Source organism: Jaculus jaculus, chromosome 18, assembly GCF_020740685.1.
Source record: "Jaculus jaculus isolate mJacJac1 chromosome 18, mJacJac1.mat.Y.cur, whole genome shotgun sequence".
NCBI classification, from domain to species: Eukaryota; Metazoa; Chordata; class Mammalia; order Rodentia; family Dipodidae; genus Jaculus; species Jaculus jaculus.
The window spans coordinates 28,009,553-28,232,502 of record NC_059119.1 but is presented as its reverse complement, the minus strand read 5'-3'; the positions used below and the strand labels follow the sequence as shown (position 1 = coordinate 28,232,502).

The 222,950-nt window shown below is 48.8% G+C and overlaps 2 protein-coding genes across 6 annotated transcripts; one reads left to right on the top strand and one right to left on the bottom strand.

Moving 5' to 3' along the window:
* Nucleotides 1-2,552: 2,552 nt before the first annotated feature.
* Arhgap22 (Rho GTPase activating protein 22) lies at nucleotides 2,553-209,883 on the top strand. 5 transcript variants are annotated; one of them, XM_004658038.2, is made up of 10 exons: nucleotides 2,553-2,604; nucleotides 68,105-68,304; nucleotides 97,598-97,685; nucleotides 170,217-170,345; nucleotides 194,426-194,633; nucleotides 199,037-199,169; nucleotides 199,961-200,034; nucleotides 200,813-200,934; nucleotides 202,798-203,686; nucleotides 207,504-209,883. In XM_004658038.2, exons 1-10 carry the CDS (start codon nucleotides 2,553-2,555, stop codon nucleotides 207,730-207,732), a joined length of 2,124 nt encoding a protein of 707 aa, XP_004658095.1. In that variant the 3' UTR covers nucleotides 207,733-209,883. The 5 variants fall into 5 exon arrangements, with proteins under 5 accessions (XP_004658095.1, XP_012804121.2, XP_044993640.1 ...); XM_012948667.2 differs by having other exon boundaries at nucleotides 170,217-170,393; XM_045137704.1 differs by lacking the exon at nucleotides 2,553-2,604 and adding an exon at nucleotides 37,158-37,489 and having other exon boundaries at nucleotides 170,217-170,393.
* LOC101595139 (40S ribosomal protein S11-like) lies at nucleotides 161,733-162,210 on the bottom strand. The gene has a single exon (XM_045137707.1). It carries the CDS (start codon nucleotides 162,208-162,210, stop codon nucleotides 161,749-161,751), a length of 462 nt encoding a protein of 153 aa, XP_044993642.1. The 3' UTR covers nucleotides 161,733-161,748.
* Nucleotides 209,884-222,950: the final 13,067 nt, after the last annotated feature.

The window sequence follows — 222,950 nt, the reverse complement described above, 5'->3', positions numbered from 1 at the left end:
CATTCACAATGGAAAGACACCAAAAAGAAAGCAGGTAACTGACAAGATAGAAGGATCCCAGATAAAATGCAGGGGCTCAAGCCAGGCATGGTGGTGCATGCTTTTAATCCCAACACTCGGGAGGCAGAGGTAAAAGGATCACCAAGACTTAGAGGCCACCCTGAGACTACACAGTGAATTCCAGGTCAGCCTGGGCTAGAGTAAAATCTTACCTCAAAAGACTAAAATTAAAAAAAAAAAAAGAAAGAAGCAGGGGTTCCCAGTAAAGTCTGAAAGTGTTTCAGGTGAATGGTGACCACCACTTTAGCATGCCATGATTGGAACATGCTTACACAAATTTAACTGGGTACTTGTTTGTTTTTTGTTTTTTGTTTCTAATTCTACCTCATGTCCAAGCACACACAGCAAGGAAAATGAGAAAACTGGGCTTGAACCCAGAACCTTCTCATTTTAAACCTAGGACAGGAAAGCTGCCCATCACGTCCATCCCCTACACACACTTACACACCTTGTCCGCCCATCCCTCCCGGAGGACACTGAGAAGTGGTCACCCTGAGCCCCTCCGGCCCAGCCCCAAGGCCCTCAGCTCTTAGACCACCCTCCCCGCCGCCTGCCTCACTACCCAATGCCTGGGAGCTCCCATTCCGCTGTGAGCTCTGACCCGTCCGTGCTGGCTAAACTCCTGCACTTCTGGGTCCAGGGTCACGCTGGAAACTCAGATGTGTTCCCTCGTAGATTTAATGCTGAGCCACCGGCGCCAGATCAGTCCCCAGAGTCACAGTCTGCTCCCCTTCCCGTGCTGTCCCATTGCTCCTCCCTGGAAGACTGAGAGTCGAAAAGGCTGTCCTCAAATCCTAAGACACGGACTTATAGAGTACCCTGCCCACGGAATACTGTCCAGGATCCTCAAACCCCGGCCTCCGCCATCTGTAGGATGGTGGTAACAGTCCGAGTGCCCGCTTCCCCAAAGTCTAGGCTGGACGGGCACACCCCACACGGAGGTGACGTGCTTCCTTTGTCTTTAGGGCAGTGAGTGGTGGACGTGGTCACAGGCCTGATAGGAGCACAGCCGTGCGGCAAGGAGACAAGGCAGGTCGGGGGAGACTATTCTGGGTTTCTCCTCCCAGTTCATTCTCCACCTACAGGCATGCTGTATTGTGCTTAACAGCTGACACTGCCCCCCACTGCCTTAGAGCCTCGCCTTGGTTTTACGTCACCAGGACGCCTGTGTGAATGATGTCGACGGTGGCAGACACGTCAAGTGGCTGTTTTATACTCCGGATGTTTCTGTTTTCCACAACTGTCAATGATGCAGTCATGGTGTTAAAGTTTCCAAAAATAGAATGCAGAAGCTGCGTGCTTTGCAGCTGAGGTGCTCGGTGAGGGTATGGCACGGGCTTTGTGGATTCCCAGTGGGTGTGAGAACGAGTCCAGTCTCTCTCCTGGGACAGGCTTGGTGCACACCCCCTCAGGAGGCCGCAGGGAAAGCCAGGAGTCACCCTGCACAATCAAGGCCACCGTTTGTGCATGTGTCCCCTCAGCCAGGCCAGCGCATTACAAAAATCAAATCGAGGGCTGGAGAGCTGGCTCAGTGGTTACAGTGCTTGCTTACAGAGCTTGATGGCCCAGGTTCACCTTCCCCAGAAGCCACATGTATTTTTTTTTAAGCTGGGCGTGGTGGCACACACCTTTAATCCCAGCACTAGGGAGGCAGAGGTAGGAGGATCGCTGTGAGTTCGAGGCCACCTGAGACTACAGAGTGAATTCCAGGTCAGCCTGAGCTAGAGTGAGACCCTACCTATATATCTACCTATATATATATAAATATATATATATATATATATATATATATATATATATATATAAATAAATATATATATATATATATATATATATTTTTTTTTTTTTTTTTCCCGAGGGAGAGGGAAAGATAGAATCGGCGCGGCCAGGGCCTCTGCCACTGCAATCAAACTCCAGACGCTTTGCACCGCCCAGTGCACATGTGCGACCTTGTGTTTGCTCCACCTTGTCACCTTGTGCACCTGGCTTACGTGGGATCTGGAGAGAGATTGTACATGGGTCCTTAGGTTTTGTAGGCAAGTGCATTAACCACTAACCCATCTCTCCAGCTCTAAAATATTTTTAAAAATCACATCTGGCAGCTGGCAAGTAGTCAGGTCTCTGCGGTTCACAAGTCCCCTTACTTCCGCCGACGCCGCTCCGGGCAGCCTCTGTTCCTTCTGAGAGACAGTCGTCATTGCTGGCCCCATTTTACAGATTTGAGGAACTGATACCCAGCTCCTCTGTGACTTCCCCCAAGTCCAGTCCAGTACCTCCCGGTGCACATTCCTTCAAGAAACTCATTCCTCACACTACAGGCTTCGTGTTTGAAACCCAGGCAAACGCCAGATAAAGGGCATTCTAAATATATTTCTTTCCTATAGACTCTGATCTCCTGTTACTGGAAACCAGGAATTAGCTTGTCGGCCGAGGATGTGGTTGCTTCTCTCTGAAGAGCATACGGGAGAAATCTGCGCTCTGCCAGCTTCACCATGCTGCCCACAGCTTCCAGCAAAAGAAGGACCTTCGCCGCCAGATATTTCAGTAAGGATTTCGTTCTGCTGATGTGGGGAATGGTTGCTGGTGGGCTTCGCTTCTTGCTTGCAGGCAGAGTCACCTGAGGCCATTTCAGTCTTGTGGGCTAAGGGCACCAAGCAGCATCCATGACTGAGCTCCTACCCTCCTTCAGCTTTCAGAACTGGCTGGTGACCTGGCACTCAGCTCTGAACATAGCTGTCTGCTCTGTGCCTACCTGACAAGCCAGCTCCAACATGACAGCCGATAGTCAGGGAGCTTTGGCTCCAGTGGCCAAGGGCTCTGATGACACTAAAGTCTGTGGGAACCGCTGTGTCCACAGAAGGCTGTGGTGCCAGGCAAGGCCTTTGCTGGGAGTGACAAGGTGACTCTGTATCTGAGCCTGGAGACAATGCAGCCTGACAGAAACAGGGAGGCTGGTTCTGTAGTACCAGGGAGTTCTGGGGGAGTCATGGTTATCTGAAGTAGAAGAAAGGTCAGATGTTGTCTGGGCGTGTACTGCTGGTGCCGGGACATATAGGTAAAGGCTATTATAGATGCTGCTCAAGTGTGTGGCTCTGGCCAGATCCCAGTATCAATGCGAAAGACACAGGTCTCACTCACAGGAGATGAGAAATATAAGTGACTGTGGCCAGGGAACACTGATTCATGTTAGCCTAACTACATGTTCCCATGTGTTAACAATTTCATGTAGGTTTTATAGTTACAGAACAAAAGAAAGTCAAAAATCAACGCACTTTTCAAATATATTGACTGACCATCAGGTAGGCGGGTTACAGCGAAACGAAGAAATCTCCGCCGTAGGTTTCAGGTATTATCTGATGACATTCTTAGCTCTTGGGTTAGTAGAAGCTGGTGGTCTATCAGTGCATTCCAAAAAGGTTTCACCTTTTTTTTTTTTTAACCAGGAAGTTAGGTTCGACCCAGAGGTGAGCTGTAAAGGCTATTTAAGGGCTAAAGGTAGCCCAAGGCAATTAGGCTCTGAACTTGCAAAGTACATCTCTCTGTGATCACAGGAGTTATATCAATCTATTCAGCCTTGCTAGAAGTTGGTGTAGCAAATGTAGCGTTTTCTCTGGGAACTTTTAGTTCATACCAGGCAGGGCTGCTCATAGGGTGATGTTCCCTGGTCATCTGGGACCTGGGCACCCATTGTCAGGTGAAGCTGGCAGGAGAGATGCCTTCAGTGGTCTGCCCTATCCCCCAACACCCTCCTACATAGAATGAGTGGAGGCACTGTCCAGAATCTCTGGCCTCCTTCCCTAGAGGTTGGGGTTTAATTGACGTTTGGTGGCTCCCAGGCAGTGGCATATTTTCAAGCTGCCACCAGCCTCAGACGGTAGGCAGTGTGCAGGAGCCCTCGGGTGCCACTTGGCAGTCTTGCCAGGCTCAGAGCAGGCATGTGCGGGGTGAGGAGGGAACCAGTGCTTAGAGACTGGACTGGGCGCACAGGAAGCTCATGCTGGACTCTGTCTGGGCTGGGCTGTTGCTGGGAACGTGTCTCCCTTTGGTTTTCTGGGTGAAGGCGGAGAGAAGAGCAGTTGAGAGCCTGGGGATCTGACAATATGGGGGGGGGGGAGCAGGGGGTGGTCACAGCCACCATCCAGCTTCAACGCGAAAGTCACTGGCTTTTGTGAGAGGTCCAGTCACCAGATTTGTTTGGAATAATTGTCCCCCTTTGACAGAGGGTAGGAACCAATCCCTTGAGAAAGGGACAAAGGTGATATTGTATGTGAATGTAATGAAATAAACTGAATTAATTTTTGTATTAAAGTGGAATTGACATGATCTAATATTCACAGTTTTGCAGTGAAAAGTCCATACACACGGAATGTTGTGTGGCCACCACCTCTGTCTAGCTAGAGGAAGCATTTTCCTCACCCAGAATATGTAGCAGTCATCAAGCAGGCCACACCCAGTAACCTCAGCCCTGGCAGCCTTCCCCCCACCCCGTCCCTGCCCTCCCCACGTCCCCTGTCTCCCTGCTCGGTAGCTCTGATAAGTAGACATGTAACCTTCTGTGTTGGACTTTTTCACTCAACCTATCTGTGACATAGCAAGTATCCGTGCGGCTTTCCTTCGATTTTATTTTATTTTGGTTGTTTGAGGTAGGGTCTCGCTCTAGCCCAGGCTGACCTGGAATTCACTCTGTAGTCTCAGGGTGTCCTCGAACTCACAGTGATCCTCCTACCCGTGCCTCCTGAGTGCTGGGATTAAAGGTGTGCGCCACCATGCCCGGCTCCTATATCTTTCCTTTTGCTTACACAATTATGTGGCCAAGCTGATCTCAAATACTTGTGCAACTTTGAGAAGTAGGACAGTATCATTTCATGGCAAGAGCTCACTAGGGCAGGGAGATGCTGTCTCTCTTTCCAACCTTTGATCTGATAGTGATAGTGATGGTCTCTCTCTCTCTCTCTCTCTCTCTCTCTCTTTCTCTCTCTTTCTTTCTCTCTCCTTTCTTCCCTCACTCCTATAAAATATTATTGAGGAACATGAGTTTGCTTTTCTAAAAATATTTTTATCTATTTATTTGTAAGCAGAGAGAGAGAGAGAAGAGAGACAATGGTGCCCCAGAGCCTCCAGCCTCTGCAAAGGAACGCCAGATACATGCACTTCTTTGTGCATCTGGCTTTACATGGGTTCTGGGGAATTGAACCTTGGATCATTCCACTTTGCAGGCGAGTGCCTTAACTGCTGAGCCATCTCTCCAGCCCATGAGTTTACTTTTCTTGTTTGTTTTTCAAGGTAGGGTTTTGCTCTAGCCCACACAGGCTGACCTGGAATTCACTGTGTAGTCTCAGGGTGGCCTTGAACTCATGGTGATCCTGCTACCTCTGCCTCCCGAGTGCTGGGATTAAAGGTGTGGTCACCATGCCTGGCTTGAGTTTGCTTTTGACTGAAATTCTCAGGGATTTTGGATAAGTACATGGTTTTTAGGGGTTAGATTCTGCTGTGGTAGCTCACTTCTTCGCTTTGCACACAATTTCTGCCAGATCAAGGTCCTGCCTAAGCTTTCCTTCTAGCGGGAAGCAAGGGTAAGCTCTCGCTGTGGCCCCTTCACTGACCTATGGCTGCCTCTGCTCACCAGCTCCCCTAGGCTCCCCCCACTTTTCTACTTGGTTCTCCCCTAAGGACTGCAGCTTCTCCCTATAGTTGACCCTCTTGCCGCGCCCCTCCCCCCACCAATCCCAGGAGACACTGATGGCTGGATCATGGTGCTAAGACAGTGGCCTCTTTCCATTCCCAGAGAGTGTCTGCAAAGAGGAGAAGGCCTTTGAATACATCCTCTCCTCTCGGATGGAGGCCAGAGACAGAGTGGGGGTGCCGTATCGCGGTCCTCCCCCATGCCTCTGGTAAAACCATGCCCTCTCCCCTTACTGCAGATGGCGGACGTGTAAGAGGTGGAAATCTCCTCAGATCCGTCATGCACTCCGCTAGACCACTGACTGCTTCTCACTGGCCTCCTGGGCTCTCCTCCTCTGTTACCTATCACACCATCTCCTGCCATATCTCCTACTCATTCGACACCAGCCATGCCAGCCTCCTCACTAGCTCAGACATGCCAGGGCTTCACCTGTTCTCTGTCCACTTTCCAGAAATCTTCACTTCCAAATTGCCTTGAAAGTTTTGCCTAAACCTCCCTTGTCGCTGGGGCCTTCTCTGACCGCCTGATCCAGAATGGAGTAGGTTGTACCATCGTCAGGCCTCAGCTCTCAGATCTCAAAGACCATAAGGTGTAGGTCCTGTCTATCACACTGATAGCAACACCCAGAGTGATGGAGCAGTGAGACCTTGAGGCGAGAGAGCAAGCTTTTGGTCAGGCCTCATGTCGGTGAAGAGATCCTCAGCCTGGAAATAGCACACTCCACTCACATCTATGGGCCTCAAAAAACACTGCCCCAGTGACCACCGGGATGACCCCAAAGGCAGCATGGTGCTGAGAAGAAGTGACAGAGGAATGCTCAGCCCTGAAACATCTCTATCACATCTTCCAAGGCCCAGGGTCCATTGCGGAAGAGGTGGCGGAAGGGATGGAAGGGCCAAAGGAAGGGCACCACTCCTTACAGTGCAGCTGCCCAGACAGAAGTTGGCCTCGATATCCATGACCTCCCAGTGCCTAGCAATGCCTTCACAAGACCCTCATAATAGGAAAAGACGATGACATCAAAATACTAGAGAGACTAACGTAGAGAGGGAGGGGATATGATGGAGAGCAGAGTTGTGAAGGGGAAAGTGGGGGAGGGGAGGAAATATCACAGTTCATTGTCTGTAAGTGTAGAAGTTGTCAATAAAAACTTAAATTAAAAAAGAAACACTGCCCCAGTAATTCACAGGTGTCCTGGAAGTATAGTCCTACATGTATTTTAGAAGAGGGGGACTGGCAATACTAATGACCACACCAACGACCACCTAATGACCGCACTCATTACAATCTCGCCCGAGCGTCGTGCGTACATTTCTTGCTTTATTTGTCTCCACTCTACTTGCTATTGTCTTAGATGATCAATTTAGGAAGAGAGAAGGCTCACTGCTTTTGAGGTCTCAGGCCAGGACCACTTGGCCGGCTTACTTCGGGCCTGTGGCAAGGCAGTGCACAGCGCAGGCATGCGGCGGAGCAGGCCAGGAGCTAAAGAAGAGGAACAAGAAGAGCCAGAGTCCCACGGCCTCCTTCAAGGACATTCCCCCCTGCCAAGACCTGAAGACTTCTGCTTCTTAAAGGTTCCACTGCTTTCCAGTCACAGCACCCTGGAGGCCAAGCTTTCAGCATAACGGCCTCTGAGGGGACATTGAAGATCCTACTTAGAACAGTTAGTATCTTTTTTTTTTTTTTTTTTTTTGGTTTTTTGAGGTAGGGTCTCACTCTGGCCCAGGCTGTCCTGGAATTCACTATGTAGTCTCAGGGTGGCCTCTAACTCTCAGCGATCCTCCTACCTCTGTCTCCAGAGTGCTGGGATTAAAGGTGTGTGCTGCCACACCCAGCTTAATACCATTTTTCTACAGCAATGAATCTTAGCAGCTTCATTGATGTGTACGGTACAGATAATGAAGCCACCACTTGTAAATGCACCGGTCAATGACTTTCAGTCCACTTAGAGAGTTGTCCAGCTGTCATCATAATCTAGTTTTAGGACACTTTATAAATTTCTTACAAACAGGAAGTGAAGGGAGAAAGAGAGAATGGGCTGAACTCCAGATGCATGTGCCACCTTGTGCATTGGCTCTATGTGGGCACTGGGGATTTGAACCTGGGCCAGCAAGCTTGCAAGTAAGTGCCTTAATTGCTAAGCCATCTTCCCAGCCCTGTTTTAGGACGTTTTTGTCAGCCCATAAACTTCCCCTGAGCTCATTTTCCATTAGTCCCCAGTCCCGAATCCAGTTTATTGAACAGGGTTCTGTCTACAAATTTCCCGTTCCTGGGTATTTTATCTAGATGCAATCAGGCTTGTCCCAAACAGCCTGAGTAAGGTTTTGAGGCTCACCCTCATCCCTGCGGCCTCGCTGTGAGCTCGACGAGATGCAGTTGTGCGGACGTGCGCTCCGCTTGTCCAGTTCCTGGAGTCCAGAGATGTTTTCAGCTCTCTGTTCTCAAGAACCCCGCTACTGTGAGCATCTCCATACATGTGTTTCCACTGACCGGTGGTCTCATTGCCCTCGCTGGGCCATATGATAAATTTATTTAAGAAACCATGGATGCCTTTTTCAGTCTGTGTACCAGTTTTCATTCTCACCCATAGGTGAGGATCCCAGTTGCTCCCTACCCTCCACGACATCGGCTACAGTCCTGTTTGGGAGAGTGATCCCAGTGGATAACAGGGATCAGAACGTTGGGAGCTTGAAATGCACTTGCCTAACAACTCATGATGCTGGGCCATACTTTTCTTGCCGATTAGCCATTTTTATGCTTTCTTTGGCAATGTGCCTGTTCAAACTCGTTGCCCAATTTTTAATTGGGCTGTTTTATTACTAGAGTTGTAAAACTTTTTTATATACTCTAGGTAGGAATTTTATTTTTTTTACCACATACACAATCTGCCAACATTTTTCTCCAATGCAGCTTGACTTCATTTTCTTAATGGTGCACTTAATTCTGGAAATTTTAAACTGAATGTTAAATTTTGATGAAGTCTCATTTATTTTTCTTGGTACATCATGATTTTACGTGGTATTTAGGAGCTTTTGCCTAAAGTGAACATCACAAGTGTTTTCTCCTATGCTTGCTTCTAGAAGTTGTTTCATTGTAGCACTTACATTTAAGTCTATGACAATTGTTTTTGTTTTGTTGTTGTTTTATATTTCAAGATAGCTCAAGATGGCCTGGAACATATTACATAGTCCACCTTTATGTTGCATTCATGATCCTCCTGCCTCAGTCTCCAGAGCGCTAGGGTTCTAGGCATGTGCCCAACTTAGATCTATAATACATTTTGTGTTAATTTTTATCTATAATGTGAATCAAAGTCAAAGGATTTGCTTTGCTTTCGTGGCAAGTGGAGAGCCAATTTTTCCAATACATTTGATAGAAAATTATCTTTCCCCTCATTTGATTGTCCAAGGACATTTGTACACAGACATGGACTGCAGAGATTTAACGCTGGATCCTTGACACTATTTGTTGCAATCAGGTTCACGTTGCTGGCAGAAATCACCCGACCAAGACCAGCTTGTGGAGGGAATAAAAAGGCTTATTTTGGCTTACAGGCTCGAGGGGAAGCTCCATGATGGCAGGGAAAACGATGGCATGAGCAAACGGTGGACATCACCCCCTGGTATAGCAACAGGAGAGTGTGCCAAACACTGGCAAGGGGAAACTGGCTGTAACACCCATAAGCCGGCCCCCAACAATACACTCCCTCCAGGAGGTGCTAACTCCCAAATCTCCATCAGCTGGGAACCTAGGGTTCAGAGCACCTGAGTTTATGCGGGACGCCTAAACCAGACCACCGCAACACTCCACCCACCTTCACCCCTATCTCGTACCAATGCCACGCTATCTTGGTTAGCATCCCTCGGGGCATGTTTGCAATCAAGTAGCCTCAGAGTCTATTCTTTCATAAAATTATTTTTGCCTCTTCCCAAGTCCTTCGTGTTTTTATGTAAAACTTGAGATCAGCGTGTCCATTTCAACCCTAAATAAAGGCTCCTGTGACTTCGATCTGGTCACATTTGAACTTTAGGCCAATCATGTGCTGGTGGCACAGTCAGTCAGCGCACAGTACTTATATGAACTTGAGGCCAACCTGAAGAGAGAGGGGTGTCACCCGGACAGTGCTGAGCCTTCGGCTTCGTAAACAGAGGGGTGCCCCTATGTATTCACTTCTTCCTTAGCTTCTCAAGATCACCGAAGGGCTTTGTGTTTTATAATGTCCTTATATAAACATCAACGTCGAACAGATTCTCCTCATTCTTCTCACCCCCTCTCTCCCCCTGTTAGTTCCCTTTGTGCCCCAGAGAGAGTCATTTATTTTATTTTATTTTATTTTATTTTATTTTATTTTATTTTTTTTATTTATGAGAGAGAAAGTAGGCACTCCAGGGCCTCCAGCCACTGCAAAAGAACGCCAGATGCATGTGTCACCTTGTGCATCTGGCTTATGTGGGTCCTGGAGAATCAAACCTGGATCCTTAGGCTTCACAGGCAAGGGCCTTAACTGCCAAGCCATCTCTCCAGCCTCAGAGTCACTTCATTCATGTCATAGCTGTACACATGATATCTATATAAAACCTAGGAACTGCCAGGCATGGTGGCACACGCCTTGAATCCCAGCACTTGGGAGGCAGAGGTAGGAGGATCTCTGTGAGTTCAAGGCAACCCTGAGACTACATAGTGAATTACAGGTCAACCTCAGCTAGAAAGGGAGACCTTACCTCAAAAAAAGGGGGTGGGAACATTTTTTTTTTTTCTTTCTGAGACTGGCTAAATTTGCTTCACATGAATATCTCCAGTTACATTGTCCATTTTCCTTCAAGTGAGATAAGTTCACTCTTTATAGCTGAAAAAAAAATCTATTGTGTGTGTGTGTGTGTGTGTGTGTGTGTGTGTGTGTGTGTGTCGCATTTTCTTAATCCATCCCTCTGCTGTTGGACACGAGGCTGGTTTCAGAACTTTGCTATTATGAATAGTGCTGCAATAAACATTGATGTGCAAGGATTTCTGTGATGTGTTGACTCAGAGTCTGTGAGACGAATACCCAGGAGTGTTGTAACTAGGTCATATGGTAAATCAGGATTTTTTGAGGTAGGGTCTTGCTTTAGCCCAGGCTGGCCTGGAATTCACTATGCAGTCTCAAGGTGGCCTTGAACTCACAACAATCCTCCTACTTCAACCTCCTAAATGCTGGAATTAAAGGCATACGTCACCATGCCTAGCTCTATTTGCTTTTTTAAGGAACTTCCATACTAACTTCCATAGTGGCTGGTCTAATTTACATCCTCACAAACCAACATTGTTTAAGGCTTCTCTCTCTTTCTTTCTTTCTTTTTACTATTTTATTTCATTTATTTGAGGGAGGGAGAGATGAAGGGGAGAAAGAGGCAGAGAGAGAGAAGGGGCACACCAGGGCTTTCAGCTACTGCAAATGAACTCCAGATGCATGAACCCCCTTGTGCAACTGACTTACATGGGTCCTGAGGAATCAAACCTGGGTCCTTAGGCTTTGCAGGCAAGCACCTTAACCGCTAAGCCATCTCCGCAGCCCAAGGCTTCTCTCTTATCGACATCCTCACAAGCATTTTTAAAATTTGTTTTCTTAATGACAGCCTTTCTGTCTGTGGTAAAATACAACCTCAATTTTTTGAGTTAAAAATATTATTTATTTATTTATTTATTTGCAAGCAGAGAGCAATAGAGAGAAGAGAGAATGGACATGCCAGGGCCTGTAGCCACTGCAGATGAACTCCAGATGCATGAGCCACTTTGTGCATCTGCCTTTACATGGGTACTGAGGAACTGAACACAAGTCATTAAGCTTTGCAAGAAAGTGCCTTAAATTCTGAGCTATCTCTCTACTCCCAATTTCAATTTTAGTTGACTATTTTTCATGTTTATTGGCCATATGTATTTCATCATTTGTGAATTGTCTGTTCATTTCAGCAGCCCACTTATTGATTGGATTGTTTGATTTCCTGTTATTTTATATTCTGACATAGATATGAATCTGCTATTAGATGGCTAGCTAGCAAAGATTTCTCCCATTCTGTAAAATGCTTCTTCACTTGGTAACTGTTTTCTTTGCTCTACATGAACTTTTTAATGTCATGAGGTCCTATTTGTCAATTGCTGACATTATTTCCCAAGTAAGACAGTCCTTGCACATGCCTATGGAAGTGCTCTTTCTACTGTTTCCACTAGCAGTTTCAGGTTTTCCTTTAAGGTCTTTAATACATTTGGAGCTAATTTTTGTACAGGGTGAAAAATAGGGATCTAGCTTCATTCTTCTACATGTGGATATCCAGCTTTCCAGAGCTATGTGGTTTTTCATAAGTCCTTAATTCATTGTTAAATGTATTTCCATGTGGTTTATTCCTTTTGATACTATTGTGAGTAGTGTTGCATTCCTAATTTCATTTTTGAATTTTTGGGGGGTTTTCATACTTTTTATTAGTATTATTATTAACGACATATTTCATATGGCTACATCATGCCTTAGTACCTTCTTTTCCCTCGTCTCTACTCCCGTTCTGTTGGGGACCATCCTCAGTGGGGTTGCAGGTATCCCTAAATTTTGAATTTTTCCACTTGATCTTGGCCAAAAGGCTGAGAAGCAATCATTTTTTAAATTTTTATTTATTTATTTGAGAGAGAGAGAGAGAGAATGGGCACACCAGGGCCTCCAGCCACTGCAAAAGAACTCCAGATGCATGTGCCACCTTGTGCATTTGGCTCATGTGGGACTTAGGGAATCAAACCTGGATCCTTTGGCTTTGCAGGCAAATGCCTTAACTGCTAAGCCATCTCTCCAGCCCAAGAAGCAATCATTTTCGAATTGTTGCTACTAACATAAGAATTACAACAGATTTTTATATGTTCGTCTTGCATTTTGAGACCTTTGAGAAACCTGTTAGTTCTGTAACTTTTTTTTTTTTTTTCTGTTGGTCCTTGTGATTATTTTCCAAATACAGGATCATCTCATTGGCAAATAAAGACAGTTTTCTTCCTTTCTAATTTGGATGGTTTGGGTTTCTCTGTCTTTCTTGCTCTTCCTCCCTTCTTTCTGTTCCCCTTTTTCTACGTCTTTCTCTTGCCCTGGCCTGAACTCACTCATGGCACAATGCTGACAAGAAGTCAGACAAGGGCTGGAGCGATAGCTTAGTAGTTAAGGTGCATGCTACGAAGCCTAAGGGCCCAGGTTCGATTCTCTACGTAAGCCAGATGCATATGGTGGTGCATGCATCTGGAGTTGGTTTGCAATGGCTGGAGGACCTGGTGCACCCATTCTTTCTTTCTTTCTCTCTCTCTCTCTCTCTCTCTCTCTCTCTATCTATCTCCCTCTTCTCTCTCCCTCTCTCTATCCGTAATAAATAAAGAAATAAAAAAAAATCTTTAAAACATAAATCTTTAAAAAAAATTGGGCCACAATGGGAACTCTAGCCATTGTCTTTATTTTAGAGGGAAGACATTCAATTTTTCACAATTCTATGCCATGCTGAAAATTCTGTACTCTGTATTTTTCATAGATACCTTTGTTAGTGCATGTGTCTGTGTGTATGTGCACCATGTGTACGTATGTGTGTGCATGTTCATGTGTGTGCTGCAGCGTCATATGGAAGGCAGAAGACAACCTTTCACGTGTTGAGCCTCGCCTTCAGGGCCACTCATACACCATGCTGCAGTTGCCAGGCAGACAGGCCCAGGGGCTTCTGGGAGTTAGTCCTGCCTCTGCCTCCCTTCTTGCAACGGGCTTGCTGGGATTTCTTTATTTGGTGGGGGCCATTGTCTCACTCTAGCCCAGGCTGACTCTGTAGTGGCAGACTGGCCTCCAACTCACGGAAATCCTCCTACCTCTGCCTCCCGAGTGCTGGGATTAAAGGTGTGCGCCACCACGCTGGGCAGCTCGCTAGGATATCAGGAGCTCCCCACAGCTGCTGTCCATTATGGGGGGAATGGGATGAGGATTCTAACGCAAATGCTCATGCTTGTATGGAAAGTGCTTTATCCGCCACAGACACCGTCATTAGACTGACTAATTTTCCTTCTATTCAAAGTTTTTTGATAGTTTCTTTTAAAATATCATAGCCATTTGAGTTTGCCAAAATACTTCCATTCCCCCGTTGAATGACCATATAGTTTTTTAATCCTCAATTCTATTAGTATCTGGATATGATCTAAGCATTGCATTAGTTGGTTACTCGGGTATTAAACTTATCTCACAGTCCTGAAGTAACCCTATATGCTCATTGTATATAATTATTTTTGTATCTTGCTGAAATTTACTTTGCCAACATTTTCTGGTGCACTTATGAGGCAAAACTTCGTTGAGGATGCTGGGCTGGGGTTTTCTTGTGCACAGTCTTCTCTGGCTTTGGCAGTAAAGCGACAGTGACCTCAAAGAGTAGGTTGGAAAGTGACCTTCCTCCCTCCTCCTCCCAAAGACCTAGTTACTGAAGCATCCTGTCTGAGATGTTGGGTAATTTGTCTTCCTAGGATTCAACCTGCTTCGTCCAAGCTCTCACTTTGTTGATCTAGGGTTGCTTACGGCATTCCTTTATAATATTTTTATAATTCCTGTACGGTTCATACAAGTCTCCTTGATTTAAAATATATATATCGTTTCATTTATTTGTTTGAGAGAGAAAGAAGCAAACACGGAGAGTGAGTTTGGGCATGCAAGGGCCTCCTGCTACTGCAAACAAACTTCCAGATGCACACACCACTTTGCTCATCTGGCTTTATGTTGGGACTGGGGAATTGAGCCCAGGCTTTTAGGCTTTGCAAGTAAGTGCCTTTAGCCACTGATCCATCTCTCCAGCCCCTGATTTTTAAATTTTTTTGATCAATCTGGCTTTAAAAAATTGTTGGTTTTATTAGCATTTTCAAAGAACTAATTTTTGTTTTTCGAGGTAGGGTCTTGCTCTAGCTCAGGCTGACCTGGAATTTGCTATGTAGTTTCAGGATGGCCTCCAACCCACTGTGAACCTCCTACCTCTGCCTCCCAAGTGCTGGAATTAATGGTATGTGCCACCATGTCCTGCTCAAAGAACTAAATTTTCTTGTTTCATTGATTTTTCTCTGAAGTTTTCCTGCTTTCTAGGTCATTGGCTTCTGAATTTCTGCTCTAATCTTATTTTTTAGTTTTTATTTTTATTTATTGATTTTGGTTTTTCGAGGTAAGATCTCACTCTAGCTCAGGCTGACTATGTAGTCTCAGGGTTGCCTTGAACTCACGGCAATCCTCCTACATCTGCCTCCCGAGTGCTGGGATTAAAGGTGTGCGCCACCACGCCCGGGTTCTAATCTTTTTTTTAATAGACATATGTGTGTGTTGTGCATATGTGGGCAGGTGCTCATATGTGTGTGGATATAGGTACACATGTGTCTGCATGAATGTAGAGACCAGAGGTTGATGTTGGGTAACTTCCTCAGTTGCTCTCTGTTGTTATTTTTTAATATATTTTATTTATTTATTTATTTATTTATCTGGGAGAAAGAGGCAGAGAGAATGGGGGAGCAGAGAAAATGGGTGCACCAGGGCCTCCAGCCACTGCAAACGAACTCCAGATACATGCACTCCCATGTGCATCTGGCTTACATGGGTCCTGTGGAATTGAAACCTGGAGCTCACCACCTCAACCTAGACTAGCTAGCCAGCAAACCCTGTGGGTTCTCATGTCTCCACCTACCCAGCACCAGGACTGCACGTGCACATTGCTCCCCCTGGCTTTGACATGGAGGCTGCGGATGCAAACTTAGGTCCACAGGCTTGGACGGCAATCCCTTTGCCAATGGAGCTGTTGCCCCAGCCACCTTATCAGCATTTTTATGGCATATCTTTTCCTATCTTTTTCCTGTCAGTTGGTACCTTTGAATCTGTGACTTGTCTCTTATAGAAAGCACACACAGATCTTGCTGTTTGCACACAACGTACTTGATTTGGATATAGCATACTCCCCTACACTCACATAGGAGCTTGATCCTTAAAGTCATCTGCCAATGATATTAGAAGAGTGGAGTTTGGACTGGGGAGATGGCTCAGTGATTAAAGGCACTTGCTTGAAAGTCTGCTGGCCAGGGCTCAATTCCCCAGTACCCACATAAAACCAGATGCGCAAAGTGGCACATGTGTTTGGAGTCCATTTGCAGGGGCAAGAGGCCCTAATGTGCCCATATTCTCTCTTTGTCTCCTTTCTTCCTTCCCTCTTCCCCACCTCACAAAAAAATAAACACAGTTTTCAAATTCCTTACAAAAAAAGAAGAGTTGTTCAGAGGTGCAACCTTTGGGAAGTGATCTGTTCTAGATAAGGTCATTAGGGTGGAGCCTCTATGATTAAACCTTGGCCTTCCTGTGTCTTGCCACATGACACTTGATGCTTGTTTGGGAGAAAGTCATTAACAGACGCAGCCCCTAGATCTTAAACCTTTATAAACCCCCTTTCTTTATAAAATAACCTTCCTCTGATACTTTGTTACAGGAAGTAGACTAATCTAATATGTATGTTTTCCCTTTTGATTGGGTATTTGGACTATTCACTTTTAATGTAATTCTTTAATTTTTTTAAATTTTTTTTGTTTTCCAAGGTAGGATTTCACTCTAGCTCAGGCTGACCTGGAATTCACTATGTAGTCTCAGGGTGGCCTCAAACTCATGGCGATCCTTCTACCTCTGCCTCCCGAGTGTTGGGATTAAAGATGTGCGCCACCACACATGGCTTCTTTAATATTTTTATTAAATTTCCTTTTTAAATATTATTTATTTATCTACTTGACAGAAAGAGAAAGAGGCGTACACACACACACATATATACATATATATAGATGGCAGGGGAGGAAGGGGAGAGAATAGGCACACCAGAGCCTGCCACCACTGCAAATGAACTCCAGATGCATGTGTCACCTTGTACATCTGACCTTATTTGGGTACTGGGGAATTGAACCTGGGTCTTTAGACTTTGTAGGCAAACGCCTTAACCGCTGAACCATCTTCCCAGCTCTTAATGTAATTCTTGTCTCCTTTTGCTGTTGTTTCTCTTTCACCATACTTTCTGGTATACCATTTCAGTTTGTCTATTTTTCACTTGTATTATCATTTTAACGGGGTTGTTCTAGGAATATAATGTCCATTTTATCTCAATTAATTTGGATTAACACTTAAAGTCCAATAAAACAGAAAGTTCATTCCAAAACAGCTCCATTTCCCCTTCCTTCTTTGCGTCATTATCATGCATATATTATGCCGACATGTGAAGGGGACAATAATATGCTATTATAGTTATGGCTTTATACACACTATGTTGTCCAAAGATGGGAAACATAAGCTTACAGAATTTTCATGTTAATCCTCATTTTTACATCTCTGGTGTTCTTAGTGGAAACTTTCTTTTATTTATTTATTTATTTACTTGAGAGAGAAAGAAGTGGGAGGTGGGGGGGAGAATGGGTGCGACAGGGCCTGCAGCCACTGCAAACAAACTCCAGACATGTGCGCCCCTTTGCGCATCTGGCTAACGTGGGTCCAGGGGAATCGAACCTGGGTCCTTTGGCTTCGCAGGCAAATGCCTTAACCATCAAGCCATCCCTCCTGCCCGGAAATCTTCTTTAGTATTTCTAGCAACCCAGATCTGCCAGCAAGGAGCTCTGTCAGTCTTAGTTTACGCAGTACAGGTATTGTTTTGCCTTCCCTGTTGAAGGACAGCCTCTTTGACCCGAGGTTCTTGGCTACATTTTAATTTCTCTTTTGGCACTTTGGCCTTGTCCTTCTACTTCGAGCCTCCATTGTTGAGAGGTGACAAGGGTCTGCCACATAAATGCTCTGCACTGTGTAAGCTTTCTCTGTCATCTCCTCTCCCCATCACACTGAGCCAGCCTTTTTATGTCCTTTTTTCTCTTGTCTCTGCCTGGTTGGCATGTATTACATGTGTATTAGGAAAGCTGTAAGCTGCTTCACAGGTCTCTGCAGGTCAGTTGCTGTTTTCTTCAGCATTTGTTTTCTAATTTTTATGTTTTCTTCACATGGTCATACTAGATAATGTGGGGATATTTTGCTCAATATTAAAATTGAATCTTGAGGTTGCATATGCTATAACCCCAGCTCGATTTTTCCTTTTAATTTTGCAATAGAGTCTCACTAAATTGCCAGGCTGGCCTTGAACTCACTCTATTTGGTTCAGGCATGTCTTGACATGTGGTCTTCCTGCCTTAGTCAAATACCTGGGATTATAGGTCTGTTCTACCAGGCCCAGCAATAATGGACAATTTGAATAGTTATCTCTACCCTCAAGTCTACTCATTCTTTCCTCTGTCCCACAAAATCTGGTGTAGACCTCCTCTATGGATTTTCATTTTAGTCATTAGATCTTCAACTCAAGAATTTACTTTTTTGGAGTGGGGTTTATTTCAAGGTAGGGTCTCATTCTAGCCCAGGTTGACCTGGAATTTACTATGTAGTCTCAGGCTAGCCTTAAACTCATGGCAATCCTCTTACCTCTGCCTCCTGAGTGCAAGGATTAAAGGCATGCACCACTATGCCTGGTAATTTATACTTTTAAAATATTTTCTTATTGAAATCCTAATAATTCATTGTTGTCATATACCCCTATGATTCTTTGTTAAATATTTTATTTATTTATTTATTTATTTATTTATTTATTTATTTATTTATTGGAGAGAAAAGGAGGGAGAAAGAGGTAGATAGAATGGGCACACCAGGGTCTCCAGCTACTGCAAATGAACTCTAGAAGCGTGCACTCCCTTGTGCATCTGGCTTACATGGGTCCTGGGGAATCGAACCTGGGTCCTTAGGTTTCACAAGCAAAAGCCTTAATTGCAAAGCCAACTCCCCAGCCCATCTCTATGCTTCGTTAAACATGTTTCTTTTAGCTTCTTAAATATACTTACAGTACTTTTTAGAGGTCTATTTCTGCCAGATCCAAAATGTGGGTACACTCGGGGTCTCAGTTGGCTTTGCATATCAGCCACACTTTCTTGTGCTTTACATATCTTGCTGATGTTGTTGCTAGAACACAGCATTTGATTTATTTATTGTGTGGACTTTTCCCGTCACTATGACAAAATACCTGATCATTTAAGAGAGGAAGGATTTAATTTGACTCACTCGCTCTTTCATGGTGGGAAAGGCCTGGAGGCTGAGCCCTGTCATGGAGGTGGGAATGCAGCTAGAGTTATTATGTCGCAGAAGATCCAGAAGAGGTTGGGCCAGAATCAGTACAGGCCTATAAGTCTCAAGCCCTACTCCTAATGGCCAGCCAGGCAGGACCCATGTCCAAATGGTTCTATAACCCCACAAAACAAGGCCCACAGCTAGGGGCCACGTATTCAAACCCATGAGCCCATGGAGGACATTTTTAGTTTGAATTATATAACATTTATTTTGATCTCATTATGCAATCTAGTCTAGCCTTGAACTTGTGATCCTCCTACCACAGCATCTCAAGAGCTGGGGTTGAAAACATAAGCCACCATACAGTGCAAAAAGTAGGCACTGGGCTGGAGAGATGGCTTAGCGGTTAAGGTTCTTGCCTGTGAAGCCTAAGGACCCGGGTTCAATTCTCCAAGTCCCACATAAGCCAGATGCACAAGGTGGCACAGGCATCTGGAGTTCCTTTGCAGTGGCTAGAGGACCTGGCATGCTCGCTCTCTCTCTCTCTCTCTCTTATACTCTCTCTCATCTCTGTCTTGAATAAAAATAAAATAGTTTTTAAGGTAGGCCTTTTGGGTATGTATTATAGGCTCTCACCTAAATATTAGCAAATTGCTTGGCAACTTTCTTGGGCTAGATCTGTAAAACCTATCTCACACAGCATGCAGCCACTACTGTCTCTGTTCACTACTTAGTCTTATGTTCACTTTTTATTCTTGCTTTTTCTTTGAAACCTGGCTTCCTAGGGCCACCCCTGTTTCTGGGCAAGGTAGTAATCAGAGAGCGATTCAGCAGATGTTGTCTTCACACCATGAGCCACTAAAGGGTCTGCCTTCCACCAAGAGCTCTGTGGAGAACAAGGAGGACTCTCAGTGTTCAGGGGGTTGCTGGGCTTGCCCTGGCTCTTGCTTTCTGCTGAGTCCTCATCTCATCTTGGCACATGCGCACAGGATTAAGGTTGGCAAGAGTATGTGGGCACTCAGACCTTCTCTTGGGACTCCACTGTACCCGTACGTAGCCCTATCAGGAATGTACCCGCTCCGTGCGAGAACACCATTCCCCTCCATTCCCTGTGCCAGAAGAGTCAGGCCCGCTGGCTGCCCCGCTGCATGTGGCTGCTGCTGACTGCTCCGCCGAACGAGCCATGCTTGCCTGATGCGTGGGCCCAGTGATGGGCCCCAGTCTGGAAGAGGCTCTCTGAGAACTGAACCAGAGGCCGTGGGGAAGGAGCCGCCCAAGGCAGGACCACCACAGACTGGTTACTCAAGGTCAGCAGGCTTTCAACTGAAGGCGTCTTCTGATTGCCTCATGCATTTGGTCATCTTCTGAGAATGGCGGTATCGGTCAGTTCTGTACAGCTCTATGGTTGTGTTGGGGGAAACAATTTGCTGGTCTCATTATGCATCCGTAGCTGGGAGTCCTGCCGCAGGTTTCCTTAAGTCACCCCTCCTACTGGGAAAAAAGGCTCCATCCCATAGGCCTTGTTGCTGCTACCCTATCTGTCCTTATGTAAGCATCACTGAGAATAAGGAAGGGAAGGGAGGGGAAGGTTAGGGCTGTTTGCAGAGCAATTGCACACCAGACTTATGCCTGACACGTGGTATAGATTTAATGACTACCAAATAAGTGTATGACGGTATGAACGAAAGAATACCGTAGGAGGCAAGACTAATGGAGGGCAGATGGCCTGGCTAAGGGCCTAAGTGAGAATATAGACACTGAGCGTGAAAAAATACACACTTGGCAACGCTAGTCAGGGGCGGTGCTGAGAACAACTGAGGCGTCATGCTGAGTAATGGAATGGTTGACTTGGGTAGTGGGAGATCCTCTGGTAGAAGCCAGGATTCTTCATAATAAAACTAAACACAAGCACATGCACACGCACACACACACACAGCAGGCCCAAGGTCAAAGAAGACCCTTGAGGACCCAAGGAAGGTACACATACACGACTTCCCTTTTATCTCTCAATCACCCATGGTGGCCCAGTCTAGCAAGAAACATATAAGCAGAAAAAAAAATAATAATAATCCTGGGATGCATCAGGATTCAACTCAGCCTAGACAAGTTGCATCGTAAAGCCGTCAGAAGGCCTCATTCTCTGGTTTCTAATAGGGAAGCCAATTATGGAAGACTGGAGGCCATTCCTAACAGAAAGGCTCTAGGGAGGTTAAGTGGGCGGGCAGGGGAAGAAGAGGTCAGAGCAGAGAGAAGCTTTCATAGTCATGGGAGAGCTGGTGAGCATATGGATCAAGATAGCGGCAGTGGAAAAGAAAAATAATGGCAGCAGAGACAAATTAATGCAAAAAGGTAGAACATAGGGCTTGGTGGCTGACCGCTTGCAGATGGCAGGAAGGAAGGCTGCAAGTCAAGGTGTAGGGTACTGGCTTGGGTAGCCAAGAGGGTAGAAATGCCATTATTGAGAAAAGATGCAAGGGAAGGGTATCGTAGTGCCCCACCCAGTCCATGGAATGGCGTCACCTACAGTTATGGTGAGTCAACTGCTTCAATTAATCTTCTTTTATATATAATTTTTTTTGCTCACTATCTATTTGTTTATTTGAGAATGACAGACACAGAGAGATAGGCAGATAGAGAGAGACAGAATGGGCATGCCAGGGCCTCCAGTCACTGCAAATGAACTCCAGACACGTGCACCCCCTTGTGTATCTGGCCAACGTGGGTCCTGGGGAATCGAGCCTCGAACCGGGGTCCTTAGGCTTCACAAGCAAGCACCTAACCACCAAGCCATCTCTCCAGCCCTCAATTAATTTTATCTGGATAATCCATCACAGACATTCCCAGAGGTAGGTTTCCATGGTGGTTCAAAATCCCCCATCAAGTTGAAAATCAGAGATTAACCATGACAGCCAGGAAACAGGACTGGCGCCAGAGAGTTACCAGAAGGGTGAAGGCTGCCACCATATACAGGGACTCTAGGAAGATGGAGTTGGAGGATCCCCTTGACCCTGTCACTGAGTGGAAGGCTGCCACAGGGTCATGGACACCCAGCGCATCCCTTCTGAGATTGCACTCTATTCATTGGCATGGGTTCAGGAACAGGCCCAGACTTGTAGCCTGGGGAAGGAAGTCAACTCACCCAACAGGAAGCTTGTGACCACAGCTGGAACCAAAGCCAGTGCTGGACAAGGGGATGGACATAAGTACCCAAAGCTCTGCCACCTGGAACTGTACGCCCGGAATTTTCTCTCATCCCCAGCACAGGACAGAGCGTGAGCTGGACAGCCCAGGAGACGTGAAAGAACAGCTCAGAGGAGCACCATCCCAGTGCAGAGCTCAGGGAAGGGAACGGCCAGAGAAAGAAGGGTCCAGAAATAAGGCAAAATATCTCATCTCATGGTAGTGCCAGAAGGAACCTGTCCCTTGTTCACAGTAAGGGGCAAGGAGAGAGGTATATTCATGTGCCCCGGCAGCTTACAGGAGACATTTACTTCCTCATAGGGGTGGAAGCTAGAGTGATGATGGCCAAGGTATTAGCAGAGGGGTGGCCTTCCTCCTTGCCTTGTAGGTGGCATCCTCTCGTCAGGTCTCACATGGTTGTCCCTCTGTGTCTATGTTCTGAACTACATTTTCTTGTTGTTTTTTTTTTTTTTTAAAAAACCTTTTATTTATTTATTTATTTGATAGAGAGAGAATGGGCATGCCAGGGCCTGTAATTGCTGCAAACGAATTCCACACGCATGTGGCACCTTGTGCATCTGACTTACATGGGTCCTGGGGAATCGAACCTGAGTCATTTAGCTCTGCAGTTAAGCACTTTAACCACTAAGCCATCCCTCCAGCTCTGAACTACTTTTCTTATAAGGACACCAGTCATGTTGGACAAATACCATTCTATGGACTCATTTAAACTTAACCACTTCCATATAGGCTAATTGCCAGCAGGAGCATTCTCCACACATTGGGGCTTAGGGCTTCAAGGTGTGAATTTAAAGGAACAGAGTTGAGCCCTCTTGCTTTTCTGGGCTCTGAACTGCCCAACCCGAGGAGCCGCGAAGAGTCTGTGCTAGAGGAACAGCCCGGCCAAAGCTCTCACCAAGTGTCTAGACAGACGCTTTGCCAGGCACGCCGCCTTCTAAGCTGCCAAGCAGAACCAAATAAGGGCAGATTCAGTAGCTTTTTTGGGGAAGCAGCTTCCTGCCATGACCTCCGTTCCTGCCCAGCTGAGGGAAATGACAGCTTGGGGGGAGGTGGGGAAACAGGAGCCAAGACAAGCCCTCTGCAGCTGATTCACACCTATGGGCTCATGTCACCCAAGCCCAGCTCTGTGAGACACACAGATTCTCCTGGGTGGGCTGCTAAGGAAAGAGAATCAGGAAGCCCACTGACTTCCCCCTGAAGCCCACAGCTAGTAAGGACAGAGGAGGGAATCAGCCAGGACCTAAGCTGGCCCATCTCCTCCTTGGCCTCCAGGGACATTAACTCTACCCCTTGGCCATTGCCATCAAATCCTGCCACGGAATCTTAATGTGTGGATTGGCTACCCATGGAATGAATGGGCATATGGTACAAATGGGCCTGTCCAGAAACTGGCTGAGAGACAACACTGCCAGTTACCATAGAAACAAGGGCAGGAGATAGCATCCTGGTAGTCTGGAGAGAAAGTGAGGATGAATGTAGGGACATGGATGCTCATGGAGCCAACGATCAGCCCCTTCTTCTCCCTTCTTCCTGCCATCCCTCTGCTTCCTCCTCCCCTAAGTCCCTGGCGCGGCCTGGCTCTGTAACATGTGAGTCTTCCTCTGCAGGTGGAAGCTGACAAGGATTTCCATGTGGACAGTCCACAGGAAAGCCAGCCTTCAGGCCCTGCTGCTGACCTCATTTTATCAGATGTGAAAGATTGCGAGTCTGTAGAGAAAGCCAGAGCATGGTGGGAATCCCGATTTCACCACTTGCTTCCTCTGCCATCTTGCCCACGTGATATAAGCTCTCCACTCGGATGTAAAAAGAAAAACCAGCCATCCTTTGCAGAGGTACAGTGAGGATGGAATATCGAAGAAAGAGCAGAGCCCATGGAGGGATCTGGGTAAATTCTGAGTATGTAAGAACTTCCTTCAGACAAAACAATATGACCCTAGCATTCATCTTTATTTAAAAACATGAGTGGAGGTGCTAGAGAGATGGCTTAGCAGTTAAGGCGTTTGCCTGCAAAGCCAAAGAACCTCAGTTTGATTCCCCAGGACCCACATAAGCCAGATTCACAAGGGGGGCATGTGGTGGTTTGACTCAGGTGTCCCCCATAAACTTAGGTATTCTGAATGCTAGTCCCTCCAGCTGATAGCAATTGAAAATTAAAGCCTCCTGGAGGCAGTGTATTGTTGGGGGAAGGCTTGTGAGTGTTATAGCCAGTTTCCCCATGTCAGTGTTTGGCACACTCTCCTGTTGCTATTGTCCACCCTATGTTGGCCAGGGGGTGATGTCCACCCTCTGTTCATGCCATCATTTTCCCTGCCATTATGGAGTTTCCCCCTCAAGCCTGTAAACCAAAATAAACCTCTTTTTTTTCCCACAAGCTTCCCTTGGTTGGGTGCTTTCTACCAGCAATGTGAACCTGACTGCAACAGGGCCCATGCGTCTAGAGTTCCTTTACAGTGGCTAGAGGCCCTGGTGTGCCCATTCTCTCTCTCCCTCTCTCTGCCTCTCTCTGTCTCAAATAAATAAATTAAAAAAAAAAACATGATGGGCTGGAGAGATGGCTTAGCAGTTAAGCGCTTGCCAGAGAAGTCTAAGAACCCCAGTTCAAGGCTCGATTCCCCAGGACCCACGTTAGCCAGATGCACAAGGGGGCGCACGCATCTGGAGTTCGTTTGCAGTGGCTGGAGGCCCTGGCGTGCCCATTCTCTATCTCTCTCTCTCCCTTTCTCTCTGTGTCTATCACTCTCAAATACACAAATAAAAAAAATGAACAAAAAAGAAATAATTAAAAAAAGCATGAGTGGAAATAACGGGGTGGGGATGTGACACTTTCTCCCTGGGAAGACATGAGCACATATTGATTCAGCGTACATTGCACACAAATGGCAGACCAAACCATGATTGCACCAAAATCCAATTTTGGTGAGCCAGTGAGTTTACTGGGGTTACTTACAAAGAATGGATGAGGGGTTACTTATAGGAGCGTGGGTGACTCAAAGGCAGCTGCATCCCCACAAAATCTTTTTTTTTTTTTTAAATTTAATTTATTAGTTTTCTTTTCAGTAAATACAGGCAGTTTGGTACCATTATTTAGGCTCATCTGTGATCTACCCCCTCCCATTAGACCCTCCTTATTATTGAAAATGGGTCGTGCATTGTGGAGTTAGCCCCCAGTTATTAGTATGATAAATGTCTCTGAAAATCATGACCCAACATGTAACTCTGACATTCTTTCCGCCCCCTCTTCCACAAGATTTCCCTGAGCCATGTTGGGTTCATTTTTGGTCTGCTTCAGTGCTGAGGTGTTGGGGGCCTCTGAGGCTCTGGCTCTCTGATTTGGTAGGAGTTGATTTTTCTCTGAATTGATCTCCTTCCCCTTTGTGCTGGTATCCAGTTCACAGGAAAACATCACCCTTGCTTATTTCGCCAGTTGTCCTTAGTTTCAGTTGGGCCCCTTCTGAGGTATGTTGGGGCAGCTCTCTTCTTAGGATCTGCATCTATCTTTTTTTCCCTCGTTGTTTGTAGTGCAGCTAGGTGGTCGCCATCTTGACCGGAAGCCCCACAACCAGTCCCCCACAAAATCTTACCCTATCTTGAATGGTGACCTCATGGAAGCTGCACCGTGGAGGCCCCCTTCCAGCTAACCTTCTACTTCCTGTATAATTTAGTTTTCTCCCAAGACCACTTATACCTGGGGAAAGGGCAGGAGGAAACGATAGCTGGAATCTCAGGGAAGGATCTGTGGCTCACCCCCTCATCCACATAGTAGGGTGTTTCAATAGTGCCATTACCATGGCCACAGACCTGTTCTGCTCCAATCTTGCCATGATCATTGGGCCAAAGCATTCTCGACTCCCAAGATGGCCTCACGTTATGCCCACTATGTCCAGAGGAAGAAACACCATGTAACATAGGGATGTTCAACACGGAGTTCACAGCCTGAGCTGTCACCCAGTCCTGTTGATCATTGTCACAGGCTTGTGGACAGAAGTCACACAGCACAGGAGAGCATTCCCACTTCCCATTCCACACTGCAGCACTTTAAGTGCTATCATCTCCTGAGAACTGTGACATATGTTCGCATCTCCCTCTGCGCATCATGACATGCTTAGGTTAAAAAACCAGCTCCCCAGGATGGAGAGATGGCTTAGTGGTTAAGGCACTTGCCTGTGAAGCCTAAGGACCCAGGTTTGACACTCCAGATCCCACGTAAGCCAGATGCACAAAGCAAGGCAAGTGCAAGGTCACACATGCCCACTAGGTGGTGCAAGTGTGGCGTTCAAGTGCAGTGGCTGAGGCCATGGTGCGCCAATTCCCTCTCTCTCTCTCTCTCTCTCTCTCTCTCTCTCTCTCTCTCTCTCTCTCTCCTTCTCCAAAATTTAAAAAAAAAGGTTATGAATAGCTGGGCATTGTGGTGCACACCTTTAATCCCAGCACTTAGGGGGCTGAGGTAGAAGGATCACTGTGAGTTCAAGGCCAGTTTGAGACTACAGAGTGATATCCAGGTCAGCCTGGGCTACAGTGAGACCCTACCTGAAAAAAAAACAGCCCCCCCACCAAGCCCTGTGAGTCCATTTGCTACTGTACCCTTACTTGTCAGCATTGCCCTGGTGGTGATTCCTGAACCTGCAGGAGACCAGCAGCCTGGGAAGTGGGCTGACGTGGGTATTAGCAGGATTAAGGTCCTCAGGCTGGGTGGTGTGGAGAGGGAGGAGCTGGACTGGAACACGGGCACACAGCAGCCTCAGTGACTCCACACTGCGCTCTGTGGCTGCATGGGCTTGACAGGGTTGTTCTAAGCTGGGGCAAGAAGGCCAAGGCTCATTAGTCCCACTGTACCAACCATCAGTGGCAGTTTCTCCAGAAGGCGAGTGTACATTAAACAAGGAAATGCCCAAGAGAGGCTGTGGCCCTTAAAGCTGGCCTAGCATTTGGGGGCTAAAAGCCCAATGTGAGCAACTGGGACCAAGACCCTCCGGTCCCAGCCAGCCTGCCTCAGACCCTGCTTCTTTCTCAGAGTCATGATAACTTCCCAAGGCTCGGCTCAAAATAGCTTTCTTTCTGTTGTCCTAATCATTTCTTCTCAAATCTGAAAGATGCCACACATACTGTCTAACCTGATCCCTGCATGTTCCAAAGGAGAAAATAGATCCTGTGAGGGGATTGGCATGGGCTGTATGGATCTTAAACATCAGCACAGGGCTTAAGTTTGAGAAGCAGTGTGGGGGTTAAATGAGATTTCTACACTGCCCCCCATAGCCTCATGTGTTTGAATACTTGGTCCCCAGCTGGTAGCAATTTGGAAAGGGTGTGGAGATTTGGGGAGGTGAAGGAAGTCTGTTCTTGCCATACTTTTTTCCCCACCGTGATGTTTCCCCTTGAGACTTTAGCTAGAAGCCCTTTCCTTTCACTTGTTGCTTTTAGTCTAGGTGTTTTGTCTTAGCAATGAGAAGGTAGATAACAAGCAATAATGAATACCCTTCATTATCCTGTAAATGAGACGCATAACTCTTCTCGTTTGATTCTCTCCCAGTCCTTACCAGATGGTACCCATGTCGCCATTTTAAAGAAGAAACAAGGGCATAGTCAGGGTCCAGCCATACTTGGCAGTGGCTCAGCTGGTATAGGAAGTTAAGTGTGACCACAAGATGAGTAACTGAAATCTATCTACATGCCCCAACCATAAGGAATTCTGTCTCCCATGGAGAGAGAGAGAGAGAGAAAAAAAAAACCCTGACCACTGATAAGTTCATGAAATAGTACTTTATGATTAACTTGACTTCCCCGGGAAGTGGGAGAGCAAATGAGTCATGGGGATATTCTCTGCCAGTTCCTTTTTCGGGATACTCTCCATGTGGCAATGTCTGCATGGACTCCTTTGAACCCAGAGATTGGTTTGTGGTCCTGGGTTTCTTAAGTATCCTTGACACCTCTTTACTTCCATGCGCTGTGAACTCTCAGGGGTCTGGTGCACTCATCCATGTGTTGTGTTTAAGGGAACGGTCATGATGCTTCCCACAGCCACTCCAGTCTCTGCACTCGACCTAGGCTCTGCTGAAGCTGACTGAGATGAGACAGTCATTCATTTAACTCATAGTTACTAAGGTGTCTTGAGACAGCGCTGTACAAGGGACAATGTCTTTAACCAGGGAATTCAATTCTTAAATGCTGGGGGTTCTCAGAGTTTGGTCTTTGCTTCTACTTTCTTTTTAACATTCTCCTTAGTGGTCTATCACAACTGCGTCTCTAATCAAGACTCTCCTTTCAATGACATCCATCTCTCTTCTCAGCATTTCTGCTTGCTGTCCCTGCATGGGCAAGACCAGGCAGGCCACTCTAAAGGCTAGCAAGAATGGCACTCACATTCGGCTGAAGTTGCCTGTCTTTGACTTTTCTAGTGATCCAGGAACTAAGAAGAACTGAGGTTGTAAGTGGCCCCAGTCCATGCAGAGATCTTCTGGACTTGAGAGGAGTTTGGAGCTGAGGTTATAAGCTTACCATCTCCCTACTGGATTCCATGTCTATCTGGTTTTTTTTTTTTTTTTTAATATGATCAAAAATACCGGGGATCATGGAGTTCTTCAGTTAGCTGCCCACCAATGACCTGCGAGAAAACAATTTGCTTACATGTCAGTGCTAGCGGTCACAGATATCATGTGAGGGTGATGAGGATAAACAGGTTTCTTGGAGAAGCCTGGCTGATGGGCAGTGGGCCTAATAGCAGAGTCCCTAAGGTCAGTCTGAAGCAAGGCAGTATGTGAGCACTAGACCCTGGCAAGAACTATAGTACACAGCCAGGCCAGAGTAGGATTTTGAAACACATGGGAATGAAATTGATTGGAAGGGAAGAAGCTTGGTCCAAAGTAGGAAGGGTTTACCCAGCAGCGCCTTCTGGGTGAGTGGAAGTTATGGTCAATCCTGATGGACCAGGGCCTCCCTGAGGAACAGGAGGACAGGTTAGTGAGGCTGGAGCCAGGTCTAGAAGGATGGCCGGTGGCTTCCAGTCAGAGATCAGCAATGATGAGGTTGGCAGCATAAGCGGAGAAAGAAATGGCCTTAGTACAGGCATGGACAAAGGGAAGACTGTGTATCTGTGCTAATTTAGGATGGTGACAAGGTAAGAGAGATGAGGAATAGGCAAGCTTGGATTGAGAGGCATTGTGATGTGGACCGCAGTTCTGATGAAAAGGCAGTTCAAACCAGCTAACACCAGGAAATGGAGTTTATTGGAAGTTTCCAAAATTCTTTGATAGCTGAAGAATCAGGCTTGGGAAATAAACAAGAATGATGGAAGGGCTGGAGAGATGTCTTAGCAATTAAAGAGCTTGCCTGTGAAGCCTAAGGACTCATGTTCAACTCTCCAGGTCCCAATAAGCCAGACACACTGACTCAAGCATTCAAGGTCACACATGTGCACAAGAGGGTGCACGCCTCTGGGGATAGATTGCAGTGGCTGGAGAGCCTGGAGCATCAATTCTCTCTCCCTCTCTTTCTCACTCATATTTTTTTTAAAAAAGCAGTCTGTTGAGTTTGCTTCATGAAAGAAATTAAGAAAGAAAGAAAGAAAGACGACAGATGGAGGCTATAGAGAGCCTGAAAGCTAACAGCAAAGGCAGGCCAAGTATGGGTAAGACTCCCCAGCAGGACCTCCCCATGCTTCTGGGCACCATCATCACTCCAGGACAATGCTCTTGCTGCAGACTATGAATTTGGCTCCAGCCAGGAGATTCAAAACCCTGGCAGGGTTATCTGGTCAGCTGGGCTTCAGTCACATGGCCGTGCCTGACTTCTGGGGACAGAGCGGATCCCTCCCTTCTGCCTTCAGAAGAGGAAGAGATGGGGAATTTCTCCAAGTCAGGGAGGGGCTGGTTATTTCCCACGAACAACCAAGTTCCAACCAAGAGAGCAGGGCACTTTGGGAAATAGAACTAGCCATGGAATGATTGAAGTCGCAAACAGCAGGGAAATGAGTGGAAGCAGACCGAGATGGGGGCGGGGGCGGCGAGGGCTTCCTCTGGGAAGAAAGGAATGGGAGAAAGCTAACAGAGGGAGAACAGGGCAGAGGGCGGTGCTACGACAGCCAGCTCTTGCCATCTGCTTCTGGCCTGGCCTCTCTCCAGCAGGCAGGTGTTTTCACCAGGGACCAAGCTTGTTGTTTAGCACAAAACTGACCAAAATGGTGAGTCATCATTCTTTCAAATTAACTCTCTTGACCTTAGTTTCAGGAAGGGATCATCACTTCAGGTCCATTTTCTCAATGGGCCTTCCATGAGAGCGGAGGGTGCTCCTGCTGGCCGAGGCTCTCCCCACTCTGCCACATCCTGTTTCAGGGTTGGTTTCTTGGAATCTCAGTGCATCCTGTCCTTAGTCCAGAAACATACTGCCCTGACCTGAGGTCTCAAGACACTCTTTCCTCTCAGCCTCGGAGTGTCAGAAGCTAGGGACCCTGCCTTCCAAGGTATGTGCTAGCTAGAAGTATCCAGTAAAACCAACCCATCCCTCCTCCCTTCGGGGGACAGATAGTACTACTGTTAGGGCCTGATAGAAGCGTCCCTGTAAGAAACCCACAGCAAGGCTTTGTAGCTTGAACACAGTCCTAATTTATAAGCCGCCCATTGTAACGAGGTCTCTGAGATGTGTCTAAATGGATTGGATTCTTGGATGAGAAGTATTTGACTCTTAAGTGAGTAGAATTTGTCCTGACCTGACATTTACAGAGACTTAAGAACGACACAAGCCAGCCGGGTGTGGTGGTGCACATCTTTAATTCCAGCACTCAGGAGGCAGAAGTAGGAGGATCATCGTGAGTACAAGGCCACCCTGAAAATACAGAGTGAATTCCAGGTCAGCCTAGGCTAGAGTGAGACCCTACCTTAAAAAGAGAGAGAGAGAGAGAGAGAGAGAGAGAGAGAGAGGAGAAGGAAAAAAGAATAACACAAGCCCCTGCGTATACACAGATCCCACATCAAGAACTCACTGCACAGTGGCAGGATTGGAGTCAGTGGGTTTTTTTTTCTTTCTTTCTTTTTTTGCTTAGAGTAGACCCCAGCTTTTCAGTCAAATTCGTGCTCTTCTTGGGTGGGCCTCAGCCAATGACTGTACAAGGTGGTAGTGGTCAAGATCAAGCCCTTCTAGAGAAAGCCCCAGCCAATGACTTCATAAGACTGCAAAGCACAGACCTGACCACTTCCACCCAAAGCCGGATTACACCGTAGGTCATCTCCCCGGAGCTTCCAGCAGGCAGAGAGGCTGCTCCAAAGGCAGATTGGATGCATGGCAAGTACTGCCATGGAGGTTGGAACAAAAGCTTAGGGTCACTGTGCCCTAACCAGGTCTGTGCCCATCCCTCCACCCCGAAAGCCACCTCTTCCTGAGACAAGACCTGCAGGGTTTAGAAGAACACAGGACACAACCATATTAGTCGCTGGGACCAAATACCTACACCTAACAAGAAGTAAACTTAAGGGAGGAAGAGTTTATCTTAGCTTATAGTTTAAGGGTACAGTCCACCCTGGCGGGGAAGGACGGTAGTGAAGAAGCCGTTTGCTCACGTCTGGGGGCATCAAGTAACAGAGATCGATGGATTCTTGTGCTTAGCTGGCTTCCCCCTTCCCCCTCTTGTCATTAAGTCTGGAACTCCAGCCCATGGGGTGGTGCTGCCCACGTTCACGATGGTGATTCCCCTCCCCGATTCTGTCATCCCCTGGAAACACCCGCACAGACATGCTCTGGGGTGTGCCTCCTAGGTGATTCCAAGTCTGGTCAAGTTGACACTAAGGCCCAGCCATTGCAACTGAGGGGTTCTGGGCTGACCCCTCTTTCCCTCGTCTAGTGTATCCAGGTCATTTTTCAATGCCTCATTTTAGCTTCTGCATCTTGACCCAGACCAGGGTCCCGGAACACTAAAGACCTCAGAAAAGTGGGAGTTCAGAGTTTGGCACATGGACGAAAGTCAGTTTAAGGCCAGAGGCAATAGGACTAAGACCATAGACAAGTAGGGGAGAGAGAGAGAGAGAGAGAGGACTGCCACTGTGGGGCTGAGCATTCTGCAGTCCCCACATGCCCAATGATGACACAGAACAAGACAAGACCATCAAAGTTGGCACAAAAGTTCACCCTGACGAATCCCACACAAGTTGACAAATTTAATAATCCAAAAAGAATTACTTCAAATACAACATGATGAATGTCTTGTCTGCAGCTGGTACTTGAATTATGGGGAGGGGGCAGGGGATACTCACATTTCTCCAGCAAGCAGTCTGGCACCCCCTAGGCATTGTAGAAGGCTCCTGTGGCCTTGGATAGATGCGACAAGGGAGATGGACAGATGACCCTTTAGCCATAGAGCCTGTGCAGAGAGCTGACCCTGGGATAGTATCTGGTGGGCTACGTCAAAAACTCACAAGCAAAGGTCAACAGGGGTATATATGTCTATGGGGAAAGTCAGCTGTGGTAACAAAAAGGACCAGCCACAAACAACGCAGTGGACGTTCATCTCTGCTTCTCATACTTGTACTGAACGCTTCTGGGCTCCCGGGGGTGGGGGGGCCAAGGATACCAGATTGCTTGGCTCCTGTGTGCTTCAGGATGAAGGAGAGGACAGATTCAGATGGAAAGCTGCCCTGATCCCAGCCCACACTACTGGGACCCACAAAGTGAGAGTGGTTGGGAGGAGCCTGAGGCATGCTGGCAAATACTAAACAACCATCCTCTGGGGGAAAAAAATCATTTAAAAATATTTTTATTTATTTACTGGCAAGTGGAAAGACATCGAAGAGAGACAGAGAGGATGGGTGTGCCAGGACCTCCAGCTGCTGCAACTTTGTGCACCTGGCCTTACAGGGGCACTGGGAAATCAAACTTGGGTGGTTGGGCTTTGCAGGCAAGCGCCTTAAGTGCTGGGTCATCTCTCCAGCCCCCGCCCTGCCCCCAAAAGGTTCTTAAGGTCTGATCTATATTGTTGGCTGATTTTTTTAAGGTAACTTTATGATGACATTGAAAATGGACTTGAGATGAGTTACATGTCAGCAGCAAATACACAGTATATTCCCCATGGATACCACAGATGGAAATAACCTTACGAATGGGATGATAAGACATCATTCAATGATTAGGAAATGATGAGGTTGGAGTACTGTTACCTTTGTTCGAAATACAGTTTATTTAACTATGAGCTTATATCATTCAGTTTCTGATGAGGCCCTTATTAACCTCTTGGCTTTGCAAAATTTCTGAGAACTTAACCACCATCTCACTTGCCAACTAATGCCAGATGACTGGTTGGTCACCTAACTGAATGGGAGCAGGAGAAAGTGAAGACCTTGGGCAGCTCTGCTCAGCAGCAGGGACAGCAGCCTCCTCAGAGCAGGAAACAGAGAGAACTCTAGTCAGGGAGGCAGAGGACGGAGGTGCTGGGACTGCCGGACAGGCCCTGCCGAGCAGGGGCCACACTGTTTCCACCTGACCATGCGCAAGGGCTCACTCTGGTCCACCCCGAAGTTTCTTAAACTGTAAAGCAGGTCTTCACTATCTAGGTGGCATCTTCGTGCAAATCAGGAAAGTTTCCCTCCTAGCCGTCACCCCTGCTGATGTTAGAATCCATGGCTTTGCCTGTCCAGCCCGATGCCAGCCCCCTCATTCCACGGGGGGACCCCTCTGTGCACTGCGCAGACACATCAGCTCCGGTGACTGCATCCGGTGGACTTGTCCGCCATTGAAGCTTGGGGTTGATGACCCTTTCCTCTTTCTCACGGGAGACTCCTGGGCACATGTTCTTCTCCATAAAAAGATATCTCCCCACAACATGGCAGCAGACAGAAATCATTTCTCATTGTCCCAGTCCAAGGCATGTGCAGCTGTCTTCTAAGGCAACTGTTCCCTATCCAGGCTGCATGTGGAGCATGCTTTGACAAACCCCAGGATGTCTGCACATGCCAGCCTAGTTAAGTCAGAGCTGCAGCGTAGGACACGGGCATTGCTGGCAAAGCTCAACTGTATGTGGTATGTGGTTGAGGTAGAGATGCACTGGGGGTTTTTTGTGGGTTTTTAAAAAATTTTTTGGTTTTTCTTTTTGTCATTGTTGTTTTGTTTTTTTCGAGGTAGGGTCTCACTCTAGCCCAGGCTGACCTGGAATTCACTATGTAGTCTCAGGGTGGCCTCGAACTCACGGCAATCCTCCTTCCTCTGCCTCCCGAGTGCTGGGATTAAAGGCGTGCACCCACCACGCCCGGCTTTTAGAGATCCGCTGTTCTGAAGACACCCTGGCTCTGGACTGACAGTGTTGGTGATGACAGGTCTGCCGAGCGGTGTTTATTTCAACAGGCGCCCTGTTCGGTTCCCTCACAGCCTTCATCAACTGCTCCAGAAGTGCCCTGGAAATTGCTGAGTGGTGGGAGGTAGGAGAGCAGTGAGGGCATAGCAGGGCATCACGAGGGGCAGCACTGGGGCACAGCTGCAGGACAGTGCCCAAGGGCAGCTTCCAGTCTATGCTGCTATATAGACCAGGATCTCCCCAATCCCGATCTTCCAGACACTATCCAGATGAATGCACTCAGGGAATCTTCATGCTCAACAAGTCCCTTTTCCCTGTTGCTATTTTGCTTGTCATCACCCTCCAGCGGGCCCAGAGGGATTCTCACTGAGCACTGCTTCATGGGGAGGCACTGCTGCCCCTTCCAGCTGCGCTTTATCAACTGGGAGGACTGGGAATAGGGAAGAGGATGGAAGAGTCACTTTGCCCTCCCCCGATCGTCTGACCCCCAATGGGTCCAGTTGAATCAGCTCCTGCCCGTTCCCAACTTGCTTTCTGGGTCCGAGCCCAGACCCTGTGGTTTTTGTCCCCTTCCAACTCTGATCCCCAGTAAAGCAGGCAGATGAACATAGTGACTTAATGTCACGGGGGGTGGGGGGAGAAGAGGGGCGAGGAGGGGGTGGAGAGAAGCAGCTGCACAGGAAAAACACCCGGAGGTGGTTTCTTAAGCAAAATAAGCGTGAGTGGACCCAGGCTGAGGCCTCAGCATTTACTGGCCTCTGGCTTGGGAAATGCTGGCCAGGCTGCATTACTCACAGATAGCTTCCTGATTACTCAAGACCCTGTCACCGGCCTCAGGACTCACCCTGTGACCCTGGTATAAACATGAGATTCATCTAGCTCCATAGCCTCTCATCTCTCCTGGGTAGCCTCTGTCCTAGCCTGACCCAGCATGTGCCTGGCCCTAAAGGAAAAGGGTTGTGCAGTAGTGTTCCTGGTCTGCTCAGATGATTGGGCTCCCGGCCCGAGGCAGCAAGAACGCCAGTCCACTGGGCAAGCACAGCGGCCTCGGGAAAAAGTGCTTCGTGGCTCTGGCCATTAGTAGGATGGGGATAGTTCCACAGGGGGAAAGCGCTCAAAGCACAACACGTTTCGTATGGCTGAAGCGCTGAGGGGAAGGGGTGCGTTCCAGAGACAGGGCATTGCCCATGCAAAGACACAGGTACACATGGGAACCAGGCTCCATGTGACAAAAGAGAGACACACAACGAGGCTGAATGTGGTATGCACAGAGGCCCATGGGAGAAAGAGCTGCTCAGACCCACGATCAAGTGCACCAGCAGCAAGAGATGGGTCACAGGGGAGAGTACAACGGTCCCACAGAGGGCCTTGGCTGCTATGTCAGGATAGCTGCTCCCCCCTCGGAGGACCAGAAGAGCAAGCTTGAAGCTGCTCGAGACAGCCTCCTCTAGATGGGGTCTATTGTCTGCTATCAACTGAGCTGAGAGTCTTCCGGCTCCCATCCTCTCCTCCCCTTACTCCACACCCTCCCACCCTTGTATGAACTGCTTGCGAGGCTCTCCCTGGGGTCCCTTTCCCCTGATGCTATTGGAGTTGATTAAATGTCAACAGTTCATTTGAGGAGCAGTGAGGCATCCTGAGGGCTGGGGAGAGCTAGTGGGGAGCAATTCAAAACAAGGAGTTAGAATCCAGGTCAAAATATCCCAGTCCCAAGCTCAGAAGGCCAAGAGTACACTTGACATGATTATCAAAGCACCAATTGAGGTGTGGGGGGGGGAGGGGATCACAGGACTCTCACATCAGAAGCTATTACCACGCAGTTGGTCAGAGCCGGGTATTCAGAGAGGCTGACAATGTGCACAAGCAGGGGCTGGTTACGGAGAGGCTCGTAATTCCAGCACTTAGGAGGATGCAGCAGGAGGCTCAAGAACTCAAGGTCAGCCTGGACTACAAAGTGAGACCCTGTCTCCAAAACAAAAACAACAACGAAGACCAGGTTTAGAGGCGAAGTCTTGGGTGCAGAGGCCAGCCCTGCTGATAGTAACGTGTGACTTTGGGCAAGTTGTTTAAGGTTGCTGTGCCTTATTTTCGTCGTGGGAAAAACTTGACAACAGCACCCACCTCAAGAGTATGAGAAATAAGTGAGATATTAAATAGAAGGCACTGGACACATAGCAAATACCTAATGAATGATACTTAGTACTGATTGTATTGCAAGGCCTTTTTTTTTTTTTTTACCGTCTCGAGGCTGGCCCCACCAAAGGTCTCAGTACGCACCCTTTCAAATCATGCTGATATTTTAAACAGACACCGCGATTTGCTGTTGTTATATCCAGTGAATTCTGAGATCCTGCTGCGTGCGGGATCTTGAGCCAAACTTCACAGATGTTCATTTCTGTCACCTTTCTACAGGGACAGAAGTAGTTAACGTTCTTAACAGGTTTCTTCCTGTTGCTGGAGGTCCCTGGGGGACCTGAACCTTGCCAGACTAAGAGCTCAGAAGCGGCTCCCTTAGACTGGACCTGGAGGGAACTGGGCCACTCTCCCATCCGGACACTTGGCACCCCGGACGTTGGCAGGGTCGTGTAGAGAGGTCCCAGCAGCCACAGTCCTGTGCATTTCCACCGGCCTCTAGGTGGCCCCTGGCTGCGGGTGGGCTCACAGAGGACCCTGAGGTCCAGGAACCTGTGGGTGACCCCTTCTCCAGGTTCTGGCTGGCCCCGCCCCCGCCCCGCCCCGCCCCGCCCCGCGCCTCCGGCCACGCCCCTCCCGGGCGGGAATGGGGAGCGCCTTGCGCTCGCTCGAGCTACGCGGCTCCTCCTGGGCGCAGGTCATTGATCCTCCAAGATCACTGTGGTTTTAATGGTCCGCCTGGAAAGGAATTAATTCTGGGATGGATAAATAATGCATCGGGGTTTATGTAGTCCAAGGCAAGCTGGCGGGTCGGAGCCAGAAGCGGGATCCGAGGGAGCGGAGCCTTTCGTGGGTGACGCGGTTGACCACCGGGTTCGAGCGAGCCGGGCGAGCGAAGGGCGACGGTGCGAGAGGAGGAGAGAGAGAACCGGGACGTGCATGGCAGCATGATCGGCCCAGCGGGTCGGGCAGGGGGGCTGCGGGAGCATGCTGAGCCCGAAGATCAGACCCGCCAGGAGGGGTGAGTGCAACTTCCTGCGAGCCCCTCTTGGGCCACGGCGCGGGTGCGCTCGCTCGGTGAGCTAGCTGTCAGGCGGAAGGCAGGTGGGGCCGGCGTCCGGGGGGCTGTGTGTGCCCCCCACCCCGACCATGGGCGCCTCGGTGACTGATGTGCTCCTGCGACGCTGCTGTCTGTGCGGGGCTAGGCTCTGAGACTGCACAAGGGCGGTGGCCACTTTTAGCGTCTGAGTGATGAGCACACTAAGCCACCCCCCCTTTCTCACACACACACACACACACACACACACACACACACACACTTAATGTTTTACATCATCCCCTCTATTGTTCCGGATGACCAGGCAGCAACTTTGGGGGAGCTTTGCTCTAAATATATATAAATATAAATATATATAAATGTATGTGTATATATATTTTTAAGAGAGAGAAAATGAGGGAGAGAGAGAGAGAATGGGCGCCCCAGGGCCTCCAGCACTGCAAACGAACTCCAGATGCGTGCGCCACCTTGTGCGTCTGGCTTACGTGGGTCCTGGACAATAGAACCGGGATCCTTTGGCTCTGCAGGCAAACCCCTTAACCGTTAAGCCATCCCTCCAGCCTCAACTTTGCTTTTTACCAAGGGGAGAGCAATACCCTGGGCTTATTTAAAGAGGGCTCTTCCAGGTGATCTGGGAAGCTGTCCTTCTTCGAACCCCATAGGGATCCCTTGGGCAGCAGCCATTCCATTCGGCCAACCTTTCTGCTAGAATAACGTCCAGGAAACCCGCAGAGTATGGAGCTAGGAGAGGTTGGTGAAGGAGCATGGTGGAAAACAAGCAAGAGCTGAGTGGCCGGAGAGTGAAGGACTGGGCTAGCCAGCACACGTCCCTAACAGAGTGGCCTAAGGTCTCAGCCACTAGACAGAGCCAGAGGCACACCATCTCCCCTGACAGCAACTTCCTGGCCAGAGGCGGTATTTTCGAAGATAGTATCTATCTTTGTTTTTTTTTTTAAGTGTCTTTTCAGGTGGCCATGCTTAGAGAAGGCCTCCCTTGTAAGCAGAGAGGACAAAGATGAGTCACTGGACACAAGCGTGGGGGGAGAGAGGATAGGGTCTGCTTGGAAGCAGCCACTAGTGTGGCAGGGCACAGACCATCGTCTGTGGACTCCAGGGATGCCCCACGTCATTGGCATACTGAAGGCATTTGGATGCCTTTGCTAGGTGGAATTTGCCTCCCAGGGTGTTCCGTGGTGTCAGGACCCTTCTGTGGGTTATACTGGGAAGGGCTGTAACCAGGAAGCGCAGAGAGCAAAGGATAGACCTGCGTGGCTCTAGGAAAGGGTGAGCCGGGCCAGACCTCTGTAAACAAGCCCAGTTCCTACCCACCGCTTCTGTCTAAACAGGCAGCAGCCACCAGTCACATGAGGCTACTGAGCGTGCCCGACACACAGCTAGTCCAACGTGAGAAAAGTCCACACCAGGTTTTGATGATTCCATTAATATCTCATTGGTAATTATTTTAAATTGATTACATGCTTAAAAGGACAATATTCTGGATCTGGTGGGTTAAATAAGCATATTATTAAAATTCATCCCACTAGGTTCTTTTTCTTTTACTGGCTTTTAATGTAGCTATTAACATTGACAACTAAATAGGGGGCTCCTGTTATATACCCTTTACATTGCTGTTGGAGCTTGCTGGTCCAGAAAGAGACCCCAATACATTAGTAAACAGGCCAGCGTATGCAATCTCCCCCCCAAAAAAAAACTTTTTTATTTAATGAATTGATTTATTTGCATTTATATTTGGGTGGCACACCAGGGACTCTTGCCCCTGCAATTGAATTCCAAACATATTGCCACTTTGTATATAGCTTTATGTGGGTGCTGGGGACTTGAACCCATGCCAGCAAGTTTTGAAAGCAAGTGCCTTTAACCACTGAGCAATCTCCCCAAACCCCAAGTCCCCCCCCCCCTTTTTTTTGAAGTAGGGTCTTGCTCTTACCCAGGCTGGCCTAGAATTCACTATGTAGTCTCAGGCTGGCCTCCTCACATCAATCCTCCTACCTCAGCCTTCCAAATGCTGAGATTAAAGGCGCGCTACAGCCCCGAATTTCTTTTAAACATTTAAATCACTGAATCTCAACCAGGATCAGTTCTCCCTTCCTCCAGAAACATGTGACAATGTCTAGAAAGGCTTTTTCCAACCAAGGAGTGTTATGACTTCCTGTAGGTAGAGGCTTGCATACATTGCACAGTGCTTAAGACAAGACTCACCACATGGAATTATCTGGCCCCAAATGGCAACACTGCCAAAGTTGAGGAGCCCTCTCTCCTGGGTGACATTATCTGGTTACACATGTGACAAGGTTGGGTTTCTAGTGCTATTTTTTTTTCTCAGTCATTAATAAGAGAACCACTTATCCACAAAAAAAATGTCCGACCAAAGACCGTGACATAGGCATTCTGAAAGCATGGGTTATAAATGAAGCTCTGGGGCTGCAGGCATGGCTTAGCAGTTAAGGCACTTGCCTGCAAAGCCAAAGAACCCAGGTTTGATTCCAAAGGACCCATATAAGCCAGTTGCACAAGTTGGCGCGTTCACCTGGAGTTCATTTGCAGTGGTTGGAGGCCCTGGCACACCCATTCTCTCTCTCTCTCTCCCCTTCTCTCTCTCAAATAAATAAGTTAAACTGCAATTCAATCATAACTAAGTAAATGAAGTGTTGCTGCACACAGGGAGTCAGGGTTGGTTCAGAGAGAACCGTGGTTCTTGAGCTGCTGGCTGAGGAATGATGGGGATGTTGGGTGGGGCAGTGGAGCATCACTGTGCAGGTGCCACTGTGTTCGAAAAGGGGGCGCGGTGTGTGCACTCACAGGACAGTGAGGCTGTAGCTGGGGACCAGAGGAGGGAGCATGCACAGCCCGAGATCAGGTTAGGCTGTGGCTTGTTAAGAAATAATTGTCTGGCCTTTACTCGCAGCACTCGGGAGGGAGAGGTAGGAGGATCGCCATGAGTTCGAGGGCACCCTGAGAACACAGAGTGAATTCCAGGTCAGCCTGGACTAAAGTGAGACCCTACCTTGAAAAAACCAAAAAAAAAAAAAAAGAAAAAGAAAAAGAAAAAAAGAAATAATTGTCTGTTGTGTGAAACTTTGTTCCCCAGGAAGACATGAATACATGTCTATTCACTTCAGATGGTGTACAGATGACAGATAAAATCATGATTGCAATAAAACCAGTGCTGGTGAACCAGTGAGTTCATTGGGATTACTACCAAAGCAGGGTGAGGGGTTCCTTACAGGAGCATGGGTGGATGCGTCACCAAAAATCCTGCCCCGGCATAAGCGACAAGTCACGAAAGCTGCATCCTCTTGGAGCCCAAAGCACACCTTGCAGGGCAAGCAGGAGAGTCTGTTCCCGAGCAGTTGTTTTCCCTCTATAACCTTAGGGAGGGGCCTTACAACCTTTTCCCCAGACAAGTTGACTGCCTGACTCCCTCCTCCCCTAGGAAGGGAATGTTTCAGTTCAGAGAAAACTGCTACAATACAGTGGTCATTGTGAGGCCCCTCACTCTTATATCCCTGGGGAGTGGCCCTGTGACCTTTTAAGTTTTAACTTCTCAGACTTGACCTCTTGACTCTCCTCCTCGCCTCAGGAAGGAATATTGTAAACGAGGGGACTTTGAGGCTGTACAACACGCTGCTTGGACACGTTTCTAGAGAAACGTCTGAAAATCGTTCGTGTGCCTCAGAGAAGACAAGCTGTAGCAAAGGGAAGAATTTTCATCAAAATTCACCCCTTACTGGTGCAGAACAGGGGGTGAGAAGATTGTAAGAGCCACAGGGAGGGTATAAATATCCTGAGGCACAGCGACCCCCCCCCACCCCTGCCGCCACTCAGAGAGTGACAGAGGCCCTAATTATCCCACAGTGAATACCAAGAACCCTACTGAGGAGGGCTCTCAGGAAATGGGGGTCAGGGGGTTTAGGGAAACAAGCAAGAAAGAAAGAGAGGAGGAAAGGAAGGAAGAAAGGAGAAACAAGAAAGAAAGGCAGAAACATGGATATCTAAATCGATATATTCACCCCTGAAAATCCTGTCAGGGATAGGGCAGAAAACAACACACACATACAGTCACAATTTAAACTAACCCAGCTTAGAATGACTCAAAATAGGCCAGTAATTCCAGCAGTGTGTTTTATTTTATACATATCATACGATTCCAACTGATTTCAGGGACATGATCGAGACTGATTTAAGTGGGCACTTGTTAGTTTGAACCAGATGATGGTTTACATAACACATAACTAAGAGCTTTGCAGTGGTTTGAATGTAAAATCTCTGATGGGGTTAGGGAGATGATGAGGGGGCAAAAAGGCACTTGCTTAAATGTAAAATGTCCCCATAGCCTTAAATGTTTGGATGAAGCTCCCCTACTTAGTCCCCACATGGTGGAGCCTTTGTGGGGTGAGACTTGCTGGAGGAGGAAGTTACTGAACTAGTATGTTGATTAGTCTAGCCCACTGGTTGTTCAGAGCCAGCTCATTCTTGCTTCTTTTCTCTCTCTCTCTCTCTTTCTCATATTAGAGATGTGACATGCCAGCTGCCTGATCTTCCATGCTTTACCTGACACAATGAAACATCCCCTCAAAATTATAAACCTGAAATAAACCCTTTCCTCCCATAAACTGCTGTGGTCAAGTGTTTTGTTCCCGCAATGAGAAGGTAACTACCACAGAAAAATTGGATTCAGATGCAGAATTTTCATCACTGGAATGAACATGGCTATTGTAGTCAGGTTTGCATTGCTGGTAGAAATCACCCAACCAGGAGCAGCTTGTGGGGAAAAGGAGTTTATTTTGGCTTACAGGCTCAAGGGGAAGCTCCACGATGGCAGGGGAAAATGATGGCATGAGCAGAGGGTGGATATCACCCCCTGGCCCACATAAGGTGGACAACAGGAACATGCCAAACACTGGCATGGGGAAGCTGGCTATAACACCCATAAGCCCGCCCCCAACAATACACCGCCTCCAGGAGGCTTTAATTTCCAATTGACATCAGCTGGGGAAACCTAGCATCCAGAACACCTAAGTTTGTAGGGACACTTGAATCAAACCACCACAATGGCCACGTGGTTTTTGGTCTTTTGGGATTGGCTTGTGGGAGGAATATGGAAAGATTGAGAACCTTGGACTCTGGATGGCCTTGCAGTGCTCTTAATAGAGTTTGATGGGCCTTTCTGGTGAGAGTTTGAAAGACTTCAATGTAGAGAGAAGGATGGACTGTAAAGGCCCAGTTTAGTAGGCTAAATGGGGTGAAGGGGGCGGGAGAGAAAGAGCCTTTTCATAACTGGGCTAGAGGTTGACTAAATTCTGTCCCTGTCCTGAGAATTTGAGCAAAGCTGAATTTACAAGTAATGGACAGGTGTTCTTGTGGAAGAAAGTACAGAACAAAAAGATATGAAAAATAGGTAACTGACACAGAAAGCAAAGTAGGTAAGCTTAAAGTTGTTGTTGCAGTTGCTGGAACAAAGGACCAACCAAAAGCAGATTATGGGAGGAAGGGATTATTTCTGGCTTACAGTTTCAAGGAGAAGCTTCATCGTGGCAGAGGAAGCTGGCTCACTCATCACACATACACAGCAAAAGGAGAACAGCAATATTAACAGGCTCTGAACACATAGGGCTAAACTCAGCCCCAAGGTCCACCTTGGTGATACAATTCTTCAGGCAGAGCTCCACCTTTCACAAACTCCACCAGGTGGAGACTAAGCAAAAAGATCAAACATAAACTCTGAGGCTATGGGAACATTTATATTCAAACCACCACATTCCACTCCTGTCCCCAGAGACTCCTGACCATCCCACAATGCAAAGTTAACTCAGTTCACTTCAAAGGTCCCCATAGTCTTTAGCCATTTTCACACAGTTTGAAAGTCCCAAGTCTTATCTGAGATTCAAGACACTACTCCTGGTACCAGTTTTTCTCTTACCTTCTTGTTTCTGGGGAGAAGAGCACCTGACCAGAAGCAGCCTGTGGGAAAAAAGGGTTTATTTCAGGCTTAAGGTTCCAAGGGGAAGCTTTATCATGGCAGAAGGAGCTGGCTTACTTCATCATACATCCACAGCAGAGAGAGAACAGCCAGAGCTCAAGCTGGCTCTGAACATACCTTAGGGACTCTTCATTCCCAACATCCTCTCTCAGAGACACACCTCTAGCAAGGTTCCAGCTCTCAAACACTCCACTAGCTGGGAACTAAGTAGGAAACTTAATCCAAAGCACCTGAGGCTATGGAGGGGGGAGACATTTACATTCAAACCACCATAGTCTCAGACACAGAAACTGTTTTTAGGCCACTTAAGCTGTAATTATTAAAAAGATAACCATGATGAACGATGAGCCAGCTGTTCTATATTGGGACAATGGGAAAGATGCCTTGTTCCATTGAGGATCAAGCTAGTAAGAATGCAAATTCTTTTAAAAGGAGGAGGCCTGAAGGAAGAATGCTGAAGTTTTCCTGCTTCTCAAGATCAAGCTTTGTTCCCTCCTAGATTTACAAATTTGGCAATGCCACCTACCTGGTACTGGTTTTAGAAGAATGAGAAATGCAGAAAACAGGGTTATGAAGTGCAGCTGCAGTTCCAGGAGCTGCTAAGATGTAACAATGCGAAGCAAGGTCGTAGTCCTGCATGGAGACCCTGTGAGGCATGGCATGCGGCCGTGAAGATGAACCATGAGTTACAATGGAGACCCCAGAATTTTGGAGATGCCGGGGCTGTGGGAAGGCTGCTAAGGGAAGCTGCTCACTCCAGCTTTAGTAGATCTGCTCAGAAAGCAAGCAGCACCAAGGAGGGACAGAGCTGAACCTTTCAGAGCTCAAAGGACTTCATCACAGTCCCAGAGGCTGTTCGTGGAGCTGCGTGGATTTGATGTTTGTACCACTGGTTTTCTACTTCACATTGATCTCGTCTTTCCTTGCTGTGCCTTCTTTTTTTTTTTTTTAATTTATTTATTTGAGAGCGACAGAGAGAGAGAGACAGACAGAGAATGGGCACGCCAGGGCCTCCAGCCACTGCAAACGAACTCCAGCTGCATGCACCCCCTTGTGCATCTGGCTAATGTGGGTCCTGGGGAATCTAGCCTCGAACCGGTGTCCTTAAGGCTTCACAGGCAAGCGCTTTACCTCTAAGCCATCTCTCCAGCCCATGTGCCTTCTTTTTATACAAAGTAATGTTTACTATGTGAAGGAGGTAACTTGTGTTTTGGTTTTACAGGACTCACTGTTAAGAGACCGCCTTAAATTTCAGATGAGACTTTAAACTTTTAAACGGTGTTGGGAATGGTAAAGGCTGTGGGTACTTTCGAAATTGGACTGAGTGTATTTGTATCATGAGGTGATTATGAGCCCATGGGAGACAGGGATAGAACGTGGTGGCTTGCATGTAAAAAATGTCCCCCGTAACCTCAGGTGTTTGTGATTAAGCTTCCTACTCGTCCCCAGATGGTGGAGTTTTAGGGAAGTAGAACCTTGCTGGATGAGCTGTATTACTGGGAGCAGACTTCAAGGTTGATTATCCTAGCCCAGTTGTTATTCACAGCCAGCTAGCTCACTCTTGCTCCTCTCTCTTTCTCTCTCCTTTTTTTTATTTTTCCTTTCTCTATCACTCTGCTTCTGGCGTGTGGTGATGTGACACCCCAGCTGCCTGTTTTATGGTGCTTTTCTCCACTGTGATAAAATTGTCCCTGGAAACCATAATAAGCCTGAAATGAATAAACCTTTTCCTCCCATAATCTGCTCTGGTTGGGGCTTTTGTTCCAACAAGAAGGTTAAGTGCTACAAGCTTCATATTGCCTGACATCCAGCTGGATGTAGTCAGGTGGAACCCCTACCCAGGAAACCAGACTGGACTGGCTCTTGCCTACTTGGCTCCCTCCTGGGAAACCTTTTCTGGTGCCCTGGTCCCAGAAAGCTCATCTTCCATCTCCATGCTCCCACTCACTGCCATGTTCCCAAGGTAAGAATGGAAAAGAAAGCTTACTTTGTCCCTGCCAGTTTTCCCAGGGGGCGGGAGGGGGGAAGCTATGTAACTGTGGCAGTTTGAGTAGATGGCCCCCAATATATTGAGTGTTTTATTAGTTTGTAGTTTGCATCTGCAGCCACCTGGCTGGAGGAGGCATCACTGGAAGGATCTTAAGGTGTGGCGGTGGATTTCAGATTTCAATCTAAAGATATGCAAAGTGTGTCTAGTGGGAGTTCCTGAAGTGTGCTATGCTGTGTGGCTTTTGACTTTTAGGCTTGTGCTTCTCTCTCTGTGTTTGGTCCTGTGAAAGCAGGCCAGCTTCTTCTGCCATTATGGAACTTCTCTTGGATCTGTAAGCTTCCGTAAATATCCCTTCCTCTATAACTGCGCCTGCTCTGGAAGTTCATCTCAGTGAACCTGAAGCTGTCTGCTACAGTAACACAGAGCAAGGCACAAACCTGTGTGCTGTGTGGCAGATCAAGCAGCTAATTCTTTATCAGGATAGAAAATAAAACAGAAGAGTTAGAGAGATGGCTTAGTGGTTAAGGTGCTTACCTTCAAAGCCAAAGGACCCAGGTTCGATTCTCCAGGTCCCACGTAAGCCAGATGCATGCGGTAGCACAAGCATCTGGAGGTGGTTTACAGTGGCTAGAGGCCCTGGTGTGACCATTATCTCTCTTTCTCTCCCTCTCTGTCTCTAATAAATAATGAACTTTTAAAATTTCAAAAGAAAACAGAAGTTAGAGACTTCCCTTCTGGGAGCGATGCAAGTGGCCTGGTCAGGAAGGACCTCTCAGCTGAGACTGCACCCGCATGCCCCTACCCGACCACATCCTCCACCACCGTACTCACCACACTCCCTTCTTGACTTGCTCCATGGCAACTGCCTTGCTGTCCACAGCACTTGGCCTAAGCCCTTCGAAGGGCAAGAACTGGACCTGGTTCATCCTCATACCTCCAATCCAGGATCCCCCCCGACCCACTGGAATTTCTTCCTCTCCAAATCCCACTGTCAGAGAGTTTACTTCCTATTGATTTGATGATCTACCCAATCTTTTTCTTTTTTTGTTCATTTTTATTTATTTGAGTGTAACAGAGAGAGAAAGAGATAGAGAGAGAAAGAGAGAATGGGCACACCAGGGCTTCCAGCCTCTGCTAACGAACTCCAGACGCGTGCGCCCCCTTGTGCATCTGGCTAACGTGGGTCCTGGGGAATCGAGCCTCGAACCAGGGTCCTTAGGCTTCACAGGCAAGTGCTTAACCGCTAAGCCATCTCTCCAGCCCCCCAATCTTTTTTTGTTTGTTTGGTTTTTGAGGTAGGGTCTCACTCTGGCCCAGGCTGACCTGGAATTCACTATGTAGTCCCAGGATGGCCTCAAACTCCTCCTACCTCTGCCTCCCGAGAGCTGGGATTAAAGGTGTGCACTACCACGCCCAGCCATTTACCCAATCTTGATTTAGGCTTCCTTGGCACCTGTGAACACCTCCCAGCATCAGCGGTTAATGCTATGTCCACCTGCCCTGGACAGGTAGGAGGAATGCCCCCAGTTATCTCTCCTTTCTTCCTATTCCACTCATCTCTGGTCGTATCCTCTGTGGTATCTTGATTCAGATGTCCCCATAAACTTAGGTGTTCTGAATGCTAGGCTCCCAGCTGATGGGAATTGGCACCGCCTGGAGGCAGTGAATAGTGGGGGGCGGCAGGCTTATGGGTGTTACAGCCAGCTTCCTCCTGCTAGTGTTTGGCACACTCTCCTGTTGCTGTCATTCATCTGATGTTGGCCAGGAGGTGATGTCCACCCTCTGTTCATGCCTTCGTTTTCCCCTGTCATCGTGGAGCTTCCCCTTCAGTCTGTAAGCCAAAATACAGCCTTTTTCCCACCATAAACTGCTCTTGGTCAGGTGTTTTCTGCCAGCAATGCGGACCTGACTGCACCATCTCCCAGCCGTCACCACCTCTAAGCTGGGCTATGACAGTAACACTCAGCATGCCCCTCCGTGGAGTTTGCCCACTCCAAATCAAGTCATGCACCCTTCTCCACTTTTTGCCCCCCCCCCCCACCCTCCAACTTGGAATCCTTCAGCATAGCCCCCATTGCTTTTGGATTAAAATCCAAAATTCTTATTGTGGTCCACAAAAACCTTCTAGCCCAGATTCTACCTCACCTCCAGCCTCTTCTTACTCTTTGAGCCTTTGGGCCCCAGATGCACTGACCTTCTGCCTGTTTTAATGAGCTCCTTGCCTCCAGGCCTCCTTCCCTCTGGACTTCTTCTCACACTCACTTTCCTTAACTCCTACTCACGCTCCAGCCCTCTGCCCCCCTCCCCGTCAAGGCAGTCTTTACCCCACCCTGCTGTGCCCCTATGCCCACGTTTCCTCTGCAGCGTTTCCCTCGGGTTGCCAGCCGAATACTTCTGAGAGTGAGTTCTTTTAAAATATCTGTCGCTTGCACTGGTCTGTGAGCCCCATGAGGCCTGGGACAGTTTCTGATTTTGAACATCATTGCACTCTCAATGCCTAGTAAGCATTCAACACATAGTTCTGAATGAGTGATTGATTGAGTGTGTGAATGAATGAATTTGGAAGAAGCATTACCTTGGGAAGCTTGAAACCTATCTCTGCTTTAACTCACTGAGGTCTTTAGGAATAGTGGGATGCAGAGATGGGCCAGCAGTTAAAGGTACTTGCTTGCAAGGCCTGCTTGGCCCAGGTTTGATTTCCCAGTATCCACATAAAGCCACATGCACGAAGTGGCCAATGCATCTGGAGTTTGGAGTGCATTTGCTTGGGCAAGAGTCTCTAGGGCACCTATATTTCTCTCCCTTTCTCTCCTCTTGCAAATAAATGAAAATATTTTTTAAAAGGACTATCTACCCTTACCCTTGATAGGCTGTCACACTGTAAACATTTACCTAATCTGTCCTGACCCTGCAGTTATGTGTGAGGAGTTTTATTTTAATTTTCTTTTTAAATATTTTTATTTATTTATTTATTTGAGAGAGAGAATGGGCACGCCAGGGCCTCCAGCTATTGCAAACACACTGCAGATGCCTGCGCCCCCTCGTGCATCTGGCTATCGTGGGTCCTGGGGAATCGAATCAGGGTCCTTTGGCTTTGCAGGCAAATGCCTTAACCGCTAAGCCATCCCTCCAGCCTATGTGAGGAGTTTCTCAAGCTCCAGATGTACACAATTCCTCTAGAGTTCCTGCCCGTGTTTGGAATGCTTTGGGATAAACTTGCAGTGGTTGCTGAGGCGGCAACAGTCCTTTCCTCGGAGTAGCCGCAGGCAGGTCAGCAGAGGGGCAGCAGCTTTGGGCAGCTTCCATGCATGAGTTAGATGAGCTTTTCCTGTGGCCTTGTTCTTCCCACAAGAGCGTAAACCTACACTTGTGGTGTGCCCTCGGTGCCCCGGGCCTCTCTCTGCTCTACCTATTTCATGACGATACTAAGATGAAGTGCCATTGCTCCCCCTGTGGCAGGCGTGGAAGGAGACTCATGAGTTTCTGACAGTAAGGAATGGAACGGATACTCACAGTTCTCCAATGCCAAGGCCTGTGCCTGTCCCCAACCCTACTTGTAGACCTCTGAAAGTGACCCTGCAGATCTCCAGCGGGGTTGTGGACTCTCAGAGAGATAAAAATGAAGTGTTGTTGGGCTGGAGAGATGGCTTAGCAGTTAAGGCGCTTGCCTGCAAAGCCAAAGGACCCATATTCAACTTTCCAGATCCCACGTAAGCCAGACACACAAAGGTGAGGCAAGTGCAAGGTCACAATGTCCACTAGGTGGCACAAGCATCTGGAGGGCAATTTCAGTGGCTAAGGCCCTGGTGTGCCAATTCTCTCCCTCTCCCTCTCTCTCTCTCTCTCTCTGTGTCTCTCTCTCTCTCTCTGTTGTTTACAAAAGTACCCATAGCACTGAACCTACAGGGACTGGATATAAGTAACTGATGAAATGTTTAAGGTCAAATAATCAATACCAACCTACCTATTAGAGAACTAAGCAAATAGAAAGCAAGACGAAGCCCAGGAAAACAAAGAGTTATATGCAGAGGAAGATTGTGATGGCATGCCTTATAGATCACATGTGACCAGTAATTACACAGTACTGGTAATGCAAGCTCTATATATTGATCTAACCCGATGTACAGTATGAACACTCTGGGGAGGATAGAAGGTGCCTCTGTGTGAGAGGAGTAGGGGAAGGGAAGAAACAAAATATTTTTCTATCGTAAAAAGTCAATAGATAACACTTAAATGGGTGGGGGAGGCAGTGGCAATAAATGAACACTATTCAGAAATGCATCGGTAATTACAGAGAAAAACTTTGGTCGTTAGTCACCTGTGACCGGGATCCAGTCAAAAATCAATAGGTATATCACTAGGGGGTTACACTGTTTTTCCAACATCACACACTTCCACAAACCTAGATGGTAAAGCTCAGCTCACATCCACGCTGTAGGGCTGGCCTGTCACTCCTGGGCGACCACTTGCTACAACATTGTACTTAGTGCTGTAGAGGACTGTAGTATAGTATGTGTGCGTGTGTGAATATTTGGGATAATAAAATTACGATATGAAAAGTAAAGATGTATAGAGGGCCCTTACCACGCGTGGAGCTTGTAGAGGTGGGCGTCGTCCTGGTTAGTGAGTGAGCTGGGAGTAAATGGGGAAGCCCATGATATCGCTGTGTACTGCTGGATGCTAGATTTGTAAAATAATAATAATTATTTCAAAAATATATTTCTTGGGCTGGAGAGATGGCTTGCCTGTGAAGCCTAAGGACCCCGGTTTGAGGCTCGGTTCCCCAGGACCCACGTTAGCCAGATGCACAAGGGGGCGCACACATCTGGAGTTCATTTACAGTGGCTGGAAGCCCTGGAGTGCCCATTCTCTCTCACCCTCTCTCTTTCTGCCTCTCTCTCTGTCACTCTCAAATACATAAATAAGAATGAACAAAAAAGTTTTTTAAATGTATTTCTTCAGAAATATGTCAACCTTACCTTAACATAACTTTTTTTTAATTTAATTTTTATTTATTTATTATAGACAGAGAGAGAGAGAGAGAATGAAAGAGTGAGAGTGGGTGCTTCGGGGCCTCTAACCACTAAAACAAACTCCACATGCATGTGTCACCATATGCATCTGACTTACATGAGACCTGGGGAATTGAACCTGGGTGCTTAGCCTTCACAGGCAAGTGCCTTAGCAGCTAAGCCATCTCTCCAGCCCCTTCATACAACTTTTTATGTTATAAACATTTTAAGTTTTTTACTATTTTATGCTTTAAACACAAATACATTATGAAATTGTACCAAAATATTTTTGCTTTTTCTATTTTTAATTTTTTTTTTATTTTTTGAGAGAGAGGGAGAGAATTGGCCTACCAGGGATTCAGCCACTGCAATTGAACTCCAGACGCACCACCTAGTGGGCATGTGCATCCTTGCACTTGCCTCACCTTTGTGCATCTGGCTTACAATGGGATCTGGAGAGTTGAACATGGGTCCTTAGGCTTCGCAGGCAAGTGCCTTAACCGCTAAGTCCATCTCTCCGGCCCAATTTTTAACTTTTTTACTTGAGACTCTAGGCACAATATTTTTATAAGTGTTTTGCTCCAGGCATTTCTTTTAACTAAACAAGAGCACTTAGGACTGAGGAGGTGTACCAGCAGTTAGTTGAAGGTGCTTGCTCTAGAATCCTCCCCACCTGAGTGCGATTTCCCACACCCATGAAAAGCCTCCAGCATGCCCATAGCAACAGAAGGCAGAGCCAGGAGAATCTGGAAGCTCAGGGGCCGGTTAAACCAGCCTCTCCAGAAGCAGAAAGAGCCAGAGAGACCCTGGCTCAAAGAAGGTGCAAGGAAAGCCAAAAGTGGTGGCGCACGCCTTTAATCCCAGCACTCAGGAGGCAAAGGTGAGACGACTGTCATGAGTTTGAAGCCACCCTCACATAGTGATCCCATAGTGAATTCCAGGTCAGCCTGAGCTAGAGCGAGAGGCCCTACCTCGAAAAACCAAAAGAAAAAGTAGGAGCCAGTAAAGGACTGATTCCCTGAGGATGTTCTCTGGATGTGGAGGATGACCTCCACATGTGTGCTGTGACATGCATGTAAGCCCCCCCAAATATATATATATATTTTTTTTAAATAAAAAATATCCACTCAAAACACATACATTAGCCTGAGTCAACACAGGGAAAGATCATTAATGCCAGTCACTCTTACCTGTTTTACAGTTAACCTTGTTATTATTATTGATTTGTAAATAGAGATGGTGGGAGGCTGTTGGGGGGCGGGGGAGAGAATGGTTAAGCCAGGGCCTCCTGCCACTGCAAACAAACTCCAGGTACGTGTACCACTTTGTGTATCTGGCCTGATGTGAGTGCTGAAGAATCAGACCCAGTCTGTCAGGCTTGGCAAGCAAATGTCTTTAACTGCTGAAACATCCCTTCATCCCCCAACAGTTAACTTTTTTAAAGTATTTACTTATTTATTTATTTGAGAGAGGGAGGAGAGAAAATGAATACACCAGGGTCTTCTGCTGCTGCAAATGAACTCCTGATGCGTGTGCCACTTTGTGCATTTGGCTTTACAACTGTGTACTGGGGAATTGAGCCTGGCCTTTGAGGCGTTGCAAGCAAGCACCTTTAACCACTGCAGATCTCTTTAGCCCCAGCACTTTTTTTCATGAAGTAGAAACTTTGTATGGACACATCATGTGTTGGTACCATTCCCCTCCTTCCTGCTGCCTTTTGACTGAGGACCCTCCTCATGGGGGTTGCTGTTATTCACCACGGGGTTGTGGGTTACGAGTTGTGAGAGCCACAGTCAGTCACTGGGTGTGGGGGCAGTACCTCTGGGTACTCCTTCCCACCCTGTGGCTCTTTCTTTTGCTCTTTGCACCCCCTCTTCTGCAAAATTCCCTGAGCCTTGGACAGTGTGTTTTAAGTCTACTTTGGGGTTGAGCTCTCAGCAACTTCTGGATTCCTGCTTTGGTACATTTTGAGTGTCCTCAGTGTCTATCTCCTTCACCCTGGTGCAGGTGGTCAGGCTCTCCATGGGAGCCGCCTGCCAATTCCTCTGTGGTTTCACCAGGACCCTGGCTGATGTGCGAGGGGTGGCTCATCTCATGATAGGGAGTCAGCTATCTATTTTTGTCATGTTGATAGATTTTGGTTCTCCTTGTTTTTCACTGCCTTCTGTAAAAGAAAAACTAGCTCTGCAATGGACAGTGAGAGGAGCATGGGTTAAAGAGGATAAGCATAGAGAGATTTGATGGGTGTAGCCTCTCTTTTGGCCAAAGAATAGTGGGAGCTTCTCACTGCAGTCCATGATCCTGGTCTCTGTAGGATTCTGACTTGGTTTTCAGTATCTGCTATGAGTTCCTTTCCACTGAGCAGATCTCATAGCCAATCAGAGAACCATTGGTTACCCACCTAGGCTGGATGCCACTATTGCACAGGTGTGTGCATCTTGGCTAGCTGGTCCCCTGCTTACTCACAGTGTTGGAGGCCATGTTCCCTTGTAGCAGCTCATGTAGAGTTTTCAGCACTATGTGGGCTAGCCATCTGGGAACTGGCTTGCTTCCAGATTCCAACAGCATCTCTGATGTTCTGTGTTGGCAGCTTTTGATACGTTCAACAGTAAGATCTTACTTTTTAACCTCAGGCAGATAATCAAGTGCTTCGACAGAAGCCTGTCTTATTTGGGGGACCTCGTAGGTCTCTTTGACCAACAGCTCAGTGTGCAGGGTAACTGATTTCTGGTACTGGGTACGATCAGCCAGAGCCAGTTGTTTTAGGATTAGGTTTCAACCCACCTTCTTCAGGGTCCTTCTGTCCAGATGATCCCCCACTCATACTCCTTCTGAAGGTTATATCTTTTAGTCTGCTATCCAGGAGGAAGGTTTCCAGGGTAGTAAGTTATTTTGGCTTTAGTTTTATGTATATCTCACCCTGATCTCCCATCCCCCTCCTTCCAACCCCTTTTTCATCCCTATTATCGGTCTCTCTAGTTACCTGTCAGGTATGCCTGCAACTCAAGCTTTTCAAGGCTAGGAACCACAGATAAGGGAATGTAAGGTGTGGGTTCACTTAGTATGATTTGTTACAAGTCCCTCCATTTTTTCCTATAAGTTTCATCATTTTATTTTCCCTTACTGCTAAGTAGAGTTCTGTGATGTATGTGAACCACCTCTTTATTATCACTTTGTCAGACAACGGGCATCTGGGTTGATTCCAATTTTTAGCTATTGTGAATAGAGTAGCTATATTTTATTTTATATAAATTATAACAGGTTGTACTTTTTTATACACTTGCCCCTGCTTGCAGTACCCTGAGGGCCCTCCTCAGTGGGGTTATGTATGGTATTCACTCTGGGGTCATGAAGACCTCATCCAGGCCCTGTGGGGCAGTGGGGGACTGTGCCTCAGGGTATTCCTACCTACTCTGTGGCTCTTACAATCTTTCTGGCCCCTCTTCCCTAATGCTCCCTGAGCCATGACAGGTCTATTGGCAGTCTGATTTAGTGTTGAACTCTCTGTAGCCTCCGGATTTCTGCTTTAATAGGTTTTGATTGATCATCATGTCTGTCACCATCGCCCTGGAGCTGGTTGTCAGGCTAGCAGTGAGAGCAGTATTCATGTTGCCACTTCCTTTGCAATTTCTCCTGGGCCCTGGCAGATGTGGTAGAGGTGGCACATCTCGTGCTGGGCAGTCAGCTAGCTTCTTGTTTTATTGATGGGTCTTTACTCTCCTCCATTTCCCCTGACATCTGTAAAATAAAGCAGAGTCTCCAAACAAGAGTGATAGCAGCTTGGGATAAAAGGGATATGCAAATTTATGTGAGAGATTGTGTGTGTGTGTGTGTGTGTGTGTAAACCCACTCTTCTTCTCCAGAATGCAGTGGGGACTTCTTTCTGAGGTCTGAGTTTCCAGGCATGGGATTATGACTTTATTGCCAGTGCGAGATATGAGTTCTCTCCCACTGAGCGGGTCTCATGTCTAATCAGAGAACAGCTGGTTACCCATAGATGCTGTAGGCCACTATCACACAAGTGCGGACTTCTTGGCCTGCTGCTTGATTGCACAGTCTGCAGGGCCTTCTGTTTATTTATGTTGTTGCTGCCCATTTTTCTCCAGCAGCTCCCATGAGGTTTTTCCACAGCCCCAGCTTTTCAAAGCATGCTGTGTTTGTTTATTTATTTGCAAGCGGAAAGAAAGTGAATGGGCACGCCAGGGCCTCTTGCTAATGTAATGAACTCCAGATGCATGTGCCACTTTGTCTGTCTGGCTTTAAGTGGGTACTACAGAATAGAACTTGGACTGTCAGACTTTGTAAGCAAGCACCTTTAATACTGAGCCATCTCTCCAGCCCTGACTTCAGCTTTTTTTTTAATAAGTATACTCTAAAATAATGATGAAAATATAACATGTTAAATACAGAAGCCAGCACATTATCATGATTAAGCATTAGACACTACACATAGCTGTATGCCCTGTGCTTTTACAAAACTGCCAGCAAAATAGATTTGTTGGCACCGGCATCACCACAAGCACATGAACAGGCTGTTGTGTACAACCTTTCATGAGAGGCTGTCACAGGTTGAGCATGTTTCAACTCCATTATAATACCATGAGACCACACCATCTATATCTGGCCCTTACTGACCAAGCCATTGTTATGTGGCACATGACAGTGCCAAGGTCCAAAGTGGTTGCCTCTGGGAATAGGGGTAAAAAGGAAAGGACCAGAGACTGCTGGACTTGTGGGATGACTTGAGATGTGACTGGGAAGTGATAAGCACCGAGAAGTCACCTGACTGACACCAGCTGTCTGGGGAATTGCTCCTAAGGGCAGCCTTGAGATCCACGGCCCTCAGTGACTGCTTCAGCCCGAGTGGTGTGCCTTCTGCTCAGAAGATGCTCGTGGTGACCCCACGCTGAGTCTGCCCAATCAGGTCGGGTAAACTGAAGACTCCCTGGGAGAGACCACGTTCATGAACCTGAAAAGGAAGCCCCAAAGTGCTGGAACCAATCAGATGGTACATCGTCTGGCTTCACCTGCCTCTCTCAGAAGGGGGCCTGGAGGAGCAGAGGGATTGCTAAATTATGCCAAGGATGAGGATATGAGCACCATTCCTGGATGGGGGGAAGCCAGGGTGTGAGCTAAGGAGGGCCTTGTGTGAACTCCGAACACTCCTTGGTAGTGAGATGCACTAGGGTCACTTTATTTTACAATAAGGAAGACCAGGTCACTAATTTTTGTCACCTCCAAACCCCAGAACTGGGTAGCTTGCTTGGACCTACCAGTGTGAAAGCATCCTGTTGATCTGCCCCTACCTCAAAATGTCACATTGTTTATGCAGTACTCCTTGCTGGAACGTCCGTCCTGACGTCCTGCCACAGTTTACAGATGTAGAGACCTGAGGTACCCTCTTTCACCCTCCAGTGACCTCTCTGAAGAAAGAGATCACTGTAACTCCATTTTTTTTTCCCCAGATAAAGAAATTAAGTCTTGCTGGGCGTGGTGGTGCACGCCTTTAATCCCAGCTCAGGAGGCAGAGGTGGGAGAATCGCTGTGAGTTCAAAGCCACCCTGACACTGAATAGTTAATTCCAGGTCAGCCTGGACCAGAGTGAGACCCTATGTCAGAAAAAAAAAAAAAACAAACAAACAGAAATTAAGTCTCAGAGACCTTGCTAGCTGGAAGGCTACCTAGCTAAGACATAGACGTCTGGGATCCAAACCCCCAGAGCTTTTGAACCCCATGTGCCAGGGTGTTCAGTGATGATGCAGGCTGCAGCACTGACAGGCCAGTAGGAAGGGTCCCTGAAAACAGAGAGGGGTTACATACATGCTTAGGGGAGCCATCATGTGAATGAAGCCCATGTGTAGATGTACAGATTCCCCATCGCCCAAGCATAGTCTGTAAGGACGAGGCTACATAAGAACACAAACCGAGAACATACACTCTCGTCTGCCTCCGACCTTTGCCCCCAGCCCATGTTATGTTGCTGCCTAAGGCCCATGTGCCAGAAGATAAGGTTGGCATGTCCAGGAGAGGTTCTGGGCACTTACACCCTTCCCTCTGGCTGCTCTCTTTCCCAGGTGCCTTAGATCAGTTGATGTGCAAACAAATTGTTTTCCTTTCTGAAGATGTCTAACATCCATAACACTCAGGACATAGGTGCTACCACAAAGAAGTGCCTTGTGGCTCTAGAAAACTGGAACACTGGTCATGACCCTGTTGTTTGAAGACGGCAGTAAATGACTGACTTGCAGGACAGGCCAGAGCTGGGTGAGGCCTGGGCCAGGAGGCTGCCTTGACTCTCTGACCCAGGCAGCCCTGGGACCCTCCTCTGCCTCTGCTGAAACCATCAATAGTCTCGATGATTGCTTAACCAAGGGTGGAGACTGTATCGATCTCAGCTAATGGCTTGTAGGCAGGCAGAAATGAAATTTATAATTGATATTGAATCACATCGACTCGCTGACGGCGAGGCTTTCGGTGAATGAGTTGCTGGTCTGAATGGAAATGGAAGCAGTAAGTACTGAGGGGTTGGGGCGGCAGCTCCCAGATAGAGCCACAGGACAAGAGGGAGGCTTTAAGGGGCGTGGCATGAGGCCCAAGAAATAGGTCTAAGCACCATTCCCCAGGGAACCTCTCCTTCCCGCATTCGCTGTTCATTCTGTCCGTCCTCCCCACAGTCTGGGGAGTGAACCGGCTCGGTATTTGGCCTCCTTTTGTAGGTGGAAGTCTGGGGCTGGAGCTCCTGGTCTCCTTCCCGGAGCTGCCAAGCTAGGAAATGGTCCAAAACTGCACTTCCATGTTTCTGGCCTCCTGCTGCCTGCTTCTCTGATTATAGACACAGAAGCAGCGATCCCATGCCCTTGGCTTTTTTGCATAGTGTTTCTATAAGCTGGTGGGTAGGAGAAATCCCATTGGGAATCTTTTTTTTTTTTTTCTTTCTTCCCCCGAGGTAGGGTCTCACTCTAGCTCAGGCTGACCCAGAATTCACAATGTAGTCTCAGGGTGGCCTCAAACTCACGGCGATCCTCCTGCCTCTGCCTCCCGAGTGCTGGGATTAAAGACATGTGCCACCATTGGGAATCTTGATGGCTATTCAGAGAATGGTTTCTTCAAGGTCAGGATTGAGGCCCTGGGAGTCAACCACATGTCCCGACGCCTCCTCCTCCCACTGGTGCCTTCTGTTCTCCTCCGGGGTACATGTTTCCCTCCAGCCCCCCCCCTTTGGGCATCGCTTACTCCTTTCACTTACTCCCCCTCAGCCTCAGCGCTGGCCTCCCTGTCTCCTCTAAAAGCTTTGTCCTCTCAGCCAGACAGCCACGCTGTCGCCTTCTTCATGCTCCCCTCTTCCTTTCTACTTGCTGGGGTGACAGCAGTGTTTGGGGGTGTGCTTTCCCTAAAGCTTTTCTGGGGCTGGCACCTTCCCCAGGGACTTCTACAGATGAACACACAGGAGACCCCTGGCATGCAGACTGGATAAAGGACTGCTAGATAAGACGCCCTTGTATTTGGGGTCCTACCAGCACAGAAGCAAAGAGCAAGCATCTGGGTGTCTGCCAGCCTCTGCACCCCTTTTCAAAGAGCAGACCCAGGAAAAACTGATGAGGGCAACATTTATGAATGTGATCATTTACATTGATTTTTTAAAGTAATCATTAAGATAATCTACAAAAAATTTTCCCAACTTTCTAGGCTACCTCACCGCTACTTAAAATATTAATATTTCCATTAATGGGTTGCAGAGTAAGCTGTCTAACTTGTTATCTAAAGTTCCCCAGGCACTGAGGGGGACCTGTTATGAGGGTCTGTCTTGCTTTCTAAACCTAGCAAAGATGAGGACCTAGGGAAGAACAGATGGCCAAACCAAGCCTGGGAAGAATGCTAAGTAACAAGTCAGGAAAAAAAAAAAAAAACGTAGGGGCACTCAGGAACCATTGTGCAATAAATCACCTGCCACTTCAGCGTCATTCCCAGGATAGCACAGGACCCTGACAAAGCCCCTCGACCTTGGCCGCAAATCGCATTAACTTTATAAAACCCTCCCATCGGTCCCTCCAGAGTGCCCTTCCATTACCTCACCCCTCTCTTCTCAATCAATCTTTCGGCCTCAATACATAACCTTTAAATCAATTCAGCTCTGAGATCCATCTTGCCGTTTCCCCAGCCCGCCTTAAAATCCCATTGACTTCTATAAATCACTGCTGCTTCAGCTCGCTGGCCACCTGTCACTGCTCCCAGGGCTGGGGCTGCACTAACCCCAGCTGGAAATGCCAGAGCCCCACGTGCTCCTTGCAGAGCCTCAGTGACTCCTGAAGCTGGGCCACCTCAGACCTGCTCAAAAGCTACTGAAGCCATGGGGCTGGAGAGGTGGCTTAGCGGGTAAGGCCTTTGCCTGCAAAGCCAGAGGACCTCGGATCCATGTAAGCCAGATGCACAAGGGGGTGCATGTGCCTGGAGTTCATTTGCAGTGGCTGGAGGCCCTGCTGCGCCCATTCTCTCTTCCTCTCTCTCTCTCTCTCTCTCTCTCTGCCTTTCTCTCTCATAAATAAATAGATTTTTAAAAAGCTACTGAAAACAATAGAATGTGCTCAGCAGGGGGAAGAGGGGGTGAGCGGTCTCCAAATTAGACCCTGAAAAGACCCACATGCAATTTTTATTAAGGAGGTGCCCTCAGGGGACAGCAGTGAGGGGGTGGGGAGCTGGGATAGGAATGGGAGAGCCCAGCTAGAGCCATTTAAAGAAGTCTCCACCGAACCCCCAGGGAACTCCGCTTTGGCCAAGACTTACTGAAGAGATGATGGAATGTCCAAGGTGCTCGATTTCTTCCCAGGAGGGGGCCAAACAGGCTGGAGCTGCCCAATAGCAGTCTTTTAAAACAGGCCATCATCCCCAGAACCTCCAATGGGAGGGCCATGCGGACCAGAAAAGGGATCCGTGAGAACTTGAGCAGGGCTGTGGCAGGACCCTCTGTGGGAGGCATCTTCGAGCCTCCCCTGAGTGATGCCTTAGCATCAGGAGCTGCACCAGGGGAGTGACTGCCCAGCCACATCAAGCCCCTCAACAGGCTGAAGGGGACCCCGGGCACATTGAGGGACTCACTCACAGAGAAGGGTCTACTGTGCTCATTCACAGTCCCCCAGACTGTGGTGTCTGGAAGGGCCAAGGAAGCACCAAGGGCCCAGCTGCCTCCAGTGCTGGCCATGTGCTGATGTGAGAGGTGGCGTGAGGCGCAGGCAGAGGCTGGAGTTTTCTTTCCTTTCTATTGAGGTCAGAGCCAGGTGTGGTACGTGTTACTGGTAAACACGGCAACATTTACTAAGTCAGTGATGGTGACTTTAGACCTCCCAAGGGAGCAAGCTGCATTCCAAAAAGCTTTCATTTCAAGTGCTTCATCATCGTTGACGTAAGCGGCGTGAACCGTGCCGTTTTACAGCTGTGTCCTCCCGGCCCCTCACAACCTGTTAGGTGGGATATGGTCCCTCCCAGACCTTGTTCTATACAAGTGCCTGAGGTCACCGGAAACACGCTTGTGGTGGTTTCTGTTTGATTTTCTTCCCCTTTATACAGCCTCGAGTTTCGTGTATTGTTCTGTGACTCACTTGCCTGTGTGAGTTACGTCGTAGAATTTGAGCACAGTCGTTCCAGAGTGTTTGCAGGTTCTGCACCCTCAAATTCAACCAGCTGCAGGATGAAAACTCAAAAATAATTACATCTGGGGCTGGTTAAAGTCACTTACTTGCAAAGCCTTCTGGCCGGATTTAGTTCCCCAGCCCCCCCCCATAAAGCTAGATGCAAAAAGTGTCATGTGTATCTGCCATTTGCAGCATCAAGAGACCCTTGTATGCCCATGTGTACCCCCCCACACACAAATAAATAGTTTTTAAAAATTCATCTGTACTTACCTTTTCTTATTACCTCCTAAGTGATACAGTATGATAACTACTGCCCTGGCACAGTTGAGGCATTTGCCTGCGAAAGCGGGGATCCAGGTTCTGTTCCCCAGTACCCATGTAAGCCAGATGCAGAAGGTGGTGCATGCATCTGGAGTTCGTCTGCAGAGTTCAGCTGTATGGGATGCTGTTTAAACCCATGAGACAAAGCCGGGCATGGTGGCACACGCCTTCAATCCCAGCACTCGGGAGGCAGAGGTAGGAAGATCACCATGAGTTCGAGCCCAACCTGAGACTACATAGTGAATTCCAGATCAGCCTCAGCTAGAGCGAGACTCTACCTCAAAACCAAAGCAACAACAACAAAAAATCCATGGGACAGCGTAGGTAGAAGCTGGGCCCAGGAACCGGCCCTGGGAACTCAAGCTGGGTGATCAGAAAGATCTGGTTTGGCAGCTGGCAAAGGAGCAAAAGGCAGGCGGATGCAGATGCTGTTGCGACATCAGGGTGGAAAGTGGTCTCAGAGAGGGAGGGGCCCATGAGGCCAGAGCTGCCAAGGAATGAGGAGACTGGCTTGACTTTGGGACTGAGCGATGTGAGGGTCACTAGAGACCTTGATTTAAGCAGTCTGGGTCAGCCCATGCTGGAGAGGCCCAACAGAAGAGTGTTCAGAGAAAGATAGGGCGGGAAGAGGAGATAGGAGTGAAGGAGGAGGGCTCCACCTGGGAAGGATTGTGTGCCCCAGTAGCCAGCGCCAGGCCCAGCTTCGCCACGCTACAGTAATGTTATGTGACTCCAAGTGAACTGCTTCTCTCCTCTGAGTCTCAATTCCAGCCTTTGAGAAATCAGGGGCATTCAAAGGAGTTAGTGAAATGACTCAGGTCACTGACTTGGTCCCAGCTCGGGCTGTCATAGGCACCTGTGCTCATCCATTCTTTCATGGCCTGTACCCTTCAGCCAGCCCCTGTCCCTCATTAAACTTCTTATTTCTCCTGTCTTAGTCAGAAAGAAAGCCATGCTCTATCTGTCACCCAGGAAGACAAGGCCAGAGCTAATGTGGTGAGCACCTGATCTACCACCATCTGGTGCCTGGGAATGTTCACAGCACCCCATGTCCCCTCACCAGGCCAGGAGCACCAACATAGTCCAGGCAAAGTTATGCTGGTGGCTTGAATGTAAAATGTCCCACAGAGCCTCAAGGGCTTGTGATTAAACTGCTTCTTCAGTCCTCTGCTGGCCAGCCTGGAGAGGCGGAGCCTTGCTGGAGGAGGCGTGTCACTGGGGGAGGGCCTTGAGGGTTATTAGTCTAGCCCAGTGGGTGTTGACAGCTGGCTCTCTCAGGGATTTTCTTCCTACTGCCATGCCTACATGTGCTGTCAGGCTGCCTGCTCTGCCATGCTTCCCATGCCAGGATGAAGCTTCCCTTCGAAACCGTAAGGAGGGATGTGCAGAAGCAACTCCACGGTGCCGCGCTGGTTGGCCGCAGAGCGCAGTTGAGAGAGAAGACCGAGCAGATTTGGGAGACCATAGCAGCTAAGCAGCGTATGGAAGGAAAGAGTTTATTTCTGGCTTTCAAGTCCAAGAGTAAGAGGAAGTTTCATTATGGCAGAGAAAAGCATAGGAGGAGCAGACAGACAGCTGGGCACCACATCTCCACGGCAGCAAGAAGGAAGTAGCCTAAATTCTGGGCTTGAAGCTGGGCTATCTGACCCCAAAGTCTGTCCCCAGTGGCACACCTTCTCTAGCCAGACTCCGCCTCCCAAAGACCCCACAACTTTCCCAAATTGCCACCATTTGGAGGCCAAGTATTCAAAACACACAAGTCTACGGGTTGGGGAGGGGCATTTCACTGAAACCACCACAGGAGATGTGTGCATGCACTGAATTCTGCAGTCAGATCCAAAGAGACCTGACCTATCCCTATGAGGTGTGTATATAGACGGGTTTGACACAAGGATTCAGGATGGGAAAGAGGAAAGCTGGGACAGCCTAATGACAGTGGGCAAGACCGAGAAAGTCAAGGTCGGGAGTGAGTGGTAAGACCTGAACTCAGAAAGTGAGCAGTTGGGCGCTGCCGAGCAGAGGAAGGATGAGCTACTGGGAGAGAAGTCAGTGGTGTCTCGGTCACCAGGGAGTCTCAGAGGCTGAGGCTGGAATCATGCTGCTAGGCTTGGTTACAGCAATGCTGGAAGAGGCCAAAGTCCCCAAATGCAGGAGATTGGTGGAGCGGAGGGCGGAGGGCAAGCAGATGTGTGGACTGCCCTATCAATACATGCTTTCCAGGGAAAAGCAGTGACCACAGCCTCTTGCACACACTGAGGTGAGCTAAGGGGTAGCAAATGACATGCTTGTTCAGTACTTTTTGGTTTTTCAAGTTGGGGGGTCTCACTCTAGCCCAGACTGACCTAGAATTCACTATGGAGTCTCAGGCTGGCCTTGAACTCATGGTGATCCTCCAACCTCAGCCTCCCGAGTGCTGGGATTAAAGGTGTGCACCACCACACCTAGCCAGTTTGTTCCAGTCTTGAAAAATCAGAGCTCTACCTGCCCTGAGATGGACTCACATTCTGGTCATCTTTCAAGGCATGACCCAAGGGCGTTTCCTCCTTGGAGGGGCTCTGCAGAAGTTTGTAGCCCAAGGGTCTGCATCTTCATTTCTGCCTTATTCTCTTTAACTGGTGGGGGCTCCTCAGGAGAACATTGACTTCAATTTCCACACTGTACTGTGCAGGGCTGTGTTGGATAGGGAGGGAGGAAGTGGGGAAGAGATGTCCTACTTGTGAAAAGAAGAGCCCAGCTTTCCCTTTTTCCATAAGTCCAATGGTTCTGGAGTCTTAGCAGGGCAGAGCTGCCTGACCTGAAACCTTGCTTGAATATTTACAGAACTGAATGCATTGATTAAAGGAAGTGCTGAAAAGAGGAACAGTGCTTATTAATAAATCATAGCAGTGATTATTTTTCCTTGGGAGAAGCTCAGTGGGTCCGATAAGTAATATCTGTGTGATTGATCATCTGCGGAGAAACCTGTGCTGGTTTGGCAGCCGGCATGGCCTGTGCAGGAAGAGCCTCCCTGGAGATCGGCAGGGTGCTGGGCTGCCTCTCCCCTCCGCAGAATGTGGCTCTGGTGCCTGCTCTCTCACCTGCAGCTCCTCAGAGGGCTCGCAGACAAGGACACAGAATCTCCCTTTACAGCTTTGTGCTGGTGTGTCCAAGGACCTGTGGGCCAGTCATATGTTTGGCCGCGCAGTGACTTATTGGACGAGTTGCCAGAAGTGTCCACATGTCTGTGCAGATTGCTCAGCTTTCCTAGGGCACATCTTCAGCATGCATGACCTCACCAAGCATTTTCAGGAGAGTCCAGCCATGTCGTGGGTATCCTGAACTCCTGCTATTAGCTGTCCTGCTGGAGAGATAGGGGAAAGGGCAGGGGCCTTTCTGGTAGAAGGAGCCAGCTTCATACTCTGTTGTAATCAAGGATAAAAAAGAGCCATGAATGAAGCTGTAGAACATTCCATGGCTTCAATCCCTAGAGTGGCCTCTGCCATCAACGGTGGAAGGGATAACAGTTTCAAATATTTTAAAAAGTATTTATTAAGTTGAGAGGGAGAGAAAGAAGCTGAGAGAGAGGCAGGCAGAGAGAAAATGGGTGTGCTGGGGCCTCCAGCCACTGCAAACGAACTCCAGACACAATGCACCACCTTGTGCATCTGGCTTACATGGGTCCTGGGGAATTGAACCTAGGTTCTTTGACTTTGCAGGCAAGCACCTTAACTGCTAAGCCATCTCTCCAGCCCTGGATGACAGGTTCTTAATGGCCCTTTGCAGGTTACCTGAGAAGAGGAAGAAGACTGTAAGAGTACACAGTGGAAATTAAGCCAACCCACCCATACCAAAGGCCTCATTCACTGTTGTCTACCAAGTCTCAAGTTAAAAGCAATTAAAACGCAAATGTCCACATTCTGATGACTTAATTTGACCACTGATTCTTAGGCCAGTCAAGGAATTGTAGAGACTGGCAAATTGAAACCCAGGGCAGAAAACTCTGTAACCGAAGGGACATCCCTGTCCCCTCTTCTTGATTTTCTTTCAGATTGCACCAGAATACCAGGGTCATGGCTACCTTCTTATCGACATGGGCACCATTACTCAGGGTCTGGCTCAGCCAGTAGCTGCCTAATGTGTTCCTCGCTACTTTGAGATGGGAGGAGGGACGTAGGGGCAGATAAGGGGGCACCATCCCAACGGTGGACGCTGTTAAGTCCCATCAGGGGCATCCTTTCTCTGCCCTATCAGTGGCCTGGCCCAGCCCCGGCCACAGAAGGCTTATCTTCCACGTGTCATCCTCAGAGGCAGGACTGTGGAACTGCAGAACTGGCAGTGCTGGAGCCCTGGATAAGGTGTCTGTCCAGGGGGCCTAGAGGTGGAAGGTCAGCCTTTGCAGGGCTGCAGTAAAACGAGAAGGGAGGAGTGAAGCTCATGTAGGTGGAAGAGAGCTGAGAAAACCAGGACCTCTGGGATTCCATCTGCTTCTCCCACCCGGAGCTGATGAGGGAGGTGGGTGAAGGGAGTGAGCAGACGTCTCCTCCAGGTAGTGAAACCTGAGCCAAGGTGTCTAATTAAGCAGTCAAGAAACAGGGTGAGGGCTGGAGGGATGGCTTAGCGGTTAAGGTGTTTGCCTGCAAAGCCAAAGGACTCAGATTCTATTCCCCGGGACCCACGTTGGCCACATGCACAATAGGGCGCACATGTCTGGAGTTTGTTTGCAGTGGCTGGAGGCCCTGGCATTCCCATTCTCTCTCTCTCTCTCTCTCTCTCTCTCTCTCTCTCTCTCTCTCTCTGTCAAATAAAATAAATAAAAATAAAATATTAAGGAACAGGGTGAGCTAAGATTGTCATTTTGCATGTGCTAAATTACATAGTAGAGTCCTCAACGTGTACTCTGCAGCATTGGAGAGGTGATGGGAAAAGTGGTACATACTGATGGCCACCCAGCTTTGGGGAACACATTCCCCACAGAGGTGCCCACCCACGACCTTCGTTATCATCATCACCATAGTAACCAGTCACTGGGACCCTCAAAGTGCCAAGTCCTGTGTCTGGCACAGTGGGCTCACATCCTCCCGCTCCCCGGCTGGTGAGGTAATGTTCTATACAGGCCCAGGCTGCTGCTCTGCAGACTGAGGCATGGAGTTCCCAGAGCTGGCCGCAAGCCATACACAAGCCTTGGTCCAGAGCCCTTGCTACTTCAGCAGGGCACCATGGCTGTCGTAAGTAAATAACTAATGTGAGAAAGAGCACAAATGTTCTGCAACGTGGAGTCCTGAGGCGACACATGGTGACATGCCAGTCTGCAAAAGCAGGCAGAGTTAATTTCAGCACCTGTTAGAATAGAGGGGGTGAGCATGCTGAGTCAGCTTGGGGCAGCCAGTGTGAACAAAGGAGTTGGCTGTCTGAAATGCAAGGGCAAGGGAAGCTCAGCCTGCGCTGAGCGCTCCCACATCAGAGAGAAGGCAACCCCCACGGACTTCTCGGGTTCCCTTTCCCTCCAGTGTCTGGAGAATCCCACTGTCCTCAGGGACCGCCAGTCACCTCCGGTGTTGGGGGTAAGCATGGATGCAGCCCCCTTCCTCTCTGGGCCAAAACACAGCTGAGGCCAGGCTGGCGTGATCAGCACCAGTGACCAAGGGTTAACTACGGACCATCAAGATGGTCATCCTAAGTGGCAGGTGACACCTGTGGCCTGTGGAAACCACAAAGTTGCCATGGCTGCTTGGATGCTAGACAGATGGACCTCGTTAATCCTGCTGCGGTCAGCATTCTAACCCTGCCACAACAGAGACTCGCGGGAGGGCTCCATGAGTTTTTGCCCGTGTGAATGTGGTAGCTTTGAGATTCTACCCCAGGCTTGTAAGATTGGAAGCCAAGATGGAGAAGTATTAGGGTATGTGTTGTCCTCAGACAGCAGTGGGATGTCTGTGACACTGAATGCCAAGTTCCAGCGCAGACATAATGAGAAGATGGTCCTCAGAATCCTGTGACAACAAGACTTATATCTAACCCTTGTCCCGCACAGTGATGAGGGCCATCCTACCTACAGGACTGGCTAAGTCCCTGTTTTCTCCCTTGGTCTTAAGAGCAGAAAAGCAACTGCCTAGTTTATTACCGGCCACTGGCACATGTCCTGGTAGGGAAGGAAATGATGGTCTGGTGAAGACTGAGGAGGAGAATTCCACGGCTCTTTTGAATTGAGTCCGGAAGGTTGATTGGGAGGCTAGTCAGCCAAAGCCAAGATGTGAATGGAATAAGGATGAAGAAAGATCCAAGCTAGTCCAGGCATAATATAAGATATAAGATAATATAAGATAAGCCAGGCATAATAAATTGTGGTCACTAGCATAACTAGAGGAACCCTCTCTCTCTCTCTCTCTCTCTCTCTCTCTCTCACGCACATGCTCACAAGTATTGTATAAGAACTGTGAGTTAGGTTCCAATTGGAAGTTAGGATCACTGGTGTAAGAATTGTGAGTCTGAAGCCGAGTGTGGTGGTGCACGCCTTCAATCCCAGCCCTTGGGAGGCAGAAGTAGTAGCAGTATTGCTTTGAGTTCGAGGCCACCCTGAGACTACCGGGTGAATTCCAGGTCAGCCTGCGCTAGAGTGAGACCCTACCTTAAAAATAAAAAAAAAAAAATTGCAAGTCTGCGAGTCTGATCCATCTGATTACATTTGATCTTCAAATTGTTCCTCTGAAATCCAAGTTGGCCTGTCCTAGTGACGTCTGCAGCAGTGTCCTTGTGCTGGCCAAGAAGAACAGAGGAGCTCCTCCAGGAACAGACGAGAAGAGAGGACAGGGGAAGCATTAGTAAAAGAGGGAGAGGTGGGGTGGCAGGGACAAGAACTCGGTCACCACTGTGGTGGCATTACTGCCCCTGCAGAGTCCTGGGAAATGATGTCCACTGGGAGAAAAGGCACCCAGTAGGGCTCTCGGGCCCCAGAAAGTTCCAAATTAGGAGTGATGGCCTTCCCTTTGCCCCAGCCGGATGTCATCGTCAAGTCACAACAGATAGCTGAGGCGGAGATCGAGGTTTCCCAGACCCAACATGCAGGATGGACCCAGAGGAACAGAAGGGTGGCTCCAGGGAGTGGGCGGTGGCGCTCAGGCAGGACACCTCCAGAGGGTGTGGAGCGGACCCTTGGGAGGTTTCAGGAGGGGCCAGCTCCCTGCAGGAGCCTGAATGACAAGAGCCCTGCGAAAAGGTGAGCCCCAGAAGGAACTAGATTTGTATTTATTTTCCTTATTTCAATACTTTCTCTTCAGTAACTAGAACAGATCCTGATACACAGTGGTAGTGCCTGAGTGGGAAAAAAAAATGAACAAATTGTTAGATGGATGGAAAGATGGATGGACAGGTGGGTAGGTAGTTGGATGCATGGATACCTGATTGTAGAAATCTAGGAGTCCAGAGATAGAGCAGAAACTAAGCAGGCAGGAAGGCTGTGTAGCCATCCAAGGCGAGTACCCCAGAGCTGCTCCACATTGGGCCCCGGGAACCCACAGGCCGAGCGTGCTCATCACACCCAGCTGGACTGGGCTCCTGTGAGCTGGTCCCAGCATGTCTAAGATGTCAGAATGGAGTCAGGACGGACCCCAGGCGTGCCAGTCTCCACACTCACTGTGTGTTCTTGACTTCTAGCGCGTTCCAAAAGCCTGGTGATGGGGGAGCAGAACCGGAGCCCAGGGAGGCCCCCAGGACCCCCCAGGCCAGGCCCCGTGCTGAAGGCGGGCTGGCTGAAGAAGCAGAGGAGCCTAATGAAGAACTGGCAGCAGCGCTGGTTCGTGCTCCGAGGGGACCAGCTGTTCTACTACAAGGACAAGGATGAGGGCAAGCCCCAGGTAAGACACACAAGTCCTGTGTCCCACGGAGGTCATGCCAAGCCTTATGGGGAAGGGAAAGTTAAGTCCAAGAGGGCAAGACAAGGTGCAAAGACCATCTTTTCTGGCACCCAAGTTTGATTTTGACCTCTGTGTTCACATATCACAATCCATCTTACTAAAATACATCCACAGCTTCCAAAATGATGTCTCCTTTTAATGTTTTGTAAAAATTTATTTTTGTTTATTTTTATTTATTTACTTGAGAGCGGCAGACTGAGAGAGAAAGAGGCAAAGAGAGAGAGAAAGAATGGATGCGCCAGGGCCTTCACCACTGTAAACGAACTCCAGATGTGTGAGCCCCCTTGTGCATCTGGCTAATGTGGGTCCTGGGGAATCAAGCCTCAAACTGGGGTCCGTATGCTTCACAGGCAAGCGCTTAACCTCTAAGCCATCTCTCCAGCCCTCTCCTTTTAATGTTTATGGAAGACAACTCTCTTCCTGGCTTAAGAAAACAGCATTTCCTGTGTTCTTGTCAGTCCCTTGGTGCTTCCAACGACCACCTGTGTGCGTACATTTTATTTCTCCCATCATCCAGGAGAAGGAGTCCTAGACAAACTGAACTCCACATTAACATCTGGTTCACGGTGAAGACCTGTGTCTGATGCCTCTGCCTCACGCAGGAGTCTGTCTCCTTCCGCCACTGCAGGCTCCACCCCTTGGTGCTCGCGACGATGTCGGCCTTTGCACCCAGGTGGCACTAAGGTCACTCACTCAGAGAAACGAGCAACTTCATCCACGATGGTCACATCACAGCTGTGGCAAAGTGCCCTCCCAGACAGCTAAGCTAGAGGACTTGGGCAGGGTAACTCTGTGAGGTAGTGGGGGGTAGTCGGCCCCTCCTTTTACATGACTTCAGCAGCCATGGATCCAAGCTGCTGTGGATCAGAAATATTTTATATAGTTTTATTTATTTATTTATTTATTGCGGGGGGGGGGGCAGACACAGTCAGAGTGAGTATGGGCACACCAGGGCTTCCCACCACTGCAAACCAGCTCCAGATGTATGCACCACTTAGTGCATCTGGCTTTACATGGGTACTGGGGAACTGAAGTCAGGCCCATAGGCTTTGTAGGCAAGTGCCTTAATTGCTGAGCTATCTCTCCAGCCCAGAATTTTTTTTTTTTTTTTTTTTGGTTTTTCATATTTTTCGAGGTAGGGTCTCACTGTAGCCCAGGCTGACCTGGAATTCACTATTTCATCTCAGGGTAGCCTCGAAGTCACAGTGATCCTCCTACCTCTGTCTCCCAAGTGCTGGAATTAAAGGCATGCACCACCACACTTGGCTTCAGAAATATTTTTAATTATGTCTACAATGAACCTAGATAGACTTTCTCACTCTCTCTCTTTTTTAATTTAAAAGACTTGCTTTTTTATTTTTTTCTCAATTTTTATTAACATTTTCCATGATTATAAAAATATCCCATGGTAACACCCTCCCTCTTCCCCTCTCTTTTGTTTTTTTTGTCATTAGACAATACCGTCTCTTGTTATCACTAGACAATACTGTGAAATATCTATATATATTGCATTTATTTTGTACCAAGTATCATCAGCAATCTGGAGGCAATCTGAAGTACATGAAATTCTTATTCATAAGGTTTTAGATTCTACATTACATCTTTTCTTTCTTTTTTAAATATCTTATTTATTTATTTAAGAGAGGGAATGAGAGAGAGAATGGGCACACCACCGCAAACAAACTCCAGATGCATGCACTACCATGTGTACTGACTTACGTGGGTACTGGGGAATTGAACCTGAGTCCTTAGGCTTTGGAGGCAAATGCCTTAACCACTAAGCCATCTCTCCAGCTCTCTTTCTTTCTTTCTTCTTCTTCTTTTCTTTTTTTTTTTTATGGTACTGGGGATTGAACCTAGAGCCTTATACATGCTAGGCAAACACTCTACCACTGTACTAAATCCTCTGGCTAGTACATCATTTTACAAAGTGGACTTAAGCATCAATGGGATTTGGTATCCATGAGGGTCCTGGAATAGATCTTCTGCAGTGAGGGACAGTTGGCATATATCTTGGGGGAAAGTAAAGAAAGGACAATAAAAGGCACATCCCAAAAGAGTCTTCTCCGTCAGGGCTCCAGTTCAGAAAGGGCCTTCAGGCCCCCTTGATGAGGTGAAGCCTGTGTCAGCGCCGTGGCTCTCACGGTGTGGGGCAGAGAGGGTGCTCCGTGGTGAGCAATGTAAGGAGGTACCTGGGTGCAGCTCTGGAGAATGTCATGTTCAAGGGGAAAAAAAAACCAGAAATGGCTCTTTCACTCCTGTCTTAAATTTCCTGAGTATGTCAAGGATGAAGTGTCAGTTTGCTTTTAGCCTGTCTTTACCACCTCCTCAACCATGGCTGTCCTCCCTTTAAAAGAAATAGGGGTGGCCAGGCACGGTGGCACACGCCTTTAATCCCAGCATGCAAGAGGTAGAGGTAGGAGGATCACAGTGAGTTCGAGGCCACCCTGAAAACTACATAGTGAATTCCAGGTCAGCCTGAGGTAGTGAAAAACCAAAAAGAAAAAAAGAAAAAAGAAATAGGGGTGGAAGGGAGTAAACCTCTCAAAGCCTGCAGGGGCAACAAGAGTGAGCCCCAAGTTAGTGACTTGCTGCTGTATTTATTCCCATGGCTACCTTGAATTATGGGAAATAATTCTGGCTTTTATTTATGACAGTGATGTCAAGCCTGCCTTTCTAAACTGTACTTGCATTAAAAACAAAAAGTGTTGAGCTGGAGAGATGGCTCAGCAGTTAAGACACTTGCTTGTAAAACCTAATGACCCAAGTTCCATTCCCCAGGACCCACATAAGGCCAGATGCACGAAGTGATGCATGCTTCCGGAGTTCGTTGACAGTGGCCAGAGGCCCTGGCATGCAAAAGTGCTATATAATGAGCTTAATGACTATGCTCTTAAAAATGGTCAGTACTGGGCTAGAGAGAAGGCTTAGCAATTAAGGCGCTTGCCTGCAAAGCCAAAGGACCAAGGTTCGACTCCCCAGGAACCACGTTAGCCAGATGCACAAGTGTGCACACATCTGGAGTTAGCTTGCAGTGGCTGGAGGCCCTGGCACACCCATTCTCTAACTCTCTCTACCTACCTATTTCTGTATCTCTCTCTCTCTCTCTCTCTCTCTCTCTCTCAAATAAATAAATAAAAATAATTTTTTTTAAAAAAGGTCAGTGTCAGGTTGGAGAGGTGGCTTAGCAATTAAGGCGCTTACCTGCAAAGCCAAAGGACCCAAGTTTGATTCCCCTGGGACCCATGTAAGCCAGATGCACAAGGTGGCTCATGCATCTGGAGTTCATTTGCAGGGACTGGAGGCCCTGGTATACCCATTCTTTCTCTCTCTTTCTCTCTTTCTCTCTCTCTCTGTCTCTGTCACTTTCTCTCAAATAAAAAAAATGGTCAGTATGACAAACTATATTGTGTAGATTTTACCATAAAAATAAATAAGTAAAACATAGAACTGCATAGGAAAAGCTTTCACAGAAATAACAGCACAGAGGATAGACGGGCAGCACACAGATGGTGAGGCAGACCTCAGTTCAAATTAGGAGCAAGATTAAGGTAGATCTACTCCAAACCTGAAAGGCCTGGTCTCATTCAGTTCCTTGGGTTTTGTTGTTGTTGTCAGTTTGTTTTGAGGTTGGTCTCAATCTAGCCCGGGCTGACCTGGAACTCGCCCTGTGTCCTGGGGCTGGCCTTGAACTCACACTGATCCTGATCCTCCTACTTCATCTTCCTGAGTGCTGGGATGAAAGATGTGTGCTGCCAAGCCTGGCATAATTCCTCGGGTTTCCCTTCCTTCCTTCCTTCCTTCCTTCCTTCCTTCCTTCCTTCCTTCCTTCCTTCCTTCCTTCCTTCCTTCCTTCCTTCCTTCCTTTTTTTTGGTTTTTCAAGGTAGGGTCTCACTCTGGCCCAGGCTGACCTGGAATTCACTATGAAGTCTCAGGGTGATCTTGAACTCACGGTGATCCTCCTACCTCTGCCTCCCTGTGCTGGGATTAAAGGAATGTGCCACCATGTCCGGCTCTTTTTTTTTTTAATCCGTTGTTGTTTTATTTTACTTTGGCCTTTCAAAGTAGGGTGTTCTAGCCTAGGCTGACCTAGAATTCACTATGTAGTCTTAGGGTACTTTGAACTCACAGCAGTCCGCCTACCTCTCCCTCCTGAATACTGGGGTTACTTCCTTGGTTTTATAAGAAAGAAAAAGAATGCCCAGAGGAGGAAGTGGGCAGACCAGAACTCAGGAGTGTATATGAATTGCATCTGAATTACTATTAAGATTACTATTATTATTATCTAGCATACTAGCTGCATGGGTTAGGGTGGTTGCTTTTCTTTTAAATTTAGGTTTTATTTGCAAAATGAGACCATACTAACTACGTCATAGGGATGCTTTAGAAATTAGGTTGTATGCAGTTAGTCAAATTTGATATTTAACTTCCACAGTATGATCTCAAACTGTTATCACAATAACCCCACAAATGTCCGTGTAATCGCATGAACTACATGTAAATAGGCTAATTTTCAATATCTGGTTCCTGGAAAAATGGGCCCTGTTCACTGTTCCCCGTGACAGCACGAGCCGGCGGAGCGCCCTCGCGCACACACGGCCCGCACCGGCTCGTGTAACTGTCCGGGACACAGATGTCCGACCACCTCTGACGAGAACCAGAGCTCCGGAGTCACGATAAGCATCACTCCCTGCCCGTGTCCCCGCCTCCTCCCCAGAGCCCTGATCTCTTTCCCGCTCCCCTCCTCGAGCCGGGAGGATCCACCGCAGACAGGAAGCCCAGAGATGCTGCAAAGTGGCTAGTGCTGACACGGAGACTCTCTTTAACTATCTCAGGCCTTTACTTAAGTGAATTGGTACCTTTTGGGTCACCCCAATGTTGACTAATTTTTTAATTATTTAACAGTGTGACTTTTAGACCTGTGTGACACCTACAAAGCATCCAATAAAGACTGAGTAAGCCACACACAAAAGAAGAATAGACCAGCAACTGAACACAAAAATCAGATGAGTAACGTCAAGTCAGATGGGACCCAAGGTGATGGTAACCAAAAAGAACAAAGATCAAACTCATAATCACCGAACCAGCCATGAGCAAACAGAGTAGCCACCGCCTTCACCTTCCTGTGGGCAAAGAAATTATTTGGCCTTCTCTCTCTCTCTCTCTCTCTCTCTCTCTCTCTCTCTCTCTTTCTGCCTGTCTCTCTCCATTTCCTCTCCCTTCTCCCTCTATCTTCCCCTCCTACAATAGAATACAGGACCTTATAAATGCTAAGCGAGTTCTCTACCACTGAGCCACATACACCCTTAACCCTCTCCTCTTTGGGGGAAGGTTTTTTTTTTTCTTCAAACTAAGCAGTTTCTTTCAAAAAAAAAAAAAAAAAAACAAGGTCATAAAGACCTAGGTTCAATGACAATAGCACAAAATTTAAAAAAAAAAAAGACAGCCGGGCGTGGTGGCGCACACCTTTAATCCCAGCACTCGGGAGGCAGAGGTAGGAGGATCGCCGTGAGTTCAAGGCCACCCTGAGACTACAGAGTTAATTCCAGGTCAGCCTGGACCAGAGTGAGACCCTACCTCAAAAAAAAAAAAAAAAAGACAAATTGTGCAAAACAAATTCCTATAACCAGGGAGGGCATTGCAAGAGACAGATCTCTATAAATGGGAATCAAATGCACTTCATAAGTTCTTCCTAGCTAATGAAAAATGAATCCAAATTTTCAATTAAGAATGACAGATCCTGGGCTGGAGAGATGGCTTAGTGGTTAAGCGCTTGCCTGTGAAACCTAAGGACCCCAGTTCAAGGCTCGATTCCCCAGGACCCACGTAAGCCAGATGCACAAGGTGGCGCATGCATCTGGAGTTTGTTTGCAGTGGCTGGAGGCCCTGGTGCTCCCATTCTCTCTCTCTCTCTCTCTCTCTTTCTCTCTCTCCCTCTTTCTCTGTCACTCTCAAATAAATAAAAATAAATTTTTTTAGAAAGAAGAAAAGAATGACAGATTTTAAGAGTCCCATGCTGTACTGAGTGAGCTGGGCAGTTGAATGACTCTTCAATTTCCTCAAATTCAAGAAAATTCACTGAGATGTCCTGGGTGGAGAGCAGACAGAGGGAGCTGGCCTGCTATGCGGGATGCAGACAGGCTGGAAGCAGCTGATGTTTGCAACTGGCCTGGACTAGCTGCTACTTCGGAAGGACCTCACAGCAGCACAGCTGGCCGCACTAAAGTGTTGGGATGAGGAGGAAAAAGGAGTAAAGCGCAAGAGGTCCAGGTGAAAGTCAGCTTCAAAAGCTGTTAGAGGGCTGGAGAGATGGCTTAGCGGTTAATGCACTTGCCTTCAAAACCTAAGGACCCAGGTTCAGTGCCCTTGCACCCGTGTAAGCCAGACACACAAGGTGGTGTGTGCATCTGGAGTTCGTTTGCAGTAGCTGGAGGCCTTGGTGTGCCCATTCTCTATCTTTCCCTTCTTTTCTCTCTCCCTCCCTTATATAGATAAATAACCTTTTTTTTGATTATTTTTATTTATTTGAGAGCAACAGAGAGAGAAAGAGGCAGATAGATAGAGGAAGAGAGAATGGGCGAGCCAGGGCCTCCAGCCACTGCAAATGAACTCCAGACGCGTGCGCCCCCTTGTGCATCTGGCTAACGTGGGTCCTGGGGAATCGAGCCTCGAACCGGGGTCGTTAGGCTTCACAGGCAAGTGCTTAACCGCTAAGCCATCTCTCCAGCCCTAGATAAATAACTTTTTAAAAGCTGTTAGAGCACAGACATTCTGACCGCCTTAGTGTCAAAAGGTGAAGGCTTAGACTCTGGGAAGGGTTGGTCAGAACAGGACTTCAGACCAAGGCCCCAGCTCTAGGTGAGACCTCCACACTGAAGATAGGAGGGTTTATCCATAGTGATAGACCCCCCCACACACACTCCCAGCATTCACCCCATATTTGACTCCCACACGCTTACGTCTGGAGTCAACCACCTCCCTGGTGGTCGAGTGGAGCCCCTCCCCCTGCTCCCAGTCCTTCACTCCGCTCCTTAAGGATTGAAGGGGGAAAACAGAAGCAGGGAGAAGAAGAAGGAAAGGAGGCTGAGGGAGGGGATTGGGAGGCAATAGAAACTATCAGAGGGAGGAGCCTTCATTTAAAACTCTGCCAGGCACAGGCCCGTTACTCTGTAGGCCAAAGCAAGAGGATCACAAATTCCTAGCAACCTAGGAAGACCTTGTCTCAAAAAAAAAAAAAAATTAAAATGGCTGGGGTGACAGCTCAATGGTGGAGCACCTGCTTAGCATGTGCAAGGCCCCAAGTTCAATGTCTACTACTGCAAGGAAAAGAAAAAAAAAAAAAAGGAGCATTTGAGAGACAGAGAGAAAGGGCTTCCTGCCATTGCAAACAGACTCCAGGTGCATGTGCCACTTTGTGCATCTGGCTTTGTGTGGGTACTGGGGAAACCCAAGCCATTAAGCTTTGCAAGCAAGCACCTTTTACAGCTAAGCCATCTCACCTGTCCTTTCTTTAATTAAAGAAAAGATTATTTATTTATTTATTAAGAGACATAGGGAGCAGGGCACGAGGCAGTCATAAACTGGGAGCTGGACATAGAGGGAGGTGGTCAGCAAACCCAGGTTCTGGTCCTTCATTCTAGTGGTCTGCTCCAGCTAAGGGGCTCAGGCTGAGCCATCATCACAGTAGGAGAGGAAGTCTTTCTCGAAAGCGTAGGTGGGGCCTGGAGAGACTGTTGCAGGAGCAGAAGGGAAGTGGAGGGAGGCGAGTCTTGAACGCACCAGTGTGCCTCATGCAGCTGAGGTTCAGCATAGACAATTCACAGGTCACTTAGGAGAGTAGACTGGTGAGGTCTGTAGCTGCCTTCGCCTCCCACTACCATCCCCGCTCTTCTTCTTTTTTTTTTTTCCAAGAGTGATTTTCTCCAATAAGTGACGGGAGGCTCAGCAAACAACAGAAGATTGACTTCAAGTCTGATTTGATTTAGAGTAAAAGCTTGGGATTGAGAGGAAAAATAGATGGATGGGAAAACAAGACACGACTGGGAATGAGCATTAATACTGGATAATCGGAAATCTTTAAGAAAAGGGAAACCTGCGGGGGAGGCATCAGATCCCATAGCTCAAAGATCACAGGGAACACTCCAGCCTGCAGCCAATCCCCTGTTTACCAGGCTTAGACTTCAAATTCCAAACACAGCCTAAGTGATGCCGGTGTGAGCGCAGACCCTTTGATCCTGGCCTTGGGGAAGGTGCTTGGAGAGTCGTATTATCAGATGAAGGAAGTGGAGACCCAGACATCTAGCCTGGGTTCATTAGAATATTCTCCCAGCCTAAAGGCCAGCAGGACTTCAGACAGACGGACCCCTGGGAAGTCTAAAGGCCAGCAGGACTTCAGAGAGACGGATCCCTGGGAAGTGGCTCTGCTATGCCGCAGAATCGGAACTTTGGCTCTGTTAGAAGCAGCTCATCACGTGACAACCTCGGCTCTCCCTGGGGGTGTCATACCCTCAGGTGTCAGAGCCCATCCTATGGGCAGGGCTCACACAGCAGGCTGATCCTCAGACCCCACATGAGCTCTACTCAGCTCTAGCTACTTCAGCTAGCCCCAGGAGCATCCAGCAAACATGGCAATTGCTATTCAGCCCAGCCAGTCTTGTTCCAGCAGCTGTAGCCCATCTTGCAACTTTTCTTTTCCCATCACTGCACCTAACCTTGATTGATCCCGGTAATATTTGATGATCACAATATGAATGGATGATGAAATAATTATATGGCATGGGTGACGGTTAAAACCTCAGTGGAAAAACTACCTTATGGCCTTTAGAGAGTACCAGACGGTTGCCAGGAAGCTTGCTGACTCCCCAAATGGAATGTAAGTGCATTCTGTCGGTTTTGTTTACCTCTGTGTCTCCGGGCCCAAGACAGCGCTGACGCACTGTAGAAGGTCAGTAAACCCGTGCTGAGAACGCATCTACAATCTCCTTTAAACCTCATAGCTACCCTACCAGGGCAGGCCCAGCAGGTTCCATGCACAGGTACAGGGAGCAATGCTCAGCAGGTGGGCAGGGCGTTTTCACACTATAATAAACAGGACATGAAACCTGGAACCCCAAGCCCCTGACTCAAGCCCTGTTGACACCACCTGCTGGCTGCAAACATGCGGCGGAGGGCTGAAGCCTCTCATCTCTGATTGCAGGGCTCTGCCGCTCTGGCTGGACGAAGTGCTGGGGCGAGCAGAAGCCATTGCGATGGGAGGTGTTGTCAGTCCCCTGCCCAGACATTCAGAAACTAAATTTATGTAATCTGGGTGGTGAAATAAAAGGTCTCCACGAATCTTCGAAGAGGTAATAGAAAGAGTGAGTTGCAGTGGCTGGAGACATGGCTTAGCGGTTAAGGTGCTTGCCTGTAAAGCCTAAACACCCATGTTCGACTCTTCGGGTCCCACATAAGCCAGACACACAAGGTGATGCAAGTGTGCAAAGTAGCCCATGCGCACAAAGTAGCGCACACATCTGGAGTTTGATTACAGTGGCTGGAGGTCCTGGCACACTAAGTCTCTCTCTCTCTCTCTCACACACACACACACACGCACATGCATTAAAAAAAAGAGGTCATGGGCTGGAGGGATGGCTTAGCAGTTAAGGTATTTGCCTGCAAAGCCAAAGAACCCAGGTTTGATTCCCCAGGACCCATGTTAGCCAGGGGACAAGGGGGCGCATGCGTCTGGAGTTTGTTTGCAGTGGCTGGAGGCCCTGGCGTTCCCTCCCTCTCCTTCTCTCTCTCTCTCCCCCCTCTTTCTCTGTCAAATGAACAAATAAATATTTTTTTTAAAGAGGTCTGCTGCAAAAAAAATGAGTTGCAGATCTAGAAAGCTGTGATGTGAGAACAGGATCCCTGAGACCATCCCTGCACAGAGCCCCTATGGCCTTTAAAAAAAAAATGTTTTATGTATCATTTAGTTGCAAGAAGAGAGTGAGAGAGAGAGAGAAAGTATGGGTACATCAAGGCCTCTTGCCACTGCAAATGAACTCCAGATTGGTAGAACAGTACCCAATTAAGCTTTAGCAAGTCATCAATGGAGAAAGGTCCCTGGCAAGCAGCATACTCTGACTTTTACCTCTGTCCTGCTGAGTAAGTGAGGGGGAGCTCTGAGTGAAAGCTAAGCCCTAGGGGTGCTGTGACCCAGGCTCGGGCCCCAGGGCTGTCTTGGCTTGCTCTGATTCTCCCAGCTCTGTGCTAGACATTCTCCAAGGCTGTCCACCACTCATTGCCCCCTCTCTCTGGGGCATAAGGCCTGCTCCCAGCAGCAAGCTAGCTGGTGGAGTCTCTCTTCCTCTTGTATGAGTTACCTTGTGGCTAGCTGACCAGTGGAATGATACAGAAATGATACTGTGGAACATTCCAGGTTCCACTCTCTAGAAGTCAACTGGTCTCTGTTTTTGGTGCCATGCTAGAAGGACGTTTGGGTAAATTATAGCATAATAGGAACACATGTGGAGGGACAGAGTCTGCAGGTGGGACCCAGACACACATGTGAGACCTCAGACCTCCTGTCACGGCCAGGTGGCAGCTACATACAACTTTCTGAGTAACTCTGGGCCATGCTGTGGGGAGAATTGTCCCCTGAACTCTGCCATAGAATCATGAGAAATAACAGATCACTGTATTCAAGCTGAGCTTTGGGGTGGTTTGTTACTTAGCAGCAGAGAACTGAAACAATTTATAACAGTTATAATATAATTTGTATTTATGTAATATAACTTATAATAGAATAATTAGTATGCCCCTTTTCAAGATCTGTGAGATATACAGATCACCTTGCAGTCACTGAGAAAACTGAAGTACAGAGGAGTTAACTGACTGCCTGAGATCACATAAAGCTAGAAGTGCTGGGGTTAAGTTCCCAAACACAAAAGTATAGCTCTAGAGTTGACTCCTTCAATCCCTTGGTTACAGTGTGTGGTTTATGATAACACTGAAATCCAAAGACAAATGTAATGAATTCACAGAGCTGGGAGAGACAGCTGGTACTAGGACTCAAAATGGTCTTGACTGCTTTCATGGGCAATTGCTATGATAAAATGTAAAGTTCCATCCTTGTTTTAAAGCAGCCGTTTAATTTCACAGAGTAGAGAGATATAACTAGGAATAGGTCAAAGCCTTGGGCTATCTCAGCTCTGGTCAGAGAAGGTCTTTTTACAGATGGTGGTGACTTGAAATGCAGCAAAGTGCTGTGAAGTGACTCCTGAGTGCTCAGTGCTAACTGAGACATTTGTTTTACCCCTTCTAAGTCTCAGGGAGTTGCAGAAGTGAGGGTGTGAAGAACACCAGAGGATGAGGAGGAGCGCTTTGACCCTGTCTTATAGACACGCAGAAGCTCTTCCCCCATGACCTCACAGTGTCGGTTGTTACCTGCACAATGTTGTCCATGAACTATGATGGAGGAGGCTGGCAAAATAAGAGACTAAAATAAAAGAAGGGCTGGTTGGAAAGGAGAAGGGATTCCATGGAAGGTAACAGAGGATGGAGGGACAAAAGAAGGTAGTAGAAGGGGATTCTTATCAAAATGCATTATGTATATGCACAAAAAGTGTTAACTAAAAAGTTTGTATGACTGGAGAAATGGCTTAGCAGTTAAGGCACTTGCCTGCAAAGCCCGAGGACCCACGTTCGACTCTCCAGGCCCCACCTAAGCCAGACGCACAAGGTGACGCAAATGCGCAAGGTTGTACATGCACACAAGGTGGCGCATTTTTCTGGAGTTCGATTGCAGTGGCTGGAGGCCTCTGTCTCTCTCATAAAAGTTTCTTAAAAATAGGATTGGCCTGGGGAGATGGCTCAGCGGCACTTGCTATGCAAACCTGAGTTTGTAACCCCAGAAGACATGTAAAGCTAGACACAGTAGTGCCTGTCTGTAATCCCAGCACATGTATGGCAATATGGGAGGCAGACAAGGGAGAATCCCTAGAAGCCCACCATACACAGCAGTCAACAACAGCAAACCCTGCCTCAAAGAAGTAGGTGAGGCCTGACACCTGAGACACGCTCACACTCTCACAGGTACACACACACACACACACACACACACACACACGGGATTTTTGAGGGAAAAAAAAAAGAATAGATCAAGGGAGCCAAGGATGGTGACACACTCCTGAAATCCCAGGACTTGGGAAACTGGGGCAGGAGAAATACAAGTTCAAAGCCAGCCTGGGGTATGTAGGGGTATTCCAAATATATATTATATATATTCAAAAATATATATTAGGGCTGGAGAGATGGCTTAGTGGTTAAGCGTTTGCCTGTGAAGCCTAAGGATCCTGGTTCAAGGCTTGATTCCCCAGGACCCACATTGGCCAGATATACAAGGGGCTCACACATCTGGAGTTCATTTGCAGTGGCTGAAAGCCCTGGTGCACCCATTCTCTCGTTCTCTCTGCCTCTTTCTCTGTCTGTTGCTCTCAAATAAATAAATAAAAATAAAACGTGTGTGTGTGTGTGTGTGTGTGTGTGTGTGTGTGTGTGTGTAAAACAGAGTTAAGAGTTTTAATTAGTTGATAGCTCAATAGAGACTAATAGTGAAATGTGGTTATCAGAAAAGCTACTGTAGGGACATGGGGCATATGAGGAGATGTACAGAAGTCAGGAGCTCTACCATGGTGAGGCCAGATCTACCTGGAGAATGATGGTACCCTCAAACATTGCATCTACAGCAAAGCAGGGACAGGAACCCAGGAAGGTAAGGGGTCTAAACTGCTGTGTATCCTGGTAACAACTGAATCAATTACCTTAGGTTAGAGAAGGTTTGAGAAGGGTGCCAGTGTGGATACTGTGTTCCAGTGGAGCATGGTTGAGTTTGGGGAGGGTACCAATATGAGCACTGTGTTTCAGTGGTGTGTGCTGGGCTTTAGGAAGGGCAGCAGTGTGAACACTGTGTTACAGTGGAGTGTGCTGGAGTTTGGGAAGGGCACCAGTGTGAATACTGTGTTTCAGTGGAGCATGTTGGAGTTTGGGAAGGGCACCAGTGTGAATACTGTGTTTCAGTAGAGTGTGCTGGAGTTTGGGAAGGATACCGGTGTGAACACTGTGTTTCAGTGGAGTGTTCTGGAGTTTGGGAAGGGCACCAATGTGAACACTGTTTCAGTGAAGTATTCTGGAGTTTGGGAGGGGTACCAGTGTGAACACTCTGTTTCAGTGGAGTGTGCTGAAGATTGGGAAGGACACCAGTGTGAACACTCTGTTTCAGTGGAGTGTGATAGAGTTTGGGACAGGCACCAGTGTGAGCACTCTGTTCCAATGGAGTGTGCTGGAGTTTGGGAAGGGCACTGGTGTGAGCACTCTGTTCCAATGGAGTGTGCTGGAGTTTGGGAAGGACACCATTGTAAATAAAAAGGTCAGTGGAGACGTTGTAAAAGGAACAAAGAACTAGATTCAGCCAAACCTTAGTGGCTTTCTAAAGTTGAGTCCTGGATGAGTCAAAACTGACAAAGAAGCAAGTGAGCTGGGGGTGTGGCAGAGCAGGTACCTTCCCATGATGCCAGCTACTGTCACCTAGCAACATGGTCATCACCAGCCATTCGTGCAGAGCATCCGGAGCCCTGGCTCTGCTGGGCCTGGAGAAGTTCTCCTTAGAAACACACTTGGTGATGAACATGAACCTGAGGTCCAGGAGTCCTTCGAGCAGGCAGTTTCTACAGGTCACGCTTGACTAGTGAACTTGTCCCTGACCTCATTAGAAGCCTGAGGAAATCCAGGCATGGTGGCACATGCCTTTAATCCCAACACTCAGGAGACAGAGGTAGAGGATCACTGTGAGTTCAAGGCCACCCTGAGACTACATAGTGAATTCCAGGCCAGTCTGGACTACAGTGAGACCCTATCTCGAAAAATAAATAAGAAGCCTGAGAAATCCAAATTCATTTCCTCCTTCTTCCATTCCTCCAGCAATCTCCACCCACATACATGTACCAGACATGACTACCTCCTCTCTAGCAGAGACACCCCACCACAGACCTTGCACATGCCTATAGATATTCTCCACTCAGAAGGAGAAACGTGAGCCTAAAGGAGAGGCACAGACAGAAGCACCTGGCATTGCCCTCCTGTCGCTCGGGACCTTGGTGGCATGGAGACAGGGCCCTCGAAACAGTTACACATCACCTTGAATTAATCAGCTGCTGGTAATCACACTTCTATTAGCACTGCAGAGAAGAATTAAACAGTAGATATTTCCTTGCTTAAAATGCCCTTAGAGGCAACTTAAAATGCTTCTTTTGTGAAGAATTACTCACTGGTATCTTATAAAAAAAGAAGTATCAATTATTTAAGTCCAAATATGAGACTGTGTGGCTTTTTTAATGGGACATTTTATATTTTTGCAGCCATTTGAGAACCATAACTCTGTACTCTTACACAGATCAAAATTTGAATACTAGTCAAACAAGTTATTTTATAATCAAATAAATACTTACTAAATTTAAATTGCCCACAGCAGCAAAATTTAGGTAAGACAATTTTTTCCTACCTGTGTAGGGGGGAAAAAAAATTCTTACCATGTCAAGGAAAAAAGTATGAATAAAGTAATAATTACCCAAAAATATGCTTTGAAGCTTATCTTACCCCGTCCTCCTGAGGCTCTGGAGGCAATATCAGGAATACCTAGGAAAAACGATGACTAATAATTAACTATATGGCAATGTGTGGCCACTACTCTGGGGAAAGGAAACTGTCCCTAAGAGGCCTAACAGAGAGGAGCTTCCTAAAAATGACCTCCGTGAGCTGGGCTTGGCAGCATGCACCTGAGTGGGCAGAGGCAAGGGAACTGCAAGTTCAATGCCAGCCTGGGGCTACATGAGACCATCTCATATACAAAACAAACATTCAACTTCTGTGTTTTCTTCAGGGTCCCTAATTGTTCACACACACAAAAAAGTAATGATCTCTCCTCAGTCTTCTCATTTAAGTCAGCATGGATATTAGCTTACAGCCCTTCATTGCCTCCTGCTTACAATAGATCAATCCTTTGGCTTTCAATTGAACCCAGTTAATTTACGGTAATAGCTGGAAGACTGGCTGGGTAAATCACGAGTTTTGTCAATTACTAGGCAGGAAAAAAAATGAATTGAATGACACTGAGACAGCATGAGAAATACATCTTATTCCTTGTTTAGATGAGCATAACTTACTTTGCATTACAGTTGGGGCTTTCTAGGCCCTTAATGCATCGAATAGACTACTGAGCTGCAGTTTATCAGCATAATGGAGGTGATTTGGGATGGGCTGCTATTGAGCAGCTGCCAAGGACAAGGGATACATTTCCAGAATGGACTGAACCTTTGCTAAAGATGGAGGTGAGGTGAGGTGAGCTGCCTCCACACAATGTAGCAGGTGCCCTTGGCATCCACCAGCTCAGCCAGTCACACTGGTACAGCCAGGGCAGGTCAGTGCAGAAGGATCTATACCAGCCAGACATGGTGGCTGGGACCTTTCATCCCAGCACTCAGGAGGCGGAAGTAGGAAGATCGCTGTGAGTTTGAGGCCCCCCTGAGATTACATAGTGAATTCCAGGTCAGCCTGGGCTAGAGTGAGACCATAACCCCTCCCCCCCCCAAAAAAAATACATATATATACATGGTCTCAGAGTACTTGGATTTCTTCAACTGAATGGCATACTGGTCTCCCTCCCAGGGGCACCATACACCCCAGAGCATCAGCACTGGGGGAGTTGTGGAGTCTTTCAGAAATATGATGGAATCCCAAGCCATTTCCTCCCACTCCCAGTTCAGCAGTGGGGCTCAGCTGTATCCTGAGCAGAAACAGACGTTTGAAGAAATAAACTAACTGGGCTAGACTCTAAATGCCATCAGGTTGGATAGTCCGTTCACTGTAGTGGTATAATAGTTACTTTTCTGTCACTGGGACAAAATGTGAGACAGAAATAACTTAAGGGAGAAAGGATTTATTGGGGCTCGTGGTTCCAGAGGTTACCATCCATAAACGTTGGCTCCACTTTTCCTAGGCCCATGGTGACACAGAACATCATGACCCAGGAATGTGTGGCAGGGGCCACGTGGGCCAGGGGCCACTCCTCAGGGTGGGCAGAAAGCAGTCAGAGGCAGGACCTGGGACCAGGTATAACCTTCTACGACACACTACCAGTGGCCTCTGTCTGGGTGTTTCCAGGTTCTTGGTGTCTTATCCAAAGTATTAGAAGAAACACAGAAAGTAAAGCAGTAAGAAATTTCACTAAGAGCAAAATGATAGTAAAGGGTTGAATATGAATACACTGCCAAGAGGGACAGAGGGCCACGTGAGTGGGAAAGGACTCACGGACTCCGGGAAATGCTCTGGGGCTTCCATTTATGGGCTTTTTTGGGGGGACGATAGACTGGTTGCTGTGGGTAGTTTGGGTGGCCCTCTAGTTTAATTGATAGTTTAAGGTTATGTAAGCTTTACCACACATGTCCCTTCCCATGATGCATTTGAGTTTCATCATATGGACACCCAGTTAGGCATAGGCATAAGATAGTAAATAGAGGATTTCTTGGGGCTGGAGAGATGGCTTAGCGGTTAAGCGCTTACCTGTGAAGCCTAAGGACCCCAGTGCGAGGCTCAACTCCCCAGGACACACGTTGGCCACATGCACAAGGGGGCACACGCGTCTGGAGTTCGTTTGCCGTGGCTGGAGGCCCTGATGTGCCCATTCTCTCTGTCTCTTTCTCTCTCTCTGTCTCTCTCTCTTTCTCTCTCCCTCTCCCTCTATCTGTCTGTTGCTCTTAAATAAATAAATAAATAAAACAAAAACCAAACAAACAAAAAAGATAGTAAATAGAGGATTTCTCCCTAAGGGTTTAATTAGGGGACACAGTTTGCCGTACTGTACCCATATCCAAAGCCATTCCAGGAAAGATGGGCCCTGCTGTTCTGATCCTGGAGTAACTAGTGGTTACTAGGAGAGGAGAGACTTGTCTCATTGTTTGGAGCAGGATGCTCATGCAGTTTGATACAGGTGGGGGTCCCAGATTCCTGACAGGTTACTAGGTATGTCATTTAGGAACTGGGGGTGTTACTGTCCAAGCCAAATATAGTCCAGAGCGACTAAGCTAATTCCTGATGCTTTTCTGCCTCCTAAGTGGCCCCCCTCCTAAGGTTTCTGTTATTTTCCAAAATGGTGCCAGCAGCCGGAGTGTTCAATGCATGACTCCTCCTTGTCACATAGAAACAATTTGCAAATCTCCAAAACGTGTCGGGGACAATGAATGGAAGAGCAGGCCTATGGTGTAGGGGCCAGGCTATGTGTACCCCAAGACTATTTCGTGGTGGGGAACAAGGGCAGACAGTACCACCAAGGCTCCCAGTTCTGGTTCCTTCAGAGCAGCAGGCAGGCTCTGAAGAGCTGAGTGCCAGGTAAGAAGGACAGAAATGGGGCTGGAGAGATGGCTTAGCGGTTAAGCGCTTGCCTGTGAAGCCTAAGGACCCCGGTTCGAGGCTCGGTTCCCCAGGTCCCACGTTAGCCAGATGCACAAGGGGGCGCACGCGTCTGGAGTTCGTTTGCAGAGGCTGGAAGCCCTGGCGCGCCCATCTCTCTCTCTCCCTCTATCTGTCTTTCTCTCTGTGTCTGTAGCTCTCAAATAAATAAATTAAAAAAAAAAAAAAAAGAAGGACAGAAATGAACATGAACACCCGAGCCCTGCAGAGACCGTAACGGAGGGTGTGGACGGCCCGTGACCCCCGTTCCAGAGAAGCTCTGAGCACAAGCCCATGGGAACTCAGCCACACCAGCTGTGCTTTCAGCCACCACTCACCATGGGTAGCCGATGGGTTAGGATTATCTTAGTTTCCAACCCCCCCCAAAACAAAACAGACACCTCTACTTGAAACCCCAGGCATGTCAGGAGAAAAAGGCCTACCACTTGATCCAGTGAGCCACAAGAGAGTGGTGTCATTGTTATACTCCTGTGACTTCACATTGCCCACTCAGGGAATTTGCCAGACACAGGAGTGATGGGCAGGACACCCAGTCAGTCATTGTTAGGTTCCCTCCAGCACTTTCATCCGAAAGGTCAGGTGTACAGGGATTCTACAGGCCACCAAGAGTCATAGAAGCCATGTCCTACTCAGCACTTGTGACCGTCAGAGCCAGACAGTAGCTCATCAACACTTGTCCCCAGTGACACATTACAAGTAGATGGGCTGGCCTCTCACTACATCTTAAATTTTATTTTACTTATTTGAGAAAGAGATAGAAAGAGGCAGAGAGAGAGAGAGAGAGAATGGGTGAACCAGGGCCTTCAGCCACTGTAAAGGAACTCCAGACACATGTACCACCTTGTGCATTTGGCTTACATGAGTCCTGGGGAATTAATAGGTATTTTTTTTAATTTTTCATTTATTTATTTATTTGAAAGTGACAGACAGAAAGAGGGAGGGAGAGAGAGAGAGAGAGAGAATGGGCATGCCAGGGCTTCCAGCCACTGCAAATGAACTCCAGACACGTGTGCCCCCTTGTGCATCTGGCTAATGTGGGTCCTGGGGAATTGAGCCTCCAACCAGGGTCCTTAGGCCTCACAGGCAAGTGCTTAACTGCTAAGCCATCTCTCCAGCCCCAGTCCTGGGGAATTAAACCTGAGTCCTTTGGCTTCTTAGGCAAACGCCTTAACCCTTAAGCCATCTCTCCAGCCCTCTCTCACTACTTTTTACTTACTATTTTCCAATCAGAGTAGCAAAGGAATAACCATTATAGCAGTCCTCCTCTATCCACAAGAGATACATCCCAAGATCCCCCCACTGGGTGCCTGAAATCACATGAAGTACTAAATCCCGTAAATACCAAGTATTTTCCTACACATACACACTTGTGACAAGCTTCACGTTTAAAGTAAACATAGCAAGGGTTTAACAGTAATAGCCAACACAATAGAATAATTAAAGCAGCATACTATAATGGAAATGTGCACTTTGGGGCCATTATGAAGTCAAGTCAGGGTTATGTGAACACAGGTACTGTGATGACAGTGAGCTAAAACCAAGGTGGCTGCGAAGTAGCTGACAGGAGGGACGATTCACGGCTCTGTGGGTGCAACAGGACGGCTTGAGATTTCATCAAGCAACTTAACTGAAAAGCGTACAGCTCACAACAAAAACTGCAGGCTGGAGAGATGGCTTAGCGGTTAAGCGCTTGCCTGTGAAGCCTAAGGACCCCGGTTCGAGGCTCGGTCCCCCAGGTCCCACGCTAGCCAGATGCACAAGGAGGCGCATGCGCCTGGAGTTCGTTTGCAGAGGCTGGAAGCCCTGGCGCGCCCATTCTCTCTCTCCCTTTATCTGTCTTTCTCTCTGTGTCTGTCGCTCTCAAATAAATAAAAAATTAAAAAAAAAAAAAACTGTGGGCTGGGCCGGGCGTGGTGGCGCACGCCTTTAATCCCAGCATTCAGGAAGCAGAGGTAGGAGGGTCACCATGAGTTCAAGGCCACCCTGTGACTACGTAGTGAATTCCAGGTCAGCCTGGACCAGAATGAGACTCTACCTCAAAAAAAAAAAATTGTGGGCTGGGGGAAATAGTTTACCGGTTAAGGCATTTGTCTGTGAAGTCTAAGGATCCTTGTTCAATTCCCCAGGACCCACTTAAGCCAGATGCACAAGGGGGCGCATGTGTCTGGAATTCGTTTGTAGTAGCTAGAGACCCTGGTGCGCCCATTCTCTCTGTCTGCCTCTTTCTCTCTCAAATTAATTTTAAAAAAATAAACAACAACAAAACCTAAATTGTTTATTTCTGGAATTTTCCACCTCATAGTTTCAGACCACGGCTGAAGTTACAGAAAGTAAAAAGAGAGTAGGAGAGGACTTTGGTATTATGAAGCAGCATTACCAACAAAGAGATGCAATGTTCACTAAGCTACAGCTTTTCAATGTGTGTGTGTGGGGGGGGGAGCGGAGCAGTTTAAAACATTAATATTTGTTTTCTCAAAATAACATATAATTAGTTAAAATAAAAAACACCAGGGGTCTGGAGAGATGGCTCAGTGGTTAAGTCACTTGCCTGCAAAGCCAAAGGACCTCAGTTCGATTCCCCAAGACCCACGTAAGCCAGATGCACAAGGTGGCGCATAGGGTTCATTTGCAGTGGCTGTAGTCTGGCGCCCCAATTCTCTCTCACTGTCTCTATGCCCCTCTCTCACTCAAATAAATAAAATAAAATTTAAAAAGAAAAGAGTAATAAACAACACTAAAGGTCTTTCAGAAGCCTGTTGCTAAACACCACCTCTCACAGCAACGTGGGTGAGGTGCGGCTTGAGCTGTCTGTAAGGGCTCCCGAGCTCTCAGGGTCTCTAAGGCCTCCCAAATTGACCCGTCCTAGGAGGGAAGAGGCAACTGAAGGTCACGGGCAGGTTTTAAAGGACCAGGCCTGCTGGTGATGCCATCACACTCTCTCCCAATCCCACTAGCCTCAACAGGCATCCCCAGGCTATGGGGATTTGGTGTTACTAGAACCTGCCCAAGTCCTCCCTTCTCTGGAACAGGGTGAACACACTGGGATCCAGGAGATCCCTGGTGAGCGTTCTGTCCCACTGAACACTAGTTCCGATGAACCCTGCCACACCACTCAGCACCCTACCCCGGGCTGCACCACTCCGCCAGGGCACTAGAACTCAGGTCCCGACTCCCCAGCATGGCACCGCACTTTGACCTTCTGAACATACCAGTGGGTATTAGAGTGTCCACATTAGTGTGAGGAGGGACAGAGGCTAGGACCACGAGTGTAGCCTCTACCACAGCCAGTGGGGTGCTGCCACCTGCATGGAGCCCCCCAGTTTTTGCCATGTTTTTAAACTGCAGAGCAAACCAGGACCTGCCTGCCCACCTTGGAAAGAGTGCTTCCTTGGGGTTTGAGAGCAACTGTTTGCTCTGAAATGTGAAAGGTCCTTGAGGGCTACATCAGCACCCCAGGCTGAGGCTGTGGGCTCCAGACATCCATGGTCCCCAGCTGCTTTTCATGGGCTCAGAGCTAAGCTGGCTGGGCTAGGAGGTAACCAGCTGAAGAGGCACAGGAAGGTGCATAAAGCTGGGGCCCAGGTCCACAGTCCCTGTTTCATGCAGAACACTGTGTACCCAACACCCTGCTCCTGGGGTACAACTCCCAGACCTAAGATTTCCAGGGAAACCGTAAGCTGCCTCGGTGTGGCACAGTGTGAAGCCAACCGGTCTCTGGCCATTTCGCTGGGTTCAGATGAGCAGCGCATCAGATGTCTTTGGAGGTCACATTAGCAGCACCACTGTGGACTGTTACTGTCAGGACAAAGTCATCAGTAAAGAATGGGGCTAGACAAGTGATTCTCCACTCCTCGGGGAGGAGAGCGCCTTACCCAAGAACTCATTTGTCTCTGACCTTCACTGGTCTCTGCAGAGCGGAGGGTAATGGCTCATGGCCACAGGCCTCTGTGATAAGGAACAAGGGAGGCTGCTTCTCTACTTGGCAACGAGCTTCGTTCTGATCTGTATTATTTATGTCAAGCTCGGAGATGTTCGGTTCCTGGCCAGGTGTCAGATGATGAAAGCTTTTTAAGATGGATCTGAGGCCCCCATCCAGAACTATCCCAGATAAGAAACACAAGCAATTGCTTTTTAAAACACGCCTGTAATTCTCCAAGAGTCTGTTCATGAGGATCTTATCATGCAGCTTCATAAGAAGGATTTCAGAAGTTGTTTCTTCAGTCAAGGTGAAAAATGAAGACTTCCCAGAGAGACACCCTTGGCTGGGGCTGGATTCAAGTGGCAAAGGCTTTACCGCTAAGCCAAACTAAGGCAACTAATTGCAACCAGCCCAAGACCTGCAGGGGGCCCCTGTATATAGTATCATACAGACTCTGCAGGGAGACCCTGCCCATCGACATCCCAGACTACTTTATTTCATGTGCCATGCCTTACTTATTTCACGACACAGGGAGGGGGGACTCCTAGAATATCTTCATGTTTATAGATCACTGGTGGCACACGCCTTTAATCCCAGCACTTGGGAGGCAGAGGGAGGAGGATTGCTGTGAGTTCATGGCCACCCTGAGACTAGACAGTGAATTCCAGCTCAGCCTGGGCTAGAGTGAGACCCTACCTCAAAAACAGAAACAAGGGCTGGAGAGATGGCTTAGTGGTTAAGCGCTTGCCTGTGAAGCCTAAGGACTCCGGTTCGAGGCTCAGTTCCCCAGGACCCACGTTAGCCAGATGCACAAGGGGGTGCACACATCTGGAGTTCGTTCGCGGTGGCTGGAGGCCCCGGCACGCCCATTCTCTCTCTCTCTCTCTCTCTGCCTTTCTCTCTGTGTCTGTCTCTCTCAAATAGATAAATTAAAAAAAAATTAAAACAAAACAAAACCAAAAAAAACAGAAACAAAACAAAACAAACAAACAAAAAAAAGCAAACAAAAAAAGAAATAAAGAAAACCAGGCTTCAACCAGTGAAGTGACTTGCTTGCTAAAGTCCCATGAAAGTAGCAATGTTGAGATGGTTCAGCAGTTAAAAGTGCTTTCTTGCAAAGCCTGATGGCCTGGGTTTGATCCCCCAGTACCCACATAAAGATAGATGCACAAAGTGGTGCATATGTCTGAAGAGTGTGGCAGGAAGCCCTGGTACACCCACACTCACTCCTTCTGTCTGCCTCTTTCTCTCTGGCTCTGGCTCTCTACAATAAGTAAATAAAATATTAGAAAAGAAAGTAGCAATGCTACAATATTTCAAACCCCTATAGTAGTTCCTAACCATTCATACATGCGTATACATATACCTTATTCTGCAACATAGTCATAAACAAGCTTGACCGTGTAACACACAAAACACAGCCAGACTGTCTTCGTGCACTGAACCTGGGCTTCTCAGGACATTTGCTCATGAAATCCTCAAAACACCTCTACACCACTGAAGAAGGAACTAAGGTGCTGGGTTATAAAGATATTGGCTGTGGGGGCCTAGCGTGATGCCCAGCCCGTGATAAGTTTGTACTGGCATGGCTTCCTCCTTGGTGGTGCCCTTTCTCGAGAAATCCTGAGTACCTGCACAGCCCTCCTCCATCCCAGGTCATCTGCACACTCTGTCCTTTTGCATTCTCAGAGACCTGTGAGGAGGATGTCACTACTCCCTTCCACAGAGCGGGAAACTGAGGCTGGGTACGACAGACTTGTCCCAAGACTATCAATAAACAGTGAGCCAGGATTGAAATCAGATTGCTCTGAGAGTAAAACCTATGGCTTGTCTACAAGGGTCCCAAGTCACCTCAGATTTCTGATGCAATCCTTGCTTGCCTTTTCCCTACTTAAGTCCTGGGTGTGAAACATCTAACTAGAGGCATGAGTAGAATTCTTTGTCATTGCTGCTGTTATTAATTGCACACCTTTCCCTGTGCGGGGTTCAGACTCCTATCCAGTACCCTGGAAGCCAACTCCTAAGGCCCCACATTCTCTGCAAAAATGGTGCAGGGGTCCATGCAGACTCTGGTCACGAGGCATGGAGAGGAATCACCACTTGATTTTAGTAAGCAAAAAAGTTGAGAGGCCTGACACCCAAAGTGTCGGCAGAAGGTGGGGCTATCACTCTCCCTTGCTTACACGTGATAGATGGACATTCCAGGAGGCAGAAGCACTGGAGGGTTTCCCTGGCCCCTGAAGGGGGAGGGTCCAGTGACAGGGTGATAGCAGACAGATGCCAACAGCCCATCACTCAAGCATGAAGAGCACCTCACCGATTATCTAATTGCCTTTAAAACTTGAACATGATTTAAATGTTCTTATCTGGATGCAGACATTTTGGGGAAGAGCATCAAAGCTGTCTCACCACTCTTGACCTTTGAGACCTTGGCATTTCCAAGCACAGTGGATCCAGCACAGCCAACAAACACCAATCCAACAATGGCAGATCAAAACAGTCGAGAAAAACCATTATGTCTGTGTACTAAACGCTCAGAGACTTTTTCTTAAATAATCACAGATGTCAACTATTTGCATATTATTTGCATTCTATTAGATATAGGTAATCTACAGAATGTTTAATGTGTGTGAGAGGCTATCTACATTATATGCAAATAGCATACCGCTTTATATAAGGGACTCAAGTATCTACAGATAGTAGTATCCATGGGGGTCTTGGAATGGACTCCCCAAGAATACATAGGGATGGGTACTTATGTATAATGTGTGGGGTGCCACACCATTTTTGTTCTCTGAATGAGTTTTTGGAGCTTGTGGTTAGGGGCTCCTTGGGGAGCCCGGATGAACACGTGCACAAAAGTTTGAGAGGAACTTTGGTGGCAGCAGCAGCAGCCTGAGACCACAGAATGGCTGGGTAGAGACAGAACGGCGGGCCCTCATTAGTCATTTATACCGGCGGGCCGCAGCAGCACGGAGCTAGAGAAGAATGAAGTCAGCATGAACGCAGATACGCAGGCTGAGCACACCTCCCAACAGCAAGTGCATATGTGAGTTCAAATCCGGGAGAGGGGGGAGGGACCCAAGCTCGGCAGGAGCTCACGGTGCATTTTTACAGCTCGCACGCTCTCGTTTTGGATGTGGGGACCTTCTGCAAACTTGGCAGTTCTAGTGCAAACCATGAGTTTGGTCCTTTCCCAGGACACAGTCATCTGAGCTTGACCTGGCACTCATTGGAGGCCCCTCAGAGAAATCCCAGGATCTCTGTGGTTGGAGCATTATCTGAGGAAATAGAAGCAGGTCCTCATAGTCCTTGTGACCCGCAGGTGTCCAAGGCACAGAATTTCAGCCTTGCTACCCATACCACTGCGGCAGATAAGAAATTGCTTTAGGGCTGGAGAGATGGCTTAGCGGTTAAGCGCTTGCCTGTGAAGCCTAAGGACCCCAGTTTGAGGCTCGGTTCCCCAGGTCCCACGTTAGCCAGATGCACAAGGGGGCGCATGCGTCTGGAGTTCGTTTGCAGAGGCTGGAAGCCCTGGTGCGCCCATTCTCACTCTCTCCCTCTATCTGTCTTTCTCTCTGTGTCTGTCACTCTCAAATAAATAAATAAAAAATGAAAAAAAATAAAAAAAAATTGCTTTATTCTCGCAATAGCCTCATGAGGTGTATATTCTTACTGTCCCCATTTTACAGGCAGTACAACTGAGGTGAGGTGCAAGCTTAGAGAAGAAATACCCAACCTTTCACTGCCTTCTTTCAGAACCCCTAAACCAGTGGTTCTCAAAGTATATTCCCTGGGACCACTATCATCAGAAAACTGCTTAGAAATGCGAATTCATGCTTGGTGTGGTGGTGCACACCTTTAATCCCAGCACTCTGGAGACACAGATAGGAGGATCAAGGCCAGACTGGGAGTACAGAGTGAATTCCAGGTCAGACAATACGTTGAGATATACAGCGAGATCCTACCTTGGGATGGGGGGGCGTGGAGAGACAAAACAAAGAAATACCAGTTCACCTACTTTTCCCAGCCCTGTAGAATCAGAAATTCCATAGTGAAGTGTGGTGTTCGTCTAGTAATCTAATCGGACACCTCCGTGATTAGCAGTTAACTACACAAGCCTACAGTAAGTAAGCTGGTGAGAAGGACTTGCAACCCCTCTGTATCACTTCACAATTGACTGCGCTGACTGCGCCCTCAGCCCCTGAGGTTTCTGATGTCTTCGGTATCTGTGCAAAACAGTGTGTCTCTTCCCGACTCCACATTCAATGACATCATGAAACTGGCCCTGGGGAGAAGGGGACTTGTGTATCACAGAAGTTGGCAAACACTCTAAATCAGAGCACTTTTATTTTCTTCCTTCTAAAGCACACCAGCCCAGATGTCTGTGCTTCCCTGGGGTAGCCCGGGAGGCAAGTTCAAGGCTGAGACCTAGCCCAAATGTCTCAGCTGTGTGCTTTCTGCACAATCCTTACAAGCATGTTTTCATTACGGCATCAGCAAATGTCATATCAATTAACAGGAAATCAGGCTACCTGTCCCCACCGCAGGGGGAGGGGATGCCTGCGCTGAGGTGGCCAGTGCTGAGGCCCCTTGGAGTGGTGGGCATTCACCCGAGCAAGATAAGCTGTAGTTCCCAAAGTTCCAGCCAGTGTCGTCGGTCCGTGGCAAATGCGGAGAAGCAGAGTGGGAAGGTGGGGCTCCGGCACCTCAGCTGTTCGGCACCCCAACTCGCCCTTGCTAGCAACGGAGCCTAGGAGCTGGCCACTTTGCCTCTCCCACCTCCATCTACCAGTCCAGAAGGATGGTAAACAGCGGCGCCTGCCCTGTTGGACCTCTGGGCCCAACCCAATCATTTAAGCTAAGAGGCAGCGATCTCACACCAGCTGGAAGACAGAGCTGTATCTGCTTTTACATTTAGCTGGCGCACAAGAAGGTAAGGTCAGTGCCAGTATTGTTACTCCCATTTTATGGATGACAGATATCGAGGCAGAGAGAGAGAAAAAAAAAAAAACACAGCGCAGAGTACTCAGATAACACGGAGACTCGGTTACTGAAACAGCAAGTGCCCCGACCCATCCATTAGCCAGTGATGGATCTCGCCCACGCCCGCTAATGAGCATGTTCCCGCATCCCGAGGCTGCGGTCCTAATTTGTTCCCAGTAGCTCCAGGTTCCCTAGCACAAATATAACCAGTAATTCGGTTATAACAATTACCAGCTGGCTGATTGCTGTTGTCTCTCTAGAGCAGGCATCTGCGGGTAGAGATACCACTTTGTCTTGATGTTGCTTAAATGAGAAAAGGCATTTCCATGTGTCCCCGCTGCACCAGATGCCAGCAGATATGAGGGAGGCGCCCATCATGCAGTTCTAGCCAGAATTTGCCCGGAAAGGGTCTGGTTTAGCCACAGGTAAATGTCTCACCTCTCTACTTCTCAGTTCCCGTATCTGTGCAAAAGGAGCAATAGACCTCTCTGGGTTTGTTGTGATCATCACTACATTACTACCTACACAGTAGAGAAGTGCTCTGCCAACAGGCGTGGAGGTGGGCACTGGAAGGCACAAAGGTGACTGACTGTCCCTCCTCTGGACAAGTATAAATTTAGAGATGCGATTGCCCTACCCAACGTGGAGCCCAGGTACATGATAACAGCTTCAATTTATGTAGGCCACAAAATTCTCACTATAGGCTAGTCCCTACTTTAAAGACCTCTTGGGTACTAATGCATGTAATGCTCACAACATCCCCACAACATATTACTCCAGATGTTAGGTAAGGAAACTAGGACATAGAGAAATAAACTGACCTGTAACTGAGCCAGGATTTGAATCCAGGCAATGGGCAGCAGGGATGGAGTTGAAAATGAGTTTCCCACAAAGAGGACCAAAAGTGTTTATCTAGTGAAACTATATGGAGTCCAAGTTAAGCAAAACTTAACATGCATGGAGTGAAGGACGTCCTCAGCAGAGATCAAAGTCACTGATATGCCTAAGGACCCACGTTCCCACATAAGCCAGATGCACATGGTGGCACATGTGTCTGGAGTTCCTTTGCAGTGGCTAGAGGCCCTTGTGCACCCTTTCTCTCTCTCTCTCTCAAATAAATAAAAAATAAATAAAATATTAGAGCTGGGCATGATAGTACAAGCCTTTAAAAAACTAAAGCCCTGATATATAGTAGGCTAGACAGGACTCTGCCTGGCCTGGGGCAGTCAGTGTGGCGATGACAAAACCCCGTCCTTTTGGGTAAGACTTACTAAGCAGAAATGTGGCCTGTGGACTCTTTTAAGACGGAGTCACTGTTCCATCATACAGACATAGAGACCGGTCTTTAGAGCAATTACAGGTTTAAGTGAGGTTACACAACCCAGAAGTACAGGGCAAGAACTGAAAACCAGTCCAGCTCTCCCACACCTCCTAGTAACTTTCAACCCAACTACCAGTTTTCTGCATTAGACAGGAGGGTGGAGCCCCTTCCTCCAATGTGTGCCATCCGTCTGGTACCCTCGGGTTCCATATCCACAGATTCAACCAGTCTCAAATTGAAAACTGACAAAAATAAAACTAAACGAGCCAGGTGTGGAGGAACACACCTGTAACCCCAGCAGCACTCAGGAGGCTGAGGCAGAAGAAGAATGAGTTGAAGGCCAGTGTGAGCTAAATAGGGACACTCTGTCTCAAAAAAAAAAAAAAAAAATCAAGGGGCTTGAGAGATGGCTCAGTGGTTCAAGGTACTTGCTTGCTTGGTTCAAATCCCTAGTTCCTACGTAAAGACAAATGCTGAACAAAGGGACACATGTATCTGGGGTTCAGTTGCACTGGCAAGAGACCCTGACATGTCCATACTCTTTCTTTCTTCTTACAAACAAATAAAAAGTTTTAAAGAATTAAAAATAATCCATCTGTATTGAATATATACAGATATTTATTGTCAGTATGCCTTAGTATATTCTAACAACTACTTATAAGGCATGGGCACCACAGTAGGTATTACAGGTACTATACAGACGATTTGAAATATACAGAAGGATGTGCATATGTTAAAGAGAAATACTGTGCCATTTTGTGTAAGCGATTTGAACATTCTTGAATTTGGGTACTCAAGGAGGTTCTGGAATCAGTTCCCCATGGATTCCAAGAGACAGCTATACTTGCCAATACCAGACAGGTGGCACTATCTAAGCTGGGGACTTTGTGTGCATTCGTGATCCCCATTACATAGGTGAAGAAGTAAAACCTTGGGTGGAGGCCTGGATCACGACAGAGCGCCTGTCTAGCATGCAAGAGGCTCTGCGTTTAATCCCCAGCACTGTGATTATAATGAATTGATTAAGGTTGATGACAAAAAAGAAGAAATTAAACACATAGAGCCATAAAGAGTAATGAATAAAACCTTGCCTTGCCAGGGCATGGCCAGCTGATTCACACAGATCCGTGATGCTGTCCCCATGTCACCTAGGATGCTGGCCTTCCTGTCCTTCATACTCCACACCAGAAAGACCGTGACGGGCACCCCAGAATGGAAAGGAGAGGGATGGTGGGAGCCCTCCTCCCTGACCCAAACTGACTTTTTATTGTCTACACTGGGCAGCTCTGACCCCTTCACCCACGTGTGCAGGTGGTAGTACCTGTACCCCACCCCCCTGGAAGCCCTGAGTGGTACCTCTTCTGAGCCTGGCCTCAGGCTGTGGAAAAGAGGCTCATAATCTCTCTCCTTGCCCTGCCACGTCCTGGAGGGCTGGGTCCCCATCCCAGCAGCACCACACCTCCAAGAATTTCTTTCCTACTCGCCTCATGTTTTCTCTTTGTGCTTGTTTCCATTTTAGGGATTTATTTCTCTGCAAGGGACCCAGGTGACTGAACTTGTTCCTGACCCAGAGGACCCAGGGAAGCACCTCTTCGAGATCAGCCCAGGTAGGTTTGGACCATGCAGCCCCGTGCTGAGAGTCCCAGGTGGCCCTTGTGGGAGGATCGTGATGCCCTCTGCCTCCCTTTCCCCAGTGTTCATCCAGAGCGCCAGCACTGTCCCCAAGCAGAGTCAGAAATGTGGGCTAGACCTGGAAAGATTTGGGGAAGAAATCAGAAAATCCACTCCATTATCTGATAATTAGCTTTTGGGTAAAAGGAAATGTGGGTTTTTATATTTGTGATCAACCCAAGCTTATAGTAATAATAGTAATAATAACAGTCAACAGGGACATCTTAGGGTAAAGATGCAAATAAAATAAATTAAATAAATAAAATAAAAAATATGGAAGTAAGTTCATAGTCAATTCTAACAGACTCAGAAGGCCAAAATAAAGCATTTCATGAATCCCCAAACATAATATGACTTAAAAAAAAAGGGAAATAATTTAGCACAAAGGCATGTTAACCCATTACACAACAATTTTGGAGGGCTGGAGAGATGGCTTAGTGGTTAAGGCACTTGTCTGCAAAGTCAAAAGACCCAAGTTCAATTCCCCAGGACCTACATAAGGCAGATGCACAAGGTGGTGCGTGCATTTGGAGTTCATTTGCAGTGGCTAAAGGCCTTGGTACACCCAATCTCCCCACCACCACCATCTGCCTCTTTCTATCTCTTTAATAAATAAATAAATGTTAAATGCATTATTTTAAAACACACACACACAATTTTTCAGACTAGAGAATGGCTTAGTAGTTAAGGTGCTTGCCTGCGAAACCTAAGGACTCAGGTTCAATTCCCCGGATCCCATGTAAGCCAGATGCACATGGTGATGCATGCATCTGTAGTTTTGTTTGCAGTGGCTAGAGGCTCTGGTGCGCCCATTCTCTCTCCCTCTTTCTATCTGCCTCTCTCTTTCTCTCTCTCTCTCTCTCAAATAAATAAATAAAAAGAAAATATATAAAAAAAAAAGAAAAAAAGCTTGATATGTTATTACAAAACAAAAACGTTTTCAAAGTTCCAGTTTTTACGATGTGCGGTTACTGGGCTAAGTCTAGGTGAGCTGCCTGTTACAGCAGGACTGGGGTTTGCAACCAGGAAGGGCTTTATTTCCCTTGGCCTCCAGCACAGTGGAGCCTGAGACAAGGATCTGGGCACTGTGTTCTGCAGGTAGACCCCCAAAGCATGAGGAAGGGTGCAGGGAAGAGGCAGCAACGGGAAGGGACCAGCCCAGCAAAGGTGTGCTAGGGAATGGACTTCAGTTATGACACCCAGCTCCGTGCCAGTGGGTCCATCCAAGATGGTGCAGAGCAAGCCTTAGATGTGTCTCACCCAAGAACTGGGAGGCTGGGGACGTTCTCCCCAAGTCACACCAGCCAGTCCTTGAGAGATGCACCCTTTGGAGTAAAGTTTGACATTTCTGGCCTGCCCTGTACTTGGACCAGATGGCCTGCAGACAGAGGAGGTCTTTGAGGACAGCTGCAAATGTTCAAGGAACAAGGCTACCAGGGTAATGGGAAGAGGGTAATGGGGAATGGGCAAGGTACTTCCTTCTGGGAAATAGTGAGTGTTCAAGATCCATCCCAGGGATCTATGAGACAGTAAGTTTATAGTCACAGAGTGTGACCACCCCAGCCAGCCTGAGGAGATGACCTGCCTATTACTGTCCATGGAGTATAGATAGGCCCAGGCTAGAGTTAGCAAGCTGCAGGCCACTAGGAACAAGAATGGGTGAATCTGGGCTGGAGAGATGGCTTAGTGGTTAAGTGTTTGCCTGTGAAGCCTAAAGACCCCGGTTCGAGGCTCGGTTCCCCAGGTCCCACGTTAGCCAGATGCACAAGGGGGCGCACGCGTCTGGAGTTCATTTGCAGAGGCTGGAAGCCCTGGCATGCCCATTCTCTCTCTCTCTCTGTCTATTTGTCTTTCTCTCTGTGTCTGTCACTCTCAAATAAATAAATAAAAAATTTAAAAAAAAAGAATGGGTGAATCCAAGTGAGGGGCAGGGCCAAGGCCACCCATCCTGTCTATACTGGGTGGTATAGCCTAAGGTGAAGCTCAAGAATACATTTCTTGGGCTGGAGAGATGGCTTAGTGGGTAAGGCGCTTGTCTGCACAGCCTAAGGACCCAAGTTCAACTCTCCAGATTCCATGTTAGCCAGATGCACAAAGGTGAGGCAGGCACAAGGTGGCACATGCCCACTAGGTGGCGCAAGCGTCTGACGTTCAATTTCAGTGGCTGAGGCCCTGGCGCACCAATTATCTCCCTCTTTCTCTCTATCTCGCTCGCTTGCTCTCACTCTCTCTAAAAAAATAATAATAATAATAATAAAAGCTTTAAAAAAAAAAAAAAAAGACCTCATTTCTCAACTGCTGGGCTGGTATGGCAAACAGACATGACAGTGGTTTCCCCAAGCACTCCTTTTCATCCAGCGCAAGGATCTTGGTTCTAAAACTGAAAATTAGAAGGTGCACACAGATGGGTCGAGATATAAACTGGAAAAGGCAAGCTTAGGTGACTCTAGGCTGAGAATAAAGGTCTCTGCAGTGAAGAAATGACGAGCAGTGAGGTGGGAAGGAGCAGGGGCCCAAAGCCTACGGAAGGAAGGGCCAGAGCACAGTCCCTGGGCCTGTGAAGGAGGTGGCGAGGCGAGGTCAAAGCAGGGAGGTGGAGCGCAACATGTCTCCGCTCTGGTGTCGGAAAGGCGCTGAACCTATGCCCCAGGGGCCAGTGAGGGGCGGCACGCGTGTCCGTGTCCATAACCTGGCTCAGAGCTGTCTATAGGTTTATTTGATGGGGGTGGAAGTAAACCTTTTACCATGTAACATAATAGAGTCACAAGATTCTGGGGATTCAGATATGGACCTTATTTTTGGCCACTATTCTGCCTACCAGAGAACTTGAAACATGTCTTGAAGGTACCTCTCTAAGTCTTCTTCTCCCCCCCCCACAAAAAAAAAAATACAGACCCTAAAGACTGGAAAGAAGAGTGATTTGCACATCGGCACACGGTGGGATAGTGCTGGAGCTGGGGCTTGGCCTCAGCCCATTTTCCGTTGTTGCAACTGAATTCCTCAGACTGGGGTATTTATATCAAGAACACAGAAGTAAGCTGGGTGTGGAGGCGCACGTCTTTAATCCCAGCACTCGGGAGGCAGAGGTAGGAGGATTGCCATGAGTTCGAGGCCACCCTGAGACTACATAGTGAATCCCAGGTCAGCCTGGGCCAGAGTGAGACCCTGCCTCAAAAAACAAAAACAAACAACAACAGAAAAGAATACAGAAGTCCTCAGTTTATGGCTTTAGAAGCCAGGCGTTCCATCCAGAGTCCAGGGACTATAACTGGTGAGGGCCTCCTTGTGAGTGCAGAGTTGGGAGAGTCCCAAAGCAGTTGGGACAGCTGGCCACAGGGACACACACAGGAGACAGGCCAAACTGGCTTTGATGACAGACCCACTCATGGCACATCATGCCATCATGACGGCAGAACTTTCTGGATCACTCCTTGCAGGGCCCACCTCTTAATACAGGGCCTTTTTTTTTTTAGAAAACAAGTCTTTTTTTTTTATTATTTGAGAGCGACAGACACAGAGAGAAAGACAGATAGAGGGAGAGAGAGAGAATGGGTGCGCCAGGGCTTCCAGCCTCTGCAAACGAACTCCAGACGCGTGCGCCCCCTTGTACATCTGGCTAACGTGGGACCTGGGGAACCGAGCCTCGAACCGGGGTCCTTAGGCTTCATAGGCAAGCGCTTAACCGCTAAGCCATCTCTCCAGCCCATCAACAGGGCCTTTTGGTAGGGGCATTGAGACCACAAGCCACGCACTCAGGCTTGTCCTCAAGCGCAGGCACCTGGTCCATTGAGCCTAGTACAGCTTTTTAGCATCTTTCCTATCTGGGCGGGGAGGTTTCGGGGCCTGGTCACAGGAAGGAAAGCTCAAGAGCCCATTTATCCCAAGCACAGCAGTGGTGGCCAGGCCGAACATCAGATCCTGCGGGTCCTGGAGCTGGCCACCTCCACTCTTTTGCCTTGGACACTTGATGCAAAGCCACTTTCGGGATGTTGGAGGGAGGGAGCTGCAGAGGCTGCTCTTAGGAGAGGAGGTGGCCAGGGAGGGGCCCTTCTGCCTCTATGGAGCACTGCAGCTCCACATCAAAGCTGCCCCAGCCATGGACTGCCTGCCTTCCTAATTCCCTCCTTCCAGTGCCTGTACCCCGGAGGCTTCCCGCCAGCCTGGTCCCATGGGTCTCAGGAGGCTGCACCCTAGCTCACGCCTAATTCTGGCTACAACTGGCAAATCTCTCCTCCTCTCACAGCCTGCGAAGGGGTAGCAGCCCAGAGAGATTAGGTGAATCTCCTGAGGCCTAACATCTGCCTGGTAGGGGACTTTGAGCCTCCTGAGACTGCTTGTCCAGGTTGGAGTGTATGGAGTTCCTGCCTGATCTTCCAGCTAGGGGTCTCGTTGGGACTGGAAAAGGAGTAGCAATGATAATAATAATAAGGATGGGGCCTAGTGTAGTGGTACATACCTAAAGTACCCTGAGGCAGGAGAATTGCAATTACAAGGCCAGCCTAGGCAAGGAAGGAAGGAATTAAGGAAAAGAAGAAAGGAGAGAGCAGGCAGGAAGAAGCGTGAACCACAGCAGCAACCACAGGAACCACAAGGAACCTTCTCCCAAAACATCCTAGTAATGCCTGGTGTGTGCCTGGGCTGGGGCCGGCCTCATGGGGTCGTGAGGTGAGCAGGACGCAGTCTCTACCCTTAAGGAGTCAGGGGACGTTGTCATCTTAGAGTAGGAAGAGAGTTGACATTGAAGTTAACACAGGGCTGCGGCAGCATGGGTCAGATGGATTTAGGAGAGTCCCTCCCTCGTTCCCCACTCTTATCCCCATCCCCTATGATAAGGAAGGAAAATTTAACGCGCGATAACACCTGGAATGATAACTGATGCGTTAGCATCACTGCTTCTGCGTAAATTTAAGTCGTAGGTCTGCCTGAGCTCTTCAACCCTATAAAAAGGGATGACCTTGAACATAAAACTGAAAGGAGGGGAAAATTATGCTCTGAGTGCCCTCTAGTGGAAGAATCTGTCACTGCCCCAACCACAGACCACTCCTGCCCACCTCCAACCCTTTCAGCTGACAGCACTTCTGATTCCAAAGTGATGGAGAACAGCTCGTCCAGGCACTGAGCGAGGCACAGCGGGCCAGCGTCACAGCGGTCCTTGAGTTCCAGCAGGCTCCTTTTATCTCGTTTACAGCACATGGCTCCACACCCGTCCAGAGTGCACAGATAGAGTACACAGATGTACCACTTAGAAAGCTCAGGGGATCCTGGAAGCTGAGGTCATCAGCACTTGGTGTCTTGCTCAGAAAACTGCTCATATAGCTCTTCATAGGTACAAGGCCTGGAGAATCAAACTGGAGCCTGATGCACATGGGCTTTGCAAGGCAGAGGGGGTGCCAGGCACACACCTGGCCTTGAGCACTTGGTTTCTAAGCAGAACAGATTGTGAGGCCTTCCTGGCACCACTTACCCAAGAGCTGAGCAAGAAGAGAGGATGATATGGGGCCACAGCCTTGCTGGGATTCACATGATATGTCAGAGATGGTTCGTTACAGGGAGAAATAAAGCTATTTTATGTTTACTCTCCAGTGAGTTTTGTTTCTTTGTATTACGATAGGTTAACTGCTATAGCCACCTCCAAAGTCTCGGGATCTTTTTGTTTGTTTGTTCATTTTTTCTAGGCAGGGTCTCACACTGGCCTAGGCTGACCCGCAGCTCACTCTGTAGACCCAGGCCGGCTGGGAACTCACAAGGATCCTCCTACCTCTGCCTCCTGAGTGCTGGGGTTAAAGGTGTGCATGTGCGCCACAATACCCATCAGGCCTCGGGATCCTGACACAATAAATTGTGGTTTTCCTTAATTAAATTCAACAGTGAGTACATCTAACTGGCAGGCAATTGGCCTCCAAGTATGGTGGTCATAAGTAGGTGTCCCCCAGAAACTCGTGTTCTGAGTGCTTGGTTCCCAGTTAATGGGAGTTTAGGAGGTGGAGCCTTACCGGAGGAGGTGTGCTGTTGGGGCGGATTTAGGAGTGTTCCAGCCTGCTCCTCCTTGCTAGAGTTGGGCTCACTCTCCTGCTGCTGTTTTCCTGCTGGGGCAGAGGTGCTGTCCAGCCTCTGCTCATGCCAGTCTTTCCCCTGCCCTCATGGAGCTTCCCCTGGAGACTGTAAGCCAAAATAAACTTTTCCCTCCCCTCAGCTGCTTTTGGCTAGGTGCTTTATCCTAGCAAGGAGGAGGTAACTACAACAGCAAACGCCTTCCCATCTTGCGGCTTTGCTACCTGAAACACATGGCTTGCAGGAGCATTGTGGATGTCTCCCCAAGTTAGGCAGCACTCTTGCGAAGTGCACTGGTCCAGTCATGGAGGTGACTTCATTCTTTTCCCCCAAACTCATCAGCCAGAAAGAACCACATGGCCTTGTGAGCAGGGGATGCTGGGAGATGCAATGTGGGCGGTCCAGGGGGGTGACAAGGCCTGGTTTGATGCGAGCCACGAGACCTTCTCTACTGCCAAATGAGCGGGCTACCTAAGAGTGATGGGGACAGTCTCCCTTTCAGAGTTGTCTCGGTCTGACAGACAGAAAGGTACCCACTGACCCACAGGACAAGAAGAGCTAAGAGGAACGTAGAGAGATGAATGGCTGTTTTAACCTGGAGGAAGAGATTCAAACGTATGCGGATATCATAAAGGATTTCCTGGGTAAAATGACGAGGGTCCTGGTTCCTGAAGTTCACATTGGCCGGGCAAAGAGGAGGAGGTAGAGAGAGGGACTGCATTTTAGGCAGAAGCAGCAATATGAGTGTGGTGAGGAGAGGGACTCTACATCATATGTGTCCATCACAATTTTATTCCAACATGTCCAATAAGTGGATAATGAAATTTAAAGCAAGTATTGGGGGAAAAAAAAAAAAAACCAGGGTTAAGCTCATTGCCAAGATGGAAGCTGGTTCCCTCTGCGGTGGGTCACAAACCTTTGCAGGCCTCTAGATCATCAGGGGACTCCAAACTCAGGCTGCTGGGCTGGCACTGGGCAAAGGTGGAGGGCCGGCTCCGATGTGGTAAGCAGAAGACAGCCTTGCAATGGAGAGACGGAAGAGGTACTAACAGTGGAGAGAGATGAGGCAAAGAGGATGGTAAAGTTGTGAGAAATGTTTTATTTTTAATTCAATTTTTATTTATTCATTTGAGAGAGATAGAGAGAAAAGGAGGCAGACAGACAGAGAGAGGGAGAGAGAGAGAGAGAGAATGGGTGCACCAGGGCCTCCAGCCACTGCAAACGAACTCCAGACACGTACACCTCCTTGTACATCTGGCTAATGTGGGTCCTGGGGAACCGAGCCTCGAATCGGGGTCCTTAGGCTTCACAGGCAAGCGCTTAACCGCTAAGCCATCTCTCCAGCCCTTGTTTTTTTGTTTTTTTGTTTTTTTTTAACTGTAGTCAGCAAGTATTTCCCTTTGCTGTCTTAAGGAAACTCTTATTTTATTTTTATTTATTTGAAAGCAACAGACAGAGAGAGCAAGAGGCAGAGAGAGGGAGAGAGAGAACAGGCACATCAGGGCCTCCAGGCACTGCAAACAAACTCCAGATGCATGGCCCACCTTACATAGGTTTACGTGGCTACTGAGGAATCGAGCCTCAAACTGGGGTCCCTAGGCATCACAGGCAAGTGCTTAACCACTATGCCATCTCTCCAGCCCAAGAAATGTTTTAATAGCAGTAACTATGTTTTAAAATATTTTATTTATTTGAGAGAAAGAGTTAGAGAGAGAGAGAAGAGACCTATAGAGAGAGAATGGGTACACCAGGGCCTGCAGACACTGCAAATAAACTCCAGACACATGCGCCACCTTGTGCATCTGGCTTCTCTGGGAATTGAATCTGGGTCCTTGGGCTTTGCAGGCAAGCACCTTAACTGCTAAGCCATCTCTCCAGCCTGCAGTAGCTACTATTAATAATAAAAGAGGAAGAGGAAGGCAGGGTAGTGTCTGGAGATTTGGGTTTGTGCTACGACCTCCTCACCCTTCACTTTTTCTGTGCTACAAGCAGGAAGCTGCCTTGGCCCCTGGCCTCAAAGGAGACTGATGCCACTAACGTACCCATACTCCCCTCCCCCGCAAAACTGCAATATGGAAGGAAGATGGGCAGAGGAATTCCTCTAGAGTGGTCACCCCACTCCTGGCAGTGCCTTAGGAAGGTGACAAATCCCGGAACATGTGGTGTTATGAGGGAAGCTGGTTGAAGGCAGCAGAGTCCTTCCTGGTCCAGGCAGGTGCAGTCCACGGTCAAGCAAGGCAGGGGAAGGACGGCCCCAGGTGGCTATAGTTGAAGGTTATCGGGGCAGCGCTAGGGAACAAGAACCATAGCGCTTTTCCGGAAGCCAGAAAACAGAAAAGGAAAGCCATCACCTCTCCCCAGCAGTGGCCCGGGAGAGTAGGGCTCACCAGTGGAACTGATGTGGCGTCTTCATAATAAACGGTAGCTATTGCATGTCTGAACTTACAGGCCAGGATGTGCGTTTCCAAAGAGCTAGACATCCATCTTGTACATCCCTGCGATGGAGGCCAATCACTGCCACATTGATCTTCACTACTTCTAGAACCTACCTCTGCTAGCCTTTTCACAGACGAGGGACCTGCTACTCTGGCAGACTTACGGGGATCCCACAGCCAGAGGCCAGAGGCACTGCGCATTTAGCCAGCTCCAGCCCACAGCCCTGTCCTCCTCAGCTCTCGGAGACCTTAAAGGAGCCAGGCCCCAGGAAGGCACCGCGCTTGAACTTGCGTACTCTACCCACCTGGGACTCCTCTGTTGTCCCACCCTGGCAAACCCTGCCCCCCTCTGTCCTTTCAATGCTATCTGTTCCTTGCACACTTAATAACATGGGCCTTTCAGACCCTTAGGCTTCTTGGCAATGTGGGCAAGATGGCCCAAGGCTCAGCTTAGGCCTCCCTTTAAACCCACACAAAGGGACTAGAGTAAACAGGCCTGAACAAAGCACAGTAACTCCTTGCTAGCCTCCCTCTTTCTATATTCACATAATGCTGCCAAAGGGAGGCAGGCTGACTGAAGCACACCAGAGCCCTGTACCGTTCTGTCAAGTGACTGCACTCTCAAGTCTTCCCCATTCCAGAGAACGTCTCCCAAGGGGTCCCAGCAGCAGGTAGCCGAAGCTAGGTCTGGCTAACTCAGCCAAGCAGGAATCAATCCGAAAGCTACGCAGAACCAACAGAAGCTGGAAAGGAGCTACTGTGGGAGGGCTGGGCAGCGGGGCTGCTCAGGAGAACGGGAGCTACCTTGGGGTGGTGGAGGTGTGCTGTGGAGGTCGAATGCTGCTGAGTCACTCTTAGGCGTGGAGCTGACCATGGCCTGTCATTATCCAGCCTGGACTTCGGAGCCAGCCAGGCGGCTGCTCCCCATTATGGCTAAGGCCTTGAAAGGACGCCAGCCCAGGGATGACTCTGTCGAAGGAGACGGATATCGTGTGCCTGACATGCCCTGATCGCCTGGGCGGCAGGGAGGCTGACAGGAGCCTATCTCCGCACCTGGTACCAGCCAGCTTGCTTCTCAGCCCGACCCTGTGCAGCCTAGAGTTTGCCAGAAGCCGGGTAATGACTGGAAATGAAATTAGCAACTCCCGCTGTCAGGAATGGGAGAGTCAGCAGATTGGAGTGTCCGCTCGTACGTCTGCCTCTTGCTCTGCCTCCTCTGAAGCCGAAGTCCTTCAGCTAAACACAGGGCTGATGTCCTTGGAAAGACAGGCAGTGAGGGGATGCCTGCAGCTAGTGTTTTTGAACAAAAATCATGTTAGAACATGACTTAGGGACACTCTTTAGTGAAAACTGAGGTTTGTATTGTTTCTGCCGATTTTCCAGCTAGTAGCCACGATAGGAAACAGGTAAAATTAATTTTAAATTTTAATAATTAAAAAATATATTTTTAGGCTGGAGGGTTAAGGCGCTTGCCTGCAAAGCCAAAGGACCCAGGTTCGATTCCCCAGGACCCACATTAGCCAGATGCACAAAGGGATACACGTGTCTAGAGTTTGTTTGCAGTGGCTGGAGGTCCTGGCGTGCCCATTCTCTCTCTTGGTGACTCTCTCCCTCTTTATCTCTGTCAAATAAATAAATAAAAATTTAAAAAATATATTTTTATCTATTTATGAGAAGAGAGAGGGGCAGGAAAGAATGGACACACAGGGCCTCTTGCCACTGTAAATGAACTCCAGATTTATGTGCCGCTTTGTGCATCTGGCTTTACATGGATACTAGGGAATATGGAACCCAGGCAGGCAGGCTTTGCAAGCAAGCTCCTTTCACTTCTGAGTCAGCTCCCCAGTCCTTTAATAAGATTTCACTTAGTTGACTATCACACAAGTATTATCCAATGGTATGTAACTAAAAATGTTACTGAACTGGGATAGGGGCTCACTCCTAAACATACCCTGTACTTCACCCTAAGCTCCCAGTGAAATATTTTAATCTGTTTTATCATCATTCTAAATCCAATGAGTATTTTATACTTTGAACACTTAAGTACTTTCTCTGTAAGTACTAATAAAATCTGTGGTTGAGAAAGTACACCAGCATAGCAGAATTATTCAGAACATACTTAAAGGCTTTTTGGTACTGACTTAAATGTTAGTTTTTGAGCATAAATGTAAATGAACTAAAATTAGATTAAAAAATCCAGTTGCTACGGTGTACTAGCCACACTCAGGCGCTTTAGCATTTATAGGTTTGGTTCAGAGGAGCCAGGACAAACCTGGACAGGTCAGGGAACACAGGTGCCACCTGGCACAGGTGCTCAAATGAGAAGGGAAGAGGGAAGTGAGGGCAAAACACTAATAGTGGGTTTGGAATCAGACAGTCCTACAGGCACATTGCAGCTCTGCCAATCACTAACTGGAAGAACTTGACCAGGGATCAGTTCTCTGTGACTTGGCCCCCAGTGCACCACAGGTGTGCCAACTGGAAACTCCCTTAGAGTGTATGTGTGGTGCTGGAGGTTGGGGACCAGAGGAAGTGGCCTTGGCCTTCATTCTTACCCATCAGTCATGGTCCCCACCAGGTGAACCTCCCCACCTACTAATCCCATTGTCGCTTTCTGTGAAAATAATAAAATCCTGTCATTGCAGCATTGGGGGTGGGAGTTGAGATCATAATGTGAAGTGAAATAAACCAGACACAGAAAGACAAGTATTTATATATATGTTCTCACTTATACATGGGAGCTAAAAAGGTGATCTCAAAGAAGTAGAGAATAGAATCATGATTTATGAGAAGCTGGGAAGGGTGTAGACAGAACATGGTTAACAATAATTATCTGAATATTACCAAAAAAAAAAAAAAGCCCAGCTAGTAGAGAGGTCTTGAATGTCTCTGTGGTAGTTCGGATGTGGAGTGTCCCCCAGAGCCTCATGTATTTGTGACTAAGCCTCATACTTAATCTCCAACTGGTGGAGCCTTTGGGAGGCATAGTTTTGCTGGAGGAGGTGTGTTGCTGAGAGCAATAATCCATAGGAGCTCAAAGTGAGCTCATCCTTACTGCTTCCTCTGCTGATGTGACAATATGTGATGCACAGCTCTCTGTTCCTGCTATGCTTTTCTGGCCAAGATGGTATAAACTGAAATGAACTCATTCTCCTATAAACTGCTTGTGGTCAGGAGGTTTGTCCCAGCAACAAGAAGGTCCCCATCCCTAAGAAATTGAAACATATATGAGGTGATGGGTCTGCGGGCTCCATGATCTAACCGTCACCCATTGTTTGGAAAGGCCACACTGTACCTCACAAATGCACACAATTACTATGTGCCTATGTGTATTGACTTGGTAACTTTCTGACACTGCCGTGAGTGGGCCCTGTGTCTGTGCTCTATGGATGTGTGTGGTGGTTTGATTCAGGTGTTCCCCCTTAAACTTAGGTGTTCTGAACGCTAGGCTCCCAGTTGATGGAGATTTGGGAATTAACATCTCCTAGAGGGAGTGTATTGTTGGGGGCAGGCTTATGGGTATTATAGCCAGTTTCCCCATGCCAGTGTTTGGCACACTCTCCTGTTGCTATTGTCCACCTTATGTTGGCCATGGGGTGATGCCCACCCTCTGTTCATGTCACCATTTTCCCCTGCCATCATGGAGCTTCCCCTCGAGCCTATAAGCCAAAATAGATCTCTTTTTCCCACAAGCTGCTCTTGGTTGGGTGATTTCTACCAGCAATGCGAACCGGACTGCAACAGTAAAGTGGTACCAGAAGTGGGGGTGTTGCTAGATACCTGACTGCGTGGTTTTGGTCTTTTGGAGCTGATTTTCAAGAGGAATGTGGAAGGATTGGAGACCTTGGCCTAAGAAATGACTTGCAGTGATGTAAGTACAGCCTGATGGACTGTTCTGGTCAGAGTCAAAAGGCCTGAATGTAGTAAGAACTATGGACTGTGAGGTTTGGCTTATGAGGGTGAGAAAGAGCTTTGCTTGGCCTGGGCTAGCAGTTTGTGTGGGAAGCTTGCTGTTATGCCCGTGTCCTGAGAAGTTGTGCAGGGTTGCTTTGTGTAGAAATGAACTGGTGTGAGCAGAGGGATATGGCACAGAAAGAAAAATCTTTGGGTGAATTGCTGCCTGTTCAGTTGCAATTGAGAGATTACAACCTTTGGGTTTGGGCCAGCTGACCTGCGCTGGGGCAATAGGAAGAATATAGATTCTTTTGAAGGGGCCTGAGTGCTCAAGAAGAGTCCTGTTCTTCAAAGTCTGCTTTATTCCCCCCTGGATTAACAAATTGGCACCCTGTCTGCTACTGTGGAGTATAAGAAATGCAGGAAAGAGCAGGTCACTGAGTTTGCAACACGTTCTTCTGTTTTGGAAATGGCCATGGGCAGTGTGAACCAGGTTTGCTGGATGCCTGCATGGAGACCCCATGGGGCCATGAGGATGAACCATGGATTGTAGTGGAGACACAGTGGAGATGCCAGGACCATGAGATGGCTGCTAAGGACAGCTGTTGGCCCCGTCTTCCAGGGCTGTGAGTAGCCTGCGGAATTGGAACTCCAGAGACTTGTTGCTGGTTAGAATTATCAAACTTGGAGATTTGTCACTGGTGAAAGTTGTTGGACTTGAAGTTAGAGTTTGATGTTTGCCCTGGTTTTAAATCTTGTATTGGCTGAATATTTCTTTGGTATGCCCATTGCCATCTTTTGCAATGTGAACGTTTATTCTGTGCCATTGTGGGTTTTTTGAGGTTATTTTTTGGTATTATGGCTCAGTTAGAAGATCTTGGACTCTGCGGAGGTATGGACATCATTGGAATTGATAATGATTATGGGGACTTTTAAAGTTGGATGAATGCACTACAATTTATATCATGTATGGTTATCAGTTTATGGGGGCCAGGAGTGGAATGTGGTGGTTTGATTCAGATGTCCCCCCATAAACTTAGGTGTTCTGAATGCTAGGTTCCCAGTTGATGGGGATTTGGGGATTAACACCTCCTGGAGGAAGCGTATTGTTGAGGGGGGGTTTATGGGTGTTATAGCCAGTTTCCTCTTGCCAGTGCTTAGCATACTCTCCTGTTGCTATTGTCTACCTTATATTGGCCAGGGGTTGATGTCCACCCTCTGCTCATGCCAACGTTTCCCCCTGCCATCACAGAGCTTTCCCTTGAGCCCATAAACCAATAAACCTCTTTTTCCCACAAGCTGCTCTTGCTCAGGTGGTTTCTACCAGCAATGTGAACCTGACTGCAACAACATGGAAACTGAGGCACAGAGAGCCTTCCTCCCAGTCCAAAGTCACATGACTAATGCAGAGTCCAGACTCCAGCTCAGATGAGCTCCACTCGAGGCTGTCACTCTTCGCAGGTGGCTCAACAGAAGCCCTGGTCAGTGCTAGACTCCATGTCCCAGAGTGATGGCTGCAGACCATGCCCTCAGGAGGCGATAGCACACGGAACTCGGAGAAGTGGTGGCGCAGGAGGAGGCAAGCTCGGTGCCAGTACAGAGCACAGACGCAGATAAAATTCTCTACGGGTGATCTCAGCTAAGCTAAATCCCTAGATGAATTAGGATGCGGGAGGAATGTGGCAGGGGGATTAGCAGACGGGAGGTGAATGATGCAGGTCACCTCTGGGGAGCCAAACCCAAGTTCAGAGGTTCCTCCAGCCAGCCAGTGTCAGCTCAGGAACTCACAGACCACGTTACTCCTTGGGCTCTCGGTCCTCCACGAGTGCTTAAGAGTGTTTGCCCTGTCAATGTCACCAGGGAGCTTGCTGGACGTACCGACCCCAGGGCCGCCCCTGGACGGTCTGACTTTACGTGGGGGTGGGGGGCTGCGGGATTGAAGCTAGCAGGCTTTACAAGCAAGCACCTCGAGTGCCGAGCCATCTCAGCCCCTGCTGTCTCTCTTTCAAAACTCTTCTTTGCTGTGTGGTTGACAGGAACTCAGAGAATCACATCTTTTTAATGATGAGCTGCTTGCTTTTTTTCACACTAGCCAGGCTGACCTGGAATTCACTCTGTAGTCCCACGCTGGCCTCGAACGCACAGTCATCCTCCTACCTCTGCCTCCCAGGTGCTGGGGTTAAAGGCGTGCGCTACCATGTCTGGCCTGAGCCACATCTTTTTGCTGCTTTTATTTTTCTTTCTAAAGTATGAGTTTGGATTTGCCTTCGTCTTCTCCAGGGTTGCTGCAGGTAGCTGGAGGTTCCAGGGAGTCAACTGGGCTTCCAGGATGCTGTTCGAATGTCAGTGCTTGGACAAATCTTTGGACCAGAATAAGGGTTTATATTATAAAGGCAACTTGATTCGCTTTCTTTGTATTTCACTCTATTTTCTGTTGCTGTAACAAAATACTCCTCTCTGATGGGTCCCTCATCTTCCCTCTCTCTAACCAGCACCTTCTACTAGGCAATGCCATTCTCTCCGTCTATGTCATTCCTGCAAATGATATTATGCCACAAATTATATCCCAAACTCTGTCTCTAGACATCCTCAACATATGAATCTGGGGGCTAAACTTTCATCAGATGAACTTCATGTGCATGTGTGTATGTGTGAATGCATGTTCACATGCATGGGCACATGTGTATGTCTATGGCATGTGAGTGGAGGCCAGAGGTCGATGTCTCACATATCTTTCTTAACCACTCTCCACCCAATTTATTGAGACAGAGGTTCTCATTGACCCAGAGCCAGCCAGGTCGCCCCAAAGACCTGTCCATTTCAGCCTTTCTGGTTCTGGGATTACCGGCCCCCCCCACCATCACTCTTGCCTGGTGTTTACATGGGTGCTGGGGATCCGAACTGAGATCCTCACACTTGCTTGGTGAACTCTTTACTGGCAGATCTATCCCCTCAGTCCCCAGAAAATGAACTTCTGGGGGTCACCTTCAAACCAGAGTCCCTGTTATCCCTCTGTAGGAAGGATGGGGAATCCCAGCACCATGAAGAAGGCATTTTGTGAGGGGCTTGGAGCCAAGCTGGAGCCTGTGGGTTCATCTGCTGGACAAAGAGACAGCCCCCGCTCCACCCCACCCCCGACTCATCCTGCATACTCGGCTCTGGCTGAGAAGGGGGATCCGGGCAGGTCGTGTCTGCTCTGTGGTTTCCCATGTCTGCTGCTGCGTTGTTCGCCACAGTGGTCCTGCCTGGAAGAATGTTAGAGAAGCAAACAGTAGCCCCTGCCCAGCTAGCCTGCTCGGAGGGTTGCACAGGAATGTGGAGCCGAGAGGGTGCTTGTCTTTGCTTAATTGGAGAGAAGCTGATCTTCTTTGTCCTGTGAAGGGCCACTTAAGTGACCCTCTTGGCTATGCAAATGCAAGACTAGTCAACAGCCAGTGTCCTGGGATTAGTGCACAACAGGAGGTTTTTGTGGCCACTGGTGGTAGGTTTGCTTTTTTTTTTTTTTTTTTTTTTTAATTTTGAGTAGTTTAGCAAGGACTGAAGCCTTCTTTTGCTGGCAGAAAAAGGAGTGATCCACTTGGTAGGGCAGGGGAGAAGGAGAATTGGTGAATGGATTCATACAAAGAGTCTGAGTTTTCTTTCTAGATGGAATGAGACGCTTCAACACAGGATTTTCTTTGTTGACAAGAATTATACACTCCCCTCATCCCAAGGCCCAGGTACATACTGAATTAAGGGTCTAACAAAATAGTACTATGGGGACTGGAGAGATGGCTCCGCAGTGAAGGCGCTTCCCTGTAATTCCTAAGCACCCCGATTCAGTTCCTAGTATCTACACAAAGCCAGGTGCACAAAGTGGCGCATGCATCTGGAGTTCATTTACAGTGTCTGAAGGCCCTGGCGTACCCATTCTCTCCCTCACTGTCTCTGCCTCTTCCTCTCTCAAATAAATTAAATTAAATTTTTTTTAAATTTTAAAGCATCTTGGGTTTGCTGCTCAGGCTGTGGGGACCAAGGCTTGGGGGCTAGGTAAGCCCACCTGGGACTACCAAACTTGGGGTGAGGGATGCTGGTCTGCAGGGGCAGTTGGGTTCTGAGACAGGGTCTTGTCTGGCTGACTACGCCAGCTCACTTGCAGGCTGGGAGAAGGATGTAGTAGACTCCAGGGAGGCCAGGGCTACAGAGATCCGTCCCTCCTGTGTTGGCTAGGAAGGCTCTGCAGTGGGCTGAAGCTCATTTCCACTCCACCGTCACCCCAAATGCCAGCTTAGGAAGAACCCACTCCATGCCCACCATCCCTCATGCCCACACCTCGCAGAGACTCTTCAGACTGCTGAGGTGTTTCCATAAAGCAGGTCCCTCGGTGAAGGAGTGTCGCCGGGAGCAAGGCCTTTTACCCACTGGCAGGCAAGTGCTCTGGTCACACACAGTTGAGGGGCATCTTCTGCCATGTCTAGACGTCTGCGGCTGGAACGCTGCCCCACGCCGTTCTCCTCTGGCCGCTAGGTGGCAGGAGCGGGCGCAGCGAGCTGAAGTCTTTGGAAGACTGGATTGTTCATGTCCCAATATCGTTCCTGGCCACAGTGCCGCTAAGAAAGCATCAGGGTACTGGGCACTGTCCACGTCACTTGACCACTTTGTGCCTTGATTCCACATCTGTCAAACCAGGGTTGTAGTAGGGTTCTCGTGGGGATGTGTAAGTTTATAAATGTACACACGCAGAGAAGGCTTGACATACAGTAGGTGCTCATTATGTGTCAGTTTATAAACTGAGGCATGCAGACCACTAGGTGACCCCTGCCCAGGCACCCGAGACCATCTCCCACTCTGTAGTGCACAGATAAGCCTGTGTCTGAAGACGCTACTGCATCTGTCCACAGCAGGAAGCAAAGGTCGTGGTCACCATGGCTGTGGACATGGCTGCCTGTTTGTTCCCAAACTGCTTTTGTCCAGGGGTTGGGGGAGGAAAGAGACAGAAATGCAGAAAGAGCAGGGTGGGGGAATAGGGCTAGGGGTGAGAGTGACTTGGAAAAAGGACAATGGGCTTTGTAAAATCCCTCCCTGGGCAGTCTGGCCAAGTTCAATGGCTTCAGGCCACAGGAACAGAAAAAAAAAAAAAAAAAAAAAAAAAAACCCAGGAATTTCTCTGCAGCCATTCCCCTTGTCTTGCTCTGTGGGAATTTGGAGCTACAGATACATTCCTTCCATGACCAGCATCCACAGTAGTGGCTGAAGGCCACTGGGCTGGAGCCAGTGAACCTGGCTTGGCGGGACGCCTGTAGCACCCTGCCCCCATGCCTTGTCCCTGGGACAGAGCATTGTAAATGTTCCAGGAATGATCTCTCACTGGGAGAGGACCCAAGACCTGCTCCGGCACACTTCCCCTCTCCTGATCCCAATCGCCCAGGCTATTTCACAGTTGCTCCTCCCCAGACCTGTCACCCAGCAGTAGAGACTGGCATCTTGGACAGAAGAACTCCCATCATCTTGAAGAATTTTTTTTTTTTCCCCTAAGCCAATTACTTCCCAACTTAGTAGGAAACAATTTCCAATTCTTTTAAAACCCTGTAAACTACAATCTAGCAAGCCAAATCTGGCTTGCCACCTGTCTGTTTACATAAAGTTTTATTGGAGCATGGCCACACCCGCTCATATATACTTTGTCTATGGCTAATTTCACACTGTAAGGACAGAGAAGAGCTGGGGTACAGACTGTCCTGTCCGGCCTCTGTCTGCTCCTTAGAGAAAGCTTGCCATTATACCTTGCTTGTATTACATTTGAGTGCTGAGTTACAGTTACGTAGAAACAAGTCTTTATGTGGATAGGGGCATAACTCAATGGTAGAGTGTTTGCCTAGCATGTGTAAGGCTCTTGGTTCAGTGGAAGTAGAGGAGACAGGAGAGAAGGGAGTGACATTCTGGTGTGCTCTTGCACAGTAGGGCAATACATATTGGTGATGTGTCCTGTCTTTTAAAAAGTTAGAAGGGTTTTTAGTATTTATATTATAAAGAACTATACGAAATATGTTGTTAATAATAATTTTTTAAAAGAATAGAAAAAAATAAAAACTGTGAAAGCTTGGAGGAAATAAAATATTTTTAGTCTGCCTGGAATCCAAGCCCTTGGGAGGATAGGGCAGGATAGTCTTGAGGCCAGCATAGGCCACATAGAGATTTCCAGGCCAGCCTGGGCTAAATAACCATACACTATCTTAAAAATAAGTTTGGGGGCTGGAGAGATGGCTTAGCAGTTAAGGCACTTGCCTGTGAAGCTGAAGGACCCTGGTTCGATTCTCCAGGTCCCACGTAAGCCAGATGCACATGGTGGTGCATGCCTCTGGAGTTCGTTTGCAGTGGCTGGAGGCCCTGGTGTGCCCATTCTCATTCTCTCTCTCTCTCTTTCTCTCCACCCCTCTCTCTGTCTCTAGTAAATAAATAAATAAATAAATCTTAAGCAAATAAGTTTAGTTTGATTTAGCCATTATACAAGTGTATGCCTTGAAATATACATGGTATTATTTTGAGGTAGGGTCTTGCTCTAGCCCAGGCTGACCTAGAATTCACTCTGCAATTAAAGGTGTATACCACCGCACCTGGCAATTTTTATTATTTTATGTTTTAGTTAAAAATAGTTTTGGGGATCTAGCGAGATGGAAGAGGTTAAGACACTTGCTGGCAAAGCTAAAGGACCCAGCTTTGATTCCCTAGTACCCACATAAAGCCAGATACATAAAGTAGCACATGCGTCTGGAGTTCGTTTGGAGTGGCTAAAGGCCCTGGTGTGGCCACACTCTCTAGTTGCCTCTTTCTTTCTCAAATAAATTAATTAAAAATGTTTTTTGCATGCGTGTAGTATGTATGGCACTGTATTATGTGTGGTACGTTCAGGTGGGTATGTGCAGATGCTCACACTGCGCATACTGAGTTTCTCTCCCAACCTGGAATTGAGGTATTTTGGTGAGTGATCCCTAGGATTCTCAGGTCTCTGTCCCTTTGGGGACTTGGGTCATAGATGTGCATGGGCATTCCAAGCATTTTATATGACTTCTGTGGAATAAAACCTGGGCCCTTTCAGGCTCTTCCAGGCCCTCATACTTAAATGGCAAATTCTCTAAACCAGTGATCCATCTCCCCAGTCTGTTAAAAATATTTTTTGTTTGTTTTTCGACGTAGTGTCTCACTCTGGGCCAGGCTGACCTGGAATTCACTATATAGTCTCAGGCTGGCCTCAAACTCACAGCAATCCTCCCACCTTGCTTTCCTTAGTGCTGGGATTGAAGGTAGGTGCCACTATGTCCAGCAAAACTAAAATTATTTTTAAAATATTTTATTTTTATTTATCTAATTTGAGAGAGAGAGAGAGACAGACAGAGAATGAGCCCTCAAGGGCATCTAGCCACTGCAAATGAACTCCAAACGAACATGCCACCTTGTGCATCTGGCTTACATGGGTACCAGGGAATCAAACCTGGATCTTCAGGCTTCACAGGCAAGTGCCTTAACTGCTAAAACCATCTCTCTAGCCCTAAAACAATTATTATAACTGAGAAAAGGTCTAAAACTATTATTACACTCAGTTATTCATTTACATTCCTATTATAGTCCTCAGAGAACTTGAAATGGCTTCTAAGGAGGACACTCATAATAAAGTAATAATACCATAATAACATAAAATATAAGATAACAAAAAAGGTAAGACCACAGGAAAAGGAAAATAGAAGTTGAAATGTAAAGTCAGGAGCCAAATATTACTGTGAACACTGTTAGGAACTTCATGCTTGCCAAAGATAAACTTTAAATTTTCCCCGAGCATACTAGTCCTTATGGCTTATGGCTTGTTTTTTTTTTTTTTTTTTTTTTTAAAGCATAAAGACATATAGGCTGAAGAGATGGCTTAGCTGTTAAGGCTCTTGCCTGCAAAGCCAAAGGATCCTGGTTTGATTCTCTAGGGGCCCATGTAAGCCAGATGCACAAGAAGGCACATGCATTTGGAATTTCTTTGCAGTAGCTGGAAGCCCTGGAGGCCCTTCCCTCTTTCTCTCTCTCTCTCAAATAAATAAATAAAAATAAACTTAAAAGCTGGGCCTTTAATCCCAATGCTCAGGAGGCAGAGGTAGGAGGATCACCATGAATTCAAGACCACCCTGAGACTACATAGTGAATTTTAGGTCAGCCTGGGCTACAGTGAGACTCTACCTCAATAAATAAATAAATAAATAAATAAAACTTTTTTAAAAAGCCATATAGGGCTTACTTCAAATAGACAAGGAGGGATACCTACCTTCCTTCCCTAGTGTATAATTAATTAAATACAAAAACACGGGCTGGAGAGATGGCTTAGCGGTTAAGCGCTTGCCTGTGAAGCCTAAGGACCCCGGTTCGAGGCTTGGTTCCCCAGGTCCCACGTTAGCCAGATGCACAAGGGGGCGCACGCATCTGGAGTTCGTTTGCAGTGGCTGGAAGCCCTGGTGCGCCCATTCTCTCCCTCTCCCTCTGTCTTTTCTCTCTGTGCCTGTCGTTCTCAAATAAATAAATAAATAAATAATGAACAAAAACAAAAGTAAGGTAGTGAATGAGTCAGGAAAGTGCATAATAACTACTGCTAAACAGTAGCATGAGGAGATTCTAGGTAACAACTTTGACCAAATATTTAGCCAGCCTTTCCAATTTCAGTATATGAGTCTCTGGGGTGTGTATGTATGGCGTGTGCACACTGAATTGAAGGCAAACTCCTACCTTAGGTAAGAACAGCTGGGAGGAAGGATGAGCTGGGGAGGAGGGCCCAGGACCGCCCTCCCCACAGAGAGCAGGAGGCGGAGCTGAGGTGCTGGTGGTGGCTTCAGAGCCTGGAGAACCCATGTGACTTGGGCAAGTGTGAGCATCCTTGCCTGTAGAACCCATGTGATGACCTGTCAACATCACAGGGCTGTTGGGAAAATTAAGCAAGGAAATCATGCGGTGAGGTGCCAGTGCCCACGAGGTATGGTCTGAGGCATCTCCCTCAGGCTTACCTTCTAGGAGCTCCTCTGCCAAGCAGCAGGCCTGATGGGACACAGGAATGACTCCAAAAATCTGAGAACAGTGAGCCGCCACGGTCTGCCTGCCCGAACGCCTCCAGGCCTCCTCGGAAAGTCTGAAGTCCCCACCTGGGCCAGGTGCTGTCTTCTCTTCCTGCAAAATAACATTACAGAGTCTTAAAGAAGCCAGGCATGGTGGCACACGTCTTCCATCCTAGCACTCGGGAGGCAGGGGTAGGAGTATCACTGTGAGTTCAAGGCCAGCCTGAGACTACATAGTGAATTCCAGGTCAGAGAGAGACTCTACTGCTAAAAAAAGCAAAATCAACAACAACAAAAAAGTTTAAAAGAGCCAGTGGCGTTCACCTTTAATCTCAGCACTCAGTGGGCAGAGGTAGGACAATCGCTGTGAGTTCGAGGATAGCCTGGACTAGAGTGAGATCCTACCTCAAAACAAACAAACAACAACAGGAAAAAAAAAAAAAGAGTCTTCACTTCAAGAACACCAGGACATGGCTTAGTGGTTAAGCACTTGCCTGTGAAGCCTAAGGACCCTGGTTCAAGGCTCAACTCCCCAGGACCCCCCTTAGCCAGATGCACAAGGGAGAGCACGTGTCTGGAGTTCATTTGCAGAGCCTGGAGGCCCTGGTGCACCCATTCTCTCTCTCTCCCTCTATCTGCCTCTTTCTCTCTGTCCCCCATAAATAAATAAAAATAAACAAGGAAAAAGAACACCAGGTAGGGTCCAGTCTGAATTTGGCCACTAAGTATCTGTGTGACCCTGAACAAATTACTCCCCTGCTCTGTGCCTCAGTTTCTCCTGTGTAAAGTGGTGATAATGATGAACCAAAGGCATGGGCTTGCTCTGAATGCTAATGGATGTGTACCTGTCAAGTTCTCTGTCAGCCCACGGTCAGAGCCGGGCCGTGCTAGCTGTGAGCATGACATTCATTATCCTTTCTGAGTCCAGGGCTGCTGCATAACAAACCATCCCAAAGCTTGCTGAAGTCCCTGCGGCCTTACAGTTCTGCAGTGGTAATGCAATGCGTATGCTCTGCAGGGGTAGCACTTCCTGTTCACTGTGGGATCTCGAGGATGTACTTTCCGGGTGGCTTCACTCGCAGGTTAGAGATCATGGTGGTATTGGCTCTGTGCGCAGTTCTCCATGTAGCCTTTTAGGCTCCTTTCTTTCTTTCTTTCTTTTTCTGTTTCAGTGCATGTGCATATGTGTGGGTGCACATGTGGGGTGGGGAGGGGTGCCCATGGATGTGGAGACCAGAGATTGATGTCTTTCACCATCCTTAACCCATGATTGAGACATGGTCTCTCATCTGGACTGAGAACTCCCTGATTCAACTACACGGCTAGCCCCGAGGAATCTCCTGTCTCCACCCCCTCATGCTGGGATTATACGCGGACGGTCACATCCTCCAGGGCATCTACATGGGAGCTAGAAATTCAAGCTCACGTCCTCACACTTGTGTTTCAGGCACTTTACCAACTGAGTTATTTCCCCACCCAGGTTAGGATTCTTGAAGCATGATGGTGTGAGTGATCCAGGATTTGAGGGTTTAGGATAGAGTCCCTAAACTTAGGAACCCCAATACATATATATATGTATATATCTGTGAGATTCATTTAAGAGAAGTTGAGGTTTGTAGGGAAAGACTGGAGTGGAGCCACAGCACGGGGAAGATGGAGCTGAGGTGCTTGTGTGGGGAGACTTAGAAATTCCAGCATCCGCCCTGAGCTTCCCCCTGGAAGAAAGTCAAGAGGGCAACTGGTGGTGGCTTCAGGAAGAACAGCAGAGGGGAAAATATCAAAGCAGAGACCAAGAAATTCAGATGAGAAATGAGTTGTAAAGAGAGTTACACCCATGGTTACCCCAACTTTAGAGAAATCACACAGGTATCCGATCCAGAGTATAGAGAGATCACCCACGTGGTGGATCTCCAGTGCAAGGGAAATATGCACGTGGTAAGATTCGGAGACCAGAGGAACATCATACCTGTAATTAAAGTGAGAAGTTACCCCAAAGCATAAAACAGAAGCAGGCAGAAAAGCTACCCAAGCCAAGATGCAGTATTCTGCTGTCCCCCACCTGGCAAGGCTGGATGAGTTCTATTCCTGCCAAGAGATCCGCTCCTGCCGTGGTGGAGTGGCACTTTCTGGTTCTCTCTTTTGGACTACCGCTCCTCACTGAAACTGTCTAAAAGAAGCTAGCTAGCTTCCTCCGGAGTCTCCTATATCAGGACCAGCAGGCTGTTTACAGAGGATGCCATTCCCTGAAGCCTTCTTAGACCTGGGCCCAGAACTGACCTAAATCACGCCTGCCGCAACTATCCTTTAAGGCAGGCCATAGCAAACCCCAGTTCGGGGACTTCAGTGTGAGAACTAGGGTGGAAGGTATCTTGGACCACCCTGTCCAGGCACACTGTCCCTCTTCAGTGCCATGTCCTCTCTGACTTGCTATGCTCTGGGTCTCAGCACTTCTCACCTGTTTTATGGCTTCATTTCTTAGCAAAGTCTTGAGGCTCCTGAGGAAAAACAATCCCTCAATGGCTTGAGCCATACCTGGATCCACAGGTTCAGGACACGCTCACTACTTCAAGTCTCCCGGGAAAATGGAACTGAGCAGCAGGAGGCGGCGCTCTGGGCAGAGGGGGGGCTCTCCCCAGCCATCATCCAGTTCCCCTTCTGGGACCCATCATGTCACTGGATACCCACCCTGGTTGTAGCTGAGCTGCCCTGTGCCTTGTGGTGTGTAGGAGCTTAGCTACCCCCATGAGGTTCCCCCCCCGCATCTGAAGGGGAGCAGCTCGAGTTCAGCAGCCTGAATGATCTGACACTTCAGCTCATTTCCAGATAAGACTAGAATCGCGATTGATGTGAGGCACAGAGCTGTGTTTGAGAAATTTAATTTTTTTTTTTTAAATCACATTCCGGGCTTCATGTGTGTTTTCCCATTTGTAGTCCAACACTCTGGGCCAGACTTGGAAAATTCATCCATCCTTTGATTTATCCATTGAACCACCCGTACCCATCCATCTAGTCATCTGTCTGCCCATTCATCTCAACCACCATCCACTTAGCTATCCATCCGTCTATCCACCTATCTATTCACTCATTTATCTACCCATCCATTTACCTATCCATCCATTCATTCATCCATCAATTCACCTACCCACATATCCACCATCTGTCTGGGCCACCCTTTTGGCTCCGCTCCTTCCCAGCTCATTGGCCACAAGCAAGTCACTTCACCTCCCTGAACTTTAAATTTCTTCCTCTGTCCATTGGATTAAATGAAAGATGCCTCATGGGGTTATCCTGTGGTTAACAGAATTTGTGAAGTGCACATGTGAGGCACATAGTGAATGCTATTTTCTTTTTTTTTTCTGTTTTTTTTTTAAATTATTTATTTATTTATTTGAGAGCGACAGACACAGAGAGAAAGACAGATAGAGGGAGAGAGAGAGAATGGGCGCGCCAGGGCTTCCAGCCTCTGCAAGCGAACTCCAGACGCGTGCGCCCCCTTGTGCATCTGGCTAACGTGGGACCTGGGGAACCGAGCCTTGAACCGGGGTCCTTAGGCTTCACAGGCAAGCGCTTAACCGCTAAGCCATCTCTCCAGCCCTGAATGCTATTTTCCTTTACCTTTGAGGATGAGACAGAACTTGGAAACTGTAAAAAAAAAAAAAAAAAGACAATGTGTACCCATGAATTAACATGTGAAACCAAAGGCAGACATGCCAGAAGTTCTTGCCTTCCTATTTGCTGGCCAAACTGTTTAGGAGTTGGTATTTAAAGCCACTTTGAAAAGTCGAGTCTCCCAAAATATATTTGAACGGTTCAATGGGGACATTGACCCTCTATAATAGGCTCATTTGAACGATGCTTGCTTGCCACTTCCTCCTCGAAAGATAAACAGACAGCCCACAATGGCCGCTGTGATGTTTTCTTTTAAATCTTGTTCCCAAATGTAGGATTTGGCGGTTGGACAATCCCCCCTGGGGCTCGCTCCCCGCGGATGCGCTCCCTGAATGCAGCGAGCCCCCGCCTGGAATTCCTGGGGCCTCATTAAGCTGTCTGTGACAAGTGATCTTGCCTGGTGTTTAAAATGACTTGGCAGCGACCGGAAGTCAGATCGCGCTGGCTTTTCTCTTTGCAACCTCCGCCTGCATGTCATGAGTGAAAACATCTTTCTTTCCAGATCTGCTGCAGGACACCCAGAAGTCTCTCCCAGAAGTCCCACCCTAGGCTTTCTGTAGAGTTAAAGGAGAGGGAGGCAGGAATCTGGCCACTTGTTCATCCACCTTTTGAATGCAGACCTAACTCCTGGGGAAAGCTCTTCTCCTTCCTGGCTGGGCTTGGTCAGTGGTTCTCCCCCTCTCCTGACTCTTTAGCTCACAGTAGATAGCTCCTGCCTTCCAGCCCACCCTAACACCCCATCCACCTCTGCACTCCCAGATGAGTAAAAGGGTCCCAGTCAAGCCTAAGGCTACAGCCCTGTGGCCAGGCCTAGGCAAAGGCTTAGATATGAGGGACTAAAGGGATGAGCAAGAACTCTTCCCCAGCAGGATTGCCCAGTGGTGCAGCCTATGATGGGTCCTGGGTTCCATCTGTAACAGCACTCAAGTAAACCGACAGAAAAGGCAAGGGCCAGGCATGGTTGGGCATGCCTTTAATTCCAACACTCAGAAGGCAGAGGTAGGTAGATCGCCATGAGTTGGAAGCCATCCTGAGACTATATACTGACTTCTAGGTCAGCCTAAGCTATATTGAGACCCTACCTTGAAAAACCAAACCAAACCAAAAAAAAAAAAAGGAAGAGGCAGAAGAAAAGGAAAAGGCAAGGAACAAGTCCTGCCCGGTGTCAAATATTTAAATATGTAATATGTCGAAATACAGTTTCTCTCACTTGGGTATTTACACATATGCCTTCCTTGTTGCCCTCTAAGCCGACCCCACAAGGAACCACCCCAGGTTTTCCCCCTAAGCCCAGGTGCCTAGGACACAGCAGGGTGAGTGTTTTGACTCTACTGCAGTGACCCCCTTTTCTAGCAGACTGTACTTTATCGCTTTTACTGAAGGACATTTTCTCGTTCCAGTATTTTGCAGTTGCAAGCAAGGCTGCAATGAATAGCCCTATATAGTTTTCTTGGGCGTGTGGGCAAGGATTTCTGTGGGGTGCATACTGGGAAATGGAGTTGCTTCATTCCAGAGAATTAGCCATCTTAGTTTTGATAAGCAGAGCCCATGCTACCATCCGGTGATTTACAAACAGCTGTCCTCAAGGTACAATGTACTTAGCCATGTCCCTTGCAGAAATCAAGACCACCCAACCTGTATAGATGGGAAAAATGAGCACAGAGAACTAACACCATCAAAACTTTAACTTAATTTTTCCTTTAAAAAGGAAAAAATACAGCCGGGCGTGGCGGCGCACACCTTTAATCCCAGCACTCGGGAGGCAGAGGTAGGAGGATCGCCATGAGCCAGAGGACACCCTGAGACTACATAGTGAATTCCAGGTCAGCCTGAGCCAGACTGAGACCCTACCTCGAAAAACCAAAAAAAAAAAAAAAAAAAAAAAAAAAAACGGGGGTGGCTGAAGAGATGGCTTAGTGGTTAAGGTGCTTGCCTATATGAAGCTTAAGGACCCAGGTTCAATTCTCCAGTACCCATGTAAGTCAGATGCACAAAATGGCACATTTATCTGGAGTTTGTTTCCAGTGGGTAGAGGCCCTGGTGTATCCATTCTCTCTCCCTCCCTTCCTTCTCAAATAAATAAAATAAAATAATTATTTATTTTGCTTAACTAGCACCATCAAAGCTTTAAGTTAAATTTCCTTTTTTAAAAAGTATTTTGGGAGCTGGAGAGATGGCTTAGCAGTTGAAGCACTTACCTGTGAAGTCTGAGGACCCAGGTTCAATTCCCCTGAACCTACATAAACCAGATGCACATGGTGGCACATGCATCTGGAGTTCATTTGCAAGTGGCTAGAGGCCCTGGTGTGCCCATTCTTTCCTTCCCTCTCAAATAAATAAATAAAATATTAAACAACTTTTATTTATTTGTTTGCTTAACTAACATTAAAGCTTTAATTTAGCAGGGCATGGTGGCTCATGACTTTTTGAGGCCAGCCCAAGGCTACATAGTTAATTCCAGACCAGCCTGAGCTAGAGGGAGACCCTATCTTGACCACCTCCAATAAAAAAAAAATCTGTAATTTAACTTTAAAATATATTTTTGGGTTGGAGAGATGGCTCAGCGATTAAGGCACTTGCTTGTGAAGCCTAAGGACTCAGGTTTGATTTCCCAGTGCCCACCTAAGTCAGATGTACAAGAAGGCGCATGTGTCTGGCCTTCCTTTGCTGTGGCTGGAGGGCCTTGACACTCATTCTCTATCTGTCTCTTCCTCTCCCTTTAGCCCTCTCTAAAATAAATAAAAATTAAATATTTTAAACATAGCTGGGCATGCTGGTGCATGCCTTTAATCCCAGCATTTGGGAGGCAGAGGTAAGAGGATCATCAAGAGTTCGAGGCCAACCTGAAACTACATAGTGAATTCCAGGTGTACCTGAGCTAGAGCAAGACCATACCTCGAAAAACCAAAAAGGGAGAGAGAGAGAGAGACAGAGAGAGAATAATAATAATAATGATAATAATAATGATGATGATGATGGCAGTGGCTGCAAATGAACTGCAGAAGCATGCTCCACTTTGTGCATCCGGCTCTTCATAGGAACTGGGGAGCTGAACCTGCGTCGTTAGGCTTAACAGGAAAGCACCTTAACTGCTGAGCCATCTCTCCAGCCCCTCTTTGGACTTTTCTAAGTGACCGTTCAGGTAGATTAGCAATCTCTCGGCGGGGAAGCGATCTGCACAGCCCCAGGTCCTTAGACGGCAGAGCCACATTTGAAGGTAGCTGGTGCAAACACTCCCCCCCACCACCACAGCACACAGTTCAGGTGGCCCTGGGCCACGCCCCCACCCCACCCCCCACAAAGTCACGCCGGAGGTGAGGTGACTGCTGCCGGTACGCTAGAGGAGGGGGAGTGCGCACCTCGGTCCGGTGTGCGCGGGGCGCTCGCGCTAACTACCGCGCCGCTCGTGCAGCGCTCGGTGGGTTCGCGGGGCAGAAGGGAGACCCGCGCCGGGGCCGGTTGGCGCAGCGCCCCCTGGCGTCCGCCGTGCGCTCGCGCGCAGCTCGGTGCCCGGGGAGAGTAACGGGCCGGTGGGGAGGGCGCTGCGCGGGGGCCGCCCCGGCGCGCGGACATAAAAGCGGCGCGCGCGCGCGGCGGCATCCTGGCGTCCTTGGCCTTGATGAGCAAGGTCCGCCCCCCCAAGGGGTGCCGGCGTGGCGGGGCCGCGGCGGGCTCCGCGCGCATCTCCTCCTCCCTCCCCTCCCCCGCGCCCCGGGGCTGAGCAGTGAGCGCGGGCTGGCTTCGGCCGTGCGGCTCCCGGGAGGGTCCCGGCGGGCGACGGGGAGCAGAGCCGACCGGCACCGAGGCGGACGGCGGCGGCGGCTGCCATGGGGCTGTGCTGCTGCAAGGACTGGAGAGGACACCTGCGTGCGCCCAAAGGTAACTTGGCGCGCACGTGCGCCGCGCCCCGCCCCGCAGCCCCGGGCATCTCGGCTCCGCCGGCGGGGACTTGTCCCTGCTTCCCGGGGGACCGCCCGCACCTGCGTCGAGCTTGGCTGCAGGATCCGGGACTCTTTAACTCTGGAAACAGGAGGGGGTCTTCTCCCCACCGCCACTACCATCACCGAACTTGGGGCGCAAGGCTTGGGGACTGCCCCGGGGGTGGGCGCGGCGTGCACCCAGGGAAGAGCGCCTGTCCCTAGGGAGCTCGGTGGGCGTGGGCGTCAAGTTCACGGCCGCGAATGGGACGGAGGGAGCGAGTCCCTGACACCAGCCCCGAGGATCCGCTGCCGAGCGAGCTGGGCCACCCCTGCGGCTTAACCGCCCCACGAGGGGACCATTCATTCTCCTCGCCTCCCTCTGTCACCGGCTTGGACGCAAGGGGTCCTGACTCAAGAGGGTTTTGTGTTTTTCTTTTTTTTTATTAATCCAAAGTCGCCGCGGAACCTGCGTGCAGAGCTGTTTCTGGAATGCAGCGGGCTTGGAGAGGGCCCAAAAGTCGAAACCACGCTCGGGACGGTGGCGGCTGCGGGAGGTCCGGCAGCTTAACCCTTGCCTCGCCCAAGCGAGCCCTTCCGATCGGGATGGGGGCGGGGAGGGGGTGTCCCTCCTTGTGCTTCACCGTCCTGACCCGGGAGCTTGACTCGTCTTGCCGCGTAAACTGCCCAGGTGTCTGGAAGGTGTGTGTGTTGCAGTGGAGTCCCGGAGTGAATTACTGGGCTTGCTGTTCAGAAAAGCTTGTTCTAAATGCAGATGATGGCAATGTACGGACGTGTCAAGCGGCAGCTTAAAGGACTCTGGCCCAGGTGATCATGGTGCCACGGAAGTCCCGGCTTGTTTCAGGAAGGGTTTGAGGTGGCTTATGTGAATAACGACTAAATAGTCCAGAAGAGCCTGCATTTAGACAGGGCGCACTGACAGCCAAGGCCGACTCTGCGGTCCGGATTCTAGTGCCAGAACCAAATGAGAAACATCATTAGCTGCGTGGTTCTCATTGAGACCGTTTTCTTTGTGATAGATTAAAAAGAAGGAATGTTGCTTGTAGGGGGCTTCGTACAAGGAGGGCGGGGCTGAGAGCCAGCTTAGCCAGGGCAACAATGGGATTCCAGGGCTGAGGCCTGCAGCCAGCATGCTCTCTGTGGGCAGGTCAGAGTCCAGAGGCAAGGACTTCGGTAGGGGGCAGGGCCTGGGTAGGTGCTTTTGGTCTTTTCTGACCCTTCCTCAGTAAACAAGGCCAGGGGTGAGTGTGTCTCAGGGCCAAGGGTGGATTTGCAAAGCACTGCTTAGGTTGGGCATGTGCTCAGTAAGCACCCTAGAAGGGAGCCAGAGGCCTCTCCTTCTGCCTGGTTTGTCTTCTGAGGTGCACACATGGCTGTGGCTAACCCTCATCTAGGTAAGGAGCAGGTCTGGCCTGGCAGTGTTGTCCAGCTGGCCTCCACCCCCAAGGGACAGCTAGCCACAGCAGCCTGGGAGCAGAGAGCCAGTGTGAAGTTGTCCCTGCGACGTTCTGCAGCCCATGGAAAAGAGCCGGGCTGGCCAAGCCTGGGGTGAGAGGGAAGCACTGTGCCAGAGTTGGGTGGGCAGCCAGCCAGTGGCCGGCCCGCCAGGAGGAGAAAAGCCATGCAGCTGGAGAGAGCGTGGCTTGGGAAGGCAGATGCTTGGTTCCGTAATGTAAAACTCCCCAAATGTTTTTACATGCTCTTGACTCACTTAACACATTTGAATGCATGTGACCAGTCTGGCTAAAGGTGGACAGTTTGGCCCACTGTTCACAATGAGTTCTGCAATAAATGGGGGTGGGGGGAGGGAATGTTATATGGTCACATAACCTGAGACATTATGGTTTGTCCGAGTTTGGAAGGTTTCTCGGGCCTTCTTCTCAGAGCCTTTAATTCATCAAGTCAGTTCAAGAGGTAGGTGTGTGTGTGTGTGTGTGTGTGTGTGTGTGTGTGTGTCTGTGTTCTAAGGAGGTTCTAACTCTCCAGATTCCAAATTCCAAATGTGTGTGCTTTTGTTTTTTAGAAAAGGTTAGAAAAGAACTAGGGTGTGGTGGCTTACACCTCTAATCCCAGCAGGAGGATAAGGCAGTACCACTCTGAGTTCAAGGCCTTGTCTGGTCTGCAAAAGGAATCCCATGGCAGCCTGCACTATGGAGTGAGAACTTGTCTCAAAATAATTTGTTTATTCAGAAGTTTAAAGTGGGGCTGGAGAGATGGCTTAGCACTAAAGGCTCTCACCTGTGAAGCCTAAGGACCCAGGTTTGATTCCCTGGAACCCATGAAACCCAGATGCACAAGGTGGTGCATGCGTCTAGAGTTCATTTGCAGCAGCTGGAGACCCTGGCACGTCCATCCTCTCTCTCTCTCTTTCTCTCTCTCTCTCTCTCTCTGCCTCTTTATCTCTCTCAAATAAATAAATAAATAAATACATTTTTAAGAGGTTGAGAGCAGTGGGGGAGGGGGATTAAAACAGTCCAATTCACTAAAGGCAACTGTCCTTAATGATTTCATTCCTTCCTGATGTACATACAGGCTGAGTTCCTGGATCAGAACGTTTCACGACATGATATTTTAGCATATTGTCCATGTGTAAGAACACATTGGATGGAGTAGAAGAACTAGGTCTGTAATCTCATGGAGAGAGCAACACAGATGCCTCCAGTCCTAGGGTCTGGTTTAGAGTCATTGTCCCTGTGGCTTTGAATCCCAGCCCTGGAGTCTATCCAGCAATGGCTGGCTGTCTGAATTCAGTGTGCGGCAAGTGTAGGCCAGCACTGGGGAACTGGACAGGCACAGCCACAGGACCTTCTGGGGTGGTGACACGCTGAGAGATTCATCACATTAATGGTCATTTGCACGGCCAGTTGCTGCAGAAGGGGCACGGCTCAGTCCCGGGTGCCCCGAGAAAAGTGAGTGGTCAGGGAGCGGAGTGCCAGGGTACTTTCTCTGAACACTGATGTACCTGTCTGATTTGTCCTTCCTGGGAGCGCTTCCAGATGCTTCTGTGTGTAGGCCTCTGTGGTGGTCCACCCAGCCCTACATTTCACACTCGTGAGCTTTGTGACTTTGCTCAAGGCCAAGGGCTGAAGGACAGAGGTACTCCTGGAGCTTGCTACTGTCAACCTTGGGTCATAGCTGGGGAGCAACATGTGTGCAGACAAAAGGAGTGGAGACCCTGGTGGTCCTGTCCCACGGCCGTTGTAGCTCCCGTTTCCTCTGTGGCTTTGGATGCCTCACCCTTCCTCCTGGTCTGCAGTCCTCCCCTTCTGTCCTCCAGAGTCGTGCGTGACTCGTGTCATGTGTCTTTCCCACCCAGATACCCTCACTCCCTTCTCCCTGTGGCTCCTTTCTGTCAGCTAAGCACCTGCCCGCGACACTCACCAGCAAATGGAAAACAGCCCACCTCCACCAATCGTCTGTGCCCTGAAGCCCTGCCCATTGCTCTTCCTTGTCGTCAGCCCCCAGGAGAAGCCTGCCTGGCCTAACCCTGCTCCTTCCCCATCCATCCCTCACAGCCTCCCCAGCCTCTGCTCTTGCTGGACCAGTGAGCAGTCCTGGCACTCTGAACACCTGTTGGCCCCTGGGCCCCTCTTTTGTTCGCTTCTGCTGCTTCATCTGCCCCAGTCCAACCTTTCTCCTATCTATGTCTCCATACTGGCTGTTCTGCCCTGCCACCCCACTTGCTGTGGTCTCCCCATTTCCTATCTCCTGAGCTCTGTCTTCCCAGAGCCCAGAGGACTGTGATTGTATCTAGCCACACAGCCCCTCCCCCCCCTCCTCGGCAGTGCCCACCTCCGGTCTGCAGATGGAGATCCCTCATCACACGCACTCTCCCGTTGGAGCCCTGCACGCCCACCCATCTCTCTGCGGGCTTGCTGGCTCTCTGCCCTGCCTTCTTCACTTCCCAAAGCAGAGGGCTTTTGAGTCCTCCATGATCCTGTCCCCAAGTCGACCATGCCGTCCACTGCATGTCTTGCCATCTGCTCTGGTTTCCTGGCTGCCCATCCTGAGTTAGTTCATGCATTCCCCCTCTAGTCCGCTGTCCAAGCAGTGTCCTGTCCACAGCCCCAGTCACGTGTGTCCCTCTCAAACCTGCCTCGACACTCCCTACCCACAGAAAAGAGCCAGCTCCTTAATCTGGCCTATGTTGCCTGGCCAGCCTGTCCTTCCACACTGCTTGGACCTCTCTAGTGGCTGCCCACGCCACAGCCTCTCCCCGTGCCTTCAAGCCAAGAGTGACTGAGCTCAGGCAGGTGGCCTGTGCCTGCATCTGTCACTGGAGTTCTCGGCATCTGGGTTGGGTACTCTCAAAGATCATCTCTTGTCAAGTCTATGAGCAGACACCACCCCTGCACAGGATGCGTGTTTTCTGCACACTGGTAGAGAGAACAGAATATGAGCAGAGCCAGGGTGGGTCTAGCCCATGCCGCTAATAGAATGAGCACTGGGGGTGGGACGGAGGGCTCAAGCTTGTGTCTCGCTCAACTTCACGGTCAGCAGAGCATTGGTGTAGATGGAAGTGAGGCTTGGAATGATGGTGGCAAAGTTAAAAAGCCCCGGGATTATAGTAAGTGTGCCCAGCAGACAGAGCCCAACAGCATCCCACCCATGGCTTAGGGTTTGTGCAGGTTTCTGTGTTTCTGGGAAGTGTCCTTTTCTGTTTCCTCTTCCCCATTCAGGTGGTCCAGGCAGCAGCCTTGTGGGTTTCTCAAAAGAGAACTGGCCTGGGCAAAGGATTTGGTTCCATTTCCCAGCTAGACCAAGCCTCCGCCGGCCTGCTTACAGCCGGACACACCCAACCAACCTCAACATTCTCCAGCTCTTTCCTACTTGAGTTCCACTCAAAACCTCAGTGTCTTCATCTGGAAAGAGAAGTGGACAAACTTGAAGGACCTCTGAGAGAAGTGGGGAAGCTTGTATGACCTCTTAGGTCCCGAGCAGCTTGAGCCTCAGACTTCTTCGGAGCTGCTCTGGGCTCCTGGAAGTGGGTGTCGGCAGGCCCGGTCGGTCGCTCTCCTATCTGCCTAGCCATGAGCTGTTGGCTGTCCCTTTGAGAAGGGAGGGGGCCATCGTTCCTCCTTTGACCGTGCTTATGACCAGATCGGGTTTCAGTAGTACACAGTCAAGGTCAACACTGCTGGTGGTCAGGGCTAGGGAGTGGGTGGATCCAGAGAGGAAGCAACCTTCCTAAGAAAGTGTGAAGTCCCTGGTCTTAGCCTTGGCCTTGGCCTTGAGGACCAATAGCCTCCCAGAGAGCTTCAAACTCCGGAACTTCTGAAGGGCTTAGAAAGCAGAAAATGTCTATTGGTGTGTTTTCTCTTCTTGTTAGTCTGTGGCTCTGTATAACTGTTGAGGACCCTTCTTTGGATCACAGTGGGAATTAGTCAAATGAATCTTAACTCCTTAAACAATTCTCTGTGACTTCACTGGCCTGAGTTTAACTTTTGCGGAGCTCTTCCTCTAATCCCCATCAATGAACTCTGTGTATACACGCATGTGTGGGTGGGTGCATATTTTTGTGTGCATAGCACATGCTCATATGTGTGCAGATGTTCATGCCCCATGCACACACATAGAAAGGCCGGAGGAAGAAGATGAGGGAGACCCAATGATCCTCTTCTCTCCTTCCCTGTCAGTAGTGGGCTTCCTGGCATGCATGTCCATGCCCAGCTTTGTATAGAGGTGCTGGGGATCAAACTCACCACCTCATGCTTTGGTAGCAAGTACTCTCTCTTTTTTTTAATTCGTTTATTGAAAACTTCTATACTTTACTTACACACAATAAACCATGATAATTCCTCCCCCTCCCCCATTTTTCCCTTCATAACTCTGCTCTCCATCACATCCCCTCCCTTGCTCCATTAGTCTCTTTTATTTTGATGTCATCATCGTTTTCTCCTGTTATGAGGGTCTTGTGTAGGTATTGCTAGGCACTGCAAGGTCATGGATGTTGAGGCCAATTTTTGTCTGGACAGTTGCATTGTAAGGAATCATACTGTCCGTTTGGCTCTTACATTCTTTCTGCACCTCTTCAGGAATGGACCCTGAGCCTTGCAGGGTGTGATAGAGATGTTTCAGTGCTGGACACTGCTCTGTCCCTTCTTCTCAGCACTCTGTTGCCTTTAGGGTCATCCCAGTGGTCATTGCCATCTGAAAAGAGAATATTCTCTAAAGTGAGAGTTGGGCTGGAGAGATGGCTTAGTGGTTAAGCGCTTGCCTGTGAAGCCTAAGGACCCCGGTTCGAGGCTCGGTTCCCCAGGTCCCACGTTAGCCAGATGCACAAGGGGGCGCATGTGTCTGGAGTTCATTTGCAGAGGCTGGAAGCCCTGGCGCACCCATTCTCTCTCTCTCCCTCTATCTGTCTTTCTCTCTGTGTCTGTCGCTCTTGAATAAATAAATTAAAAAAAAACGTTTAAAGTGAGAGTAGCATTAATATATGAATATGAACATTAAGAGTAGTGCTTTCAGGGCAGTTAGGTGAAAATAATATATGCGTTTAGCCAGACGAGAGCAGGCTTTATACCCCTAAGGCTCATGACCTCCCCTGCCGTAGGTTTTTGATTAGGTTTTCAGTACCAGGCATGTATTCCCGCCCATAGAGTGGGCCTCCAGTCCAATTAGAGAGCTGTTGGTTTCCCCCAGAGCAGACATGCCACTATTGCACCCGTTCAGTCATTTGGCCTGTCTGGCCAAACTTGAGGCTTTCAGTGTCCACTGTTTTCACCACTGATGACTTCTGTCTCCCATAGGACTGCGTACAGTGTGGCTTTTTCCAGCTTTCAGTTGTCTGGTCTACAGGGATAAGGTTTTTAGCTCAGCACCAGTTTGATTTCTCAGTGATCTTGCTGTCCAGGCATGTGAAGTCTTTGGCAATAGGATCTTACCATCTCTTTCTCATGGGCAACCAAGGGCTTTGGCAATAGCCTGTAATGTTTTGGTGGGAACAGGGACCTCCCTGGCCAACAACTCACTGGAAGGTATCCCATCCCTGGCAATGAACATTTTCTAGTAGCGATCTATGGCTTCTGGATGTTTCGTTATCCAAAAAAGTAGGCTTTTATATGTGTTATTCGGAATATCTTGAATTGTGATTGACCCTCCCCCCACCCTTCTCTTACTCAGTCTCTTCCTCTGGCCTCACTTAGGCCATTCCACTCCCTAGAACCTGTTCTTCTACTTACATATATACAATATCATCCCCTAAAGTCCTTCCCTCTCCTCCCTCCCTTATAGCTTTTTCCTTGCTTACTGGCCTCTGCTACCAATTTTTGGTTCCAGCACACACACAAGTGTGAATATTTGTAGGTAGGATCCACATATGAGAGAGAACATGCAACATTTGGCTTTCTGGGCCTGGGTTACCTCACTTAGTATAATCCTTTCCAGATCCATCCATTTCCCTGCAAATTTCATAATTTCATTTTCCTTTACTGCTGAATAGATCTCCATTGTGCAAATGTACCACGTCTTTATTATCCATTCGCCTGTTGAGGGACATCTAGGCTGGTTCCATTTCCTAGCTATTGTGAATAAAGCAGCAATAAACATTGTGCAGGCATCTCTAAGGTAGTGAGAAGAGTCATTAGGAGATATGCCTAAGAGTGGTATAGCTGGATCATATGGTAAATCTATTTTTAGCTGTCTCAAGAACCTCCACACTGATTTCCACAATGGCTGTACCAGACTACATTCCCACCAACAGTGTAAAATGGTCCCTCTTTTTCCACATCCTCTCCAACATTTATTGTCATTTGTTTTCTTCTTATTTTTTAATTTTTTAAAAAGTTTATTTATTTGAGAGTGACAGTTAGAGAGAGAAAGAGGCAGAGAGAGAGAGAATGGGCGCGCCAGGGCCTCCAGCCACTGCAAACGAACTCCAGACTCGTGCGCCCCCTTGTGCATCTGGCTAACGTGGGTCCTGGGGAATCGAGCCTCGAACCGGGATCCTTAGGCTTCACAGGCAAGCGCTTAACCGCTAAGCCATTTCTCTAGCCCTCATTTGTTTTCTTAATGATAGCCATTGTGATAGGAATGAGATGGAATCTCAAAGTAGTTTTAATTTGCATTTATTTCCCTGGTGGCTAAGGACATAGAACACTTTTTAGATGTTTATATGTCATCTGTTTTTCTTCCTTTGAGAACTCTGTATCTAGTTCTATAACCTATTTGAATTGGGTTGTTTGAGTTCTTATTGTTTTGCTTTTTGAGTTCTTTGTATATTCTGGATATTAATCTTCTGTCAGATGTGAAACTGGTAAAGATTTTCTCCCATCTGTAGGCTTTCTCTTTGCTCTGTTCACAGTGTCCTTTGTCCTTTACAAAAGCTTTGTAATTTCATGAGATCCCAGTGGTTTATCTCCTGAGCAATTGGGGTTATATTCAGAAAGTCATTGCCTATGCCAATATGTTGAAGGGTTTCCCTTACCTTTTCCTCTAGCAGTTTCAGAGTTTCAGGTTTGATATTAAAGTCTCGGATCCATTTGGACTTGATTCTTGTGCATGGAGACAGACAAGGATCTATTTTCATTCTTCTACATATAGATATCCAATTTTCCCAGCACCACTTGTTGAAGAGGCTGTCTTTTCTCCGATGAATATTTTTGGCATTTTTGTCAAAAATCAGATGGCTGTAGCTGCCTGGACTAACATCTGGGTTCTCTGTTCTGTTCCATTGATCTACGTGTCTGTCTTTGTGCAATACCTTGCTGTTTTGTTAGGGTGGTTTTGTAATATAGCTTGAAATCAGGTATGGTGCCACCTGCCTTATTTTTGTTGCTCAAAATTGTTTTGGCTTCCAAGGTTTTTTGTACTTCTAAATAAACTTTAGGATTGGTTTTCTATTTCTATCAAAAATGCTATTGGAATTTTAATGGGGATTGCATTACATGTGTAGATTGCTTTTGGTAAGATTGACATTTTCACAATATTGATTCTTTCAATCCAAGAACATGGGATGTCTTTCCATTTCCTTGTGTCTTCTACAGTTTCTTGCTTGAGTGTTTTAAAGTTCTCATTGTAGAGATCCTTCACTTCCTTGGTTAGGTTTATTCCAAGATACTTTATTTATTTTTTTTGAGGCAATTGTGGAGAGATTCCCTGATTTCATCCTCTGCATGTTTATTGTTAGTATATAGGAAAGCTACTGTTTTCTGTGTATTTAGTTTGTATCCTGCTATATTGCCAACCATGTTTATCAGCTCTAACAGTTTGCTGGTAGAGTCTTTAGGGTCTTTTATGTATAGAATCATATCATCTGCAAATAATGATAATTTGATCTCTTCCTTTCCAAGTTGTATCCCTTTAATGAGTGTCTCTTGCCTTATTGCTATAGCTAGGACTTCCAGTACTATATTAAATAAAAGTGGGGACAGTGGACACCCTTGTCTTGTTCCTGAATTTAGTGGAAGAGCTTCAAGTTTTTCCCTATTTAGTAATATGTTGGTTGTAGTTTTGTCATAAATAGCCTTTATTAAGTTGAGATATGTTCCTTCTGTTCCCATTTTCTGTAGGACTTTTACCATGAAAGAATGTTGGATTTTGTCAAATGCCTTTTCTGCATCTGTTGAGATGCTGATGTGATTTTTATCCTTTAGTCCACGTTTTTAATTTTTTAATTAAAAAAATATTTTTTGGTTTATTTTTATTTGTTTATTTATTTGAAAGCGACAGACAGAGAAAGAGGCAGAGAGAGAGAGAGAAAATGGGTGCGTCAGGGCTTCCAGCCACTGCAGACAAATTTCAGATGCGTGTGCGCCCCCTTGTGCATCTGGCTAATGTAGGTCCTGGGGAGCTGAACCTTGAACCAGGGTCCTTAGGCTTCACAGGCAAGCGCTTAACCACTAAGCCATCTCTCCAGCCCCCTTTAGTCCACTTATATAGTGTATTACATTCATCCATTTGCCTATGTTGAACCATCCCTGGGATAAAACCTACTTGGTTGGGGTAATAATCTTTCTGAAATATTCTTGTATTCTGTTTGCCAATCAGCTTTACTTGGTAACCTGCAGTTAAGTAGCCCAAGGCCTTGGGCTCAAGGAGGCTGTGGGAGATACTGGGAGCTCATGAAGCTTGGAGTCAGACAGACCTGGTTCTGGATTCTGGCTCTGCCACCTACTGTTTGTGAAGCCTTGGGGACAAGTTACTTACCTATGTCAAAAAGAGACAGTTTGGAGCTGAAGAGATGGTTTAGTGGTTAAGGCATTTGCCTGTGAAGCCTGAGGACCCAGGTTCAATTCCTAGGACCCATGTAAGTCAGATGCACAAGATGGCGCATGTGTCTGCAGTTCATTGCAGTGGCTAGAGGCCCTGGTGTGCCCATTCTCTCTCCCTCCCTCTTAAATAAATAAATAAATATTTTAAAAACTTTTTTTTTTTTAAAAGAGAGAGACAGCTTTGTCTGGAACCTCACCAGGTTTTGTCAAGAGTGAACTGACATCTGCACATTGGAGTGCTGGCCCACAGAAAATGCCCAATAGTAGAGATGATGATTATTTGATTTGATACTTATCTTTATTCACACAAAATAATTTATGACAAACGTAGCACTGTGTGTGCCAAGCCATCACCTAGCCAGCGTTATGTAGTTCATTCACTCCTCACAGCAGCCCTCAAAAAAATTGTAGTAAGCCAGACTTGGAGGTGAGCACCTTTAGTCCCAGCACTTGGGAGGCTGAGGTAGGAGGATTGCCCTGAGTTCAGAGGGCATTTTGGGGCTACAGAGTGAGTTTCAGACAAGCCTGGGCTAGAGCGAAACCCTGACTTGAAAAACAAAGAAACAAAAACCATTGTATTATATTAGTCCCACTTTAGAGATGTGGAAACTGAGGTACGGTTTCCCACCCTTAGCCCCTCAGAGCTGGGGCTCACCAACCTACATCTGCCACTGCTGCAATAGTGGGTGTTGACGGCAGTGGAGAAGCCCAGGGTGTGGTGAGAAGAGCCGTGTGTGCCCTTTACAAATGAAACCTGAAACAAAGAGTCTGGGATATCCCCAATTTGGAAGGAGTCAAAGGTCGGACACAAACCAGAAGCTTCTCCTTTGTGGCTTCAGCCGACTCGGTTCCTCTCTGCTGATGTCGTGTGAAGGGCCTATCCTTGTCTGAGTTCCCCCTAAGTGCGGGCTTCAACCCTACCCCTCAATAGTTGGGAGTGGGGGCTGCTATGTTCTGGATCCTCACGGTCAGCTCCCAAGGTGGACGCCAGGAACCACGACACCAACAATGTGCGGGCTGCTCAGCAACTGGGGACACGCCAGGGACATGCAGGTGTGACACTTACACCCTGGGTTTCTTTAAGCTACTTAGGATTTCAGCAGGCTCGGCCAGCATCAGTGATGTCACGGTGGCCTCTGCAGCATGACGCTTCTCTCATAGGTCCAGAATAGGAGGAGGTGGACATGGGGGTCTTGTGGGGTTCCGACAGTTCTCAGCCACCAAGCCCTAGCTCCTCAGGCCTCCTCTAAACAAACTCTTTCCCTCGGGAGCTCTGCGGCAGGCCAAGAGTCAGATGGCGGTGGCCAGAACATCAAGGGCGTTGCTGATAAGCTGACACAAATTGTCATGACCACAGCTCTCCCAGGGCCCCTCTGCATCTCACGTTGTGCTTACACCCGAATCCTTTGCACCTGGCCCAACAGGGCTGTCTAGAGTCTGCTGGCGGTGCAATGCCCGCTTCCATCCCTGTGGGTCCCTCAGCCCTGCAGAGCCATCATGAGGTCTGCAAACAGAGCCAGTCTGCATCAGCAACTTCTAGACGCAGAGCGCCCCGAATGTGCAGTGAAGAGAGAGCTTTGAGCTGAGGGAGTTTCTGCTGCCTCGGTTTACCAAGGAGAGATGTCCCAGAGCCCCTGGCTCTTTGGAAGGGAAGATTATAGGATTGCGGTCCTTGTTGACCTGCTGGGACTTAGTCTCTTCCTGGTGGCTTGCATATGGTTTCCTGGGGCTGCCTCAAGACAGAACAAGAGGAGGAGGTTTTTAGCATGATAGCCACCAAGACCCAATGCCAACTCCCTGGAAGCCATGGAGGCTCCCAGAATACCTTACACCTGCTGCAAGTCCAGAACCACCTGCCTGTCCCACAGGCCATTCCTCCCCCACCCTGATCCAGTGATGAAGGAGCAAGATCTTCATGTGAGGAGCTCCCATGGTTGCTTGAAGAAGGATGCCCACTGCTCATGTGTCCACAGTCCACCATGCTAACGAGCTAACCATGCATAGGCTGGTGGCTGCTTTCCGATGTAACACACCCAGGCTCCAGGGTGAGCTATGGAAAGTACTCTCCTTGGTCTTCTTGTTTTCCAGATGAGTTTTTAAATTTTTATTAAAAAAATTTTTTTTTTGAGAGCAACAGACAGAGAAAAAGAGGCAGATAGAGAGAAAGAGAGAGAATGGGCACGTCAGGGCTTCCAGCCACTGAAAATGAACTCCAGACGCGTGCAGCCCTTTGTGCATCTGGCTAACATGGGTCCTGGGAAATCGAGCCTTGAACCGGGGTCCTTAGGCTTCATAGGCAAGCGCTTAACTGCTAAGCCATCTTTCCAGCCCAAGTTTTTAAAAATTTATTTATGTATTTATTTGAGAGAGGGAGAGAGAGAGAATGGGTACACCAGGGACTCTAGCCACTGCCGACAGACTCTAAATGCATGCGCCACCTTGTACCTCTGGTTTATTTGGGTACTAGGGAATCAAAGCTGGGTCCTTAGGCCTAGCATAGGTGAGATTCTCGGCCCTTCCTGGGGAGGGAAGGATGAATTGTCTGAGGCCTCAGATAGCATCTGGATGCCATTCATAGCCTGTGGTCTGCTAAGGACCACTGAACCCTTTCCTCAGAGCAGAACCACTTAGCTTTATCCCGCGTCATCCCTGACTGCTCCGAACCGTGCAGGAAACTTCAGAGCGCAGCGTCGCACTGTCCTTACACCAGAAAACAGAAGTTTGTACCCATTTACTCGGCTGGACCCTCTGTACTGTTCCCCGTTGGCTGCTGGTGTCCCTGCCCCCTTGCCTTAGGACCCCACAGCCTGAGGTGTCAATAATAATAATAATAATAATAATAATAATAATAATAAAAAGAAAAAGAAAAGGATTAGACTCTGACAAGTGACTGACAGCCCTGGCCAGGCAGCTGTCCCCAGAAACACTACCTGTGCACCTAGGTCGAATAGCCTCCACCGTCCAGCTCTTTCCTGTTTCCTTAGCTGTCCTCCAAAGCTCCTTATATAGAGCCTTCTGGAAAGATTCCAATGAGTATCCCTTGCCTGCCAGGATAGTGGGTCTTTGAGGTTTCTCTGGCCACCTTGTAAAGTGATGTCTTAAGAAGTCTCTGGGCATCCCTCCTTCCTTCCTGCCCTCCCTCGGCAGGAGTGTCAGAACTTTGAAACCTGGAAAGACAGGCGCCCAAGGGATGTCACAGCCCTCTCAGTGGATTCAGAAAGCCAGGCGCCATGCATCCCCAATAAAGTCTTAGGAAGCCCCCTCCTGGGAAGTCACTGGACAGGGAAGGCCTGGTGGTCTGGCTGGGTCACCCTGCATCCGCCCTGCCTCCCCTGTGAGGCCCCATTGTCTGGCCGGAGCTCCGGCAGCCGCCCTCTCTGTGCAGCATTCATGAGCCCAGCTCTGAGGCCCGTGCTATTTGTAGAATCTTCTTAAAATACCACAACAGTGCCATTCAGAGCATCCACCCTGCACGAACGGCAGAGGCTGGAACAAAGCACCCCTGTGCCGGCATCCCATCAGGGTCTTAGCCAGGGCAACCCCCCTCCACCCCGCCGACCGGGGTTCCGGTGCCCTCCCTTATCTCGAGGTGCTCAGAGGCCAGGCCCTGGGGTCCAGTGGGGACACTGGCCTAGAGAGTATCCTGGCCAAGCTAGAGGCCGAGGGTGGCCTGAAGATTTCTCTGTGTGGGACGCTGGGCCCTCTGGTTGCTCTTGGAGGACAGACATCTCCTTTCCCCTCTCATGGGCAGCCCTCACATCTGGCCTCACACAGGCTTGGGCAGTGACAATGACAGCGGGACAGGCACCCATAATGAGAAAGCCTTTAACTTGACACCCACCTGATTTGCTATTGGCCTGCTTTCTCCCTGAGATGGACAATTGGTGTCCCCACCAGGTACCTTCCTGCCTGCCTCATGTGCAAGACTTTTTTCTTATTTTTATTTTTGTTCATTCTTATTTATTCATTTGAGAGCAACAGACAGAGAAAGAGGCAGATAGAGAGAGAAAGAATGGGCGCGCCAGGGCCTCCAGCCACTGCAAACGAACTCCAGATGTGTGCCCCCCCCTTGTGCATCAGGTAACGTGGGGAGCCTCGAACCACTAAGCTATCTCTCCAGCACTTTTTTTTTTTCCTCATTTGTGGGAAGTGAATGGGCCTCACCATCAGCAACTCGTGGGTGGCACATAGCATTACTTGCACACTAGCCGTGTATTTTGTGTTTCTGGGCAGAGGTGGACTGAGGGTGCTCTCTGCTGTGGGGTGGAGCCTTTCTAGGCAATTGGGCCATGCACCGGACGCTTGCACACTGCCCACCTGGCAGCTGAGTGTTCAGTTGTGTGGTGACACCGAGCTCCATGTGCCCTGTTATACAAAGGGTAGCATGACGGTTTTGGCATCTATCCTTGATGGGAACCTATCCCTGATTCACACAGATAAACATTCCTAAAGCAAGTGGCTTCGTTGATTCCCTCCCCCCCCCCACCAAGAACAAGAACCCACAGCGAGTGTGCTTGGGGGTGGTCAGCAGCAAACCGCCCATCCATGCAGCAAAGATTCGGCAGCCAGGACCCAAAATCAGCTGTGCCAGTCAAGACCACCATGGGATTTACTCGAACATGGTGCTCTGTCCTCTGTGAGCTCCTGACGTGCCCCCAGTAACAGCTGGTCAGGAAGGGCACAACCCTTGCTGAAAGGCCCACTCACTGCTGGACTAAGTCAGATAGACACAGCAGAACGTCTCAGCTCTGGCTCTGTTGGTTGGGAGGCCATTAGCAGTTTCTTTCTGCAGAAAGTTGAAGACCTTCCTCAAGGCTGTTTTTAGGTCTGAATAGGAAAACTGCTGGGCCCTCCTTGCTTAACATCACTCCCATAAGCCACAGTATTAATGTTTCCTCCAGGGGGCGCCCTATTCATTTAGACTACAAGGTCAATGGCTGCCTTTTGGAGTTTGGCTAGGGAGTGGTGCTGGATAATAGAAGATGTCAAATTTCCATTCTGGCACTAGCAAGAGGACTTATGTGTCTGGTTGTGTGCCTGGCCGCTGGGCAGGGGGCAGACTATACAAATGGTGGGGTGTGTGTGTTGTTCAATCTAAGTGTGGGGACTGGAGAAAGAGCAGTTAAGAGGAGTAGGCAAGCAGGAAGACCTGAGGAGGATGCCTGGCGTGCCAGTAAGTTGGACCCAGGAACCTTAGGAGAGAAAGGAAGTAAGGAAGGGAGGGAGGAGGAAGGAAGGAAGGAATGAAGGGAGGGAGAGAGAGAGGGAGGGAGGATAAAGGAAGAAAGGAAGGGAGGGAGGAAGGGAGAGAGAAAAGGCAAGCTCCAGCCCAAATAACAGGTAGAAGATTGGTAGAGTGGTAGAGAGATGGACTAGGACACCTGATGTTCTGCTCCACCCACCACGGGGAGCACGCCCTGTCCCCGGCAAGTGCATGGGGTATCCCATGTCCATGTGCACATGCATACACCGCACACACAAGCAAAAAAGGAAAAAAGAAAGCTTAGCAAGTATGTCAGGTAAAGCCCTGAGGTCCCACACACTTGGGGGGGGAGGGGCTCCACATCTGGCTTGATCTCACTGAAGAGAAAGGGTACCAGTGAGCTGCATGGTGGCATTGTCAAATTAAGTGGGCCATGTCTACATGTCCAGTTAGAGGTGGGCAGAACCGAAGCCAAGAGTGAGGGTGCAGGGTCTGCAAAGCCCCTCTGGCCCTGGCCACCCACTACTCTGTCAAATTGCTTACCACTGCCTCATCTCCGCTGCCTCCTCCGTGCCGCCCTCCGGGCACACTCTCCAATTAAGGAGGCAAAAGTCAGATGGAAGTTATTTACTCTCGAGTGACCTTCCTCCACTTCATATTTTCAGGAGGGAATTGAGTTTGGCCAAACTGGTCTCTTCCCCCCACCCCCATCTCCCATGAAGAATTCTGGTGGTTTTAGGATTGGAGTGGAGACCTGGAGGCCACACCCCTGGATTTGGGCTGCCAGTCATATCTCCATAATAAAGGATGGGGAGCCGAGGTGGAGTTTCAGTTGGGGGGCGGGGTAGGGGCTTCCTCTCCCACTCTAGACTAAAGAGCCAGGACCCTGGGGGTGACTAGAATCTCTGCCTGAAGCTAAACTGCTGTGGTGATGGTCCCAAGGATCCCTAGGCCTGAGAGTCTGGGGTTAGGGTTAGGCTTGGGTTATCGAGCTGCTGGGACACAGAGTGGGGAAATACTTGCAATATCTTTTAAATTTGGAGCCTGCAATTACCTAGTGGTTTTGTTTCTTTAGTCTGAAATGTAATTTTTTAGAGACAAAGGCAGCAGGGTGTGGTGGAGTTTGGGATACCTCTTGGAGCCCCCCACCTTGCCTGTCTGGTAGATAGATTGCAGCCTCATCCACACCCATGCTCAGGCTTTGCTTTGGGGAACTCAGATCAAGGAATGCAGGCTGGAGAGGGCATTGAAAAAATCCTTTGTGTGAGCCGGGCATGGTGGCGCACACCTTTAATCCCAGCACAGGCAGAAGTAGGTGGATCGCCCGTGAGTTCGAGGTCAGCCTGGGCTACAGTGAGACCCTACCTCGAAAAACCAAAAAATAAAACAAACAAAAAAACAAAGTCTTTGTGTGAGTGTGGGCACTCACGTGCCACAGTGGACATGTGAAGGTCCACCTTGCAGAAGAGATGACCAGTAAGCTTCCCTGCACTCCCCTCGCCACCCGCCCTCAATCTCACCATAGGCTCATGTGATTCCAGATGGACATTACCCGGCTTTCCATGGGCTCTGGGATCTGAACTCAGGTCTTTTATCCTCAGACCCATCTCTACACCCAGGTAAAGCATCCTTCACCTGAACCGGAAGTACAGCCATAGCTTCCTTTTTGTTGTTGTTGTTGTTGCGGGCTGGTCTCACTTTAGCCCAAGCTATCTTGGAATTCACTATGTAGTCTCAGGGTGACCCAAACTCGGTGATCCTCCTACCTCTGCCTCCCGAGTGAGTGCTGCAGTCAAGGCGTGCACCACCACGCTCTGCTCTCTGCGTGATCTCCTTTTAACCTGCAGTCCTGAGGCACCCACTGGGTCAAGCGCACCAGAGGTGTCAGGATGACTCTCAGACCCCCCCCAGGAACCCAAAAGGGGAGACCAGGAGTGCCTGTGGTAGCGTGGACCGAGGAGTCAGCTGCAAATTGTAGGGTCTGTACTTACTTGCTCCCTGGACCTGGGAAACTCATCCCTTAGCCTCAGCTCCTCTGGAGCACTGTGAGAGGGTGACAGTGTGTCCCTCCCTCAAACAGTGGCTGAGCAGAGCATGCCACTGTGGGAGCAAGGTGGCAGCTGGCTGGTATGCAATTGCTGTCAGAGCTTGTCCCCAGCATGGTGCCTGACATGTACAAATTCAATCATGGGAGGAAAACAGGGAGAAGCAAACAGTGGGTACAGAGGGAATTGGAAGGAAGCTGAGAGGGGAAGATACTCCTCTTGAGTGGGCAGGAGCTGGTGGTAGGCAGATGGTAAGGGGACCAGTGTCTGCAAAAGTCAGGGGCAGGCAGTGCCCCAGGAACAAACAGGCAGAGAGTCCTGAGAGGAGAGAGAAGGCTGGGGCCTCAGCTCGCACCGAGGGGTCTTCGAGTCAGGGAAGAGCTGTGTCTGGAGTTCCCGCTGGGGAGGAAGAGAGAAGGATGGTCTGATCTGCCTTTCAGAAGTAGTTCTCCTCCGAGCCTGGCATTCCCCAGCCCACTCCACCCTCCTCCTGGGCTTCACTTTTGCAACTGTCCCTGGGAGAAAGATCACAGTGTGCCTCTCCCCGGGGCTGCCCAGGGCAAGGTCACATTCAGACTGCCTGCAAAGCCCAACACCCCCCTCAGTCAGCGAAGAAGATTCCCAGGGAGATGATGGGTGGGCCAAAGGAGAGGACACAAAGAGGGGCAGGAAAGACCTGCCTTCTCCCGAAGGAGCAGTTCTCCAAGCCCGGGACGGGCCCAGCTCCTTCAGGGCCTCTGTTAGTGAGGAGGAGAAAGTCTTTATTCAAGACTCTGGTAGCCAAGCATGGTGGCGCACGTCTTTAATCCCAGCACTCGGGAGGCAGAGGTAGGAGGATCGCCATGAGTTCGAGGCCACCTTGAGACTCCGTAGTGAATTCCAGGTCAGCCTGGGCTAGAGTGAAACCCTACCTTGAAAAATAAAAAAAATAAAGACTCGTGGGCCCCACCCCCAAGAACTCACGAGCACCCTTCACAGTCTCTAGGTGAGAAGTTCTTCTCTCCACACCTGGCCCTGAACCCCTCCGTCCTGTCCTGCAGCACTCCCAGGAGCAGGCAGGCCTGTCTGCCTACTTGTAAAGCACAAGTCCCTTTGCAGACAACAGCTTGCTCTTCACCCTGCGAGCTCCCCAGTGCTGCTTCGTGAGCCCCACACTTCGGTAGTTTGGGTGTGTGCACATCATTCATTTAAGCAATACTACTATCTCTGCAGCTCCCCATGTCTGCATTCAAACCACTGCAAATAGAAAAGATCCCTAGGAAAAACTATCCCTTCAGGGCTGGAGAGATGACTTAAGCGGTTAAGGTGCTTGCCTGTGAAGCCTAAGGATCCAGGTTCGATTCTCCAGGTCCCATGTAAGCCAGCTGTACAAGGTGGCGCATGCATATGTAGTTCGTTTGCAGTAGCTAGAGGCCCTGGCACATTCTCTCTCTCTCTCTCTCTCTCTCTCTCTCTCTCTCTCTCTGCGTGTGTGTCTCTAATAAATAAATAAGGGCTGGAGAGATGTCTTAGTGGTTAAGTGCTTGCCTGTGAAGCCTAAGGACCCTGGTTCGAGGCTCAATTCCCCAGGACCCACGTAAGCCAGATGCAGAAGGTGGCACATGCATCTGGAGTTAGTTTGCAGTGGCTGGAGGCCCTGGCATGCCCATTCTCGCTCTGTCTATCTGCCTCCTCTCTGTCTGTCACTCTCAAATAAATAAATACTTAAAAATAAATAAACAATAAATATTTTAAAAATTGTCCCTTTGTATAATATGTCCAGCCAGGCTTTATCTTCTTGTCATTTCCTAAATCACACTGGTAACAGTTGTTTTCATAGCGTTGACATTGTGTTAGCTGCTATAGTAATCTAGGGATGATATAAAGTATTCAGGAGGGTTGCATAAGTTATATGCAAATCCTAGGCTGTTTTATAAGAGGGACTTGGTTCTATGAGGGGTTCTGGAACCATTCCCCAGCAGGAAGGAAGGAAGGCTGTATTATTTATTTAATATGATGGACATCTGTTCTCGATCCATTCTTACTGCCTCCTTCGCACAGGTGTCGACCTATCTGAAGTGTAACTTCCTAGGAACGGATCACCGGCTCCGTTAAAATTATGACTGGTCCTATCAGATTATTCCCCAAACTGCTTGTGCCAAAACCTACTTCTGCCAACAGGGCAAGGGACCTTCTCATGTTGGTGCCCCTGTCTGCCGGTCACGTTCCCAGCCTCCTGGGTGCTCTAAGCCAGCAGGGAGGAGTCCTTGCCCTGCCGTGCAGCCCGGCCTCTTGCCAGCGCTGCCCTCACAGTCCCCGGGAGCTCGGGCTCCGAGGCTTGCTTCGCCTGGCCTTTATGCAATTTTTAAAAGTAGGCAACTGGAGTGCAAGTATTAAGTCCATATACTCATATGGTGAAGCAAAGAAAGTGAAAAGACATGTGGCAAAAGGAGAGGGGATGTCTATCTTTCCATACAGTGTGGGGCTTTTCGTGTACTGCAAAAAAAGAGAGCCAGGCATGGTGGCGCACGCCTTTAATCCCAGCACTCAGGAGGCAGAGGTAGGAGGATCACCATGAGTTCGAGGCCACCCTGAGAATACAGAATGAATTCCAGGTCAGCCTGGGCTAGAGTGAGATCCTACCTTGAAAAACAACAACAACAACAACAACAAAACAAAACAAAACCAAAAAAAACTGGAGCTGGGGTTGGAGCTCAGTAGCATGTTACATGCTTAGCGTTAACAAGGCCCTGGGTTTGTTGAGCCTTAGATTTTTATTATTTTATTTGTGTAGTTAGTTAGCTTTGGGTATTGGAGGTAGTTTTGTTTTTTTAAGGCATGTGACATCATGCCCATCTTCTTTTTCTTTTCTTCTTCTTTATAAAAATCTTATTTATTTATTTGAGAGAGAGAAAGAGTAGGCATGCCAGGGCCTGTAGCCACTGCAAATGAACTCCAGATATCTGCTCCATCTTGTGCATCTGGCATTATGTGGGTCCTGGAGAATTGAATCTGTGTCCTCTGGCTTTGCAGGCAAGTGCCTTAACTGTGGAGCCATCTCTCCAGCCCTTGAGGTAGGGTTTTGCTCTAGGCAAGGCTGGCCTGGAATTCACTATGTTGTCTCATGCTGGCCTTGAACTCATAGCGATCTTCCTACCTGGGCTTCCCAAGTGTTGGGATTAAAGGTGTGTGCCGCCACACCCGGCCAAACCTTGTACTTTTATGATTCGGTTTTTCTGTCTTTGGTCTGTTGTAGGTTTCTCTTTTTGTAAGGTGTTCCATAAGGACCTGACTTGATTTTTCTCCTGGTGGCTCTCTAGCTGACTCTGTCCCATTTATTAAGTAATCCATTTTGTATTCGTCCATACGTCTGAAATCCGTCCTTGTTATATTCCCAGCTTGCACTCTGGTCTGTCTTGGGTCAGCTGTCAGTACCCTGTGGTTTTAACCATTGAAACTCTCCACTCTGATTTCATAGCTGGTAAGACGAGGTGGACTTCTTTTTTGTTTGTTTGTTTGTTTGTTTGTTTGTTTTGTTTTGTTTTGTTTTTTCGAGGTAGGGACTCAGGCTGTCTTGGAATTCACTATGGAGTCTCAGGGTGGCCTTGAGCTCATGGGGATCCTCCTACCTCTGCCTCCCGAGTGCTGGGATTAAAGGCGTGCGCCACCACGCCTGGCTTTTTTTTTTTTTTTTTTTTTTTGATGTATTACTAGTTTTGCTTCTGAACTTTAGAATCCACTTGTTCAGATCAGAAAGAAGTGCTGTTAGTGTCTTACTGGGTTGGACTTCTCGGTGACATGATGAGGACTGCCACCTCCAAGTGTGGTGATTTCCTGTTAGCCACGTAGCATGTGTTGCTGTTTCCTTGAATTTATAGACTGGGATTTCTTTTCAAAAAAAAATTATTTATTTACTTTTATAATTTTTTTTTGTTTGTTTGTTTTTTTGAGGTAGGGTCTCACTCCAGCTCAGGCTGACCTGGAATCTACTATGTAGTCTCAGGCTGGCCTTAAATTCATGATGATCATCCTATCTCTGCCTCCCAAGTGCTGGAAAATTTTATTTATTTATAAGTAGAGAGACATAGAAGAGAGACAGAGAGATGGGGAGAATGGGCATGCCAGGGCCTCTAGCCTCTACAAACAAACTCCAGATGAATGTGCCACTGCACATCTGGCTTTACATGGGCACTGGGGAATTGAACCTGAGTCCTTGTACTTTGCAGGCAAGTGCCTTACCCATTGAGCAATCTCTGCAGCCTAGACTGTGATTTTTTTATATCCTAATTTTCCCTCTGACTAACCGGCTGGATTGCTTGCAATGGCTTATTTTAAAAATAAATGGATTTTTTAACAAAATTAAAATTTCAAAAATATTTTATTTATTTATAAAAGAGATAAATGAGAGACAGACAAAGAGAATGGGTATGCCAGGTCCTCCAGCCACTGCAAAAGAACTCCAGATGTGTCCACCACTTTTTGCATCTGGCTTTATGTCGGTACTGGAGGATCAAACTCAGGTCGTTAGGCTTTGCAGGCGAGTACCTTAACTGCTGAGCCTTCTCTCCAGCCATGCAGTGGCTTGGGGTTTTCCCCACATATGAACAAGCTGAAAATAACAATGGCAATAATAACACCATGTCCTCCTTCCCTGCTTTTATAGTTCTGTGGCCTTTTTCTTGTAAAGTTTCACTGGCAGAGACCTCCAGGAAAAGGTGAAGTAATGGGTCATAGCTTACCTCTGGCCTTGGTAGAAATGCTACCATGTCTCTTAGTAGTACAGTGCTATCTATGGGCATACTGTGTGGAAGAGAATCTGTCTGTTCCATCTGGCATGGAGTTTTATTATTATTATTATTATTTATTTATTTTGAGGGGAGTGAAGAGAAAGAGAAGGGGTGCACCAGGACCTTCAGCTGCTGGGAACGAACTCCAGATACACGCACCCATTGTGCACATGTGCAATATTGCAGGCTGTGCGTTCGGCTACTTGGGACCTGGAGATTTGAACACGGGTTCTCATGCTTCACAGACAAGCGTCTTAAACCGCTAAGCCATCTCTCTAGCCCAGATTAAAAAAAAAAATAAAAAACAAAAACTTTTTATTTATTTATTTGAGAGAGAGGAAGAGGCACATAGCAAGAGAAAATGGGCCTCCAGCCACTGCAAACAAACTCCAGACACATGTGCCACCTTGTGTATCTGGCTTATGTGGGTACTGAGGAATCGAACCTGTGTCCTTAGGCTTTGCAGGCAAGCGCCTTAACCGCTAAACCATCTCTCTAGCCCTGGCATAGAGGTTTTGATCCCAAGGACTATCAACATTTGTCATGTCCCTGTCACAGTTTCTCTATAGACACAGGTCCTCACTGTGACCAGCAGGTCTGTAGCAGCTGTGGAGAAGCCTGCAGAGTCGAAGGTCGCCTGTGGTCCTCGTCGTTGTAAGGCCAGTGTGCTTTCAGTGCAGGGAACAAACACAGGGCCACCTCCCTACTGACATCCAAGAAGACCCTCTCTCTGCCAGGCACCTGGAGGAGGGCAGCGGCTGCAAGGCCTATAATGGCGGGGGGTGGTGTGGTGTGGTTGGAGTTCAGGGAAAGTCCTTAAACTCTAAATCCTGGGTTCTTATCTGCTTTTAAGAAAGAATAGAAATAAACAGACTGAGTATAGTTTACAGACTATTAGGTTTATTCAGGAGAGTGAAGGGAGTGAGGCAGAGTGTGCGAACCAAGAAGAGGGGAGTGGGTGCACCTCCGTGGGCTGAGAGCCCCTATAGGAGTTAAACATGGACCTGGGGAGGGGGAAACATGAAAGGGAATTTTTTTTGGTTTTTTGTTAGTTAGGTACACAGTGTGTATACAGCCATTTTGGTACCATTGTTAGCCTCCTCCCTGTCCTCCCCCCTCCACAGGGACCCTCCTCATTGGGGAATGTGGGTGGTGCATTGTGGAGTTAGCCATCAGTTATGGGCAAGAGGCAATGTCTTTGTGCATAATGTCACAACATGTGGCTCTAACAATCTTTCCGCCCCCTCTTCCGCAAATTTCCCTGAGCCATGTTGGGTTCTTTTTTAAGTCTACCTCGGTGATGAGGTCTTGGGAGCCTCTGTGTCTCTGGATATCTGGTTTGGTAGGAGCTGAGTGTTCTCTGTGTCGATCTCCTTCACCATTGTGCTGGTACCAGGTTCACCAAGAAAGCAGCACTCTTGCTCATTCCCCCAATTACTCTCAATTTCAGCTGGGGCCCTGGTGAGGTGTGATGAGCTGATTCTCTCCTCAGGTCCTGCATCCATCTGAAAAAGAGAAGCAAACTCTCCAAAGGAGAGTGAAGTCAGCACCAGATAAATGGGATAACTATTATTATTTTAGAGAGAATTTAGTAGGTGTAGGCCCTCTTGTAGCCCATGATTGGTGGGAACTTGATAATGAAGAGCTGGCTTGTTATTTGGATATGGCTCTGACTTGTTTCCCAGCTCCAGCTATGGGGGTTCTGTTCCACTGAGCAGATCAGTTAGCCAAATCAAGAGCAGTTGGTTACCCACTATGGCTGTGTGCCAGTACTGCACTTGTGTGAGCATCATGTCAGGTTATTTGCTACCAAATAGCTTAGACCATGAGTTGCTTAGACAGATGTTGGCCATTTTCCCGCAGTCGCTCATGTAGCACCTTCTGGCACTAGACAAGCTAACTGTCTGGGGATTGGCTCTCTTCCAGATCCCAGCCAGGCCACTCCATGTTCCGTACCAACAGCATGTGGTGTCTTTAGCAATAGGGTCTTACCACTAACCTTTGGTGGGTCATCAAGTACTCTGACAGAAATCTGTCTTCTTTTGGGAAACCTTGTAGGTCCCTTTGATCAACAGCTTGTTGTGGATGTAAACCACATGCTGGTCCTGGGAGTTACAGGCCAGTGCCAAGGAAAAGAAGGAAGAAAGAGCCGGGCGTGGTGGCACACACCTTTAATCCCAGCACTCGGGAGGCAGAGGTAGGTGGATCACCGTGAGTTTGAGGCCTCCCTGAGACTAATTCTAGGTCAGCCTGGGCCAGAGTGAGACCCTACCTTGAAAAACCACACACACAAAAGAAAAAAAAAAAAGATGAAGAAAGAGATTGAGAGAAGATATAATATAAAAGAGATACAGAGAAGAGGGAGAAACAGGAGATTAAGGTTAGTCTTCATCATACCCTCTCCAGGGCCCTGTGATTCAGGTGGTCCCTCTAAGGACCTGATGAAGGTTGAACCATTTAGTCTGTCTTTTAGGATATAGAATTTTATGGTACCATTGCCATTTGGGTCCAGTTTTGTGTCCCCCACACCCATCCTTACCCTGCCCTCCCGCCCCACCCTCCCTATTGTCCGGTCCTCAAGATGCTTATTAGGTGGTTAGGGCAGCACCTCAGCAGATTCAGGTTAGGAGCCGCAGATCAGTGAGACTGTGCAATGACTACCTTCCTGTGACTGGGTGAGTTCGCTGAGAATGATCTATCCCAGGTTCGACCGTTTTTCTTCAAATTTCATTGTGTCATTTTTCCTTACTGCTGTGTAGAATTCCATCATGTAGATATACCACATCTTGGTTATCCATTCGTCTCATGATGGACATCTGGGTTAAATCCAGCTCTTAGCTATTATGAGTTGAGCAGCTAAAAACATGGTTGAGCAAATCTCTAGGGTTTTGGGCTTGTTGGATATGGTTTGTATTTTCTACTGCTTTTTTTTTTTTTTTAATGTAGTTTCCATCCCTCTGTCAAGTTCCCTTTTCATGTCATTTTCTGATTTTCTTAACGTTTCCTGGAATGCATCCTTGCATTTCTTTATGTCTTCATTGAACTTAGCCAGCTGGTTATTGAGGTCCTTTCCTTTTTTTTTTTTTTTTTCCTCTGCAGATCCTTTAACTCTCCTTGGATACCTTCCAATTTCTTTTCCATTAGGTCTAATCTAGCAAGGGGCAGCATCAACAAGATTATCCACCCTTTGTTGGTTTTCTGCAATTTCTGCTATTTTCTTGGCCAGGGTTGCATTGCTGGTCTCGTCATTTTGGAGTTCTGATTTTATTGTCTTTTCTATGTTTTGTTTAGAGACATCCATTGTGGGACTGGGCAATCTTGTTGGATTTGCTTGTATTTGAGTTTTCATGTTATTCCTTTTCTGCTGTCGTCTGCCCATCACAGCGTACAAGTCTTATTTAATTTAGGAGAAAGCTGTAGTCTACTCTTGACGTGTCTTCAGTGGTTATTCCCTTTTATATTTACTTCCGCTAGGCTTCCAGTGGCAATGGGGCCTGCCTTTGTTTCCCGGGAGGTGCAGCATGGTTAGGCGGAGATCATCTTGACTGGAAGTGTTTTTTTTTTTTTTTTTTTTTTTCTGAAAGGGATTTTCTGAAAAGGCTTGTGCTTTAAAAGAAATAATAATAAAAGGCCATAAAAAATAGAAAAAGAATATCCTCTCTCATATGTGGATCCTAGCTACAGATGATTGGGCTTCTGCGTGAGAATGGAAATACTTAGTAGCAGAGGCCAGTAAGTTAACAAGGAGACATGAAAGGAAGGGAGGAGGGTACTTAATAGGTTGGTATTGTATATATGTAAGTACAATGATTGAGATGGGGAGGTAGTATGATGGAGAATGGAATTTCAAAGGAGAAAGTGTTGGGGGGGAGGGAGGGAATTACCATGGGACATTTTTTATAATCATGGAAAATGCTAATAAAAATTTTTAAAAAAGAAAAAAAAAGAATATCCTTTCCAACTCTGGCATCCAGGCTGTCAGAGTGGGAAGAACATGGTCTTACCAGCATGGGACCCCTGAGACTTAAGCATGGAGAGATGCATGGCCAAGTAGCCAGAGTGGGGTCTGGGGCTGTATCCAGAAGAGGCTGGCAAACCTGGGCACAGCAGGAGAGCTGATGGCCTGGGCTCAGAGAAGGGGTCCACCCATACCTGGGTAAGGTGAGATAGAGATAGATAGATAGATAGATAGATAGATAGATAGATAGATAGATAGGTAGGTAGGTAGGTAGGTAGGTAGGTAGGTAGGTAGATAGATAGATAGATAGATAGATAGATAGATAGATAGATAGATAGATAGAGCGCGCTGCTGAAACAGACACTGAATTTCAGTTCTGCTGCAGTAGGCCAGCGCTGACATGCTAAGATGTCTCCCTTGTGAGCCTTTCCCTAAGTGCCTGCCTCGCAAAGCTACCTGACTCGGTTCCTCTCAAGGCCCTGCAAGTATCTTCTTTCCTTGAACTGGTGGCTCTGCTTGCTGGCCCGTCTGGTCAAAAGATGACCAAAAAGTATGCAAGCCAGACAAGCCCCCGAGTGGAGAAACTTTCTCGGGGGTATTCTTAGTTATGAGGGAACCCTCTGAACTCGGAGGTGTACTGTCCATTAGCTCCCAGCTGAGTTGCAAATTTGCCAGCGCAGGATACAGCCATGAGTCCCATCCAATTACTACACTGGGTAGGAAAGAAAATTCATGACGTAACAGCCCCTGCTTTGGTGTAGATGACCTGATCGGTCACCAGATGTCTTCTTGCACATTCTGACAGGCACCACCGAGAGTTCAGGGGACAAGTCAGTCAGGGTCATGGCTCAGGTAAACCCATGGAGGAGGCTGGGTCCCAGAACCAGCATTGGAAAAAGTATCTGGAACAGGCAGAAGCTCTGGGCAGGGGATCCCAACTCTTCCAGATCTTACCTGTGCTGTGTAGGCAGGGCAGTCCGTCTCTCTGAGCCTCCATTTCCTTACGTATCAAACGAGAGTCCTAACTAGCTCCCCCTTCAGAAGTCGCGGAGAGGACGGAATGCCGTGCGGTAACTGAAGACCTGGGCAGAGCAGCGCAGAAGCAGACCACTGCACGCGCTGTTCTTACCGTTATCTTCCTCTTCCTCGTGGCCATTATGAAAAGAGATCTGAGGTTGTGCAAACCAGCAGCTCCTGTCCAGGCCTGCTGCTGCTGCTGATCCCACAGGGGAAGGCTGCCCTTCAGATCCCAGGGGGCCTGGGATTCAGGTCTCTGCTCCTGAGAGTTACAGGTTACCCCCCGACTTAGTGGTATCACCCACAAACATTTATCTTCTGTAGATTTGGGTGGCCAGGATTCTGGGTGTGCTGTCCCGGGCGTTGGCTGTGGCTGTGGTCTCATCTGCGGTGGAACTGAGGGCAGATTGGCTTCAGATCCCATCATATGGCTATTGGCAAGGGGCAGTTTCTTGCAGACTGTTCACTGGTGGCATTTCTGAGTTCCTTGCCACATGGCCCTGCCCACAGGGTAGCTCACATTATGCCACCGGTTTCCGTCACAGCAAGAGAGGACATGTGAGACAGAAGTCACAGTCTGGGGCTGGAGAGATGGCTTAGCAGTTAAGGCCCATGCCTGCGAAGCCTAAGGACCCAGGTTCAATTCTCCAGGTCACACATAAGCCAAATGTACATGGTGGCATATGCATCTGGAGCTTGTTTGCAGCGGCTAGAGGTCCTGGAGTGCCCATTCTCTCTCTCCCTCTCTCTCTCTCCCCTTCTCTCTGTCTCTAATAAACAAATAATATAAAATCTTAAAAAAAAAAAAAAAAGAAGTCACAGTCACAGTCCGTCACGGTTTCAATGTGAAACTTCCCCACAGTCTGATGCATTAAGTGGTCGGTTCCTAGCTGGTGGTGCTATTTTGGGAAATGGTGGAAACTTTAGGAGGCGGGGTCTAACTGAAGGAAGTAGGCGACAGGTTACACTTGAGAGCTTATTACTTGGCTACCACCAGTCTGTTATTTGTGTCCTCTCTGTCTCTTTCTCTCTCTCTCCTTCCCTCCTCCTCCTCCTCTTTCTCCTCCTGCTCCTTCTTGAGGTGAAGAATGTCTGCTGTGAGCTATCACTACCCATGATGCTCTGTCCAAGTGCTTGGGACAACTGACCATGGGCTGAGAGTCCTCTGAAACCATGAGCCCCCCCCCCAAAAAAAATACACCTTCCCTCCTGTAGAGTGGTCCTTCGGGCATTTTGGTCTCAGCATCACAAAACTAATGAATACGGTTTCAATGTACCCTTATGTCAGAAGTGACATTATGTGGCCCACCTCAGACCTTCAGGAAGTAGCTTCAAAGCTGCCCTGTGGTGCAGGTCCCTGGCCCTGTATCCTGGGAGCGGTGAACAACATGGAAGGAGAGCAGCCAGGTTGGGCCCAGGAGCGTCCTTTGTCCCAGGTGTGGGGAAAACACAATTAGCCATTAGCATGGAAGGTGCTTTCATGGAAAGAATCCAAGCGGTCAGCTTTAAATCCTGGCTGTGCCCCTTTCCAGAGAAGTGACCATCCCAGAGCTGTAGCTTACCTATTTGTTACAAAGGGGCATGATGGCCTCCTTAGAGGGCACAAGGACACTTGCCATGTGCAGACATGCTGCCCAGGCCCTAGCTTCTTTGTCACATCCAGTCTTTTTTTTAAAAAAAAAAATATTTATTTTTATTTGAGACACACGGAGAGAGGAAGAGAGAGAGAGAGAACGGGCATGTGAGAGGCTCGAGCTATTGCAAACAAACTCCAGATGCATGAGCCACTTTGTGCAGCTGGCTTATGTGGGATCTGGAGAATTGAACCTGGGTCCTTAGGCTTCTTAGGCAAGCGCCCTAACCACTAAGCCATCTCTCCAGCCCCACATCCAGTCTTTTACCTGAATCCCAGGAGGTAGGCCCAGTCCTTGGCCACATTTTGCTCACAAAGAAAAGGAAACAAATTGCTGGGGTGGAAGGCGGGATGGGAGTGTGGCATATCTGAAGCCAGCCTTGGCTACATAGCAAGTTCAAGGCCAGTCTGGACTACATACTGTGACCCTGTCTTACAAATCCCCCTTCCAAGGAAAAAGAAGAATAGAAGAGAGAGCTAGAGAGATAGGTTAGCAGTTAAAGCACTTGCCTGCAAAGCCAAAGGACCAAGGTTCGATTCTCTAGAGCCCACGTAAGCCACATGCACAAGGGGGTACATGCATCTGGAATTTGCAGTGGCTGGAGGCTCTGGTGTGCCCATTTTCTCTCTCTCTCTACCTATTTCTCTCTCTCTCTCAAATAAATAAATAAATATTTCAGAAAAAAAAATAGCTGATGCCAGGCGTGGTGGCACACGCCTTTAATCCCAGCACCCTGGAGGCAGAGGTAGGAGGAGCGTGATGAGTTCGAGGCCAACCTGAGACTAGATACTACATAGTGACTTTCAGGTTAGCCTGGGCTAGAGCAAGACCTTACCTGGAAAAACCAAAACCAAAAACAAACAAACATAAAAAGATGATAGAAGGGTCTATTTAAAAACCAAAGGAAGGCTGGGCGAGGTGGCGCACGCCTTTAATCCCAGCACTCGGGAGGCAGAGGAAGGAGGATCGCGGTGTGTTCAAGGCCACCCTGAGACTACATAGTGAATTCCAGATCAGCCTGGACCAGATTGAGACCCTACCTCCAAAAACCAAAAAAAAAAAAAAAAAAAAAAGGAAGAACAGAAGGAAGGAAGAAGAACTCTGGGAACACAGAGATGAGGGCAGCAGCCTTAGGGTTGGAGTGGTTGCTCCTCGCCTGCCTCTCTGGGCTGGGAAACAGGTAGCTGGGTGTCTGGCCCTGCCTGTTGGCCAAGCCTAGTGCCCTTAGGACAGCTGTGGGCCAGGGAGCCAGCTGGTGACTGCCCTGCTTTGTGATGTCCACAGCGTCCCCCACCCCCGCTGCCCCCACCTCCCACCAGCAGGCTGAGCGCTCCGGGGAGTGTCCCTGGGAATCCCAACAGGTCTTTCTCACCTCACCCTGGACATTCCCAACCTTTAGACACTGAGAAATGCAGAAGTTCCCAGGAGAGACCAAGGGCCCCAGCCCAGTGCCCAGCCAGACAGCTCACACTGCTCTTACAAGCCCCCGGAGCTGCCTGCCGGGACACCTCGCTGCCGTTACAAGCTCAGCCGTGCCTGGCCCCTCTCTCCCCACTTATCCTGCCACGCTCCTCATCATGCCCTTCCGCCCCACCAAGCATCTGAAGAAGATCAAGCGTCTGCCCAGGGGTAAGTGGGCAGCCCGATTCTCAAGCAGGCAGCGGGCCCATCCTGTTGACAGAGGCCCGGGTTGGCCTGAACTCATGACCCTCCCGGGTGTTGGGCTCACAGACGTATGCTACCCGGCCTGGCACCACTTTGCGCATCCGGCTTTATGTCGGTATTAGGGGATCAAACCCCGTTCGTTAGGCTTTGCAGGCAAATGCCTTAACTGCTAAGCCATCCCTCCAGCCCTTCGTGTTATACTTCCGTTTGACCACAATACTGTAGAGAGCTGTGGTTCTCATATTTGCCCATCACCCCTGGGAATCCAGCTCCTGGGGTTCCCTGCTCCTTGAACAGGCAGTAGAATGACTGTGACCACTGTCACAAGGCATGCACAGTCACGGTTGCAGCTTCTCAACGCTCTCTAAACAGTTCTTCCCTAGCCCAGGTAGAGGAGGGCTAAGTTAGGTGTATGTTTTGACTTTTTTTTTTTTTTTTGGTGGTGGGGGCGGGGGGTTCAAGGCTATAGCCCAGGCTGATCTGGAATTCACTATGTAGTCTCAGGGTGGCCTCCAACTCAGAGGTATCCTCCTTCCTTGGCCTCCTGAGTGCTGGGATTAAAGGTGTGAACCACCTCACCCGGCTTGTATACCTTGATTTTAATTATACCACAGTGACTGCTTTTTCATTTAAGCATCATGGACCACATGCCACGGGTTATAGTGGTTTAAAACATGCTTTTTATTCACATATGCCATTTGCTCGGTGGAGCTACTCCCTCCCCAGATCCCTAGCTTGGGTTGAAAAAAAGCTGTTGGGTTCAGGAGCTCAGAGCCAGACAGCCTCCCCTGGAAACTTAAGAGGTCTGGGTTGAGGTCTAGGCTAATTTAGCTGGGCCTAGTGCCTAGAACAAGGCTTGAGTCAGGGCAGGATCCGGCCTGTCTGGGGTCATGGTCCCGTGTCACATACAATCTATAGCTCGAGTTATAGCTTAAACGTGTTTCTAAATGCCACTGGGTTTAGCTTCCTTCCCTTTGTTTTTATTTTATATTTATTTATTTAAGAGAGGAAGAGGAGGAGGAGAGAAAGAGAGAGAGAGAAAGAATGGGCGCGCCAGGGCCTTCAGCCACTGCAAATGAACTCCAGACGCATGCATCTGGCTTATGTGGATCCTGGTTCCTTTTGGCTTTGCAGGCAAGCGCCTTAACCGCTAAGCCATTATCATTATGATTTACCTTCCCTTTGAAATGGAGCTATTCCCACTTCCTTCAAGGCTGCGAGTGGTCAGCCTTCTGTTGCATGATCATCCATTTGCTAATTCTGCAGGCGCAGTCGGTGCTCTGTAATCTGTATTTGTTGGTTACCTCCGCTTGGCTGCTGCTGCTGCTGCTGCTGCTGTTAAGTCTTCCTTCTGTTTTCTGCGTGTGCCCTCTCCTGTGCTGGAGTAGCACATAAAACCAAGTGAGGGACGGCTGGCAGGTGACATAAAGGTGTCATGTGAGCAGTAGACTTGATTGAGATCAGTGCTGTGGGACAAGGAAGGATAGCAAGGCGCATGGGGTGTGGCTGGAGATACGGGGTGGTGAAGTCTAGTGAGGTCGCTGGTGGGAAAGATTCCCCAGGGTGCCACCCAAGCAAATGCTTCCTGAAGTGATTATCAAAGAGAGACCTGAAGGAGCTGAGGGGCAAACTGTGCAAGGATCTGGAAGTTTCCTAGGCAACAGCCAGGGGAAGAGAAGATGCAGCGTGTGCCCAAGGAATGGTCACGCTCCAAGGAAGAACAGCCAGGGACAAAGATGCAGGAAACGGGGAGCAGGCCTTGAGGATGGTGACGAGGCTGTGGCTGGAATGGGGCTGCGTTCACTCTTGACCCTGACGCAGTGGTGGGCGACTGTAGATCCAAGAGGACAGGGGTGGAGAGCCTGGAGTCAGTGACCAGCCTCCCCTTGAGAAATGATGGTGGTCTCAGCCAAGTGGACAACGAAAACTGACCCAGTTGTGAACGTGTTTGGAAAGATGAGCTGATCAGAATGGAGATGAGATATGAGACTAAGAGTGAGGACGGATCTGAGTTTCAGTCTGAGAAACTGGAATATGGAGTTGCCCTCAGCCGACCGCAGAGGGTGAAGCAGGTCCCAAGATGGGTTTCATCCAGGTCTGGAGGCTAGGGCATTGCTGAATTCGGAAGCAGTCGGCACGAGCCCTGAGTAAGACCAATGAGTCCCTTCCCTTAAAGGAAAACTGTGGATCATCCATGGGAGGCATCCATGTCCTCCCAACCTCTCTGCCCTGGGCACCCAACAGTGAAATGGAGGCACAGGTGGGAGCTAGTTCGGTAGAACGGGTAGGGATCCTGTGCAGACACGCCACATTGCGCCTGTGCTATGTCCCACAGCTAGAGAAGCAGTACCATCATTGAGACTCACAAGCAGGATAGATCTGCTGGCTCTCAATAGCTCGCAACCCAAATCAGCCCCCGCCAGGAACATCGGGCAATGTGTGGAGGCCTTTACGGTTGTTATAACCTGTGACTGTTGGAGAAGCTGGTACTGGGAGTCTAATGGGTAGAGCCTAGGGATGCTGCTTAACCGTCCTGCTTACTGGGCACAAAATATCCCCTGTCCCTATGAAGAGCCTCATCTGGCCCAAGACGACATTAGTGCCGAAGGCTTGGCCTGCTCCTAACTGTATTTGTTTGAGTATGATAATAACAGCGGACATTTTGGTGACTTGCCAGCTCCGAGGTGATAAGCTAAGGAAATATTCCATTCCATTCCACTCTCCCAGTGGCTAGGTGCTTGCACTGCCTTCACCCCGTGGGTGTCTGGGCTTTGATGTTTGGGAGTGTCAAGTGGAGGTGTTTCCCATGGTGGAGCTGAGGGCCCACTCCAGAGAGGGCTCAGAGTGCTGCATAAGAGGGCTGCTGACTCCTGGAGTTCACAGTGGGGTGCGAAACAGCCCAGAAACTACACAGACTAGTTTCAACAAGAAAAGGGAAAGAGCCAGACAGCGGCCATAGACTCTTTCTTGCCTTTCATAATGAATTTCTTAATGAAATATTTGCTGTCAACATTTTTCATTAAATCTAACATTAATCTTTCCTAAAAGGTAGACAAGGGAATGTTATAAAAAGACCCAAAGTGTTTTTAATTTTTTTTTTGTTCATTATTTATTTATTTATTTGAGAGTGACAGACACATAGAGAAAGGGAAAGAGAGACAGAGAGAGAATGGGCACATCAGGGCCTCCAGCCACTGCAAACGAACTCCAGATGCGTGCACCCCGTTGTGCATCTGGCTAACATGGGTCCTGGGGAATCGAGCCTCGAACAGGGGTCTTTAGGCGTCACAGGCAAGTGCCCAACCGCTAAGCCATCTCTCCAGCCCCTTTTTTTTTTTTACCCACACACTTGCCAGTACAGTACATTTTTTTAAAAGTTTTTTTTTTTTTTTTTTTTTTTTTTTTTTTTGGTTTTTTGAGTTAGGGTCTCACTCTGATCCAGGCTGACCTGGAATTAACTCTGTCATCTCAGGGTGGCCTTGAACTCACGGTGATCCTCCTACCTCTGCCTCCCGAGTGCTGGGATTAAAGGCGTGCGCCACCACGCCCGGCCCTTAAAAGTTTTTTGAGATAGGTCACTGTAGCTCAGGCTGACCTGGAATTCACTCTGTAGTCTCAGGGTGACCTTGAACTCACAACGATCCTCCTACCTCTGCCTCCCAAATGCTGGGATTAAAGGCGTGTGCCACCAGGCCCGGTTTAGAGTACATTTTTAGTATCTTAAAGTCTGAAACAGGTGGAAGTTCCTACAAACTGTATCTTGTGTTTAAGAACAGCTGGAGGTGAAGATCTCTGTAGATGCAGCAGAGCACACATTACCTTTGATAAAGGCACTGAGAGGACGAAGGTTTTTATACTGTGTGACGATTATGGACAGGGTCTTCTGGTTTTCCACCTATCATGGAGGCATGGTTTCTTTTCACATGTCCTAGGCTCTCAGGGTGCAATTGTAGAGAAGCAGTCAGAGCTCGTGCAGGTGGTCTGATTCCTAGGTATAAGTCATATGCTTAGGCCTTGGTAGCTGCTCATGCACATAATTACTGGTTCAGTGTGTTTTATGTAAGGAACTGAGATTCATAACCCCCTTTTCATTGTTTCTTTTTCCTGAGGTAAATCGAAGTAATTATGTACCAAATATATGCATATTTTTATATCACATAGAATACAACTTCTAATTTCCTATTAAAAAGAGAAAAAGAGGCAGAGAGAATGGGCCACTGCAAACAAATTTCGGATGCATGTGCCACTTTGTGCATCTGGCTTACGTGGCACTAGAGAATCAAACCTGGGCCCTCAGGCTTCTCAGGCAAGTGCTTTAACTGCTAAGTCATCTTTCCAGACCCTAATATTTAATTTTCATTGGCTAGTTTATTTATTTATTTTTTTTTAAATTTCTTTTTGTGAATGGGAAAATAGTTTTATTTTTGTTTGGGGGGGTCAGCCAGCATTCAGCCTCAGAACTTCTGGAACTGCTTCTTGGTGCCAGCAGCCTTGGTGACTTTGAACACAGTCTTGCTCAGGGGCCGGCACTCACCCACTGTCACGATGTCACCAATCTGCACATCCCTGAAGCAAGGGGACAGATGCACAGACATGTTCTTGTGGCGCTTCTCGAACTGGCTGTAACGGATGTAATGGAGACAGTCCCAGCGGATGACAGTGGTCCTCTGCATCTTCATCTTGGTGACCATACCAGACAGGATTCGCCCTCGGATGGAGACATTACCAGTGAAGGGGCATTTCTTGTCTATGTAGGTGCCTTCGATGGCCTCTTTGGGCGTCTTGAAGCCTGGACCGATGTTCTCGTAGTAACGGGAGAGCTTCTCCATGCCAGTTTCTCCCAACAGCACTCTCATCTTGTTTTGAAAGACGGTGGGCTGCTTTTGGTGAGCTCGCTCAGTCTGAATGTTCACCATCTGCCTGGCAGGCTGCCGTCTTCTCAGGGCGCTAATCCTGCTGATGCCCAGCTGGTTCCGCCTGTGGCTTTGGCTCATCACTCAGGCTTGCCTGGGCCTCGACGCTGCTACGGCGGCGAAGCTACAAGGCGCCCAGCCCCGCAGAGTTGCGGGTCTGCAGGGTCGCACTCCGGTCCGCCCCGTCCCGCCTCCTCCAGGCCTTTTTATTTATTTATTTTTTTGAGGGTCTTACTCTAGCCTAGTCTGACCTGGAATTTACTATTTAGTCTTAGGGTGGCCTCAAACTCACAGAGATCCTCCTACCTCTGCCTCCCAAGTGCTGGGATTATAGGCACACATCATCATGCCCAGCTCTCTCAAAGTTTTTTTTTAATTTTTTGTTCATGTTTTTAAACAATTTTGTTTATTTTTATTTATTTGTTTGAGAGCGACAGAGAGAGAGAGAGAAAGGTAGCGAAAGAGAGAGAGAGAGAATGGGCGCACCAGGGCCTCCAGCCACTGCAAACGAACTCCAGATACATGCGCCCCCTTGTGCATCTGGCTAATGTGGGTCCTGGGGAATGGAGCCTCAAACCAGGGTCCTTAGGCTTCACAGGCAAGCGCTTAACCGCTAAGCCATCTCTCCAGCCCTTTTTGTTCATTTTTATTTATTTATTTGAGAGTGACAGACAGAGAGAGAAAGAGGTGTACACAGAGAGAAAGAAAGAGAATAGGCACGCCAGGGCCTCCAGCCGTTTGCAGGCGAACTCCAGATGTGCCTGCCCCCTTGTGCATCTGGCTACGATGGCTCCTGGGGAACCGAGCCTCGAACAGGGGTCCTTAGGCTTCACAGGCAAGAGCTTAACCACTAAGCCATCTCTCCAACCCCCAAAGTTTGTTTTAATGACCCATTCTGTCTTGCTCCTACTCCCCTCCATTGCCGTAAGGGATTGTGGGTAAACATGAGCATGCATTTATCTTTTGAGCCTCCACGTGTTCATGAGTCAAATGATTCGCTTCCTGGAACCATACTTTCTACATCTGTAAAATGGACTGAGTAATACCCCTTTCTAGGGCATTATTTTGTGTGACTGTGAATATTAAATACCCCACACAGTATGTGATATGTAATTGGCCCCTAAGATGTGGTGGTGTGACTTTCACTTCTGAACAAGATGAAACAACAGGGAACAGTTACTCCCCCGCAAAAAATGACTCCCCCCCGCAAAAAAATGTATATCCAAAACAATGCTTTCAACATAGTGGACACTGGACATTGAAGAACCTTTGCCCAAGAGTGTGGAAACAAGGTGAGCCCTGCACATGCCTCTGTTGACTCCCCCGAGGAAGCTAACAGGGAGTGATACAAGAGAGGGGTACACGGAGCATGCAGACTGCAGGACAGCAAGTGAAAGACACAGGGTTACCTACAGAGGAGGAAGCCATCCCTTGAGAACTCAGCTGTGTACCTGACATCATGTGCATGTGTGGAAACCACCTGAGGCAGGGGAAAGAGCTACTAGAAGGGATTTGAAGCAATCGTGCAGACCCTAGCACAGCGCGGGGCATGGAGCCTATATCCTCCTGCTGGACTGGAAAAGCCACACTGTTTATATGACGCTGCAGAGGACGGCAGGAGGCTTTTCTCTTTGTACGGGAGCCATGACCACTGGATCCAGCTGGACACCCATCTGCAGGGAGCAAACTCTCAGAACATAACTTCATCTCAGAAAACAGCTCAAGAAGATAGGATATAAAACTACCAGGCACCGAACCATTTAAAAATCACAGTGGGGGCTGGAGAGATAGCTTAGCAGTTAAGCGCTTGACTGTGAAGCCTCAGGACCCCGGTTCGAGGCTCGGTTCCCCAGGACCCACGTTAGCCAGATGCACCACAGGGTGCACGCGTCTGGAGTTCGTTAAAGTGGCTGGAAGCCCTGGCGCGCCCATTCTCTCTATCTGTCTCTGCTTCCTTCTTTCTGTCTGTCGCTCTCAAATAAATAAATAAAAATAAACGACAACAACAAAAATTTAAAAAAAAAATAAAATAAAAATCACAGTGCCTTCCACCTAATTACAAATGTTGAGTGGACTGGAGAGATGGCCCAGTAGTCAAAGGCACTAGCTTGCACAGCCTGCCAGCCCAGGTTCAGTTCCCCAACACCCACATAAAGCCAGACGCACAAAGTGGCACATGCATCTAGAGTTTATTTGCAGTGGCAAGAGGGCCTAGCATGCCCATACTTTCTCTCTATCTCTGCTTACAAATAAAATAAATAAATATATAAAAATATTTTTTGAGGCAAGCCCAACAGACTGGCCTTTTTAAAAAAAAATTATATGAAAGAGATAGAGAGGGAGGGAGGGAAAGAATTGGCATGCCAGGGCCTCAGCCACTGAAATCAAACTCCAGACATGTGTGACATTGCACACTTGTATACCCTTGTATGTCTGGCTTACATGGGACCTGGAGGGTCAATCATGGGTCCTTAGGCTTCACAGGCAAGTGCCTTAACCACTAAGCCATCTCTTCAGCCTGATTAAAATCTTTTTTCTCTCTCTGTCTTTATTCTTACAAATAAAAAATTTTGAAGCAAAAATATTTTTTTAAAAAGTATTAGTGGGCTGGAGAGATGGTTTAGCGGTTAAGGTGTTTGCCTGCAAAGCCAAAGTATCCTGGTTTGATTCTCCAGAACCCACATAAGCCAGATGCACAAGGGGACACATGCATCTGGAGTTCGTTTGCAGTGGCTGGAAGCCCTGGCACACCCATTCTCTCCCTCCCTCCCTCCCTCCCTCCTCTCTCTCTCTCTCTCTCTCTCTCTCTCTGTGTGTGTGTGTGTGTGTGTGTGTGTCTCTCTGTCTCTCTGTTTCTCTCTGTCTCCCTCAAATAATAAATAAAATATATTTAAATTTAAAAACAGTATCAGGAATTTTAAGCACAAAAAGATGACCTATAATGAGAAGAAAAGTCAGTCAGTTGAAACAAACCCAGAAATGACATCTATCTTAGGATTAGAACAATTTTATAACTGTGTTCCATATGTTCTAATTGTTAAGTGGAGACATGGAAGATACATATTAAAAAATAGATAAAAGACCCAAGTCAAGCCGGGTGTGGTGGTGTGCTCCTTTAATCCCAGCATTCAGGTGGCAGAGGTAGGAGGATTGCCATGAGTTCGAGGCCACCTTGAGACTACATAGTGAATTCCAGGTCAGCCTGGGCTAGAGTGAAATCCTACCTCAAAAAAAAAAAAAAAGAAAGAAAGAAAAATATAATATGAAATGTATGCTGAGGTAGTTTGAGTAGCTGGCCCCCAGTATACTCAGTGTTATTAGTGTGTAGTTTCCATCTACAGCCACCTGGCTGGAGGGGGTGTCACTGGGCAGATCTTAAGGTGTGGGGGTGGGTTTGGAATTCCATTCTAAACATATGCAAAGTGCCTAGTTCCACCTGGAGATCCTGACGTGTGCTGTATGGTTATGGCTTTTGGCTTGTGGCTTCTCTCTCTGTCTTTCTCTCTCTCTCTGCTTGGACCTGTAAAAGCAGGCCAGCTTCTTCTGCCATTATGGAACTTCCCCTGGATCTGTAAGCTTCAATAAATATCCCTTCCTCCATAACTGTGCCTGGTCTGGAAATTCATCTCAGCGAACCTGAAGCTGTCTGCTACATATGCCATGGCAAAGAGAGCTAGGAACGTGTAGGACTGACAGATGGCTCAGAAGATAAGACACTTGCCTGCAAAGCCTAACGACCCAATTTTGATCCCTCAGTGCCCATATAAAGGCATATTTACAAAATGGTGCATACATCTAGAATTTGTTTGCAGTGGCAGGAGGCCTTGGTGCATCCATCTGTCTATCTCTGTCTACCTCTTTCTCTCTCCCAAATAAATCAATAATTTTAAAAAAGAGGGCTGGGGAGATGGCTTAGTGGTTAAAGTCCTTGCCTGCAAAGCCTGAGGACTCATGTTTGACTCTCCAGATCCCACATGAGCCAGACACACAAAGGTGAGGCAAACACAAGTTCACACATGCCCACTAGGTGGTACAAGCGTCTGGAGTTCAATTTCAGAGGCTGTGGCACTGATGATGCACCAGTTCTCTCTTTGTCTCTCTTTCTCTCTCTGAAATTAAAAAAAATAAAATAAAATAAAAGAGAAAGCTAGTAAAGTTACCTTCTCATCGCAAGGACAAAACACCTGACCAAAAGCAGCGGATGGAATAAGTTTCCTTTTTCTTTTTTGGCTTATGATAAGTGTCAGGGGAAGCTCCATGATGGCAGGGGACAACCTGGCATGAGCAGAGGCTGGACATCACCTCTGCCACAGCAGGTGGGAAACAGCAGCAAGAGGGTGAGTGAAACTAACACTGGCAAACTAGGGGGCTAATAAACCTCAAGGTCCACCCCAGGGACATGCCTTCTCCAATAAAGGTCCAGCTACCAAGCTCCCAACAGCTGGGGTCTAAGCCTTAAGAACACATGCATTTGTGGGGGCGTCTGACTCAAACCAGCACAGGAAGAAATGAAAGTATACTCTGTGGTCCTGTATGTGATGCATGAAAGGGTATAATACCCTTAAGGTAGATAGTGGTTAATCAAGATGTATACCATATTCCCTAAAGTGGGGAGATAAGGAAGAGAGTTTTACTAATAAGTCAAAGAGGTACAATAGAATCCATATCTATCTCTGTCTGTCTGTCTGTCTATCTATCTATCTATCTATCTATCTATCTATCTATCTATCTATCTATCTATCTATCTATCCATCCATCCATCCATCCATCCATCCATCCATCCATCCATCCAGGTCTGGTAGTATACATCTGTAATCTCAGCACCGAGGAGGGTCATGAGTTCAGGCCAGCCTGGGCTACATAACAAGGCACTGTCACAGACAACTCAAGGAATTGAAGAAAAGAATGGTGGATCAAATGGGAAACAGAAGACAGTCTTAAACACAGGCATACCAATAATTATATTATAAATAAAGCTTATTGGATTGGACAAGAAAGCAAGGCTTGACAAGAGATGCACATACAAACACACCGTTGAGTTAAAAGGAAGGGAAAAGACCCATCATGCAGACGCTAATCTAAAGAAAGCTGGAGTGATCATATATCAGAGATTTCTCAGCAAAGACTTTGAGGGAAAAGAAAAGTTCAGTTTGCCAAGAGGACGTAACAGTTCTAAATGTTTGTGCTCCTACTAACAAAACCTTAAACTGTGTGAAACAAAAACTGATAAAAATCCAAGGAGAAATAGACAAAAGCAAAATTAGAGTTGCTTAATTGTAGTTCACAGCCCTCGTTCAGTAATTGAGAAGAGAAGTGGACCCAGTAGGGCCACTGAAGATTTGAACAGGCTTAACAACTGGGCCTGACTGACATTGCTAGGCTGGTCCACCCATCCTCCCCATGCAGCAGGGTGATTTCTCTCCATTCCCAGAGCAGCTACCAAGATAACCACATTATGGGCCCAAATCAAGTCTTCGTAAATATGAAAGGACTCAAGCTATGTAACATATGTTCTCTTACCACAGTGGAATTAAATAAGAAAACAGTACCAGAAAGATTTCTGGGGCATCCATCCCCCACCCCCAATTTGGAGCTTGACACACTCGAATCATCCATAGGTGCAAGAAGAAATTCCGAGAGAAAGCAGAAGACATTTTCAACTGAGCTGACAGGGAAGCAGCACATGGGTGTTTGGAGGGTGCCTCTCAAGCGTCAAACACTTTAAAAGAAGTGAAAAGCAGCAGCCCCTAGGAAGCCAAGGAAAAGAAATGATGAAGATCAGAGAAGAGGTCAATGGAACAGAAAACAGTGGCAAACGATAGCTTGTGGTGACCTGTTTTGTGTAAAGTAAGTTTTACACAAACGTAGCTGGGCCCTTTCATCCGCACGTGCTCTGGTGCTTTCTAATATTACTATTTTATTATTATTATTATTATTATTATTATTATTATTATTATTATTTGACAGAGTGGATAAGCTATGTCAGAGCCTCTCTGGCTTGAAAAACTAAGATATTTACCATCTAACCTTTATAACAAAAGTTTACTAACCTGAAAAATTATAGACAAAGCCAGCAAAACAAAAACCTGGTTTTTTTGAGATCAATAGTAGAAACTTCAGTGCAGCAAAATCGACCAGGGTCTGAAAACAGAAACACAAATGACACATTTCTTAATGCTATGAGTAGATTCATCAGCTATTAAAAGAGCAATAAAGGAATATTGTAAACAACTTTATGCAAATGTATTTAATAACACAGATAAAACAAAATCCTTAAAAGACACAAACGACCAGATTTCACTATCAAAGAAATAGATGCACATGTTAAAGAAAGTGAATTTCACAAACCTTCCTATAGAGAAAGCTCCAGGAATAGACTGCAGTGGTGAATTCAACCAAAGATTGAAGGAGGAAATAATGGAAATTCTACCCAAATTCCCCAAACATCAAAAGGGAAGGGATTTCTAATAGCTTATTCTCTGTGGCCACCATCACCCCAAAACCCAGACCAGAAAAAGACAGTGCAAGAAAAGGAGCCACAGGCCACCATCCCTCATGAGTAAAAAAGAAAATTATCAGCAAAACTTTGCAATATAGAAACATGTTAATACACGAGTACCAAGGATTTGTCCTTGTAATATAAGGGTGCTTTAACATTGGGAAATCCATCAGTTATATTAATTCACTGAAAATTCACATTTCAGTATATAACAAGAAAGCATTTGGGAATCAAAAAGCCCAAGGCTGGAGAGATGGTTCAACAGTTAAAGGCACTTGATTTCAAAGCCTACCAGCCCACGTCTGACGCCCCATCACCCGTGTAAAGCTTGGTACAAAGTGACACATGTGTCTGGCGTTTGTTTGCAGTGGCAAAAGACTCTGGAGCGCACATGTACACGTGTGCAAAAATCAAACAAAAAAACAATTTCCATTCCTGATGAAAAGCTCTCAGTATACTAGAAACAGAAATAACCTCTTTGACCTGAGAAAGTGTGTCCACAGAAACCCCACCATGGGGAAAAGTAAAAACTTGAACACTTTATGACAAGGATGCTTGTCTTCACCCGCCCTCACTGCTTCTGTTGAACATTGCCTTTGAAGCTCTAGTCTGTGCAATTGGTCTGAAAAATAAATAAGGTATTCAGACTGGAAAGAAAGAGGTGAAGCTCTTTTTTTAATTTATTTTTATTTATTTTTTAATTTATTTGAGAGCAACAGACAGAGAGAGAAAAAGGCAGATAGAGAGAGAGAGAGAATGGGTGCGCCAGGGCCTCCAGCCACAGCAAACGAATTCCAGATACGTGCGCCCCCTTGTGCATCTGGCTAACATGGGTCCTGGGGAATTGAGCCTCGAACCAGTATCCTTAGGTTTCATAGGCAAGCGCTTAACTGCTAAGCCATCTCTCCATCCCGTAAAGCTCTGTTTATCTTCAGGTAGTATGGCGGCCTCTGTAGGTGCCTAGAAGTTAGCTCGGCACAAGCGCTAGACCATCCAGAGAGACACAGGAACATGGGTGCACACTTAGAGGCATGTATAATAAAACAAAAATAAAATAAAATAAAAATGAACTCATAGCGATGGGGAGATGGCTTAGCAGTTAAGGAGCTTACCTGTGAAGCCTAAGAACTCACGTTCAAATCTCCAGGTCTCAACGTTAGCCAGCCACACAATGGCACAAAAGTGCAATGTCGCACATGCACACAAGGGGGCGCAGGCGTGTGAAGTTTGTTTGCGGCAGCTGAAGGCCCATTTTCTCTCTCTCTCTCTCTCCCTCCCTCCCTCCTTTCCCTACCTCTTTCTCTGAATAATAAAAAAGAAAATGAATTGATATACCTGAATGTACTTGCAGAGGGCAATTTGAGAGCCAGTGAGGCTATGGAGGGGAAGTCAGTTTGCCTGTGGTGAGCCCACCCACTCTTCTGCCTTTAGGTGTAACTCCTGTGGAGGATTCCGGAGCTGCTGTCCCACATAGGGACCCTACAGTAAGCCTTGTCTCCCTGTCTTGCAGGTGGTGCCAGGGAGCGGGAGAAGGTGCCAGCCAACCCAGAGGCGCTCTTGCTCATGGCCAGTTCCCAGCGAGACATGGAGGACTGGGTGCAGGCCATCCGCCGGGTCATCTGGGCCCCACTTGGCGGAGGTACTGCCCATAGCTCGAATGCCCACCCCATAGAACCCTTGCCTGCAGGTAATCTTGTCTCCTCACCTTAAGCTCACACGTTCCCTCGCGCTTGGGACTTACTGGCTCTGTTCTGCACATCTGGTGGCAGCCTGTCCATTTTCTGCCAGCTCTAAAGTCATACATTATACCCATGTGCCAAGCAGGCCTTGCAGAAAGACCAGGTTAACTTAAAAAAAAAAAAAAAAAAAAGACTTCAAAAGCCGGGCATGGTGGTGCACGCCTTTAATCCCAGCACTCGGGAGGCAGAGGTAGGGGGATCGTCACGAGTTTGAGGTCACCCTGAGACTACATAGTGAATTCCAGGTTAGCCTGGGCTAGAGTGAGACCCTACCTTGAAAAACCAAAAAAAAAAAAAAAGCTTCAGGGGCTGGAGAGATGGCCTAGCAGTTAAGGTGGTTGCCTACAAACCCTAACGACCTGGGTTCGATTCCCCAGAACCCATATAAACCTAGGAGCACAAAATGGCTCATTCATCTGGACTTCCTTTGCAGCAGCCAAAGGCCTTGGTGTTTGCACTTTCTCTCGTTCTGCCTCTTTTCTCTCTCTTTCTCAGATAAATAAATTAAAAGAGAAAACCTTCTGTGGGGGGCCTGGTGATCCCAGTATTCGGGAGGCACTTGGGAAGTAGAGACAGGAGGATCAGGAGTTCAAGGTGATCATCAGCTACATAGGGAGTTGCAGGCCAGCCTGGAGCTACATGAGACCCCGTCTCAAAATCAAATACAAAAAATCAAAAAAAAAAAAAAGGGAAGAAAGAAGGAAAAAGCCAGGCATGGTGGCGCACACCTTTAATGCCAGCACTCGGGAGGCAGAGGTAGGAGGATCACTGTGAGTTCAAGGCCACCCTGAGACTACATGGGGAATTCTAGGTCAGCCTTGGCTAGAGTGAGACCCTACCTTGAAAAAACAAAAGAATAATAAAAAAATAAATAAATAAAAAGTTGAATCAAGAGACTGGAAAGGCTGCCAGGCATGATGTCACATGCCTTTAATCCCAGCACTTGGGAGACAGAGGTAGGAGGATCGTTGTGAGTTTGAGGCCAGCCTGGGACGACACGATTAGTTCTAGGTCAGCCTGGGCTAGAGTGAGGCCCTGCCGAGAGAAAGAGAGAGCGAGAGGGAGGGAGGGAGAGAGAGAGGGAGGGAGGGAGACTGGAAAGGCAGCCATAGGTTGGAAGAAGGAATTTCCTGTATATAAACTTGGCCTGTGACTTCCTTTCCAAACCTCTTTAAATCAGGAAGGCAGAGAGATGAGTCAATAGAAACAGGGATTGAACTTTAATGGACACTCTGGGACCTGGGGAGATGGCTCAGCACTTAAAGGCACTTGCTTACAAAGCCTGCTCTCCCAGGTTAAATTCCATAGCACCCATGTAAAACCAGATACACATAGTAGTTGAATGTGTCTAGAATTCATATGCAGCAGCAAGAGGACCTACCATGCTCATTCTCTCTCTCTCTCTTTACTCACAAATGCCAATATATATATATAATTAGACACTTTGCAAACAAGTAATTCTCATGACCCATAAACAAGGTCAACCGTGCTCAACCTCATTGTTCACCACAAAAGAATGCCAGTTAAGACATGATATGCATCTCCTTGCCACTAGGATGACTGAATAATGAGACATTTGGTCAAGTGGTGACGTGGTTACAGAGCTGATGATCTTGAATGTACTGCCAAGGAAATTGCTTGATGGCATCTGTTTAAGTCACTTCTACGTCACACAAGGATGGAACAGTTCCACTGGGTGACAGGTCCCATGTAGAAAATTACCCAGCCCTGCCAGGAGACTTGGACACAATGGCTGGTCACAACCACTTGATCAGCTGGTCTGACACGGACCCGAGCACCCAGCAGCGTTACAGTGAATTACATCGCTGATTCATTCTTATGATAGGAAATTCTACAGCAGTGTGAAAGAACCGACTACAGCCCCACCCAACAGCATATGTAAACTTTAAAACAGCGTGAAACTGGATCCAAACAGAAAGTGGCATGCCGTTGGGATCCCTTTATTTGAAATTGGGCACCAGCACACAGTGAACTGTGTTTATGAATAATTAGGCAGCAGAAATACAAGGGGAAAAAAAAGCAGAGAAATGAGTGCTGTAGAAAGTTGCAAAGGAAGGGAGAGGTTAAGAAGGGATGAAGGGGGGCATAAAGTTTCTGGAATGTTCTCTAGCTTGATGTGAATCAGCAGCTACACAGATGTTCATTTTACAGTGTGTACCTCTGCACGTGAGTGCTTGAAGTCCTTTTGGGGATGTACACATATTTTACTATGTAAAAGATAAAAGAAGAACGATGAGAAACTAAACATGAAAGAGGCTAAGTCATTTGCCCAAGATGACACATCCAGTTAGGAAGCAGGGACGGGTGGTGGCTCTGATCTAAAAGGCCACGAAGGTACGGGCCCTTGAAGAGCAACCCTGAGCAGGGCACTGTCACCTCTGCCTGTGGGCTGGCCTGGCAGAGGCCTGAATGAAGAGGTCTTGGGACCCGGTACATGGGGAGTTAGAGATTACTAATTGTTTATTGTTAGTGGCCCAGAGTGGGGTGGCTCAGGAGGGGAAGGGGAAGAACTGGAAAGGCTGGGGTGGCAATGGGCGGCTGCTGGCACCCACTGATCCCCCGAGGTGGTTGCGGCTGGCACAGATCCCTCGTGTGGGATGGTTCAGGAGGGGAAAGGGCCAAGACCCAGGAGCGTCAGGGCTGGATTAACAAGGGAGGGGGTCAGGTGTGAGCGCGGAAGCAAGGGAAGAGACGAAGTGTAGAGGCAGACAGAGGCAGGGAGAGCTCACAGAGCAGCGCAGATCAGAGATTGCACACTTTTTACTTCAGGAAAGAGGGCCAGAAAAGAGAGACTGAGAGTGGCATCTGGGGGCTTTGATGCCCATGCCTTGGGTTGTGGTGACTTGCCCAGTGGAAGGAGGGCCTGGGGGAGGTGTGGGCTAGTGCCCAGGGAATCGGCCGGGTTGGCTAGATCTCCTGTTGAGCTTTGGCAGGGTTACTAAGGCAGGGAAGGGGTTGGGTAGGGAGCTCTGAGACTGGCAAGTCCCTCCGTCCATCACCTGCTTGGCCAGAGTGGGGCTCACTGGCAGCCTCCCCTCTCCCTGAGCCCATGGTTTCCACAGGCTGTGTGCAGCAGAATCTGTGGGCATTACACAAGAACTGCCGTCAAAGCCACTTATCTCCTTCTTTCTACCACAAGTCTAGTGGAAATGCAAAAAAAAAAAAAAAAAAAAAGCCCAAGTGGGAGTGAAGCCAAGCTTGTCTGGGCAAGCCTGAAGCTTGCAGGTGGGCCCAGAGGCCCCAGAGGTTTCCTGGCAGAGCTGCTAGCTGGGTTTCCTGAAAAGGAGGCCGAGGGGATCAGTCCTGCGCTGGCTGTATCAGAGCCCTGTCAAGCCTGCGTGCTGTGGCGGCCACCTCCGATAGACCAGCAGGCTGCACATGACAGAGCCTGTTGTCCCCGTAGAGAGGACGGGCAGGCAGCACGCACTGCAGAGGGCCCGCTCAGCGACGCCTCTGTGACACTGGCTCACTCAGCAGTCTTTCACTTACACGTATGTTTCCAGGACAGAGCTCAGTTCTGGGCGAGGCAGGAGGCCACGGCGAGCCGCTGAAACGTACCGCAGGCCGGGCGGCGCTCGGTGCGGTGCAGGGCCACGTAGGTAGGTTGGGGGCCTGCAGCTGGTGTTTGGTGACCTTTGGGTGACCAGCACGAGGAAGTGAAGGACAGTGGGAGCTGGAGAGACAGGGCACCCATGCTGGAGAACGGTGGTGCACAGGTGAAAGGGGCAGAGGAGGAGGGAGGGCAGGCAAAGGGGTCTGTCATAATGGTGGGGCACTAAGGACCTTAGAGTTTTAGACAGAAAAGCAGCAAAGCCTGACAGGATCTCACTGAGAAGTACTGAGACGTACTGAAAGGGCAGTGGGAAAGAAACAGATAGGACGTCCTGGCCCAATAATCTGGATGAGGGGTGCAGGGAGGCACCGGGGAACTTCCCCACCTGTAAGTGCAACTACAGACTAGAAATATTGGAGAAAAACAATTATGTTGATCTTAAACATGGACGGGCCTTTGTATTATCATTTCTTCCCAAATAGTATAATATCAATGGTTTATATAACACTTGCCTTTATGTTAAATAGTATATGGGAAAGTATATTTAAAGTATAAGTTCAGGGCTGGAGAGATGGCTCAGTGGTTAAGCGCTTGCCTGTGAAGCCTAAACCCCGGTTCGAGGCTCGATTCCCCAGGACCCACGTAAGCCAGATGCACAAGGGGTGCATGCATCTGGAGTTCCTGTGCAGTGGCTGGAGGCCCTGGCACGCCCATTCTCTATCTGCCTCTTTCTCTCTCTGTCTGTCACTCTCAAATAAATAAATAAAAATAATAAAAAATAATACAGTATAAGTTCAATGGTAGAGCCCCTAACTAAGCACTTGCCTGCAAAGCCAAAGAACCACAGTTCAATTGCCCAGTACCCACGTAAAGCTGGATGCTCAAGTGGAGCATGCATCTGTTCATTTGCAGTGGCTAGAGGTCCTGGTGCCCATTCTCTCTGTCTGCCTCTTTCCTCTCTTTCTCTGTCTCAAATAAATAACAAATAAGTAAATGTTTACAAAATATTTTTAAACATCGGGTGTGGTGGCACATTCCTTTAATCTCAGCACTCCAGAGGCAGAGGTAGGAGGATTGTCGTGTGTTTGAGACCACCCTGAGACGACAGAGTGAATTCCAGGTCAACCTGGGCTAGAGTGAGAGCGCACCTTGAAAAACCGGAAACAATTTTTTTTTTGAAAAAATAGGTATATAAATAAGAAAAGATGTAGGAGGGTACATATAAGTTACATGTAAATACTATGCTAGTTTCCTATAAGGGACTTGGGCATCCACTGATTTCAGTGCCCTTGTGACTCCTGGACCCAGTCTCCCATGGATACTACAGAGATTTTTAAGGTACAGCCAGTAGTAGATTCCATTTGGTATGTATGTGAGAGAATTAATGAGGAAGTGACAGTTTATGCCAGGGCATTAAACTTTAAAAAAAAAATTATGTGTGTTTCTGTGTACGTATAGATGTTTGTGGGCATGTGCATGCCACAGCACATATTTGAAGGTCTGAAGATAACTGGGTGTTCTCTCTTGCTGAAGATAGTGTACCCCTTCTTTTGTTGTTCTTGCAGCTGAGTGTGCACAGGTAAGCGCCTGGCTTCTCCTGACTTTGCCTTCCATTGCCACAGGCACGCTGGGCATGCAACACTTAAAATCTTTTTTTGTGTGTGTGTTTAGAGAGAGAAAGAAACAGAGAAGCTGGGCGTGGTGGCGCACACCTTTAATTCCAGCACTCAGGAGGCAGAGGTAGGAGGGTCACCGTGAGTTCGAGGCCACCCTGAGACTCCATAGTGAATTCCAGGTCAGCCTGAGCTAGAGTGAGACCTTACCTTGAAAAACCAAAATAAGTAAATAAATAAATAAATAGAAAGAAAGAAGGAAAGAAAGGAAGAGAGAAACATTGAGTAAGACAATTGGTATGCCAGGGCCTCAGCCACTGCAATCAAACTACAGATCCTTGCGCCACCTAGTGGGCACATGAAACCTTGTGCTTGCCTCACCTTTTTGTGCCTGGCTTATGTGGGACCTGAAGAGTCAAAGATGGGCCCTTAGGCTTCAGAGGCAAGCACCTTAACCACTAAGCCATCTCCCCAGCCCTGGGCATGTGTCCAGTTTTTTTGGGGGGGGGGTTCAAGGTAGGGTCTCACTGTAGCCCAGGCTGATCTGGAATTCACTATGGAGTCTCAGGGTGGCCTCAAACTCACGGTGATCCTCCTACCTCTGTCTCCTGAGTGCTGGGATTAAAGGCACGTGCCACCATGCCTTGCTCAGTCATAGTTGATTCTTATGTTTAGATGTCAGCAGACAGGTACTTAAGTGTACAGATCAGGAGAGGGAAGTGGGATGGAGTGAGAATTTAGGGACTCCAGTACATAGGCAGGAATTGAAGTTATGAGGATGGACGAGACTCCAGGGAGTAAGAGCAGGGACAGGACAGGACAGCAGGGGACTGGGACAGGAAGGCTAGGAAATGCATAGCAACCCTTCCAGGAAATTGGCTATAAAGGGAAAGAGGAATGGAATAGTAGCTGGTCATGGAAGCTCAGTAAAGGGGGTGGTGTGTTTTTTAAAGTTTGGATATAAAACAGCACTGTACATGAGGTTGGAACACCAATGCCTGACAGATAGATGAAAAAATCACCAGCAAAACTCTCATACCCTTACTAACGATATGTAGGAGTGTCACATGGAACGTTTTGTCTGGGCAGATGTGAACACACCTCTCCACCAGATAGGGCTCAGATGACAGGTACAGTTGCACCAAAACCAGTTTTGGTGAGCCAGTGGGTTTGTTGAGGTTACTTAGAGAGCAGGGTAAGGGGTTGCTTACTGAAGCAACGGATGAATCAAAAGTCAGCTGCGTCATGGAAAAGCCTACACCTGCATAAGAATCACAGCATTTCGCCTTATGTGACTAGCTTATTTCTCTTGGCCTAATGCTCTCAAGATTCACTCATCCTGTAGCCTAGGTCAGAGATCCCTTCTATTTTAAGGTTGAGTACAATTCCAACAAATCTGTCCACCCTTGGTTTGTTTATCCATCCACTGATTTCATTGATTTCCATCAATGGCACCCTTGGGTGGGTGCCACCTTTTCATAATGCTGTTAGGAACATGTATGTAATTGTTACTTTTTGCTGTGACCAAAATACCTGACAGAAACAAGGGAGGAAGGGTTTATTTTGGCTCACGGTTTCCACAGTCAGTCCATCATGTCAGGGGAGGCATGAAGTTCATGGCAGTAGGAGAATGTGGTCGAGGCTCCTCACCTAATCACAGACCAGGAAGCAGAGTACGGCAGGAAGCAGAAGCTGGGTATAACCTTCATAGGCATACCCTTAGTGACCTCCTTCTGTCAGACAGACCCCGCTTCCTAAAGGTTCCATACCTCCCAAAATAGCACCAGGGATAGTTCAGCCATAACAGGGAGGGTGCAGATAGCTCTTCTAAGCCATTGTTTTCAGTTCTTTTGGGTCCATAACCAGAAGTGGGATTCCTAGTTCCATGTTTAATGTTTTTCTGCTCCATGCAGTCTTTTATCAGCTCTGTTCTTGCATTGTCCCTGCTTCCCCTTCCCTCCCCTTCTTCTTTCCATGGCCATCTCTCTTTTTTTTTTTTTATTTGTTTATTTGAGGGAGAGAGAGGGAGGGAGGGAGAGAGGCAGAGAGAGAGAATAGGCACACCAGGGCCTTTAGCCACTGCGAACTCCTGATGCATGCCTCCTTGTGCGCCTGGCTTATGTCAGTACTGGGGAGTTGAACCTGGATCCTTAGGTTTTGCAGACAAGCACCTTAACCACTAAACCATTTCTCCAGCTCCCTGGCCATTTTTATTTTATTTTATTTTTTTTTAGCTGCTTCTTCAGTTGACAGTGGTCATTGCCAGAATGACTGAGGTACCTGCCTCTGTCAGAACAGCATTTAGCACCAGAGGGGCTGTGCAAGAACCTTGTACTGGGAGCAGCTGGAATCATTTGGGGACTGCCTTCCCCCATGCAGGGATGGGATGGGTTGGTGCCTATCCAGTGCTCTGAATTGGTTTGGGGTGCAAGGGTGGCATCAGATGGTATCTGATTTTGCTGGATCAAGCGCCCCCGTGGGATGGATTTACTGGGGCAGTGACCCAAGGTGGGTCAGGCTGTCAGGTCCCATTGCTACAGTCACACTCTGCTGTCTCCTTGGGCTGATGTTTCCAGGTCAGCCTGCAGCACTGAAAATAGATAAGGAAAGCTCACTTGAGAGAAGTCTTTATTGGACCTAATGTTGTAAGTCAGGGGGAGCAACAGGAGTGAGAGCCTAAGCAGCCTGCATGTATATATATATATCCCAAGGAGTGTTTGGACCAATCACAACCATTTGTGTGGCTAATCACATGCATGTCTTTAGCACCAATCACCGGGCGTGGCGGCACACACCTTTAATCTCAGCACTTGGGAGGCAGAGGTAGGAGGATTGCCGTGAGTTCAAGGCCACCCTGAAACTACATAGTGAGTTTCAGGTCAACCTGGGCCAGAGTGGGGCTGGGGCGGGGGAGGGGAGTACGAACAAACTTGTGTTTGGGTCCCTCGTGGCCTTGCTACGGGGTCACAGCCATCCCTCCAGGAGAACGTGCTTCCCTCTGGCCAAGGTGGAAATGGTTCACGGAGGCTTGTGATTGCAAAATTCCAGGCACAGCTGTTCCAAACCACCCTGCTTGGAGCTGTGCCCTCAGGAGCCAAGGCAGTCGGTCCACAATCTTTAGTATAGTTGTCTCAAGGCATCCACGGAGTTTTCCAGATGGCTTGAGCTGGCGTGATGGTAGCCCGGCTGGCTTTTGCTCCTCCAGGTAGATCTCAGGCAGTGCAGCGAGAGCGTCCAATCGTGGCTAATTAGGGAGTCAAATTTCCCATTCTCGGCGTCTGCTCGTTTGTAAGAAATGAACCTGAGAATGACTGTTACAGCGTTAAGTGCCAAGAAGTCATGATTGACATTAACAGCGTGTTTAGACAACGGTTAATACTGCCCAGGGCCCAGGGAGTGGTGGAACCCTTTCTGTCTTATAATCACACTTTTGGTTTGGTTTTGCTATTAGATATCCCAGTGGGTGTGAAGTGGCGTCTCGCAGTTCCAAGTGTTGCCAGGTGTGCAAGAGCCAGCCCGGGGGGGGGGGGGGGGATGGTGGGGGCTGTCTGGTGTCTGGTGGAAGCCACAACCCTGACAGCGGTAGGACATTGGCAAGGGCTATGGGGCACGAGGGAGGGGCTGGCTGAGAGCGAAGAGGAAGGCAGCTCCTGGTCCCTATCACTCTTCCAGGGACTCGGGAAAAGACGTCGGAGGTCTCCAAGTGGGGAGGAATGTTGTCAGCGTTTGACAGTTTGAGAGGATCTCTCACTGCTCACTGGCTGCTGAGGGGAGGCCCTGGGCTGGATTTCAGCAATCCTGGTGGAGGCATGGCTCTTCTCACGGTTGTGGGTGGGTGAACAGAGCAGATGCCAACTGTAAAAACCAGGAGCCATAAGAGATCTGCAGGACGTGGGTGTGAGAAAGGAGTTCGGAACACCGCTTCAAGGCGGCCGGCCGCAGCAGCTGGGGAGGACAGAGGTCAGTGACAGCTCTAGGCGTGGAGCAGGCTGGGGGACTGTGGCAAGCCCATGGCTCTGTCTGGACACGTTTGGGTCTGGGGCGAGTGGGTAAGCCAGGGAAGCTGCTGAGAAGGCAGCTGGTTTAGGGTGCAAGGGTGGCATCAGATGGTATCTGATTCTGCCGGATCAAGCGCCCCCATGGGATGGAGTTACTGGGGCAGTGACCCAAGGTGGGTCAGGCTGTCAGGTCTGTGGCAGGAGTCAGGACTGGTTCGGTGGTCCCTAACTAGGAGTGTCCTGATTACCCAGCAGGCACATTCTACTACCTTTTCGGGGGGGGGGGCAGCGCAAGAGGTTCACCTGGGGAAGGTGTCCCCTGCCCACGTTGACTGTTTTGATAGGGAGAGACATTGACATCCAGACAGCAGTGTACAGGCATCATCTGGCCCAGCCTGGCTAATACATCACCCTCACAGGCCTTGCATACTTTTCCTCAGCCCCCAGGAGCCAACTCTATAGACCTTAAGTTCCTCAGACACCCTTGGTGTGGGAGGGAAGGAAGAGGAAACAAATGCAGTTCCCTGAGGCCACAAGGTGACACCTCATATGAAGATAGCTTTAGACAGCCAGGGGAACCATCATTTGTGGGAATGGCATCTGTGGATGGAAGCCCTGGAGGCATGATCAGATTCCCACTGAAAGGTCAATAGACCCAGGCCAGGTGAACCAAAGTGTAGCTTGGATTCCCTAGTGAACCTCTTTCCCCCAGTACTGGTTGTTCCATGTCCTAGCCCCGCTGGGGGACTCAAGCCACCGGGCTTCTCAGATCACTTGAGCCTGTTTCTGGTGTCTCCGCATTCTGGTGGGCCCTGAGGACCCACGCAACAGGTAAAGATGTTTCCACAGGTCTAGGACCCTACCTAGTCTCAGAGAGGGTAGGTTTGGCCTCCCTTGGGTATAGGAACTGTTTCATGGCACTCTTGGGCCATCTTCCCTGCAGCCCTCAAGGCCACTTGCCTACAAGAGCCCCAGGAGCCTGTGAGCTGGGATCCCTAAGATAGAGGGAACACGATGCGGCCATCACCCCTAGGGTCAGCAGACACAGGAAGCTGAGGCTGTCTGCCAGGAAAGCCAAGGTGACCTGTCCACCCTGAATCTGTTACTTTCTCATTGCCAGGACAAAATAACTGGCCAGAAGACCTGGAGCAGTTCTGATGGAAGGACAGTCATTGTTTCTGCTCACTGTTTCCAGGGGAAGTGTCCATCATGAGTGAGAAAACATGGCAGGAACAGGCAGTGGTGTCACATTGTCACATCAGCATGAATGCTGAATGCCAGGCCAGCTTTCTCCTTTTTATACAGTCCAGGAGCTCAGCCCATGGGATGGTGCTGCCCACAGTTAGGGAAGGTCCTCCCGCCTCTACTAATCTAACCTAGAAAATCCCTGATACCCATGACCAGAGATTTTTTTTTTCCATGGTGATTGTAAGTCTTGTGAAGTTGATAGCCAATGATTAACTATCACACCTTCCTTCCCCAGCCCCTTAGCTGCCCTTAATCCCCTTCCCTTTCTCCCACTGCAGGGGTGAGAAATGCAGGCCTGTTGGCCAGCCTGGCTTCAGCAAGTTCTGCATAGAGCCGGGGTCTCTTGCACACACAGCTGAGGGATGCCCATCCAGGTGAAAAGAGCTCACTTGCTCATGGGAGAGGATCACCTCAAACTGTCAGCTCCCCAGCCTCAAAGGGCAATTACACAATTCCCTCTGGGCCCCCGGCAACTGGAACCCAGAGCCGAAACAGCATTCAAGGTGACACAGGTGTTGGCAGGGCCTGGGTGTCCCCTGGTGCACGGTGTGGCAGGCCCCGTCAGAACCTCTGGGCTGGTGGCAGCTGCAGAACTCTAATCAACGTGGAGATTCCTTAGAGGTCTGGTAGGTGTCACTCAATGTCCCGTGATGGGGAGGGAGACTGAAGCCTGAAGAGAAAGTAAGTTAACGTGAGAGGCTGCCTGCCTGTCTGAAAGGGTCTCGCTCACAGCAAGTCGGTGACCCGAGCCCTTATACCCTTCTCACCATGGACAGGGCATTCAGAGCCAGTGGGTACCCAGGCTGTGGACTGCTCTCTGCTCTTCCCTGCTATGTATTGACCCAAACTCTGAGCAAAGTAAGAAGCTGAACACACCCAAATCAACACATGCTCAGGACCTAGACCAGGAGCCTCACCACTCACCACCCCAGGGCACACGCCAGCAGGCACAAAAAAAAAAAAAAAAAAAAAAGTGCTGAGTAATCTAGACAAATCTTATAGTATTTTCCCATATGGAAAACAAATGCAAAGAATTCAAGGATGGTGTGTTCTTCTTGTTGCCCTAACACTTTGCCTCCCATTTAGTGTGAACCAATGTGGTTTTTATTTATTTATTTATTTATTTTTTTCCCCCGCAGTAGGGTCTCACTCTAGCTCAGGCTGACCTGGAATTCACTATGTAGTCTCAGGGTGGCCTAGAACTCATAGTGACCCTCCTGCCTCTGCCTCCCGATTGAGTGCTGGGATTAAAGGCATGCACCACTGCTCCCAGCCTGGTTTTTTAATTAAAAAAAAAAGTTGTTTTTCTTTTTTCTCCAAGATAGGGTATCACTCTAGCCCAGGCTGACCTGTAATTCACTATGTGATCTCAGGGTGGCCTGGAATTCACTATGATCCTCTCACTGCCTCTCAAGTGCTGGGATTAAAGGTATGTGCCACCATATCCAGCTTGTTTTAATATTTTTGTTTTTTAGTCAAGCCCAGCAGACTGGCCTTGTTTTTTTTTTAATGGGGGAGAGGGAGAGGGGAAATTGGTGCATCAGTCCTCCAGCCACTGTAACTGAGCTTCAGATGTGTGCAACCCCTGTGTGCACGTGCAACCTTTTGCATGCATCACCTTGTACATCTGGCTTATGTGGGATCTGGGGAGTTGAACAGGGGTCCTTAGGCTTCGCAGACAAGTGCCTTAACTGCTAAGCCATCTCTCCAGCCCATGTTTTAATATTTTTATGATTTATTTGCAAGAAAAAAGAAAGAGGGGAGGGGAAGAAAGAGAATGGGTACACCAGGACCTCCTGCTACTGCAAACAAATTCCAGATGTATGCACCACTTTGTGTGTCTGGCTTGTACTGGGGAAATGAACCCAGGTAGTCAGGTTTTACAAAGTGCCTTTAGCTGCTGAGCCATCTCTCCAGCCCCCAATGTGGTTTTTAAGTGTGTGTATGTGTGTGTATGTATATATATATATATAGTTATTTTATTTCTTTGAGAGAGAAAGAGAGATAAAGGGCACATCATCTCCTCCTGCCACTACCAATGAACTCCAGATGTATGGGCCACTTTGGGCAAATAGCTCTATGTGGGTACTGGGGAATTGAGCCCAGGCTGGCAGCCTTTCAAAGCAATCATGTTAAACTGCTGAGACATCTTTCCTGACTGGGTTATCCTTTCTAGGTGTTGAGTTCAGTAGTCAGGGTGAGGTCCTTGGCAGGCCTGGGGCTCCCCTGAGAGCCCTAGGGGAAGGAGAACATGCTCCTTGCCTCTTCCTTCTGCCCTTATCCTCTCAGTTAATCTTCCCTTTGCTTTCTTCCCAGAAGGACCCAGGGTTTCCCCAAGCACCCCAGATGCAGATGGTCAGAGATACCTACCTAGCCCCTTGTGGAGGAGGTGATGTGACAGGTCTCAGGGACACTGGAGATCATTAATCAGCACACCACATCAAGATGGACAGATCACATTTAAGCAGGATGTGTGAGTGGGGTAAGGGTCAGGTAACTGAGGCATGCTCAGCTTTCTTCATTTAACATACAGATTTTTTTTTTGCATTTTTAAAAAAAAATTATTATATTTATTGAAGGAAATACAGATCCAAGGAAAGATAAACCACATGGCTAGAGATCCCACCTGCCTGGGAAACCATGGGGGGGGGGTAAAAAAAAGAGAGGTGGCACACACCTTTAATCCTGGCACACAGGCGGCAGAGGTAGGAGGATCGTGTGAGTTCAAGGCTACCCTGAGACTACATAGTGAATTCCAGGTCAGCCTGGGCTAGAGCGAGACCCTACCTGGAAAAAAACCAAGCAAACAAACAAAAAAGAGAGAGAAAGAAAGTTCAAAGACCTCCTGCCATGTGGCGAGCTGGAAAGGGTAAAGGAGCCCATGTGGAGAGTAAGAGCTAGGAGGCCCTTTCCTCTGCTCAACCTGGCCGGGCTCAGGCTCAGCCTAGGAGGGAAAACTTACCCACAGCTGGAAGTCCCCAAGTGGTCAGATTTGCATTAATTTGTGTCCTTAAAAATACTGCAGTGGAGGGCTGGAGAGCCGGCTTAGTGCTTAAGGCACTTGCCTGGGAAGCCTAAGGACTCACGTTCTACCCTGCAGATCCCAGTAAGCCAGATGCCCAGTGACACAAGCGCGCAAGGTCGCTTATGTGTACACTCGTCTGGAAGTCTGTTGCAGTGGCTGGAGGCCCTGATACGCCGAATTTCTCTGTCTCTCACTCTCGCTCTTTCACATTAAAAGAAAAAAAAAAAAAAGGTCAGTCTGTTAGGCTTGCCTAAAAAAAAAAAATTAAGTACTGCAATGGAATATTCATCTTGGTTCCCGCGGCTTATGGAAGCTCATTTAGTTTCCCTGTGGTGCGTCGTCCCAAGGCCAGGCCCTGTTAAATATGAGTTGCAGGAAGAGTTACCCTGCTCTGCAAACAATGCAGAAGAGCGCTGCAATCCAGGGCTCCATGTAGAATTCCGCAGCCCCCTTGGGACCCTTCTTAATTGGTGACATGCCAGCTTTCCTTCCGTCCATGTACCTCCTGGGTGACTCAGCGTGCCCATCCAGGCCTCACCTTCTCCATCCTCTTCTGGGGCCTCATACTTCGAAGTGGAAAATTGTAGATTTAGAAACCCTCCTCATCATCCCCTCACCCCCTCTTTCTTCACTTACGTGTTGTGTGACCTCTAGCAGATCGCTCAACCTTTCTGAGCCTCAGCCACCTCTGCTGTAAAATGGGAGCGTTCATGGTTCTCTGGGCTGCTCAAGTTGATAAGGTCAAGTCCAATCCATGGCCCTTAGGCAGAGCAGAGACATGAAAATCCCAGAGCTCGCAGCCTAGGCTTAACACCTCGATGGTCCGGTGACTCAAGCCCAGTTGCCCAATCTTCCCAGGTCGCGCTTGCACTACCTGGAACTCCTGCCTCCCGGGGCGGGGGGCGGGCAAGGCTGCGTGGGTGCTTGCTCCCCCAAAGTGGGTTCTGGGTTTTAAGGACGCAGTGACCGCGTGGGGAGCTGCAGCGTGCACGGGACTCGGAGAAAGGCAAACGGGGGGGGTGGTGGTGAGGTGGGTGGGGTGGGGAGGGAGGGGTCGACGGTGCAGACCCGGAGCTCGTGCCTGGGCCGGCGCGCCTGCCCGGCAGGAAGAAGGCATCTCCGGCACTCGGCGGATCCCGTCCGCCCGCGCCCCGGGGCTCCAGCCTGGGGCGGCGCTGGCCGGCCGGGAGGCAGGCGGGCTGGGCGGGCGGCGGGCAAGACGCTACCTGCGCGCGTGCCGGACATTCCTGCAGCCGCCGCCGCGCCCGGCGCGCCATGGGCCTGATGCCGGCCGCGCGGGCCTTCTCCGGGTGCCGCTGCCGCCTGCCCGCCTGCTGCGCGCCCGCCGCACCAGGTAAAGGGCGGGGAGCCCTTCCCCCACGAGTCTTGGGCTTGCGGGGATTCGGCCGGGCTGGGGGTGGGGGACGACACGGTTCCCGAGGGTGTGCGCACGGTCGACGGGAAGAGGCTGGGGCCCGGGGTGCCCTCTCCTGTCTCCTGCCGGGAGGAGTGGGGCTTGCTGGTGGAGAGACAGGGAAACTGAGACCGGGGCATGGGAAAGAACAGTCCTTCCCATCCCCCTCACTACTGAGGGTACCAAGGAGGAGGCGGGTTCGAGACTGACTCCAAGACTCCCGAAAGCCATCACCCAGAGGAGGGAATGTGCCCTGGATCCTGGGTGGCCCTGACAGTTCGCCCCCCCCCCCCCGCACCCCCATGACCTTAGCGTATGGCCATTCTCCATAGTGGGGTGCGCGGGGGTAAATTCTGGAAGGGTTTTCCTCTCATTCTGTCTGGAACCTAAGCAGGGTCTGCAAGATGGACAGGGCGGGTGGGTGGACAGACGGACGGAGGGTGACAGGTGTGTGGGGCTGGAGAGCAGGAACAGCTGCGGACTTAGCAGAAGTTTGTGAGAACCGCTGGAGAGTTTTGACATTATTTCCTGTCTCTCGTCTGTGCTTTGGACTGGGGCCTCTTCTTTGCTGGAAAAAGCCAAAGGCAGGCAGAATGGCCAAGCTGACCTGCTGTTTCAGCTCTGGGACCAGCTCCAAGGGAATCCCGGCAGCCTCCCTTTCCTGCTGGGGCCTGGGGCAGGGCCCAGAGCTGGGCAAAACTTTCCCTCCCTTCCCCCCTCCGGGGGACAGCTCTTATGGCTCAGACATGTGTGCCGTGGACACTCACCCACCAAGTGGCAGAGGTTGAAGGCTGTGTCCAAAGTCACCCAGGATGATATGAGAGAGAGAGAGAGAGAGATCTGAGTCAGCTGGAAGCAAAGTCTCGTGGCCTCTTCCTGCCTGGAGTTTTCCTGGGAGTCCTCCCTGGAGGCTGGCCTAGCTCTGCCAGGGAGCAGCTGTCAGGGCAGAACCCACTCTGGGCCCACTGCAGGCTCACTGGGAGAAGAGGCACCGCTGCCAGCCTCTACTCAGGTGGCAGAGTGGGCACTTTGTGAAACACGTGACTCTGGGACCTCGAGGAATCACGTCCTGGCTGAATTTCTATTACGGCAAACTTATTGGAACTGGTTGCTGGCAAGGTTCCCCTCTGAGATGTGCCAGGAAGGCTGAGGAAGTTCAGCAGGTGAGCCAGGCGCTCTTCAGGGTCTGGGGAGGGTGACCACCTGAAAGCTAAGCCGTGGTAGGGTAGGGACAGTCTCCTGGAGTGTGGTGATAGATATGGGCATTCTGGGGTGTCTGTGTTCCTGGGTGGACAGTAACTTAAGAGGTAGGGTGCTGAACACTCACCCTCACACAAAGCTTCCACTTTCTTTGGATTTTTGACAAATGAAACCCACAGACCAGAGGATTAAGTCGAGAAAGGTTTCATTATACAGATTATAGAGTTTAAGAGACAGGACCAAGACAGAGCTCCTGTCCAAGAGAGGCAAGAGTGGGGTTCCCGGGAATGGGAGAGAGCCCACCTAGAGACTCATGTTGGGGTCTTTAGGGAAGCAGAGGTAGTTCGGAAAGATAAGACACTTAGGACATTTCTGAGCTTCAAGGACGTCTTTAGGCCAAAAAAGATAAGGGTGAAAAATCAGAATCTGTGTTACAGGCTTGAGGACAATCCTCACTTACACTTTGGGGGAGGTGATCTGTTACCCCCTAAACTGCCTCAATGGGTCTGTCTTGGGCCTCAAGGCAGCCTGTTAAAAGAAAGGCATCCCATTACGAGTCGGACGCGCTACCTACTGTGCTAACCAGGCCCTTAGCGGTATCCCGTTATTTAGGTGGAGAGACTGAGGTCCTGGAGAGGGGCCCCTGCACTCCTCACACACCCAGAACTCCTGTCCTTGAACATCACCTTCACGCCTATGTCCCAGCCCCATGTCAGGCTCCAAGCTTAGCACTGGAGGGTCTCTGGAGTCCTGGGGGATAAGCGCGGTCAGTGTACACCGTGACTGTGGGTTTCTTCTCCAGCCACACTACTTGACCTCCACCCCAACTCTACGAGTCCTCCACGGTTTCCTCGCCTGCCCCCCCCCCCAATCCACATACTTGAGTCAGTTCCCATGTGACCTCCCTGAAACGTCCCGCCTTCAGAAGTGCCCGGCTCTCTGACCTTCCCTCCGCTGGTTCCCCCACCCTATTTAGGGCTGGGGAAAATGGTTAGGGAGGCTCAGGAGACTGGGAGCGGACAGCCTGGCTGGTTCAGGGTCTGCACCTAGGGGTGGTGGAGGCGAGCAGAGTGGTGCTTGTCCCGCTACCAGGTTGGCACAAGGCAGGCAGCGCGGCCACCTCAGTGAGATCATGCTCCGTGCCCCCCCCCCTCCCCGCACGCAGCTCTGAGGCTCTTTAAAGTAGGGTAGCCCATCCCTGCCCCCCCCTTTATCCTCTTCCACCTTCAGGTTTTCAGTTACCAGCCAACTGCAGTCTGAAAATACTAAGTAGAAAATTCCAGAAATAAACAACTCATAAGGGTTTTTTTTTTTTTTTTTTTTAATGTTTTTTCAAGGTAGGCTCTCCCTCTAGCCCAGGCTGACCTGAAATTCACTCTGTAGTCTCAGCGTGGCCTCGAACTAACAGCCATCCTCCTACCACTGCCTCCCGAGTGCTGGGATTAAAGGCGTGCACCAGCATGCCCGGCTTCATGAGTTTTTATATTTATTTATTTTATTGACAACTTCCATGATTCATGGTAATTCCCTCCCTTCCCCCACTTTCCCCTTTGAAACTCCATTCTCCATCAGATCCCCTCCCCCTCTCAATCAGTGTCTTATTTTGATGTCATGATCTTTTCCTCCTACTATGATGGTCTTGCCTAGGTAGTGTCAGGCACTGTGAGGTCATGGATATCCAGGCTGTTTTGTGTCTGGAGGGGCACGTTGTAAGGAGTCCTACCCTTCCTTTGGCTCTTACATTCTTTCCGCCACCTCTTCCACAATGAACCCTGAGCCTTGGAAGGTGTGATAGAGATATTGCAGTGCTGAGCACTCCTCTGTCACTTCTCAGCACCATGATGCCTTCTGTGTCATCCCATGGTCACTGCCATCTGGAAAGAGAAGCTTCTCTCTAATGGAAGTAACTATTAATCCTAAAATCTGGGCTGCTGAGGGACACATCAATCCAAGACAGGCAAACCTGTACACTGTCATCATGAAGACCGAGAATCCTATTGAGGGGCTCATACGTGACATGATGAACTTAAAATTCCTCTCAAATAGATAAGGCTCTCAATAGATATTGACCCTCATCTTCTTTGCCAGACTTCTTCCACTTAAACTTCTGCCTTTTTTTTTCCTTTCAGTTTTGTTGAGGTAGGGTTTCATTCTTCCACAAGTTTTTTTTTTTTTTTTTTTCTTTCGTGGTAGGGTCTCACTCTAGCCCAGGCTGACCTGGAATTCACTATGGAGTCCCAGGGTGGCCTCGAACTCATGGCGATCCTCCTACCTCTGCCTCCCTAGTGCTGGGATTAAAGGAGTGCGCCACCACGCCCGGCTTCCATAAATTTTTAAAACATGTACCTTTGCAAGGGTTATAATGAAACGTCATACCTTCCTGGCACTGAATAATTTTTCTTGACATATATATGTCACCCACTCTTCACATCAGTTGTCACGGTATCAGATGCAAGTGTTCACATAAACCCTGTTTTATCCAATAATGGCCCCAAAGCACAGGTCTTAGTGCTGCTGGTTACTTGGATATTCGACTCCTTCAGTGAAAACACGAGAGTGTGAGAAGTTTCGCTGAGAGGATGATGGGGCAGGGAGAGGGCGCATTCACGTACTGTTTATTCCAGAATGCTCTGTTAGAATAGTTGTTTTGTCACTTATTGTTAATCCCACGGTGCCTAATTTATGACTTAACCTTAGTCATAGTCCTATGTAGATGGAACCACTGGGGGTTAGTGTGCTGTCTGGTTTTGGGCACCTTCTGTGAGTCTTGGCTCACTTGTCCTGTGGACAGCGGGGGTCTGTTGTACTTAAAACAGAACCCAGGCACAAGTGCAGTGACAGACAGATGGCAGGTGTCCTGGGGACAGGGCACAGAGAGCGGCAAGGCCTGGCTGGAGCCGGGGCGGGGTGGTGGGGAGACATGTGTGGGGGGTTACTCAAGTTCTGTGGGTCTGTGGGGAGAACGCGGAATCCTTTGCCTTGGTGTATCTCTTCCCGATTGGCCTGCAGTCGTGAGGAGCCAAGGTTAAGTGCAGCGACTTGGGACAGGAGACAGCCCTGGGTGATGTGTCCGTCCTCGGCACTGCTCCGTCCCTGCGGTGGCTCTGAAGAAACGGGTGTCCTCGCATGGCTGCAATGGGGGGGGTCGGGACTGGGAGGGAAATACAGAACTACTGTGTGCCTGTCAGGACGAGGTGGCTCCATGAAGACAAGCGTCACCCACGCGGGGAGCGAGCAGAGCTGCATGCAGAGGTCCGCGTGCGAGGTGGCGAGGAAGGCAGGTGTGACGCAGGCTAGCCCCTCACCTTGGAGAGACTCTCTCTCTGCTCATGGGCACGTCCTCTGTACGTGCTCTGCCGGCTCACTTGTAGCACCAGCAGGTGCCTTTGGTCACCACAGATGCCCGAGGTCCTTGGGAGAAGTCTGTACACAGGATCTTAGAACAGAAGAGATGTGGGCACAGCAGAAAGCGGTAAGGAGTGCCTGCCGGGAACTGTAGAGGGGACACAAATGTGTGTCACAGGGCGCAGGTAAGCCCTGATCTCTCTACCGCTCTTGCCTCTGGGAACTTGGGCCACCATGAGTATGGAATCCAGGAGACACTGGAGCGCTGCTGTGCAGCTTAGTGGCGGAGGGCTTGTCTAATATGCGCGCACAAGGCCTGAGTTCTACCCCAGCACCACGGAACAAAGAAAAGAGTGAGAGAACGGGACAAAGAAATGGGCAAACAGGTATATCTGAACTCTCTTGATTTTTAAATAACTGAAAAATGTTTCTAGCAGGATAGGAGAGAAAATACACTCGAGGTCCCCCGGGTGACCGAGTCCCTGAGTGGGAGTGGGAGAAGCAGGGGACTCTGCCCTGGGACCATCACTGGCACCAAAGGCTACAACATTATTACAAGTGGCCCAGGGCCTCCTGGACGAGTCTGCTTCTAACGGCCTGGGCAGGCAGCGTGTCCCTATGCTCCAGCGTCTGAACCCTTCCCCCATAGTCAAGGAAGGCTGAGCTTGCCCACCAACCCAGAGGCGACAGCTTTTCCTCAATGTCAGTATTGCCCTTTCTGCTGTGTGGCCTAGGAACTCCATGCTTGGGATCTGCTGTGGAGAAGAGAAGCAAGGCTGGGGGGGGGGTGCCTTTGAAGGTGGGGGGCTCTCCATGGCAGTGTGGAAGGCTGGGAGGCAGCAGTAGCAGCAAGGCCTGGACAGTCATTGCGCTCAGGGCCACACGGAATGGGCGGAACCTGGGCCCTGCACGCGGGGGTGAGCAGGGGTAAAGTTGTAACTTGGGCCTCGGTTTGTTCTCTGGACAGTCAGGGTTATGTTGATAATAGTGGTAGTCTCGGGGTCTCCCATATGGGTAGGATTTGATGTCGGATGTGAGTTTGGTGCTCAGAAGAGCACCTTGCATATTCCATGGTAATCTGGCAACTTCAACAGACCTCCTCGTGTGTGTGTGTGTGTGTGTGTGTGTGTGTGTGTGTGTGTGCACGTACAGTCCACATACACGTGGAACTTAAAAGCAGACACACCTTTCCCGGAGCATTCGTGGCATCTAATCATAAGGGTGCTTTCCCAGAAGGGAGGAACCTTCCTTTCTTACTTCTGCACTCGGTCTTGAGGCCACACAGGGTAATGGGCAGCGTTTGCTGGGTTCTGCTGTGTGCCAGACATCATGGTAGGGACTGATGTCTGTCTGTCTGTCTCTCGTGCTAGGATGGAAGCTGGGTCCCATACATGCTAGGCAAGCACTTTGCCACAGCCCAGGGACAGGTGTGTCTCATTTCTAAATAGCCTTGGACTAGGGAGTGAAGTAGGCTGCCGGAGGGCAGGTTGAACTCCCTCACCTGGCTGGCTCACCATCCAGGTCCTTCAAAGTTACAGACTTCACAATGGAGCTCTGGCATCATGCCCCTGGCACACCCTGAAAGCCACCCTGTGGGTATGAACAATACCAGGCATTGCAAACATCAGACCTCCTGAGCCTTAGGGCTGGGGGAGTGTTTCTCCTGCTGCTCAGCCATGAGATAGAGAACTTTACAGATGCATCTTCACTCCTTCCTCTTTGTCTGGGCTGCCAGAAATCTCGTAGTCCAGTTACATATTTAGTTACCATAGTTGTTCTTAGCTGGAAGTTCTTAAACCTTTTTCGTCTCTCCCTCTGTTCTTCTGGTCCTCGACTGCTCTCTTGTCCTGTATTAATGGCACACACCGTTAATCCCAGCACTCAGAAAGAAAAGGTGGGAGGATCACTGTGAGTTCAAGGCCAACCTGGGATTACAGAGTGAGTTCTAGATGAGCCTGGGTTGGAGCAAGACCAAATCCTGCCTTGAAAAAAAAAATAACAAAAAAAAGAAGCTATAGGTCTTATCTTTCTGAGATATGTGTGTGTGTGTTTTCTAAATTTAAAAAAAAAATTACTTATTTAAGAGAGATAGGCAGAGAGAAAGAGAGAACAGGCATGCCTGGGCCTCCAGCCACTGCAAAAGAACTCCAGATACATGTGCCACCTTGTGCATCTGACTCACGTGGGTCCTGGAGAATTGGACCTGAGTCCTTAGGTCATCTCTCCAGCCCTCCAAATGTTTTTGAAGGATAGCATCTTGGAAGGCCTACATGTCATACAAGTGCTGTTCGGTGACTGATTAAAGGGGACACAACTGCATTAGCATGTTAGGTTCAGACCCAGCAATGCTAGCACCCCGGAAGCAGCTGTGTCCTAGCGTTAGCATCACATGAACGTAGCCACGCCGTCCGTGCTGTGTTTCTCATTGATTTTGCTTATGGTTATGGATTTTGCTTTTAAAATTTTGAGAGTTTTCATAAAATCTACCTTAACATAATTGAGGGTCTTAGCCCTTTTGAAAGTTCAGTGGTGTGACACGCATTCATTCACATGGCTGTGTGGCCAATCCCCACCCTCCGTCTCCAGAATCCTTGTCATCTCATAAAACGGAAGCCGTGTCTGTTAAACAGTAACTCACCACTGCCCCGCCCGGCCCCTGGCAACCACTGTTCAGCTTTCTGCCTCTGTGAATGTGACTGAGGCGGGACCTTCATGTAAGTGGAACCACATTGTGTTTTTCCTTTTGCTTGAAGGCTTCCAGATTCATCCACGTTGGGGCAAATGTTAGAATTTCCTGATCTTAGGAGGCATGTGTACCCCACATTTGGTGTAGCCATTCATCCATTAACAGACACCCAAGTTGCCGTACCTTTAGCTACTGTTAGTAACTCTGCTGTATGCATAGGCATGCACATTCCACTTTGATACCCTACTTTCAGTGCTTTGGGGTACCCACTCGGAAGTGGAATTGCTGGCACGCATGGCAGTGATTCAGCTCCCTGGAGGAACAATCCAGCCGCAGCCCCTCTAGCTCCAACCAGCTTCTACATAGGGCTCTGTTCTTTACCCTTACCAGCTCTTGTGTGTGTGTGTGGGGGGGGGGGGTTGGAGGCCAGAGATCAAAGTTGGGTGCCTCCCTTTGTTGCTCTCCAACTTATTTGAGACAGGGTCCCTTGCTGGACCCAAAGCTCAGTGATTCAGCTAGACTAGCTAGCCAGCAAGCCCCAGGGATGCCTGTTCTCTCCCCCATCCAACACTGAGATTATAGACATGCCCCCATGTCCTGCTTTTAAAAGCGGATACTGCGGATCTCAATAGGTCCTCATGTTTGTACCACAAACACCCAGTGAGCCATCTTCCAGCCCAGGCGGATTTGTTGTTGATTTGAATTTCCCTTCTTTTACCTTCCTTCCTCTCCCCTTTCCCCCTCTTCCCTCCCATCTTTTTCAGTTCTGGAATTATGCTAGGTATGCACCTCCCCCACTGAGCCATTTCTCTCCTTTTAAACCATTTTTTAAATATTTATTTATTTGTGAGAGAGAGAGAGAGAGAGAGAGAATGGGTTCACCAGAGCCTCCAGCCACTGCAAATCAACTCCAGATGCATTTGCCGCCACCTTGTGCATCTGGCTTTACATGGGTACTGGGTTATGTATCAAACCTGGGTCCTTTGGCTTTTCACGCAAGGGCCTTAACCACTAAGCCACTAGCCTCCTCCCCCCCGCCACCACCACTTAAAATATTTTTAGCCGGGTGTGGTGGCACACATTCAGGAGGCACAGGTCGGAGGATCACCATGAGTTCAAGGGCACCCTGAGACTACATAGTGAATTCCAGGTCAGCCTAGGCTAGAGTGAGATCCTACCTCAACAACAACAACAACAACAAAAAGCCAAACACACACACACACACGCATGTTTATCTTGAGTCTTGGTATGCCCGGCCCTCCTGCCACTGCAAATGAACTCCAGACACATCTGCCACTTTGTACACCCGAACTTATGTGCGCACTGGGGAATTGAACCTGGACCATCAGGCTTGCAAGCAAGTACCTTTAACAGTTGAGCCATCTCTCCAGCCTGCTTTTCTTTTGACTGTAACATCCTGAGTGAGGCTGTGAGATGGTCTCATTGTAGTTTGGCTTAGTGATGTCGAGTTAGCTGTTATTTTCCAGATTACTGTGTCCCCTCTCTTGCCCTGTGAGCTGCCTCTAGCCTTCTCTTTGCAGTACCCCATGTCCTAAGCCCCCGAGATGCCTGCTTGTTCTGTCCATGGGCACGACATGGTTTCCCAATGTTTTCCCATTTGGAGTGACCGCCAAGCCCATCAATACAATGCAAATACATGCTCCCCGCTTGTTCCTGTCTTAGACCAGCACCACAGACCGGGCCAGGCTGTGTGTCCACTGCTCCTTGGGCTCTGTAGCTCTGGCCAGCCTCATGGGTGCGTCTCTGTGTCTAGTGTGTCTCCTCTGGAAGAGGGATCCTCCTCTCCCCTCACAGCGCCTCCTGCCCAGTGCTGAGCTGTGTGGCAGAAGGGGTGAGCATCCTCTCTCTGTGCCCAGGGATCTTTGGTCAACGCCTGGAGGACACCGTACACCATGAGCGCAAGTATGGCCCCCGTCTGGCGCCGCTGCTGGTGGAGCAGTGCGTGGACTTCATCCGGGAGCGAGGGCTCACCGAGGAAGGACTCTTCCGCATGCCCGGCCAGGCCAACCTCGTGAGGGATCTGCAGGACTCCTTCGACTGTGGCGAGAAGCCCCTGTTTGACAGGTGAGCTCTGAGGGGCTCATTTTGCCAGGTCGCCTGTGGGCAGGGGCGGGTGGGCTGGTTGCCCATGTGGAACACACATGCTCAGCCAGGACTGCCCAACAGGCAGGCGACAGTGGGCACCATCACTGCGGCTCCTTGGTCTCCCCAGTGGGTCCTGCCTGCCACAAGCAAGGCCTCAATGCAGTGTCTTCCTCGGCTGCACCCTGGCTGATGGGAGAGGGGCTGGGCTAGCCCAGGGCTGGGATCGAGGCTTGTGGCAGCATGTCTCTCTCCTGTGCTTCCTGGTGGCAGGATGGCGTAGCAGCTGAGTCCCACCCGCGCTCAGGTGCTGGGACAGGACGCCAGTCTCCTTTGCCTGCCCTGGGTGTGGACCCATCCCTGGGGTTTGCCCAGAGCTACATGGAGAAAACTATTCACTGCTTAGGAGCTGAGAATGGGGCTCACCCCCCCTCCCCGTCTTCTTTCTGACAGCATCCCACCCGCTATGGGACAGTTTCGCATAACATGTTCTGTCATCAAGCTGTCAAACCAAGCCAGGTCTCTGTGGGGCTTCCCCTTCTCATACTTGCCCTCAGACCTGGGCCCCTTCTGCCACGACCTTCCCTGGTCTCCTAGGGTACATTGCCCGGATCCCTGCCGCTTCTGCCCAGACCCACGGCCACAGCCGGCCCTTGCCAGCTCCTTTTAGTTTTGGTAACCACTTCTCCCCAGGGGAGGACTCGGGAGTTTCTTTACCCCGGAGCCTTGTGGTCAGCTTGAGGTCCATTGTGAACCTCTGCCAGCCAGAGTGCTGCTTGGAGAGAGCCTGGGCACGGTGCGGGTTTCTAGAGTGAGCAGGCTTTTAGAAGCTCCCCAGGATCGGATAAAATGGCTCTTGTGTGGTGGAAGGATTTCTGCAAACAGATCACATGTTGCATCTGCCCTGTTCAAACTCCCCTGGGGTTTTGTGGCGTGGCGGCTTGCCTGCTGAGTCTTACCCCGAAGTGTCATCAGCTTGGCATGCCTCCTGTTCCAAGGTGAGGTACCAGCTGGGCTCAGCTCCTGTCTTTGAGCCTGACCCTACAGTCACAGGCCTCAGCAGTGTGGTCGGGCCTTCGCGGCACACAGGCTGACTCCCCCATCCTGGCATTTCTTCTCTTCCTCCACGTGGGCTTCTCAGTACCCTCCTTGCCTATCACGATCCATGCTGGGCCCGGGTCCCTCTCTCTTTCTCTCTCTTTTAAGTTTTTTTAAAAGCTTATTCATTTATTAGAGAGAGAGAGAGAACAGGCACACCGGTGCCTCTACCACTGCAAGTGAACTCCAGCCACGTGTGCCACAGTGTGCATCTGGCTTATGTAGGACCTGGAGAATTGGGGCCTTAGGCTTCTCAGCAAGCGCCTTAACCGCTAAGCCATCTCTCCAGCCTTGGTTCCCCTCTCTTTAGAAACGCCTCCTGTGGGTAGCAGTCACCGTCTCATTGCCGGGACCAAACACTGGGCTGAAAGCAACATCTGCAAAGAAAGGGTTTATCTCAGTGTCTGGTCTCAAGGGGGAAGGTTCGCCATGGCAGAGAAGGCATGGCAGAGCAGAGGCTGGGCATCGCGCCTCGTCACGGTAGCCGGAGGTCATAGCAAAAGTGTTCAAGCCAAACCTCCAGGTCCACCCCCGGTGGCATGCCTCCTTCAGCAAGGCTCTGCTCCCTCCCCAAAAGCTTTATAGCTGAGTATGAGGTAAATCACAAACACTGGAGACCATGGGACGTTTCACATTCAGACCACCGCACCGGCTATGGGGACATTTCACACTCAGACTACCACGTGGGGTTGCTGAGACATGGAGGAATAGCAGCTTCCATGGATCTGTAATTGTGCCCATCACTCGGAGCTCACGGGGTCCCTGGGGCTCTGCTCTCCTCCACTCACAGAGGGTCTCCAAGACTCTTGTCCCCCGCCCCATTCACAGGGGCTTCCCAAGGGTCCTCTTTCCCATCTGGCTCACAGGGTGGCGCACCCTCTCCCAGGTGGTAGCCTACCTACAGGTGTTAGTCACTTCTAGCCTTGGCTCTCGAGCACAGAGCTCCTCCTTACCCCCTTACTCAGCTCTGTAGGAACCTCTCCTCCAGGGTGGGGAAAGGGGGCTAAGAACCCAGCAGAAGTTGTGGGGCTAGGAAATGGGAGCCAGTGAGCCAGGCAGGCCGGAGGAGAGAGCCGTGTTCTGGGTGGACGCAGCTGCTGGCATGGGCTTGGAAAACGAAGAGGGGACAGGGAGCTGCGGGTGGAGGCATTGGCGGACTCTGCCCCTCCTCTGAGCCCGTCAGCAGCCCTTGAGACTCAGGTTGATGGTGAGAACCCGGTGGGCGAGCCCTGGATTCACAGTGGTGTGGGGAGGGGAATTCAGGGCAAAGGATTTGGACAAGGCCTGGAACTGAGTCTTAAAGGAATAGGCCACCAGTCAGCAGAGATGGAGGTCAGAGGAAAGACTGCAAGACCGTAGGGGTGTGGGGAAGGGAAGTGGGCAGTACAACTGAGTCACAGGGCCACATCGAACACTAAAGCAGTCTGTGGAGTGGAGGGGCTTAGAACCGAGTGCTTCCGTCGGGGTGCCTGCCCACAGGCACACGTGACATTTTGCTCTGGCTGTAAATGTCCTTCTGCAGGACACACTTGGTGGCCATCCCTGTCTCCTGTCCCTTCACTCCCACTACCCCGGGTTCCCACTCAGGCAGCCGCTGCCACAGAAATCAAGGACCCCAGTGGGGAAGGGCCCTGGGCCCTGGATGGAAAAAGTAACCCAGGTGGCATAGCTGGCTGGAGAGAGGAGGATGGGCAAGGGGGTTACTGGCTCCACATGTATGGGTTTGGAATACAGGTGGCCATATGGAACCCCAGAATTGCAAACGTCACAGCTGAAATGGTCCCCGGTGCTTCATGAGGCCAGCATGGGACTCAGCTAGGACCAAGTGACACCTCATTGGCACAGCTGTGGTCTGATGGCCCCAGGCCCATCTTTCCTGTGAGGCGCTTTAAGCTGGGTTGTTTAAAGCCAGCTTTTTAGGAAGCAGATGAACCTACGAATGGCTCGGCATGGCTTCTAAGGTTTGCTTAGAGGAGAGGCTAGCTGTGGGCCCTTAACCACCCTGCAGAGCTCAAGCCAAGGTAGGGAGAGCGAGAGAGAGACTGCTCTTCCCATCCATCCGGCTTCAGGCTGGACAACTTGGAGCCAGTAGTCATGTAGAGACCGAGCCATGCAGTGGACACTGAGAACCCTAGCGATGGAGTGATGAGTTGAAGTCACGGAGTGATGAGTTGAAGTCACGGAGCAAAGGACTACACAGCCCGAGTGGCTGGTGCCCAAATGCCTGCTCTCCTCAGGGAGATTGGTGCCCTGATGGGGCATGCCTGGGAGCTGAGCAAGCTCAGGTTTCATGTGAGTCGGCCCACATCCCAGGTGATCCCCCCCGCAAGCAGCTGCCGGGGTGAGGCCACCACACCCTGCAGAGCGGCCGCCTTTCTCTGCCCTGGGCTGGACCACGCGACATTAAACCAGCCTCTGAATAGGTGTCAGGCTTGACGAGTGGACCCTGCCTGGAGCTCTTGGTCCCTCAGACACCCTCCTCACCCCACTGCGGCACTGCCCCCTGTCTCCAGGCTGCCTGGACCAAGCTGTTTTTTAGTTTTTGTTTATTTATTTATTTTTATCTATTCTTCAATTGATGGGTATTTACTTATTATATACGTATACATACATATGTATGTATGTGTATATATATATGTGTGTGTGTATATATATATATATGGAGAGAGAGAGAGAGAGAGAAAGAAAGAATGGGCATGCCAGGGCCTTCATCCACTGCAAACAAACTCCAGACACATGCGCCCCCTTGTTAACATGGGTCCTGGGGAATCGAGGCTCGAACGGGGTCCTTAAGCTTCACAAGCAAGCACTTAACCGCTTAGCTGTCACTCCAGCCCTTATTGTTTTTTTATTAACAACTTCCATAATTGTAAACAATATCCCATGGTAATGCTCTCTCTCCCTCTGGATATCCAGGCTATTTTGTGTCTGGAGGAGCATGTTGTATAATTTGTGTCTATTTTTATTTATTTATTTGAGAGCAACAGACAGAGAGAGAAAGAGGGCAGGGAGAGGGAGACAGAGAGAGAGAGGAAGAGAGAATGGGCACGCCAGGGCCTCCAGCCACTGCGAAAGAACTCCAGACGTGTGCACCCCCCCTTGTGCATCTGGCTAACGTGGGTCCTGGGGAATCGAGCCTCGAACCTGGGTCCTTAGGCTTCACAGGCAAGCGCTTAACCACTAAGCCATCTGTCCAGCCAACCCCATCCTGGGTTTTTCCCATGTAAAGTGTGTACTTACAACTGCCAGAGTCTTAGGCCTCACTCAATCCCTCTCCCACCCCTCAGCACAACGGATGTGCACACGGTGGCCTCTCTGCTGAAGCTGTACCTGCGGGAGCTCCCCGAGCCGGTGATCCCCTTCGCCAGGTACGAAGACTTCCTCAGCTGCGCCCAGCTACTCACCAAGGACGAGGGGGAGGTCAGTGCCTCCCGGGACCCCTGGTGTGTGTGAGCTGGGGGTTGGGGGTGGGGGTGTGCTGGTGGGCCAGTGGGTATGTGAGTCAGGAATCAAACTCTCTGATTTGCCGGGTGTGGTGGTGCACGTCTTTTAATCCCTGATCCTTGTGAGTTCAAGACTCCATAGTGAATTCCAGGTCAGCCTGGGCTATGGCGAGATCCTACCTTGGAAAACTAGAACAAAACAAAACTTTTGATTTCTCAGTGGCCCATGGATTTCAGCCAGCGTGTGCAGCGTGGGGGAGGGGAGGGTGGCAGTGCCCTGCTGTCTGTAGGGCTGTCTGTGTGTGCATGCCACAGGGTCTGGGACAGTTCCTTTCTGAACAGGCCCCTAGTGAGTACAGGGTGCCCAGCTCTGGCCACCTCACAGTGGGTTCTCCTGTCCCACCACCTTCTCCCATGCCTGGCTCAGAGGTCAGAACCAAGGAGCCTGACTGCAGCAGGAACCCACTGCCTGCCTTCCCTGTGGCTGGGTGGGAGATGAGAGCTGCTGGCTGCCAAGTGTTTGTGCCCTGTTAAGTGAGCTGAGACATTCCTCCGTGCCTTGGCAGAGCCTCACCCCTCACCCTAGCTCCCAGAATGGAACTCAACCTCCTCAGGAGGTCACAGTCTGGCCTGGCCACTCCTTGGAGGTAGTCACGGGGGCTGGCCCCACCTCCTTTCTCCTTTCCTTCCTTCCTTCCTTCCTTCCCCCAGTCAGAGAAGGGCCTCACGGGGCTGATGTTTGAAATTCTTTTCCCCTTCCTTCCAAAGGGGACTCTGGAGTTGGCTAAACAAGTGAGCATCCTTCCTCAGGCCAATTACAACCTGCTCAGATATATTTGCAAGTAAGTGGCATATAGAACGGGGCTGTCTTGGCCTGTTCTGGCTCTGGGTTCATTCTGTCCACTCAAGAGACCCTGCCCTTTACAGAGGGGTCTGGTCGTTTGCAGTCCCAGTTAGACTTCCAAGTGTTGGCGAAGCAGGGAATGTGAGAGAAATGGAAGGAGCTACGGTCCCCTAGGTGATGAGCCGTTCAAGCAGCCCCCGAGTGGATCATTCTGGAAGGGACCAATGCTCTGCCCTGTGGGCACCTCCTGCCATCTTTTCCCCACCCCCAGGTGTCTGTCCCTTAATCACAACCCTTCATGTGCCCGCATTCTAGGCACAAGCCTGTAGGGGTGGCTGTCACCCAGCCCTATGCTGTGAAAGTCTGGGCTTCTAGGACATCTGCCCCACTGTAGGCTGTGGAGCCCAGAAGTCCTTCACTCCGAGGATGATGAGCCCCCTTAACCCTTGGCCCTCTTAGATCTTGTGAAGTTCTGCCGTGCTCCAAGCCCCAAAGATGTAGTTGACTCTGCCCAGCAATTGTAGAATCATTAGGAAACCCAACAGTGTGCACGGGGTGAAGTGGGGTCTAAGGATCTAGGGGTGGGACTATTGGGGAGCTGGGGGAGGTGGGACTTTTGTAGGGACTGGGTGGGTGTGGAGGGAGGCGGCTTTGTGTGGATATGGCCGTTTGGGGCTGCGGTGGACTCGGGGGAGGTGGGGGAGGCGGGGTGTGGTGGGTCCAGGCAGCCCAGCAGCACTCGTTGCCTTGCCATCTGTTTCCTGCCACCTTTGCAGGTTTCTGGACGAAGTTCAGGCCCACTCACATGTGAACAAGATGAGCGTGCAGAACCTCGCAACCGTTTTTGGCCCTAACATCCTTCGGCCCCAGGTAGAGGATCCAGTAACCATCATGGAAGGTAAAGTGGAGGCCGCTTGGCAACACAAGGAGCTGCTGGGTCCCTGTATGTGTTCAGAGTCACTCCAGCCCAGAGCCAGGCTAGGAAGAGGGTAGATCAGGTGGCATGCATCCATTTCTGGATGGAGAAGCACCCCTCTCTCCTTCCCTTCCTTCCTTTTGAGTTTCACCCACAGAAATAGGAAAGGGAGCTTTTTCTTCCTTTTTTTGTTTGTTTTTGTTTTTGGAGGTAGGGTCTCACTGTATCACGGGCTGACCTGGAATTCACTATGTACTCTCGGGGTGGCCTCGAACTTTATCACAGAAGACAGTCTACCTGGGGTTTGCAAAACTCTGACATCCAGGAACCTAGGGTAATTATTGGATCACCAAAGTAAAGCGGAATAGCTGTGTGGGCTCAAGAGCAAGGACTCTGACCTCTCGTGCTTCCCAGCTTGCTCCTTGTCCACGCTAACCACTGGCCATTCCAATTGCACCCAGTGACCAACTGCTAAAAGCTCCATTATTGCCGGCCCTATGGTGGCGCACGCCTTTAACCCCAGCACTCAGGAGGCAGAGGTAGGAGGATCTCTGTAAGTTCAAGGCCGCCCCGAGACTACATAGTGAATTCCAGGTCAGCCTTGGTTAGAGTGAGACTGTACCTTGAAAGAAAAAAAAAAGTAATATGGTGAGTTTGAGGTGAATCACTTGACCTCAGGAATTTCAGGCCAGCTTGGACAACATGATGTGACATGGTTTCGAAGAGAGAGAAGAGGCAGGAATAAAAGCAGCCACAGGAGCTCCTCTCAGTATGCTTCTGCTTGGCACTTTATCTGTGCCACTTAATGTCAGTCCTCACACCCGGCCTGTGTGTGATAATTACCCGTATTTCCCAGATGGGGAAACTGAGGCCAAGAGAAGTGATATGATTCATGAGTCAGACTCACAAATGTCCAGACACAGGCTGGTGTAGAAATGAGAGCCTGCATGCTATCATAGGCCCTTGGAAAGACTATATGCCCCACAGTGAGAGAGAGAGAGAGAGGGAACCAGTAAGCCCCCAGCCAGCCAGTGGGGACTCCCGAGGTTGTGCTTCAGGGTGAGGGTGCTGGCCCTGACTTGGACACCAGCAGGAGCCCCACGGCCTGCTCTGGGTGGACCCAGTTTTCTGACAGGGATGGCTTTCTGAGATTCCCCTGGATCCCTGGGTGCCTTCAGCGGCAAGTCTATCCGGAGCCTCAACCTTCCTCATCATTGGTGAACCTTCCATCTCCAGTTTTTGGTTGTGGGTTCAAATAGATACCGTGGGCCTCTGTACATGTCTGCCTTTGCTGCTAACCCCCACACCACCATTGAGCCCCAGAATTCAAGGGCTGCCTCAGGAAGCTTGGTCTGGAAAAGGGTGATTGTGTCCATGGGATTGTGCAAGGGGTACTTGTGCCTGTGTGTGTATGTGGTTATGCACGTACGCTCGTTCACACACATAAGAAGCCTTTCTTCTCTGTCCCCAAAGTTCTGTGTCCCCAAAGGCTAGTTTGGCACAGCCATCAGTGTCAGCACAGGAGGGAGATGCGGGGGGTGGTGGTGGCAGATCTTCCAGGTTCTGGTTTCCAGTTCCTTCACCATCTAGAACCTCAAAGCCCTAATGGGCATCATGCCTGCATGGCACCTAGTTTGGGTGCTATGGCCAACGAAGGGACTATGTGAGCATGTGCTTTCTGTCTGTGCCCAGTCCTGGGGTGGTATGGCATTCCTTTTCTGCAGACGCAGGCAAAGATGCCCGCAGGAACTGTCACCCTGCGTCTAGGCTGCAGCTCCCTCTCGGGTCATCAGAGTGGTAGGCAGAGCCATTCCCAGCAAGCCTCTCTCCCTTCCTTCCCGACAGGTACTTCTTTGGTCCAGCACTTGATGACTGTCCTCATCCGCAAACACAGCCAGCTCTTCGTCACAACCTCACTGGAAGGACCTGCCTCCCCACGTGGCACCCCACAGTGCATGGTGGGGTGGAGCTCTGAGGAGGTCACCAGGGACCAGGTGCAGGGCGAGCCTGGTAGCCCTAGCGTACCCACACTCAGGACCTCGTCTCTAGATGGGCCAGCCACGGCAGTACCCTCTAGAACTTCTCCTCCAGGCTTGAGCAGCCAGGGTGGCCCTGTGGCCACCAGCCCTGGGAAGAGGGTGCATACCCTACCCGGTTGGAAGTCTTCCTTCCGGCAGCCAGGGTCCCGGTCAGGGAGTCCTAAAGTGGGCAGCTCATCACTAGAAGTACCCATCATTTCTTCTGGTGGAAACTGGCTTATGAACGGGCTGTCTTCCTTGCGTGGCCATCGCCGGACCTCATCGGGGGACCGGTTCAAGGATGCGGGCTCACCGCAGAGACTTTCCACCTATGACAACGTGCCTCCATCCAGCCTCTTTCCCAGCACTGCCAGCGTGGCCAGCACAGCGTGGTCCGTGGCCTCATCGTCCCGCGAGGCCTCTGTGAGCAGCTGCACTGCCTGCCGGGCCAGTGACGCCTCTGCCTGCAGCTCTCTACATACTGAGTGGGCTCTTGAGCCCTCCCCTCTCCCCAGCAGCAGTGAGGACCACAGGTCCCCAGACCTAGGCCACAGCCTGGATGAAGCAGGGGTGGCCAGCGGCAGCAGTGAGCCCAATGACCCAGGAAGCCCCACCCAGGCCCATGCCCATCGCTGCCAGGCTCTCCAGGGCCAGGTGGCCCAGCTCAGGGCACAGCTGTCCCTGCAGAGGACTGAGTATGAGAGGAGTCTAAAAAGGTAAATGGTAGAGACTCTCCCAGCCTTCAGAGAAGGCTCCAAGGAGCTGGGCATGGTGGTGCATGCCCAGCTTAAGGAAGGACTTATTTTGATCACAGTTTCTGAAGGTTCAGTCCGTGGCGCTTGGCTCCACTCTTTTGGGAACATCATGAGAGTGTGTGGTGGAGGCTCTAAAGAGGTTCTTAGCCAGCTGTGCTGGCACATACCTTTAATCTCAGCACCGGGGAGGCAGAGGTAGGAGGATCGCTGTGAGTTTTAGTACAGCTTGAGACTACATAGTGAATTCCAGGTCAGCCTGGGCTACAGTGAGACCCTACCTTGGGGTGTAAAAAAAAAAAAAAAAAAAAAAACAAAAACTAAAAAACAAAAAAGCCCACTATCAACAAAAAAACAAAGCTCCTAGGGGTGCAGCTGGGAGTAGCCCCCAATTTTCCTGGCAGAATGTCCCCAGGACATTTAGGATTAAGAGGGGCTGGGAAAGCCCCAGAGCCAGCTGCCTCAGGTGCTGTCAGGGCTCTGCAGGTGTTCCCTGAAGGCACGAGGGACTGACTGAAAATGTCAGCCCTGCCTGCAGTCACCATGTAGTCCTCAACCAGGCATGAGGCAGCTCCCTCCTACAAGGCAGGCCCCCGATTTCTACCGGCTCTGTGGTCCATGTGCCATGCATGCCCGCGCCGGGCTGGTCGGAGGGGAACTCCTTCCTGATCATGCCAAGCCCGGATCCTCCTCAATGCTGTCACAGGAGATGCATTGCGCCCTCTCCCCTCCCCACAGATGACGGGCTCATGGCCGTGAGGAGTGAGCACCTACTCTATAGAAAGATGCCTGAAGCTCAAGAAGCGGATTCTTACAGCTGAGGCCACTGTAGCCTACGCCGGGGAGCCAGGCCAGGGGCCCCCATCAGCATCTCAGGCCCGTCAGCCCTTTGCCCAGACCCTGCAGCTGACTGACCTGTGAGCCTTGGCCTCACAACCCAGCGGGCCTGTGGCAGGGTCCAAGGTCTACACTTCTCCTCTGTAGCATGCCATAGAAGGCTTCCGGCTTCTCTGGCAGAGTCTGGGACCTCCACAGGGAGCAGGGAGGGGCAGTGCCTGGTGCCTTGACTCTGCCAGAAGCAAGCCTCGGGCTCCACAGAGCCAGGCATGCATCAGGTGCCATGCTTGCAGCAGGAGGAGATGGGAGCATTTGAGGCCTGAGGCCCTGGCCAGTGATTGGCACAGCCTGACCTGGACTTGTAGGGTCAATAGTATAGAAAACATGGGGAAGATGCCGGGTATAAAACGGGAAGGCTATCTGGGGAAGCCCTGTTGCGAAGTCAATGAGGTGTCCCTCTAGGGATGCAGTGGCAATGGGGGAAGTTGCTGAGGGGCAGAGCCCTGGGTGGCTCTGTCATCTGAGGATGGCCCAGAGGGGACTGACCAGCCTATTCCTTCTGGCCATCTGCTCTGCCTTGAGGCTGTCCGCTCTTACCTGCACTGCGCGCCTCCTCAGGGAGGGCCTGAGGGCCGCAGCAGAGGCCTCTGTAGCTGAGGCTGGCATCTTGGTCAGAGAGAGTGTTGGCAGTGAGAAAGGTCTCTAGCACAGGAAGGGAGGGGACAGTGTAGCTTGTCCCATCCAGCAGGAGTCTGGGAATGTGTCCTGTGTTGTCTGCACACATGTACTGTGAAGTGATCAAGTTTGGAGGACTGTGCCTTCTACCCTGATCCCCTAATCCAGCATTTCCCAAAGAGAATCTGTTGTCCAAAGTACAGACACTATAGGCGCAGTATGGCCAGAACTCACCCAGCTCCACCTGTGGGGACAAGACTGAGCGTCAGAAATATGTGGCATGCCAGGTGGTGGATGGGAAGGACGTTAATCCCGGGGAGCGTGGGAAGTCCTGGGTGAGAGCGCCTCCAAACCTTAATCCCAGGGAGCATGGGAAGTCCTGGGTGAGAGCGCCTCCAAACCTTAATCCCGGGGAGCGTGGGAAGTCCTGGGTGAGAGCGCCTCCAAACCTTGCCAAGTACTGAGCAGAGTAGGGCACGGACTTTCAGCCCATGGGTGCTCTGTCTTTGGGGGGGGGATTGGTGAAGAAAGCATGGAGAAGCTGATGGAGGACTCGGGTGCATTGGTGTCTCTAACAGGAGAGCTCAGCAGGACTCCAGGCAGCAGAGATTAGTTAGGAAGCCACGGGTCCAGGCCCCATGTGGGTAGTAGCTTGGGCCACAAGGGCTCCAGTGGAAGTGGGAGAAGATTCTGCAGGTTCCCCAGTAGGCTTTGCTGGTGATGGAATGTGGCAGAGCGAAGAACTCACCTGGCCCGAGGGCCTCAGGGTGGCAGCAGGGGAAGGAGACACTCGGCGGGGCAGGGCCTGGCTTGCAGGAGCGTCTTGAGCTCAGGGCTGGGATATCACTTGGAGAGGCTCACTCAACCGGCTGAGAGTCTAGCAGAGGGGTGAACCATCAGGACTGGACAGGGACTGGAGAGAGAGCTCCATCCATAAAGTCATGAACACAATCTCCAGTACCCACTGAAAATTTCGAGTGTAGTAGTAACCCCCTACAATGCCAACCCTGGGGAAAAGTGGAGACAGGCATGGCCCTGGAGCTCACTAGCCAGCTGAATGGTGAGTTCTAGGCCAACGAGAGAGCCTGTCAAACAAGTAAATGTGGCCGGGTACGGTGGCGCACGTCTTTAATCCCCACACTCAGGAGGCAGAAGGAGGAGGATCGCCGTGAGTTCGAGGCTACCCTGAGACTACATAGTGAATTCCAGGTCAGCCTGAGCTAGAGAGAGACCCCACCTCAAAAAAAAAGACACCTCAGGCTGTTCTCTGGCCTGTGCATATACACACTCGTACCCACACAAATAAACATATGTGCCCACAGGCATACATGTGTACACACCACACACACAGACTGGCCAAGGTCACTTCAGCATAGGACAGACAGACAGGGGGAACCCATGCTTGGGGTCACCAAGGAGCAGGGACAGGACAGTGAAGGAGTGGAACCGGCGGGGCCTCCATGTCATCCTTCGCGGGGTCATCTTTCTCACAGCACGCCTGTCTGCCCTGTGCCGTCCTGTGCTCAGTGGCTTGGATGGAGGTCTGGGCCTGTGGGAGGAGGGGATGCTGGTGTTCAGTCCACACACAGTGTCCCTGGGCACTGCCCTTATGTGTGGGGATGGAGGTGCTCTGGGGACGAGTCACCCCTGCATTTCAGAGCATCCCTCGAGATGAGCAACAGATCCAGACGGCTGGCGTTTGCACAGTGCTGTAGAAACTGACCAGGAAGCTTGGAGTGCGGGCTGTGGTGATGCTGCTGGCTTTGCGGGGGAAGTGTCTCCAAGTGGACATTTGACTGGGGACTGAAGGGAGAAAAGGAGTTTTCTGGTGTAGGATGCAATAGGAGGTAGGGATTGGACATAGGAACAACGATCAGGACACAGTTGGATCCCCTACAGGGACTGGTACTGTTCTCTGCCAGTGACCAAAGATTCCCTCATCAGGACAGGTGATGGGGCTGGGGGGACAAGGGGTATTTACATTTCGTAAGGACTCAGGGAGGCCCGCAGCCCCAGTGCTAAGGCAGGAATCCTCCATGGCGGTGTTATTTCTGGACCACAGGCCCAGGAGAGCCTTGCCATGGGGAGCCTCCTCAGGCTCCCAGCGCAGGGCAGAAGCTGGAGAGGCTGGGCAGTCCTTTCCCGCGGCCCAGCTTGACTGACCCCTTCTTGCCCTGCCTGGCGAGACACCCTGGGCCAGGCCTGATGTGATTGATGGTGCTGCCCGCAAGCCCGAGTCTGAAACTCTTCCCTCTTCTCGCTTTCTCAGCATCGAGGAGGGCAGTGCCGAGCTGAGGAGGCAGATGTGGCGGTTGGAGGAGGAGTTGGACCAGGAGAAGAAGAAGTTTGCCATGCTGGAGATCAAGCTGCGGAACTCGGAGCGGGCCCGCGAGGATGCCGAGAGGAGGAACCAGATGCTGCAGAGGGAGATGGAGGAGTTCTTCACCACCCTGGGGAACTTGACGGTTGGGGCCAAGGAGGCCGGAGCTCCAGAGTGAAGAGTCACAGAAACGCGCGTCCACGTGTCTCCCTGCAGGGCTGGCCCCAGGCCACAGAGGGAGCCTTAAGCCTCAGCTTGGGCCTGGCCATTAGCAGGGCCATATGCTCCTGAGCCAGATGGAGAGAGACATCCTGACACCCCTGTGGGGTCTAGCAGGACTCTGCGCACTCCAGGCAGGATCTGGATGCTGCTCTAACCGGGTGAGGCCTAGCCAGTGCCAAGAGCAGCAGCGGATGGGTGGCACCTAGGAGCCAGGCAGCTACCAGGAACTTTGTGTTCTTTATTAAATGTGCTCTGAAAGCATGGTAAGCTGTCACCAGCCTCATTCGTCCTGGCTGTGCCAAGTGGGGTTTGCCATGTGGCAGGGATAGGGGCCCCGTGAGGTGTGTGTGTGCACACACACGCACGCACACAGGGAGGACAGGTAGAGCTGAAGCCTCCTGGGAGCCCCAGCGCTGTTGCCAGGGAAGCTGATATCACCGGTGTGTGTCAGCTCGGCCGTGTGCTCAGCTAGCCTCCATTGCTCTGTTTCTGTATTCCTCTGCCACGCCCTGTGTCCTTCAAAGTCCTCGAGACGCCGCACAGTAACCTGCCTTCCCGTGTAGGGGCCCAGGTCTGCCTCAGGGCTAGTGCGTGTGATCTGGAGGTCGTGAGGAAGCTGTACACTCAGGGGGACAGGGTCTGCCAAGCCAGTGAATCTTCTAGCCCACCTTTCACTAGAACTGGCCTATTTTCCTTCCACATCTCCCAGAAGTGAGGGTGACCCCACGACCACTCCCTCAGCCAGCCCAGGTTGCTGTGATGAAAAAAATGTCTGCAGAAGCAGCCTAAGAAGGTTTATTTGAGCTCGATTTGAGGCAAGGGAGGTGTGGGACCAAGGGCAGCTGAAGCTGTGGGAGTGTGAAATAGTTGATCACTCTGCGTCTGCAGTCAGGCAGAAGAGAGAGAGGAAGGCTGCTGTCAATGCTTTGCTGTAGCCCACATTTAGAATGAGCCTTTCCACCTCCTTCAGCCTCTCATCCTCTGACAGGCACAGGTGTCCCCAAGCCCCAGCAAGTTGACAGTGAAGGGTAGCCATCACGCCAGACAGGCCTGGCTGGGAGAGGACGGGCCTTAAACAGTTTTCTGTCACTGTCCTTCCTCTGCTGTGGCCGGCATCCTTGTGTGTGCGGGTCGATCTCTCACTTCGCCTCGGGGCAGAAAATCCTATGGTGGTTTGCTGGAGGGAGAGAGGGTAATCCAGCAGTCCTGGTTTCTGCCCACTGTCTGGAGAGGTCATTAAGCCCCAACACCAACCTGCCTGGCCTCAGGGTGTCGCCTCTGACGACACCTGGCCAGGAGAATGGGCTGTACCGAGAAGGCAGGGTGGCAGCTTCAGGCATCCACAGTGGGTAGACGGGTTAGCCTCTGACTGTCCCTGGCTGAGTGGAGACCTCCCCAACTAGGGTTTTGAGTTCCTGGGCGAGAGTGTTCCTCAGCCTCTGAAGTACTGCAGCGGCCTGTGTTTGGAGGGAGATGTAGGGGTGTCAGAGAGTGTGTAAGGGTGAAATGTTCAGGGAGATGGAGAAAAGACTAAAGGAATTTTGATTTCCTCTCAGCTACCCACCCAGCACGATGGAGCCTGGCCCTTAGCTCAGTGATGGGAAACCAAGGCTTGGGGAAGTTTGGTAGAACTTGTGAATTCTCATGACCCTATCGAGTTCCCACACGAAAAACATGGAATTCTGCTCAGTTGACCTGGGGAGAAAAATGCCACCAGCATATGAAAAGAACCCCGGAAGATCTAAGTCTATGAAGGTTTCACTTCAGGAAAGGGAGGCTGTCTGAGCCACTAATCGGATGGAATGGCAGCCCACTAGCCTTACCTGCCACCTACTGGCCAAGATGGGACCAGCAAGTGCATCATCCGTTTCTCTTGTGTCTGTACGCTCCACTTTCCATCTGCTTAGGTTTCTGAACGAACGGTACTGAGCACCTGTGACTTATCCATGGTCGGTGCTTTGGACTGGGACTCCAACCCGCATTCTCTTGTTCACAATTAGGTGATGTTTATCCAAATGATTGTCAAACCCGTGGGTTCCAGTTGAGCCTGTTACTTGTTCTGACCTCATTTAGTAGTAAGTAAAGCAGTAAACTACAAACATGAACAGATGGGGAGTTAATTCTCTGAAAATCTGGTGAAGTGTTTTAGAAGGAATGAAGTGGGGATAAGTTGCTGAAAAGTTGCCAAATTAGGTATGGCTGAATCAATTAGGCAAGAAGGAGGAACTGATGACAATTGACTTCTGAGCAGACTGAGTCCAACTTATTTTAAAGTTTGGGTGTGACTTTAAAAGAATACTGGCACATGCATCTGGAGTTCATTTGCAGTGGCTAGAGGCCCCAGCATGTCCACTTGCTCTTCTCTCTGTTTCTCTCTCTCGTAAATAAATAAATAAAATATTTCTCAAAAATTGAGAGAATACTAAGAACTGTCAGTAGGGGGTACAGGTAACCCCATGGTAGGTAGAGTGCTCATATTGACAAGGTCCTGGGTTAAAACATAAAAAAAGAAAGAACAGAAAGCAGGGCGTGGTGCCACACACTTTTAACCCCAGAACTCAGGAGGCAGAGGTAGGAGGATCGCCATGAGTTCAAGGTCACCCTGAGCTACAGTGAGACCCTACCTCGAAAAACCAAAACCAAACCAAAACAAACAACAAACAAAAACCCCAAACGGAACCAAGCTGGAATCTGTAGAGTCTTACGTGAAAAGACAGGAAGATGGTTTAATACAAAAAGTTTGACGAATGAGGTGGATGCTCAGCACTCATAATTCCCCCCCAAAAAAACTTGACCAGCGTACTGTGTGTGTATACTTGAACATGTGTGTATATATTTATGGAGGCCAGAGGAATAACCTTGGGTGTCATTCCTCATTAGAGACTGGATCTGTCACTGGTATGAAGCTCACCAAGTAGGCTATATATTGGCTAACAGTGAGCCCCTCCTGTCTCCACCTCCCCATGCTGGGATAACTAGGGTACACCACCATGCCTAGCTTATTGTGCGTGGGTTTGGATCTATCTCAGGCATTGTGCCTGCATGGGAAGCATGTTAGCAACTGAGCTAGCTCCCCAGCCCTGACCAGTATACTGAAAAAATACAATTTTAGGGCCTAGAAAAATGGTTCAGTGGTTAAGGCAACTGCCTTCAGAGCCTGAGGATCTGAGTTTGGTTCCCCAGTACCCAGGTAAAGCCAGATGCACAAAGTGGGGTGTGCATCTGGAGTTAGTGGGAGGTCCTGGCATGCCCATTCTCTCTGTGTCTCTTCTTACAAATAAATAACAATATACTTTTATAATTTTAGGGCTGGAGAGATGGCTTAGCGATTAAGGGCACTTGTCTGCAAAGCCTAAGGACCCAGGTTCAATCCCCAGTACCCATGTAAGCAAGATGCACAAGGTGGTGCATGTGCCTAGAATTCATTCGCAGTGGCTGGAGGCCCTAGAGCACCCATTCTCATTCTCTCTCCCTCTTTCAAATAAATAATTAAATAAAATAATTTTTTAAATACAGCTTTAAGCTGGGTGGGTGGCACATGCTTTTAATGCCAGCACTCGGGAGGCAGAGGTAGAAGGATCTCAGTGAGTTCAAGGCCACCCTGAGACTACATAGTGAATTCCAGGTCAGCCTGGGCTAGAGAGAGACCCTACCTCAAAAAAACAAACAAATACAATTTTATGTATGTGTGTATTGGAGAGAGCAGTCCCTTGTTTTAGTTGCCTTTTAAGTTATGAAGCAGGAATGACTGTTCTGTACTATAAAAGGGTTTGGAACAGAATCCATCTATTCATGCACCTCTCCCTGTGGAGTCAGTAAGCGTTTGTGTCAGGGACTCTTGATCCCCTGCAGAGCACTCCTTGTGTCCTAAGTAGTTCTGTAGAAGAGCTGTGTCTCTTAGGAGCTCCCAACTAGGCAGCTACGATACTGCCCCCCTGCCATTGCTTCCATCTTTCTACCTTCTGCCCACTAAGACCTACCAATAGTCCTCACCTTTCCTGCTGGGCACAACACAACTCACCATGTCTCCCACAGAGCTCTGCTACAGCCAGAGCCATGCAGTCTTGGTGTGCACTGTGGTCTGTGAGACAGTCAGAGGACACAGCCTTGAAAGCCCTTCTGCAGCTGTGACAGTGGGGAGACAGCTCTGTGGGCCTCAGTCCCTCATATTTGGAAGAGGACAGTCTCCTAAGGGCTGTCATTATAGCAGGCCCTAGCATGCACATCTCATCCGCTCTTTAGGGACGTAGGCAACATCATTCTCTGCACTGTACTGTGGGGGACAGAGAATCACTAAGCAGGAACTGGCTGCAACCATATGCACAGGCAACGGAGGTGTTCAAAGCCTGCAGCTCACCTCCGGGCCTGCATTCCTTCCCCTGGTCCATGTGGAAAAGACGGCGGCTTGAGAGAACAGTAGACAAGCTCTGATGGAAGTTGTGCAGGGAGAGCCAACAGTGCTGTTTGTAACAGTAATCAGGTGGAGGAGAGTGGAGGGTCAGGGAAACCTGCTTGGTGGATGTAACACCTAGCCTCGGGTTTCTAATTGCTACAGTCAGCTCCTCATTGCTGGGACAAACATCCAACCAGAAGTGGCTTATGGGAGGAAGGGGTTTATTTAAAGCTAACAGATCCAGGGCAACACCATCAATGGCAGAAGAAGCTGGCTCCCTTCAGCATGAATCGCAGCAGAGAGACATCTTCAAAGACCAGCAGGTATGAACCACCAGAACTCCAAACCTGCTTTCCACACCTCTTAGGACCAGACTAAAGATCCACCTTCAGTGACATGCCTCTTCCCTCGTAAGGCTCCACCCACTGCAGACTCCAGATTCAAGCTGCGTCTATGAGGCCATGCTTTCACACTACTACAGTAACCAAAATGGAGATCACCTAAACAGAAGAGGGGTTTGTGTGGTATGAGAGGAGGGGATGGATGGAAGGAGAGAAGACGGTGGGATACACTACGAATGCTTCAGGGCTTCCCCTTGCCCACACGTCCGTTATCTTCACAAGGTGCCCGTCTGTGGGAGCACAAGGAACCAACCAGAAGGTTGTGGCTCTTATAGAATTTACAAGTCTAGTGGATAGGACCCTAGGAAGTACACTAGACACATTCCAACCTTAGCGTGCATTCTCAGGTAGGCTGGCCTGAAAGTTCTTTCTCAGGTGACTACTATGAGCTGAGACTAGAAGGATGGGTGCATGCATTCAAGACAGCACCAGGCCCAAGGGTGGCTATGGAGGGAGTGTGGGTGCTCCTGAGCAAGAAGAGGTTGGGGTGGCGCTATCGTGTGGCTATGGAATGTCCCCCAAAGGCCATATATGAATAGTCTTGGTCCCCTGAGTGGCACTACTGGGTGGTGGTGGTCTTTTCCTGGGGAGACATGAGCAAACATCTACTCAAAAAGGGGTGAATTTGGGGCTAGCAACAGACCAAAGATGTGATTCTGCCTGTCAGGCTTAATGAATTTGTACATTTACTCTGTTATGGGAACGTGAGTGAGGGGTTACTTACAGGAGCATGGGTGACTCAAAGGAAGTTGAATCACAGAGAGCCCATTCCCAGGAGCTAGAAAGATGGCTCAGATGTTAAAGGAGCTTGTTTGCAAAGACTGTGGGCATGGGGCTAGGGTTCCATTCTATAGCTGTGCATGGAAGTTACGCAGGTGTCTGGCACTTGTTTGCAATGGCAAGAGGCCTTGGCATACCCATACATACACACCACCACCACCACCACCACACACCATGCCCACAAATAAATCTGCAAAAAGAAAAAAGAAAAAGCAAAACTGCTCAGCATGGATGACAACTCAGGAGAGCTGCATCCCTGGAGAGGTCCCTAACAACTTGCAGACAGCTCCACTCTGGAGCCTCTCTCTAGTAACTGATTATTGCTTTTACTGCAGTGGGGAGGGCCCTGGTGAATTTTGTAACTTTACTAAACTTCCTGAGACTTGTAAGTTTCCTTAATGTCTAGAGTGTCCCTTGGCTTTCCAAGGAGGGAATGTTTCAATTTGGAGGAAATAGTTGTAGGTCAGAGGTCCTTAGGTCATTGGGGGGCATAGCCCTGGAGGTGATTAGGGGACCCTGGTCCCTTCTGTTTCCTTTACTTTCTGGCCATGGACTGAGTCATTTTGCTCAACCATGTTCCCCCGACCATGACTTGCTACCTTACCACAGGCCCAAAGCATCAGAGCCTGAATCACAAACTAACCCAGTCCCTTTTCCCCCCAAAATCCATGAGCCCAAATAAGCATTTTCCCTTTATAATGATCTCAGCTATTTCAATGTAGTGATGCAAAGTTGACCCATACAGTTAGAAAGAGATGAATGTAGATGGTGATGGGGAGAGTCCAGCAGAAACCAGATGTTCCCAACCTCATGTACTGTCTTGTTTTCTTGTTCTTTTCTTTCTTTCTTTTGGTTTTCCACGGTAGGGTCTGGCTCTAGCTCAGGCTGACCTGGAATTCACTATGGAGTCTCAGGGTGGCCTCGAACTCATGGTGATCCTCCTACCTCTGCCTCCCAAGTGCTGGGATAAAAGGCGTGCGCCATCACACCCGGCTCTGGCTTGTGTTTTAAGAAGGCTCCTTTGGCCAGTGGATGAAGCATGGGTGTAAGTAGATGTGGGGACACCAGTCAGGAATTTATTGGTGTGATCAGACCAAGAGTGAGGGGTATTAGAAGCTGAAGAGAGGGATGAGAAATGAAGGGGAGGGGCTGATGGGAAGATGTGCCCAGACACATCTTTCGATCCTGATGTGAATGGAGCCAAGCAGCTGAAGCGATTCAGATGGGCATTAACAGAGCACGTTGGCATGATGCTGAGGGGACCTAACAGAAGGGGAGAGGCCTTCAGGAAGACAAGTCTGCACAGGGCCAAAGAATGGAGGGTGCTGAGATCAGGCTGTGCACCCTGCTCCAAGTTATTCCATACAGTGTTCAACAGTGCAGGCTATACTCTTGCTCTGACAGACTCCACTTTACAAACCGAATTTGCCTCCATTTTTAGGGTAGAGGATGACTCTACCTGGGTGGACACTATCCTGCACCACCCATGCGGCTGATCAATAACATTCCTGGGAGTGTAAAGGGTACCACCATATAATTTTATTTATTTATGTTAGTTTTTTTTTTTTTGAGGTAGGTTCTCACTCTAACCCAGGCTGACCTGGAATTCACTATGTAGTCTCAGGGTGGCCTCGAACTCATGGCGATCCTCCTACTTCTGCCTACTAAGTGCTGGGATAAGAGGCATGCACCACCACATCCAGCTTACCATGTAAATTTCTCGGAGTTAACTGGGACTGTAAAGGGCACATGGGAATATTCAAATTATATCAGGAAACCAGGGCCAGGAACCTATTGGACATGTCAGACCAAGGAAAAGGTGTTGCTCCCTCACCAGGACCCTGGAAAGAAGTGGACACGTTGCACTACAATGATGATGGCCCCACCAACCTGTCACCTCACCATCCAGTGTCAAGGACTGAGCAGGGCTTCAGCTCAGCTGGGCTCCCACTGCTGACATGGCACTACTTGAAGTACCATCTACCCATCTGCCTGTTCATCCACTTGAACATACCCACCACCCGCCCTTATGCCCATTTGTTCACCTGGTCCTTGTTCCACCCTCTTACCTCTGCAGTTTCACTCAAACATGACTCAGCAGTGTCCTGACCCCAACGGCGGCCACAGCAGCCCTCCAGAGACCTGGTTCATCATCTCAGCCCAAACTGTTTCTTTTCTTTAAAAAAGTATTTAAAAAATTTAGTTGTAGCCGGGCATGGTGGCGCACGCCTTTAATCCCAGCATCGGGAGGCAGAATTAGGAGGATTGCCATGAGTTCAAGGCCACCCTGAGACTCCATAGTGAATTCCAGGTCAGCCTGGGCTAGAGTGAGACCCTACCTCAAAAAACCAAAAACCAAAAACCAAAAAAAAAAAAAAAAAAAAAAGATTAGTTGCTAAAAGAGCTTGAGAGATACAAATAGAGACACACAGAGAGAATATAGGTGCATCAGGGCCTTTTGCCACTGCGAATGAATTGCAGATGCATGCACCATTTTCAGCACCTGGCTTTACGTGGGTTCCATGGAATTGAACCTGGGGTTGCAGGCTTTGCAAGCATCTTTAACCACTGAACCATCTCCTTAGCCCCCACCTCTGCTTCTCCATCAGTTTCCCAGGTTTGGCCTTTCAGGTCTCTGAAACTCTTTGCCTCTTTAAACCATTGTAGCCATTCTGCAGCACATAAAACACACACAACATACACGTTTGCTGTGTGATGTGTAATGTGATCTGAGAACCCATTTGGCCTTGGCTATCAAGGCATGTGGGGGTACACAGCAAATAGCTGCCATGAAACTTCTAGCATGAATTCGTTAGTCAATTCTGGCACTGTGGACAGACAGGGCTCCAGAAGACAGCTATGCTTATAGAATTGTGCACTGCTGCCTGCGAGGTCCTGGGAGAGAAGGGACAGGCTTACCTTAGCAGCAGCTGTTGGCAGAGGAAATGCCTGATGCATTTCCTGGACACTGGTGACAAAGTGAACGAGCCCTGAGCCGGTCCTGCCTGAGACCTGCTCTGCTCGAGGACAGATCCATGTCTGTGCTGGTATCTGGCATCGCTGCTTCCAGGAGCCAACCCAAGAGATCCATTCTGTAGCCAGGTCTGCAAGATGGCAGCTCAGCCCTGCCAACCCTTATGTTGTAAATCACGAGCTCCCCCAGCCCCCGCCTCACCCACCCGACTGGATTAAGCTGCCAGGGTATCATCAGTAGCCACAAATGGTGCCCTGCTGTGTCTTCCACAGTCCTGTCTTCTTCCACTGTTTCTGCCAGCTTCTTGGTCACGGCGACTTGTGAGTCGTCTGGCTCTGCTGCCCTTTGAGGTGCAGCTATCTCAAGGGTGAGACTTCTCTGGCACATCACACCAAGGGGAAGGCATCTGCTGCATATCAAACTCTTCTGGGCCTGCTCACCTAAAGACATGGCTGCTATTTGGAGAAATAAGAACATTGGTAGACTGGAAATATGTCCATGGCCGAGGATCCTGGTGAGTGATATTGTAAGTACAATTTGTCAAGGTCCTGGTCCGTCCATGCATAGCCTCCTGTGAGGTTGCATTAAGCTTCATTTCACAAGCAGAGAACAGAGCTTTGGAGAAGTCATGCCACGTGGTGGGATTAGAGGGAGGCCAGGATCCTGCTTTGGATGTATCATGTCAGAGCACATGATCCTGTGACTGCAAACTACGCCACATGTGGAGGGCTGCCAGCACTGCGTGTCCACAGGACAGAGGCGGTAGCAGACAGAACCCAGCCATGGACTTCCACAACCCAGCATGCCAATGTCTGCAGCTGAGCCATGCTACATGTGGACAGGCTCTCCTCACCCAGGGGATGCCAGGGTGAGGAACTGGTGCCAGAGCACGTAGGATGCCATCAGGTAACAGGTGACCATGTCTGCACCTTGGTCACCTGTGCCTAGTGAAGTGAGCAAACATGTCTACAATGGTGATGTCACTTTCTTTTCTATTTATTTATTTGAGAGACAGAGAGAGACAAAGAGGGAGGGAGAGGGAGAGAAAGAGAGAAAGGGAGGGGGCAGGGCTTCCAGCCACTGCAAGAAAAACTCCAGATGCATGCGCCCCTTGTGCATCTGGTTTATGTGGGTCTTTAGGCTTCAAAGGCAAGCACTTAAACGCTAAGCCATCTCTCCAGCCCTGTGATGCCACTTTCTTGGGGAGACATGAACACATCTCCATTCAGTCCAGATAGGGAATTGACAGTCCAAAGGAATAGCTCCACCCAAGCCTTGCTTGGTGACCCAGAGTTTAGCTGGGATGAGTTACAGGAGCATGGGCAAGTTATGGCCAGCTCTAGCAGCAGTCTCTCCTGCTCCCGGCAACTGTTAAAAACTTACGTGGGCCAGGCGTGGTGGCGCACGCCTTTAATCCCAGCACTCAGGAGGCAGAGGTAGGAGGATCACCGTGAGTTTGAGGCCACCCTGAGACTCCATAGTGAATTCCAGGTCAGCCTGAGCTAGAGTGAGACCCTACCTCGAAAAACCAAAAAAAAAAAAAAAAAAAAAAAAAACAACAACAACAAAAAAAACTTACATGGTCCAGGAGGGGTGTGTCTAGTGAGCCCCTTGTGAGCACCCCCTTTTCCTCTCCACAAGGGAATGTTAGTGGGCACAAGGCTTTAAAGTGGGCAAATATGAGTGTGCGTATCAGTGTACACACAGGATGTAGACTATGTGCAATGTGGGAGGTCCCACTGATACAATGGGCCCCAGTGTGAATAATGTGAGAGCGTGGTGGCACGTCCCTTTAATACCAGCACTTGGGAGACAGAGGTAGGAGGACTGCCATGAGTTCGAGGCCACCTTGGGACTACACAGTGGATTCCAGGTCAGCCTGGGCTAGAGACCGTAATTCGAGAAAAAAAAAAAAGTGTGACTATTACAATTCTCAATGATTATTCGTGTACTGTTAAAACTTCTTACCAACTATGTGAAGTCTGGGCTGAGACTACCAGGGATGGAGAAGGTGGCTCCGGGTGTGAACGTACAGCAGTTCAGATGTGAGTGCGTGCAAAATGCTTTCCTTGCCCTTCAGCGTTTGTCCATCTACTTCTGTTCCTTCCTAACCCTAGGCAGCAGCTTTCTTTAGCGCTTTAGCCACTCATTTCACCGTTCAGCCTTGGAAACCAGACCCATGCCTCCCTCGTCAGGTAACAGTGCCAGTCATACTGTCACGCCCAACAGGAAGCTGCCCTCTTTTCTTCTGGCCAGAGCGATACCAACTGGCACAGGGCAGGAACAAACATGATGGCCCTCAAGTGAGCAGATGTTGAAGAAAGGTCCAGGGACAGCTAGGGAGGCAAACCAACTGTCCCTTCTCATGAAGCAGTGGGGAGTTGACATACACCTGGCATGTGGACCCTGCTAACAGGGGTGTACAAATTGCACGAAATTGGGTGTCACCTGTGGGCTGCCCATAACATACACAGCTCAAAACCTCCCCTGGCTCCTAATGCTACTCTTGGCAGACCACTTGGCCACGTGTCTGAGCTCTTTTCCTTCCCACTGCTCCCTCAAGCAGGTATCTATCTGACTTCCAGGCTTAATTTCCATTGCTGCCAGCCTAGCTGGACCTGCTCCTGTCAGAAACTCACCCACTACGAGCGTCTGGTCCACCGTTCCTCTTCCTGGCACTCTCCAATGGGTTCTGACTGCCAAAAGAAGGAAAGTGAACCCCAGTGTTCAGCTCTCCGCCCATTTCAATTCTGAATTCTCGGGCTGGGAAGAGGGCTCAGCAGTTAAAGGCATTGCTTGCAAAACAGCAAGCGATTTCAGCTCAACTTTCAGCCTTGTTTCTCGTAGGTCTTAATACACCCAGGTGGCAGCCAGGCCAGCCCCAATCCCCCACCCAGGCACTCAGCTTTTTGGCTTGTGTCTTCCCTTTACTCTGGAATACTCTTCCACTCCAAACCTCAGAGAAAGGTTCGAAACACATCCCTTTTGAGAGACACTCATCAGTCCCTCTTGTTTGTATCCCTTCAGCATGGTTGTTGATCTTCTAACAGTAATTCAGCCAGGGTGATGAGCCTGTCCACTTTTGTCTCTCCTCACTGGCAGCAATCTCAAACATGTTTTCAATTAATTGATGAAATTCAACGAAATACATCAGAACATTAACATTTACAAAACATATTTGAAGGATCCGGTGAAGTTCGAAGAGATACTGGTACATACTCTGCAAGGCTAACTTTTTTTTTTAAAACAGAAACTCAGTACAAATCAGTCTTCACTTAGTTTTTTAACTGATCATTTTAGGAATAATACTTTAAAATGCAATAGCTACACTAACAAGAATGATTGATTTCATGGCTGGGCAGAAACCATGAATATCATTTAACTAAAAACCAACTTAAAGTCAACATTCTGCTGTCTGCTTCTGTTACACTGCCTCTCTGGGGACTGTACATCACGCAGCAGCTCACTACCTTACCTTGCAGCTGACAGAGCAGCAACAGTCAGGCAGCAAACTCTCTTTAGAGGGAGCATGTGTACAACGAAGGGATGCCATGTGTGCCAGCGTAACTACGTGCACAGAAGCTGGCAAGATGCGTTTCACTGCACAAGCTGGGATGGTAGCCAGGGAGGGACCCCTCACAGCTACACGCAACTCACCCTGAGCATAGAGGAGGAAATGTGTATGGAAGAGATTGAACGTGCTCAAGCTGAAATCTCTTGCTGTTTCGCAAGCAATGCCTTTAACTGCTGAGCCCTCTTCCCAGTCCAAGAAAGACTCCAGTTTTAAGATTATTTCTGTCAAGTGGCCATGGTGGCCATTCTCTACATGGTTACAGGGTTAAGGACACTGAAGCAAAGTCCCTCAGTTTCCCCAGTGATATCAGACAGCAGAGAAGCAAGCCTAGATCAAGCCAAAGACAGTCAGGCTGACAACTGTGACTCTAACAATGTGTATCTAATTATAATCTACTGGAGTAATATCCTGCTAAGCACAATCCACAAGAAATCCTAGATTCACTAAGAAAACCCACAAATTTTACTTTCAATGAAAAAACTCTGACATTCTGTAACTTTCATACCACTTTTTCTTTTTTATTTAAAATATTATAACCAGTCGACATACTAGAGAACATTGTTTACATTCCAGTGGTGCATGTTTAATGACCAGGGCATGGATGACTCAAAACCACAATAATGAGCTCAGCATTCCCTACCAAGTGCCCCATTTGTTTTGTCTAGAGAGGAAAGGAGAGGAAATGGAACACGGGAAGGGGAGGATGGAGAAGGAATGACAAGTACGAGGAGAAAAGCAAGTGTCAATTATCATGCTTAGGTTTTCAGGTTTAAAAACTCATTGAAAGGACCAAATGTAATGAGAAAATAGATGTCATAGTCCGGGTAGACAGCTACTCCAGTTTAACCTCATCATTCAGCTATAAGATCAACAGCTTCTCAAAAATATACCAAATATTGGGCCTACAAAAGTAATTTATTTCTTCGTAAAATTTACTAAGATTTACTCCTTTTGCAAAATGTAAAGAGTGGACTGATATCACGAGCAGGTTTCTAGTTACAAAAACAGTAATGTCAACGAGCACATCTAACACAATTTTCCAAGATATACAGTGAAAGATTTTACATGTGAGTGTCTCTTACTGATGCAAGGTATGTATTTTCCATACATCCTGGTGTTTTGTCAACATTGGCTAGAAAGTATTCAACACACATTTATGATTCACACTCAGTACAGATCTACAGTAAGGGCAACAGTTTACTTGGGAAAGCATAGAAAATTAGTGTGAGGTAGTTCAATAAAAACTTAGTTTAATTTTAAGTCATTGTGAGAATAAAACATTGTGCAAAACGAATCCACAGGTAATATTTCTCAGAAGTTTCAGTAAGGAAGAGAATCTAAAACCAGAAATGGCCAGAAAGTGGTACTCTTACTAGACTCTCCTTAAGAGCACTTCAGCTAAGAGCAGTTACTTTGAAATCAATTAGGACATAAGTTTTTCCAATCTTACTCCAAACTACACATTTCTGCTCCAATGCCCTTTACCTCATCTTTTTTTTGCTATTGGGACAAATTTGTTTCCTGTGATCCAGGAAAAACCCAAGAGAGATCAGTAGAAACACGATGCACACTGAAATGCAACAGGCCACGAGAGGCAACGTTGACGAGGGCTGCGAATGACAGACGGTGGTGGTGCTGGGGTTTCTACTCACTGGTACGAGTTTACTGGGGTTTACGGGGCATCATGCATCCACTCTACAGCTAATGTGTCACTAATGAACAACACTCACAAACTACAACAGTATTTCTGAAAATACACTATGTTTTCACCTCAAAATGCTGTGCAGGCTAGTGTCCAGGCAACACTGAATAGTTACGTCTTCATGTGTGTGGCAGACACTGGCCCACAGTGTAAACCAAGTTGCATTTGTAACCCAGGAAACAGCCACCCTTGCTTGCCACTTATTTCGCTACCAGACACTGGTGTCCTCTTCAATCTCATCTACTTGGGCAGCAGAAAGAGTAACCAGAGTTCTAAGTGAACCGCTGCTTTCCGCCCAGTCAAGCTTCTCTTACAGTCTGGTGTGAACACCCTGTGCCTTTGCTCCTAGTGCACGCGCTCTCTTGAGTTAGCAATCAGCAGCTGTAGGGGCATGATGCAATGAGAATCGTTCAGCAAGTAACATGAAAAAGTTGAGAAGCTCTATTTATGTATATTAAAATTAAGCAATCCCAACAGTATGATCATCTTACAGGTGGTGAACATACATTAGAGGGTAAGAGAATTTTAACCAGGAAGACATGGAGAAAAGAATCAGTGTCTCTTTCCTAACCTACAAAGTCAAATGATAATTCTCAGTTAAATAAATTTCTGGCAGTAAGACAGTGGATGTATTAAGTATAAGTAAAACTGAAAAGCCAATTATAGGGTGGCTTAGATAAGTAATGCTTAACATAAATGTTATTTGTAATTTCTTTTTTAAAAAAAACAAAAGTACCAATACATATTTAACTTAACAGATTTAAGCAAAGAGGGTAAATTGTATTTAGACAATATATTTTAAAAAGCTAGGACACGCAACATTAAACAGACCTTGCTTTTAGGATATAATTTTGTTAAGTATTTTAGTTTACATTAAGTTTGTTTTCTTTGACTTCAACTGAAACATGATGTTTGGCAAGTAGGAGCTGGCATTTACAACAAATCACCCAGTTAGAACTGGTTTTTCCTGCTTAATCAAAATCCGTATCAAGAAAGATGGCCCATCAGCAAGCAAACATAAAACATGGGAAACTAATAAAAGCATGTCAGCTGTTAAAGTGCAATAGTGACATAATCTATTCTACAGAAAACAAAGCAAGTTATCTGTAAAACAAACATAAAATAAGAACACATTCATGCTCAAGTTTCTGCTAAAATCCTCACTCCAATCCTGTGTTTCTACAACTCAAGAGGCAGCCTCAAGCTCAAATATGCCTAATAAAATTAGCACACCATTTTGTATGTGTAGGAAAGGAATCAAGTGTGTGTGTGGGGGGAGGGGTGTGACAAGAAATTATGACTTTAAACCATGATAAACTATTTTGATGTACATAAAAGGACTAATGTATT

Coding starts and splice junctions, on each gene's coding strand:
- Arhgap22 (XM_012948667.2), top strand. CDS start 2,553: ATGCTGCCCACAGCTTCCAGCAAAAGAAGGACCTTCGCCGCCAGATAT. Junction 2,605..68,104: donor CTTCGCCGCCAGATATTTCA/GTAAGGATTTCG, acceptor CTTGACTTCTAG/CGCGTTCCAAAAGCCTGGTG. Junction 200,035..200,812: donor CTGCTCAGATATATTTGCAA/GTAAGTGGCATA, acceptor CCACCTTTGCAG/GTTTCTGGACGAAGTTCAGG.
- LOC101595139 (XM_045137707.1), bottom strand. CDS start 162,210: ATGGTGAACATTCAGACTGAGCGAGCTCACCAAAAGCAGCCCACCGTC.